The 288,358-nt window shown below is 46.0% G+C and overlaps 2 protein-coding genes and 1 non-coding gene across 5 annotated transcripts; 1 reads left to right on the forward strand and 2 right to left on the reverse strand.

The window, feature by feature from the left end:
• Positions 1-427: 427 nt before the first annotated feature.
• On the reverse strand, positions 428-130,583 carry ipcef1 (interaction protein for cytohesin exchange factors 1). Of its 2 annotated transcripts, none has more exons than XM_078404713.1 (11): positions 130,322-130,583; positions 51,522-51,572; positions 50,976-51,009; positions 49,829-49,998; positions 46,693-46,766; positions 37,658-37,729; positions 35,121-35,188; positions 33,749-33,837; positions 28,805-29,144; positions 6,150-6,337; positions 428-1,722 (listed from the first exon to the last, which is right to left on the reverse strand). In XM_078404713.1, the coding sequence occupies exons 1-11, from the start codon at positions 130,352-130,354 to the stop codon at positions 1,522-1,524; spliced, it is 1,320 nt and encodes a 439-aa protein (XP_078260839.1). In that variant the 5' UTR covers positions 130,355-130,583; the 3' UTR covers positions 428-1,521. The 2 variants fall into 2 exon arrangements, with proteins under 2 accessions (XP_078260839.1, XP_078260840.1); XM_078404714.1 differs by lacking the exon at positions 130,322-130,583 and adding an exon at positions 71,740-71,819.
• A 30,790-nt stretch (positions 130,584-161,373) lies between these two features.
• On the reverse strand, positions 161,374-263,545 carry cnksr3 (cnksr family member 3). 2 transcript variants are annotated; one of them, XM_078404711.1, is made up of 13 exons: positions 263,386-263,513; positions 230,949-231,151; positions 228,905-228,992; positions 216,031-216,072; positions 214,466-214,585; positions 194,884-194,943; positions 194,324-194,392; positions 189,076-189,222; positions 188,147-188,271; positions 170,897-171,102; positions 167,477-167,566; positions 165,969-166,204; positions 161,374-162,811 (listed from the first exon to the last, which is right to left on the reverse strand). In XM_078404711.1, exons 2-13 carry the CDS (start codon positions 231,125-231,127, stop codon positions 162,794-162,796), a joined length of 1,380 nt encoding a protein of 459 aa, XP_078260837.1. In that variant the 5' UTR covers positions 231,128-231,151; positions 263,386-263,513; the 3' UTR covers positions 161,374-162,793. The 2 variants fall into 2 exon arrangements, with proteins under 2 accessions (XP_078260837.1, XP_078260838.1); XM_078404712.1 differs by having other exon boundaries at positions 161,374-166,204; positions 263,386-263,545.
• Positions 254,405-254,478, forward strand: trnai-aau (transfer RNA isoleucine (anticodon AAU)). Its single transcript has one exon. It is a non-coding gene; the product is annotated as a tRNA-Ile (tRNA).
• Positions 263,546-288,358: the final 24,813 nt, after the last annotated feature.

Here is a 288,358-nt window from a genome sequence, read left to right on the forward strand (position 1 = left end):
TATTAACTTTTATTTATATGCTGTAACTTTTTTTTTGCACGATCCGCAGGCATTGCCACTTTCATTTCACTGCACATCGTGTATGTGACAAATCAACTTGACTTGACTTGGCTTGACTGGAACTGCACTGTCTAATTTCACGATTGTTGTCATTTTACCCGCCAATGATCGCACAAGACCATTTTGGATTGCACAAATGCCGAGTCAAAAAAATACAACACAATTCTTTGCAGCAGTGTTTTGCACAAACAGGCACACACGCACTAATTTCCAGTCCCTACTGCTGCTGGGATGGATGAATGACCTTTTACATTTTACATCAAGGATTATTCTGAGTACTTCCCCTGCGGAGAAAACATTCCTGCGGATTGTTAATGTTCTGAGTGATAAGACAGTCCAAGACACTCTTATAGATAATTAGATGCGTCTTCCTCCTCTTGTTTATTCCGATTTATTATGATTTTACAATGGTAAAAGAGTGGAAGAAATATCTTCACCCTGTTTTACAACAAATCTTTGATTGGTACAATTAAACGAAAATGTAAATGAAGGCTTTGCAATTATAGACGATTTACATCACAGTGGGACAATTGTTGAAAGAGAACCTCCCCCCCACTTTACCTTCCAACACCCAACCCCATTGATCTTTCCTGCAGATCAAGTCCCTTCAAGAACATGTTCAGGTGTCAGGGGTTATAGGGAGAAGGCAGGAGAATGGGGTGAGGAGGGAGAGATAGATCAGCCATGATTGAATGGCAGACTTGATGGGCCGAATGGCCCACTTCTGCCCCTATCACTTTTGACCTTAACATGTGCAGGCACATTTTTATTGTGATGGTTTCATTTTTTTTGAACAAAATAGTTTTTTTTAAACAAAAATAGGACTTAATATGCACATTAGCCTTTACTTTCAGTGGAATCATTGGCATTATATTTGTTTCTCAAGCGACATTTCGTATATACAATATTTTTTACATGTGCAAATATGTTTCAGATACTGCAGGCTTCAGAACCACTTCATGCCTGATCACCATTGCGAATAAATAGAATAAAACAAAAATAGACTATGAATGTTCTCTGTAAACTTTGACCCTTTAAAGAGGTGTTTACTTACACATAAAACTGTGGCCATTACTCAGTGGCATTGCCTATAAAATAAATAATCATTCACAAGTCCCACGATGAAAGTTGAAAATGATTACTTAAAATCACAACCAGCACTGTTTCTCATTAGTTTACAGGCGACATTGGCTTGTTGGAAGTCCTGTCATTCTTAGTGCTTCAGGAAACAACTTTGTTCGCCCAAGACAGTAAAGTACAGATGCTCCCCGACTTACGATGCTTCGACTTTACGATGGGCAACAGCAGCGAGCCGCAGCTCGCTTCCGGCCACGTGATCAGGTGTATTAAACGCATTTTCCACTTACGATATTTGCGGTTTACGGTGGGTTTATGGGAACGGAACCCCACTGTAAGTCGAGGAGCACCCGGGCCACATCTGAGTAATTTAAATAAACAAAATTAATCATCTGATACAAGCGACGATGGTCCCCGATTCTCCAGCGTATCAGAATTCCTTTCGACACCATCGTTAGACTGGTCACCTTTGCAGATATCCTGCAGCAATAGTGAATAATCTTCTTTCCACTGTCGGAATTTCTCTGACGTCAACTGCGAACTTTCCAGGAGCAGGTTTATAACGGTCAGGTCAGCTTCTTTGGACTGGTTAAGGGAGGGCAATGAAAAAAAACCATAGTTTTAAAATAAACATTGATGTTTCGTGACAATGCAAATAACTTATTGTTACGAGCCATAAAAGTGTGATTCACTAAAGATAAGTCAACATCATGTCTGCATCTCCTTACATTTGGCTAAAATATATTTCCCATTGAGAGCAGGCTGCCTTCTTCAGAGCACCATCACCAGCAATAGCTTTCACCTGGGTTTAGTTGAGTTTAGTTTAGAGTTCCCAATGTTGGGGGGAATCCAGAACAAAGGGGCCACAGTTTAAGAAGAAGGGGTAGGCCATTTAGAACTGAGATGGGGAAAAACTTTTTCAGTCAGAGAGTTGTGAATCTGTGGAATTCTCTGCCTCAGAAGGCAGTGGAGGCCAATTCTCTGAATGCATTCAAGAGAGAGCTGGATAGAGCTCTTAAGGATAGCGGAGTCAGGGGGTATGGGGAGAAGGCAGGAACGGGGTACTGATTGAGAATGATCAGCCATGATCACATTGAATGGCGGTGCTGGCTCGAAGGGCCGAATGGTCTCCTCCTGCACCTATTGTCTATTGTCTATTGTACAGAGCGGAAACAGGCTCTTCGGCCCACCGAGTCCGCGCCGACCAGCGATCCCCGCACATTAGCACTATCCCACACACACTAGGGACAATTTACACTTATACCAAGCCAATTAACCTACAAACCTGCACGTCTTTGGAGTGTGAGAGGAAACCAGAGCACCCGGGGAAATCCCACGTAGGTCACGGGGAGATCGTACAAACTCCGAACAGACAGCACCACTAGATCTACTAATCGTGGATTTTTTTTATTATTAATTTGTTTTCATGAAACACTTCTACACTGAGAAAAGTTTATTTTGGAAGCACATCGGTCACTATGTGTGGGTTAGTAGTGGCAAGAAGATAAATCCTGCAGAAGGAACATCCTTGGTTAAGTGTAAGAAAATAACTGCAGATGCTGGTACAAATCGAAGGTATTTATTCACAAAATGCTGGAGTAACTCAGCAGGTCAGGCAGCATCTCAGGAGAGAAGGAATGGGTGACGTTTCAGGTCGAGTCCCTTCTTCAGACTGATGTCGGGGGGGCGGGACAAAGGAAGGATATAGGTGGAGACAGGAAGACAGTGGGAGAACTGGGAAGGGGGAGGGGGGGGGGAAAGAGAGGGACAGAGGAACTATCTAAAGTTGGAGAAGTCAATGTTCATACCGCTGGGCTGCAAGCTGTTAAGTGGACTTGGTTAAGTGGACTTTTCATTCCATCATGTAAATGGTTGATAAAAATGGTGAATAGCTGGGATACCAACATGGATCCTTGCTGGGTGACACCAATCATTCCCTGAGCATAACACAAAATGCTGAAAGAACTCAGTGGATCAGGCAGCATATGTGGAGCGAACAGAAGAAGGACATTTCAGGACAGGACTTTTCTTCAGACTGGTTACTTCTTACTAGGCCCATCACCTTCACAATATTATTTCTGACTCCACACAAGCAATGTCCAATCTGAGCCAATAATTGCCTTTAGTCCCTCAAGGTACATATGACAATAAAACACTCTTTTGACTCTTGACAAGTTCCGAATGAAGAAATATGGACTTCCAAATGGCATGTAATGAAGTCTCTCGAGGGACTTATCTAAATTTGAAAGCTTTATATCATTGTAAATTAGAAAATAGATTAACTGCTTAGTTTACATGGTTATTCATAAGAGTCTGTACAATAACTACATTTCAAAAGAATGCCCTTGGCTCTAAAATACTTGCGAATATTGTGATCATACATGCGCTATAAAAATGCAGCCCCATTTATAATGGACTCTTCCTTCCCTTCTCCTCATTTATGAACTTGGCTAAAGTTTTTAGATTAAGTTTTTGCTTACTTAGTCTCGAACCTCCTTCTTTGACTTACTAATCCTTTTTGCATGTCAGCATTTCTCATTGTTAAGTATAACTAGACCAAGTGGACATGTTGGGCCCAAACCTCTCCTGCATTAAAACTACTTGCATTATCACTAAAGTGACAATGGTGAGTAAGGTGGGCCTAAAATTGTCACGCTATCGTGTACCGTTTTGGCTGAAGTTCAGTCACAAACAAGATAACAAACGAGAGTTTTAGTATGTAGATATGTAAATGCTCGCTGAGTTGCTGCCTTGCAGCGATCCTGACTACGGGCGCTGTCCACGGAGTTTGTACGTTCTCCCCGTGACCGTGAAGAGCTTTCTCCGAGATCTTCGGTTTCCTCCCACACTCCAATGACGTGCAGGTTTGTAGGTTAATTGGCTTGGTGTATGTGTAAATTGTCCCCAGTGTGTGTAGGACAGTGTTAATGTGGTGGGGATGGCTGGTCGGTGCAGACTCGGTGGGCTGAAGGGCCTGTTTCTGCGCTGTATCTCTAAACTAAGTTCTAGAGGTGTAGAAGTAGCAACGTTTTATTCATTGTGAAGAGTGAGAGGAGCATAATCTACCACCCTGCACATGCTACTCTGCCTCCTTGGAGCATCATTTTCAACTTGCAGCGGGATAGATAATTTGACAGACTTGCCCTCCACCTTGTAAAGTGGAACATTGGGCTAGATTGTACTTGATCTAATCTGCAGTCCACATTTAGCCTCCAATGCCGGTTCCAGGGCCACGGGTGGCTCAGTCTATGGAATTCTTTGCCACAGAAGGCCAAGCCAGCGGATATCTTCAAGGCAGAGATCGACAGATTTTTTATTCACTCAGAGAGTTGTGAATCTGTGGAACTCTCTGCCTCAGAAGGCAGTGGAGGCCAATTCCCTGGATGCTTTCAAGAGAGTTGGATAGAGCTCTTAATGATAGCGGAGTCAAGGGATGTGGGGAGAAGGCAGGAACGGGGTACTGATTGTGGATGATCAGCCATGATCACAGTGAATGGCGGTGCTGGCTCAAAGGGCAGAATGGCCTCCTCCTGCACCTATTGTCTATTGTCTATTAGTACAGGTGTCAGAGGTTAATGGGAGAAGGCAGGGGAATGGGGTTAGGAGGGAGAGATACATCAGCCACGATTGAATGGCGGAATAGACTTGATGGGCTGAATGGCCTAATTCTGCTCCTATCCCTGATGACCTTATAATGATCAGTACCTCTCTTCTTCAGGGGTAAATGTTGTTCCCAAGGAGAATGTTCAGAACTCTACTGACAAGAGGAGATGCGTTCTTTTGAACTCAAGGCAAACTTTAAGTGTGGCGTTTCCCCTGCTAATTCTCAACACCATGTACCTCCAGGCCACAAGCACAGCAATCACTTGCAGAAGTGTATTCAACAATTCAATCATTATAATCACCTCCTACGTTGCACATGGACCTGGAGCTTGACAGAGTAAAACTATAATCTTGACTCATTTATAGATCAGAACAAACCTGAAGATAAAACCTCCGAGTTTCCCGAGGGCCTCTGTTTTTTTAAGCTGGCCTAACAGAATCCTGCCTGCAAAACCTCCTTCTATTGCAATTGTATACCTTGGTCTCAATGGCCCGCGCGATGCAGAGTTTAGAAGCTCTTTTGTAGCAGCTATGGGTTTGCTGGTCGAAACTGATTTTGTATTGTGTAGGAAGGAACTGCAGATGCTAGTTTACACCGAAGGCAGACTCAAAATGCTGCAGTAACTCAGCGGGTCAGGCAGCATCTCTAGAGAGAAGGAATGGGTGATGTGTTGGGTCGAGACCTGAAACGTCAGCTGTTCCTTTTCTCCAGAGATGCTGTCTGACCCGCTGAGTTACTCCATTATTTGTGTCTACCTTTGGATTTTGTATTGTTGGTCTCCATGCTGGCAGGTCACCTGGGATCATCTAACTGAAAATTGCACCTGAACAGGTAGTAAAGAAAATAACTGCAGATGCTGGTACAAATCGAAGATATTTATTCACAAAATGCTGGAGTAACTCAGCGGGTCAGGCAGCATCTCAGGAGAGAAGGAATGGGTGTCGTTTCGGGTCGAGACCCTTCTTCAGACTGATGTCAGGGGGGGCGGGACAAAGGAAGGATATAGGTGGAGACAGGAAGATAGAGGGAGAACTGGGAAGGGGGAGGGGAAGAGAGGGACAGAGGAACTATCTAAAGTTGGAGAAGTCGATGTTCATACCGCTGGGCTGCAAGCTGCCCAGGCGAAATATGAGGTGCTGTTCCTCCAATTTCCGGTGGGCCTCACTATGGCACTGGAGGAGGCCCATGACAGAAAGGTCAGACTGGGAGTGGGAGGGGGAGTTGAAGTGCTCGGCCACCGGGAGATCAGTTTGGCCAACGCGGACCGAGCGCAGGTGTTGAGCCTTAACAGAAGCTATATGCTTTAAATAAGCTATTTTTCAACAGCTTACCCATGCAGATAATTTTGTAGTGCATATTGAACGAAATTATGATTTATCCACAGACGTAAAAATAAACCCTTACGTACCTTTAACGTACTGTTCAATGTTCTGAATTTGTGCAGTCTTTCATTGACAATGGGATTTTTACTGCGCTTTATAAAGGATCGCCTGAAATCCCTCTTTGTTGACGCTCGATATTCTCCAATCGGAGAAAGACTTGCTTGTTCCAAGGATTTATACAGCTGTTGCATTTCGTCAGAGCTTTGCGGTTGTTCTTAAAAGTAAAGAGCAAAGCAATGTCAAAGGGATTCCACCACCATGTGAGAAAAAGCACATTTAAATTGACACTGAGGACTCACTGAAAGAACTTCCGGCATCAATCTATATACTAAAACTCTTGTTTGTTTGTTTGTTTGTTCCTGAACTCCAGCCAAGACGGTACACGATAGCGTGACAATTTTAGGCCCACCTTACTCACCGTCGTCCCTTTGGTGCTAATGGAAGACGTTTCATTGAAATCGGGGGTGTTATATTTTTAAAGTTATTCACATTTTAAAGTTTAAATCTATCTCCTAGAGAGGGAGGGGGGGGAGGGGGATGGAGGAGGGAGGATAAGGAGGGTTGAGGGGGATGGAGTGGGGGAGGGGAAGGAGGGAGGTGGAAGGGGGGTGGAGGAGGGAGGGGGTGGGGAGGGGGAGGAGGGAGAGAGAGGGGGAGGGGAGGGGGAGGGGGAGGTGGGGAGGGTGGGTGGGGAGGGGAGGGGAGGAGGGGAGGGGGGAGGGGAGAGGGGGTGGAGGGGGAGGAGGGAGTGGGGGGGGGGGGGGAGGAGGAGAGGGTGCTAAACCAATGCAGGACCGATTTGGGCCCAACGGGTCCACTTGGTCTAGTATTGAACTAAAAATCACTGATGCCAAAAGTGAATAATATAATGTAAACATAAGGAACTGCAAGTGCTCGAATCTTGTGCAAAACACAAAGTGCTGGAGGAATTTAGTGGATCAGGCAGCATCAGTGGAGGGGATGGACAGAGGATGTTTCAGGTCAGACTGATTGGAGTAAGGAATGACAGATGGAAAAGGGAGGTGGGAGCATGACAAATGATACAAAATGCTGGAGTAACTCAGCGGGACAGGCAGCATCTGGGGAGAGAAGGAATGGGTGGCTGAAAAAGGGTCTCGACCCGAAACGTTACCCATTCCGTTTCTCCAGACCCGCTGAGTTACTACAGCATCTTGTGTCGATCTTCGGTTTAAACCAGCACCTGCAGTTCCTTCCCACCCATTTCATCTTGCAAATGATAATTGGGGGATTGGCAGATGGGTAGAGCAGGTGAAATAGCCTTGAGGTGCAAAGGAAACAAAAGGGCATCGGATAAGGAAGAAGAGGAGGAGGAGGAGGAGGAGGAGGAGGAGGAGGAGTGAAATGTGAAGCTGGAGGGAGGGTGGGAGGGAGGGCGGGATGTGTGTGGAAGGGCATTTGGGAGAGGGGGCAAAATTAGGGTGAATAAACGGGAAATGGGGGTGGGGGATGTGTTGGAAGGAGGGCAAAGCAGTATGGTAACCGGATGGCTTAGGAAATGGCGGGAATTACATTGTATATCCCCTGGGGGGCACAAAGAGATGGGGGGGGGGGGGTTGGGGTATACTTGAAGTTGAAGAATTTAACTTAGGGTGGCACAGTGGCGCAGCGGTAGAGTTGTTGCATTACAGCGAATGCAGCGCCGGAGACCCGGGTTCCATCCCGACTACGGGCGCTGTCTGTACGGAGTTTGTACGTTCTCCCAGTGACCTGCGTGGGTTTTCTCCGAGATCTTCAGTTTCCTCCCACACTCCAAAGACGTGCAGGTTTGAAGGTTAATTGGCTTGGTAAATGTAAAAAAATTGTCCCTAGTGGGTGTAGGATGGTGTTAATGTGCGGGGATCGCTGGTTGGCACGGACCCGGTGGGCCGAAGGGCCTGTTTCCACGCTGTATCTCTAAACTAAACTAAATGAACATACTATTGAGTTGTAAGCTACCCGAGTGGAATATGAGGTGTAGTGCCTTTATTTTACACATGGCCTCACTCTGGTATGGAGGAGGCCAAGGACTGAAAGGTCAGTATGGGAAAGGGAAGGGTTAAAATGCTTAGCAACCAAGAGAACCAGCAGGCCTTGCACTTGACCAAATGATATCAAACATTGGATTGCATGATACAACAAATTACAAAATGACATCTTCTTTTTGGTCTTGGATCATAAGTTTGCCCTTTGTATTTCCCCCACTGTCAAAGTCGTAGCAGATCGCCAAAATTTTCTTTTACCCCACGACAATCACCACGACAATGCCGAGTCAGGTCGATACAAGTTACTTTTTTTGTGAAACTAGCACCTGGCTAAGAGATTACACCGTCTTCGGAAACATCGCGAAATTCCCACGCTCACCTGACCGTCAAACTGTCACCTCCAATCTACCCGTCAAATGTCCTGACGGTAAATAAATTGGTTAAACAAAACTATCTTCTGGTATCTTCAAATGCCTTTTCTTAATTTAATATCACGTGCTTCTAAATGCATCTGTGACAACCTAGCAAACCTGGGGACAGCGTGCGACAGACAGCGCCCGCAATAAGCTACGATACCTGGCGACAAGCCAGCTGTCGCCCAGAAATTTTTATCTGGAAAATTTTTCCACGAAGCGCCGAGATCCGCTACGATTCATTGAAGACTCCTCACGATCACGCCCGCGCGCGGCACCCCGGCAAACGTTCAGCGACAGCCTAGTCACCGGCAGTCGCCTTAAAATCACCTACGTGGGACAGGCCCTTTAAACAGTTGACGGTTTTCTGTTAAATACATCAGGGATGTCTTTGGACCATCTTTCCCTTTGAAAGATACAATGGAAAGTTGTGATTGAGTTCGTTTTTCTATCCTTTCAAGCAATCCAAATCCGTTTGGCATTTTTAACTAGGTTCCCATTGAATATGAACAGACTGCACAAACTGTGCTGTAAATGTGACTGTTATTGAAAAGAAGCTGGGGGAATACACGATTGACAAAAAATGCTGGAGTAACTCAACAAGCCAGGCAGCTAACAGTTTCCTTTATCATCGTTATTTTTGGCGCATCATATCATATCATATATATACAGCCGGAAACAGGCCTTTTCGGCCCTCCATGTCCGTGCCGCCCAGTGATCCCCGTACATTAACACTATCCTACACCCACTAGGGACAATTTTTACATTTACCCAGCCAATTAACCTACATACCTGCACGTCTTTGGAGTGTGGGAGGAAACCGAAGATCTCGGAGAAAACCCACGCAGGTCACGGGGAGAACGTACAAACTCCTTACAGTGCAGCACCCGTAGTCAGGATCGAACCTGAGTCTCAGGCGCTGCATTCGCTGTAAAGCAGCAACTCTACCGCTGCGCTACCGTGCCGCCATCTTTCATTCATTTGTTCTATATCTCTCCACATCATCGTCCATATTTCTCGTTTCCCCCTCCCCTGACTTTCAGTCTGAAGAAGGGTCTCGACCCGAAACGTCACCCATTCCTTCTCTCCAGAGATGCTGTCTGACCCACTGAATTACTCCAGCATTTTGTGTCTACCTTCAATTTAAACCAGCATCTGCAGTTCTTTCCTACATATACATATATATATATATATATATACACACATACTCAAAAATCAAACAATAGTAGTGCAATAATAATAATTATTATTGTAATTATTATTATTATTATTATTATAATAAGAAAGGATATAAAGAGAGAATGCAGAAACAAGGAGCTTACAAAACAAAAAGGTACAAAGTGCTGGAGTAACTCAGCAGGTCAGGCAGCATCTCTGGAGAGAAGGATGAGGTGACGTTTCAGGTCATGACGAAGGGTCTTGATCCAAATCGTCACCTATTCCTTTACTATAGAGATGCTGCCTGACCCGCTGAGTTACTCCAGCATTTGTCTATCAGCAGAGACAAGTGGGCTTGATTGAATATTCAAGATGGAGATGTGATTGCATGAGAATAATAACAATAGACAATAGGTGCCAGCACCACCATTCAATGTGATCATGGCTGATCATTATCAATCAGTACCCCGTTCCTGCCTTCTCCCCATACCCCCTGACTCCGCTATCCTTAAGAGCTCTATCTAACTCTCTCTTGAAAGCATCCAGAGAATTGGCCTCCACTGCCTTCTGAGGCAGAGAATTCCACAGATTCACAACTCTCTGGCTGAAAAAGATTTTCCTCGTCTCCGTTCTAAATGGCCTACCCCTTATTCTTAAACTTTGTGGCCCCTTGTTCTGGTCTCCCCCAACATTGGGAACGTGTTTCCTGCCTCTAAAGTGTCCAGCCCCTTAATAATCTTATACGTTTCGATAAGGTCCCCTCTCATCCTTCAAAATTCCAGTGTATTCTTCAAATCTTTAAAAGGTGGACAAATTGCAAAGGTGCCTGAGTAGGGGAATGGGTGAACACCACTCCCCCTTCCCTTCCCTCTTCTCCCTGCTTGTCCACCTTCCTCCACTAAAGGTCAGTTCACCATCCCAAAGTCTGCAACAATGTCGCCCACCGTGGCTCACACTGCCCCCAGACACTAATCAGGCTATCAGGAAACCTCACTGCCTGTTTAGTTTAGTTTAGAGATGCAGCGCGGAATCAGGCCCTTCGGCCCACCGGGTCCGCGCCGACCAGTGATCCCCACACACTAACACTATCCTACACACACTAGGGACAATTATTACATTTACCCAGCCAATTAACCTACGCACCTGTACGTCTTTGGAGTGCGGGAGGAAACCGAAGATCTCGGAGGAAAACCCACGCAGGTCATGGGGAGAATGTACAAACTCCGTACAGACGGCACCCGTAGTCAGGATCGAACCTGAGTCTCCGGCGCTACATTTGCTGTAAGGCAGCAACTCTACCGCTGCGCCACCGTGCGGCCCTATGCCTGGGGTCATCTGTTGCTGGCTCTAGTTTGTCCTGGCTTTTTCTTCATCCAGTTCCCCCCACCCCTCCTCCCCCGAACAATCAGTCTGAAGAAGGGTCCCAACCTGTAATATCACCCATCCACGTTCTCCAGAGATGCTGCCTGACCCGCTGAGTTACTCCAGCACTTTGTGTCTATCACAGCAACCTCTTTTTTGTTCTCTCAGAAGCAATTTATCCACTTGCGCTTCATCCTCTTTCACCATGCAGTGTTTAGTTTAGTTTAGTTTAGTTTACAGAAACAGCATGGAAACAGGCCCTTCGGCCCACTGAGTCTGCACCGACTAGCCATCCCCGCACATTAACACTACCCGACACACACGAGGGACAACTTACATTTATACCAAGCCAATTAATCTACAAACCTGCACGTCTTTGGAGTGTGGGAGGAAACCGAAGATCTCGGAGAAAACCCACGCAGGTCACGGGGAGAACGTACAAACTCCGTACAGACGGCGCCCGTAGTCAGGATGGAACTCGGGTCTCCGGCGCTGCATTCGATGTAAGGCAGCAACTCTACCGCTGCGCCACCGTGGCCTACACTACTAAGAGGAGTGTTTCACTAGGTCAGAAAGGTGATTGAGAATGTTTCAAAATAGTCGCAGTAGAGGGCAGCATAAGACAGTAAACTCCAACTTAGAAACCTGAGGATCTGCAGATGCTGGTTTACGAAAAAAGACACAAAGTGCTGGAGTAACTCAAAGGGCCAGGCGGCATTTCTGGAGAACATGGATAGGCAACGATTTGGTTTGGGACCCTTCCTCAGGCTGATTGTAATGGGGGGGGGGGGGGGTGGGTGGGGGGGTGATGGGGGAGGTGGGGGTGATGGGGGGGTGGTGGTGGGGGTGAGAAAACTGGAAGAGAGCTGAGTTTATCCTGCTGGGGGCAAGACAAAGACTGGCATGTGATAGGAGGGTACAGGTGAGATGGTTGGACAAAGGCCAGAGGTGAAAAGACACAATGTGAGATAAGGACATATGGATAGTGAAAGGCTTGGATAGAGTGGATGTGGAGAGGATGTTTCCACTTGTGATAGAGTCTAGGACTAGAGGTCACAGCCTCAGAATTAAAGGACGTTCTTTTAGGAAGATGAGGAGCAATTTCTTTAGCCAGATGGTGGTGAATCTGTGGAATTCTTTGCCACAGAAGGCTGTGGAGGCCAAGTCAGTGGATATCTTTAAGGCAGAGATAGATAGATTCTTGATTAGTACGGGTGTCAGGGGTTATGGGGAGAAGGCAGGAGAATGGGGTTAGGAGGGAGAGACAGATCAGCCATGATTGAATGGCGGAATAGACTTGATGGGCTGAATGGCCCAATTGTGCTCCTATCACTTATGACCTAAGATGCACAAATTGCAAATCCAGAAGAAAGATCACAGATGGAAGGTGGCACGGGGAGCGGGAAGAGGGATGTGTTGCACCATGTGGCAGGAGATTGCAGACAACTGTGCGACTAATAAGGTTGTTGCAGTGGGGGATTTTAACTTTCCCAATATTGACTGGGAGTGTCACGGTGCAAAAGGTTTAGACAGGGCAGAATGGGTCACATGAGCTCAGGAAAGTTTCCTCACGCAATACACGAGAGAGGGCAACGCTTGATCTAGTCTGAGAATACTGGGAGGGGCAAGTGGATGAAGTGTTCGCGGATTGGGCCTTTTGGGACCAGCGACCAGTGTTCTATTAGGTTTAAAACAGTTATGAAAAAGAGACAGGGCAAGGCCAACTTTGAGGGTATTAGGACAAGAACACGTTCAGGTTGCCAGGAGCAGGTTGTTTGAAGGAAAAAGGAACATCCGGAGAGTGCTGACAAGAGTTCAGGGCATGTATCTTCCCCTTGGAGTGAAGGGCAAAGCAGGTGGGTGTGAGGAAGCTGGGGTGATGAGGAAAATTGAGGCCCACCTCAAGAATAAGAAGGAGACCTGGGACAGGTATAGGCAGCTGGGATCAAGTATATCCCTGGAAGAGTTTCCCAGACTGAGGAGCACGTTAGAAAAGGAAATCAGGACAGGAGGTAGCTCTGGCAGGTAATATTAAGGATAATCCAAAGAGATTTTATAAGTACAATAAGTCAAAAAATGGGTAGCCTGAGAGAGAATGGGGCCCCTAAGGAATCAAAGCGATCAACTCTGTGCGGAGCCACAGGAGACGGGCCAAGGTTCTCAATGTGTATTTCTCCTCTGCTTTGATCATGGGGAAAGTCATGAGGACTGGGGAACTGGAGGCAGTCAGTGGAAGTACCTTGAGGGCAGTCAGTGTTAGGGTCGAGGAGGTGCTGAACGTCCCAGCGTGTATGAAGATAGACAAATCTCCCGGACCTGATCAGATATATCCGAGGACACTGTGGGAAACTGGAGAGGAAATGGCAGGTCTCCTGGATGAGATTTATGAGTAATCTTTAAATACAGGTGAGATGTCGGAAGACTGGGAGATGGCAAATGTTGTGCCGCTGTTTAATAACGGCTGCTGGGAAAAGCCTGGGAACTGCAGGCCGGACCATGGCCTGCATGGTTAGAAAGTTACTAGAAAGTATTCTAAGCCTTTTCCTTTTCTCCACACATGCTGCCTGTCCCGCTGAGTTACTCCAGCTTTTTGAATCTTTCTCGGGTTTAAACCAGCATCTGCAGTTCCTTCTGAGGGATAAGATATAGACAATAGACAATAGACAATAGGTGCAGGAGTAGGCCATTCAGCCCTTCGAGCCAGCACCACCATTCAATGTGATCATGGCTGATCATTCTCAATCAGTACCCCGTTCCTGCCTTCTCCCCATGCCCCCTGACTCCGCTATCCTTAAGAGCTCTATCTAGCTCTCTCTTGAATGCATTCAGAAAATTGGCCTCCACTGCCTTCTGAGGCAGAGAATTCCACAGATTCACAACTCTCTGACTGAAAAAGTTTTTCCTCATCTCCGTTCTAAATGGCCTACCCCTTATTCTTAAACTGTGTGGCCCCTGGTTCTGGACTCCCCCAACATTGGGAACATGTTTCCCACCTCTATCGTGTCCAACCCCTTAATAATCTTATATGTTTCGATAAGATCCCCTCTCATCCTTCTAAATTCCAAATATGCATGCATTTAGATGGACCAGGGCTGATTAGAGATGGTCAGCACGGTTTTGTACGTGGGAGGTCGTGCCTCATGAACTTGTGAATGTTTTGAAGATGTGACCAAAAAGGTCGATGAAGGCAGAGTAGTAAATGTATACGTGGATGTCAGCAAGGCATTTGATAGGGTTCAGCATGGTGGGCTGGCTCTGTCTCTTTGTGATGATTATTGTATCAGGGAAACAATTCATTTGCATCTAATCTATCATTTACATTTCACCTAGTGCCAAGGGAAATGGTGCCAACAGTTGCTATGCTTCTGGTTGAGGATTTGGACGATCAACAGCTTGGTAAACGGACACATAATGAAAATTTGGGCCGTTCGCAGGGATGTTTGTTTTAAGTGGTTTTTATATTACTCAAAACCAGCTTTACTGTGGTATTTAGTGAGTAATAGCAGTTCTGCATTTGACTTGCTTTGGTAATCCAACTGCATAAGAACAATATAAAGCATCTTTAAAACAGACTAGGCCAAGTGAACCCATTGAGCCCAAACCTCTCCTGCATTGGTGCAGCGCCCTCTCCTCCCCCCCTCCCCCTCCCCCCCCTCTCTCCCCCCCCCCCCCCCCCCCTCCCTCCCCTATGGTGTGCGTTTTCACACTTCTATACCTTTTCTTTAAAAAATAAAATGTTGGATGGCACAGAACTTCCTCCAGTTAAATGAGAGCAAGTCTGAGGTCATCCTATTCGGCCCCCCCGGCTCCATCAAATTGATAACAGGCAGTCTTGGAAGTCTATCCTGCCTAGTCAAACTGCATGTCAAAAACCTCGGCATGATATTTGACTCTGCATTAAAATTTGACAAGCAAGTCAACGCTGTGGTAAAAGCCAGCTTCTTCCAACTTCGAACCATAGCTAAAATCAAACCTTTCCTCCAATTCGACGACACAGAAAAAATCATTCACGCTTTCATTTCCTCCCGCCTAGACTACTGCAACTCCCTATACACTGGGATCAGCCAATCTTCCCTGTCCCGCCTGCAACTGGTCCAAAACGCCGCAGCGAGACTCCTGACGGGTACCCGTAAAAGGGACCACATCATCCCGATTCTGGCCTCTCTCCACTGGCTCCCTGTACGGTACAGAATCAACTTCAAGCTCCTCCTATTCACGTATAAAGCCCTAAATGGACACTCCCCCCCCTACATCAAAAATCTTCTAACCCCCCTCTCTAACTCCAGGTCCCTCAGGTCGGCCGACTTGGGGCTACTCACTATCCCGCGGTCTAGGCTTAAGCTCAGGGGTGACCGCGCTTTTGCGGTTGCAGCTCCTAGACTGTGGAACAGCATCCCTCTCCCCATCAGAACTGCCCCCTCCATCGACTCCTTTAAGTCCAGGCTCAAAACCTATTTCTACTCCCTAGCGTTTGAGGCTCATTGAGGAGGGGCTGTGAACTGTTTGCGTACTACTGTATGTTTCTTTTTTTTTTTCCATTGGAACCTAATCAGATGTACAGCACTTTGGTCAACGTGGGTTGTTTTTAAATGTGCTATACAAATAAAATTGACTTGACTTGACTTGACTTGACTTTTCATAGACCTTGCACTCTTGATTAGTACAGGTGTCAAGGTTTATGGGGAGAAGGCAGGAGAATGGGGTTAGGAGGGAGACATAGATCAGCCATGATTGAATGGCGGAGTAGACTTGATGGCCTAATTCTGATCCTGTCACTTATGCACTTATGGCCTTTTCATACCCTTTCATTGGTCTAGGAATCCAGGTTTGGGTTCCGAACCATCTTGCAATAATCATGTTTCCCTGGGCCAGGAATACCTCCCGTCAATGTCTCCTCAGATGGCCTGGCAGATCAATAATTTAAGGCTTCTGTTACAATGAGTCGCACTAACAACAGATGTTGCTGTGGGAGAAGCAGCGGGGATTGGGTTTAGGAGAGATAGGGTTGCGAGACCACCGAGGGATGGGCAAATCAGGATGCCAGGGCAGGAAGGAGACGGATATCAGGTGTAGGAAGGAACTGCAGATGCTGGTTTAAACCGAAGATAGACACAAAATGCTGGAGTAACTCAGCGGGACAGGCAGCATCTCTGGAGAGAAGGAATGGGTGACGTTTCGGGTCGAGACCCTTCTTCAGATGCTTACACCCCAGCGGTATGAACATTGACTTCTCTAACTTCAAGTAGTTCTTGCTCTCCCTCTCTCTCCATCTCCTCCCCCTTCCCAGCTCTACCACCAGTCTTACTGTCTCTGACTACATTCTATCTCTGTCCCGCCCCCTCCCCTGACATCAGTCTGAAGAAGGGCCTCGACCTGAAACGTCACCCATTCCTTCTCTCCCGAGATGCTGCCTGACCCGCTGAGTTACTCCAGCATTGTGTGTCTAGCGACGGCTATCAGGTGTCGGGGGTGGTTCAGGGATCCTCCATTTATTTCCGGTAGGAGGTGGGAAGGACACTGAGAAAGGAGAAGCCAATAAAGAGGGAGGAGAAGTCTTGAATGTTGGTCCTATTTAAAGTGACTTCAACTGGATGTGTGCAGTGCAAGGATTTCTCACAATAATTCCAAGCAAAACTAAAGGATTCTTGCAACTTCCAGGCAAAATAGGGGATTACTCATATTATTACAGGTTTCATAAGTCCATGCGTGATGGGAGCAGAATTAGGCCATTCGGCCCATCGTCTACTCCACCTTCAGTCATGTAAGAAAATAACTGCAGATGCTGGTACAAATCGAAGGTATTTATTCACAAAATGCTGGAGTAACTCAGCAGGTCAGGCAGCATCTCAGGAGAGAAAGAGTGGGTGACGTTTTGGGTCGAGACCCTTCTTCAGACCCCCAATCATGGCTGATCTATCTCTCCCTCCTAACCCCATTCCCTTGCCTTCTCCCCATAACCCCTGACACCCGCACTAATCACTTGGATTGTCAGTAAGTTCTTCCATTACCACTTGTCTGGTATTAGAAGCTTTGTAGATGTAATGTAGCTCAGCGATGTAATGTAGTTGCAATGTAATTATCTTGCAGGTCCTTAAAAATAATACACCGAGCATAAATGATATGCCTGCTTCCATTTGAGGTCATTAGCCGACGGGTTGTGGAGGGAACATTTTGGGATGTGTGAGGAGACCGGAGAAGCCGAGGAACGCTCACAGGGGAAATGTGCCCAATCCACACAGCCCGCACCGGAGGTCAGGTTCAACTCAGTGTGCTGCAGTCGGGAGACAGCTGGACTACCTGCTGCCTCGCCGCGCTACCACGGCAAATTGGGAAGTTGTTCAGATTTGGCAGTCACTCCCTCCCCACAGAGGGCAGCACGGTGGCGCAGCGGTAGAGTTGCTGCCTTACAGCGGCAGGGACCCGGGTTCGATCCCGACCACGGGAGCTTGTCCGTACCGGAGTTTGTACATTCCCCCCCGTGACCTGCGTGGGTTTTCTCCGGGTGCTCCGGTTTCCTCCCACACTCCAAAGACGCACGGGTTTGGAGGTCAATTGGCCTGGTATAAAAGTAAAACTGTCCCTAATGTGTGTAGGGCAGTGTTAATGTGCAGGGATCGCTGGTCAGCGCGGACCCGGTGGGCCGAAGGGGCCTGTTTCCGTGCTGTATCTCTGAACTAAACCAAACTAAACACTCCACTGAGATGCATAACTGACACCAGACCACATCCACTTTGTCTGACGTCTGAAGTTGCTTATGCCACATGCATGCACAGAACTTGATGCAGTCCCTTTTAGTCCGATAGGTGACCACAGCACAAAGCCAGCTTCCTGCCAGTGCGACCACACTCCCTTCAACTGAACTTGTTTTTAAACTATCAGACATCAACACATTATAAATCATCCCTGCAGATAATGTCATCCCGTCATCTTCACTTGTCAAGACGCTTGTGTTTGTGTTGGGTGGGATGTAATATGCTTTGAAATCTTAATATTCATATCATATCATATATATACAGCCGGAAACAGGCCTTTTCGGCCCTCCAAGTCCGTGCCGCCCAGTGATCCCCGCACATTAACACTATCCTACACCCACTAGGGACAATTTTTTACATTTACCCAGCCAATTAACCTACATACCTGTACGTCTTTGGAGTGTGGGAGGAAACCGAAGATCTCGGAGAAAACCCACGCAGGTCACGGGGAGAACGTACAAACTCCTTACAGTGCAGCACCCGTAGTCAGGATCGAACCTGAGTCTCCGGCGCTGCATTCGCTGTAAAGCAGCAACTCTACCGCTGCGCTACCGTGCCGCATATTGAGGGCGTGCAGCGTAGGTTTACTAGGTTAATTCCCGGAATGGCGGGACTGTCATATGTTGAAAGACTGGAGCGACTAGGCTTGTATACACTGGAATTTAGAAGGATGAAAGGGGATCTTATCAAAATGTATAAGATTATTAAGGGGTTGGACTCCTTAGAGGCAGGAAACATGTTCCCAATGTTGGGGGAGTCCAGAACAAGGGGCCACAGATTAAGAATAAGGGGTAGGCCATTTAGAACTGAGATGAGGAAACACTTTTTCAGTCAGAGAGTTGTGAATCTGTGGAATTCTCTGCCTCAGAAGGCAGTGGAGGCCAATTCTCTGAATGCTTTCAAGAGAGAGCTAGATAGAGCTCTTAAGGATAGCGGAGTCAGGGGGTATGGGGAGAAGGCAGGAACGGGGTACTGATTGAGAATGATCAGCCATGATCACATTGAATGGCGGTGCTGGCTCGAAGGGCCGAATGGCCTCCTCCTGCACCTATTGTCTATTGTCTATTGTGTACAGATTCTACAATCTACAAAATGTTACTTTCCAGTTTTGAAGAAATAATGGCATTGATGGCCATCCATGGCCATCCCAGCTGGCAACCATTTGGCCCATCAAGACTATTTAAGCTCTAGTGCAATAATACTGTCAGTTCCATTGTTCTAATAATGCATAAAGGTCCTGGAATGTCGTCTCTCTCTCATTTAGTTTAGCTTAGTTCAGTTTAGAGATACAGCGCGGAAACAGGCCCTTTCGGCCCAACTGGTCCGCGCTGACCAGCGATCCCCGCACATTAACACTATCCTACACCCACTAGGGACAATTTTTACATTTACCAAGCCAATTAACCTACACACCTGTACGTCTTTGGAATGTGGGAGGAAACCGAAGATCTTGGAGAAAACCTGTGGGAGAACGTACAAACTCCGTACAGACGGCACCCGTACAGACAGCTTTGTGCAAGAAACTGGCTTCGAAAGAGCGGCATGGTGGCGCAGCGGTAGAGTTGCTGCCTTATAGTGCTTACAGCGCCAGAGACCCGGGTTCCATCCTGGCTGCGGGTGCATGTCGGTACTGAGTTTGTACGTTCTCCCCGTGAGTTTTCTCCGAGAACTTCGGTTTCCTCCCACACTCCAAAGATGTAGGTTAATTGGCTTGGTGTAAACATTAAAAAAATGTCCCTAGTGTGTGTAGGATAGTGTTAATGTGCGGGGATCGCTGGTCGTCGCGGACTCGGTCGGCCGAAGGGACTGTTTTTGCGCTGTATTTCTAAACTAAAGGATATGAGGAAAAGTGCAGAGAGAAATGGTTCAAGAGGTAGGAGATAAAAGGTGAAGTTAGTCGAGGGGAAGTGGAGGAGAAGGTGAAATTAGTCACCACAACATCCCGAGCGGTCTTTTCACCTGATTGAGGAAGGGAGATGAAGTGGTGCTTATATAATTGTTATTGGTTTGTAAGAGTTTCTGACTACATAGATTGTTGGTCAAGTTTATGATGGGGCAGGGTCATGCATGAGGCAGGGGTGGGGTTAGTGTCCTGGTGAACAGGATCAGTTCTGTGTATCTGGCAGCCTCAGGCAATGGGAACACAGGCAGTAAATGTGGGCTGGCACAAAATGCTGGAGTAACTCAGCGGGTCAGGCAGCATCCCTGGAGCAAAGGAATGGGTGACGTTTCGGGTCGAGACCACTTCTTCAGACCCGTAGTCTGAAGAAGGGTCTCGACCCGAAACGTCACCCATTCCCAAAGATACCGGAGGAGCAAGATGAACCACTCCGTCAAAATCGCCTGCACTGAAGTGCAGTACGCAAAGGAGCGTAAAGTCCGCCATTTTGGTCGGCAAAACCCGCCGTTCGCTATGCCTCTCGCAGTGTAATCAGTGTTTTGGGGGAACAGTATGTGTGATGATACCATAAAACTGCAGAATATATCTCATCTATCAACTCACAGATTTTTGTTATTTTTCTTTTAAAATGTTTCTGCAAGTTTCTGCCTACTAAAATGGCGCCGTGACATACTACGGTTTTTAGGGTCGAGTGGTCTATCTTGCTCTGCTCTATTACCTTTGCCCATTCCTTCTATCCAGAGATGCTGCCTGTCCCGCTGAGTTACTCCAGCATTCTGTGCCTATCTTTGGTTTAAACCAGCATCTGCAGTTCCTTCCTACACAGTAAACGTGGGTCATTCTCATGCAGAGAAATCCAACCCACTCAGTTTGTGGTTCAGAACATAATACAATAAAGCTAGGAATGATGCACATCAATGGGATCATCAGTAACAATTGAATTAACAGTAGAAAATGCAGATGAACCAACATTGCTGGTGAAAGTGAACTCCCTCATGCAGTTTAGAAAACGATTAGATATAGGTGTCCTGAAGGATGGATTCCTGGCCAGTTTTGGTCTTCTAATTTGAGGAAGGACCTCCTTGCTATTGAGGCAGTGCAGCGTAGGTTCACTAGGTTAATCCCCGGGATGGCGGGACTGTCATATGAGGAAAGATTGGAAAGACTGGGCCTGTATTCACTGGACTAACTATTGTTTGTAGATACATTACTCCACTCTGTCATTAAATCAAACTGCAATACAACTAGCTGATCGGGTCATGTTCAAACACTCATGTGATGGCAAAGCTAACATCGCTGCTGGACAACGACTCCCACCCCATGCAGGACATTGTCACTGCACTGAGTAGCTCCTTCAGTGACAGACTCCTTCACCCCAAGTGCGTGAAGAAGAGATATCAGAGGTCCTTCCTTCCCGCTGCTGCGAGACTGCACAACCAGCACTGCTCCCAGCAGACCAGTCAACAGACCAGTTAACAGTAACAGTTACAGTTAAAAAAAAAACCACAGTAAATGATGACAATTATCCTTATCTTTATTTTTATTGAAAATTAATGTCTCCTGCTATCCACTTTGCTGCTGTAACACTGCAAATTTGCCCGGTGTGGAACAAATAAAGGAATATATTATTATTATTATTATCCCTAAATATCTCCAATTTCCTAATTAGATGTTGCGCAAGATGCCTTGGGTCTTAAAGACTGCAGAGAGCAATTAGATTTCTCAGCTTCAAGTGTCAAATATAATTTACAGAGTTTGTTTTGCACAGCTAGGAAATATTATTTAAACCCAAATCTTTGCTGTTGCACATATATTTTGGCCAACTCTGAAGAAATCATGTTGAAATGGTAACATTACCAATGAGGATCAGAATGACTCAATTCCTATAAGAATCAGAAAGCATTCGGAATAAGTATTAGAAACATAGAAACACAGAAAATAGGTGCAGGAGGAGGCCATTTGGCCCTTTGAGCCAGCACCACCATTCATTGTGATCATGGCTGATCATCCACAATCAGTAACCCGCGCCTGCCTTCTCCCCATATACCTTGATTCTGCTAGCCCCTACAGTTCTATCTCAAATATTTTAAATTCATCCAGTGAATTGGCCTCCACTGCCTTCTGTGGCAGAGAATTCCACAAATTCACAACTCTCTGGGTGAAAAAGTTTTTTCTCATCTCAGTTCTAAATGGTCTCCCCTTTATTCTTAGACTGTGGCCCCTGGTTCTGGACTCCCCCAACATTGGGAACATTTTTCCTGCATCTAGCCCTTTTATATTTTTAAAGTTTCTATAAGATCCCCTCTCATCCTTCTAAATTCCAGTGAATACAGGCCCAGTCTTTCCAATCTTTTCTCATATGACAGTCCCGCCATCCCGGGGATTAACCTAGTGAACCTACGCTGCTACCACTGCTTCAATAGCAAGGATGTCCTTCGTCAAATTAGGAGACCAAAACTGCACACAATACTCCAGATGTGGTCTCACCAGGGCCCTGTACAACTGCAGAAGGACCTCTTTGCTCCTATACTGAAATCCTCTCGTTATGAAGGCCAACATGCCATTCGTGACATGCTATTATTTCCACTTGACTGATATGTTAATGTTTCTGGGCTTTATTTTGCGATTATAATTTGCGGGTAGTATCTAAAATAGTGGAAGTGCTTAAGCTTTTTCTGCTGCATCTACTTAATTGCTGCTCACCATTGACAAAGTGTATTAGAAGGAGATGGGACCAGTAAACTGAAGTCTCAGAAGCAAAATGCAGCCACACTTCAATAGGAATGGAAATCGAAGAAGGAACAGACAGGCCAACATAATAATAGGACTGAAAATCCAAAATGCCTGCAGCATGCAATGGAAAATGAAGTAATGGATTGGGGCCAGCTTGCCAGCTGTGGAAGGGAGTAAAGCATTTTGTGGTTACTGTTCATTACAAAAAAAAGAACAAGGATTTATATCGATTTTAGACGACAAAATGCTGACATAACTCAGCGGGACAGGCATCATCTCTGGATAGGACGAATGGGTGACCTTCATTCCACCTAATCCTTCTCTCCAGAGATGCTGCCTGTTCAGCTGAGTTACGTCAGCATTTTGTGGCCTATCGTCGATGTAAACCCAGCATCTGCTGTTCCTTCCTACACTTTATATTGATTTTATCGTTTAGAGATCCAAGCATTTTGGAATGTGGGAGGAAACTGGTGCACCCATAGAAAACTCACGCGGTAACAGGGAGAACTTCAGCCAGTGCAGCTTTACAGCCACTGAATTTGTTTTGGGGACATTGTTGCTCTGTAATTTCTTAAAGATTGAAATGCATGTGAATAATACTTTGTGGAAATATGTACGCAGCAATGGCTCATCCTTTCTTGAGAAATACCAACAGGTCTGCCTGCAATAACCAGCACGTCCCACTTAACCACCACGAAGTCGAGAACTCTTGCAAATGATTAACTTCCCGATGGGGCCTTGTTGTTGTCATACCGATTGTGATCTGAATTTTGTGTTAACCATTTTGTGTGTTCGTTAAGTGTGAGACCAGTAAACTTAACTGGTTAGATAGAGCTCTTAAGGATAGCGGAGTCAGGGGGTATGGGGAGAAGGCAGGAACGGGGTACTGATTGAGAATGATCAGCCATGATCACATTGAATGGCGGTGCTGGCTCGAATGGCCGAATGGCCTCCTCCTGCACCTATTATCTATTGTCTACATCGAAGGTAGGCACAAAATGCTGGAGCGACTCAACGGGTCAGGCAGCATCTCTGGAGAGAAGGAATGGGTGACGTTTCGGGTCGAAACCCTTCTTCAGACTAAAAGTGGTAAAAGGGTCATATGGGCAGAATTCTTCAGTCTGAAGAAGAGTCTCGACCCAAAACGTCACCCATTCTATCCGGAGATGCTGCCTGTCCCGCTGGGTCACTCCAGAGTTTTGTGTCTGTCTTCTGTTTTGTGAATTCCAATGGAATAAAGTGCAATTTGTACAATCTGAATATTATGAAAGGATTTATCATGTCATTTGTGTTGGGAAAAATTAACTATTTGTGATGGGAACTTCCAGCCGTTTGCTTACGTCTTCTCAATTAAATGCTATCACATGTTGAGATTTAAAAAAAAATCATAATGCTTTCTTCTGGGAAAGATAGATTCTTCTCGGTCCTCAGATATGTTTCGGAACTTGTGTTGAATTTTTTTAAAAAAAACCTGTTTACAGGTTTAAACAGAAATGCCAAAGGTAAGAAAACTTTACCTTTGTACGGCACGGTGGCGCAGTGGTAGAGTTGCTGCCTTACAGCGAATGCAGCGCCAGAGACCCGGGTTCGATCCCGACTACGGGCGCCGTCTGTACGGAGTTTGTACGTTCTCCCCGTCACCAGCTTGGGTTTTCCCAGAGATCTTCGGTTTCCTCCCACACTCCAAAGACGTACAGGTTTGTAGGTTAATTGGCTTGGTAAATGTTAAAATTGTCCCTGGTGGGTGTAGGATAGTGTTAATGTGCGGGGATCGCTGGTCGGTGCGGACCCGGTGGGCCGAAGGGCCTGTTTCCGCGCTGTATCTCTAAATCTAAACTCAAACTAAACTAAAAAAGAGAAAGAAGTGAGAAGATTGCACCGATTGAATCAAGCAATTCCAATTGCGGTTTTGATGTGGAATAACTTTATGAGTTGTAACTGATCGTGACTCACTGGTGCTTTCACAGACTACCTTTGAAACGATTAAAGGAACATGTATTGAACAAGGACATTAACATCCTTTTGAGATAATTAGAGAGTAAAACAATCCCAGTTTACAGTCTTATGTTGTGCTTCATGGATGTCCCCAATTAGCAGACTAATATTTGCACAATATTAGCTGAACCACAACCAGAGACCGTTGCTGAACTGCGATCTACCTCTTTGGTGACTTTGACCAGACTTTACTGGCTTTACCTTGCACTAAACTATAGACCGTTATCATGTATCTATGAAGATGGCTCGAAGATAGACCGTTATCATGTATCTATGAAGATGGCTCGATTGTAATCATGTTTTGTCTTTCCGCTGACTGGTTAGCATGCAACAAGAGCTTTTCACTGTAACCGAACTAAACTATGCAGCTAATGAATGCGGCCACCGTAACCAAGTAACACAGAAGGATCTCCGCGTGGAAGGAGCTGATTGAATCGGCTCCGTCGAATAAAATGCAGCTAATCCACTTTCCAGCTCTCTCCCAATAGACCATCAATTGTTTTCCCGTCTGGATGGCTATTCAGTTCACTTCTGGATGTCATGGTTGAATCAAATCCCTTCACCTAACGAGCAGTGAATTCCCATCCCTGCCCGTTACCGCGTTAAAATGTTTTTCCTTGGGTTATACTTCCTTGGTCAATCAACCTCTTTCTGTGCACTTTGGTTCTTGATCCTCTTACCGCTTTTGGTTTCGTTTAGTTTGGAGATACGGTGTGAAAACAGGCCCTTCAGCCCACCGCGTCTGAACCGACCAGCGATCCCCGCACATTAACACCATCCTACACACACACCGAGGACAATTTACGCGTACATCACCAAGCAATTAACCTACAAACATGTACCTCTTTGGAGCGTGGGAGGAAACCAAAGATCACAGAGAAAACACATGCGGTCACGGGGGGGGGGGGGGAACGTACCTTTAATAGGGAATTGGACAGGTTCACGGATTGAAAAGGTATAAAGGGATAAGGGCCAAATGCAGACAAATGGGACTGGCTCAGGAAAGCAACTGGGTCACTATGGTTGAGATGGGGTTGAAGGGCCTGTTTCGGCCCTGTACAACCCTATGACTCAAAACTTAAAATAGTTAAGGCCATAGTTATCCTGGAAGAAGAAAGAAAAATGGTCATACTGTTCGTGATATTTTATACAAAGATACATGATGTGTTCTTCCTCACTAGCACTATTAAATTAACTGGGGGTTTAAAAAATCCCAAATTTAGATACTCTTTCTATTGTAACCACATGAGCAACTTTTAGAATTAGTTCTGCTTACAGTCGAATTGGCAGTAGGTTTATTCCATGGATATCTTCAGTTCCTTAGTTTAATTCCTTCCTGCTACAAGTGAGGGAGCTATTTCTAACAGAGCCAGTCACTTCATGAACAGGTTGCAGAAGTTCATACTTCATACAGCACGGTGGCGCAGCGGTAGAGTTGCTGCCTTACAGCGAATGCAGCGCCGGAGACTCAGGTTCGATCCTGACTACGGGCGCCGTCTGTATGGAGTTTGTACGTTCTCCCCGTGACCTGCGTGGGTTTTCTCCGAGATCGTTTTCCTCCCACACTCCAAAGACGTACAGGTATGTAGGTTAATTAACTGGGTAATATGTAAAAATTGTCCCTAGTGTGTGTAGGATAGTGTTAATGTGCGGGGATCGCTGGGCGGCGCGGACTCGGTGGGCCGAAGGGCCTGTTTCCGCGCTGTATCTCTAAATCTAAAAAAAAAATCTAAATCTAACTGATCACTAAATATTTTATTTGCTTTTGCCTTGCTACAAAAACACACACCTTTAAATTGGTAACATGTTTAATGTTTAGTTCGTGCGGGGAAGGGGCCAGAGATGTGATGGTAGGAAGTCTACCCCTGCTGGCTTCTCTTCACACAACAAAAATGGAAAGTTTAGTTTAGTTTAGTTTACTTTAGATATACAGCGCGGAAACAGGCCATATCGGCCCACCGGGTCCGCGCCGACCAGCGATCCCCGCACATTAACACTATCCTACACCCACTGGGGACCATTTTTTTAACATTTACCAAGCCAATTGACCTACAAACCTGTACGCCTTTGGAGTGTGGGAGGAAACCGAAGATCTCGGAGAAAACCCACGTAGGTCATGGGGAGAACGTACAAACAGACAGCGCCCGTAGTCGGGATCGAACCCGGGTCTCCGGCGCTGCATTCGCTGTAAGGCAGCAACTCTACCGCTGCGCCACCGTGCCGTCCAAAAGGTGAAACAATTTTAATCTCACTCTAAATAATTGCCATTTCAATAAAACACAAATTATAGAAGATCTCAGTCTACAAATTTGAAGAGATGCAGCCAATTAGGTACCAATGTGGTAGTAAACATGTCTTATTCCATTGTAACTTTAATAGTTTTAATTTTGCAAAGATATATAAGCAACATTTTGGGATTAAGATTATGCAAATAGTCTACGGTATTCCCTCTCATTTATGTCATTAAAATGAACAACATCCAGACCTATTTCAATCATTCATAATAAACCCTGTTAATTCTTTAAATGTTCTGTAGTAACTGCTACAAACCAGCATCGTGAAGATGTGTTCATAATACTGCTGTAGCCTTAAATCAATACTTTGTCACCATCTACAGTGGCAGTGAATCATATCAAAAGTACCACTTTAGGTTTCTAAATAACTCTAGCTCCTTTTAAATGACATTTTAGTTTTTATTCATTTGTAAACCTTTCCTACCATTGAAACAGGGGATTATGCATCTGCCCCACTCATTATCATGTGCCGGTTAGTCATGCAGAATGCAAAAGGAAATAAAGCTTTGGCATTCTTACTGGTAATGTGGATGAAAGCACTCCTCCAAGACAATGTTTTGGTAAGTTAAACTAACTGTACATATTGTCATAGAAACATAGAAAATAGGTGCAGGAGGAGGCCATTTGGCCCTTCGAGCCAGCACCGCCATTCATTGTGATCATGGCAGATCATCCACAATCAGTAACCCGTGCCTGCCATCTCCCCATACCCCTCGATTCCGCTAGCCCCTAGAGCTCTATCCAACTCTCTTTTAAATTCATCCAGTGATTTGGCCTCCACTGCCTTCTGTGGCAGAGAATTCCACAAATTCCAATAAATACCTTCTGGGTGAAAAAGTTTTTTTCTCACCTCAGTTTTAAATGGCCTCCCCTTTATTCTTAGACTGTGGCCCCTGGATCTGGACTCCCCCAACAATTATAGGGTGATTATTTGTAGGAATTGAAATGAAATGAAAAGAATTCTGTATTGGATAAAGGACTTTTCTTTCTGTTTCTTTTCTACCTCTTCTTCTTCTTTCTGACATGTCTGAAGAAGAGTCTCGATCCGAACTGTCACCCGTTCCTTCTCTCAGGAGATGCTGCCTGACCTGCTGAGTTACTCCAGCATTTTGTGTCTATAGTCGGGGTAAACCAACATCTGCAGTTCATTCCTCTACATGCTGTCACCCATGAGTAAATATTCTTTCATGCACCACATGTAAAACTGCAATGGTACAATGCGATTTTCAACTCTATCAAAAGATTCACATTGGGCAGGCTTGGGTAGGACAGGTTTGGAGGGATATGGACCAAATGCTGGCAGTTGGGACGAGTGTAGCTGGGACATGTTGGCCAGTGTGGGCGAGTTGGGCCGAAAGGCCTGTTTCCGCACTGTATCATTGTATGACTCATTGTATCACTGTATCGTCGGCTTGTACTCGCTGGAATTTAGAAGATTGAGGGGGGGATCTTATAGAAACTTACAAAATTCTTAAGGGTTTGGACAGGCTAGATACGGGAAGATTGTTCCCGATGTTGGGGAAGTCCAGAACAAGGGGTCACACAGTTTAAGGATAAGGGGGGAGTCTTTTAGGACTGAGATGAGAAAGTTTTTTTTCACACAGAGAGTGGTGAATCTGTGGAATTCTCTGCCACAGAAGGTAGTTGAGGCCAGTTCATTGGCTATATTTAAGAGAGAGTTAGATGTGGCCCTTGTGGCTAAAGGGATCAGGGGGTATGGAGAGAAGGCAGGTACGGGATACTGAGTTGGATGATCAGCCATGATCATATTGAATGGCGGTGCAGGCTCGAAGGGCCGAATGGCCTACTCCTGCACCTATTTTCTATGTTTCTATGTTTCTCTGACTCAAGGGCTGTTATAGCTCAATAATCGTTAAAATAGTTCTAATATTCTGAATCTATTGTTTCTAAGATGCAACTGGTGCACATTCAATCTTACTTCCAATATGTGAAAGATGTGATCAGACAAAAGATCTTCAGGGATTAAAATTAGAGGACGGGTTAGTCATAAGGTCATAAGGAATAGGAGATGAATTGGGCCGTTCAGCCCATCACGTCTACTCCGCCATTCAACCGCGCCTGATAGTCTTACCTTTCTCACGGGTGCTGAGAACATCAACCAAGACCTGGGGTTCTCCTGCAGCAGCACGATGGTCTCCTGGTCCAGAGGTATTCCTGCTCAGCTCGTCTTCTGCATTTTCGCCCGTGACCTGCTGCGTCGAACCTGCGCCATCTTGTGCGTCAGACGTCGAGCACAGGCTTCCAGTGTCAGTCTGTGACAAGCGGACAATGTCTTGGCAGGATTGCCTTCCCTGGGAGCTGTGCTGCTGCAGTGAAGCTGCCGATGCTGACGCGGAAGATGCCGTGCTCTCCAGAGATGAAAGAGAATTCACCGTTTCGCTGGGCGTGAGCGAAGATTGTAGTGGAGTTGCCTGTGAGATTGGGACATTCAGAGCAAAGCCCAGTTTAGTCTCAATCATGTACATTATCTGTGCTTTTAAAAATATCTAAGCTGTAATTGTAAGAAAATAACTGCAGATGCTGGTACAAATCGAAGGTATTTATTTCACAAAATGCTGGAGTAACTCAGCGGGTCAGGCAGCATCTCAGGAGAGAAGGAATGGGTGATGTTTCGGGTCGAGACCCTTCTTCAGACTGATGTCAGGGAAGGGGGCCATGGCTCATCTGATAGTAACCTCAACTCTGCGATCTTTCCTACTCATTGCAACTTTCCGAATGGCCTCCTCCTGCACCTATTGTCTATTGTCTATTGTCACACGTTTGTAGGTTAATTGGCTTGTTGTAAATGTAAAATGATTCCTAATCCCTTCAGTCTGAAGAAGGGTCTCGACCCGAAACGTCGCCCATTCCTTCTCTCCTGAGATGCTGCCTGACCTGCTGAGTTACTCCAGCATTTTGTGAATAAATACCTTTGATTTGTACCGGCATCTGCAGTTATTTTCTTATACTACCTAATGTGTGTAGGGAGTGTTAATGCGCGGGGATCGCTGGTCTTTGGGCCGAAGGGCCTGTTTCCGCGCTGTACCTCTTATCTAGAATGCATCCACCTCTGCCTGAATAACTATTCAAATGCTCTGCATTCATTGCATATTGAGAAAGTGGTTATGACCCTCACCTTATTTAACCTGGCTCTGCCTTAAACGGTATTCCTTATTTTTAAAGAGTGGTTCAAAATTCTTTCCGTAAAGGAACGATCCTCTCCAGATCTCTCCTGTCTAAGCCTCTCTGGATCTTTGGTGTATCAATCAATCAATCAATCAATCCCCTCTAACTCTTCGAGTCTGAAGAAGGGTCCCGACCTGAAACATCACCCATTCCTTCTCTCCAGCGATGCTGCCTGGCCCGCTGAGTTACTCCACCTTCTTGTGACTATCTTCAGTGTGAACCAGCATCTGCAGTTCAGTCCCACACCTTCCCTCTAACTCTTCGTCAGACTTCTGTTTATCGTCAGACTACAGCTCCACCTTCGACACCCTGATCCCATCCAAACTCATCTCCCAACTCTTGGCAGAATCAGCAGCCCCCCTGCCACTGGATCCTCGACTTTCTGACCCACAGACCACAATCTGTGAGGGTAGGCCACAACACATCCTCCACAATCACTCTCAGCACCAGTGCCCCGCCCCCAAGGAAGCTGTCCGTCTCCTTCTGCTACTGTTGTGAAAGCATTAGCTTTCTTAACCTTTCAGTCCTCTTTTCAGTATTCCATCTTTTAAAACACGTCCAATGTCACCAAATCATGATATTAGACGTTCGGTCTGAAGAAGGGTCTCTTCCTGAAACGTCACCCATTCCTTCTCTCCAGAGATGCTGCCTGTCCCGCTGTTACTGCAGCTTTTTGTGTTTATATTTCACTGCATACAAAGCGCAGGATATTTTCACTGATGGTTAGTACGAACTTCAGCAATCTGTTCATGAAGTGAGTGGCTCTGATAGAAATAGCTCCCATATTTGTCTCAGTAAGGAATTCAACTAAGGAACTGAAGATATTCATGGAATAAACCTACTGCCAATTCAATTGTAAGCAGAACTAATTCTAAAAGTTGCTCATGTGGTTACAATAGAAGGAGTAGCTAAATTTGGTTTTTTTTAAAACCCAGTTCATTTAATAGTGCTCATGAGTAAGAACACACCACGTATTTTTGTGTAAAATATTAACTTCACAAATTAATCCAGGAGTTTGTGTCTACCTTCGCTGGAATTTAGAAGATTGAGGGGGGATCTTATAGAAACTTACAAAATTCTTAAGGGGTTGGACAGGCTAGATGCGGGAAGATTGTTCCCGATGTTGGGGAAGTCCAGAACAAGGGGTCACAGTTTAAGGATAAGGGGGAAGTCTTGTAGGACCGAGATGAGAACGTTTTTTTCCACACAGAGAGTGGTGAATCTGTGGAATTCTCTACCACAGAAGGTAGTTGAGGCCAGTTCATTGGCTATATTTAAGAGGGAGTTAGATGTGGCCCTTGTGGCTAAAGGGATCAGGGGGTATGGAGAGAAGGCAGGTACAGGATACTGAGTTGGATGATCAGCCATGATCATATTGAATGGCGGTGCAGGCTCGAAGGGCCGAATGGTCTACTCCTGCACCTATTTTCTATGTTTCTATGTTTCTATGTTTCGATTTAAACCAGCATCTGTAGTTCATTCCTACACACCAAATCATGAAATCATGTTTGACTTGGTTTGAGTTTACACTTTGCATCTGATGATGCCATAAATGTGCAAAAGTAAACTATGGAGGAATATCGGCACAATTTCCAAAAACCTGGCTTGCTCTTCTTTAGCATGTCAGTAAAAAAAAGAATCTTAGTCGGCTCTTTGAATGTAAATTGGTTACTCTTTTCCTTTACGAAAAATAAATTGCAGTTGTTTTTACATGTTCAAACTAAAAATGTCAGCAAAACACTTTGGCACTTCTGACAAGTTGAATAAGTGGTAACAAATTCAAGAGAGACACCTTTGGATCAAAGCTGTAAGCTTGGTTAGTGGAACAATGGAGGACCGGGCGTGGGGGTGGGGTGGGGTTGGGGAGCAAAGGGGGAACTGGCGCGGGGGAGGGAAATTTGTAACTTTGTAAGCGCCCTTTATGGGTGACTATTGCATACCTTGGCAAGGTGTGCAAGCAAAGGGTTTCACCGTGACTTGTCACGCGTGACAATAAAGTTTTCATTCATTCATCCAGCAAGTAGAGACACTGCCTCGCAGCACCAGAGACCTGGAGTCAATACTGACCTCCTTGGTGGGCTGTCTGTGTGGGGTTTGCACGTTCTCCCCTTGGGTTGATCCTGTTTCCAAGAGCCTGTGGCCACCGGAAAAGGTCCCCAGCGTGCAGGTACATGGTGGAATCTGGGGGATATTGTTGGGACCCACACCACCCTGGCCACTCACTCACTCATTTCACCCCTGCCATCGGGAAGAAGGTACAGGAGCCTGAAAACTGTAACGTCCAGGGTCAGGAACTGCTTCTTCTTTACAGCCATCAGGCTATTAAACATTACATCCTCACAAAAGCTCTGAACTACATAGACTATTGGTGTTATTATTGCACTTTTACTGTTTGTTTTTTATGTGTACATATGTGTGCGTGCGTATCTATCTATCTATCTATTCACAAAATGCTGGAGTAACTCAGCAGGTCAGGCAGCATCTCGGGAGAGAAGGAATGGGTGACGTTTCGGGTCGAGACCCTTCTTCAGACTGATGTCGGGGGTGGGACAAAGGAAGGATATAGGTGGAGACAGGAAGATAGAGGGAGATCTGGGAAGGAGGAGGGGAAGGGAGGGACAGAGGAGCTATCTGAAGTTGGAGAAGTATATAGATAGATTATAGATAGATAGATAGATAGATAGATAGATAGATAGATAGATAGATAGATAGATAGATAGATAGATAGATAGATAGATAGATAGATAGATAGATAGATAGATAGATAGATAGATAGATAGATAGATAGATAGATAGATAGATAGATAGATAGATAGATAGATAGATAGATAGATAGATAGATAGATGTGTGTGTGCGTGTGTATGTAAGAAAGAACTGCAGATGCTGGTTTAAATCGAAGGTAGACACAAGATGCTGGAGTAACTCAGTGGTACAGGCAGTATCTCTGGAGAGAAGGAATGGGTGACGTTTCAGGTCGAGACCCTTCTTCAGACAGATCATATATACATGTAATCTGTAAAAATGGGTATATGTGAGTGAGTATATATATGAACTTTTTTTTCTTGTTTATTATATTGTTTACAGTGCACTAACTTTTTCAGTCAGAGAGTTGTGAATCTGTGGAATTCTCTGCCTCAGAAGGCAGTGGAGGCCAATTCTCTGAATGCTTTCAAGAGAGAGCTAGATAGAGCTCTTAAGGATAGCGGAGTCAGGGGGTATGGGGAGAAGGCAGGAACGGGGTACTGATTGAGAATGATCAGCCATGATCACATTGAATGGTGGTGCTGGCTCGAAGGGCCGAATGGCCTCCTCCTGCACCTATTGTCTATTGTCTATTGTCTATTGTCTAAAGCACTTCCAAATGACCAACCATAAAGTGCTAAAGACCCAGTCTAAATTATGTGCTCCAATTTCAGATGGACCCGTGCAGTTAGAGTTCCTGACTCATGCGAAACCAGAACCAGTTCAGACACTCAGTCACCAGGATTGTCTATTGTCTATTGTTTACATATTCTGTTGTGCTGCTGCAAGTAAGAATTTAATTATTCGAACTGGGACATGTGACAATAAAACACTCTTGACTCTTGACTCTTGAATGTAGGGAGAGGAGATCAGGATGAATGTAAGTGGGTGCTTGGTCCTTGGCCCATATCGATGGGCTGAATGGCCTATTTCTCTGCTGTATCTTTCCCTTCCGCCCAATTGCTGTTCTATGTGGGAGGAATCCAGCCCTGTGTATTTCTGTGGTCCACTTTACAGACATATTGTGATACTTAAACCAGCGTACAGAAACGTACAGAGTGTGTACGTTCTCCCCGTGACCTGCGTGGCGTGCAAATGGCCACTTACATTCTGCTCCAGTTGTCCCGATACATGCGCTGAGATTGGTGCCTCTACGGAAACATCTAAGTCTTCGTGCTCACTCTCACTCCAGCAATCTGCAGTCAGAAGGAATTCACCATCATCAGAAAATTAGGACATCAGGAAACAGAATAAAACATATTGAGTCCAGTTGAGCTTAGTTTATTATGTATGTGTACCGAGGTAGATTGAAAGGTATTGGTAGAATCGGGCCGTGCGGGGCTGGGGAACTATAAGTTTGGAGGCATTGGGGGGTAGATCGCCGGAGATGGTGAGGTCCGTGATGGTGCTGATGATGAAGGTCTGGTGTTTGTCGGTGGGGTCATGGTCCAGGGATAAGTAGGAAGAGGTGTCTGAGAGTTGTCGTCTGGCCTCTGTCCGGTAGAGGTCAGCACGCCAGACTACCACAGCCCCTCCCTTGTCAGATTCGGGTAGAGGTCAGCACGCCAGACTATTCCGGTAGAGGTCAGCATGCCAGACTATTCCGGTAGAGGTCAGCACGCCAGACTATTCCGGTAGAGGTCAGCACGCCAGACTATTCCGGTAGAGGTCAGCACGCCAGACTATTCCGGTGGAAAGACAATACATGATTCCCTTCCCCTGGGTAAAAGACTGTACATATTCACCTTATCCATCATAATTTCATGCACCTCTATGAGATCACCCCTCAGTCTAATATAATCCAAGGAATAAAGACCTGCACAACCTCCCCCTCTCACTCAGACCCTCAAGTCCTGGCAACGTATCTTTACACTCCTCAGAGCTTAATCAGGGCGGCACGGTGGCGCAGCGGTAGAGTTGCTGCCTTACAGCGAATGCAGCGCCGGAGACTCAGGTTCGATCCTGACTACGGGCGTCGTCTGTACAGAGTTTGTACGTTCTCCCCGTGGGTTTTCTACGAGATCTTCAGTTTCCTCCCACACTCCAAAGACGTACGGGTATGTAGGTTAATTGGCTGGGTAAATGTAAAAATTGTCCCTAGGGTGTGTAGGATAGTGTTAATGTGCGGGGATCGCTGGGCGGCGCGGACCCGGTGGGCCGAAGGGCCTGTTTCCGCGCTGTATCTCTAAATCTAAAAATCACACCTTTCCTATTGCAGGGTAATAGGTGTACACAAAACTGTGCACAAATCTCTAAGTGCAGCCTCACTGACGTCTTGCACAACTGTAACATGACATCCCAATTCTTACACTCAGCGCCCTGGCTGATGAAGGCCATTTCAGTTTAGTTTATTGACAAGTGCACAGAGGGACAGTGAAAAGCTTTTGATGCGTGCTACCCAGTCAGCGGAAAGACAATGCAGAATTACAATTGAGCCATTTACAGTGTATCATTATCCTCTAAAAAAGAGCACATATACCTTCTGTTTTTGCTTCCGAAGGGGGTAGAACATACTCAATAGCAGCCAATCCCAGTTTGTTAATCCATCTGAAAGAAGGAGGAGAACATCTTCAATTGGGTACATCTTCAATTCAACAAATAGCGGGCAAGGTCAACGAATCTACCAAATATTTTCCCAAATGTTAACCTGCCACTATTGAAATACAGGTATTTTTGCAAATCTTTAAAAGTGCAGTTGAAAACCTTTGGCACTCTTTCCAGGCCTCAACAATAAAAGAATCAAATCGAATGTATGATAATGACAGACACAAAATGCTGGAGTAACTCAGCGGGACAGGCAGCATCACTGGAGAGAAGGAATGGGTGGCATTTCGGGTCGAGACGTGTCTTCAGATGTAGAGCTTGGTGCTCCATTGGTGTATTTTGTACAGTAATAGAATAAACTCATTAAGGGACTCACTTATTTAATTTCGATTTATGTTCTTTAAAAAAAAAAAAAATGTATATTATTTATATATTTCGAGAGACATTTCTGCTTTTGAGAGACATACTAGAAGAAACCTTTTGTCCAAATGGCAAACTGAGTCATTGCAAATGTACCTGTACGTTATGTAAGAAAATAACTGCAGATGCTGGTACAAATCGAAGGTATTTATTCACAAAATGCTGGAGTAACTCAGCAGGTCAGGCAGCATCTCAGGAGAGAAGGAATGGGTGATGTTTCGGGTCGAGACCCTTCTTCAGACTGAAGAATGAAATAAAATACCAGAGAAGGAATGGGCGACGTTTCGGGTCGAGACCCTTCTTCAGACTGAAGAAGGGTCTCGACCCGAAACATCACCCATTCCTTCTCTCCTAGATGCTGCCTGACCTGCTGAGTTACTCCAGCATTTTGTGAATAAATACCTGTACGTTATGCATCTTATGAAAGTATCCTGCACCATTTCTTCTCTTTGTTTCTTGTTTGTTTGAGATTCTTTGTTTTGCATTCACAAGGTATGCCAAGAGTCGCCACATAAAGGGTGCCGACTAAGTTACAAAGTAACTTTATGTCTTTATCAACCGAAAGTCTGCAGCCTCCTTTTGCTCTGGTATTTTATTTCATTCTTCACATGTGTAAATTATAATAATTCATTCTTAATTGTTTACTGTATGTATATTGTTACTTGCGAGCAAAGCACCAAGGCAAATTCCTTGTATGTATACATACTTGGCTAATAAAATTTATCCAATTCAATTCAATTCAATTCAATTCCTTGGCTAATAAAATTTATCCAATTCAATTCAATTCAATTCCTTGGCTTATAAAATTTATCCAATTCAATTCAATTCAATTCCTTGGCTAATAAAATTTATCCAATTCAATTCAATTCAATTCAATTCCTTGGCTAATAAAATTTATCCAATTCAATTCAATTCAATTCCTTGGCTAATAAAATTTATCCAATTCAATTCAATTCAATTCAATTCAATTCCTTGGCTAATAAAATTTATCCAATTCAATTCAATTCAATTCAATTCCTTGGCTAATAAAATGTATCCAATTCAATTCAATTCAATTCAATTCAATTCAATTCAATTCAATTCAATTCAATTCAATTCAATTCAATTCAATTCAATTCAATTCAATTCAATTCAATTCAATTCAATTCAATTCAATTCAATTCAATTCAATTCAATTCAATTCAATTCAATTCCTTGGCTAATAAAAGTTATTCAATTCAATTCAATTCAATTCAATTTTTTCACCAGTGTTGAAATCAGAGTTGACCCTGCACAGTCACCTCCTCAGACGTTGCCAGGAGGCTGTGGAGAAGCCGAGCGGTGGGTTCCCGCGGCTGGGCTCTGTGTCTGCGCCGCGGAGCCGTCAGCAGGAGAGGACCCAGCGGCGGACGAGGAAGGGGCCGGCTTTCGAGGTTGAGGACGGGCACCGACGGTCGAGGTCGGCCGTCGAGGGTGTGCCTCGGCGGTCAAGGAAGGGGCCGCTTGCCAAGGACGGGGGCCGCGGTCGAGGACAGGGCGGTGGTGGGGGCCGGAGTTCGGACGCGCCGCCAAGACCAATGAGCGACCCGGCGAGGGGAGGGGGCGGGGGGTGGGGACTGCCGAGAACAAAGGGGGAACCAGCGTGGGGGAAAACGCTGAGAGAACAAAGGGGGACCCAGCATGAGGGGGCCACCAAAGAACAAAGCAGGGGACTAAATGGAATACTTTGTAACGTTGTCGGCACCCTTTACGTAGCGACTCTTTGCATACCTTGTGTATGCAAAACAAAGAATCTCACTGTGACAAAGTATCATCATCCAGTTTACTCTCTACTACAATCTCACTACAACAGAGATCTATGCATTCTTCACTCTTCCTCACTGATCTGTAAGATTACAAGTTAGCATCTCCTCACCATAACTTACTTCTCTTTATTTTCCAACGATCCGAAATTTGGTGACATCGGACATTGGATTTCAAAACAAAAGATGTAAACTGAGAAATACATTCAGTTTACCATGAAACAAACTGCAGCATTGACCTCTAAAGCCAGCCTCTCCCAAGGACACTTACGTGCTCATGTCTTCAGCATTCTCTGCAGCAAAGTAGAAGCTCTTGTGTTTCGAGTGGCTGGCCTTTATTGCACTTGATTCGAAAATAGACAAAAAAGGGACAAATTTAAAACTGTGCACGGTGGCGTAGCGGTAGAGTTGCTGCCTTACAGCGCCAGAGACCCGGGTTCGACCCTGATTACGGGTGCTGTCTGTACGGAGTTTGTACGTTCTCCCCATGACCTGCGTGGGTTTTCTCTGAGATCTTCGGTTTCCTCCCACACTCCAAAGACGTACAGGTTTGTAGGTTAATTGGCTTGGTATAAATGTAAATGATCCCGAGTGTGTGTAGGATAGTGTTAATATGCGGGGATCCCTGGTCGGTGCGAACTCGATGGGCCGAAGGGCCTGTTTCCACACTGTATCTCTAAACTAAACTACACTAAACGAAGAATTGCTCAAATTTTACTGTAAAATTGTTGATAGTCAAATAAACAAATACTTCCAGTATTTGTCCAGAACTTTTGTTGTACTAAAAACAAGCATGGTTTGTAAAAACATTCCTGTTTCAGAAAATGGTCTGCTTCAACTGAGATAAAATTGATAATTTCCAAATGTCATAATTTTATTGCTTTTTTACAAAGCCCTTCATTGTCATCATATTTGGCCAAAATTTAGTTGATCTAAATAAGCATTTATTTTTTCCCATGTAGAAAAATTGTACAGTGTTTTCTTACGATGAACATCCTTAAATTAATTCTGATGGCAGGCATGTGTCTGTTTACGTTTACGTTTACGTTTATGTTTACGTTTATGTTTATGTTTATGTTTATGTTTATGTTTATGTTTATGTTTATGTTTATGTTTATGTTTATGTTTATGTTTATGTTTATGTTTATGTTTATGTTTATGTTTATGTTTATGTTTATGTTTATGTTTATGTTTATGTTTATATTTATGTTTAGAGATACAGTGTGGAAACGGGCCCTTTCGGCCCACCGGGTCCGCGCCGACCAGCGATCCCCGCACACTAACACTATCTTACACCCACTAGGGACGATTTTTACATTTACCAAGCCAATTAACCTACAAACCTGGGGATAACCTACTTTGGGGATATCAGCTATTCAAGCCAAAGAGTATATTTTGTTAAATGCTGATTGATGCCTTAGCAATCCTTCTGCACGAGAAATCAAACTCATCACATGACGAATAAAATAAATATTGAGAATAATACTCTAGCATTTAGTTATTTAGTGATATATAAAATCAACAATAGATCTATATTTAAAAGCGTTCATATTCCGTGCTTTCATTGCAGAATTAAAATGGACTTTATGTTCACCCCATCTGCTGTAAAAACACATTGACATCTAGAAACACTGAATCTTCGGAATCTGAACCCGGTTATTTACTAATCTCAGGCTACAGTGAGGGATTGTAGAAAGCAAAGCGTATTCAAGGCTTTGGTTGAAATCAACCCATCAAGTCTACTCCACCATTCAATCATGGCTGACACCCGTACTAATCAAAAATCTATCCATCTCCGCCTTAAAAATATCCACTGACTTGGCCTCCACAGCCTTCTGTGGCAAAGAATTCCACAGATTCACCACCCTCTGACTAAAGAAATTTCTCTTCGTCTTCCTCCTAAAAGAACGTCCTTTAATTCTGAGGCTATGACCTAGACTCTCCCTCTAGTGGAAACATCCTCTCCACATCCACTCTCTCCAAGCCTTTCACTATTCTGTATGTTTCAATGAGGTCCCCCCTCATTCTTCTAAACTCCAGCGAGTACAGGCCCAGTGCCGACAAATACTCATCGTAGGTTAACCTATTCATTTCTGGGATCATTCTTGCAAACCTCCTCTGGACCCTCTCCAGAGCCAGCACATCCTTCCTCAGATATGGGGCCCAAAATTGCTCACAATATTCCAAATGTGGCCTGACCAGCGCCTTATAGAGCCTCAGCATTACATCCCTGTTTTTGTACAGAAGCCCTCTTGAAATAAATACTAGCATTGAGTTTTCTTTCTTTACTACCGATTCGACTGCAGATTGACTTTCTGGGAATCCTGCACTAGCACTCCCAAGTCCCTTTGCACCACCGATTTCAGAATTCTCTCCCCATTTAGAAAATAGTCTACGCCTTTATTCCTACTATCAAAATGCATGACTCCACACTTTGCTGCACTATGTTCCATCTGCCACTTCTCTGCCCACTCTCCCAACCTGTTCCAGTACTCCTGCAGAGTCCCTGCTTTCTCTACACTACCTGCCCCTCCACCTATTTTCATATCATCCGCAAACCTGGCCACAAAGCCTTCAATCCCCTCGTCCAAATCGTTAATACTAGACGGGAAGATGGGGCGAGTGGTGGGATCCCGTTGGAGGCGGTGGATTATGTGCTGTGTGTGACAGCTGACGGGATGAAAGGTGAGGACTCGAGGGACCCACTGTGCTTGTTGTGACTAGGGGGAGGGGGAGGGGGTGGGGGAGGGGGAGGGGGAGCAAGAGCGGAGCTGCGGGGTACCGAGGAGACCCTTTGTTAGTATAAGAAAATAACTGCAGATGCTGGTACAAATCGAAGGTATTTATTCACAAAATGCTGGAGTAACTCAGCAGGTCAGGCAGCATCTCAGGAGAGAAGGAATGGATGACGTTTCGGGTCGAGACCCTTCTTCAGACTGATGTCAGGGGGGGCGGGACAAAGGAAGGATATAGGTGGAGACAGGAAGATAGAGGGAGATCTGGGAAAGGGGAGGGGAAGAGAGGGACAGAGGAACTATCTAAAGTTGGAGAAGTCGATGTTCATACCGCTGGGCTGCAAGCTGCCCAGGCGAAATATGAGGTGCTGTTCCTCCAATTTCCGGTGGGCCTCACTATGGCACTGGAGGATGCCCATGACAGAAAGGTCAGACTGGGAATGGGAGGGGGAGTTGAAATGCTCGGCCACCGGGAGATCAGTTTGGCCAACGCGGACCGAGCGCAGGTGTTGAGCGAAGCGATCGCCGAGCCTGCGTTTGGTTTCGCCGATGTAAATAAGTTGTTAGTAATTGGCAATGTAAGCAGAAATCCATCCCTGATTAGTAAATTTCTACTGAGTTACAAAACACAGAATTACAAATAGTTCTATGTTTTAAATTTGGAACCATTCCACTTCCAGTTTCATTTTCAGTGGCCATAGTAGGCTATAGGACCAGCATCTATGTTGTGTGACTTAATTTCCTTTGGAACAATTCATATTTCTTACACAAGCACATATTGGACAATCCTGGTGACTGAGTGTCTGAACTGGTTCTGGTTTCGCATGAGTCAGGGACTCTAACTGCACGGGTCCATCTGAAATTGGAGCACTTTACGGCTGGCTGGTCATTTGGAAGTGCTTTCTTTTGAATTAAAAATTAAAGTGCAATCCACTCTGACGTGTTTTACTTTGAGTTATTGAGGAAAGGCAAATGGTGTAATTGGAAACACTATTCATTAAACAACGATTTCTCGGAAGCTCCTAGATACATTGCAATCAATCTAGAATATTTTTGCAATGTTAATCTTTCATGTGTGAGATCAAGCTAGTTGTTAATCTTTCCAAGATTTATATGTAAAGTAGTATAAATTTATTTTGGCATGTTAAATAGCATAATATTTAACATGCCAAAATAAATTTATACTACTTTACATATAAATCTTGGAAAGATTAACAACTAGCTTAATGATGTAGAAATTGAAAGAGTGTATGAAAATAAATTCTTGGGAGTGATAATAGATCATAAACTCTGTTGGAAACCTCACATAAAACATATCAAATCAAAACTGTCTAAATCCATTGCAATACTGCACAAAACTAAGGACATCTTGATTCAAATGTCACTGTATACGTTATATTGCTCACTCATTATTCCATATATTACATACTGTGTGGAAGTATGGGGAAACACCTACAAAACTAGCACTAATTCAATCTCTATATTGCTAAAAAGAGCCATAAGAATTGTCAATAAGGCTGGTTATAATGACCAAACCCAACCCATCATTTATGAAATCATATGCCCTAAAGTTTATGGACCTAGTAGACTTTAATACTCTACAAATAATGTTTAGAGCAAAAAGAAAGAACACTTCCTGACTGTGCCCAAGGTTTGTTTTCAGTGAGGGAGAGCAGGGATCCACTCAGGTATGTTTGAAAAAGAGAGGGTAAGGGCAAAAGTGAAATATAGATGTGTGACTGTTAAAGGGGTCAATTTATGGAATAGTTGCAACAATGAATTAACAGAGTGTAGTAATATGTGTAAATTCAAGAAAATGGTGAAAAATATTATATTTGAAAGATACAAAATATGTGATCAGCAATGAGAAATTACTGACATGACAGAAATGATGGTTCTTGACTATATTTGTGTTTCTTTCTATGCTTTGTTTATCTGCTTCTGACCAATGATGTTATGTTTTTTTAAATTATATTTTGTTAAGTATTAAGGGTAGGCACAATAAACTTTGGCTTCTGCCTGCACCTTTTTTTTTTCGGTCAGAAAATATCCTGTGTGATTATATATTTTTATTTTGATACAATGATTTAGCACTATTTAACTTTCACAACTGTATGGTCAATCTGTTGTATTGTATTGACCGGAAAAATAAATAAATAGATACAATCTCTTTTGCTCTCCATACACACACACACACACACACACACACACACGCACGCACGCACGCACGCACACACACACACACACACACACACACACACACACACACACACACACACACACACACACACACACACACACACACACACACACACACACACACACACACTTGTTAAAATCAACAGCAAGTAAACAATTGCATATGTTATAAATCAAATGGAAACAGAATCTGCTGCAAATATTCAGCAGGTCAGGCAGCATCCTTAGAGAGAGGACATTTAACGTCCTGACAGTCCTTTCAGGTGAGGCAGAGGATCACTTGCACCTCCTCCAACCTCATCTACTGTATCCGCTGTTCCAGGTGTGGACTCCGAAATATCGGCGAGACCACGCGCAGGCTCGGCGATCGTTTCGCTGAACACCTCCGCTTAGTCCGCCCAAACCTACCCGATCTCCCGGTTGCCAAACACTTTAACTCCCCCTCCCATTCCCACACCGTCCTTTCTGTCCTGGGCCTCCTCGATTGTCAGAGTGAGGCCCAGCGCAAATTGGAGGAACAGCACCTCATATTTCGCTTGGGCAGCTCACACCCCAGCGGTATGAACATTGACTTCTCTAACTTCCACCCTAGCTTCCTCTCTGTCTCTCCCCATCCCAGTTCTCCAACTAGTTCTACTGTCCTCCTGATTACATTTTACTGATTGTATGCTTCCCCTCAATAGACAATAGACAATAGGTTCAGGAGAAGGCCATTCGGCCCTTCGAGCCAGCACCGCCATTCAATGTGATCATGGCTGATCATTCTCAATCAGTACCCCGTTCCTGCCTTCTCCCCATACCCCCTGACTCCGCTATCCTTAAGAGCTCTATCTAGCTCTATATTGAATGCATCCAGAGAATTGGCCTCCACTGCCTTCTGAGGCAGAGAATTCCACAGATTCACAACTCTGACTGAAAACGTTTTTCCTCGTCTCAGTTCTAAATGGCCTACCCCTTATTCTTAAACTGTGGCCCCTTGTTCTGGACTCCCCCAACATTGGGAACATGTTTCCTGCCTCTAACGTGTCCAACCCCTTAATAATCTTATACGTTTCGATAAGATCTCCTCTCATCCTTCTAAATTCCAGTGTATACAAGCCTAGTCGCTCCAGTCTTTCAACATACGACAGTCCCGCCATTCCGGGAATTAACCTAGTTAACTCTCAGTTAACCCTCAGTTAACAATGAACCGTTCCACAGTCCCTTAGCAACATGCTCTCCTTATCAACATCTGTTGTTTTCACACCTCATCCGTTAATATCTCTGGACATCCCTCTCAAACAATGAGCAGGAGTGGGCTATTTAGTTGCTTGTGCTTACTCTGCCAGTCAGCAAGATCACGGGTGATCTTTTACCTCAGCGTCGTTTCTCACCTCTCATCCCGAGCTGCACATATCTATCCATGCCATGGGTTCATCTACCTTTCCCGTCAGGCCTCTCGCATTGAAATAGTTGCCGCTTAGTTCGACTTCCCAGCCTCACTCCCTACCTTGCCCCTGGCCATCCTGTTGCTGAACTTGCTTCCATTGCCTTCCGTACTGACGTCCGCCTCTCACCTGCCTCAGTCCCGCACTGGATCCTGTCCACCTGCCAGTCTGAAGAAGGGTCTCTCCAGAGATGCTGCCTGTCCTGCTGAGTTACCCCAGCATTTTGTCTCTACCTTTAGTTTAAACCCAAGATAGACACAAAAAGCTGGAGTAACTCAGCGGGACAGGCAGCATCTCGGGAGAGAAGGAATGGGTGACGTTTCGGGTCGAGGCCCTTCTTCAGACTGATGTCAGGGGAGTGGGCGGGACAGAGATAGAATGTAGTCGGAGACAGTAAGACTGGTGGGAGAACTGGGAAGGGGGAGGGGATGGAGAGAGAGGGAAAGCAAAGGCTACTTGAAGATAGAAAAGTCAATGTTCATATCACTGGGGTGTAAGCTGCCCAAGCGAAATATGAGGTGCTGTTCCTCCAATTTGCACTGGGCATCACTCTGACAGTGGAGGAGGCCCAGGTCAGAAAGGTCAGATTGGGAATGGGAGGGGGAGTTGAAGTGCTGAGCCACGGGGAGATCATGTAGGTTAAGGCGGACTGAGCGAAACGACACGAAACGAAACGAACGCCGAGCCTGCGCTTGGTCTCGCCGTTGTACAGGAGTTGACACCTGGAACAGTGGATACAGTAGATGAGGTTGGAGGAGGTGCAGGTGAACCTCTGCCTCACCTGGAAAGACTGTCGGTGTCCTTGGATGGAGTCGAGGGGGGAGGTAAAGGGACAGGTGTTGCATCTCCTGCGGTTGCAGGGGAAAGTGCCCGGGGATGGGGTGGTTTGGGTGGGAAGGGAGGAGTGGACCAGGGGGTTAGGGAGGGAACGGTCTCTGTGGAAAGCAGAAAGGGGAGGGGATGGGAAGATGTTTAAACCCTCCTGAGTCACACTCGCAAAGCTGCCCGCAGGGATATTCATTTCCCTCCACTGCAGGGGCCCCAGAAGAGGCCCAAATGGTCCAAAAATCTGAATCCCTGCCCTCCTGCATCAATCTATCCCTGATCGGACTATCCTCGATCTTTACCTTTGCTGGTTTTACCTTGCAATAAACGCTATTCCCTTATCATGTATCTATACGCTGTAAACGGCTCGATTGTAATCACGTATTGTCGTTCCGCTGACTGGATAGCACGCAGCAAAAGCTTTTCACTGTACCTCGGTACACGTGACAATAAACTCAACTAAACTTCTCAGCCATGAATTCACATGTCGCATCTTTTCTGTTGGTACGCTCACCAGCTGAGGGAGCTGGGGGTAATTGTGGTGGACCTTTGTTGCACTTTGGCAGGCTAGTTCTTCCCAAAGATACTAGAGGAGCAAGATGAACCACTCCGTCGAAATCGCCTGTACTGAAGTGTGGTACGCAAAGGAGCGTAATGGCCGCCATTTTAGTAAGCAAAACCCGCCGTTTGCTCTGCCTCTCGCGGTGTAATCAGTGTTTTGGGGGCAACAGTATGCGTGATGAAACCATAAAAATGCAGAATATATCTCATCTATTAACTCACAGATGTTTGTTACTTTTTAAAAAAAATGTTTCTGCAAGTTTCTGCCTACTAAAATGGCGCCGTGACGTACTACGGTTTTTAGGGTCGAGTGGTCTATCTTGCTCTGCTCTATTATCTTTGCCCATTCCTTCTATCCAGAGATGCTGCCTGTCCCGCTGAGTTACTCCAGCATTCTGTGCCTATCTTTGGTTTAAACCAGCATCTGCAGTTCCTTCCTGCACAGTAAACGTGGGTCATTCTCATGCAGAGAAATCCAACCCATTCAGCTTGTGGTTCAGAACATAATACAATAAAGCTAGGAATGATGCACACCGATGGGATCATCAATAACAATTGAATTAACAGTAGAAAATGCAGATGAACCAATGACGTACTACGGTTTTTAGGGTCGAGTGGTCTATCTTGCTCCTCTAGTATCTTTGGTTCTTCCTTCAGTAACTGGGCCAGACTGCACAAAGTAATCCCAATACAGTCTCACCAGGCATTTTAACTCTTATACTCAAAACCCTTTCTTTCTTGTAAAAAAGCAAAGAACTGCAGACGCCAAAAAGGAATCTCCCCTCACCCTTCATCATTCATCCTCTCTGGATCGCCACCTAGTCTTCATCGTTCTCTCCAACCCTATCGTTGAAGAGAAATCTTCTTACTTTGAAGCATTAATTTCGCTTCTCAAGCTGCAGGATGTAGCCTGACCTACTGGGCATTTCCAGTATTAGCTGCTTCCGTATAAAATATCGTGTTTCGCTTGTTGGAGCCCGCGGCCGGTGGAGTCGATGGTGCCCGTGGCTGGGGCCCGGGTTGGCACCACGGAGGCGTTCTGGAGAGGACCCGGTGGCTTTAGTGGAGAGGGCGGTCGATGATGGCGCCGATGAAGCAGACGAGGACAGACCACGTGGAACTGAGGGACACCACTGTGGAGGAAAGAACTGCAGATGCTGGTCCAAAGCGAAAGTCGACACAAAATAAATGCTGGAGTAACTCAGCGGGACAGGCAGCATCTCTGGAGAGAAGGAATGGGTGATGTTTCGGGCCGAGACCCTTCTTCAGACTCACACCTGAGGACACCACTGCTGAGGGAAGGAACAATGGAGGACCAGGCGCGGGGGAGGGGGGGGAAGAACATAGGGGAATCTGGCGATGGGGTACTTTGTAACTCTGTCAGCGCCCTTTATGTAGTGACTATTTGCATACCTTGAGTTTGCAAGTAAAGAATTTCACTGTGTCTTGTCACATGTGACAATAAATGAATCATTCATTCATTCATTCATTCATTCATTCATTCATTCATTCATTCATTCATTCATTCATCTAATGAAGCAAATTATTGAATGACTTACTGTTTCTTTTTGCATTCTGTGCCTTGATCAATTTTGAACTCTGGCAAATTAACAAAGCCTTCAGCTTTCTCTGCCTGTGGAAAGGATAGAATTGATTTTTCATTTAGGAAAGAAGGGATCAATAATTACCCATGTTTGTTTTGTCAAGACCTGTGCTTTAATCAATTAGTACCTGGAATTCTAACTTTAAAATTGATCATAGACACTCAACTAGACTGACGATTATGTGAAAGCAAATTATACTAAACTTCTAGATTAGTATTGGTGCAGCGGTAGAGTTGCTGCATTACAGCGCCATAGACCCGGGTTCGATCCTGACTACGGGTGCTGTCTGTACGGAGTTTGCACGTTCTCCCCGTGACCTGCGTGTGTTTTTCTCCGAAATCTTCGGTTTCCTCCCACACTCCAAAGGTTTGTCGGTTAATTGGTTTGGTATAAAATGTAAAATTGACCCTCGTGTGCGTAGGATGGTGTTAATGTGCGGGGATCGCTGGTCAGTGCAGACTCGGTGGGCCGAAGGGCCTGTTTCCGCGCTGTATCTCTAAACTAAACTGAACTAAAGATTGCCAGAAATACCAGTTTGCACACATCTTTAAGCTTTTCATAAACCAGCCAGACGAATAATCAAAGACCTTTCGTTTCCAGCCATGATTGAACAACTCAGTATACAAACACTGATGAAAAATATCTATCAAGCTGATGCGAGCCTAACTATTCTCTTATTGCACAAAGCCCTTATGGGGAATTCAGCATTGTCCTGTGGTTTTGAACAGAACTTAACACGCTTCTCTCTGCTTGATGGGCCTTTGAACATACTGCAACCGGATGGTAATGAGGGGAACTATTTGCAGAACATGTGGAATATTATGTAAATATTTTAATAGCCGAGAAGGGCAATCACTTTCTCACTCAAATTTTGATCAGTCGGAGGAAAGGACTCTTTTAACTTTTATGTACAAGTCGAGTAAATGTATTCAAAATATTCAAGACATTGAGGGAGACAAGATGATCAAGTCTTTAATTGGTGTTTTCTTAAAAATGGTATCATGGAATACTTTGGTTTGGTTTAGTTTAGTTTATTGTCACGTGTACTGAGGTACAGTGAAAAGCTTTTGTTGCATGCCATCCAGTCAGCGGAAAGACAATGCTTTGTTACAATCGAGCCATTTACAGTGTACAGATATAAATTCACAAAATGCTGGAGTAACTCAGCAGGTCAGGCAGCATCTCAGGAGAGAAGGAATGGGTGACGTTTCGGGTCGACACCCTTCTTCAGATATAAGATAAGGGAATTACGTTTAGTGCAAGGTAAAGCCAGCAAAGTCCGATCAAGGATAGTCCGAGGGTTACAATTGAAGTAGATAGTAGTTCAGGATTGCTCTCTGGTTGTGGTAGGATGATTCAGTTGCCTGATAACAGCTGGGAAGAGACAGTCCCTGAATCTGGATGTGTGCGTTTTCACACTTGTGTACCTTTTGCCTGATGGGAGAGGGGAGAAGAGGGAGTGGCCAGGGTCCCATATGGTGGCTAAATATATTTAGTTTAAATTCCATACATTCCTCTATTCTTAAAGACCCTTTTATCAACTTTGCATATAGGAACATTTAATGTGCATTGTATTACAACGATAAAACATTGCATCTAACAATTTTACAAATTTAAAATGTTTTCACTGCAAAATATATGAACAAAAAATGTGAACAAAAACATTAACTTGAGAAGCTAGCAATTCCTGTCAATTCCCCTACACACAATTATCCGACACACACTGGGGACAATTTTTACATTTACCAAGCCAGTTAACCTACAAACCTGTACGTCTTTGGAGTGTGGGAGGAAACCGAAGATCTCGGGGAAAACCCATGCAGGTCACGGGGAGAACGTACAAACTCCGTACAGACAGCACCCGTAGTCGGGATGGAACCCGGGTCTCTGGCGCTGCATTTGCTGTAAGGCAGCAACTCTACCGCTGCGCCACTGCCCAGAATGGTTGAAGGTGAGAGTCCTTCATAATTCGGGCGGCACGGTGGTGCAGCGGTAGAGCTACTGCCTTAAAGCACCGGAGACCCGGGTTCGATCCTGACTACGGGCGCCGTCTGTACGGAGTTTGTACGTTCTCCCCGTGACCTGCGTGGGTTTTCTCCGAGATCTTCGGTTTCCTCCCACGCTCCAAAGACGTACAGGTTTGTTGGTTAATTGCCTCTGCATAAAACTGTAAATTTTCCCTCGTGTGAGACGGGCACGACCACCGGCGGTAGCTCTGCCACTGCGTCACCGAGCTGCCCAGCGCTTCTCAAATTCATTTATCCTTATTCAGCATGGACGTACGATGAGAACCCACACATTTCTCCATCTGTAGCTTCCTCAATTGCAGTTAAATGTTCAGACATAATGAATGTTATGAAGGCCAATGCAATATTGGCCTTCATAACAAGAGGAGTTGAGTATAGGAGCAAAGAGGTCCTTCTGCAGTTGTACAGGGCCCTAGTGAGATCGCACCTGGAGTACTGTGTGCACTTTTGGTCTCCAAATTTGAGGAAGGATATTCTTGCTATTGAGGGCGTGCAGCGTAGGTTTACTAGGTTAATTCCCAGAATGGCGGGACTGTCATATGTTGAAAGACTGGAGCGACTAGGCTTGTATACACTGGAATTTAGAAGGATGAGAGGAGTTCTTATAAGATTATTAAAGGGTTGGACACGTTAGAGGCAGGAAACATTTTCCCAATGATGGGGGAGTCCAGAACCAGGGGCCACAGTTTAAGAATAAGGGGTAGGCCATTTAGAACGGAGATGAGGAAAAACTTTTTCAGTCAGAGAGTTGTGAATCTGTGGAATTCTCTGCCTCAGAAGGCAGTGGAGGCCAATTCTCTGAATGCATTCAAGAGAGAGCTAGATAGAGCTCTTAAAGATAGTGGAGTCAGGGGGTATGGGGAGAAGGCAGGAACGGGGTACTGATTGAGAATGATCAGCCATGATCACATTGAATGGCGGTGCTGGCTCGAAAGGCCGAATGGCCTCCTCCTGCACCTATTGTCTATTGTCTATTGAATGAGATTAAAGCAGTGCATTGCATATCACAATTCAAGCCTGGGCTAAAGTGAAGGCACAGGAATAACAGAATAGAATATACTCACAGCCTGGTTGGTATACCAATACAGGTAGGTCCCTTTCAGCACAAACCAGTACTTTTTCCATTTATTGCCCATAAAGCCCTTGTTGGATTTCTTCTTATACAGCCATCCCTGATAGTCCGGACGCCCAAGGTCTTTGCAGGAAATTCTTCTTCTGCTCATTGTTGAACTTCCTACAAACAGGAAAACAAATGAAGTGATCGGTCTGCTGCGGACTTTAAAGCAAAACCCACCCTTTGAATTCAGCACGCCTTGCCTTGGGACGTTACCTTTTAGATAAAACATCATCAAATAAGTATTGGGGGGTAGACACAAAATGCTGGAGTAACTCAGCGGGTCAGGCAGCATCTCGGGGGAGAAGGAATGGGTGTCTTTTCGGGTCGAGACCCTTCCTCGGACTGATCGGTCTGAAGAAGGGTCTCGACCTGAAATGTCACCCATTCCTTCTCTGTCGAGATGGGCTTCCTGACTCGTTGAGTTACTCCAGCATTTTGTGTCTACCTTCGATTTAAGCCAGCATCTGCAGGTTTTTTTCCTATCAAATAACTATTGATCGTCAAGCCATTTTAATTACAGCAGCAACTAGAGTTCAGGTTATTCAACAGAGCACCTCTCTGTATAGCATCGTAACAGCATGGAAACAGGCCCTTCGGCCCAACTTGCCTACATCAACCACGATGCCCCATCTGCACTAGTCCCACCTGCCTGCATTTGGCCCATATCATTTCTAGTCACAGAATTATACAGTATTGTTGTGATCATTTTAGTTTAGTTTAGAGATACAGCGCTGAAACAGGTCCTTTGGCCCACTGAGTCCGCACCGACCAGCGATCCCTGCGCATTAACACTATCCTAACACTAATTGCATTAACACTAACACTGGGGACAATTTACATTTATAGCAAGCCAATTAACCTACAAACCTGTACGTCTTTGGAGTGTGGGAGGTAACCGAAGATCTTGGTGAAAACCCACGCAGGTCACGGAGAGAACGTACAAACTCCGTACAGACGGCGCCCGTAGTCAGGATCGAACCTGAGTCACCGGCGCTGCATTCACTGGAAGGCAGCAACTCTACTGCTGCGCCACCGTACCGGATCGCCGAAGAGATCTAATGAGCAATAGTGTATGAACAGCGAAACAAAGTTACCTCGAGTCTTCCTTCTTGGTGACCGCAGTGAAACCTATGAAGATAAAACAAATAACACGTATCATTTGCATTACAAGTGCACAGACATTTAAAGCCACACTGCGCAAACAGCCCTCTGAGCCTTGAGCTCTTTTACCAATATCTGGCTGCTGCAAAACACACACACACACACACACACACACACACACACACACACACACACACACACACACATACACACACACTCACGCACACATACACACACACAAACACACACACTCACACACTCACACACACACACTCACACACACACACACAGTCACACACACACACACACACACACACACATACACACACACTCACGCACACATACACACACACAAACACACACACTCACACACACACACACACACAGTCACACACACACACACTCACACACAACACACTCACACACAAACAAATCAAATGAGGATGTAGGTGAAGATCCTGTGGCCAGGCCTTCCCATTGCTGTCACCTACGTGGGCAGAGAGGGTCAGAGAACAATCCCAATACAAAGTCATACTTACAGCTGAATTGCCATTAGCTGCTCCTTCAGCTGAGACTGAAGCCGAGGAAGGCTGCAAAGGAAAATAAAATTAAAACATAATTAAAAAAATTGTGGATTCAACTAACACACGACGTTGAGCTTCACGGTGTGCTACAAACAGGAAGCAAAGCGTGTGAGGTGTGGACCAATTATGTGGGTTTTGACTGCACTTTATACTTCAAAACATGGTATCTCATACCCACTTTGTTTCCTTCGGCAGTTCGAACAAACTTTACAAAGTCATGTGATATTTGCCCAAATAGAAATGAGAACGGATGTTCTTGTCCTTGCCACTTGAAGGATCAAGACTACACAACCTTGAAATTCAAGTGAATTTATGTCCACTCTCCCAGAACCACCTGGAGCAGTTCCTAGTTTAAAGTGTGACCTTGTAAACCTGTGCAAAACAAAAATACAGATCTTCAAACTGAAGCAAAAACCTGAATCCCAAAGCTGGGGATGCATGCCGTCAAATAATTTACTCGGGTACAATAACATGATGTCAACACACATGGAAGAAATAACCTGCACTAATGTGGAGGCACCAAGATTTAATTTAATGCTTCATCAGTATAATGACAAGGTTTGTATTTGGTTAATCCTTTGCCTACGCTAAATGACCTGGCCTTGAGAGATTTCAGTAGTTGGAAGTGTGAAGCTCCTTATTTCTCTACAGCTGATTGCCTTTTCCCATTCTTTAGTTTAGGTTAGTTTAGAGATTCAGCGCGGAAATAGGCCCTTCGGGGCACTGAGTCCGCTCCGACCAGCGATCCCCATTACACTAGGTACTAAAATACACGCCACACACTAGGGACAATTTACAATTTTTACCAAAGTATGGCGAGTCTGAAGGCTTGTACTTTGTTAAAGAAGTTTATTGCGGTAGCAATATTCAATTACAAAGGATAACAACCGAGATTACAGACGACCATTAACTCAAACTATTCACATCGAAGTTCTCTTCCCACTGACTGGTTTTGGGCGCCAAAACCACTACGTGACCTTGCTGGCCAATCCGAGGGTTCGACTCTCAGGACCAATCCCTATGGTCGCTACAAAAGCCAATTAACCGACAAACCTGTACATCTTTGGAGTGTGGGAGGAAACCGGTGAGAACCCACACAGTCCCGGGGTGAACGTGCAAACTCCGCACAGACAGCACCTGTGGTCAGGATGGAACCCGGGTCTCTGGCGCTGTAAGGCAGCAACTCTACTGCTGCGCCACCGTGCCGCCCGTAGACTTCTGATCACCTAACAGTAATGTGGATATTTATTCACAAAATGCTGGAGTAACTCAGCAGGTCAGGCAGCATCTCAGGAGAGAAGGAATGGGTGACGATTCGGGTCGAGACCCTTCTGGGGTCTCGACCAGAAACGTCACCCATTCCTTCTCTCGTGAGATGCTGCCTGACCTGCTGAGTTACTCCAGCATTTTGTGAATAAATACCTTCGATTTGTACCAGCATCTGCAGTTATTTTCTTACACTACCAGTAATGTGGACCTTACACATCTGTATGTTAAACTGTTTCTTCCGTAGGATTCCCTACTCAATCTATTAATACCATTCTATACCATTCTACCTCCCGAGCACACTATTTACTGTGCCTTTGATCCTGCCTATAAGAACATTTGTACGTATGGCTCTAGTCCTTTATGCATTATCTACACATAAATGTAGGTAAACGAAAAACCAAAGGCTCGACTAAACTCTTTTATGAATAGAACTCTTCCACAGTACGTGTGAGGCCACTAAGAAAACAAGCAAGCGTTAATGTAATAGCTTTCTTTCGAAGTTTCAATCAAGTAATTTTTAATCTAGGTAATATATTACCAAACGTCAGCACAGCTAGGTCGAATAAGCAGCATAACTGGTCCCACCAAGATGCAGCACAGAACACCACAGGAGATCCTTCTTCCCTGTGGCTATCAAACTGTACAACTCCTCTCCCTTCTGTCGTGGGGTAGACTGAGACTGACTCCCCCTCCCCCTCTCCCCATCTTCTCCCCAATCTCTGCACATTCCCAATCCTTTCTGCCCGTCACTTTGATTGCATTTTGTGTTTTTATGACTGTTGGCAGGTCAATTTCCCTTCTGGGATAAATAAAGTTATCTCGCATCGTACCGTATATGGCAAAGACCAGATAATGAGTTTAAGGAAGATGGTTACATCATGGAAAAGTCAGAGAGGTAACTATTCAACCCATCCACTGCCTGTCAGATTTGTAGGGCCTGTCTCCACCTATATCCTTCCTTTGTCCCGCCCCCTCCCCTGACATCAGCCTGAAGAAGGGTCTCGACCCGAAACGTCACCCATTCCCTCTCTCCTGAGATGCTGCCTGACCTGCTGAGTTACTCCAGCATTTTACATAGAAACATAGAAAATAGGTGCAGGACTAGGCCATTTTGTGATACCAGCTTTGTTGAGTGTGTCCTAGTTCCTCATTCTTCCCTGGTAGCTCTTAAGAAAACTATTTTCTCTTAAGTACCCCTCTAAATATCCTATAAAAACTTTAATTAACAGTCTTTTCATTAATTTTTCAGGCAATGTCCAAATGGAGCCTTGTTTTTAAAGAGGTTTCTCCTCCTACCCCTTCTGTCCCTTTAACCAGAACACTGAGGATAACTCTTCCATTTTTCAAAAGACTGCCACATCACGCCAATGTAGCGATGGTCACGGTGGCTCAGTGGAAGAGTTGCTGCCCTGCAGTGCCAGAGACCCGGCCAATCCCAACTACGGGTACTGTCTGTACGGAGTTTGTACGTTCTCCCCGTGACCTGCGTGGGCTTTCTTTGAGATCTTCGGTTTCCTCACACACTCCAAAGACGTGCAGGTTTGTAGGTTAATTGGCGTGGTATAAACGTAAAATACTGTTAATGTGCGGGGATCGCTGGTCGGCGCGGACCCTGTGGGTCGAAAGGCCTGTTTCTGCGCTGTATCTCTAAACTAAACTAAAAGCTACAGAGCAGTTTTCATATCATCCTCTGAGCTCCTGACCATATCAATAAATTATATTCATCATGTATCCACTTCTATGCATTCTCATTTTATAGACAATAGACAATAGGTGCAGGAGGAGGCCATTCGGCCCTTCGAGCCAGCATCACCATTCAATGTGATCATGGCTGATCATTCTCAATCAGTACCCCGTTCCTGCCTTCACCCCATACCCCCTGACTCCGCTATCCTTTAGAGCTCTATCTAGCTCTCTCTTGAAAGCATCCAGAGAATTGGCCTCCACTGCCCTCTGAGGCATTGAATTCCACAGATTTACAACTCTCTGAGTGAAAAGGTTTTTCCTCATCTCCGTTCTAAATGGCCTACCCCTTATTCTTAAACATATTGGTTGTGTTCATTGTACAACCTTATCAATTTATTGATGTTATTTCAATAGGGCGGCACGGTGGCGCAGCGGTAGAGTTGCTGCCTTGCAGCGCCAGGGACCCGGGTTCGATCCTGACTACGGGCGCTGTCTGTACAGAGTTTGTACGTTCTCCCCGTGACCTGCGTGGGTTTTCTCCGAGATCTCCTGGATCTCGGATATCGGTAGCAAAGAAAGCAAACTCAATGCTAGCATTTATTTCAAGAGGGCTTGTATACAAAAACAGGGATGTGATGTTGAGGCTCTATAAGGCCGCTTTTGGAATATTGTGAGCAATTTTGGGCCCCATATCTGGGGAAGGATGTGCTGGCTCTGGAGAGGGTCCAGAGGAGGTTTACAAGAATGATCCCAGGAATGAGAGGGTTAACCTATGATGTGCGTTTGTCGGCACTGGGCCTGTACTCGCTGGAGTTTAGAAGAATGAGGGGGGACCTCACTGAAACTTACAGAATAGTGAAAGGCTTGGGTCGAGTGGATGTGGGGAGGATGTTTCCACCAGTGGGAGAGTCACAGTGGAGGTCACAGCCTCAGAATTAAAGGACGTTCTTTTCGGAAGGAGATGAGGAGAAATTACTTTAGTCAGAGGGTGGTGAATCTGTGGAATTCTTTGCCACAGAAGGCTGTGGAGGTCAAGTCAGTGGAAAATTTTAAGGCAGAGATAGATAGATTCTTGATTAGTACGGGTGTCAGAGGTTATGGGGAGAAGGCAGGAGAATGGGGTTAGGAGGGAGAGATAGATCAGCCATGATTGAATGGCGGGGTAGACTTGGTGGGCCGAATGGCCTATTTCTACTCCTATCACTTATGACCTTATGACCACAGGAGACCTGGGACAGTGGCCTGGAGGGGGAAGAATTAACCCACAGACTGAATTAACCCACAGACTGAATTAACCCACAACTAATTAACCCACAGACTGAATTAACCCACAGACTGAATTAACCCACAGACTGAATTAACCCACAGACTGAATTAACCCACAGACTGAATTAACCCACTGACTGAATTAACCCAGAACTAATTAACCCACAGACTGAATTAACCCACAACTAATTAACCCACAGACTGAATTAACCCACAACTAATTAACCCACAGACTGAATTAACCCACAACTAATTAACCCACAGACTGAATTAACCCACAACTAATTAACCCACAGATTGAATTAACCCACTAATTAACCCACAGACTGAATTAACCCACAACTGATTAACCCACAGACTGAATTAACCCACAACTAATTAACCCACAGATTGAATTATCCCACTAATTAACCCACAGACTGAATTAACCCACAACTGATTAACCCACAGACTGAATTAACCCACAACTAATTAACTAGGTCGGCACGGTGGCGCAGCGGTAGAGTTGCTGCCTTACAGCGAATGCAGCGCCGGAGACTCAGGTTCGATCCTGGCTACGGGCGCCGTCTGTACGGAGTTTGTACGTTCTCCCCGTGACCTGCGTGGGTTGTCTCCGCGATCTTCGGTTTCCTCCCACACTCCAAAGACGTGCAGGTTTGTAGGTTAATTGGATGGGCAAATGTAAAACATGTCCCTAGTGAGTGTAGGATAGTGTAATAATGTGCGGGGATCGCTGGGCGGCGCGGACCCGGTGGGCCGAAGGGCCTGTTTCTGCGCTGTATTTCTAAATCTAAAAAATCGAAACGGATCCTGTCCAGTGTGGCATTTCTCCAAGAGAAGAAATGAGTCCTCAATTTCAAATGAGCTCTGCTGTTCTCCAGACTGAGCTCTCTGTCTCCGGATCTCCCATGAGATCTTGCAAAACCCTTGTAAATCATACACGTTTAATTACATAAAGCCCCTCAATCGCCGCTGTGCACTTTCCTGCAGAATAAGGCTCTTCCCTCCCTCAAAATAGCAACTCTGCCCCCTCACCGCAACCTTTCAGTCCCTCTCTTGCTTTCCTCTTTCCAAATTTTTTAACAGAAAATAGGTGCTGGAGGAGGCCATTTGGCCCTTCGAGCCAGCACCGCCATTCATTGTGATCATGGCTGATCATCCACAATCAGTAACCCGTGACTGCCTTCTCCCCGTATCCCTTGATCCCGCTAGCCCCTAGAGCTCTATCTAACTCTCTTTTAAATTCATCCAGTGAATTGGCCTCCACTGCCTTCTGCGGCAGAGAATTCCACAAATTCACAACTCTCCGGGTGAAAACGTTTCCATAGAGGTGAATAGTTTTCCCACCTATTTTTGCATCACCCGCAAGCAGGGCTGTGATTCCCTTCCTCCAAATCACTAATGTACAACGTACACTGTCAGAGGTGAAACTCCCATTATCTGTGTTTATATTCCTTGCTAGCGACCGTTTTGTTTAGATTTAGGTTTAGAGATACAGCGCAGAAACGGGCCCTTCGGCCCACCGGGTCCGCGCCGCCCAGCGATCCCCGCACACTAACACTATCCTACACCCACTAGGGGCAATTTTTACATTTGCCCAGCCAATTAACCTACATACCTGTACGTCTTTGGAGTGTGGGAGGAAACCGAAGACCTCGGAGAAAACCCACGCAGGTCACGGGGAGAGCGTACAAACTCCGTACAGACGGCGCCCGTAGTCGGGATCGAACCTGAGACTCCGGCGCTGTATTCGCTGTAAAAGGCAGCAACTCTACCGCTGCGCCACCGTGACCGCCCTAGCTTCTACCCTCCTTTGCTGGATTCAGTTTATCCACCACTAACCTTTGCTCGGTGGTTTTCTCTGTCGGTGACACATCTCCTCATCTCCTGTGGCTCACTGGTCTCAGCCTCCCTTACTGCTGGGAGCCATGAATAACCTGGTTAAAAGCTGCCACTGCCCACCCACAGCTTGGCCCTTAACTCTTTCTCTCAGCACCATGATTCGTTTTGCCTCCCTCTGCCTCCCTCCAGCCTCCAGTACGCCCCACTGCAGACAGACCATGGTGGGTGCTTCTCATCGCCCAGACAGTGCCGAGAATGAGTGTGTGGAGCGGCTCTATCTCTTAGTGATGCATTCAACAGTGCTAGATTTAGCTCTTAGGGCTAACGAAATCAAGGGACATGGGGAGAAAGCCGGAAGGGGTACTGATTTTGGATGATCAGCCGTGATCATGGACTCATACAATCATAGAGTGATACAGTGTGGAAACAGGCCCAACTCGCCCACACCGGCCAACAATGTCCCAGCATACCCTAGTCCCACTTGCCTGTGCTTGGTTCATAACCCTCCAAACCTGTCCTATCCATGTGCCTGCCCAACTGTTTCTTAAACGATGGGATAGTCCCAGCATCAACTACCTCCTCTGGCAGCTTGTTCCATACACCCACCGCCCTTTGTGTGAAAAAGTTACCCCTCGGATTCCTATTAAATCTTTTCCCCTTCACTTTGATCGTATTGAATGGCGGTGCTGGCTCGAAGGGCCGAATGGCCTACTCCTGCACTCATTTTCTATGTTTCTATGTTTCTTCCAACAGACCAGCGAAGTACAGATTTGTAGCTTAATTGGCTTGGTATAATTGTAAATTGTCCCTGGTGTGTGTAGGATAATGCTAAGGATCGCCGGTCGGTGTGAACTCGGTGGGCCGAAGGGCCTGTTTCCCTGCTGTATCTTTAATAACTAAAAAAAGCAAAGGCCAGTATTGTCCTGTTTGATTCCATGTAATGCCATTGCATGTAGCGAAGGTTCTGGACCCCATCTACAATATGTCCCATCTGAATTTCTGCTGACTTGTGGGCCGTTATGCAATAATCCTGTATTGGTACACAACTGCTATCAGCTTGACCATCTGGAAAATGGTCACAAACAGGGTACAATCCAAAGATAGACACAAAATATTGGAGTAACTCAGCAAGACAGGTGGCATCTCTGGATAGAAGGAATGGGTGACGTTTCGGGTCGAAACCCTTCTTCAGGCAGTTCAGCTAGGTAGCACCTCGGTAGTCTATTCTCAGGAACGTAAGGTGGCATGAGTAATGTTAATGAACAGCATTTCTTTGCTAAAATCTGCTCATCCAAGCTCAGTTTGGGATCTAAAAAGACTACCTGACTCCAGACATCAAAGTACAGGAGGTATCCCTGGTGTAAAGGAAAATAGGTGAGGTTGTTTGAAGTCAACCCTGCACATCTCAAGAGATTACATGGCAGGACAGGCAGCATCTCTGGACAGAAGGAATGGGCGACGTTTCAGGTCAAGACCCTTCTTCAGACTGAAGGACAGATTCAACCTGAACCGTCACCCATTCCTTCTCTCCAGAGATGCATCTGCAGTTCCTTCCTGCACACTCAGAAAAACACATCTTGTCTCAAAGAAATTTGAATGACTACGGGACAAAGAATAAAAACTTGGATTTGTTCTCTTGGATTTGTTCTCTTGGCAAAGAAATTCTATTTTCCTTGACAATAGTTTGTTGTACACCATTGGTTGATTTGCGGAAATATTTATTTGGTGCAGGTGCCTTGTTGTACCTGGTGCAGCTACAACCAGGTGTACCTGGTCAGGTTACAACCAGGTGTACCTGGTCAGGTTACAACCAGGTATACCTGGTACAGTTACAGCTGGGTATACCTGGTCAGGTTACAACCAGATGTACCTGGTGCAGTTACAACCAGGTGTACCTGGTGCAGTTACAACCAGGTATACCTGGTGCAGTTACAACCAGGTGCACCTGGTGCAGTACAACCAGGTGTACCTGGTGCAGTTACAACCAGGTGTACCTGGTGCACTTACAACCAGGTGTACCTGGTGCAGCTACAACCAGGTGTACCTGGATGCAAACCAGAGGTAGTGCGTTTTAGTTTGTTTAGTCTAGAGATACAGCTCGGAAACAGGCCCTTCGGCCCACCGAGTCGCACCGATCAGTGATCCCCGCACATTAACATCATCCTACACACTAGGGCCAATTTACATTTATACCAAAGCCAATTAACCTACAAACCTGGACGTCTTTGGAGTGTTGGAGGAAACCGAAGATCTCGGAGAAAACCCACGGGGTCATGGGTAGAACATACAAACTCTGTACAGACAGCGCCCGGTAGTTGGTATCAACCCGGGTCTCTGGCGCTGCAAGCGGGGCAAAGCAGCAACTCTACCGCTGCGCCACCGTGCCGCGCCAATGTCCCAAACATTGATGATGGAATCATGTGTGAAAGTAGTCATTAAACCAGTTTACAGTGGCACGAAAGAAAAGCCTGAAGGAAATGTCAAGATTTGTTCCTCTGGGCAAGTTGTTTCTGAAGGGCTCTTTCCACACTGTATCAGGTGTGACTTTACGCTTTCCTGGAGCTGTTTACATTTTGGGAAAGGGAGTTAATAATGCCACTGACTTGACCCATTCAAGAAAATTCCAAACTCAATGCAAGTCACCATCAAGCATGGCATAAGGTCAACAAGTCCTTAGTGATATTTCCATCAAAACCTACTGATGCTTAAGATCTTAGGCACGGCAAGTCAGCCTAGAACTTTTCCCAAGGGCCATGGTTGTCAGTCTTCCTGGTTTACCGGAACGATAAGTAATCCTCACCAACAACTTCTCCTGGACCATCCATATTGAAGCAACAACCAAGAAAGCACACCAACGCCTCTACTTCCTTAGAAGGCTTAGGATGTTCGGCACGTCCCCTACAACTCTCACCAACTTCAACAGATGCGCCACAGAAAGCATTCTATCAGGACGCATCACAGCTTGGTTTGGGACCAGCTCCATCCAAGACCGCAAGAAATTGCTGCGAATTGCGGACGCAGCCCAGACCGTCACACAAACCAACCTCCCTTCCATTGGCTCCATTTATACCTCACGCTGCCACGGCAAGGCCAGCAGCACAATCAAGGACGAGTCGCACCCTGGCCACTCCCTCTTCTCCCCTCTCCCATCAGGCAGAAAGGTGTAGAAGTGTGAAAACACACACCTCCAGATTCAAAGACAGTTTCTTCCCAGCCGTTATCAGGCAACTGAATCATCCTACCAAAACCAGAGAGCAGTGCAGAACTACTATCTACCTCTTTGGTGACTATCCTTGATCGGACTTTGCTGGCTTTACCTTGCACTAAACGTTATTCCCTTATCATGTATCTATACACTGTAAATGGCTCGATTGTAATTGTGTATTGCCTTTCCACTGGCTAGTTAGCACGCAACAAAAGCTTTTCACTGTACCTCGGCACATGTGACAATAAACTAAAGCGTAAAAAGTTTGAGAGGACTAGAATACAAAAACAGGGGTGTAAAGCTGAGGCTTTATAAGGTGCTGGTCAGACTGCATTTGGAGTATTGTGAGCAATTTTGGGCTCCATAGCTGACAATAAACTAAACAATAAACTTTCAGAGAGCCGCAGCTGACAGTAGAACCTTCATTGGGGTAGTTTCCAAAAAAACCTGAAGCTTACTTTACTTGTCTCCATTATTAATTAATGATCATGTGGGGATCAATGAGAGGATCAGAACTTGTGAGGAACCTCCAGAGATGTTTATAGACAATAGACAATAGACAATAGGTGCAGGAGGAGGCCATTCGGCCCTTCGAGCCAGCACCGCCATTCAATGTGATCATGGCTGATCATTCTCAATCAATACCCCGTTCCTGCCTTCTCCCCATACCCCCTATCCTTAAGAGCTCTATCTAGCTCTCTCTTGAATGCATTCAGAGAGTTGGCCTCCACTGCCTGCTGAGGCAGAGAATTCCACAGATTCACAACTCTCTGACTGAAAAAGCTTTTCCTCATCTCAGTTCTAAATGGCCTACCCCTTATTCTTAAACTGTGGCCCCTTGTTCTAGACTCCCCCAACATTGGGAACATGTTTCCTGCCTCTAACGTGTCCAACCCCTTAATAATCTTATATGTTTCAATAAGATCCCCTCTCATCCTTCTAAATTCCAGTGTATACAAGCCTAGTCACTCCAGTCTTTCAACATATGACAGTCCCGCCATTCCAGGAATTAACCTAGTAAACCTACACTGCACGCCCTCAATAGCAAGAATATCCTTCCTCAAATTTGGAGACCAAAACTGCACACAGTATTCCAGGTGTGGTCTCACTAGGGACCTATACAACTGCAGAAGGACCCCTTTGCTCATATACTCAACTCCTCTTGTTATGAAGGCCAACATTCCATTGGCTTTCTTCACTGCCTGCTGTACCTGCATGCTTCTTTTCAGTGACTGATGCACTAGGACACCCAGATCTCGTTGTACGTCCCCTTTTCCTAACTTGACACCATTTCTAACTAGAACCAATCACCCAACAGAGTCAGCTTACTCAAGATAGGCACAAAATGCTGGAGTGACTCAGTGGGACAGGCAGCATCTCTGGAGAGAAGGAATGGGTTAAGGGCCTGTCCAAGTTACACGATTTTTAAGGCGATCTCCGGCAACTGTCAAAGTCGTAGCGCGTCGCCGAAATTTTCTTTTACCCTACGACAATGACCACGACAATGACCATGACAATGACCATGACAATGACCACGACAATGACCGCGACAATGACCATGACAATGACCACGACAATGACCACGACAATGACCATGACAATGACCACGACAATGACCACGACAATGACCACGACAATGACCACGACAATGACCGCGACAATGACCATGACAATGACCACGACAATGACCACGACAATGACCACGACAATGACCACGACAATGACCACGACAATGCCGAGTCAGGTCGATACAAGTTACTTTTTTTGTGAAACTAGCACCTGGCTAGGAGATTACACCGTCTTCGGAAACATCACGAAATTCCCACGCTCACCTGACCGTCAAACTGTCACCTCCAATCTACCCGTCAAATGTCCTGACGGTAAATAAATGGGTTAAACAAAACCATCTTCTGGTATCTTCAAATGCCTTTTCTTAATTTAATATTACGTGCTTCTAAACGCATCTGCGACAACCTAGCAAACCTGGGGACAGCGTGCGACAGACAGCGCCCGCAATAAGCTACGATACCTGGCCACAAGCCGAGAAATTTCTATCTGGAATATTTTTCCACGACGCGCCGAGATCCGCTACGATTCATTGAAGACTCCTCACGATCACGCCCGTGCGCGACACCCCGGCAAACGTTCAACGACAGCCTAGTCACCGGCAGTCACCTTAAAATCGCCTACGTGGGACAGGACCGTTACTTTTTGGTAAGTTAGTAGCTGCTTTTACATTGAACTTGACTTCTGATTGTAAGAAGGAGAAGCCAGGTGCTGGCGTGTGAGCAAGTTTCCCCAGGAAGCAGATAATCAGTCCTGGAGACCAGGGCCGTTTTTACAGCATTATGGGCCCCCGGGCAAAGCAGTGTACTGGGGCCCCTACCGTTACTCTCCCCCACCCCCCTTTCCCTACCAGCCCCCCCTGTCGTGCCGGCGAAAAGCACTTACCGAAAGGCACTTAGCGATGGACTTAGGGTGCTACATTGTTGCGAAAAGCACTTACAGATCGCTGTGAGAAGCACTTAGGGATGGAAAATGTTGCGAAAAAAGCACTTATTGAACCTACATTTTTAAAGTAGTATTTATTTATTGCAAGTCACTTAACATACACAGGTCAGCATGGGGCCCCTATGCTCGTGGGGCCACGGGCAAGTGCCCATCAGGCCCATGCGTTAAGACGGCCCTGCTGGAGACTGTTTGCCAGGGAGACAGACTTAACAGCTACAGACACCGTGACCTGACTGCTCAACGCCAGCCTTCCAGAATCTCAACCTAAACACACATACGACAAATGACTCAAGCACTGCAGACTACGTCATTTTAGTTTAGTTTAGTTTAGTTTAGAGATACTGCACGGAAACAGGCCCTTCGGCCCATCAAGTCCGCACTGACCAGCGATCCCCGCACCCTAGCACTATCCTGCACTCGGGTCAATTTACATTTTATACCATTTTATACCTTCAAACCTGTACGTCTTTGGAGTGTGGTAGAACGTACAAACTCTGCACAGACACGCACCCACAGTCAGGATCGAACCCGGGTCCCTGGTGCTGTGAGCGCTGTAAGGTGGTAGCTCTACCGCTGCACCACCGTGCCATCCTTACAATACAATACAATACAATACAATATATCTTTATTGTCATTGTACAGGGGTACAACGAGATTGGGAATGCGCCTCCCATACCATGCAATAAATTAATTAGCCAGTCAGTATTAATTTAAGCAACAACAACCCAACAAAACAGTTTGTAACAGTTTTAAGACAGAATAAAGTGCAAGTAGATCTGTGCTGGTTCACTGTGCGATGTGACCATCCGGCTCAGCAGGACCGGTTCATAGCAGCTATGGCCCTGGGGATGAAGCTGTTCCTGAGTCTGGAGGTGCGGGCGTAGAAGGCCTTGTATCGTCTGCCCGATGGTAGAAGTTCGAACAGACTGTTGCAGGGGTGTGAAGAGTCTTTGTGGTTGCTGGTGGCTTTTCTGAGACATTGTGTGTTGTAGATGCCCTCCAAGGCTGGTAGCTGTGTTCCGATGGTCCTCTGAGCTCTATGGACTACCCGCTGAAAAGCTTCATGTTCTATTTCCAATAATTGAATGAAAATTGCACAACTTGCAAACTTCCATTTGTTTACAATTACAGTGCAGCAAAAGGGATCATGTGTAATATCTAAACATAGCTGATCGAAGCAAGTGTCATGCCCACACGAGGTTTACATTTTATACAAAACTAGACCGTGGACCCGTTGGGCCCAAACCTCTCCTGCATTGGTGCAGCACCCTCTCCTCCCCCCCTCCCCCCTCTCCCCCCGAAAGGAGAAAAGGAATAGGTGACGTTTCGGGTCACGGCTTGGGCAGGGGAGCGATGGAGAGAGAGAGAGGGAGATACAAGGGTTACTTGAAGTTAGAGAAATAAAAACTCATACCACTGGGGTGTAAGCTGCCCAAACAAAATATAAGGTGCCGTTCCTCCAATCTGAGTGCATTTGGTCTCACTCTGACAACGGAGGAGGCCCAGGACAGAAAGGTCAGTGTGGGAATGGGAGGGGGAGTTAAGGTTTTTGGCAACCGGGTGATTAGGTAGCCCCAGGCTACCTGACGTAGTCTAGATAGTTGTCAGAGTCAGTGGGTTTATAACAGATGTCAGTCGATAATCCATCTCCTGTGATGGAGGCAGTTCGATCATGAAAGGGGGGGGAGGGGTCACAGATGGTCCAAGTGAATTTGAGTGCAGGATGGAAATTGGTGGTGAGATTAATGATGTTGCAGACCAATGCAATGGCCAACACAACGGTGAGATCCGGGCTGTTACATTTAGCAGTTTGAGGAAATAGAATGGCTCACTGGGCCCCCGACAGAGGGCAATAAGAGTCACTATGAAAGTGAACAATTCATTTAAGGAAATGACAGGACATTTCCTTCCCTAAAATACTTTGCCAGGAAATACATTATGGTTCCTTCACTGCTTCTGCAACTCATTACTCAACACAAGAAGTGTCATTTTATTGCACTATTATTATAAGAAGATAACTGCAGATGCTGGTACAAGTCGAAGGTATTTATTCACAAAATGCTGGAGTAACTCAGCAGGTCAGGCAGCATCTCGGGAGAGAAGGAATGGGTGACGTTTCGGGTCGAGACCCTTCTTCAGACTGAAGAAGGGTCTCGACCCGAAACGTCACCCATTCCTTCTCTCCCGAGATGCTGCCTGACCTGCTGAGTTACTCCAGTATTTTGTGAATAATTGCACTATTATTGTTTGTTTGCTTTTTATATGTACATATGTGTGCGTGCATGTGTCAAGTCAAGTCAAGTCAAATTTATTTGTCACATACACATACTCGATGTGCAGTGAAATGAAAGTGGCAATGCCTGCGGGTTGTGCACAAAAAGATATATATATATATATATATACGCACACATATATATGCCAGCAGACTGCCAGGTGTTGCGCCAATAAGTACTGGGCACAGCTTAGTGAGGACATCCAGATGGCCGCCATAACAGGGAACATCAGGGGAATGCACGGTGGCGTTAAGAAGGCACTAGGACCAGTCCAGGGCGAGACAGCCCCCCTCAAATCCTCCGCTGGGGAAGTAATCACAGACAAATGCCAGCAGATGGAGAGAAGGGTGGAACACTACTCCGACCTCTACTCGAGAGAGAGAACACTGTGTCCCCCTCCGCACTTGGCGCCATCGAGTGCCTGCCGACCACGGATGAGTTAGATGGGGAGCCGATGATAGAAGAGCTCAGGCAAGGCCATTGACAGCCTGGCCTCAGGCAAGGCCCCAGGCAGTGATGGGATTCGCCCTGACCTGATCAAGCACTGCAAGACTACCTTACTGCTTCCTCTGCATGAAGTCCGGAATGGCGGGACTGTCGTATGTTGAAAGACTGGAGCGACTAGGCTTGTATACGCTGGAATTTAGAAGGATCGGAGGGGATCTTATCAAAACGTATAAGATTATTAAGGGGTTGGACACGTTAGAGGCAGGAAACATGTTCCCAATGTTGGGGGAGTCCAGAACCAGGGGCCACAGTTTAAGAATAAGGGGTAGGCCATTTAGAACGGAGATGAGGAAAAACTTTTTCAGTCAGAGAGTTGTGAATCTGTGGAATTCTCTGCCTCAGAAGGCAGTGGAGGCCAATTCTCTGAATGCATTCAAGAGAGAGCTAGATAGAGCTCTTAAGGATAGCGGAGTCAGGGGGTATGGGGAGAAGGTAGGAACGGGGTACTGATTGAGAATGATCAGCCATGATCACATTGAATGGCGGTGCTGGCTCGAAGGGCCGAATGGCCTCCTCCTGCACCTATTGTCTATTGTAAGTCCTCTGCCAGTGCTGGCAAGAAGGAGCTGTACCGCAGGACATGAGGGATGCCACGATCATTACCCTCTACAAGAACAAGGGCGAGAGAAGCGACTGCAACAACTACAGAGGCATCTCCCTCCTCAACATCGTCGGCAAGGTCTTTGCTCGGGTCGTCTTGATCCGCCTGCAGAAGCCGGCAGAACGTGTCTACCCAGAGTCACAGTGCGGTTTCCGAGCTGGAAGATCAACAGTAGACATGGTCTTCTCCCTTCGCCAGCTCCAGGAGAAGTGCAGAGAACAGCGGATGCCCCTGTATATTGCTTCCATTGACCTCACCAAGGCGTTCGACTTCGTCAGCAGACATGGCCTATTCAAGGCTCTCCCAAAGATCGGCTGCCCACCAAAACTGCAGAGCATGATAGAATCCTTCCACATCAACACGAAGGGGACAGTGCAGTTCAATGGCCGCTTCTGGGAGCCCTTCGACATCCGCAGTGGCGTCAAACAAGGCTGCGTCCTCGCTCCCACACTCTTTGGGATTTTCTTCGCTCTGCTCCTGAAACATGCCTTCGGCACCGCAACAGAAGATCAGATGGCAAGCTCTTCAACCTCACCCGCCTCCGAGCCAAGACAAACGTACGTGAAGCTCTCATCAGAGACATGTTGTTCGCCGATGACGCAGCAGATGTGTCCCACACCCAGCAGGAACTACAGTCACTGATGGACCGCTTCTATCGGGCTTGCAAGGACTTTGGGCTGACCATCAGCCTGAAGAAGACGAACGTCCTGGGACAGGATACAGAGGCACCGACTGTCATCACCATCGACGACTACGAACTCGATGCCGTCCATCAGTTCACGTACCTCGGCTCCACCATCACCGACAACCTCTCCTTGGACACAGAGATTGACAAGAGGATCGGGAAGGCAGCTACAACTCTCGCTCGCCTCACAACTCGAGTGTGGACCAATCCAAAGCTGACAGTGAAGACAAAGATAGCAGTCTACAACGCAACGCCTGTGACAACAGCAGGCTGCTGTACGGCAGTGAGACATGGACTACATACGCCAGACTGGAGAGAAGGCTCAACACCTTCCACCTTAGAAGCATCCGCCGTATCCTGGGTATATCCTGGCGAGACAGAGTGTCCAACGCCGAGATTCTGTCTGGCGCTGGCCTTCCCAGTATGTACACTCTACTTAGGCAGCACAGGCTGCGATGGCTGGGCCATGTCCACCGCATGGAGGATGGCCATATTCCAAAAGACATCCTCTATGGAGAGCTGACATCTGGGAGGAGAACCATTGGCCGCCCCCAGCTACGTTACAAGGATGTCCGCAAGAGAGATTTGAAGGGGCTCGACATCGATGTGGAGTCCTGGGAGAGCCTTGCAGCTGACCGCACGAGATGGAGAGGTACCCTGAACCAACATCTCAAAACGGGGGGAGAGAAACTGATGAACGCAGCGGCAGACAAGCGGGCACGCAGAAAGGAGCGCAGCAACTTCAACAGACCAGAGACCACACACAAATGTGACCTTTGCCACAGAGACTGTCACTCCCACATTAGACTCTTCAGCCACGAGCGAAGCTGCTCTAGCCGAGGTGTGGAACAAGCAGCCAACGAGGATGCATCACCCATGGTCAGCCATGACCGAGGGGGCCTAAGATATATATATATATATATATATATATTCACAAAATGCTGGAGTAACTCAGCAGGCCAGGCAGCATCTCGGGAGAGAAGGAATGGGTGACGTTTCGGGTCGAGATCCTTCTTCAGAAGAAAGGTCTCGACCCGAAACGTCACCCATTCCTTCTCTCCCGAGATGCTGCCTGACCTGCTGAGTTACTCCAGCATTTTGTATATATAGATGTATATAAGTATATAGACGTCAATAGGTATATGTAGGTATGTGTATATATACACACTGAACTTTTTTTCTCATTTAATATATTGTTTACAGTGTACTATGTTTACATATTCTGTTGTGCTGCTACAAGTAAGAATTTCATTGTCCTATCTGGGACACATGACAATAAAACACTCTAGACTCTTGAAGTGTGGCACTTCAAGTGGGCAGCTTCACCCAGTATTCCCAAGGGCAATTATGGCTGGGCAGTAAATACTAATCATGCCCGCAATGCTCACGATAAACGAAAATGATTTAAAGATGTCAGTGGAGCAGAATGTTTAAAGCTAGACAAATGATGCTGGAGTAACTCAGCGGGACAGGCAGCATCTCTGGATAGAAGGAATGGGTGATGTTTCTGGCCAAGACTTTTTTTTCAGAAAACTTGTAATTCACTGTTACTGATTATTTAGTCAACTAAGTTGATTTTTCCAGAAGCAAACTATTTTCAGGAAAATGCTATAAAACCAGCTCAGTTTTTGTTTCTCGACCCGAAACGTCACCCATTTCCTCTCTCCAGAGAGACTGCCTGGTTACTCCAGAGTTACCAGCCTCAGAGGGCAGTGGAGGCCAATTCTCTGAATACATTCAAGAGAGAGCTAGATAGAGCTCTTAAGGATAGCGGAGTCAGGGGGTATGGGGAGAAAGCAGGAACGGGGTACTGATTGAGAATGATCAGCCATGATCACATTGAATGGCGGTGCTGGCTCGAAGGGCCGAATGGCCTACTCCTGCACCTATTGTCTATTGTCTATTGTCTATTGTCTATTGTTACTCCAGCTTTTTGTGTCTATCATATCATACCATATCATATATATACAGCCGGAAACAGGCCTTCTCGGCCCACCAAGTCCATGCCGCCCAGTGATCCCCGTACACATTAACACTATCCTACACCCACTAAGGACAATTTTTAACATTTACCCAGCCAATTAACCTACATACCTGTAAGTCTTTGGAGTGTGGGAGGAAACCGAAGATCTCGGAGAAAACCCACGCAGGTCACGGGGAGAACGTACAAACTCCTTACAGTGCAGCACCCGTAGTCAGGATCGAACCTGAGTCTCCGGCGCTGCATTCGCTGTAAAGCAGCAACTCTACCGCTGCGCTACCGTGCCTTATCCTTACCCTCCCTCTCATCAGTATTTGCCAAGTCAAAAATTAATTCTCCTCATTATTTGATTGCTTTTCTAAAACAATAGGTTAGACATCAATGTAGTTTAACAATCTTCTGAACATCACCAAGGCATCTCCACCACTAACTTCTGACAAATATTGGCCAGTCAAAGTAAAATCGAGGTCTTGAGGAAACTCATTTCAAGTCAAGTCAAGTTTATTTGTCACATACACATACACGATGTGCAGTGAAATGAAAGTGCCAATGCCTGCGGATTGTGCACAAAAAAAGAATTACAGTTACAGCATATAAATAAAAGTTAATACAGAGAAGACAAAATTTAGTCCCTGGAGTTATAAAAGTTAACAGTCCTGATGGCCTGTGGGAAGAAACTCCGTCTAATCCTCTCCGTTTTCACAGCGTGACAGCGGAGGCGTTTGCCTGACCGTAGCAGCTGGAACAGTCCGTTGCTGGGGTGGTAGGGGTCCCCCATAATGTTGCTGGCTCTGGATCTGCACCTCCTGATGTATAGGTCCTGCAGGGGGGCGAGTGTAGTTCCCATAGTGCGTTCAGCCGAACGCACCACTCTCTGCAGGGCCTTCCTGTCCTGGGCAGAGATGTTCCCAAACCAGACTGTAATGTTGCCGGACAGGATGCTATCTACAGCCCCAGAGTAGAAGCATTGAAGGATCCTCAGAGACACTCTGAATTTCCTCAGCTATCTGAGGTGGTAAAGGCGCTGCCTTGCCTTACCCACCAGTGCAGCAATGTGCGTTGCCCATATCAGATCCTCTGTGATGTGGACTCCCAAGTATTTAAAACTGCTCACCCTATCCACAGTAGACCCATTTATCTCCAGTGGCGCGTACGTCCTTGGATGTTGAACCCTTCTAAAGTCCACAATCAGCTCCTTAGTTTTAGTGACATTCAAGAGGAGGCTGTTGTCCTGACACCAGAGTGCCAGATCAGCCATCTCCTCCCGGTAGGCCTTCTCTACATTTATCTACATAGCTGCTGGCACAGTATCAGCAGATGGCAAACAGTTAAGGGTTAGGTTGAGAAATTCGTGCCACACGACCACACACAGTGCAACGTCAAGAACAACATCAGCAACTCTGCTGAAACCACCTACAATTCAACAGAACATATGCAATATAAATGAAGACACTATGTGCTAAGGTAACCCGGCGAGTCAGGCAGCATCTCTGGAGGACATGACCAGGTGCCGTTTCAGGGTCGGGACCCAAAGTGTTGGAGTAAGTCAGTGGTTCAGGCAGCATTTCAGGAGAGCATGAACAGGTGACGTTACGGGTCGAGACAATTCCTCAGACTGAAGAAGGGCCCCCAATCTGAAACGGCTCCTATTCATGTTCCCCAGAGATGCTACCCGACCCGCTGGGTTACTCCAGCACTTTATGTCTTTTCTAAACCAGCATCTGCAGTTCGTTGTCTCTGCGATATAAACGAGCTGTCATTCGGTAGCTGCAAGCTATGATGATAAAAAAGTGAACATTTGTCATTTTGAAAGATGCATAAAACAGCATATTTTTGGCATCGGGGATGGAGTGGGTGAGTGGGGGGAGGAGGGGGAGATAAGGGGGAATGAGTGGGGGGCTGGTTGAGGGTGCTACACCAATACAGGAGAGGCTTTGTGTCCAGGGCTCACTCAGTCACACCCTCTCCCCTTCCTTGCCTCCCCCCCCTCCCCTCTATGAGGAATGGGCCCAACGGGTCCACTTGGTCTAGTCATTAACGAAATCAAAGGAGCAATCGGCTGACAACTTACCGAACACGCCGACTTTACCTAACACCCTTCTGGCAAAAAGTTGCAAGTATCCACACAGCATGAATCGTGAGCTCTGAGCGCGTGAAAACCTTTTTCAAAACTTGTGAAGTTTCTGCAAAGAAAGTTACTCTTATCGGGTCCGCGTTCTTCCTCTTTTGACATTGCTGAGTGGCGCAACTTATTTGAGTCAGGCGGGCTCAAAGTCAGCAAACAAATACATTTAGAAAAATAACGAAAAGCATCCATACGAAAAAAAAATAAATACAAATTACATACCAAGCCCTTCAAGTCTCTGAGCCCTCTCGAAAGCTATATTGGTGAAGTGGTGCGCTGTCAAAATGCACAGGAAATGTCAGCTCCAACTGGTCATCACCACAAATGATATGAGCAGAACAAAGTGAGCAGGTTCACCATTGTTCACACGTCGGTTAAACTGCTTTCCTGTTGCTCTTCCGCCAGTCCTCCATTGCAGAAATGGATCCACTTAATATCTCCAAGCAAGCCAGACTGCACAAATTTACTTTGGACTAACGCGTGCTGCACTTGTTTTTTCAGTGTATCCCCTTCTGCTGCCCAACACTGCTTGCAACGACATACACACCCAGTGTAACTTACTCTGGCAAAACTCGCTGCCATTCAGCACCGGAGGAAATTAAGACATCCGTCCACTTCACCCGATTGTGAGTTTCTCTGGACGGCAGCAAGATTTGCCAGCTACACCAGTGAGTCATGTTGGTCACAATTTTGACAAAACAGCGTCTCACAACTTCACAACTTCACAAGTTATTGGCGTAGAATAAGGCCATTCGGCCCATCAAGTCTTCTCTGCCATTCAATCAAGGCTGCTCTCTGCCTCCTAATCCTATTTTCCTGCCTTCTCCCCATAAGTTAAGTCAAGTCAAGTCTACTTTATTTGCCACATGCACATACAAGATGTGCAGTGAAATGAAAGTGGCAATGCCTGCGGATTGTGCTAAACTACGAAACAGAATAGAATTTTTTTTTTTTAAAAGACAGAACACAAAAAATAAATTAATACAATAAATTAGTCGTTGGTGATATAAAAGTTAACAGTCCTGATGGCCTGTGGGTAGAAACTCCGTCTCATCCTCTCCGTTTTCACAGTGTGACAGCGGAGGCGTTTGCCTGACCGTAGCAGCTGGAACAGTCCATTGCTGGGGTGGTAGGGGTCCCCCATAATGTTGCTGGCTCTGGATCTGCACCTCCTGATGTATAGGTCCTGCAGGGGGACGAGTGTAGTTCCCATGGTGCGTTCTACCAAACGCATTACTCTCTGCAGGGCCATCCTGTCCTGGGCAAAGCTGTTCCCAAACCAGATTGTGATGTTGCCGGACAAGATGCTTTCTACAGCCCCAGAGTAGAAGCACTGAAGGATCCTCAGAGAGACTCTGAATTTCCTCAGCTGTCTGAGGTGGTAAAGGCGCTGCCCTGCCTTACCCACCAGTGCGGCAATGTGTGTTGTCCATGTCAGATCCTCTGTGATGTGGACTCCCAGGTATTTAAAGCTGCTCACCCTATCCACAGTAGACCCATTTAACTCCAGTGGCGTGTACGCCCTCGGATGTTGAGCCCATAATCCCTGACACCCGTTCTAATCAAGAATCTGTCTATCTCTGCCTTAAAAATATCCACTAACCTGGCCTCCACAGCCCTCTGTGGCAATGAGTTCCACAGATTAACCACCCTCTGACTGAAGAAATTCCTCCTCACCTCCTTTCTAAAAGAGCGCCCTTTAATTCTGAGGCTGTGACCTCTGGTTCTAGACTCTTCCACCAGTGGAAACATCCTCTCCACAACCACTCTATCTGTGCCTTTCATTATTCTGTAAGTTTCAATGAGGTACCTCCTCAACCTTCTAAACTCCAGTGAGTACAGGCCCAGTGCTGTCAAGTCCTTCAAAGGACAAACATTTGCACTGAAGATCACAGAGTACTTACTGCATTGCGACTGATATTCATGGATGCTATCAAAGGTCGATTTGTTGTTCATTTGGGGCAGCAAGTGTTCTTGTGTCTTACTCAAGAGTTGTTCAATTGCACATTCTTTATCAACCTTTCTGTCTAGAGTCACGCTAAGTGCTGGAGTAACTCAGCGGGCCAAACAGCATTTCTGGAGGACATGGATAGGCAACGTTTCAGGTCAGGACTCTGTTTCAGACTGATTATAGTAGGGGTGAAAAAGCTGAAGGAGAGGTGTGGCCAGGACATAGTCTGGCAAGTGGTGGGTGGGTACAGTAAGGGGGAGGGGGGGGGGGCATTAATTTGCAGATGTTTGGACAAAGACCAGAAATGAAAACCTCTGTACCTCTTGCCTGACGGGAGTGGGGAAATTAGGGAGTGGCCAGGGTGCGACTCATCCTTGATTATGCAGCTGGCCTTGCCGAGGCAGCGTGAGGTACAAATGAAGCCAATGGAAGGGAGGTTGGTTTGTGCGATGGTCTGGGCTGCGTCCACAATTCTTTGCAATTTCTTGCGGTCTTGGATGGAGCTGTTCCCAAACCGTGCTGTGATGCATCCTGATAAAATGCGTTCTACAGTGCATCAGTAGAAGTTGGTGAGAGTTGGTGGGGACATGCCGAACTTCCTAAGCCTCCTAAGGAAGTAGAGGCGTTGTTGTGCTTTCTTGCCCATTGCTTCAACATGGGTGGTCCAGGACAAGTTGCTAGTGATGTTTACCTCTGAGAAATAGAAGCTTCCGGCCATCTTTAGTTCAGCGTTGTCAATGTATGCGTGTACCGCATCACTTCCTGAAGTCGATCACTATCTCCTTTGTCTTGTTGACATTGAGAGGGGCGGTCACGGTGGCGCAGCGGTAGAGTTGCTGCCTTACAGCGAATGCAGCGCCGGAGACCCGGGTTCCATCCCGACTGCTGTAAGTATGGAGTTTGTACGTTCTACCCGTGGGTTTTCTCCGAGATCTTCGGTTTCCTCCCGCACTCCAAAGACGTGCAGGTTTGTAGGTTGATTGGCTCGGTAAATGTAAAAAATGTCCCCAGTGGGTGTAGGATGGTGTTAGTGTGCGGGGATCGCTGGTCGGCGCGGACCCAGTGGACCGAAGGGCCTGTTTCCGCGGTGTATCTCTGAACTAAACTAAATTAAACGAATGGAATCAGATTTGTACGTGGCTGCACAGTCGTGGGTGTACAAGGAGTAGTGAAGGGGGCGGAGAACGCAGCCTTGCGGGGCACCAGTGTTGAGGATTATCGTAGAGGATGAGTTGTCCCCTATCCTCACTGATTGGGGTCTGTTGGTCAGATTTAGATTTTTTAGATTTAGAGATACAGCACAGAGACAGGCCCTTCGGCCCACCGGGTCCGCGCCGCCCAGCGATCCCCGCACACTAACACTATCCTACACCCACTAGGGACAATTTTTACATTTTGCCCAGCCAATTAACCTACAAACCTGCACGTCTTTGGAGTGTGGGAGGAAACCGAAGATTTCGGAGAAAACCCACGCAGGTCACGGGGAGAACGTACAAACTCCGTACAGTGCAGCACCCGTAGTCGGGATCGAACCCGGGTCTCCGGCGCTGCATTCGCTATAAGGCGGCAACTCTACCGCTGTGCCACCGTGCCGCCCTAAGTCGCTCAGGAAATCGAGGATCCAGTTGCAGAGATGAGTGCTGACACCAAGTCCAGTGGGTTTGGCGATGAGCTTGGATGGTATAATGGTATTAAAGGCAGAGCTGTAGGTTATGAATAGGAGTCTGACGTAGGTGTCTCTCTTATCCAGGTGTTCTAGGCGCGGGTGTAGGGCCAGGGCGATGGCATCGATCGTGGACCTGTCACGGCGGTAGGTGAACTGCAGTGGGTCAAGGCCGCTGGGTAGACTGGATTTAATGCCTTCCATAACTAGCCTCTCAAAACACTTTGTGAGGGTGGATGTCAAGGACACTGGACACTAATTATTAAGGCATGAGATCTTACTTTTCTTTGTCACCAGATTGATAGTGGTCTTCTTAGAAAACATAGAAAACATAGAAAATAGGTGCAGGAGGAGGCCATTTGGCCCTTCAAGCCACCACCGCCAACTATTGTGATCATGGCTGATCATCCACAATCAGTAACCCGTGCCTGCCTTCTCCCCATATCCCTTGATTCCACTAGCCCCTAGAGCTCTATCTAACCCTCTCTTAAATTCATCCAGTGAATTGGCCTCCACTGCCCTCTGTGGCAGAGAATTCCACAAATTCACAACTCTCTGGGTGTAAAGTTTTTTTCTCATCTCAGTTTTAAATGGCCTCACCTTTAATCTTAGATGGTGGCCCCTGGTTCTGGACTCCCCCAACATTGGGAACATTTTTCCTGCGTCTCGCTTGTCCAGTCCTTTTATAATTTTATACGTTTCTATAAGATCCCCTCTCATCCTTCTAAACTCCAGTGAATACAAGCCCAGTCTTTCCAATCTTTCCTCATATGACAGTCCCGCCATCCCGGGGATTAACCTCATGAACCTACGCTGCACTGCCTCAATAGCAAGGACGTCCTTCCTCAAATAAGGAGACCAAAACTTCACATAATACTCTAGGAGTGGTCTCACCAGGGCCCTGTACAACTGCAGAAGGACCTCTTTGCTCCTATACTGAAATCCTCTCTTTATGAAGGCCAACAAGCCATTGGCTCTCTTCATTGCCTGCTGTACCTGCATGTTTACTTTCAGTGACTGGTGTACAAGGAAGCAGGTGGGTACCTCAGAATGGAGTAGGGAGAGGTTAAAGATGTCCCTGGACATTCCCGCTAGCTGGGCCTTGCAGCTACTAAGGACATGGCCAGGAACTCCGTCCGGGCCTGTTGCTTTTCGAGGGTTTACGCGCAGGAAGGCCGATCTAACCTCTGCATCAATGACCCTGGGAAGAGGCACACTTGAGTCTGTTGAGATGGATGCCACCCATCTCATCCCATGTTGGCCTTCTGCTCAAAGCGAGGATAGAAAGCATTCAGTTCATCAGGTGGAGCTGCACGATCACCGGTGATGTTGCCTGACGTCACTTTGCAGCCAGTTCTAATAATCAGTACATATATATAGTAAATAAAATGAAGAAGGGTCTCGACCCGAAACGTCGGCCATTCCTTCTCTCCAGAGATGCTGCCTGTCCCGCTGAGTTACTCCGGCATCTTGTGTCTCTCTGCGCTATTCAGAACGTCCCACATTCGGCATGGGACCAAATGATTATACTGGGACTCACGTTTGTCCTGGTATTGTCCCTTAGCATCTTTGATAGCTTTGCGAAGATCAGAACAAGCTTCCTTGCACCGCTCGGGATATGCACATATGTGCCCATGCATGCGTGTGTGATGATTAAGTCCATGTTTTACAGCCTACGTATTTTATGTTGCCAGCTACAGACAAGCAATGACACTCCTACAGAAGTGTCGGAGTGGAGGAAGGAACTGAGTGGAAGAAGGAACTGCAGATGCTGGTTTAAACCGAAGGCGGACACGAAACGATGGAGTAACTCAGTGGCAACTCAACCACCCTACCGCAACCAGAGAGCAGTCCTAAACTACTATCTACCTCATCTCGGACTATCTTTGATCGGCCTTTACTGACTTTACCTTGCACTAAACATTATTCACTAAACACTAAACACAATTGGAGGCCAATTCTCTGAATGCATTCAAGAGAGAGCTAGATAGAGCTCTTAAGGATAGCGGAGTCAGAGGGTATGGGGAGAAGGCAGGAACGGGGTGATCAGCCATGATCACATTGAATGGCAGTGCTGGCTCGAAGGGCCGAATGGCCTCCCCCTGCACCTATTGTCTATTGTCTATTCTCTTATCATTATATCTCTACACTGTGGATGGCTCAATTGTAATCATGTATCGTGAAGGGAGGAACTGCAGATGCTGGTTTACACCGAAAATAGACACAAGATGCTGGAGTAACTCAGCGGGACAGGCAGCATCTCTGGAGAGAAGGAATGGGTGACGTTTCAGATCGAGACCCTTCTTCAGACGGGTCTTCTTCACCCACATTGATCCTATTTGATCCTTTCAGATTCAAAATACGATTTTCTCCCTACAAGTGATCACCACGCCATTTTATAGTCTTTATGCTTATTCCCTGGTGAACAGTTGCTGTTTATAGGATCACGGTGGGCCGAAGGGCCTGTTTCCGCGCCGTATCTCGAAGCTAAACTAAGACATTTGTTCCAATTTTAAACTATTGAGCAAATTTATTAAATATAGTTTGAACAGTTGTAACAATCCATCACACCTGTCGTAATTTCCTCAAAACGGAACATGGTACAAAAGGTTGTGAAACCAAATTCTAATCTCTCTGTAAACTGTTGTGATCCACTACTCCTCTCCCGGCTTGCCAACGGCTGTTTTATTTGAAATCTAATTGTGAAAGGATATTTGTCAATTTGATTGGAGTATTGTGTACAGTTTTGGTCTCCTAATCTGAGGAAAGACATTCTAGCCTTAGAGGAAGTACAGAGAAGGTTCAGGCTCAAAGGGCCGAATGGCCTACTCCTGCACCTATTTTCTATGTTTCTATGTTTCTATGATTCAGTTGTACAAAGGACTGATAACCACACCTGCTCTTTCCAGCCGTCCACACCACTCCAGAGATATACAGAACCCACTACAACAGAGAGTGACTGAGACTGTCCAATCTTCCCCACTGAAGATGGACCCAAATTGCTGGAGTGATTCAGCGGCTCAGGCAGCATCTCTGGATGGAAGGAAAGGGTGACGTTTCGGGTTGAGACCCTTCAGGTCCGAAGAAGGGGCTCGACCCGAAACGTCACCCATTCCTCCTCTCCAGAGATGCTGCCTGGCCCGTCGAGTTACTCCAGCATTTTGTGTCTACATTTGGTGTAAACCAGCATCTGCAGTTCCTTTCCACATCATTTTTAGATTTAGAGATACAGCGCGGAAACAGGCCCTTCGGCCCACCGAGTCCGCGCCGCCCAGCAATCCCCGCACATTAACACTATCCTACACACACTAGGGACAATTTTTTACATATTACCCAGTCAATTAACCTACATACCTGTACGTCTTTGGAGTGTGGGAGGAAACCAAAGATCTCGGAGAAAACCCACGCAGGTCACGGGGAGAACGTACAAACTCCGTACAGACGGCGCCCGTAGTCAGGATCGAACCTGAGTCTCCGGCACTGCATTTGCTGTAAGGCAGCAACTCTACCGCTGCGCCACCGTGCCGCCCACTACCAAGTCAGCCACAGGATCTATATCCTGGTTTGCTAAAACCTTCCTGATAACCATTGCCATGGTGACCAGGATCAAGCTGCATTTAATGCAATATGTTTGAGAATACACATGACTTTATGGGCTGTTAAATATTGTGCTTTGTTGAAGAGGGCATCTATCAGGTTAGAAACCTTATTGAACCAATTCATATTTGTCACGGTAATGGCTCAAAAAAAGCTTGAGTACCCATCCGGCGATAGAGATGTGTGTGGGAAGGAACTGCAGATGCTGGTTTACACCGAAGATAGGCACAAGATGCTGGAGTAACTCAGCGGGACAGGCAGCATCTCTGGAGAGAAGGAATGGGTGACGTTTCCTGTTCAGAGGGGGGTGGGGGGGGGGGGGGGGGGGAATTGGGGGAAACTTATTTTCAATCTCATACCTCGACGGAGATGCGATTTTGCTCCTTATCATATCTCCGTCCCCACTGTGGCCTAGCATCGAGGAGTTGGTGGCCTTTCCTGGAGACCGGCCTGGCGCTTCAAGCCACGGGACTTTAACATTGTGGAGCTGCGATCCTTTGCCGGGGATCGACTGCGGAGAGCTCCAACCGCGGGGCCTGTGGACTCTAACACCGTGAAGCCCGCGGTCTCTGGTGAGAAGCGGCCGACTCGGGAGCTCCATGCCGCGGAGTGAGTTTCAATCCGTCCCGCGTGGGAGTTTCGATCATCCCGACGCGAGGGCCTCGGACAGTCGGCAGCGGCGACTGTGGACGGTTCAACAGCCCCGACCGCGGGTGAACAAAGAGGAAGATGCTTGAACTTTATTACCTTCCATCACAGTGAGGAATGTGGAATCCGCTGGGGTGGATGTTTATGTTAAATTTTACTTTTTGTGGCTGTGTGTCTTGTTGCTTTTCACTTAGTGTGGCTGTACGGTAACTCAAATTTCACTGTACCTTAATTGGTACGTGTGATAATAAACCGATCTTGAATCTTGAAGGTTAGAGAAGGTAAAGGGAGTGGTAAAGTTGAGACGGTTGATGTCACGCCCGCAGTTGGAGATGAAAAGGTCCAAAGAGGGTAGAAGGCCATTCGGGGGTAGTCTATTCCCTATATCCAGAGGTGCTGCCTGCCCCGCTATGTTACCCCAGCATTTTGTGTGCGTCGTCAGCTCTAGTGATGGTTACCCACATGTTGGTGTAGGAAGGAACTTCAGATGCTGGTCCAAAACGGAGATAGACACGAAAAGCTGGAGTAACTCAGCGGGTCAGGCAGCATCTCTGGAGAGAAGGAATGGGTGATGTTAAGGGTGGAGACCCTTCTTCAGACTGAGAGGTCTGGAATCAGCATCAGCAGCCTAACAAGAACTCTCCACATAATAATAATAATAATAATACATTTTATTTATATAGCGCTTTTCATATACTCAAAGACGCTTTACAGAGATTTTGAGAACATAGGGAAATTAATAAATAGATAAATAAGTAAATAAATAAATGAACAGAGAAAGGAGACAGTAGGTGAGGTGACCTTCAGTGGTTGAAGGCAGTACTGAACAGGTGAGACTTCAGCGATGTTTTGAATGTGGTGAGTGTGGGGGAGTCTCTAACGGTTTGGGGTAGTGAGTTCCATAGGGTGGGAGCAGCGATGGAGAAAGCCCTGTCCCCCCAGGATCTGAGTTTAGTCCGGATGTGGGGGGATAGGAGATTGGCAGCGGCAGAGCGGAGGGTGCAGGTGGGAGTGTGCCTGTGGAGGAGGTCGGTCAGGTAGGATGGGGCCAGGTTATGGAGGGCTTTGTAGGTTATGAGGAGGATTTTGTACTGGATTCTCTGGGGGATGGGGAGCCAGTGGAGTTTATAAAGGACGGGGGTGATATGGTCACGGATCGAGGTGTGTGTGAGTAGACGGGCAGCGGAGAAACATGTCCACTGTTTCTTCCATGCGGCTCTTGGCAGAGTTCTTGTTTGGTTGCTGATGCTGATTCTGGATCCCACGCCTCCAGTCAGTGAAAAGGATCCTCAGTTTTAATCAAAGCCACTCACGTTCCTGGCACGTGCTGAACATTGAGTAACCACGACAACGACAACACAATATCAAACCTTCTTTGCTGGCAATGATGCCAATCGGATTTTTTCTCTCACGTGACTCAATATAACGGCATTTTATAAGAGTATCATATCATATCATATCATATCATATCATATATATACAGCCGGAAACAGGCCTTTTCGGCCCTCCAAGTCCGTGCCGCCCAGCGATCCCCATACATTAACACTATCCTACACCCACTAGGGACAATTTTTACATTTACATTTACCCAGCCAATTAACCTACATACCTGTACGTCTTTGGAGTATCATGCTTTTGTTTGGTGTTGGCCAGGGTGAAAACATCAGTTCCTTCAGGGTATATTGAGAGAAGCCAAGCCAATTTGGCAAGTTATTATGTTTACATGACGGGCATTTACAAAGAAATATTATGAGCGAAAATGGATTTTAACCTTGTGCACAACATGTTTAGTTTTTGCAACCTCACTAATCCCCTGGGCAGACTGGTGCCTAAAGAAAGAATGATTATATTTGTCCTTTCCATATCTGTTATTTTTATAATAGTAATTTTCCAGCACTATTTTCTCTCTCAATGGCCAGTCAATAGTCAATAGTCGTTTATTTGTTACATACACATAAATGTGTAGTAAAATGAAGCATTACCCGCAGTTGAACAATAAGACCAATAAGATTAATCAATAAAAATGCAATAACACATACAATCACAACTAACACCAAACAAAAAGAAACATCGATCCATTTACAGTGTACAGATACATGATAAGGCAATAAACAAAATCGATTCCTTGCCTGCAGTCCGTCTGTCTTTTGTGTTTTTTGTTGTTTTTGTCTCAATTGTAGTGTTAATATGATGTAGTGTTGTATGTTATGTTTTGGGGGGGGGGTGGGAGGGAACGGGAACTGTAACTGTAACATTCTCTCTCCAGAACGGAGACGCGACCTTTGTTTCTGTGTCGTGTCTCCGTTCCCGTTGCGGCCTACCACCGGCCATGCACCTGGGACCACCTGGGTCTCTGGTTCGCAGAGCCCGCGGTCCGGACTCACCACCTGCGGCGCTGGCTGCCTGCGAATGCTGCGGGAACGGCTGCGACTCGTCTCCGGAGGCTCCGGCGCGGGCCGCGTGGACGTCGGAAGCCCGCAGGCCCCTGGATGGGGGCCGACATCGGGAGCTCCGGCAGCGGCAGAGGCAACGTGTTCGCCCGCCCCGAATCGCGGGCTTGGGTCGGCCCACCGTGGACCTTTCACCATCCGGCGCGGCCTGAAATAGGCCGCGGGATTTTCTTTCACCGCCCAGCGGGGGCTTCAATATCGGGAGCCCCGACCGCCCCGACGTGGCAACTCCAACAGCCTGACCGTGGGAGAAGACGGCAGGGAAGAGAAAAAGACATTTTGGCCTTCCATCACAGTGAGAAGGGACTGGAGGAGACTCACTGTGATGGAAGGCCAAAATGTCTTTTTCTCTTCCCTGCCGTCTTCTCCCACGGTCAGGCTGTTGGAGTTGCCACGTCGGGGCGGTCGGGGCTCCCGATATTGAAGCCCCCGCTGGGCGGTGAAAGAAAATCCCGCGGCCTATTTCAGGCCGCGCCGGATGGTGAAAGGTCCGCGGTGGGCCGACCCAAGCCCGCGATTCGGGGCGGGCGAACACGTTGCCTCTGCCGCTGCCGGAGCTCCCGATGTCGGCCCCCATCCAGGGGCCTGCGGGCTTCCGACGTCCACGCGGCCCGCGCCGGAGCCTCCGGAGACGAGTCGCAGCCGTTCCCGCAGCATTCGCAGGCAGCCAGCGCCGCAGGTGGTGAGTCCGGACCGCGGGCTCTGCGAACCAGAGACCCAGGTGGTCCCAGGTGCATGGCCGGTGGTAGGCCGCAACGGGAACGGAGACACGACACAGAAACAAAGGTCGCGTCTCCCTTCTGGAGAGAGAATGTTACAGTTACAGTTCCCGTTCCCTCCCACCCCCCCCCCCCCAAAACATAACATACAACACTACATCATATTAACACTACAATTGAGACAAAAACAACAAAAAACACAAAAGACAGACGGACTGCAGGCAAGGAATCGATTTTGTTTATTGCCTTATCATGTATCTGTACACTGTAAATGGATCGATTGTAATCACGCATTGTCTTTCTACAGTGGTGAAGGTGTGGAATTCTCTGCCTCAGAAGGCAGTGGAGGCCAGTTCGTTGGATGCTTTCAAGAGAGAGCTGGATAGAGCTCTTAAGGATAGCGGAGTGAGGGGGTATGGGGAGAAGGCAGGAACGGGGTACTGATTGAGAGTGATCAGCCACGATCGCATTGAATGGCGGTGCTGGCTCGAAGGGCTGAATGGCCTACTCCTGCACCTATTGTCTATTGTCTATTGTCTATTGTTGGCACACAACAAAAGATTTCCACTGTACCTCGTTACACGTGACAATAAACTAACCTGAACTGGTTTTACAGTATTTTCCTGAAAATAGTTTCCTTCCGTAAAATCAGGAGAGAAAATAAAACTCTAGACCAACCAGTTTGAATAAACTAGTAAAAGACAAAGTGATGAAGAAGGGTCCCAGCCTGAAACATCGTCTCCCCTTTCCCTCCATGGAGGTGCCTGACCCACTGAGTTCCTCCAGCACTTTGCGTTTTACTCACCATTTTGGCATCTTCAGTTTCTTGCATCTCTAAGCAACATAGTGTTAGGTCTGACCCACTAATCCTATTTAATCTAAATTAAAGATGTGAAGTATACATGCACCACTAAAGTTTAGACTTTGAGAATACAGATGCTCCTCGACTTACGATGCTTCGACTTCACGATGGTGCAAAAACGACACACATTCAGTAGAAACGGCACTTCGAATTTTGAATTTTGATCTTTTCCCGGGCTAGCGATATGCAGTAAGTGTTCTGAGCATGTTTTAGTTAGGCCAGGCTAGGCGATAATGTAGGTAATGTAGGTGGCTGTGACGTTCGGTAGGTTAGGTGGCTATGATGTTGGGTAGGTTATTAAGGGGTTGGACACGTTAGAGGCAGGAAACATGTTCCCAATGTTGGGGGAGTCCAGAACAAGGGGCCACAGTTTAAGAATAAGGGGTAGGCCATTTAGAACTGAGATGAGGAAAAACTTTTTCAGTCAGAGAGTTGTGAATCTGTGGAATTCTCTGCCTCAGAAGGCAGTGGAGGCCAATTCTCTGAATGCATTCAAGAGAGAGCTGGATAGAGCTCTTAAGGATAGCGGAGTCAGGGGGTATGGGGAGAAGGCAGGAACGGGGTACTGATTGAGAATGATCAGCCATGATCACATTGAATGGCGGTGCTGACTCGAAGGGACGAATGGCCTCCTCCTGCACCTATTGTCTATTGTCTATTGTCTATTGTTAGGTGGCTGTGATGTTGGGTAGGTTAGGTGGCTGTGATGTTCGGTAGGTTAGGTGGCTATGGTGTTCGGTAGGTTAGGTTTAATACCATTATACCATCCAAGCTCATCACCAAACTCACTGGACTTGATGTCAACACTCATCTATCCAATTGGATCCTCGACTTCCTGACCAACAGACCCCAATCCGGGAGGGTAGGGAACAACTCATCCTTTACGATAATCCTCAACACTGGTGCTCCGCAAGGCTGCGTTCTCCGCCCCCTTCACTACTCCTTGTACACCCACGACTGTGCAGCCACGTACAAATCTAATTCAATTTTAAATTCGGAGACAACACCACCATTGCGGGCTGGATATCAAATAATGAGGATGCAGAGTACGGGAAGGGGATTGAGAACCTCATGTCCTGGTGACGATACAACAACCTTTCTCACCATGTCAGCAAGACAAAGGAGATAGTGATCGACTTCAGGAAACGAAGTGGTACACATACCCCAGTTTGCATTGACAGAGATGGTTGTAAACTTCAAATTCCTAGAAGTGAATATCACCAACAACTTCTCCTGGACCACCCATGTTGAAGCAACCACCAAGAAAGCACAACAACGCCTCTACTTCCTTAGAAGGCTTAGGAGGTTCAGCATGTCCCCTACAACTCTCACCAACTTCTACAGATGCACCAGAGAAAGCATTCTATCAGGATGCATCACGACTTGGTTTGGGAACAGCTCCATCCAAGACCGCAAGAAATTGCAGCAAATTGTGGACGCAGCCCAGACCATCACACAAACCTTCCATTGACTCCATTTATACCTCACGCTGCCTCGGCAAGGCCAGCAGCACAATCAAGGACGAGTCGCACCCTGGCCACTCCCTCTTCTCCCCTCTCCCATCAGGCAAAAGGTACAGAAGTGTGAAAACGCACACCTCCAGATTCAGGGACAGTTCCTTCCCAGCTGTTATCAGGCAACAGAACCATCCTACCACAACCAGAGAGCAGTGCTGAACTACGATCTACCTCATTGGTGACCCTCGGACTATCCTTGATCGGACTTTGCTGGCTTTACCTTGCACTGAACGTTATTCCCTTATTATGTGTCTATACACTGTAAATGGATCGATTGTGATCATGTATTGTCTTTCTGCTGACTGGAAAGCGCGCAGCAAAAGTGGGGGAGCAGTAGGACCCAGGAGAGTCAGAAGAAGGGTCTCGACCCAAAATGTCACCCATTCCTTCTCTCCAGAGAAGCTGTCTGTCGAGGTGAGTTACTCCAGCATTTTGTGTCGGTCTATGGTACTCGAGGGAGTTGTGTTGTTGCAGGGGCTCAAGCTGAACAGCTAGCAGGGAAGGAAGGGAAAGGATCTGTTGACAGGACATAGAACTAAGACAGTGTAGCGACCATAGAGAATGGTCCAGGTCGTCGAACCCTCGGATTGGCCAGCGAGGTCACGTGGGAACGCGACCATGGGGATTGGTCCAGGGAGCGACATCGCTGATTGGCCAGCGATGTCATGTGCGCGTTTGGCGCCCGATTTAGTTAGTTCGGCGAAGTCTTCAAGGAAGACAGTAAGTTTGTGATGGTTGTCCTTTACCTTGTTGTTTAACTCTGTATTCGAATATTGCGGCTGCAATAAACTTCTTCTACAACCAACAAGTTTCGGACTCGCCATAACAGGGAATATCAGACATATGGTCAGGAACATGCATAACACAAGGTGCAAAATAGCTATAAAATACAAATGTGAAAGTCAGAGAGGAACATTTTATAAATGATGATCACAATGTTATAAACCTTAAACAAAGACTGGACAGGGTGGAAGACTAAAGATCAAAGTTATGAACTGGAATAAAATGATATTAGAATTGATCGAAGGTATTTATTCACAAAATGCTGGAGTCACTCAGCAGGTCAGGCAGCATCTCAGGAGAGAAGGAATGGGTGACGTTTCGGGTCGAGACCCTTCTTCAGACTGATGTCAGGGGGGCGGGACAAAGGAAGGATATAGGTGGAGACAGGAAGATAGAGGGAGATCTGGGAAGGGGGAGGGGAAGAGAGGGACAGAGGGACTATCTAAAGTTGGAGAAGTCAATGTTCAAAGCGCTGGGCTGCAAGCTGCCCAGGCGAAATATGAGGTGCTGTTCCTCCAATTTCCGGTGGGCCTCACTATGGCACTGGAGGAGGCCCATGACAGAAAGGTCAGACTGGGAATGGGAGGGGGAGTTGAAGTGCTCAGCCACCGGGAGATCAGTTTGGTTAATGTGGACCGAGCGCAGGTGTTGAGCGAAGCGATCGCCGAGCCTGCGTTTGATATTGATCGAATGAATGATTGAAGGATGCAGCGTGGAAACAGCCCCTTCGGCCCGCTAACCATCTGTTCTGTTCATATACTATCCCGCTTTCTCATCCGCACTCAACACCCCGGGGGCAACAAACCCGCTCTTGCCTTCAGGAAGTGGGAAGAAACCGGATCACCTGGATGAAACACACGCGGTCACAGGCGGGAGAATGTGCAAACTCCACAAAGACAGTAACTGAGGTCAGGATCGACCCCGGTTCCCTGGCGCTGAGGGACTGCGGCTCTACTAGCATGTGCCTTTGTGCTACCCAAACATAAGAATGTAAGTGACGGACATTTACTATAAACCCACTGACTCGCACAGCTATCTGAACTACACTTCTTCCCACCCGATCCCCTGCAAAAAGTCTATCCCCTACTCCCAATTCCTCCGTCTACGCCGCATCTGCGCCCGGGATGAGGTGTTTCACACTAGGGCTTCAGAGATGTCCTCGTTCTTCAGGAAACGGGGCTTCCCCTCCTCCATTATAGATGAGGCTCTCACTAGGGTCTCTTCTACATCCCGCAGCTCCGCTCTTGCTCCCCCTCCCCCCACTCGCAACAAGGACAGAATCCCCCTCGTTCTCACCTTCCACCCCACCAGCCAGCGGATCCAACATATCATCCACCAACATTTCCGTCACCTACAACGGGACCCCACCACTGGCCATATCTTCCCATCCCCTCCCCTCTCTGCGTTCTGCGGAGACCGTTTCCTCCGTAAGTCCCTGGTCCACTCGTCCCTTCCTACCCAAACCACCCCATCCCCGGGCACTTTCCCCTGCAACCGCACGTGATGCAACACCTGTCCCTTTACCTCCCCCCTCAACTCCATCCAAGGACCCAAACAGTCTTTCCAGGTGAGACAAAGGTTCACCTGCACCTCCTCCAACCTCATCTATTGCATCCGTTGCTCTAGATGTCAACTCATTTACATCGGCGAAACCAAGCGCAGGCTCGGCGATCGCTTCGCTGAACACCTGCGCTCGGTCCGCATTAACAAAACTGATCTCCCGGTGGCCCAGCACTTCAACTCCCCCTCCCACTCCCAGTCTGACCTTTCTGTCATGGGCCTCCTCCAGTGCCATAGTGAGGCCCACCGGAAAATGGAGGAACAGCACCTCATATTTTGCCTGGGCAGCTTGCAGCCCAGTGGTATGAACGTCGACTTCTCCAACTTCAGATAGCTCCTCTGTCCCTCTCTTCCCCTCCCCCTTCCCAGATCTCCCTCTATCTTCCTGCTTCCACCTATATCCTTCCTTTGTCCCGCCCCCCTGACATCAGTCTGAAGAAGGGTCTCGACCCGAAACGTCACCCATTCCTTCTCTCCCGAGATGCTGCCTGACCTGCTGAGTTACTCCAGCATTTTGTGAATAAATCGATTTGTACCGACATCTGCAGTTATTTTCTTATAAGAATGTAAGTGTTGACCCGAGAAAAAGAAAAGCATAGCGATCAAAGAGCAGTGAAACACATCAAAGAAATGGACCAATAAATTCCGGAAAACTGTACACGACTAAAGGGCAAGAACTGGCCGATCAAAGAAACAAGGAAACCAATTAACACCAAGAACACAGATAACAAATCGGAGGATGACAAAATGATACACAGAGAGATTAGAATTTTTTTTTTTTTAAAGGAAATGAAAAATTAAGAAACAGCTCAAAATAGTCAGATATTGTACAAATGCGTAAATAAGAAAAACGAAATCCATGTTGAGACAGAGCCATAAATGATTCCTGCATTTTAACAGACATGTAACGACTGCAGAATGCCGAAGGTATTAAAAAGTGTAAGAAAATAACTGGAGATGCTGGTACAAATCGAAGGTATTTATTCACAAAATGCTGGAGTAACTCAGCGGGTCAGGCAGCATCTCAGGAGAGAAGGAATGGGTGACGTTTCGGGTTGAGACCCTTCTTCAGACTGATGTAAAGGTCAAACTTATAGACATGACTGAGTTGGTATTTAAACTTTGGATAAAGTTGTTTTTCAAAAAAAGTTAGTTGTTTGTACGTTCTTCCCATGACCGTGTGGGTTTTCTCTGGGTGCTCCGGTTTCCCCCCACCTCCCAAAGACTCAGGTTCGTAGACTAATTGACCCCACAGGGGCCACAGTTTAAGAATAAAGGGGAGGCCATCTAAAACCGAGGTGAGAAAAAACTTTTTCACCCAGAGAGTTGTGAATTGTTGGAATTCTCAGCCACAGAAGGCAGTGGAGGCCAATTCACTGGATGAATTTAAAAGAGAGTGAGATAGAGCTCTAGGGGCTAGTGGAATCAAGGGGTATGGGGAGAAGGCAGGCACGGGTTACTGATTGTGGATGATCAGCCATGATCACAATGGCTCGATGGGCCAAATGGCCTCCACCTGCATCTATTTTTTATGTTTCTGTGTTTCCATGGTATAATTGTAAACTGTCCCTAGTGTGTGTAGGATAGTGGTAGCGTGTGTTGACTCGGCGGGCCAAAGGGCCTGCTTTTGCGCTGTATATTTAAACTAAACTAATAAAGTCAGCTGAAGAACACATTTACCAAAAATATGTTCTTTTGCTCTCTTCTCATCACTGGTCCCAGGATTAAAAACAGAGAGAAAGAGATTAAATTAGTTTAGTTTAGAGATACAGCGCGGAAACAGGAAACATTTATACCAAGCCAATCAACCTACAAACCTGTACGTCTTTGGAGTGTGGGAGGAAACCAGAGCGCCCGGAGGAAACCCACACAGGTCATGGGGAGATAGTATAAACTCTGTACAGACAGCACCCGTAGTCGGGATGGAACCAAGCGCTGTAAGGCAGCAACTCTACCGCTGCGCCACCGTGACCGCCCTTTCAGACTTCAGTTTGCGCAATTATTTAAATCAAAGATAATTATACTTTGCAGAAATAGATTTGTGTATTTTGAGTGGTGTCTCAGCAAGGGAACAAACAGACCTACTTTACAAGGTGTTACATTTCAATAAAGTTACCTCCATTTCCAGTGTTGTGGACGCCATCTGACATTGCAAGCCTGGTTAGACGTGTCACCATATCGCCACGTACTTTACACATGACTTAAACATCCAAAGCTTTCTAATTACTGAAAACGTATAAATACCAGGAATAGCAACAACGTTAATCCATGTACAGTCACCAATAATGATGGTCCATCTAAGGTCTCCTTAAATTAGTGGTGGTTAATCTAAGATCTCCCCCTAGTGGTTGAATTGCAGAGAGCATTTTTGTCTCCACATCTCGCCCCACATAATTATGTCTGACGCTATGAAATATTGAACTATTTCTGTCACGAGCTTGGAGGTGTCACTGATGTAATCAATCTTTTCTATCTACAACACACGATGCCTCAGAAAAGCCACCAGCATCCACAAAGACTCCTCACACCGCTGCAACAGTCTGTTCGAACTTCTACCATCGGGCAGACGATACAAGGCCTTCTACGCCCGCACCTCCAGACTCAGGAACAGCTTCATCCCCAGGGCCATAGCTGCTATGAACCGGCCCTGCTGAGCCGGATGGTCACATCGCACAGTGAACCGGCATAGATCTACTTGCACTTTATTCTGTTTTAAAACTGTTAAAACCCGAAACGTCACCCATTCTGAGATGCTGCCTGACCCGCAGTTTCTTTCCTACATATTCCTAATAATTGGGGATGGTGGTGGTGGGAGTGGGGGTGGAGGCGGAGATGGTGGTGGTTAGGGTTGCCAACTGTCCCGTATTAGCCGAGACATCCCGTATTTTGGGCTAAATTGGTTTGTCCGGTACGGGACCGCCCTTGTCCCGCATTAGGCCCAGGGGGGGCTGTAGGCCCAGACACTGTAGGCCCGGGGGCCACTGTAGACCCGGACACTGTAGGCCCGGGGGCCACTGTAGACCCGGACACCGTAGGCCTGGACACTCTAGGCCCGGGGGACACTGTAGACCCGGACACTGTAGGCCCGGGGGCCACTGTAGACCCGGACACCGTAGGCCTGGACACTCTAGGCCCGGGGGACACTGTAGACCCGGACACTGTAGGCCCGGGGGTGCTGTAGGCCCGGACACTGTAGGCCCGGGGGTGCTGTAGGCCCGGACACTGTAGGCCTGGACATTGTAGGCCCGGGGGTGCTGTAGGCCCGGACACTGTAGGCCCGGGGGCCACTGTAGACCCGGACACTGTAGGCCCGGGGGTGCTATAGGCCCGGACACTGTAGGCCCGGGGGCCACTGTAGACCAGGACACTGTAGGCCTGGACACTGTAGACCCGGACACTGTAGGCCCGGGGGGCGCTGTAGGCCCGGACACTGTAGGCTACCGGAATGTGTTCGGGGAGCGGGGCCGAGTGTGTTCTCCTAACGGAGGCTGCATAGCAACCCGCCTCCTGGCCCGGGCGGCCGTCATCGGTGGAGCCACTGGCTGGGTCTACAGTGGCCACTGGCTGGGTGAGGTCACATGGGGCACGGGCGGTGACTTTACCTTTGGTCCCTTATTTGGGAGTTAGAAAGTTGGCAACCCTAGTGGTAGTGGAGGTGGTGCTGGAGATGGTGGTGATGATAATGACAGTAACAATGGTGGCGGTGGCTAGGGTTGCCAACTTTCTCACTCCCAAATAAGGAACAAAAGATGACATCACCGCCCCGCGCCCCACGTGACCTCACCCAGCCAGCGGCCACGTGCTCCCGCTCCACCAATGGCGGCCGCCCGGGCCAGGAGGCGGGTTGTTGCGCAACCTCCATTAGGTGGCACCCGGGCCTCCGGGCCTACACTGTCCAGGCCTACAGCGGCACCCGGGCCTAATACGGGACAAGGGTGGTCCCATACAGGACAAACCAATTTAGCCCAATATACGGGATGTCTCGGCTAATATGGGACAGTTGGCAACCCTAGTGGTGGCAGGCAGGGCCTGCAAGCTGCTGAGGAGGTGGCTCGGTCTGGAAGTGATGGGGGAGTTGGTACAGGCTGGCGTTGACAGTCCTGGAAGTGGCCGGTGAGGTGGTGCAGGCCGGGATTGGCGTCTGCAGCCTGACCTGGAGGTGATGGTTGGCTGCCCGGCCTGGGAGCATCAGGGAGGTGGTGCAGGCTGGGTCTGGCCTTGGCAGCCCAGCCAGGGTGTAAAGGCTATAACCAAAACCGGTTATGAAGAAGTCCATTAAAATACAAGGGTTTGTATGCGAACTTTGAGCTTTTTTGCACCAATATTGGGCTTTTTCATTTATAGAATTTTAACAAGTTTATTATGTTATTTGTGAGTCCTGTGTTTACAGACCTGTTCTGCTGCTGCAAGTAGGAGTTTCATTGTTACATATTCGGTGCATTTGACAATGAAACACTCCCAACTCTCATCTCTCTTAGATTTTTAGATTTAGATTTAGAGATACAGCGCGGAAACAGGCCCTTCGGCCCAGTGTGTGTAGGATAGTGTTAATGCGCGGGGATCGCTGGTTGGCACGGACCCGGTGGGCCGAAGGGCCTGTTTCCATGCTGTATCTTTAAACTAAACTAATCTGCAGTTCCTTCCTACGCAATTGTTTGGCCAGGTTTGTTTTATTTTAAATGGGGAAGTAGTATAAATGTATATTTAAGAAATGAATGTAGCACGTAGTATGACATTTGATGTTAAAACGACAAGTGTTGGGTGAGGGTTTACTGTTTCACTGAAGCATGTTCTGCTGATAACTTTACCTCAAGAGTGGAGGGTGACTAATGTTGTGCCTCCATTTAAGGACTGCAAAGAGAAACCTGAGAACTATAGAACAGTGAGCCCAACATTTGTGATAGGAAGGTTACTCGAGAGGATTCTGAGGGGTAAGATATACATGCATTTGGGAAGAACAGGGCTGATTAGGGATAGTCAGCATGGTTTTGTGTGTGGGCGATCATGTGTAACAAATGTATTTGAGTTTTTTGAAGAAGTAACCAAGAAGGTGGATGAGGGGTGGACCAGAGATGTGGTCTATATGGACTTCAGCAAGGCCTTTAATAAGGTCCAGCATGGTGGGCTGCTCCGGAAGGTTAGATAGCACAGGATCCAGGGAGAACTACCTAATTGGATACAGAATTGGCTTCACGGTAGGAAGCAGAGGGAGGTGGTGAAAGGTTGTTTTCCGGGCTGGCGGCCTGTGACTAGTGGGGTATCAAGGGTTGCCAACTGTCCCGTATTAACCGGGACATCCCGTATTTTGGACTAAATTTGTTTGTCCCGTACGGGACCGCCCTTGTCCCGCATTAGGCCCGGGGGGGCGCTGTAGGCCCGGAAACTGTATATCTAGGGTTGCCAACTGACCCGTATTAAGCGGGACATCCTGTATTTTGGACTAAATTTGTTTGTCCCGTACGGGAACGCCCTTGTCCCGCATTAGGCCCGGGGGGGGCGCTGTAGGCCCGGACACTGTAGGCCCGGACACTGTAGGCCCGGACACTGTAGGCCCAGACACTGTAGGCCCGGACACCGTAGGCCCATGGGCTGCTGTCAGCTGGGACAGTGTAGGCCAATGGAGTGTGTTCGGGGAGCGGGGCTGAGTGTGTTCGCCTAACGGAGGTTGCGTAGCAACACACCTCCCGGCCCAGGCGACCATCACTAGTGGAGTGGGAGCACGTGGCCGCTGGCTGGGTGTGGTCATGTGGGGCACGGGCGGTGACATCACCTTTTGTCTCTTATTTGGAAGTTAGAAAGTTGGCAACCCTTGGTGTATCTCAGGGATCAATGCTGGGGCTATTGTTGTTTGTCATCTACTGAGAATGTACAAGGCATGATTAGTCTGTTTGCAGTTGACACTAAAGAAGGTGGTTCAGTAGATAGTGAAGATGGTAATCAGGAATTACTGCAGGATCGTGATCATTTGGAAAATGCGCCAAGGAAAATGATTGAAAAATTGCCAATATTACCCTGCTGCACAAAAAGCCATCAAGGCAGAATAGTGGGAACGATAGGCCGGTTAGTCTGACCGGTGGTTGGTAAGATTTTAGAGTGCATTACAAAAGGTGAGGTTACGGAGAACTTAGAAGTTCACGATAAAATAGGCCGAAGTCAGCATGGCTTTGTGAAGGGGAGATCTTGCTTTACAAATTTGCTGGAATTCTATGAAGAAGTAGAGACACCACCTGTCGTCGGGATCGAACCCGGGTCTCTGGCACTGTAAGCGCTGTACGGCAGCAACTCTATCGCTGAGCCAGAATTGGCTTCACGGTAGGAAGCAGAGGGAGGTGGTGAAAGGTTGTTTCCCGGACTGGCGGCCTGTGACTAGCAGCGTATCTAGGGTTGCCAGCTGACCCGTATTAAGCGGGACATCCTGTATTTTGGACTAAATTGGTTTGTCCCGTACGGGACCGCCCTTGTCCCTTATTAGGCCCGGGGGGCGCTGTAGGCCCGGACACTGTAGGCCCGGGCACTGTAGGCCCGGACACTGTAGGCCCGGACACTGTAGGCCCGGACACTGTAGGCCCGGACACTGTAGGCCTGGACACTGTAGGCCCGGACACTGTAGGCCCGGACACTGTAGGCCCGGACACTGTAGGCCCTTGGGCTGCTGTCAGCCGGGACAGTGTAGGCTAACGGAGTGTGTTCGGGGAGCGGGGCTGAGTGTGTTCGCCTAACGGAGGTTGGCACAATTGAGGAAGGGTCTCGCAGAACCCCCGATGGAGAGAGGAGAACTTCTTAAAAGTAGGCATACCTTGAGGAGATTACGCACAGGAGCCGGAAAAAGTAGACACAAGGAACTGCAGGTGCTCGTTTCCAAAGAAAAGATACATAGTGCTGGAGCAACTCAGCAGGTAAAAAAGGCCGCATCTCTGGAGGACATGGATAGGCTGCAGTTTCATGTGTCCGTCTTTTTTTGTAAACCAGCATCTGCAGTTCCTGGTTTCTACATTTTAATGCTCCACTGCTAAATTTGAAGAAGTTCTCCTCCTCTCTCAGACGAGTGATCTGCAACACCCTCTCTCACTGCTCCCCTTCTGTGATTCCCACTGCCCCCCTGCCCTTCGAACACATTCCACCTATCACTTGCCAAGCCTTGTCCTGCCCTGTCACCTCCTTTCCATTATTTCCCCCTACTACAATCAGTCTAGAAAGGGTCCCAAACTAAAATGGCGCCCATCCGTGTTTTCCAGACATGCTGCCAGTCCTACTGAGTTACTCCAGCACTTTATGTCTTTTTTTTTGTTGCAAATCAGCACATACAGTTCCTTCTACCGGATTACATTGCATGCTGAGCAGGGGGGGGGAAAGTGAAGTAAATTCCACAATGGAAACTTTGCTTTTCTCTCAGGTTACTGGATATTGAATCAAGGAGAATCACCCTGAGTTACAAAAGTGCTAGGAGGAAAACAACCACACTTCATACCCATCATGCTGAATGGCCTACCAAAGGATCAAATGTTCATTTCAATGGAGTTTATGGGAGGAATGTGTAGGAAGTAACTGCAGATACTGGTTTAAACCAAAGATAGACACAAAATGCTGGAGTAACTCAGCGGGACGGGCAGCATCTCTGGAGAGAAGGAATGGGTGACGTCTCGGGTCGAGACCCTTCTTCAGACTGATGTCAGGGGGGCGGGACAAAGGAAGGATATAGGTGGAGACAGGAAGATAGAGGGAGAACTGGGAAGGGGGAGGGGAAGAGAGGGACAGAGGAACTATCTAAAGTTGGAGAAGTCAATGTTCATACCGCTGGGCTGCAAGCTGCCCAGGCGAAATATGAGGTGCTGTTCCTCCAATTTCCGGTGGGCCTCACTATGGCACTGGAGGAGGCCCATGACAGAAAGGTCAGACTGGGAGTGGGAGGGGAGTCTGTACAACTGTCTTCTATGCACAAACAATCCAATTGGTGAAAATTGGCAAGGAGACAAGAAATTTGTTACAGTGGGCAACTCTAAAAGCCAACCTGAATTATGCTGATGTTTAAGTAATGTTAACATGCTTATAAATCCCAGGAAGAGAAAAAAGAGAAGTACATATCTTGCAATGCAACAGGAAGTTTGAATAATATTTGGTTTCATTGCCTCATGATGCATGCACCTGCCACATCAGTTGTTTCTCAATGAACTCGTGCAATAGCCCACTCACTCTCTCTGGCCTTGTATTCTTCCTGTTTTTGAGTTTAGTTTAGTTTAGAGATACATCACGGAAACAGGCTCCTTCGACCCACCGAGTCCTCACCCACCAGCGATCTCCGCGCATTAACACTACCCAACACACACTAGGGACAATTTACATTGCACCATGCCAATTACCCGAACAAACCTGTACGTCCTTGGAGTGTGGGAGAAAACCCATTGGCGAGTCCAAGCGCAGGCACGGCGATCCTTTCGTTGAACACCTCCGCTCAGTCCGCCTGAACCTATCTGGTCTCCCGGTTGCCAAACACTTCACCTTCCCCTCCCATTCCCACACTGACCTTTCTGTCCTGGGCCTCCTCCATTGTCAGAGGGAAGTCCAGAGCAAATTGGAGGAACAGCACCTCATATTTTGCTTGGGCAGCTCACACCCCAGCGGTATGAACATTGACTTCTCTAACTTGCTTTCCCTCTCTCTCCATCATCCCTCCCCTTCCCAGTTCTCTGACCAGTCTTACTGTCTCTGACTACATTTTATCTCTGTTTGCTCTGTTGTTGTCTTCTCCCAGCTAACAACTGTAGATTACCATATTAGATCAGCTCACTTATTACGCATGCCGCACATTCCACATGTGATCCAGTCCGCATCACATGTGGAATGTGCAGCAGGCATAATAGGTGAGGGGATCTAATATGGTGGTGTAAGAAAATAACTGCAGATGCTGGTACAAATCGAAGGTATTTATTCACAAAATGCTGGAGTAACTCAGCAGGTCAGGCAGCATCTCAGGAGAGAAGGAATGGGTGACGTTTCGGGTCGAGATCCTTCGTCTGAAATGTCACCCATTCCTTCTCTCCTGAGATGCTGCCTGACCTGCTGAGTTACTCCAGCATTTTTATGATCTAATATGGTAATCTACATCCTTCCTCTTAAGGAATTAATAATAAAATAGATATAGATATGGTGGTCACTTGCAAAAGTGACTGACCTTCAGTCTGAAGAAGGGTCTCGACCCGAAACGTCACCCATTCCTTCTCTCCTGAGATGCTGCCTGACCTGCTGAGTTACTCCAGCATTTTGTGTCTCCCTACGTACAGGTATGTAGGTTGATTCTCTTCAGTAAAACTGTAAATGTGTGTAGGGTAGTGTTAGTGTGTGGGGATCGATGGTCAGTGCGGACTCGGTGGGCCGAAGGGCCTGTTTCTGCGTTGTATCTCTAAACTCAACTATAGGCCCGGTGCAAATTTGCATACGAGTAAAATGTCAGAGGCTGTAGACATAAGAATGAATAAAATGCTAACTTTAGCTTCAAGGGAGAAACTGACTCACTGCCTGGGCAGTTTAAATGAATACATTTGGTCTGCAAAATAAAGTGAGCAACTGTGTCAGAAATAGTAGGTTTTAGCCACTTGAGACACAATGCAAACTGATGTTTCAGTGGGATATATGTGAATAGAAACATAGAAAATAGGTGCAGGAGTAGGCCATTCAGCCCTTCGAGCCTGCACCGCCATTCAATATGATCATGGCTGATCATCCAACTCAGTATCCCGTACCTGCCTTCTCTCCATACCCCCTGATCCCTTTAGCCACAAGGGCCACATCTAACTCCCTCTTAAATATAGCCAATGAACTGGCCTCAACTACCTTCTGTGGCAGAGAATTCCACAGATTCACCACTCTCTGTGTGAAAAAAAACGTTTTCCGTCCTAAAAGACTTCCCCCTTATCCTTAAACTGTGACCCCTTGTTCTGGACTTCCCCAACATCGGGAACAATCTTCCTGCATCTAGCCTGTCCAACCCCTTAAGAATTTTGTAAGTTTCTATAAGATCCCCCCTCAATCTTCTAAATTCCAGCGAATTATGTCTTACTTGGTGGAAAATGGACACTACATGTTGGAGTAACTTTGCGGGACAGGCAGCATCTCTGGAAAGTGGGGATGGGGACGTTTCGGGTCGAGACCCTCCTTCAGACTGAGAGTCAGGGGAGAAGGAAACGAGAGATATGGAAGGGTGAGGCGTGAAAACGAGAGAACAAAGGGGACGTAGATCAAGGAAAATGCAGTATAGATCATTTTTAGCTAAGGGAAGGTGACAACGAGGCATCCAATGTAAAATGTAATCAGGAGGACAGTCAAACTGGTCACAGAACTAGAAAGGGGGAGGGTTGGAGAGAGAGGGAAAGCAAGGGTTACTTGAAGTTGGAGAAGTCAATGTTCATACCGCTGGGATGTGAGCTGCCCAAACGAAATATGAGGTGCTGTTCCTCCAGTTTGCGTTTGTCCTCACTCTGACAGTGGAGGAGCCCAAGACAGAGAGGTCAGTGTGGGAATGAGAGAGTTCAAGTATTACTTGGTGGATGTAAATGTCCCAGTCACTAATGCAGACGTTCAAGCTCTACATGATATTTTGTTTTTGAGACCTGACAGGACCCAATTTAATGCCAGATCTCATGTTTAATTCTATTAATTCCAGGCTTTTGCTATCTCCAAAAAGCCAGCATGGGCCTTGGGAAATAACATAACATAGAACAGTCCGGTGTGTGTAGGAAAAAAACTGCAGATGCTGGTTTACATCGGAGATAGACACAAAATGCTGGAGTTGCCGCCTTACAGCGAATGCAGCGCCGGAGACTCAGGTTCGATCCTGACTACGGGCGCCGTCTGTACGGAGTTTGTACGTTCTCCCCGTGACCTGCGTGGGTTTTCTCCGAGATCTTCAGTTTCCTCCCACACTCCAAAGACGTACAGGTATGTAGGTTAATTGACTAGGTAAATGTAAAAATTGTCCCTAGTGTGTGTAGGATAGTGTTAGTGTGCGGGGATCGCTGGGCGGCGCGGACTCGGTGGGCCGAAGGGCCTGTTTCCGCCCTGTATCTTTAAAATAAAACACTCAGCGGGTCAGGCAGCATCTCTGGAGAGAAGGAATGGGTGACGTTTCGGGTCGAGACCCTTCTTCAGACTGAGCCAGCCTGAAGAAGGGTCTCGACCTGAAACGTCACCCATTCCTTCTCTCCTGAGATGCTGCCTGACCCGTTGAGTTACTCCAGCATTTTGTGTCCACCATAGAACAGGAACAGACTTTTCAGCTGCAACGTTCGCGCTGAACACGATGCCAAATTAAACTAATTTCCTCAGCTTGCACATAATCCACGTCCCTCCTGAACTCCCGGTTGCCAAACGCTTTGATTCCACTTCCCATTCTCACACTGACCTTTCTGTCCTGGGCCTCCTCCATTGTCGGAGTGAAGCTAAACGCAAATTGGAGGAACGGCACCTCATATTTCGCTCGGGCAGCTTACAGCCCAGTGGTATGAACATTGACTTTTCTAACTTCAAGTAGCCCTTGCATCCCCTCTCTCTCCATCCCTCCCCCACCCAAGTTGTACCAGCTTCAAAGACGTCTTGTTGAGTCTCATTGTCTGTCACTCATTTTCACCTAACACACAGCTAACAATGGCCTGGTTTCCTTTATCATCGTTACGTTTTTGCACATTAATTTGTTCTACATCTCTCGACATCACTGTCTCTATCTTTCAATTCCCTCTCCCCTGATTCTCATTCTGAAGAAGGGTCTCGCCCCGAAACGTCACCCATTCCTTCTGTCCAGAGATGCTGCCTGTCCCGCTGAGTTACTCCGGCATTTTGTGTCTATCTTCTTCCTGGCTACCCTCGTTTTTAATGCCCATATAAAAGGCCTTGGGATATTTTTAAAAATATGACTCACCAATGACATTTGTGCCAGTAAGTAAGTGCAGTAATTTAAGAATTACTCAATGCATGAAGATATAATTGTCTAGCATGCATTTATAGAGCTGTGTAGAAAAATCAGCTGCAGAGTCAATGCCTGGTTGGTTTAGTTTAGTTTAGTTTAGAGATACAGCACGGAAACAGGACCTTCGGCCCACTGAGTTCCACACTGACCAGCAATCCCCGCACATTAACACGCAATCCTACTCAAGGGACAATTGTTTTTTATGTTTATACTAAGCCACTGGACTACAAACCTGTACGTCTTTGGAGTGTGGGAGGAAACCAATGTTCTCGGGGAAAACCCACGTGGTCACGGGGAGAACGTACAAACTCCGTACAGACAAGCATCCATGGTCAGGATCGAACCTGGCGCTGTAAGTGCTGTAAGGCAGCAACTCTACCACTGTATAAGAAAATAACTGCAGATGCTGGTACAAATCGATGGTATTTATTCACAAAATGCTGGAGTAACTCAGCAGGTCAGGCAGCATCTCGGGAGAGAAGGAATGGGCGACGTTTCGGGTTGAGACCCTTCTTCAGGGGTCTCGACCCGAAACGTCACCCATTCCTTCTCTCCCGAGATGCTGCCTGACCTGCTGAGTTACTCCAGCATTTTGTCAACTCTACCACTGTGTTACCCTTGTATTTCTGATATCAGCTCGTGTTATGGCGAGTCCGAAAACTTGTTGGTTGTAGAAGAAGTTTATTGCAGCCGCAATATTCGAATACAAAGTTAAACAACAAGGTAAAGGACAACCATCAAAAACTTACTGTCTTCTTCGAAGACTTCGCCGAACTGAACATTTCGGGCGCCAAAAGCGCACATGACAACGCTGGCCAATCAGCGATGTCGCTCTCTGGACCAATCCCTACGGTCGTGCTCACACGTGACCTTGCTGGCCAATCTGAGGGTTCGACGACCCGGACCATTCTCTATGGTCGCTACATGACCCCCCCTCAGAACCCGAGGTACGGAACCTAGCAGGGAGCCGGATTTCGCGACCATAACGAGTACGGAGAGGGGCAGCCTGAACCACAGGAGCCGGGGGTTCCGAACTTGGAGGAACTGCCGGAACGGGGGGTCCTGGAGGAACTGCCGGAACGGGGGGTCCTGGACTGAGCGGAACTGACGGAGGTCGGCCTCTCCTAGGGGTTTGGCCGACCAGGACTGGTTGATCCGGATCCAAGTGTGCAGGTTTGAGCCGGGACACCGAGACGAGCTCACTTCTGCCGCACATGTCTAAGGTGAAGGTAGCCGTTCCCTTACGCAAAACCCGGAACGGCCCTTGATAGACCCTCTGCAACGGGGCACGATGGGAATCTTTTCGCAGAAACACAAACTCACAGTCCTTCAGGGAAGGCGGTTCATGTACCATGGGACACCCATGACGTGAAGTCGGAACTGGAGCCAGGGAACCCACCCGTGCCCGGAGAGATGCTAAGACTGATGGGACTGGAGGCAGCTGGTCTGAGGGGTCCGGAAACAAATCTCCGGGTACTCGAAGTGTCGAGCCATATACTAGCTCCGCGGACGACGCACCGAGATCTTGCATAGGAGCAGTCCGGATGCCCAGAAGAACCCAGGGGAGTTGGTCTACCCAGTCCGGGCCTTCAAGCCTTGCACTGCGGGACGCCTTAAGTTGACGGTGGAACCTTTCTACAAGTCCATTTGCCTGGGGGTGATATGCAGTAGTGGGTTGTAACTTGGAACCGTACAGTTCTGCGAGCGCGGCCCAGAGGGACGAAGTGAACTGCGGCCCCCTGTCAGTGGTAATAACTGCCGGGACCCCGAAACGAGCTACCCAATGGAGGGCCAAAGTCCTGGCACAGGAGGCTGACGAAATATCAGACAATGGAAAAGCCTCTGGCCACCGGGTGAACCGATCCACCACCGTGAGGAGGTGGGTGTAGCCCCGGGAGGAAGGCAAGGGCCCGACCAAATCCACGTGGATGTGGAAAAAATGAACTGCTGGGACCTCGAACTCCTGTACGGGGGGCTGGACATGGCGCTGGACTTTAGCGGTCTGACAGGGAACGCAGGAACGCGCCCAACCCGCTACCTGTTTCCGTAGGCCATGCCAGACAAACCGAGCTGCTACTAAAGCAGAGGTGGAGCGGATGGACGGGTGCGCCAGCCCATGAATGGCATCAAAAACCCGGCACTGAAGGGAGGGCGGTACTACCGGCCTGGGACGGGGAAGGGAAACATCACACCAGACCTTTGTGCCTTCCGACCCGCAGGCTACCTGAGCCAACTTCAGTCCCGAAGTGGTGGACTGGTATGCCGAGGCGGTATCCGCTAGAAGCTGTGCCTCCGCAAGCTCCTGGGGATCCACCTCGCAGTCCACCACCGAAATAGGGGAAAAAGCAGGTCTAGACAGGGCGTCAGCAACGGCATTAAGCTTACCCGCGACATGACGGACATCGGTGGTAAATTCGGAGATAGCAGTCAGGTGCCGCTGCTGGCGGGCCGACCATGGGTCAGACAATTTGAAAAATGCAAATGTTAATGGTTTGTGGTCCGTAAAGGCCACAAATGGGCGGCCCTCAAGGAAATACCTGAAATGACGAACAGCTAAATAGAGGGCCAGAAGCTCTCGGTCAAATGCGCTATACTTCAGCTCAGCCGAATTCAGTTGCCGGCTGAAAAACGCCAAGGGCTGCCAACGGCCACCGACCTGCTGCTCCAAGAACCCGCCCACCGCCACGTCAGAGGCGTCAACCGTCAGGGCCGTGGGGGCGGAGGGGCTCGGGTGGACCAACATGGTGGCGTCTGCTAATGCTGCCTTAGCTGCTGTAAAAGCCGACTCTGTGGCCGGGGACCATATCAACTCTACCGGTTTTCCCGCAAGGCACTGGAAGAGCGGGCACATGACCCGCGCAGCTGCAGGAACGAACCTATGGTAGAAGTTAACCATGCCTACGAACTCCTGTAGTCCTTTTACTGTGGTGGGCCTGGGAAATGCCCGGATGGCCTCCACCTTCTCGGGCAAAGGGGAGGCGCCGGCAGGGGTAATTCTGTGCTCTAAAAAATCAAGAGAAGGGAGGCCGAATTGACACTTGGAGGGTTGGATAATGAGCCCGTGGTCTTGGAGCCGCTGGAACACAGTCCGCAAGTGGACCTGGTGTTCCTGGACTGAGGGGCTGGCGACCAGGATGTCGTCTAAATAAATAAACAAAAAGGGTAAACCCCGACCCACTCGGTCCATCAGTCGTTGGAAAGCCTGTGCCGCGTTCTTTAAACCGAAAGGCATACGCAACCATTCAAACAACCCGAACGGAGTAATCGTGGCAGTTTTCTGTATGTCCTCCGGCCGCACCGGAATCTGGTGGTATCCTCGCACCAAATCGATTTTGGAGAACACCACCGCTCCTTCCAGCCCAGACGAAAAGTCCTGTAGGTGCGGTATGGGGTAGCGATCAGCCGTGGTGACAGCATTGAGACGCCGATAATCGCCACATGGTCTCCACCCCCCAGATGCCTTGGAGACCATATGCAACGGCGAGGCCCACGGGCTGTCGGACTGACGGACAATGCCCATTTCCTCCATCTTCCTAAATTCCGCCCGTGCCACCACCAGTTTGTCTGGCGGTAGTCTCCTGGCCCGAGCGAAAACGGGAGGGCCCTCGGTGCGGATGTGGTGGACCACGCCGTGCTTGGCCGAAGGCGTGTCAAACCGTTGGATGAGCAGCTCTGGAAACTCCGCCAGGATCTCAGCATACGAGTCAGGGGCCGCGACGACGGCCTGGACAGTAGGGCTGGGCGGGGAGGCGATTGTCGGAGCGACGGGCTCTTCGCTGGCGGAGGGTCGGAGGTCGTTACCGCGGACATCAGGGACCAGTGAAAAAGCCCAGAGAAAATCTGCGCCTAGGATCGCTTGTCTGACGTCTGCTATGATGAATGGCCATTCGTACGTGCGGAGGCCTAACACAAGGGACATCTTCCGTATACCGAAAGTGCGAATGGGGCTGCCATTAACCGCGATGAGGGTGGGACCTGTCTTACCCGTTCTGGTTTCGAGGTCGGTCGGCGGCACTATACTGACGATGGCTCCCGTGTCTACCAAAAATTCTGTGTCCGTGAATCGATCGTGGACGTAGAGGCGTCGGTTCTGGCCAATCGCAACTGCCCCTATGTACGATCGGCCGAGGCATTTCCCGCGAAGGTACAAGGTGAGCGGCAGTTGCGGGATTCGTTACCCCATCGTAGGTGATAATAGCACCAGCCGCGCTTGTGCGGATCTTTTTGGCGGGCTTTCGGAGAACTGGCGGGAGACGCGGCGCCATCTTGATGTCGCTGTAGCGTGGTCACTGATGTCGAGACCTTGTTGATCGAACCGCTTGCCTTGTTTTTAGCCGCTATGAGCGCGTCCGCTTTCGCTGCATATGCTTCGGGGTCCTTAAAAGAACAATCCGTGAGCAGCAGTCGGACATCCTCAGGAAGCTTCTCTCGGAATGCCTGTTCGTACATTAGGCAATCCGTATGCTCACCGGCTAGCATCATCATCTCGGCCATGAGAACGGACGGCCGTCGATCTCCGAGGTCCGGTAGGTGCAGAAGTCTTTCAGCGCAATCATGCCTATTAAACCCGAAGGTTCGCAGTAACAATTTCTTCATTGCCTCGTACTTGCTTTCCGCAGGCGGATTAACGATGAACCGCATCACGCGCGTGGTCGTCTCCGGTGATAGAGCGCTGACGAGGTAGTAATACTTCGTCGAGTCGGCCGATATGTTCTTTATATGAAATTGGGCTTCGGTGTGGACAAACCAAGATTGCGGTGAATGTGTCCAAAACAACGGGAGGTGAACGCTCACCGCGCTTAACTCCGGTGTGCCAGGCGCGGCAATCAACAACGGGGCGTCGTGTTCCTGCATAGTCGGTGATCGTCTAGATCACGTCGGGGTCACCAATATGGCGAGTCCGAAAACTTGTTGGTTGTAGAAGAAGTTTATTGCAGCCGCAATATTCGAATACAAAGTTAAACAACAAGGTAAAGGACAACCATCAAAAACTTACTGTCTTCTTCGAAGACTTCGCCGAACTGAACATTTCGGGCGCCAAAAGCGCACATGACAACGCTGGCCAATCAGCGATGTCGCTCTCTGGACCAATCCCTACGGTTGTGCTCACACGTGACCTTGCTGGCCAATCTGAGGGTTCGACGACCCGGACCATTCTCTATGGTCGCTACAGTGTCAACAATTAATCTCATGGCTGCACTTCAAAAGTATTTTATTAGATGTAAATCTTTTTAGTATATTATTTTTAGAGATATAGCGCGGAAACAGGCCCATCGGCCCACCGAGTCCGCACCCGCCAGCGATCCCCGCACATTAATGCTACCTCTCACACACTGGGGACAATTTTACATTGATACTAAGCCAATTACCCTACAAGCCTGTACGTCTTTGGAGCGTGAGTGGAAACCGAAGATCTTGGGCAAACCCCACGCAGGTCACGGGGAGAACGTGCCTGTACCTGAACGCAAAGTATAGACAGCGCCCGTAGTCAGCATTGGACCCGGGTCTCTGGAACAGTAAGGCAGCAACTCTACCTTGGAAAATATGTTGGAAAGCAAGTTCCTCTTAAGTGATTAAAAATGGTAAATTCTGGCATGAAGAATCCCTGACTTCCATCTGCCTTCACGTTCTTTTATCTTCCAAGGATTCCTTAACTCAATTCCTTATTTCAATCTGTGGGGTGAATTTGTGGAATGATTTGGACGTGGAACTCAAGCAAAGCACAAACTTTACTCAGTTCAAGAAGATGTGCAAGAAAATTATTTTCCAGAGGTATAAGAATGAGGAAGGGCTGTGATGATGGTTAAGTTTTAGTTTATTCGCACAGTGTGATATTCTTGTACATAGAATTTGGATAATTGTTTATAAACTGCATTTATGTATGTTTGCGCGTGTGAAAAAATGTGTATATATATATGTATATATGTGGTATATGTATGGATATATGTATGTATGTAAATGTTTGTGTATGTGTATATATATATATTTTTATATATAGATTATATATATATATATATGTGTGTGGAAGAGATAACGTTTGTGAATTAATTAGCGGAGAAGGGAATAATATGCGAATAAGTAAGTGTGTACTTCCTCCTACACCTTTTCGAACATGTAAGATTTAATCTGTGTTGTTTATGATAATTTATTCATTGTGTATAGGTTTATGGTTCATTTCATTTTATTGTTATTTTGTTTTGCTTTGATCTTTTTTTGTTTTACATGTTCGAAATAAAATATAAACAACAACAACTCACTATCCTTACTGGGTCATGCCAGTCCTAAATTCTCATCAGCTGGACTCTTAAATGACTTCCACATGTCAGATGTGGACTTACCCAACAAATATGGCTCCCAATTTGCTCTCCCTAGCTCTTGCCAAACAATGCTGTAATCTGCCTTACCCCAATGTAGTTCATCCCTCCAAGGTCCAGACCCATCCCTGTTCATAACCGTCTTGAACTCTTATGAGTTGTGATCACTGTTCCCAACATGGTCTTCCACTGAAACATCAGTTACCTGGCCAGACTCCTTTCCCACGACAAGGCCCAGGCTTCTTGGGGCAGTCATCGTTAATCACTGTATTCCTTTGTTGAAGCTGCTCTCACCTGAGGTAGCGCTCTGGGACATATGTTCATAACTTCATAAGTGATAGGAGCAGAATTAGGCCATTCAGCCCATCGAGTCTACTCTGCCATTCAATCATGGCTGATCTATCTCTCCCTCCTGACCCCATTCCCCTGCCTTCTCCCCATAACCTCTGACACCTGTACTAATCAAGAATCTATCAATCTCCGCCTTAAATATATCCACTGACCTGGCCTCCACAGTCTTCTGTGGCAAATAATTCCACAGATTCACCACCCTCTGACTAAAGACATTCCTCCTCATCTCCTTCATAAAGGAACGTCCTTTAATTCTGAGGCTTTGACCTCTAGTCCTAGACTCTCCCACTAGTGGAAACATTCTCTCCACATCCACTCTATCCAAGCTTTGCACTATTCTGCATGTTTCAATGGGGTCCCCCCTCATCTTTCTAAACTCCAGTGAGTGCAGGCCCAGTGCCGACAAACACTCATCATAGGTTAACCCTCTCATTCCTGGGATCGTTCTTGTAAACCTCCTCTGGACCCTCTCCAGAGCCAGCACATCCTTTCTCAGATATGGTGCCCAAAATTGCTCACAATATTCCAAATGTGGCCTGACCAGCGCCTTATACAGCCTCAGCATTACATCACTGTTTTTGTATTCTAGCCCTCTTGAAATAAATGCTAGCATTGCATTTGCCTTCCTTACTATCAATTCGACTTGCAGATTAACTCTTTGGGAATCCTGCACCAGCACTCCCAAGTCCCTTTGCACCTCTGATTTCTGGATTCTCTCCCCATTTAGAAAATAGTCTACGCCTTTATTCCTGAGCGTTTTGTAAATGACACACACCCAGGCATCGTACATCAGAGGCAGAGGGAATGATTGTCTAGAGTAATGGTCTGGGTGTAGTAGAGCTTGTTTAGAAGGATGAGAGGGGATCTTATAGGGACGTATAAAATTATAAAAGGACTAGACAAGCTAGATGTAGGAAAAATGTTCTCAATGTTGGGGGAGTCCAGAACCAGGGGCCACAGTCTAAGAATAAAGGGGGAGGCCATTTAAAACTGAGGTGAGAAAAAACTTTTTCACCCAGAGAGTTGTGAATTTGTGGAATTCTCTGCCACAGAGGGCAGTGGAGGCCAATTCACTGGATGAATTTAAAAGAGAGTTAGATAGAGCTCTGGGGGCTAGCGGAATCAAGGGCTATCTAGGGAGAAGGCAGGCACGGGTTACTGATTGTAGATGATCAGCCATGATCACAATGAATGGCGGTGCTGGCTCGAAAGGCCAAATGGCCTCCTCCTGCACCTATATTCTATGTTTCTACGTTTCTATGCCTTGCAGTTAAACTGGCAATCCAAAGGTCAAGGCCAAGGAGGCAGCTTTGGAATTTAAATTCAGTTAATAATCTGGAATTTAATGTAACAATGACAAAATGACTGGATCGTTTTTTAAATTCTTCCAGAGCGGGGAAGGAAATCTTTGCCTTGTCTGGTCTGTTTGTGACTCCTGTAAAATCACTGTGTGGAGGAGTCTGAAATGGCAGTCCAAGCTGCTCGGCAGATGGTAGCAATTAAGGTTTTCCTTGCTCGGGGATGTTTTATGGTCATGAAACGAAACCCAGATCACGAAAAGCGAGTAAAACAAAAATATATTTGGCTGCTGAGTCCTGGATGGCACCCGTCAGAGATAGACACAGAGTGCTGGAGTAACTCAGTGGGTCAGGCAGCATCTGTGGAGAAATAGGATGGGTGACGTTTCGAGTCGGGGCCCCTAGTTTAGTTTAGAGATACAGCGCGGAAACAGGCTCATCAGCCCACCGAGTCCGCACCGACCAGCGATCCCCGTACACTAACACTATCCTATACACACCAGGGACTATACACACCAGGGACCAGGAAACGTATAAGATTATTAAGGGGTTGGACACGTTAGAGGCAGGAAACATGTTCCCAATGTTGGGGGAGTCCAGAACAAGGGGCCTCAGTTTAAGAATAAGGGGCAAGCCATTTAGAACGGAGATGAGGAAAAACTTTTTCAGTCAGAGAGTTGTGAATCTGTGGAATTCTCCGCCTCAGAAGGCAGTGGAGGCCAATTCTCTGAATGCATTCAAGAGAGAGCTAGATAGAGCTCTTAAGAATAGCGGAGTCAGGGGGTATGGGGAGAAGGCAGGAACGGGGTACTGATTGAGAATGATCAGTCATGATCACATTGAATGGCGGTGCTGGCTCGAAGGGCCGAAAGGCCTCCTCCTGCACCTATTGTCTATTGTCTATTGTATATAATCATACCAAGCTAATTAGCCTACAATGTTGTGTGTCTTTGGAGTGTGGGAGGAAACCAGAGCTCCCGGAGAAAACCCACGCAGGTCACGGGGAGAACGTACAAACTCCGTACAGGCAAGCACCCGTAATCAGGATAGAACCCGGGTCTCTGGCGCAGTAAGGCAGCAACTCTACTGCTGCGCCACCGTGCCACCTTCAGGCTCCATTTCGGGTTGGGAACCATAACGTCACCCATCCAGTTTCTCCACAGATGCTGCCTGACCACAGATGGACTCAAAATCTGGAGTAACTAGGTCGGTCAGACAGCATCTCCGGATAAAAGGATTAGGTAATGTTTCAGGTCGAAACCCTTCTTCAGACTGAGAGTCAGGGGAGGGCGAAACGAGCGATATGGAATGGAATACTTTATTACATAGAAACATAGAAAATAGGTACAGGAGGAGGCCATTTCGCCCTTTGAGCCAACACCGCCACTCATTGTGATCATGGCCGATCGTCCACAATCAATAATCCGTGCCTGCCTTCTCCCCATATCCCTTGATTTCGCTAGCCCCTAGAGCTCGATCTAACTCTCTTTTAAAGTCATCCAGTGAATCGGCGTCCACTGCCCTCTGCGGCAGAGAATTCCACAAATTCACAAGTCTCTGGGTGAGTTATTGACCCCGACCCTAAAGGGCCCTGACCCGAAACATCACCCATCCTATTTCCCCAGAGACTCTGCCTGACCCGCTGAGTTACTCCATTAATGTCACATGTGACTAGGCATAGTGAAAATTTTTGCTTGCATACACAATGTATACAAACAGCAGCCACCTTTGGAGCTGACAAAGTTACACAGCACGTCTGCTCCTCCTTGGGGGCCACACAGGGTCCCCAATGTCCATTGCTCTTCCTCCACCGATATAGACATTCTTGCTATTGAGGGCGTGCAGCGTAAGCTCACCAGGTTAATTCCCAGAATGGCGGGACTGTCGTAGGTTGAAAGACTGGAGCGACTAGGCTTGTATACCCTGGAATTTAGAAGGACGAGAGGGGATCTTATCGAAACATGTAAGATTATTAAGGGGTTGGACACGCTAGATGCAGGAAACATGTTCCCGGTGTTGGGGGAGTGTCCAAAACCAGGGGCCACAGTTTAAGTATAAGGGGTAGGCCATTTAGAACGGAGATGAGGAAACTCTTTTTCACCCAGAGAGTTGTAAATCCGTGGAATTCTCTGCCTCAGAAAGGCAGTGGAGGCCAATTCTCTGGATGCTTTCAAGAGAGAGTTAGATAGAGCACTTAATGATAGCGGAGTCAGGGGGTATGGGGAGAAGGCAGGAACGGGGTACTGATTGAGAATGATCAGCCATGATCACATTGAATGGTGGTGCTGGCTCGAAGGGCCGAATAGCCTCCTCCTGCAACTATTGTCTATTGATATAGCCCATCCCTGTTTCTACCTAATGTAGACTTATATTCCTTTGACCAGTGGAAAAATAGGACAACTCCGTCTTATTGAATATGGTCCTCAGCTGACATTTATTACTTGCACCGATCAGCTCGAGTCTGCGTGTTATGCAGTTACGCTCCATTCAGGCATGGATGGTTAATTCTATTAGGAGTTGTAAATGGAATTGATCATTGTTCAATCAATACTAACTAACCCGAACATTTGATCTTGAAACTGTGGTAACAATCATATCAAGTCAAGTCAAGTCAAGTCAATTTTATTTGTATAGCACATTTAAAAACAACCCACGTTGACCAAAGTGCTGTACATCTGATTAGCTACTAAGGAAAAAATGAAACATACAATAGCACGCAAACATAACAGCACATACAAAACAGTTCACAGCGCCTCCTCAATGAGCCTCAAACGCTAGGGAGTAGAAATAGGTTTTGAGCCTGGACTTAAAGGAGTCGATGGAGGGGGCAGTTCTGATGGGGAGAGGGATGCTGTTCCACAGTCTAGGAGCTGCAACCGCAAAAGCGTGGTCACCCCTGAGCTTAAGCCTAGACCGCGCGATAGTGAGTAGCCCCAAGTCGGCCGACCTGAGGGACCTGGAGTTAGAGAGGTGGGTTAGAAGATTTTTGATGTAGGGGAGGGGATGTCCATTTAGGGCTTTATACGTGAATAGGAGGAGCTTGAAGTTGATTCTGTACCGTACAGGGAGCCAGTGGAGAGAGGCCAGAATCGGGGTGATGTGGTCCCTTTTACGGGTACCCGTCAGGAGTCTCGCTGCGGCGTTTTGGACCAGTTACAGGCGGGACAGGGAAGATTGGCTGATCCCAGTGTATAGGGAGTTGCAGTAGTCTAGGCGGGAGGAAATGAAAGCGTGAATGATTTTTTCAGTGTCGTCGAATTGGAGGAAAGGTTTGATTTTAGCTATGGTACGAAGTTGGAAGAAGCTGGCTTTTACCACAGCGTTGACTTGCTTGTCAAATTTTAATGCAGAGTCAAATATCACGCCGAGGTTTTTGACATGCGGTTTGACTAGGCAGGATAGGCTTCCAAGACTGCCTGTTATCGATTTGATGGAGTCGGGGGGGCCGAATAGGATGACCTCAGACTTGCTCTCGTTTAATTGGAGGAAGTTCTGTGCCATCCAACATTTTATGTCCTCAAGGCAGTGTAAGAGGCTGTTTAAATTTGACTGGTTGTTGGGTTTCAGGGGGAGGTAAAGCTGAGTGTCATCGGCATAGCAGTGGAAAGAAATGCCGTGCCTTTGAATGATTTGGCCAAGGGGGAGCATGTATAGAGAGAAGAGAATGGGACCTAGGATGGAGCCTTGTGGAACTCCGCAGGAGAGGCTAGCTGGAGCAGAGGAATAACTGCCTATGTTGATGGCGAAACTCCTATCTTTGAGGTAGGAAGCGAACCAGCTCAGGGCAGTGCCATCAATGCCAACCGCGTACCGGAGACGGTCAATAAGGATGGTGTGGTCCACTGTATCGAACGCTGCGCTGAGGTCGAGAAGGAGCAGGATTGCACAGTCGCCGGTGTCGATGGCGAGAAGCAGGTCGTTGTGTACCTTCAACAAGGCAGACTCTGTGCTGTGGTGGGCTCTGAAACCTGACTGGAAACTTTCCAGGATGGTGTTTTGGTGTAGATAGGGCACTAATAGTAGTCTATTGATTGCAAAGTGCTTCAGGGTGTACTGAGGTCAGAAAAGATGCCAAACAACAAGTCCTTCCTTTCCCACACGAAAATTGCTTTCAGAAACGAATTTAAGCCAACAACTCTCCTGATCGCCTCTGTGCAGGCTCCTTGTCTGTCAAATTTAAATGTTCATCCATGTACCAAAATCCCACTGTGGCCTCCCCCCCCCCCCCCCCCCCCCAATATCACTTACCTATTTCCGAGCAACTTCCAGCACTGCAATCCTTTAAGAACAATGTGTCCCTTCAACTTTTGTGCATCGCCCACGATCTTCACAACTTTGCTAGGAGCTGTGCCTTCCCCTATCTCTGAAACTCCCACTCGAAACCGACTCAGCTCTCCGCCAGAATCTATCGCTTACCCACACATTCGGGTCAGTTTATATAAAGGCCTATTAATCCAGCATCTGCACTCGGTTGTAGAGTCATAGAGTGATACAGCGTGGAAACAGGACATTCGGCCCAACTTGCCCTCACCGACCAACAGTGTCCCAGCTACACTAGTCCCACCTGCCTGCGCTTGGTCCATGTCCCTCCAAACCTGTCCTATCCATGTACCTGTCTAACTGTTTCTTAAACGTTGGGATAGTCCCAGCGTCAACTCCCTCCTCCGGCAGCTCGTTCCATACACCCACCACTCGTTCTTCTCGTTCTGGTCATCATCCACGCCCTTCCCCTGGTGTGGGATTGTTGCCCCCACATTTCCTCACTTGACTTCACCTCCTTTGGCCAGTCTGTGCCACTGCCAGGCCGGCCTGTGCAACTGCTTTTTAAAATCTGCGTAACATTTCAGGCGGCACGGTGGCGCAGCGGTAGAGTTGCTGCCTTACAACGAATGCAGCGCCGGAGTACCGGGTTCGATCCCGACTACGGGCGCCGTCTGTACAGAGTTTGTACGTTCTCCCTGTGACCCGCGTGGGTTTCCTCCGAGATCTTCGGTTTCGACACTCCAAAGACGTACAGGTTTGTAGGTTAATTGGCTTGGTAAATGTTTAAATTGTCCCTAGTGTGTGTAGGATAGTGTTAATGTGTGGGGATCGCTGGTCGGCGCGGACCCAGTGGGCCTAAAGGGCCTGTTTCCGCGCTGTATCTCCAAACTAGACTAAACCAAAAAATTATGTAGGTTGCCATGAGAATATGCAATTGCTTCTCAATTCACCCGATCAGTGTGAGCACATAACGGCCTACTGACTTGACGTCTAAACCTCCATCTTTACGGTCACTCACTTTCCCTGTCCACGTGAGAATTGGCCGCTTCTGCTACAAGTTTTCCCTCTGTGATGGTGGTTCAGTTTTCCCCTGATCATTAGTTTCGCCTGACCTGCTGGGCACGTGTCAGAGGCCTTTGTTAGCACCACAAAGGGCAATTACCGTCTCAACTATAAGTCCGCCTCAACCAACCTGATCTCCCGGTGGCTCAGCACTTCAACTCCCCCTCCCACTCCCATTCTGACCTTTCTGTCATGGGCCTCCTCCAGTGCCATAGTGAGGCCCACCGGAAATTGGAGGAACAGCACCTCATATTTCGACTGGGCAGTTTGCAGCCCAGCGGTATGGACATTGACTTCTCCAACTTTAGATAGTTCCTCTGTCCCTCTCTTCCCCTCCCTCTTCCCAGATCTCCCTCTATCTTCCTGTCTCCACCTATATCCTTCCTTTGTCCCGCCCCCTCTGACATCAGTCTGAAGAAGGGTCTCGACCCGAAACGTCACCCATTCCTTCTCTCCTGAGATGCTGCCTGACCTGCTGAGTTACTCCAGCATTTTGTGAAATAAGTCTCAACTATAAGTATACACTATACACTAGTGTACCTGGGACATGTTGGCCAGTGTGGGCAAGTTGGGCCGAAGGATCTGCTTCCACACTGTATCGTTCAATGACTCTATCCCACTTGGCCCATTTGACCTGGTCTCCCTCCATCCTGGATCCCAACCTGCCTTGTCCCTGGCAGGTTATGTCTTACTCCACCAGATATTGACCCATCCAGCAATGTTGAGGCTCTATAAGGCGCTGGTCGGGCCACATTTGGAATATTGTGAGCAATTTTAGGCACCATATCTGAGGGAGGGTGTGCTGGCTCTGGAGAGGGTCCAGAGGAGGTTTACAAGAATGATCCCAGGAATGGGTAGGTTAACTTATGATGAGTGTTTGTCGGCACTGGGCCTGTACTCGCTGGAGTTTAGAAGAATGAGGGGGGACCTCATTGAATCTGTGGAATTCTCTGCCTCAGAAGGCAGTGGAGGCCAATTCTCTGAATGCATTCAAGAGAGAGCTAGATAGAGCTCTTAAGGATAGCGGAGTCATGGGGAGAAGGCAGGAACGGGGTACTGATTGAGAATGATCAGCCATGATCACATTCAATGGCGGTGCTGGCTCAAAGGGCCGAATGGCCTCCTCCTGCACCTATTGTCTATTGAAACGTACAGAATAGTGAAAGGTTTGGATAGAGTGGATGTGGAGAGGATGTTTCCACTAGTGGGAGAGTCTATGACTGGAGGTCACAGCCAAGTCAGTGAATATATTTAAGGCAGATTGATTGATTCTTGATTAGTCAGAGGTTATGGGGAGAAGGCAGGAGAATGGGGTTAGGAGGGAGAGATAGATCAGCCATGGTCGAATGGCGGAGTAGACTTGATGGGCCGAATGGCCTAATTCTGCTCCTATCACTTGTGATACATCCTTCTTGAAACCTTCTTCTCAACTCAACTTTACCCCTATCTCTCAGGTCTGATGAAGTCTCCTGAACATGAAACATTGCCTCTCTGTTTCTCTTTCCAAAGCTGCATCCTGATCCACTGAGTCCCTCACTCATTTTCTGCTTGAATCCAATCCCAAACGTCATACATGACTAGTTCCGATGAGCTATTTTAATTCTGACCAGCAAACATCTTTCCAAATGACAATCCACAAATGCCATCCACTCCTATGACAAAAACAATAATTATCATAATTGCGTTGGCGTTGAGAAAGAACTAGGAGTCTCCTTCTGCAGATAAACATGGAGATAAAATCTGCGGATGCTGCTTTAAACCGAAGATAGACCCAAAAAGCTGGAGTAACTCAGCAGGACAGGCATCTCTGGAGAGAAGGAACGGGTGACGTTTCGTGTCTGAAGAAGGGTCTCGACCCGAATCGTCACCCATTCCTTCTCTCCAGTGTTGTTGCCAGTCCTGCTGAGTTACTCCAGCATTTTGTGTCTCTCTTAGAAACATAGAAAATAGGTGCAGGGGTAGGCCATTCGGCCCTTCGAGCCAGCACCGCCATTCAATGTGATCATGGCTGATCATCCACAATCAGTACCCCGTTCCTGCCTTCTCCCCATATCCCTTGATTCCACTAGCCCTCAGAGCTCTATCTACCTCCCTATTGAATGCATCCAGTGTATCGGCCTCCACTGCCTTCTGAGGCAGAGAATTCCACAAATTCACAACTCTCTGGGTGAAAAGGTTTTTCCTCATCTCAGTTCTAAATGGCCTACCCCTTATTCTTAAACAGTGGCCCCTGGTTCTGGACTCCCCCAACATCGGGAACATGTTTCCTGCATCCAGCTTGTAATTAATAACTTTATACGTTTCTATAAGATCACCTCTCATCCTTCTAAATTTCAGTGAATACAAGCCCAGTCGCTCCATTCTTTCATCATATGACAGTCCCGCCATCTTGGGAATTATCCTTGTGAATCTACGTTGCACTCCCTCAATAGCAAGAATGCCCTTCTTTAAATTGGAAGACCAAATACAATACACCAGGTGTGGTCTCGCCAGGGCCCTGTACAACTGCAGAAGGACCTCTTTGCTCCGAACTCAAATCCTCTCGTTATGAAGGCCAACATGCCATTAGCTTTCTTCACTGTCTGTTGTACCCGCATGCTTACTTTCAGTGACTGATGTACAAGGACAACCAGGCCTCATTGCACTTCCCCTTTTCCTAACCTGACACCATTCAGTTAATAATCTGCCTTCCTGTTCTTGCCACCAAAGTGGATAACTTCACATTTATCCACATTATACTGCATCTGCCATGCATCCGCCCACTCACACAACCTGTCCAAGTCACCCTGCATCCTCATAGCATCCTCCTCACAATTCACATCTAAGTCATTAATGTATATTGTAAATAGCTGCGGTCCCAGCACCGAGCCTTGCGGAACCCCACTAGTCACTGCCTGCCATTCTGAAAGGGACCCATTAATTCCTACTCTTTGTTTCCTGTCTGCCAACCAATTTTCTATCCATGTCAATGTCCTACCCACAATACCATGTGCTCTAATCTTGCCCACTAATCTCCTGTGTGGGACCTTATTAAAGGCTTTCTGAAAGTCCAGATACACTACATCCACTGGCTCTCTCTTATCCATTTTACTTGTTACCTCCTCATAAAATTCCAGAAGATTAGTCAAGCATGATTTCCCCTTCGTAAATCCATGTTGACTTGGACCGATCCTGTTACTGCTATCCAAATGCACCGTTATTACATTTTTGAGAATTGACTCCAGCATCTTCCCCACCACCGATGTCAGACTAACTGCTCTATAGTTCCCTGTTTTCTCTCTCCCTCCTTTCTTGAAAAGTGGAATAACATTAGCTACCCTCCAATCCACAGGAACTGATCCCGAATCTATAGAACATTGGAAAATGATCACCAATGCGTCCACAATTTCTAGAGCCACTTCCTTAAGTACCCTGGGATGCAGACCATCAGGCCCTGGGGATTTATCAGCCTTCCGTCCCATCAGTCTACTCAACACCATTTCCTGACTAATGTGAATTTCCTTCAGTTCCTCCATCACCCTAGATCTTCTGTCCCCGAGTACATCTGGGAGATTGTTTGTGTCCTCCATAATGAAGACAGAACCAAAGTACCTGTTCAACTCGTTCATACACAAGAGGTGAAAGCACTCAGCTTAAATGACTGCGAATTTGATCAATATTATTTTGATTCAGATGAAGCTACAGTGCATTCAGAAAGTATTCAGACCCCTTCACTTTTTCCACATTTTGTTACGTTACAGCCTTATTTAAAAATGGATTTTAAAATTTATTTTTATCATCAATCTATGCACAATACCCCATAATAAAAAAGCGAAATCATGAGAGGAATAGATCGGGTAGATGCACAGAGTTTCTTACCCAGAGTAGGGGAATCGAGGACCAGAGGACATGGGTGCAAGGTGAAGGGGAAAAGATTTAATAGGAATCCGAGGGGTAACTTTTTCACACAGAGGGTGGTGGGTGTATGGAACAAGCTGCCAGAGGAGGTAGTTGAGGTTGGGACTATCCCATCATTTAAGAAACAGTTGGACAAGTACGTGGATAGGACAGGTTTGGAGGATTATGGACCAAGTGCAGGCAAGTGGGACTAGGATAGCTGGGACATTGTTGGCCAGTGTGGGCGAGTTGGGCCGAAGGGCCTGTGTCCACACTGTGTCACTCGATGACTTGATGACTGACCTATCTCTCCCTCCTAACCCCATTCTCCTGCCCTCTCCCCATAAACCCAGGTTCTTGTCCTGCAATGCAGTTCCTTCCTTACAACCTGCCAGGATCAATAAGATTATTAAGGGGTTGGACACGTTAGAGGCAGGAAACATGTTCCCAATGTTGGGGGAGTCCAGAACCAGGGGCCACAGTTTAAGAATAAGGGATAGGCCATTTAGAACGGAGATGAGGAAAAACTTTTTCAGTCAGAGAGTTGTAAATCTGTGGAATTCTCTGCCTCAGAAGGCAATGGAGGCCAAGTCTCTGAATGCATTCAAGAGAGAGCTGGATAGAGCTCTTAAGGATAGTGGAGTCAGGGGGTATGGGGAGAAGGCAGGAACGGGGTACTGATTGAGAATGATCAGCCATGATCACATTGAATGGCGGTGCTGGCTCGAAGGGCCGAGTGGCCTCCTCCTGCACCTATTGTCTATTGTCTATCGTCAAAGGACCAATTATGGTCATTCCAACATCAGTCACTGAAGAATTAGACAAAGCCATAGGTTTGTGAATGGGGAAGAGTGTAGATGGTGAGGGATGCTGAAAGGCAGAGTTTCAGAAGGAGGATTCGACGAGCTTCCCTGCGAGATCGAAAAGATGCGAGCGAAATGGCAATTGTGAGTCGTTCCGAAGATGACGGATGGAATCGCCAACATTTTTAATCTCATTTATTATTGGTATTTGGGTGGACAAAGGCAGGAGATGAAAAGAAGAAAAAATGTTTCAGACAAGGAGAGATGTGGAGTGAAATGTGAAACCAGAGGAAGGGATGTAGCTGGAAGGGGATGGGGTGAAGGTTAAGGGGGGGGGGGCAGGCAAAGGGGGCGGCTTTAGTTTAATTTAGTTTGGAGATACAGCACCGAAACAGGCCCTTCGGTCCACCGAGTCCGCACCCACCAGCGATCCTCGCACATTAACACCACCCTACACTCATTAGGGATCATTGTACCACTTCTACCACGCCAATTAACCTACAAACCTGCACGTCTTTGGAGTGTGGGAGGAAACCCGAAGATCTTGGAGAAAACCCACGCAGGTCACGGGGAGAACATATAGACTACGTACAGACAGCGCCCGTGGTCGGGATCGAACCCGGGTCTCTGGCATCTCTGGAGAAAAGGAAGAGGTGACGTTTCGGGTCGAGTCCCTTCTTCAGACAATTCAAAGTTGTCTTGTTTAGTTTAGCGTAGAGATACAGCGCGGAAACGGGCCCTTCGGCCCACTGAGTCCGCGCCGACCAGCGATCCCCGCACATTAACACTATCCTACACACACGAGGGACAATTTTACATTTATACCAAGCAGTTTAATACCAAGTTTTGAGGACAATCACCGAAGCTGACTGGTTAGTGTCAGAGACAGGATGAAGGCTGCAACCCTAAACCCCCCCCACAGCGGCCTTCATGTGCCCACACGTGTGTGGCTCACGCATCGTACACGTGAGCCACACTCTATCCCACGAGACACGGGACTGCCCAACCATGCTATCATCCTCTACCACGGGCCACCGCCTGACACACGCTAGGAACTGTTTACAATTATACCAAATCAATTAGCCTACAAACCTGTACGTCTCTGGAGTGTGGGAGGAAAACGAAGATCTCGGAGAAAACCCACGCAGGTCACGGGGAGAACGTACAAACTCCGCACAGACAGCACCCGTAGTCGGGATCGAACCCGGGTCTCCGGCGCTGCAAGGCAACAACTCTACCGCTATGCGCGGGTCAGTGAGAGAAATGGGTGTGCACCCAAGTGGGGCACTGGGAAGTCAAGTCAAGTCAAGTCAAGTCAATTTTATTTGTATAGCACATTTAAAAACAACCCACGTTGACCAAAGTGCTGCACATCAGTTCAGGTACTAAGAACGAACATACAATGGCACACAAACATAACAGCACATACATAAACAGTTCACTGCGCCCCCTCAGAGGGCCTCAAACGAAGGGGTGGGGAGGGTCGGTTCTTACTTAAGTCTGGGGAATTCAGTTCTCTTAGAAACATAGAAACATAGAAAATAGGTGCAGGAGTAGGCCATTTGGCCCTTCGAGCCTGCACCGCCATTGAATATGATCATGGCTGATCATCCAGCTCAGTATCCCGTACCTGCCTTCTCTCCATACCCCCTGATCCCTTTAGCAAAAAGGGCCACATCTAACTCCCTCTTAAATATAGCCAATGAACTGGCCTCAACTACCTTCTGTGGCAGAGAATTCCACAGATTCACCACTCTCTGTGTGAAGAAATGTTTTCTCATCTCGGTCCTAAAAGGCTTCCCCCTTATCCTTAAGCTGTGACCCCTGGTTCTGGACTCCCCCAACATCGGGAACAATCTTCCCGCATCTTGCCTCTCCAACCCCTTAAGAATTTTATATGTTTCTATAAGATCCCCCCTCAGTCTTCTAAATTCCAGTGACTACAAGCCCAGTCTATCCAGTCTTTACTCTTACTGTTACAAGGGCTACCTGTTGGCTACAACTGCACATGTCCGTTCCTCACTTGTCTCTGTGCCCATTTAGTACAGTCAGTCAGTCACTCTTGCATCCTTGCACTGGTCCACCTTGGTTTTAATACCCTCCTGCTAACCATTCCTAATTGCATCTAAATTGGGGAGGCATTTAAGAATTGGGGGTGGGGAAGGAGTTGGGTGACTGTCGTCTGTAATTACATGTGAACCCAACCAGATAAGAACAGCAGATGTCATTCCCTGTGGACATGAGTAATGTTAGTAGAGTTTCATAAGTTCATAAGTGATAGGAGCAGAATTAGACCATTCGGCCCATCAAGTCTACTCCACCATTCAATCATGGCCGATCTATCTCTCCCTCCTAACCCCATTCTCCTGCCTTCTCCCCACAACCTCTGACACCCGCACTAATCAAGAATCTATCTATCTCTGCCTAAAAAATACCCACTGACTTGGCTTCCACAGCCTTCTGTGGCAAATAATTCCACAGATTCACCACCCTCTGACTAAAGAAATTCCTCCTCATCTCCTTCCTCAAGGAACGTCCTTTAATTCTGCGGCAGTGACCTCTGGTCCTCGAGTCTCCAACTAATGGAAACATCCTCTCCACATCCACTCTATCCAAGCCTTTCACTATTCGGTAAGTTTCAATGAGGTCCCCCTTCATCCTTCTAAACTCCAGCCAGTACAGGCCCAGTGCCAACAAACGCTCATCATATTTTACCCACGTGTTTGTAGCACAATTCAGCTGTTTCATGGTTGCTTTAGTGACACTTGTTAATTCCAGTTTTTAAATACTTCAATTTATAATCCCAGCTCCGCGATGGGATTCTGGATCAACTGTCCAGAACTCTAGCTGCAAGCTGGTAATGTACACATGCAATGCGATGTTCCTGCAGTCTAGAACTGCTGCTTCCTGCTACTAACATCGTCATTGTTCATGGGAAAAGATGCTATTGACATATTTCAAACATGAGGGTGAGTCTTCTGAACCTGCCCACATCCCTTGTCTTCTCAGGATTATTGCTATTCACAATAATAAATTATAGTACTCAACCACAAATGTCACGGTGGCGCAGCGGTAGAGTTGCCGCCTTACAGCGAATGCAGTGCCGGAGACCAGCTGTTCGATCCCGACCACGGGTGCTGTCTGTGCGGAGTTTGTACGTTCTCCCTGTGACCTGCGTGGGTTTTCTCCGAGATCTTCGGTTTCCTCCCACACTCCAAAGACGTACAGGTTTGTAGGTTAATTGACTGGGTGAATGTAAAAATTGTCCCTAGTGGGTGTAGGATAGTGTTAGTGTGCGGGAATCGCTGGTCGGCGCGGACCCGGTGGGCCGAAGGGGCCTGTTTCCGCGCTGAACTAAACTAAACTAAAACAAATGGCAAGGATAGTTCTTGGTGTTTTTTTTGCAGCACTCAGCGATTCCTGTCCTTTTGCACAGAGGCGTGGAAAACCTTGCACAGCAAGTTGAGGATTATGAACATTGGCAGCTCATTCTTGTGGCCCAGAGCCCAGCTTCCAGCACAGTCAAAACAGAAGTCTTGATGCTGGGCCAATTGTACATTTCAACCCCGATGCCAACAGACTTGGACAAAGATATTGAGAGTACGTAGAGATTAGGCACAGTCTTACTGCTCTGTAGAACAGGATTGACGGGCTAGACCACTTCAGTTAGAACCATAGAGTCGTACAACATGGAAACAGGCCCTTTGGCCCAGCTTGCCCATGCTGACCAAGGTGCCCCATCTATACTAGTTCAACCTGCCTGCGTTTGGCCCATATCCCTCTAAACCTTTCCTATCCATGTATCTGTTCAAATGTCTTTTGAATGTTGTTGTAGTTTCGATCTCAACTAACTCCTCTGGCAGCTCATTCCGTACACCCACCACCCTCTGTGTGAAAAAGCTGCCCCTCAGATTCCTATTAAATCTTTCCCCTCTCACCCCAAAACGATGTCCTCTTCTACTGGATTCCCTGACTCTGGGTAAAAGACTGTATGTCAACCCAATGTATTCCCCTCGTGATCTTTTGCACCTCTATAAGATCACCTCGCATCCTCCTGCGCTCCAAGGAATAGAGTCCCAGCCTGCTCAACCTCTCCCTAGAGCTCAGGCACCTCAAGACATGGCAACATCCTTGAAAACCTTCTCTGCACTCTTTCCAGCTTGACAGCATCTCAAAACGTGCAGACCACAGTCTAAGAATAAAGGGGAGGCCATTTAAAACTGAGGTGAGAAAAAACCTTTTCACCCAGAGAGTTATGAATTTGTGGAATTCTCTGCCACAGAAGGCAGTGGAGGCCAATTCACTGGATGAATTCAAAAGAGAGTTGGATAGAACTCTAGGGCCTAGCGGAATCAAGGGATACGGGGAGAAGGCAGGCACGGGTTGCTGATGGTGGATGATCAGCCATGACAATAGACAATAGACAATAGACAATAGACAATAGGTGCAGGAGGAGGCCATTTGGCCCTTCGAGCCAGCACCGCCATTCAATGTGATCATGGCTGATCATTCTCAATCAGTACCCCGTTCCTGCCCTCTCCCCATACCCCCTGACTCCGCTATCCTTAAGAGCTCTATCTAGCTCTCTCTTGAATGCATTCAGAGAATTGGCCTCCACTGCCTTCTGAGGCAGAGAATTCCACAGATTCACAACTCTCTGACTGAAAAAGTTTTTCCTCATCTCAGTTCTAAATGGCCTACCCCTTATTCGTAAACTGTGGCCCCTTGTTCTAGACTCCCCCAACATTGGGAACATGTTTCCTGCCTCTAACGTGTCCAACCCCTTAATAATCTTATACGTTTCGACAGTGAATGGCGGTGCTGGCTCGAAGGGCCAAATGGCCTCCTCCTGCACCTATTTTCTATGTTTCTATGTACCTGTAGGGTGACCAAAACTGAACAGAGCCTCATTATCACTTGTCAACCAAGCTTCCTTATGCCCATTGCCCTAACAGGAACATGCATGCCCTGAGCTCTCGTTACCACTCTCTTAAACGCATCCCACTTTCCACACATTCCTTTTCCTGCAAACAACCTGTTCTAATCAACTCAGATAGCTCTCCCTGGATGCCACGCGATTAGGTCCTTTTATTTCAAACGCTATAACTATAAGGAAAGATTAGTTCAGTCTAGTTTATTGTCAGGTGTACCGAGGTATAGTGAAAGGCTTTTGTTGCGTGCGAACCAGTCAGCGGAAAGACAATAGACAATAGACAATAGGTGCAGGAGGAGGCCATTTGGCCCTTCGAGCCAGCACCGCCATTCAATGTGATCATGGCTGATCATTCTCAATCAGTACCCCGTTCCTGCCTTCTCCCCATACCCCCTGACTCCGCTATCCTTAAGAGCTCTATCTAGCTCTCTCTTGAATGCATTCAGAGAATTGGCCTCCACTGCCTTCTGAGGCAGAGAATTCCACAGATTCACAACTCTCTATACGTGATCACAATCGAGCCATTTGCAGTTTATAGATACATGCTAAGGGAATAACGTTTAGTGCAAGGTAAAGCCGGCAAAGTCCAATCAAGGATAGGCCAAGGGTCACCAATGAGGTAGATAGTAGTTCAGCACCGCTCCCTGGGTAGGACGGTTCAGATTAAAGATAATCCATGTGTTCAACCATCAAAGCACTGAATGCAAAGGGAAATTTAAAGATGGTTGTGGTAGGATATAGTATATAGTAGGAGGTAATGCTCTGAGCTAGAGTCTATGACAGAGGCATTGAAGAATGAGGAGAGGGATGAGAAGACTTTTTTGTTGGAGGATGAATTAAACTGGCAATATTAGTAGTTGTGGCCATTTACACACGGATACACTGTGGCGCAGCGGTAGAGTTGCTGCCTTACAGCGAATGCAGCGCCGGAGACCCGGGTTTGATCACGACTACGGGTGCTGTCTGTACGGAGTTTGTACGTTCTCCCCGTGACCCGCGTGGGTTTTCTCCGAGATCTTCAGTTTCCTCCCACACTCCAAAGACGTGCAGGTTTGTAGGTTAATTGACTGGGTAAATGTAACAATTGTCCCCAGTGGGTATAGGATAGTGTTAATGTGGGGGATCGCTGGTCGGCGCGGATCCGGTGGGCCGCAAGGACCTGTTTCCGCGCTGTATATCTAAACTAAACTAAAACTAAAATGAAAATATTATCACAGTTAAAGGCCTGTCCCAGTTACGCGATTTTTTAGGCGACTGCAGGCGACTGTCAGAGTCCTAGCAGATCGCCGAAAATTTCTTTTATCCTACGACAATGACCATGACAACGACAATGACCACGACAATGACCACGACAATGACCACGACAATGACCACGACAATGACCACGACAATGACCACGACAATGACCATGACAACGACAATGACCACAACAATGACCACGACAATGACCATGACAACGACAATGACCACGACAGTGACCACGACAATGACTACGACAATGAGCATGACAATGACCACGACAATGACCACGACAATGACCACGACAATGACCATGACAATGACCACGACAATGACCACGACAATGACCATGACAATGACCACGACAGTGACCACGACAATGACCACGACAATGAGCATGACAATGACCATGACAATGACCACGACAATGACCACGACAATGACCACGACAATGACCACGACAATGACCACGACAATGACCATGACAATGACCACGACAATGACCACGACAATGACCACGACAATGACCACGACAATGACCACGACAATGCCGAGTCAGGTCGATACAAGTGACTTTTTTTGTGAAACTAGCACCTGGCTAAGAGATTACACCGTCTTCGGAAACATCGCGAAATTCCCACGCTCACCTGACCGTCAAACTGTCACCTCCAATCTACCTGTCAAATGTCCTGACGGCAAATAAATTGGTTAAACAAAACCATCTTCTGGTATCTTCAAATGCCTTTTCTTAATTTAATATTACGTGCTTCTAAATGCATCTGCGACAACCTAGCAAACCTGGGGACAGCGTGCGACAGACAGCGCCCGCAATAAGTTACGATACCTGGCGAGAAGCCAGCTGTCAACGAGAAATTTCTATCTGGAAAAATTTTCCGTGATGCGCCGAGATCCGCTACGATTCATTGAAGACTCCTCACGATCATGCCCGTGCGCGGCCATTTAGAACGGAGATGAGGAAAAACTTTTTCAGTCAGAGAGTTGTAAATCTGTGGAATTCTCTGCCTCAGAAGGCAGTGGAGGCCAATTCTCTGAATGCATTCAAGAGAGAGCTAGATAGAGCTCTTAAGGATAGCGGAGTCAGAGGGTATGGGGAGAAGGCAGGAACGGGGTACTGATTGAGAATTAGCAGCCATGATCACATTGAATGGTGGTGCTGGCTCGAAGGGCCGAATGGCCTCCTCCTGCACCTATTGTCTATTGTCTATTATTATTGTTTGTTTCTTTATGTGTACGTACGTGTGTGTGCATTTTTATATATATATATATATAAGTGTGTGTGTGTGTGTGTGTGTGTGAGAGTGTGTGTGTGTGAGAGTGTGTGTGTGTGTGTGTGTGTGTGTGTGTGTGTGTGTGCGCGCGCGCGCGTGTGTGCGCGCGTGTGTGTGTGTGTATTGATGTGTATATGAATATATATAGTATATATTATATATGTATATGTGGGTATGTGAATATATACACAGGCCGAACTTTTTTTTCTCGTTAATTATATTTTTAGTGTACTATTTTTACATAGTTTGTTCATTGTTCCAACTGGGACATCTGACAATAAAACGGTCTTGACTCTCTGGAACCCGGGTCTGTGGACAGCTTTATCGCCATACCACAGATATCGCAAGTTTGGAGACGGTACCAGAATAGCCCAGTAAACACTGCAGCCACAGCCCGCTCGTGGATTGAATGAATACTTAGTGGCAATGAAACAAGTATTTTTGTTCCCCAGATGCCATTCGGCTTCTTGCCTTGCTTGGAGGAGCTGCACTCATCCAGGCCAGTGAAAAGTATTCTATTACACACCTGACTCGTGCATTGAAGTTGGTGAAAGCCTCCAGACTAATATTAAGGTCACAGTATTTATGTGGCAGGTCCAATCAAATTAACAATTTACAAATCCACAATATGTTGATGGTTGATGACAATGACATTGAACGTTGAGGGTAGATGGTTCGACTCTCTTATGTTGGGGATGATCATTGCCTACCACCTGCGTGGTGCAAATGTTACCTGCCGCTTATCAGACCATAGCCTAATTTAGTTTAGTTTAGAGATACAGCGCGGAAACAGGCCTATTTGGGCCATCGTGCCCGCGCCGACCAGCGATCCCCGCACACTAACACTATCCTATACCCACACCGGACAATTTTTACATTTACCAAGCCAATTAACCTACAAACCTGTCCGGCTTTGGAGTGTGGGAGGAAACCGAAGATCTCGGAGAAAACCCACGCAGGTCACGGGGAAACTCCGTACAGACGGCGCCCGTAGTCAGGATCGAACCTGAGTCTCCGGCGCTGCATTCACTGTAAGGCAGCAACTCTACCGCTGCGCCACCGTAGCCTAGATGTTGCTGCAGGCCGGTGCGGGCTGCGTTGTTTTGCTGAGTTGCGAATAGAATTGAATGTTGTGCGACTGACATCCGCCATCATCTCTGTGAATGTAACTGAACCTTTTTGTGCAAGCATCAGTGTACATCGCAGCTGCTGAACGAGAGACTGAAGGAAGATTGATGAAGCAATCGAAGAAGGTCAGGCATAGGCCATTGCCCAGAAGATCTCTTATGTTGAAGTCATGGGCGATTGACCATCAAACAAAAGCCTGTGTGCAAAATGTGAGTTCACCCACTGGAGTGTTTTCCTCTTGTGGCCCATTAGATTTAATTTTGACATAGAAACATAGTCAATAGGTGCAGGAGTAGGCCATTCGGCCCTTCGAGCCAGCACCGCTATTCAATGTGATCATGGCTGATCATCCAAAATCAGTACCCCGTTCCTGCCTTCTCCCCATACCCCCTGACTCCGCTATCCTTAAGAGCTCTATCTAGCTCTCTCTTGAATGCATTCAGAGAATTGGCCTCCACTGCCTTCTGAGGCAGAGAATTCCACAGATTCACAACTCTCTGACTGAAAAACGTTTTTCCTCATCTCCGTTCTAAATGGCCTAACCTTTGTTCTTAAACTGTAGCCCCTGGTTCTGGAATCCCCAAAAAATTGGGAACATGTTTCCTGCCTCTAACGTGTTCTCCCCATATCCCTTGATTCCGTTAGCCCTTAGGGCCAAATCTACCTCTCTCTTGAAAACATCCAGTGAATTGGCTTCCATTGCCTTCGGTGGCAGGTCTATTACACGCAAGCTATTAGAATTGGGAAGTGGGGGAGGTGGGGAAGGGTTGGTGGATTACATGTACATGTTGTATACATGTGGTCAGTGTGGAATAGTTAAATGCCCAAACAAACTTGTCTGGCTAAATGTCTTCTGTCATGACGTCTGCACATTTCAGTGTAAAACCATCACTATAGGTATGAATGTGTACAGTTTTGGTCTCCTAATCTGAGGAAAGACATTCTAGCCTTAGAGGGAGTACAGAGAAGGTTCACCAGATTGATCCCTGGGATGGCAGGACTTTCATATGAAGAAAGACTGGATAGACTCGGCTTGTACTCGCTGGAATTTAGAAGACTGAGGGGGGATCTTATAGAAACATATAAAATTCTTAAGGGGTTGGAGAGGCTAGATGCGGGAAGATTGTTCCCGATGTTGGGGAAGTCCAGAACCAGGGGTCACAGCTTAAGGATAAGGGGGAAGTCTTTTAGGACTGAGATGAGAAAACATTTCTTCACACAGAGAGTGGTGAGTCTGTGGAATTCTCTGCCACAGAAGGTAGTTGAGGCCAGTTCATTGGCTATATTTAAGAGGGAGTTAGATGTGGCCCTTGTGGCTGAAGGGTTCAGGGGGTATGGAGAGAAGGCAGGTACGGGATACTGAGTTGGATGATCAGCCATGATCATATTGAATGGCGGTGCAGGCTCGAAGGGCCGAATGGCCTACTCCTGCACCTATGTTCTATGTTTCTATGTTTCTATGAAGGCTGGCTGGGCCTTGATGGTTACATCAGAGGATTGCCGCAGCAGAGGAAGAATGGTAGAAGTGGCTGAAGATGTGGTCTCCATGAGTGATGAGCTCCTCAATTCTCATTGACGGAGGGCGGAGATGAAGTGAGAGGTCTAAGATACTTGGAATAAAGAAGATGGGGGATTACTTTGTATTCCTGGATGATCCTGGAATATCGAAGGGATTGGTGAGATAAGTGCCATTCCTGATGGTGTTGGACATAGCACCAGTTGCCCACTAGTTCAGTTCACGTCTGCTTGCCTTGGAGAACTTGGAGCATTGTGGTTGGACCAGAGTGGAATGGAGTCATTGTGGGAATAATCTATCCTTCTCAAAAAGCGGCACGGTGGCGCAGCGGTAGAGTTGCTGCCTTACAGCGAATGCAGCGCCGGAGACTCGGGTTCGATCCTGACTACGGGCGCCGTCTGTACGGAGTTTGTACATTCTCCCCGTGACCTGCGTGGGTTTTCTCCGAGGTCTTCGGTTTCCTCCCACACTCCAAAGACGTACAGGTATGTAGGTTAATTGACTGGGTAAAATGTTTAAAAAAATTGTCCCTAGTGTGTGTAGGACTGTGTTAATGTGCGGGGATCGCTGGGCGGCGCGGACTCGGTGGGCCGAAGGGCCTGTTTCCGCGCTGTATCACTAAATGTAAAAAAATCTAAAACTCTGAGTTTTGTACAATTGGAATATTTTTTTATATTTTGCTATTCTCCCTCATTTTGTATTATTTATGTTTTTTTTAAATGCTACGTTTTTATTAGTCTTTTTTGAGAGAATTTGAAAAAGGTCATAGGGAATAGGAGTAGAATGAGGCCATTCAGCCCCAACAAGTCTACTCCACCATTCAATCATGGCTGATCTATCGTTCCCTCCAAACCCCATTCTCCTGCCTTCTCCCCATAACCTTCTCTGACGTCCGTACTAATCAAGAATCTATCTATCTCTGCCTTAAAAATATCCACTGACTTGGCTAACAAAGTTCGAACCCTGAAGAAGGATCTTGACCCATAACGTTACCTGGTCCTTTTCTCCAGAGATGTTGTCTGACCCGCTGAGTTACGCTAGCTTTTTGTGTCTATCTTTGAATAAACACATATTGGGTGTAGGCAAGCTGTATGTTGACTATGCACAACTTCCCTTTCTTCAGACTATTCTATGTTTAAGTCATCTCTGTTCATTGCATCACATTACCTCACATTTTATTCTTTGTAGTGTTGCTCCTGTCAAAGGCTTTGTGAAATTCCTGAGATATTGTATTTGCACTTTGTTTCATCCACTGAGTTTATCCTTGTAAAACCTGTCTGACTTGGAGTCATGTACATAAGTGATAGGAGCAGAATTAGGCCATTTAGCCCATTAAGTCTACCCTGCCATTCAATCATGGCTGATCTATCTTTCTCTCATCCCCATTCTCATGTTTTCTCCCCATAACTCCCGACACCCGGACTAATCAAGAATCTATCTATCTCTGCCTTAACTTGGCCTCCACGGCCTTCTGTGGCAAAGAATACCACAGATTCACCGCCCTCTGACGAAAGAAATTCCTCCTCATCTTCCTAAAGGAACGTCTTTGAATTCTGAGGTTCCGACTTCTTGTCCTAGACTCTCCCACTAATGGAAACATCCTCTCCACTCTATCCAAGCCTTTCATTCTGAGTGGGCCAATATTATTTTATCTGACAAAATAATCTGTTTGATGAATTGATTATTTGCCATTTAAAAATATTCCGGTCGACTAGGACGCATGAATCACAAAATCTTAAAACCTATTAGTAAAGGCCGATAATGGTCACTTGAATTGATTTGATCAGTAGGCTTCAAGACAAGTCAAAACAGTTGAGGACATGTCTCCAAATCAGAACGCAACCATGGCCTGCACATTCTCACAAATGTACTTATATGTTCACAAGAAAATAACAACATATTATTATTAGGACTAAAATGGGCACCATCTTGTTACTGTCACAAGAATGAAACATGGTCAAAGCTGATGTGTAGGAAAGAACTGCAGATGCTAGTTTAAACCGAAGAGAGATAGAAAAAGCTGGAGTAACTCAGCAGGTCAGGCAACACCTCTGGAGCATAGGAATAGGTATCTAATATTAGTATTATTGTATTACAGTAGTATCATAGCAGTACTAGTATTATAATACTAGCATCATGATATCTCTCCATATCACCGTCTATATCTCTCGTTTCCCTTTCCCCTGACTCTCAGTCTGAGGAAGGGTCTTGACCCAAAATGTCACCCATTCCTTCTCTCCAGAGATGCTGCCTGACCTGCTGAGTTACTCCAGCTTCCTGGGCCAATCTATGGTTAAAGGGGAACTGAATACAATATGACTTTCACGTCATTGAAGGGGAAGACACTTTAAAAAGATTGTTTTCTTGCCCAATTTACTCTTTGCGATGTACACCCTTCTTGCCACACCGTAATCTCTGATTATTTAATGCCCTTCAGATAGACCTTGGAAATTAAGACATTGTGTTAAATTGTAAATCTAAATCAATTGATAATTGGGCAATTGTAGCCAGCACCTCCGTCATCAGATGGCAGATAGTGGGGGGTGCAAAGTATCAGATTAGTGTGGGAAGAAAAATGAACCCACTCAAGAATAGCATCTGAATGGAAGTTATAATAGAAGTTATTATAGAAGTTACAATAAGCAAACATACTGGGATTTTACTGAACAGTACATGTACAGCCTCTGAGCATAGACTGCTGCAGTTTCCTTTAAATATTGAACTGGAAACACAGGAAACCAGGATTTAAAAACAGGTGTCCTCTTGCGAGTTACATCAATGAATCCAAACGTTTTTGGTGCAACTGGCCTTCAGGCTAAAGGTAGACACAAAATGCTGGAGTAACTCAGTGGGGACAGGCTCAACCTGAAACGTCACCCATTCCTTCTCTCCAGAGATGCTGCCTGTCCCGCTGAGTTACTCCAGCATTTTGTGTCTGCCTTTGGTGTAAACCAGCATCTACAGTCCCTTCCTCCACACGTAGCCCTGGCACTAAACCCCATTTTGGGGTGAAATTTAACACTCACCTCGAACTGTTGCCTGGTCTTCATGCTCCACATGGCTCCCTCTCACCAGAAGATGTGGTTGTAGAGTTTCATCTGTAATGGTTCTTCCTGAAAACGGAACATGTTTTTTTTAACGTAGGTGGACAGACCGGGGGGTTACGGGGAAGTCACATCTGGGCGCACTCAGTCAGCACAGAGAGTCGGGTTGTCGAGAACGCTACACAGCTCAGGGTCAAACAGCTGCAGCTTTGCTAGTGATCGCCCTCCGCTGAGCCACTTCTCTTTCCTAATACCAAGGGAATTGTGCATCATACCATGTGGCTCGTGGTAATCTGAGTGGTTATCTCTGATGCACTGCTGCAAATCAGGAAGTGGAGAGCTAATAAAAACCTCAGTATTGTGCAGAGATGTAATTTGTGGAGCGTGTAGTAACATGTCCCGGAGTAACTACTTCCCTATCGGTAATCACCAAGTTATTTCGCTGCCGTCCTGTGTAAAATATCTGTTCTGAAAATGCAGAACTTAATTTTCCTTCCATTACGATTGTGTTAAAGAAGCTCTGTGACTGGCTGGAACCATGCCTCTGCAGGTGTGGCTCTCATTATACACACTGAGAGGGAAGCAATGTGTGGTAGCGAGCATATTGGCTGGTTGCATCACGGCCCCCATCATCGGCTCTGACCTCCCCCACCATCGAAGGGACTTACTGGAGTCTACGCCTCAAAATGGCAGCCAGCATCATCAGAGGCCCACACCACCCTGGCCACTCACTCACTCACTTCACCCCTGCCATCGGGAAGAAGGTACAGGAGCCTGAAAACTGTAAGGTCCAGGTTCAGGAACAGCTTCTTCCCCACAGCCATCAGGCTGTTAAACACTACAACCTCAAATAAGCGCCGAACTACAATAGACTTATTGTTATTATTATTAATTATTATTATGAATTATTATTATTATTATTATTATTATTATTATTATTATTATTATTATTATTATTATTATTATTATTATTATTATTATTTTTATTATTATTATTTTTATTATTTATTATTTATTATTTATTATTTATTATTTATTATTTATTATTTATTATTTATTATTTATTATTTATTATTATTATTATTATGATTATTATGATTATTATTATTATTATTATTTATTATTATTAGTAGTAGTATTAATTATTATAATAATAATAATTATTATTATTATTATTATTTTTATTATTATTATTTTTATTATTTATTATTTATTATTTATTATTTATTATTTATTATTTATTATTTATTATTTATTATTTATTATTTATTATTTATTATTTATTATTTATTATTTATTATTATGATTATTATGATTATTATGATTATTATGATTATTATGATTATTATTATTATTATTATTAATATTATTATTATTATTATTATTATTAGTAGTAGTATTAATTATTATTATTATTATTATTATTATTATTATTATTATTATTATTATTATTATTATTATTAGTAGTAGTATTAATTATTATTATTATTATTATTATTATTATTATTATTATTATTATTATTATTATTATTATTATTATTATTATTATTATTATTATTATTATTATTATTATTATTATTATTATTATTATTATTATTATTATTATTATTATTATTATTATTATTATTATTGTTCACAGTGCACTATGTTTACATATTCTGTTGTGCTGCTGCAAGTAAGAGTTTCATTGTTCTATCTGGGACATATGACAATAAAACACTCTTGAGTCTTGAAACGTTGTTGCCCCAATTGGCTGGTGATACGTGCACAGTAATTGGAGGTCCCTCTTAACAACTTCCACTCGTCATTAGACGTTTACAAACATCCCTGTTGGGGGGAGGGAACATTTCTCTGTGGCTTTTCATACAACAGGTTTAATAACATAAACCAGTTGTATGAAAAGCCACAGAGAAATGCAGCTCATATTTCCCCATTGTTCATCGAAGCATTAATGACACCTCATATTTCGCTTGGACAGCTTACACCCCAGCGGTATAAACATTGACTTCGCTAACTTCAAGTAACCCTTGCTTTCCCTCTCTCTCCATCCCCTCCCCCTTCCCAGTTCTCCGACCAGTCTTACTGTCTCCGACTACATTCTATCTATGTCTGCTTTGTTGTTACCTTCTCCCAGTTAACAATGATCTATTCTACATTTTCCCTGATCTCCGTTCTCTTGGTCCTGTTGTCACACCTTACCCTTCCTTATCTGCGTACCGCCCACTTCCCTGACGTCAGTCTGAAGAAGGATCTCGACCCGAAACATCACCCATTCCTTCTCTCCGGAGATGCTGCCTGTCTCATTGAGTTACCCCAGCATTTTGTGCCTATCTTCAAAGTATTAATGTCGCCAGGAATGGTTGTTGAATGTATTAAAAGACTTGGATTTTACACACGTCTGGGATTTGTGAAGATGAAGAGGGCAGAACTGCACTGGGAAAGGTCGCAGTGGTTATGACATAAGGTCATAAGTGATAGGAGCAGAATTAGGCCATTCGGCCCATCAAGTCAACTCCGCCATTCAACCATGGCTGATCAATCTCTCCCTCCTAACCCCATTCTCCTGCCTTCTCCCCATAATCCCTGACACCCGTACTAATCAAGAATCTATCTATCTCTGCCTTAAAAATATCCACTGACTCTGGAACAACACATCCACATAACTGAGCAGTTACATGTGCCAGTATAAACTGAGGGTCTTTTAGTTTGATAAGTGTTAAATTGGCAGATTCTAAAACCTGCTAGGCCTCATTTCTGCTACATCACTGCCCTTCAACATTAAGCAGTCAAAACAAATTTTCACAGTGCACTTCCATTTGTTTTTAAACGTTAACGAAATACTAATTTATCAATAAACCATTCTTGTACATTAAAAAACCCAAATAGCACTGCATAGATTTTAAGGCGGTTTTCAACTTGAAGAAAAAAAATCAAGTTTCTCAAGGATTGCAAACTAAATAAAATTAAAAATCCTTGACTTATGTGGAGATGTGGAGAGGATGTTTCCACCAGTGGGAGAGTCTAGGACCAGAGGTCACAGTCTCAGAATTAAAGGACGTTCCTTTAGGAAGGAGATGAGGAGGAACTTCTTTAGTCAGAGGGTGATGAATCTGTGGAATTCATTACCACAGAAGGCTGTGCAGGCCAAGTCAGTGGATATTTTTAAGGCAGAGATACATAGATTCTTGATTAGTATGGGTGTCAGAGGTTATGGGGAGAAAGCAGGAGAATTGGGTTAGGTGGGAGAGATAGATCAGCCACGATTGAATTGCAGAGTAGACTTGATGCGCCGAATGGCCTAATTCTGCTCCTGTCGCTTCTGACCTTATGACCTTGTCACGTGTTGGAAGCAAAGGGATTTAGGAGCACAGGTACATAGTTCCCTGAAAGTGGCATTACAGGTAGATAGGGGAGTTACAGTGAGAAGGCTTTCTTTGGCTTTCATCATTCAGGGTATTGAGTATAGAAGTTGTCGCTTCTGACCTTATCACCATAACAATTGTGATAAGTGAGTTTTCAGCCAATTTAAATCCTTAATTAGATCAATAATTTACTATCGGTATTAAGAGTAAAGACTTTCATTCAATTCACACCCTCATGTTGGCCTAAACTCTTCACAACCAATTTAGTACTTAAAATATAATTACTGATGTTAAACCAGGACCATGATGGGCAATTATCACACAGCATACTCTCACAGACATTGACCAGACAGACACAAGATGCTGTAGTAACTCAGCGGGACAGGCAGCATCTCTGGAGAGAAGGAATGGGTGACATTTCGGGTTTGCACCCTCCCCCTGACCAGATAAGGTGGCTCTCATGGTCACGTGAGAATTTTAGAAGCCCAATTTAACTGGCCTTCATCAGTCAGAGTATTGAGTATAAAAGTTAGGAGGTCATGTTGCAGTTGTATGGGACGTTGGTGAGGCCGCATTTAGAATATTGTGTTCAGTTCTGGGCACCATGTTATTGGAAAGATATTGTCAAGCTTGAAAGGTTTCAGAAAAGATTTACGAAGATGTTGCCAGGACTAGAGGGTGTGAGCTATAGGGAGAGGTTGAGCAGGCTGGGTCTCTATTCCATGGAGCGCAGGAGGATGAGGGATGATCTTATGGAGGTGTATAAAATCATGAGAGGAATAGGTTGGGTAAATGCACAGAGTCTAGGGAATTGAGGACCAGAGGACATAGGTTCAAGGTGAAAGGGAAAAGATTTAATAGGAATCTGAGGGGAAACTTTTTCACACAAAGGGTGGTGGATGTAGGAGCAGGGAGGTTCTGCTGCAGTTGTACAGGGCATTGGTGAGACCACACCTGGAGTATTGCGTGCAGTTTTGGTCTCCTAATATGAGAAAAGACAATCTTGCCATAGAGGGAGTACAGAGAAGGTTCATCAGATTGATTCCTGGGATGGCAGGACTTTCATATAAAGAAAGACTGGATAGACTCGGCTTGTACTCGCTGGAATTTAGAAGATTGAGGGGGGATCTTATAGAAACTTACAAAATTCTTAAGGGGTGGTGCAGAAGTAGGTGCACCCAATAGGTGCAGAAGTAGGCCATTCGGCCCTTCTCTCCATTCAATATGATCATGGCTGATCATCCAACTCAGTATCCTGTACCTGCCTTCTCTCCATACCCCCTGATTCCTTTAGCCACAAGGGCCACATCTAACTCCCTCTTAAATATAGCCAATGAACTGGCCTCAACTACCTTCTGTGGCAGAGAATTCCACAGTTTCACCACTCTCTGTGTGAAAAAAAACTTTCTCATCTCGGTCCTAAAAGACTTCCCCCTTATCCTTAAACTGTGACCCCTTGTTCTGGACTTCCCCAGCATCGGGAACAATCTTCCTGCATCTAGCCTGTCCAACCCCTTAAGAATTTTGTAAGTTTCTATAACATCCTTAAACTTTCTATAAGATCCTTATCCTTAAACTGTGACCCCTTGTTCTGGACTTCCCCAACATCGGGAACAATCTTCCCGCATCTAGCCTGTCCAACCCCTTAAGAATTTTGTAAGTTTCTACAAGATCCCCCCTCAATCTAGTTCCTTCCTACACATTCGGTTTCTGCGTTATTTTACTGGTGTCCACGCCTTTTACTTGATTTCAATATTGGGTTGCTCAAGAATGCTTCACAATATTTCCTGCATTGTTGCACAACGATCAAAGCACAGTGATGCATTTAAGTGCAGTGCACCACATGACACTTAGTATGATTCACTGCTCAAATTAATTCCTCAGCAAAATCTACCCAGTATCCTTTTTCCAGAATTCATCCAAAATGTAGTTTAAATCTTTATATTTATTTCGGGAAGATTGTCGGACTGTGCAAGGTTTAGGTTAAACTATCTCCCCATCGTGCTGCTGAATACAGATTAAATGGAATAATTGGAGCCTTTACCTCAAGTTCTTGTTGGGAATCTGTTGGAATCATTATGTTCCAGACTGAAAGGACAAGAGCTAGCTGACTGGTTAGAAGACTAGCATAATGGAAGGTTGCACAGGAAAATGGTGGAAGGTTGTTTATCAGACGAGAGACCTGTGAATACTGGTGTGCCTCAGGGTTCGGTGCTGGGTCCATTGCCGTTCGTGGTTTATAACAACAATTTGGATGAGAATGTACACAACATGATTAGTAAGTTCGCTGATGTCATTAAAGTGGGTGGGGTTATAGACGGTGGAGTTGGTTATCAGGTTCTTGGTCAGCCAGGCATGTGTGGCTTAGGAATGGCTAATGGAGTTCAATGCAGACCAGTGTGAGGTGCTACATTTTTGGAAGTCAGACCCGGGCAGGATCTTCACAGTGAATGGTAGGGCCTGTACAATGAGGGGGGACCTCGTTGAAACGTACAGAATAGTGAAAGGCTTGGATAGAGCGGATGTGGAGAGGAATGTTTCCACTAGTGGGAGAGTCTAGCACTAGAGGTCACAGCCTCAGAATTAAAGGACGTTCTTTTCGGAAGGAGATGAGGAGAAATTTCTTTAGTCAGAGGGTGGTGGAATTCTTTGTCACAGCAGGCTATGGAGGCCAAGTCAGTGGATATTTTTAAGGTAGAGATAGACCGATTCTTGATTCGTACAGGTGTCAGAGGTTATGGGGAGAAGGCAGGAGAATTGGGTTAGGAGGGAGAGAGAGATCAGCCACGATTGAATGGCGGAGTAGACTTGATGGGCCGAACGGCCTAATTCTACTCCTATCCTTTATGACCTTATGACCTTGTCACATGTTGGAAGCAAAGGGATTTAGGAGCACAGGTACATAGTCCCCTGAAAGTGGCAGTACAGGTAGATAGGGGAGTTACAGTGAAAAGGCTTTCAGTACATTGGCCTTCATCATTCAGGGTATTGAGTATAGAAGTTGGGATGTTATGTTAGAGTTGTACAAGACATTGGTGAGACCACATTAGGAGAATTATATTCAGTCTGGTCATCCTGCTATGAGAAGGATGGTCATCGAGGTGGAAAGAATGCAGAGAAGATTTATGTGGATGTTGCCAGGACTCGAGGGCCTGAGCTGTAAAGAGAGGTTGGGCAGGCTAGGACTTTATTCCTTGGAGCGCAGGAGGCTGATGGGTGATCTTATGGAGATGGATAAGCTCATGAGGGGAATACAAAGGGTGAATGCACAGAATTTTTACCCAGCGTAGGGAAATCATGAACCAAAGGACATAGGTTTAAGGGGAAAGCTGAAAGGTTTAAAGATTCTTCCTCCAACAGCAACCCCATCAACTTCCATCAACTACGACCCTCCTCACCTGATAAAACTTGTCCTCACACCCAACCACTTCTCCTCTGACTCCTCTCACTTCCTCCAATTTAAAGATTTAGTTTAGTTTTGAGATACAGCGTGGAAACAGGCCCTTCGGTCCACCGAGTTCGCGCTAAACAGCGATCCCCGCACATTAACACTATCCTACACACACTGGGGACAATTTATATTTACACCAAGCCAATTAACCTACAAACCCGTACGTCTTTGGAGCGTGGGAGGAAACCGAAGATCTCGGAGAAAACCCACGCAGGTCACGGGGAGAACGTACAAACTCCGTATAGACAGCACCCGTAGTCAGAATTGAACCTGAGTCTCCGGCGCTGTAAGGAAGCAACTCTACCACAGCGCCACCCATTTTCTCTACCATTCCCTTGCTGTGACGGAGATTGGAGTAGAGCACTTGTTTCCAAAGTCAGAGTTTCAGCTACGTGACGGAAATGAAGATTGTTGAGGGTAGGAAAATAACTGCAGACGCTGCTACAAATCGAAAGGTATCACAAAATGCTGGAGTAACTCAGCGGGACAGGCAGCATCTCAGGAGAGAAGGGATGGGTGACGGTTCGGGTCGAGACCCTTCTTCAGACTGAATTGTTGAGGGTAATCACGGTCCGATTTCTGGGAAGAGAACGTCGCCATTGGTTTGATTGTCGTCGATGGATGGACTTAGGGGATTTTACTTTACATTCAGGGTGGCACGGTGGCACAGTGGTGGAGTGGTGGAGTTGCTGCCTTAACTATGCCCCGATCTTTATCAACGGGGACAGTGTGGAGAGAGTGTCCAGCTTCAAGTTTCTGGGCACTCACATTTCGGAGGACCTAACATGGTCCAATAACATTGCTGCGCTGGTCAAGAAGGCACAACAAAGACTGTTCTACTTAAGAACACTGAAAAAGTCTGGTCTACCCCAACAGCTGCTGACGACCTTCTACCGCTGCACCATAGAGAGCATCCTAACGCATGGCATCCCTGTGTGGTATCTCAGCTGCACGGAGGCAGAAAGGAAAGCTCTACAGCGGGTAGTCCATAGAGCTCAGAGGGCCATCGGAACACAGCGACCAGTCTTGGAGGGCATCTACAACACACGATGCCTCAGAAAAGCCACCAGCATCCACAAAGACTCTTCACACCCCTGCAACAGTCTGTTCGAACTCCTTCCATCGGGCAGACGATACAAGGCCTTCTACGCCCGCACCTCCAGACTCAGGAACAGCTTCATCCCCAGGGCCATAGCTTCTATGAACCGGTCCTGCTGAGCTGGATGGTCACAACGCATAGATCAACTTGCACTTTACCCTGTCTAAAAACTGTTACAATTGTTTCGTTTCGTTGGGTTGCTGTTAATTACTTAAATTATTGCATCGTATGGGAGGCGCATTCCCAATCTCGTTGTACCCCTGGGTACAATGACAATAAAGATATATTGTATTGTATTGTATTGTATTAAGGTACCAGAGATCCGATTTCGATCCTGACTAAGGGGGCTATCTTTCTTTGTGGAGTTTGCATGTTCGCCCTGCGACTGCGTGGGTTTTTTCTGGATGCTCCCGTTTCCTCCAACATTCCAAAGACGTGCAGGTTTGTAGGTTGATTGGCTTCTGTAAAGTGTGTAGGATAGAACTAGTGTACAGGTGATCACTGGTTAGCACGGACTCAGTGGGCTGAAGGGCCTATCCCCACGCTGAAACTAAAACGAATGGAACAATTTTCATGGTCCATGAATGAATATTAATAAAAGGCAGAAACTGAGAAGTTTATTAGCATTATGGAGATGTTTACAAGGGCAGAGAAGGGGGAGTACAGATATCTCAATGTAAAAAATGCTGTATTCGAGTTTGGTGGTAAAATGGCAAACGTCAGGTTTTGCCTTATTATTGCCAAGTGTGTCGATGTACAATGAAAGGCTTTGTTTTGCCTGCTATCAAGTCAGATAATGCTGTACATAAATGCAAAGGGGGAGATAGAGTGCAGGATATAGTTCTCAGCATTGTAGTGCACCAACATTTAATGTAAGCAATGGAGTAGATGTGAATTGGACCGCACCCTAGCTTATGGAAGGATCATTCGAAAGCCTAGCAACCAAGGGGACGAAGCTGCTCTCAAGTCTGGTGGTGCATGCTGTCAAACCTCTGGGGCAGGGAGAAGGAATCAATGAACCAACCTGGGACAAGTCTCTGATTAGGCGGGCTGCTTTTCCTGAGTGTAGATGGAGTCAATGGTGGGGAGTCTGGTCTGTGTGATGGATTGGGATACATCCACAACACCGTGCCATTTTTTGTGGTCTCAGGCAGAGCTGTTCCCAAGCCAAGCTGCGATACAATCCGACAGCATGCTTCTGTAGAGGTTTTTCAAAGGGCCTGGCTCATACATTGGTGTGCCTTCTTGACAGATCGCTTTTAATACTGTAACCAGGACTGAAACTCCAAGTCCTGGTGTCCTTGAAGCCTCTCGGGACTTCAAACAAACTCCTGAAAAGTTTGTTTTATCAGGGAACGGTGAAAATGGGGCACTTAAAGAATCCAGTGGTGGTTTAATGTTATTCCTTATTTTAATACAATTTTCAGCGAATGATAGAGAATCTTGAACTCAGAAGAATCATCTGTATTTCTATCAAGGTAAATTGAGGTCCATAATAGCAATGAATGTGGGACTTTTGAAATTTGACAAATCATGACTGTGTGTAAATGAATGTTTCAACACAGTGCCAATGGGAGTCATAGAGTGATCCAGCATGGAAACAGGCCCTTTGGCCCAACTCGCCCACACCTGCCAACAATGTCCCAGCTGCACTAGTCCCACCTGCCGGCGCTTGGTCCATATCCCTCCAAACCTGTCCTATCCATGCACCTGTCTAACTGTTTCTTAAACTATGGGATAGTCCCAGCCTCAACTACCTCCTCTGGCAGCTTGTTCCATACACCCACCACCCTCTGTGTGAAAAGGTTACCCCTCGGATTCCTATTAAATCTTTTCCCCTTCACTTTGAACCTATGTCCACTGGTCCTCGATTCCCCTACTCGGGGCAAAAGACTGTGATCTATTCCTCTCGTGATTTTTTACACCTCTATAAGATCTCCCCTCATCCTCCTGCGCTCCATGGAATAGAGACCCAGCCTACTCAACCTCTCCCTATAGCTCACAGTCTCTAGTCCTGGCAACATCCTCGTAAATGTTTTCTGAACCCTTTCAAGCTTGACAATATCTTTCCTATAACATGGTGCCCAGAACGGAACACAATATTCTAAATGTTGTCCCATAGCGTCTTATACAACTGCAACATGACCTCCCAACTTCTATACTCAATACTCTGACTGATGAAGGCCAATGTGCCAAAAGCCTTTTTGACCACCATATCTACCTGCAACTCGACTTTCAAGGAACCATGCACCTGCACTCCTAGATCCCTCTGCTCTACAACACTACCCAGAGGCCTACCATTCACTGTGTAGGTCCCGCCCTTGTTCAATGCCCCAAAATGCAACACCTCACACTTCTCTGTATTAAATTCCATCAACCAATCCTCAGCCCACCTGGCCAATCGATCCAGATCCTGCTGCAATCTTTCACAACCATCTTCACTATCTGCAAAACCACCCACTTTTGTATCATCAGCAAACTTGCTAATCTTGCCCTGCATGTTCTCGTTCTCATCCAAATCATTGATGTAGATGACAAACAGTAACGGACCCAGCATCGAGCCCTGAGGCACACCACTAGTCACAGGCCTCCAGTCCGAGAAGCAACCTTCTTCCATCGCCCTCTGCTTCCTTCCATGAAGCCAATTTGCTATCCATTCAGCTATCTCTCCTTGGATCCCATGCGATCTAACCTTCCAGAGCAACCTACCATGCGGAACCTTATCGAAGGCCTTACTGAAGTCCATGTACACAACATCTACAGCTCTGCCCTCATTGACCTTTTTGGTCACGTCTTCAAAAAAATCAATCAGATTTGTGAGACACGACCTCCCACGTACAAAACCATGCTGACTGTCCCAAATCAGCCACTGCCCATCCAAATGTCTGTACAACCAATCCCTCAGAATACTCTCCAGCAACTTACCAATTACAGATGTTAAGCTCACCGGCCTATAGTTCCCAGCATTTTTCCTGCAGCCCTTCTTGAAAAGAGGCACAACATTTGCCACCCTCCAGTCTTCCAGCACCTCTCCTGTATTTAAGAACAACTCGTGCTGTCGGGGAGGATTTAAACTAATATGGCAGGGGGATGGGAACAAGGGCAGAGAGACAGAGGGGTATAAAGTGAGGGTAGAAACAATAGGTAACAAGGTGAAAAGTAAAAGTGGCAGGCAGAAAAATCCAGGGCAAAAATCAAAAAGGACCACTTTGCAACATAATTATATAAGGGGCAAGAGTGTTATAAAAACAAGCCTTCAGGCTTTGTGTCTCAATGCAAGGAGTATTCGGAATAAGGTGGATGAATTAAATGTGGAGATAGTTATTAATGATTATGATATAGTTGGGATTACGGAGACATGGCTCCAGGGTGACCAAGGCTGGGAGCTCAACATCCAGGGATATTCTATATTCAGGCGGGATAGACAGAAAGGAAAAGGAGGTGGGGTAGCGTTACTGGTTAGAGAGGAGATTAACGCAGTGGAAAGGAAGGACATTAGCTTGGAGGTTGTGGAATCGATATGGGTAGAGCTGCGAAACACTAAGGGGCAGAAAACGCTAGTGGGAGTTGTGTACAGGCCACCTAACAGCAGTAGTGAGGTTGGGGATGGCATCAAGCAGGAAATTAGAAATGCATGCACTAAAGGTGCAGCAGTTATAATGGGTGACTTCAATCTACATATAGATTGGGTGAACCAAACTGGCAGGGGTGCTGAGGAAGAGGATTTCTTGGAATGTTTGAGAGATGGTTTTCTAAACCAACATGTCGAGGAACCAACGAGAGAACATGCCATTCTAGACTGGGTATTGAGTAATGAGGAAGGGTTAGTTAGCAGTCTTGTTGTGCGAGGCCCCTTGGGCAAGAGTGATCATAATATGGTGGAGTTCTTCATTAGGATGGAGAGTGACAAAGTCAATACAGAAACAAGTGTTCTGAACTTAAAGAAAGGTAACTTTGAGGGTATGAGGCGTGAATTGTCCAAGATAGGCTGGCGATTGATGCTGAAAGGGTTGACGGTGGACATGCAATGGAAGGCATTTAAAGGTCGCATGGATGAACCACAACAAGTGTTCATCCCAGTTTGGCAAAAGAACAAACCAGGAAAGGTAGTGCATCCGTGGCTAACAAGGGAAATCAAGGATAGTATTAAAACAAAAGATGAAGCATACAGATTAGCCAGAAAAAGTAGCATACCAGAGGACTGGGAGAAATTCAGAGTCCAGCAGAGGAGGACAAAGGGCTTAATTAGGAAAGGGAAAATAGATTATGAGGGAAAACTGACTGCAAAGGCTTTTATAGATATGTGAAGAGAAAAAGATTAGTTAAGACAAATGTAGGTCCCTTGCAGTCAGAAACAGGTGAATTGATCATAGGGAACAAGGAGATGGCAGACCAATTGAACAACTGCTTTGGTTCTGTCTTCACTAGGGAAGACATAAACAGTCTGCCGGAAATAGCGGGGGACCGGGGGTCTAATGAGATGAAGGAACTGAGGGAAATCCAGGTTAGACGGGAAGTGGTGTTAGGTAAATTAAATGGATTAAAGGCAGATAAATCCCCAGGGCCAGATAGGCTGCATCCCAGAGTGCTTAAGGAAGTAGCCTCAGAAATAGTGGATGCATTCGTGATAATTTTTCAAAACTCTTTAGATTCTGAAGTAGTTCCTGAGGACTGGAGGGTAGCTAATGCAACCCCACTTTTTAAAAAGGGAGGGAGAGAGAAAACGGGGAATTATAGACCAGTTAGCCTAACATCGGTAGTGGGGAAAATGCTAGAGTCAGTTATTAAAGATGTGATAGCATCACATTTGGAAAGTGGTGAAATCATCGGACAAAGTCAGCATGGATTTACAAAAGGCAAATCATGTCTGACGAATCTTATAGAATTTTTCGAGTGATGTAACTAGTAGAGTGGATAAGGGAGAACCAGTCGATGTGTTATATCTGGACTTTCAGAAGGCCTTCGACAAGGTCCCACATAGGAGATTGGTGAACAAACTTAAAGCACACGGTATTGAGGGTTCAGTGTTGAGGTGGATAGAAAATTGGTTGCGGACAGGAAGCAAAGAGTAGGAATAAACGGGTCCTTTTCGGAATGGCAGGCAGTGACTAGTGGGGTACCGCAAGGCTCAGTGCTGGGACCCCAGTTATTTACAGTGTATATTAATGATTTGGACGAGGGAATTGAATGCAACATCTCTAAGTTTGCGGATGACACGAAGCTGGGTGGCAGTGTTAGCTGCGAGGAGGATGCTAGGAGGCTGCAGAGTGACTTGGATAGATTAGGCGAGTGGGCAAATGCATGGCAGATGCAATATAATGTGGATAAATGTGAGGTTATCAAGATTCAAGATTCAAGATAGCTTTATTTGTCATCCCAAAAAAATTTTTGGACGAAATTCAGTCACCCACAGTCCAACAATAAAAGCACTAAAATAGGCAGATTACACAATAAAGCATTAAAATAGGCAAATTACACAACCCCAAAAACACACAAAAACGAAACATCCATCACAGTGAGTCTCCTCCAGTCCTCTCCTCACTGTGATGGAAGCCCACAATGTATTTTCCCTTCCCCTGCCGTCTTCTCCCACGGTCAGGCTGTTGTAGTTCCAGGCCGCGCCGGACGGTCCGCAGCGGGCCGACCCAAGCCCCGCGATCCGGGGCGGGCGAACACGCTGCCGCTGTTGCTGCATGTCGGGGCGGTCGTGGCTCCCGACATTGAAGCCCCCGCCCAGCAGAGAAAAATCCCGCGGCCTATTTTAGGCCGCGCCGGACGGTGAAATATCCGCGACCCAAGCCCCGCGATCCGGGGCGGGCGAACACGCTGCTGCTGCCGGAGTTCCCGATGTCGGCATCCACGCGGCCCGAGCCTAAGGCGAGTCGCAGCCGCTCCCGCAGCCTCCAAAGACGGCCGGCTCCGCTGATGGTAAGTCCGATCCACGGGCTCAGCGAACCAGAGCCCTGGAGGCCGCTAGCTCCAGGAGTTGGGCCGATGGTAGGCCGCAGCAGGAACGGAGACAACACCCAGAAAACAAAGGTCGGGTCTCCGTTCGGAAGGGACACATATTTACAATTTTACAGTTCCCCCCCTCCCCCCCACATATACACATAGTACACAAACACAAAAACACCACATCACAACTACAATTAAGACACAAAAAAACAACAAAACACAAAAACAAATGGACCGCAAGTAAGCCGCAGTTGCTATGGCAGCGCCGCCATTTTGTCCATTTTATAAATTTTATCCATTTTATCCACTTTGGCGGCAAGAACAGGAAAGCAGAGTATTACCTGAATGGTGAACGATTAGGAGAAGGGGAGATGCAACGTGACCTGGGTGTCATGGTGCACCAGTCATTGAAAGCAAGCATGCAGGTGCAGCAGGCAGTGAAGAAAGCGAATGGTATGTTGGCATTCATAGCAAGAGGATTTGAGTTTAGGAGCAGGGAGGTTCTGCTGCAGTTGTACAGGGCCTTGGTGAGATCGCACCTGGAGTATTGTGTGCAGTTTTGGTCTCCTAACCTGAGGAAAGACGTTCTTGCCTTAGAGGGAGTACCGGGAAGGTTCACCAGATTGATCCCTGGGATGGCGGGACTTTCATATGAAGAAAGACTGGATAGACTGGGCTTGTACTCGCTGGAATTTAGAAGACTGAAGGGGGATCTTATAGAAACATATAAAATTCTTAAGGGGTTGGAGAGGCTAGATGCGGGAAGATTGTTCCCGATGTTGGGGGAGTCCAGAACCAGGGGTCACAGCTTAAGGATAAGGGGGAAGTCTTTTAGGACCGAGATGAGAAAACATTTCAACACACAGAGAGTGGTGAGTCTGTGGAATTCTCTGCCACAGAAGGTAGTTGAGGCCAGTTCATTGGCTATATTTAAGAGGGAGTTAGATGCGGCCCTTGTGGCTAAAGGGATCAGGGGGTATGGAGAGAAGGCAGGTACAGGTTACTGAGCTGGATGATCAGCCATGATCATATTGAATGGCGGTGCAGGCTCGAAGGGCCGAATGGCCTACTCCTGCACCTATTTTCTATGTTTCTATGTTTCTATGTAAATTTCAAGTAGGACTCCCGCAATTTCCTCTCTAGTTTCCCGTAATGTCCTCGGATATATCTGATCAGGCCTTGGAGACTTGTCTACCTTCATACACAACAGTACCTTTAGTACTTCTTCGGCAGTAACCCTGACTGCTCTAAAGACACTTCCAGTGACTGCTCCATTATCCTCTGTCCTACTGTCTTTCTCCTCGGCAAATTCAGAGGAGAAATACTCATCAGCGAATGCTAAACTTTTAAACCCCAAAGCCAATGCCACTAAAAGTCAGTAACTAGAACAGGGAGCAAACATATGTGTAGGAAGGAACTGCAGATGCTGGTTTAAATCGAAGGTAAACACAAAACGCTCCACACGTCACTCATTCCTTCTCTCCAGAGATGCTGCCTGTCCCATAAAGAGCAAACATATGCTCTTGTCAACGCATTTTACCATTTACAAAGTAGCAGGTGTGACTCATTTTGTGACTCAAAATTCTCTGCCTCAGAAGGCAGTGGAGGCCAATTCTCTGAATGCATTCAAGAGAGAGCTAGATAGAGCTCTTAAGGATAGCGGAGTCAGGGGGTATGGAGAGAAGGCAGGAACGGGGTACTGATTGAGAATGATCAGCCATGATCACATTGAATGGCGGTGCTGGCTCGAAGGGCCGAATGGCCTCTTCCTGCACCTATTGTCTATTGTCATGAAGACCACCAGGGGGCGCCGCACGATGGCCGTCTCGCCTACAGTCTGTCTGTCCTTTCCAAACTCTTTTTGTTATTTTTAGTGTGTTTTAAAAGTTTGTGTTAATGTTCTCTGATTTGTTTTATGTGGGGAGTGGGGGAGGGGGTCGGGGGAAACCTTTTTTCAATCTCTTACCATGCCGGAGATGCGATTGTTTTCCGGATCGTATCTCCGGTCGCTCTGCAGCCTAACATCGTGGAGCTGGCGGCCTTGCTCGGGACTGACCTTGAGTCCCCGCGGGGGGCGTGGACTTACCATCGGATCCTGTGATCCCTTGCCTGCGATCGACGCTCCAATGCAGCCTGCGGACTTTAACATCAGGAGCTCGCAGTCTCGGGTTGGGACCGGTGTCGGGAAGCTCCAAAAGCTGCACGAGGTTCAACCGGTCCCGACCTGGGGTAGATCGCCGACGCGGGGAGCTGAGATCCCCTCCCCCCCATGAAGGAGCTTGATGGCCCCGACGAAGAAGGCCCACCGCCAGCTACGGGAGCCAAGATCGTCCCGTCAACGGAAGGCCTGAGACCCCCGACCGCTGGAGGACAAAGTAGGGAAGAGATTAAACGTTTTTTCACCTTCCATCACAGTGAGGAATGTGGAGGAGTCACTGTGGTGGATGTTCATGGTAAAATGTATTTTGTGTGTCCTGTTGCTTTTTACTGTTATGACTGTAAGGCGAATGAGGTTCCTCATATGTTGCAAAACATACTTGGCTAATAAAGTTTCATCGTGATCGTGATTGTGATTGTAGAAAATTGAAACCTTTTTTGTATAGTAGCACAGATTAATATCCTCATTTTGGGAAGTACCTGTGACTGCTAACATTGAGTAGGAAGATACTGCAGGCGCTGGTTTAAAGCGAAGATGGACACAAAATGCTGGTGTAACTCAGCGGGACAGGCAGCATCTCTGAATAGAAGGAATGGGTGACGTTTCGGGTCGAGACTGAAGGGAGTCTGAAGAAGGGTCTCGCCTCGAATCGTCACCCATTCCTTCTCTCCAGAGATGCTGCCTGTCCCGCTGAGTTACTCCAACATTTTGTGTCTATCTTCTCTTAACTTTGTGTCTTAGCTTCTGCACAGGGGCAGTGAAGAGCGGAAGTTAGTGTTGTACAAGATTAACGCCTGTGCATTGGGAGGTCCTGCTCCACAGTTGTATATTCACCATCATGACTAGAGGCAGCGCTGTGCTGCAAGAGTCAACGGGCACTGCACTTTATATCCACATCACAGAGGATCTGACATGGGCAATGCACATTGCCGCACTGGTGGGTAAGGCAAGGCAGCGCCTTTACCACCTCAGACAGCTGAGGAAATTCAGAGTCTCTCTGAGGATCCTTCAATGCTTCTACTCTGGGGCTGTAGAGAGCATCCTGTCCGGCAACATCACAGTCTAGTTTGGGAACAGCTCTGCCCAGGACAGGAAGGCCCTGCAGAGAGTAGTGCGTTTGGCAGAACGCACCATGGGAACTACACTCGTCCCCCTGCAGGACCTATACATCAGGAGGTGCAGATCCAGAGCCAGCAACATTATGGGGGACCCCTACCACCCCAGCAACGGACTGTTGCAGCTGCTAGGGTCAGGCAAACGCCTCCGCTGTCACGCTGTGAAAACAGAGAGGATGAGACGGAGTTTCTTCCCACAGGCCATCAGGACTGTTAACTATTATAACTCCAGGGACTAAATTTTGTCTTCTCTGTATTAACTTTAATTTATATGCTGTAACTGTAATTCTTTTTTGTGCACAATCCGCAGGCATTGCCACTTTCATTTCACTGCACATCGTGTATGTGTATGTGACAAATAAACTTGACTTGACTTGACTTGACTTGATCAGGGGCAGCTGATGAGCTTTTGAATGGGACTCTGCAGGGAAAAGACAAGAGGCTTGAAATAAGTATGTGACATGTTAAATTACTACAATGTAATTCTAATTTAACACTGAAAAATATCAGATAACATAGAAAATAGATGCAGGAGGAGGCCATTTGGCTGATCATCCACAATCAGTAACCCATGCCTGCCTTCTCCCCATATCCCTTGATTCCACTAGCCCCCTAGAGCTCTATCTAACTCTCTTTTGAATCCATCCAGTGAATTGGCCTCCACTGCCCTCTGTGGCACAGAATTCCACAAATTCACAACTCTCTGGGTGAAAAAGGTTTTTCTCACCTCAGCTTTAAATGGCCTCCCCTTTATTCTTAGACTGTGGCCCCTGGTTCTGGACTCCCACAACATTGGGAACATTTTTCCTGCATCTAGCTTGTCCAGTCCTTTTATAATTTTATATGTTTCTATAAGATCCCCTCTCATCCTTCTAAATTCCAGTGAATACAAGCCCAATCTTTCCTCATATGACAGTCCCGCCATCCTGGGGATTAACCTTGTGAGCCTACGCTGCACTGCCTCATTAGCAAGGATGTCCTTCATCAAAGTTATTTGAATAGTTTTAACATCAACTGGAAATGTTTAAAAGCAGTTAATATTGGCTGGGCTGGGGCCTCAGGGTATGCGCTTCCCAGAGCCTACCCTCCGATCGGCACCTTCTCCACCTCTAAAGTGGTCCAGTACGTGCAGAAATTCAGTGTCTCACGCTGTCTGCATGGATGGCACGGTGGCGCAGCGGTAGAGTTGCTGCTTTACAGCGAATGCAGCGCCGGAGACTCAGGTTCGATCCTGACTACGGGCGCCGTCTGTACGGAGTTTGTACGTTCTCCCCGTGACCTGCGTGGGTTTTCTCCGAGATCTTCGGTTTCCTCCCACACTCCAAAGACGTACAGGTTTGTAGGTTAATTGACTGGGTAAATGTAAAAATTGTCCCTAGTGGGTGTAGGATAGTGTTACTGTACGGGCAGCGTCTCTGGAGAGAAGGGATGGGTGATGTTTCGGGTCGAGACCCTTCTTCAGATTGAGACTTTGTGTACTGATTTCAAAGCTTCAAACGAGTGGCGTTCAGGTTGGGGTTGTCCGAATCAGAACCGAGGATGGCTGCCTGGTAGCAATCAGCAGGATGGTTCTTGTTCATATTGGCCCTGAAGACGTGAAACCTCTGGGATTCAAACTCAACGTGGAGGACCCCATTGTCTGGACATTTCCCTGCTTCATAGAAACATAGAAAATAGGTGCAGGAGTAGGCCATTCGGCCCTTCGAACCTGCACCGCCATTCAATATGATCATGGCTGATCATCCAACTCAGTATCCCGTACCTGCCTTCTCTCCATACCCCCTGATCCCTTTAGCCACAAGGGCCACATCTAACTCCCTCTTAAATATAGCCAATGAACTGGCCTCAACTACCTTCTGTGGCAGAGAATTCCACAGATTCACCACTCTCTGTGTGAAAAAAAACTTCCTCATCTCGGTCCTAAAAGACTTCCCCCTTATCCTTAAACTGTGACCACTTGTTCTGGACTTCCCCAACATCGGGAACAATCTTCCTGCATCTAGCCTGTCCAACCCCTTAAGAATTTTGTCTCCCCCTTGTGGCTTGACGCTGCTGATAGTCCACATTCAGAAATAGAAGGGGAGTCTGAAGAAGGGTTTAATATAGTTTAGTTTCGAGATACAGCACGGAAACAGGCCCTTCGGCCCACCGAGTCCGTACCGACCAGCGATCCCTCGCCCATTAATACTATCCCACACACATTAGCGCCAATTTTTTTACATACACCAAGCCAATTAACCTACAAACCTGTACGTCTTTGGAGTGTGGGAGGAAAGCGAAGATCTCGGAGAAAACCCACGCAGATCACGGGGAGAACGTACAAACTCCGTACAGACGGCGCCCGTAGTCGGGATTGAACCCGGGTCTCTGGCGATGAAAGCACTGTAAGGCAGCAACTCTACCGCTGCGCCACCGTGGGCGGTCTTAACCCGAAACGTCACCCATTCTGGGCCAGACCTTCGCAAGTCTGGTACGTATGATTAAAAAAAAGAGCAAAATCAACGTTCTTATTCCTTGTGAACATAAAATGTCCCATTATAATGGATGCCATTAATCTGTCTTGAAGGAAAGGAAAACGAGTAATGGGGAAATGGGTCTGATAATATGTTGACTCCAAAAGTCAACATCCTTATGTCACGACACAAAGCTTGTGAAACTCTCCAGAGATGCTGCCTGTCCTGATGAGTTACTCCAGTGTTTCGTGTCCATCTTCAGAAATAGAAGGGTCTGGTCAAAGTTCCAAATTTGAGGAAGGATATTCTTGCTATTGAGGGCGTGCAGCGTATGTTTACTAGGTTAATTCCCGGAATGGCGGGACTGTCATATGTTGAAAGACTGGAGCGACTAGGCTTGTATGCACTGGAATTTAGAAGGATGAGAGGGGATCTTATCGAAACGTATAAGATTATTAAGGGGTTGGACACGTTAGAGGCAGGAAACATGTTCCCAATGTTGGGGGAGTCCAGAACAAGGGGCCACAGTTTAAGAATAAGGGGTAGGCCATTTAGAACTGAGATGAGGAAAAACTTTTTCAGTCAGAGAGTTGTGAATCTGTGGAATTCTCTGCCTCAGAAGGCAGTGGAGGCCAATTCTCTGAATGCGTTCAAGAGAGAGCTAGATAGAGCTCTTAAGGATAGTGGAGTCAGGGGGTATGGGGAGAAGGCAGGAACGGGGTACTGATTGAGAATGATCAGCCATGATCACATTGAATGGTGGTGCTGGATCGAAGGGCCGAATGGCCTCCTCCTGCACCTATTGTCTATTGTCTAAAGCATCATGGGATGCTATCAAGAGAGAGTTAGATTTAGCTGTCAGGGCTAAAGAAATCAAGGGATATGGGGAGAAAGCAGGAATGGGGTACTGATTTTAGATTATCAGACATGATCATCTTGAATGGCGGTGCTGGCTCGAAGGCTGAATGGCCTACTCCTGCACCTATTTTCTATGTTTCTATGAAAGACATCACACTGGGCGTGGAAAAGCTACTTGTTTAGCGAGCTCCAACACAGCTTTCTAAACTCAGGTACAGGTTCCAGACATACTAAACTAGAAACACCACAGACGGGAAAGGCTCAATATTTCAGGCTAATGGCCTTTCATCAGAATTGGCGCTGGTCAGAATTAAGCAGATTGTCAGAAACAGAGAAAGTAGGGAATCATGAAAGATTAAGTGCATGACAGAGTGAAAAGTAACAGTAATTTGCAGGGCCAAAGCAGGTGGATATTAGACTGGCAAGGGAAAATTTAACATGGAGAGATGCAAATAGACAATAGACAATAGGTGCAGGAGGAGGCCATTCGGCCCTTCGCGCCAGCACCGCCATCCAATGTGATTATGGCTGATCATTCTCAATCAGTACCCCGTTCCTGCCTTCTCCCCATACCCCCTGACTCCGCTATCCTCAAGAGCTCTATCTAGCTCTCTCTTGAGTGCATTCAGAGACTTGGCCTCCACTGCCTTCTGAGGCAGAGAATTCCACAGATTTACAACTCTCTGACTGAAAAGGTTTTTCCTCATCTCCGTTCTAAATGGCCTATCCCTTATTCTTAAACTGTGGCCCCTGGTTCTGGACTCCCCCAACATTGGGAACATGTTCCCTGCCTCTAACGTGTCCAACCCCTTAATAATCTTATACGTTTCGAATAAGAGGAAGCTCCTATTTCCCCATCTCTTTCCCCAGACATTTTGTTCCATTACAAATCTGAAAAAAAAACCCTGGAATTACTCAGCAGGTCAACTTTAGAGAGAGGCCGTAAACGTTTCAAGTCAATGGCCGTTCATCAAAAACAAAAATCAAGCAAACTCATTTGCAGAAAACCCATCCTGAATTTGCTGATGTTCTGAAAAAGCCTAAAACTTGCACTCCACAAAATGGACGTCAAATCCCATTTCAGATTGAAGGTTCAGTACGTTGCATTGTAGCCTGATAGTTATTGTTATTCTTGAGGGATTGTAGTGCAAAGGTATTCTGGAGGGATTGTAGTGCGAGGGTATTCTGGAGGGATTGTGGTACGAGGGTATTCTGGAGGGATTGTGGTACGAGGGTATTCTGGAGGGATTGTAGTGCGAAGGTATTCTGGAGGGATTGTAGTATGAGGATATTCTGGAGGGATTGTAGTGCGAGGGTATTCTGGAGGGATTGTAGTATGAGGATATTCTGGATGGATTGTAGTATGAAGATATTCTGGAGGGATTGTGGTACGAGGGTATTCTGGAGGGATTGTAGTTAGAGGGTATTCTGGAGGGATTGTAGTGCGAGGATATTCTGGAGGGATTGTAGTGCGAGGATATTCTGGAGGGATTGAAGTGCGAGACAATTTCAGCTAAAATGTAAAATGAAGTTGTCAGCTAAATTAGCAGCCATGCATTCCATAGCCCCTCAAAAACAAGATTAAAAACACTCCCTTTCCCAGACGAGTGGGAGATCTTTTTCTGCACCTGTCCATGCGTGGGAACTTACAGTGCCCGAGAAGGTCTTCCTCACACCAGCGTACCGTTTCTCAGGCCATTCTATGGGAAAGCATAGCGTTGGTGAACAAAACACAACAGCAATAGTTGGGTGGATCACCCCTGCCGTTGGTAGAAACGTTGAAACAGACAAGGGGGGCTTATGGTTGGCTCGGGGCAGGGCCTGCTCTGATACGGAATGCCATAGAGGATGGTGTGGGGCGCCCTTTTGGCAGAGAGAGCCCCAGCCTTGGACTATGTCACGAACGGTGCCAGGTGATCGAGAACAGGAACATCCTGCTGTGTACTCGGGATATTCGGGGGATACACGGGTGTATGTGCCTTACTTAGTCGTGCAATAAATTACTTAGCGAATCAAACTCTGTTGTCGGAATCTGGTGATTTATTGAACACAGCAGGGATGAGTGTGCAGATCAAATTGGGGATCAGAACACGGGTCTTCTCTGCGCACGCTAGCTTACACCCACATCCCAAAGACGTGCAGGTTTGTCGGTTAATTGGTCTCGGTAAAAATTGCCCCCGCTGTGTGGAAAATGTTTGAGAAAATGGGATGACATAGAACTAGTGCGAATGGGTGACTGATGGTCAGCATGGACTGGATGGGCCGAAGGGCCACGGTTCCATGCTGTGATCTCTAAACTAAACAAAGTGTGCAGACGGGGGTCAGAGGCTGGTGATGGGGTCTGGTATGCAATGGGCTTGGGCAACTGGAGTATAACTGGGAGGAGGACCAAGGAGGGGAGAAGCGGGCTGGAGGGAGGGAAGGGTCAGGGACTCTTGGCAACGTACGTGTGTGCACGCGCCAGTCTAATATCCACCCTCCTTGGCCCTGCACATTTCTGTTACTTTTCTCTCTGACATGCACTTTATATGTTACTAGACCAAGTGGACCCGTTGGGTCCAAACCTCTCCTGCATTGGTGCAGCCCCCTCTCCTCCCCCCCTCCCCCCTCTCTCCATCCCCTCCCCCTCCCCACTTCCCCCACTCCATCCCCCCCCAAACCCCCTTATCCACCCTCCTCCCCCCTCCTTCCCTCCCCCCTCCTTCCCTCCCCCTCCCTCCTCCCTCCCTAGGAGATAGATTTAAACTTTAAAATGTGAATAACTTAAAAAATATAACCGATTACAATAAAACTACTTGCTTTACCATTAAAGTGATGACGGTGAGTAAGGTGGGGCTAAAATTGTTGCGCTATCGTGCGATACCGTTTTGGCTGTGGTTCTTTTAGTCTATAGGTGTTTCTCGCTGACATGCACTTTATCTTTTTTCACTTTATGTTTTATGTTACTTTCTCTGTTTCTGACAATCTGCTTAATTCTGACTGGTGTCAACTCCAACGAAAGGTCATTAACCGGAAATAGTTTGCATTTCCCCTCTATGGTGTTTCCAGTTTACTAAGTCTGAAACCTGTGCCCGAGTTTAGAAGTCAAGTCAAGTCAAATTTATTTGTCACATACACATACACATACACGATGTGCAGTGAAATGAAAGTGGCAATGCCTGCGGGTTGTGCACAAAAAGAATTACAGTTACAGCATATAAATAAAGTTAATAAGTTACTATTAGTGTCGACAAAAATTTAGTCTCTGGGGTTATAAAAGTTAACAGTCCTGATGGCCTGTGGGAAGAAGCTCCGTCTCATCCTCTCCGTTTTCATAGCGTGACAGCGGAGGCGTTTGCCTGATCTGGAACAGTCCGTTACTGGGGTGGCAAGGGTCCCTCATGATCTTGCTTGCTCTGGATCTACACCTCCTGATGTATAGGTCCTGCAGGGGGATGAGTGTAGTTCCCATGGTGCGTTCTGCCGAACGCACTACTCTCTGCAGGGCCTTCCTGTCCTGGGCAGAGCTGTTCCCAAACCAGACTGTAATGTTGCCGGACAGGATGCTCTCTACAGCCCCAAAGCTGTTCGAGAGCTCACTTAACCAGTAGCTTTTCTACACATAGCGTGATGTCTTTCAACCAATGTGCCAGTCTCTTCTACTTCCGAGTACTGTACGGGCATGAATTGTACAGGTGTTTGTAATTGCTCAGTGTGTTTTATTGCCCCCTTCATGCAGGTATAAGAGAGCTCTCAGCACCAAATCTTTCCCCAAGTCTTTCCATCACCTTTGCACCAAAGTTGTGCCAATGAAAGTCAAAGAAGCCATTATGAGACTGAGAAACAAGAATGAAACTGTTAGAGACATCAGCCAAACCTTAGGCTTACCAAACGCAACTGTTTGGAACATCATAAAGAAGAAAGAGAGCACAGGTGAGCTTACTAATCACAAAGGGACTGGCAGACCAAGGAAGACCTCCACAGCTGATAACAGAAGAATTTTCTCTATAATAAAGAAAAATCCCAAACACCTGTCCAACAGATCAGAAACGCTCTCCAGGAGTCAGGTGTGGATTTGTCAATGACCACTGTCCGCAGAAGACTTCATGAACAGAAATACAGAGGCTACACTGCAAGATGCAAACCACTGGTTAGCTGCAAAAATAGGATGGCCAGGTTACAGTTTGCCAAGAAGTACTTAAACAAGCAACCACTGTTCTGGGAAAAGGTCTTGTGTACAGATGAGGTGAAGATTAACTTATATCAGAGTGATGGCAAGAGCAAAGTATGGGGGAGAGAAGGAACTGCCCAAGAACCAAAGCATACCACCTCATCTGTGAAACACGGTGGTGGGGGTGTTATGGCCTGGACATGTATGGCTGCTGAAGGTACTGGCTCACTTATCTTCATTGATGATACAACTGCTGATGGTAGTAGCATAATGAATTCTGAGGTGTATAGACACATCCTATCTGCTCAAATTCAAACTAATGCCTCAAAACTCATTGGCCGGCGGTTCATTCTACAAGAAGACAATGATCCCAAACATACTGCTAAAGCAACAAAGGAGTTTATCAAAGCTCAAAAATGGTCAATTCTTGAGTGGCCAAGTCAATCACCCGATCTGAACCCAATTGAGCATGCCTTTTATATGCTGAAGAGAAAACTGAAGGGGACTAGCCCCCAAAACAAGCACAAGCTAAAGATGGCTGCAATACAGGCCTGGCAGAGCATCACCAGAGAAGACACCCAGCAACTGGTGATGTCCATGAATCGCAGACTTCAAGCAGTCATTGGATGCAAAGGATATGCAACAAAATACTAAACATGACTACTTTCATTTACATGACATTGCTGTGTCCCAAACATTATGGTGCCCTGAAATGGGGGGACTATGTATAAACACTGCTGTAATTTCTACATGGTGAAACCAAAATGTATAAAAATGGCCTTTATTAAAATCTGACAATGTGCACTTTAACCACATGTGATTTTTTTTCTATTACAAATCTCAAATTGTGGAGTACAGAGGCAAATAAATAAATGATGGGTCTTTGTCCCAAACATTATGGAGGGCACTGTGTGCGTTTTCACACTTCTACACCTTTTGCCTGATGGGAGAGGGGAGAAGAGGGAGTGGCCAGGGTGTGACATGTCCTTGATTATGCTGCTGGCCTTGCCGAGGCAGCGTGAGGTATAAATGGAGTCAGTGGAAGGGAGTGTAAGAAAATAACTGCAGATGCTGGTACAAATCGAAGGTATTTATTCACAAAATGCTGGAGTAACTCAGCAGGTCAGGCAGCATCTCAGGAGAGATGGGTGACGTTTCGGGTCGAGACCCTTCTTCAGACTGATGTCAGGGGGGCGGGACAAAGGAAGGATATAGGTGGAGACAGGAAGATAGAGGGAGAACTGGGAAGGGGGAGGAGAAGAGAGGGACAGAGGAACTATCTAAAGTTGGAGAAGTCAAAGGGAGGTTGGTTTGTGTGATGGTCTGGGCTACGTCCACAATTGGCATCAATTTCTTGCGGTCTTGGATGGAGCTGTTCCCAAACCAAGCTGTGGTGCGTCCTGATAAATTCTTAGTCCATTTCTCAGAGGAGACTGACTGATCCTCCTGCGGAACCTCCATGCCAAGGTGGGAAAAGGCCCGACCCTCTGGCAAGCCCCGAGCAAATTGGAGGAACAGCACCTCGTATTTCGCTTGGGCAGTTCACACCCCAGCGGTATGAACATTGACTTCTCTAACTTCAGATAGTTCCTCTGTCCTTCTCTTTCTCCTCCCCCTTCCCAGTTATTCCACTAGTCTTCCTGTCTCCTACTACATCCTTTCCTTGTCCCGACCCCTCCCCTGACATCAGGGTCTCGACCCGAAACGTCACCCTTTCCTTCTCTCCAGAGATGCTGCCTGACCCGCTGAGTTACTCCAGCACTTTGTGTCAACCAACCCTCTCTGGCAAGGTTGATCAGGAAGGTAGGAGCTAACGCCTATTCCAATGGGTATAAGAAAATAACTGCAGATGCTGGTACAAATCGATTTATTCACAAAATGCTGGAGTAACTCAGCAGGACAGGCAGCATCTCGGGAGAGAAGGAATGGGTGACATTTCGGGTCGAGACCCTTCATCAGTCTGAAGAAGGGTCTCGACCCGAAACGTCACCCATTCCTTCTCTCCCGAGATGCTGCCTGACCTGCTGAGTTACTCCAGCATTTTGTGAATAAGCCAATTCCAATGGGGTCCATGACAAAAACTACTCGAAACACCACCTGGTCATAATGAACGTTGTCTCGGACAGTCAAGCATAAAATTTCATAACGACGTTAAATGGAAATCAAAAAGCTGCAAATGCTGGAAAGCTGAAATGAAAATAGTAAATGCAGAATACACTTACTGGTCAGGCAGTGGCCGAGGAAAGGGAACGTGTGGACATTTCAAAGATCCTTTCCTCCTTTGTCCTTCCATAATATTTGTTAAGATTCTGCAAAAAAATGCAAATGCCCAATCCAATTGCCATGATCACATTGAATGGCGGTGCTGGCTCGAAGGGCCGAATGGCCTCCTCCTGCACCTATTGTCTATTGTCAGTGCCAGAGAGTCGATCCGGACAAGGGGTGCTGTCTGTTTGGCGTTTACATGCACGTTCTCCCCGTGACCTGCGTGGGTTTTCCCCGTGATCTTCAGTTTCCTCCCACACTCCAAAGACGTACAAGTTTGTCGGTTAATTGGCTTGGGGCAAGTGTAAATTGTCGCTCGTGTGTGCAAGGCAGCGTTAATGTGCGGGGATCGCTGATCGGTGTGGACTGTCTGTTTCCTTGGTGTATCTCTAAACTAAACTAAGCCTCCACAGAAGAGACCATTTTAAAGATTCACCAATCCAAGTGTCAAAATTTCTCCTCATCTCAATTTTAAATGGCTTACTCCTTTGAAACTTTGACCCTGGCTCCAGCATCCCCATTGTAGAGAAACATCCCCACTGTGTGGACTCTGTTGAGCCTTGCAGGGATTCTCCATGTTTCAAGATCATCACAGTGGACAATAGACAATAGGTGCAGGAGGAGGCCGTTCGGCCCTTCGAGCCAGCACCGCCATTCAATGTGATCATAATATTTGTTAAGATTCAATCAGTACCCCGTTCCTGCCTTCTCCACATACCCCCTGACTCCGCTATCCTTAAGAGCTCTATCTAGCTCTCTCTTGAATGCATTCTGAGAATTGGCCTCCACTGCCTTCTGAGGCAGAGAATTCCACAGATTTACAACTCTCTGACTGAAAAGGTTTTTCCTCATCTCCGTTCTAAATGGCCTACCCCTTATTCTCAAACTGTGGCCCCTGGTTCTGGACTCCTCCAACATTGGGAACATGTTTCCTGCCTCTAACGTGTCCAACCCCTTAATAATCTTGTATGTTTCGATAAGATCTCCTCTCATCCTTCTAAATTCCAGTGTGTTCAAGCCTAGTCGTTCCAGTCTTTCAATATATGACAGTCCTGCCATTCCGGGAATTAACCTAGTAAACCTTCGCTGCCCGCCCTCAATAGCAAGAATATCCGTCCTCAAATTTGGAGACCAAAACTGCACACAGTACTCCAGGTGCGGTCTCACTAGGGCCCTAGGAGTAGCTGGTCAAGCTGCTGCCCTACAGCACGAGAGACCAGGGTTCAATCATGACCCTGGGTGCTCTCTGTGTGGGGTTTGTACGTTCTCTGTGTCCACATGGGTCTTCTCTGGGCACTCTAGCTTTCACCCACATTCAAAAGATGTGCACGTTTGTAGGTTAATCTGTAAAAATTGCCCCCATTTTGTGGATAATGGATGAGAAGATGGGATGACACAAAACTGGTGTGAATGGGTGAGTGATGGTCAGCATGGACTGGGTGGGCAGAAGGGCCTCTTTCCATGCTCTCCAGCGATGCTGCCTGTCCCCGCTGAGTTACTCCAACTTTTTGTGTCTTCTCCCGAGATTCTGCCTGTCCCGCCGAGTTATTCCAGCTTTTTGTGTCTAGATCTCTAAACTCAACATCACTTTTTATTCAAAAATGCTTGAAGTTCTCCGAAATGCCAGCAGAGGCCACTGCAACACCCCGCTTTTGATCAGTTCAGACAGAGATTAGTGAGCCATCAAGTTACTGAAAATGGACACAAAATGCTGGAGTAACTCAGCGGGACAGGCAGCGTCTCTGGAGAGAAGGAATGGGTGACGTTTCGGGTCGAGACCCTTCTTCAGACTAGTCAGAGGAGAGGGAAACGAGAGACGGTGATGTAGAGAGACATGGGAACAAATAAATGAATGAAATGCAAAAAAGTAAAAAGTACATTTTGCTAAAAATGTTTTATTCTCCACATTTACTCTGAAGAGAACCAATTAAAACCTAGCAAAACATCTCAAAGCACATAGGATTGTCTAATACAAAATGGAAATTGTCAAAGTAAATTGCTTCATAATACGGTTTATCCATTGCACTGAGTATTGATTTCTGTAGATAGACACAAAAAGCTGGAGTAACTCAGGCACGGTCTCTGGAGAGACTGGGCGACGTTTCGGGTCGAGACTGTGCATAGGCGTGAAAGGGTTCAGAAAAGATTTACGAGGATGTTGCCAGGACTAGAGGGTGTGAGTTATAGGGAGAGGTTGAGTAGGCTGGGGCTCTATCTCACAGAGCATAGGAGGATGAGGGGAGATCTTATAGAGGTGTACAAAATCATGAGAAGAATAGATCAGGTCTTTTACCCAGAGTAGGGGAATCGAGGACCAGAAGACATAGGTTCAAGGTGAAGGGGAAAAGATTTAATAGGAATCCGAGGGGTAACTTTTCCACACAGAGGGTGGTGGGTGTATGGAACAAGCTGCCGGAGGAGGTAGTTGAGGCAGGGACTATCCCATCACTTAAGTAACAGTTGGACAGGTTTGGAGGGATATGGACCAAGCGCAGGCAAGTGGGACTAGGGTAGCTGGGACATTGTTGACTGGTGTGGGCCGAAGGGCCTGTTTCCACACTGTATCAATCTAGGACTCATCTATAGGCTCGAGGTTCTCAAAGCATGGCCGAGATTGATCAGGATCGGATGGTTCTTCCTTCATCTCAAGGGCTGCAGACAGTCAAGCAGGAGATCGCCTGCTGTCGATCCACCCTACATGTGGCTTCTCTAATTGCATACCAGGGCAAGGATCCACAGACTCTATTTTAATGCAGCAAGGGCTCCTTGGAAGGGAGGTTATAATCTAGATTTTTTTTTCTAGTTAGGCCTTTGTTTTAATTAAGAGTTTAGGTGGTTTTGTCAGGTGATTTAAAAAGAAAGTTGAAAAATAATTAAGACTATTGGTTTAAGAGCAGCTGAGTTTGAGACAAGGGAGAATGCAAGCAGTGGTAAAAGCCAGGATATTAGTTCAGTTTAGAGATACAGTACGGAAACAGGCCCTACAGCCCACCGAGTCCACGCCGCCCAGCGATCCCCGCACATTAACACTAACACTAACACATTAACACTAGGGACAATTTTTTACATTTGCCCAGCCAATTAACCTACATACCTGTACGTCTTTGGAGTGTGGGAGGAAACCGAAGATCTCGGAGAAAACCCAGGCAGGTCACGGGGAGAACGTACAAACTCCGTACAGACGGCACCCGTAGTCAGGATTGAACCTGAGCCTCCGACGCTGCATTCGCTGCGCCACCGTGACGCCCTTGGGCGGGATCTTGGGAGAAAACCCATACGGTCACGGGGAGAATGAATAATCTCTGTACAGACAGCTCCCGTGGTCGGGATGGAACCCGGGTCTCTACCGTTAGGCCAGCGTGCTGTCCATTACACTACCAGGGGCCATTCTGAAAGCACTTTGTTGCTGTTGTCCTCCTTCCCCAACACGAGGAGATTGAAAGAATTACTCTCATCGTCACATGTTATAACCACTCAAATAAGCCAAACCCGCAATTTTATTTATATTAAACGGGTCGTCTAGTATATATATATATAAATATATATATATATATACTAGACGACCCGTGGGGTCCAAACCTCTCCTGCATTGGTCTAGCCTCCTCCCCTCCCCCACTCCAAAAGCGCACAGCAAGATCCCAGGGTATATCCGAGGCTGTGGCGGCCGGGCAGTCTCCCCCGGGGGCGGGCGAGGGGGGCGAGAGGAAAGGGCGCCACTCACCCCGACCCCGGGCGGCCATTAGCAGGAGAGCGCCCGTGATGCACTGCCCCGTGTTCGTCCTGCCGGCGGCCATCTTCTTTGACCTTCACTCTGCTGCCGCGCTGCACCATGAGAGGAAGGTCAGGCGCGGGGCACGCTGGGACGGGCGCCGGTCGGTCCTCCCGGCGCTGCTGCGTACGCGCGCCGCCGCCGCCGTGCCCGGCAGCCCTCTCCCCGCTACGCAAGTGGGAGCGCATTTATTAAAGTTTATAAATTGAATTACTTTTAAAATATAACGAAACTTGATACTGCAGACCGCAGGCGAGTGGCGTGTTTTCAGAATCAAAAAATACTTACAAATACCTTAGTATCTTCAGTAACAGACACAATAAATATGTTTGTGAAAAAAACTGTACTTTTAATTAGTTGTACTTTGTTTCAACACGCTTTGAACAAAGGTAAGGCAGTCATGATGCAGTTATTTACAATGAAATTTGTTTTTTTGACATAAATTTTCAAATACTAAACACAGTAAACTTTTTTTCTAGATTAAAAAAATGTTCATAGATATCAACTCCCCGAGTAGCACTAATAAACTCTCCTGTCTAAAAACGTTTGAGAAGTTTATTTAAAATAAACAGTAGACAACCAGACAATCTGCATAAAAATACTGGTATATCTTTCCTGTGCAAATTATGCCAATTTAAACAAATGGGGATATAATGGACTCAGTGTTTCTATCAATGATCTACAATGCTTATACAATGATAGTCAAATTAGAACTTTTGAATACTGTACATTAATACCAGTAAAAACTCAGAACCTTAAATCATATTTCATATAATTAAATACTCTATTCATGTCAGAAGAGTTGCAAATCTGATGAATCCAGTACTCCAGGTGTCTTGGAAAATAACTGCAGATGCTGGTTCAAGTCAAAGGTAGACACAAAATGCTGGAGTAACTCAGCGGGTCAGGCAGCATCTCGGGAGAGAAGGAATGGGTGACGTTTCGGGTCGAGACCCTTCTTCAGACTGACGTCAGGGGAGGGGGCGGGACAAAGATAGGATGTAGTCGGAGACAGGAAGACTAGTGGGAGAACTGGGGAGGGTGAGGGGAAATAGAGGGACAGAGGAACTGTCTGAAGTTCCTTCTCTCCTGAAATGCTGCCTGACCCGCTGAGTTACTCCAGCTTTTTGTGATACCTTCGATTTGTACCAGCATCTGCAGTTATTTTCCTACTGTGGCAGGAAAAAAAAGTGCTGGAGGACCTCAGCAGGTCAGGCAGCATCTGTGGAAGGAAATGGACAATGTATTGGGTCGGGACAGATGCTGACTGACCTGCTGAGTTCCTCTAACAGTTTGTTTTTAACCCGAGTATCGTAAATGAATTTTCAAACTTAATTCTTTAAGCTTGCCATCATTCTAGATGTCCACACAGCCTTTAAAGATACAAATTAACAAATGCTTCTTTTCAATACTTTGCATAATCATTGCAGTGGGATGTGTGGAGACAGTTGCTAAGCTGGTACTTCTAAACCCACACGCTTCATTAGACAACAAGTTCAATATAGTTAGCAAACATCTTTGGTAGTGACAAATGGCTTACATTTTTGTTTTTGGCATTTATACACTTTAACTACTCGATTAACGAAGTAGCTGTGTTAGAATTTTACATTACAATGTTTATTACATTTGTTATAATGGAGAGAAGCTAACATTTTAAATAAAATATGCCTTAAATAATCAGGTATCATAAAACATAGTCTTTCCAGAGCAATATTTTGATTGTTATCTTGAAGAGGTGGCAATGAGCAGTCAATAATCACAACTCAGGACATTCAATAACCTTCAGAGGAATTGAAATTTGGATATGGAATTTCTGTGATCAAAACTCTTCAGGTACCTTTATCCAAAGGGGGGAAGAAAAAAAATGGTCCATCACATAATTTATAATGCCCTAGGTTCACACATCCAAGTAATAGTTGTCTACAAAACCTACCGAAGACAGGATGACTGCAGCTCCACGTAGACATGAAAGGCAACTCAGCAAATTAAAAACAGTACAGCATCTGCTGAAATATGGATAACAACAGAAGGGGAAATAGAAAAGCCGACTCCAAAAGGAAAATCATTTCAAACCCAGAGAAGGCACCATTCAAATGCACAAACCCAGAGAATAGTTTCAAAACGCATTTGTTTGAAATAAGATAAGGAAAATCAAAGCAGTTTAAAAAAGAAATAAAAACTGCAACTATGTTGGGATTATCAAATATATTTCCAGCACAAAAAAAAAGACTGACCGAAAGGTGGGAGAAAAGTGGAATAAAAATATTCCAAAATACCTCAAAACGCATGTAACAAAATTGCTTGTCATTCTGGTAAGTTGTAGAGTTGCAGAGTGTAGGAACAGGCACCTTGGCCCAAGTTGCCCATGCCAACTAAGATGCCCCCATCTATTCTAGTCCCGCCTGCCCATGTGCGGCCCATACAGTTGCATAGTAAGATTCTAATGTAGTCGTTAGTAGCTTTAGTTGTACTGCACGTTCTGAGTTGCAGTGGTGCGACTCTCCGCATTGGTACCAACGGCTTCCTGCACTTTGGTGGTAAGAATAGGAAGGCAGAGTATTATCTGAATGGTGTCAAGTTAGGAAAAGGGGACGCACAACGAGATCTGGGTGTCCTAGTGCATCAGTCACTGAAAGGAAGCATGCAGGTACAGCAGGCAGTGAAGAAAGCCAATGGAATGTTGGCCTTCATAACAAGAGGAGTTGAGTACAGGAGCAAAGGGGACCTTCTGCAGTTGTACAGGGCCCTAGTGAGACCACACCTGGAGTACTGTGTGCAGTTTGGGTCTCCAAATTTGAGGAAGGATATTCTTGCTATTGAGGGCGTGCAGCGTAGGTTTACTAGGTTAATTCCCGGAATGGCGGGACTGTCATATGTTGAAAGACTGGAGCGACTAGGCTTGTATACACTGGAATTTAGAAAGATGAGAGGAGATCTTATCGAAACGTATAAGATTATTAAGGGGTTGGACACGTTAGAGGCAGGAAACATGTTCCCAATGTTGGGGAGTCCAGAACAAGGGGCCACATTTTAAGAATAAGGGGTAGGCCAGTTAGAACGGAGATGAGGAAAAACCTTTTCAGTCAGAGAGTTGTGAATCTGTGGAATTCTCTGCCTCAGAAGGCAGTGGAGGCCAATTCTCTGAATGCATTCAAGAGAGAGCTAGATAGAGTTCTTGAGGATAGCGGAGTCAGGGGGTATGGGGAGAAGGCAGGAACGGGGTACTGATTGAGAATGATCAGCCATGATCACATTGAATGGCGGTGCTGGCTCGAAGGGCCGAATGGCCTCCTCCTGCACCTATTGTCTATTGTCTATTTTAGTTGCTGGCTATTTTGATTGTGTAATTTCCTTGCACAATCAATAAGGTCATGATCATATCTGCACAGGCCGGAATACCCAATCTACCCAACGAAGATGGCCTCAAAACAAATACCATCTGTGGGGAACGCTGATTACTACAGGTGGGACTAGTGTAGCTGGGACAAGGTGGTCGGTGTGGGCAAGTTGGGCCGAAGGAACTACAGTGGGCAGCCTGTTTCCATGCTGTATCATTCTATGGAAATTAAAGGTTGAGCAGATTTTAGATTTATTTAGACTTAAACAGACCCTTTGGCCCACCGGGTCCGTGCCGCCCAGCGATCCCCGCACATTAACACTATCCTACACCCACTAGGGACAACGTTTACATTTGCCAAGCCAATTAACCTGCAAACCTGCACGTCTTTGGAGTGTGGGAGGAAACCGAAGATCTCGGAGAAAACCCACGCAGGTCACGGGGAGAACGTACAAACTCCGTACAGACGGCGCCCGTAGTCAGGATCGAACCCGAGTCTCAGGCGCTGCATTCGCTGTAAGGCAGCAACTCTACCGCTGCGCCACCGTGCCGCTAGGAACTATATGTTCTGATAGACTAGTTCTGCTGAAACATCTCGAAATTTGATAGATTAATACTCAACCAACACAGCAGGCTTTGAAACCATGATATAACACTCAGTATTGATGTCAGATCTCGAGTCCTGATTGTCGAAGAGATTTATTGTTGCGTAATTCCTATCCTTTACGCCAGTTTTTAAATAGGTTATTTGGTTTTAGCTGCAATTTACCAAACAATGTCAAGTGACACAAATATGTACGCATCTTTAGTGATGAACTTTTGGATTCAAGCAAAATGTCATCTCTGGAGGGTTACATCCTCATTACTGGTTGGGCTCCGAACAAAAGGATATTGGGCTTTCGTGTTGGTTTTAAGAACAGCAGCATCGACTTCTGGTCTCCACCACATCACCAAGACCCCAACTCTCCTTGGTGTGTCTGTGTGTGTGTGTGTGTGCGCGCGTGTGTGTGTGCAAGGCTGAAAAGTCACTTTCCACAGACACATCCAACCTCAGAAAGGCAGTTAAATGGGCATGGGTCCCATGAATGCAACAAAATACAGAAAACCGGTTGCTTGACCAGCGAATTACATCAAAATCCACTTTAAAATTCCCCGCGCACACCTCTTTTGTCCAGTTGACAATCTGCAGAACAAGCACTTCTTAAATTTCACCTTCAAGAATGTATATACATCCATAAAGTACCATTAACCCATTGCAATCCTTACTCTGAACCTAATTTAGTTTTGACACAAAGCCTTTCCATGACATTACGCTGCTTAATGACTCTTTTCTGTACTCAAATACACTTACAAACCTTGCTTAAGGTACCGAGATGTACAAAGTATTTGTTCTATCTTACTATCTATATGACTGGGTGGTTTAAACTTGGAACAAATGGAGAAAACTAGGCTGCATTTTCAACCCTTTGCATAGTATAAGGCACCATTCAAATGAATTTTTGGTTTTAATGCAAAATTACATAAAGTACTTCTATATCTTTCTGTATTTTTACATGAAACGTGTAGCTTAGTGTGCTGCCCTCCGGCCCAATTTGAAACGACTCCAGGGGGAAAACGTTCACTGACTTAACAGTTTAAATCTTGTAATCCAACTGACCGGTGACGGGAGTTCTGGTGAGTTTTTTCTTGGTGAACTGCAGGTTTGCTTGGGCCCATCTTGCTGGACAGGGAATGTCATTCTTGTGGGATGTTCAGGGCTAACAGAATCTTTCCCATTCCTAGCTCGCCCAGAGTACATGCCAGCCATTGGTCCAGAAATCGGCGGGGCAACATAATCTTCCTTAATCGGTGGAATTCTATCATTGCTGAAGTACCTATAGAAGCAGTCCTCATCTGAAAGAGAAAAGAAAATCTCTTTAGAGACAGGAAATTAAGGGAAGTTGAAATTACAGTTTAGTTTATTGTCACGTGTACTGAGGTACAGAGAATATTTCTTGCTGCGCGCTATCCAGTCAGTAATGGTATGAATTACAAAGTATAGAAGCCTTTTGTAGTTGTTAATGTAAAATCAGCACATGGAATAACTGACTGTAAGCATGCCCATTTGAAATTAACAGCAAGCATAATCCATCTTTTGATAGTTCATGACAAAATGTACATTACAAGACTATTATTGGTCTCCAAAGTCAATCTCTTTCTCCTTATTTGTTTTCATACATTTTGTTTCTGACACAGATCACAATAAAACAAGTGGCCATTTCTAGTACAAACTGTACATTGTTGATCAGAGGTTCCTCACTGATTGCTTAATCAGATGCACGGTTGCTTGACCTGTGTGTGCACATTTGGCGAACAAAGGTCCCATTGCAAAAGCCCACAGAAATCCCATGGGGGGAAAAGTGCAAGAAACGTTCCTTTGTCATTGTCTGGAAGATCTGATCTCTCTGTTTGTTGAAACGATTGGGATAGAGCACAATATGAAGAGAAAAGCATCCTGAATAAATGTACCACACTAAAATCCAATAATACAAAGAAATTTAGCAGAATTCAAGCTGGAAGGCGTACGGAGAAGATTAACGAGGACGTTGCCAGGACTAGAGGGTCTGACCTCTCAGGAGAGGTTGAGTAGGGCTGAACTTTAGTTCTTGGGGCGCACTAGGATGAACAGTGATCTTATAGAGGTGTACAAAATCATGAGAGGAATAGGTCGGGTAGATTCACAAAGTCTCTTGCCCAGAGTAGGTGAATCGAGGACCAGAGGACATAGGTTTAAGGTGAAGGGGAAAAGATGTCATAGGAATCTGAGGGGTAACTTTTTCACACAAAGGGTGGTGGGTGTATGGAACAAGCCGCCAGAGGAGGTAGTTAAGGCAGGGACTATAAGAAACAGTTAGACAGGTACATGGACAGGACAGGTTTGGAGGTATATGGACAAAATGGGGACAGGTGGGACTAGTGTAGCTGGGACATGTTGGCCGGTGCGGGCAAGTTGGGCCGAAGGGCTTGTCTTACGAAACGATAGAACTTTATGTATCCCAGGAGGGAATTTTCACGCTGCATCACTCTTTGACTCTATGAATTGAGCGCCAAAGCACAAATTAATTTGAAAACTCTGAATATGTAAACACGTGAATGGGTGAAGGATTTGCATAGCTTCTGACAAACCTTGCCTTCCTTGAACTCGGGGCCTTGGGCAAACGTCGACTCCTCCCATCCAGTTCCTCCCAACTGGCATTGACAAAGGTCGAGGTCTTCCTATTAATAGCAAAACATTTTTTTTTTAATTAAAAAATTGAGAATTCCGCTTCCTGAAAATATCTAACAATTTCTTTGAAAATTATCAACGTGAAATTAAGGATTTTAAGAAAACACAAATATTGATCTTTTGTCACCGAGAGTCACAGCACTGAAACAGGCCCTCTGGAACACCTCATCCATACCAACCAAGATGCCCCATCTAAGCGAGTCCCATTTGCCCAGGTTTGGCCCAGATCGTTCCATCTTCCTGTCCAAATGTCTTAAATATTATTGTACCCGTCCCAATCACCTTCTCTGGCAGCTCGTTCCACACACCTACTGTCAATGTTGCCCTTCAGGTTCCTATTAAGTCTTCCCCCTCTAATCTTAAAGCTATGCTTTCTATATCTCATTTCACCTATCCTGGGGAAAAGACTGCATTCGCCCTATCTATTCCTCTCATGATTTTAAACAACTCTTCAAGATCACTCCTCAGCCTCCTGCTTGTCCAAGATCTCCCTGTACCTCAGGTCTTCAAGTCCTGATAAATCTTTGTAAATCTTATCTGCACTCTTCTCCAGCTGAGTGGCATATTTTCTATACCAGTGATCAAAACTGAATGTAATATCCCAAGCGACACTCTTGTACAATTGTAACATGATGTCCCACATGAAACCTGCCTCGCTCGTCTGTGCCCACCTGTTACTTGCCAGGCTTTATCATGCTCCCATGTCTTTTCCAGCTCTCTCCCCACTGCTCCAAATCAATCTGAAAGGTCCCCACACAAAACGTCACTTATTCATGTCCTCCAGAAATGGCGCCTGACCCTCTGAGTTACTCTAGCACTTTAGTGTTTTGCTTGCGATTCCATAATCTCCAGTTCTTGGTCCTCCAAAATATTCCAAATGGAATTTAAACTGGAGGTGGCGGAGTATGGACTTAAGCACGAAGGGCTTCTTGGAGAAGAAGAGCTGCCTTAATTTAGTTGCCTCTGGTTGAGTAACTATAGTAGGGTGAAGACTATTGTGCAAGGGAAGAATGAATTGCTGTACACATCTGTCTTGGTATAAGACGAAACGTATAAGATTATTAAGGGGTTGAACACGTTAGAGGCAGGAAACATGTTCCCAATGTTGGGGGAGTCCAGAACAAGGGGCCACAGTTTAAGAATAAGGGGTAGGCCATTTAGAACTGAGATGAGGAAAAACTTTTTCAGTCAGAGAGTTGTGAATCTGTGGAATTCTCTGCCTCACAAGGCAGTGGAGGCCAATTCTCTGAATGCATTCAAGAGAGAGCTAGATAGAGCTCTTAAGGATAGCGGAGTCAGGGGGTATGGGGAGAAGGCAGGAACGGGGTACTGATTGAGAATGATCAGCCATGATCACATTGAATGGCGGTGCTGGCTCGAAGGGCCGAATGGCCTCCTCCTGCACCTATTGTCTATTGGTAGCTGGTATCTCAAATTGAATCGAATGCCCTCGTCTACTGATAGGTTTGGGTTTGGTGTAGATGTGGTAATCTATGTCGAGCTGACCATTTAACATTTTGTAAAAACAGGTCAAACGGTGGGCTTTACGTCTGTCTTGGAGAGTGTTCCACCCCAATGGATTTAGACGTTCGGTAACACTTGCTTCTCTCTCGTAGGTATCTGTAACAAAACCAGCTGCCTGTCTCGTGCTCCAACATGCTGAAAGCTTCCTTCACCACCCCATCTGCCTGCGACGTCACATTTCAACAGTTGATTTCCTCTGCTCCCACAGACGTGTCACTGTGACGCACGGTTTACAAGAACAATCCCTGCGGGAAGGCACAGCAGCAGAGTTGCTGACACAGCACTTTCAGCGTCAGAGACCCGGGTTTGATCCTGACTATGGGTGCCGTGTGTGGAGTTTGCACGTTCTTCTCGTGACTGCGTGGGTTTTCTCGGAGGCCTTTGGTTCCCTCCCACACGCCAAAGACGTTCAGGTTTGCAGGTTAATTGGCTTGGCATAAAAGTAAAATAGTCCCTAGTGTGCGCAGGATGGTGTTAATGTGCGGGGATCGCTGGTCGACGCGGACTCGGTGGGCCGAAGTGCCCGTTTCTGTGCTACATCTCTAAACTAAACTAAAGCAATACCTTGATTCAAAAAATATTACACCTACTGAAATACATGTCATTGACACTCATTTTATTTTCACACCAGGTCACCCCGCCCAACCTGGAGGGATTGGACATTTCACCGTCCGGCGCGGCCTGGAATAGGCCGCGGGATTTTTCTCTGCCCGGCGGGGGCTTCAATGTCGGGAGCCACGACCGCCCCGACGTGCAGCGGCAGCGTCTTCGCCCGCCCCGGGTCGCGGGGCTTGGGTCGGCCCACTGCGGACCTTTCACCGTCCGGCGCGGCCTGGAACGTGGCAACTACAACAACCTGACCGCGGGAGAAGACGGCAGGGGAAGAAAAAAGACATTCTGGCCTTCCATCCCAGTGAGGAGGGGACTGGATGCTTCTTTTTTTTTTTTTTGTGTTGGTTTGTGGTTGTGTAATTTGCTTATTTTATAGCTCTTACTGTTGGACTGTGGGTGACGAAATCTCGCCCAAAAGACTTGTTTTTTGGATGACAATAAAGGTAATTCTGATTCTAATTAGATCACCATAAAACAAACAGGCCGTTAGAGGAACTTGGTGGGTCAAGCAGCATCTGTGAACTCTGCCCTAGTTCCTGCGAGAGTTGATTTTTTATGCTGCAAATTCCAGCATTTGCTGTCATTTGGGACTGGAATTGAAGAAAACTACATCCTACTGTATGTAAGAAAATAACTGCAGATGCTGGTACAAATCGAAGGTATTTATTTCACAAAATGCTGGAGTAACTCAGCAGGTCAGGCAGCATCTCAGGAGAGAAGGAATGGGTGACGTTTCTTCAGTCTGAAGAAGGGTCTCGACCCGAAACGTCACCCATTCCTTCTCTCCTGAGATGCTGCCTGACCTGCTGAGTTACTCCAGCATTTTGTGAAATAAAGATCCTACTATATCCTCAGCAAGCTCTTTGGTCACACCCTCAAACCATCTTCCTAAGCTTTGGTGTTGTTGATTCAAGATATCCAAATCCTCCACCATACAGTGGGGATATTCTCCTGGTAAAAGAAAATAACTGCAGATGCTGGTACAAATCAAAGGCATTTATTCACAAAATGCTGGAGCACCTGCTGAGTTACTCCAGCATTTTGTGAATAAATACCTCAGCAGTGGTAATCTTTATAAACATTGACCATGGCAGACATCTACCTCCGGTCTACTTGAAATTAGGAAAACGGAGGAAAATAGGAACTTGCATTGTTCAGAAGAAAAAAGAAAATTGGAAACATACCATATAAGTGTGTTTTGTCTCGTATTCTCGTGGGCATCGGCACTTCAAATGCATATGGAGGCAACTGATCATAATCCGCAATGGTAAACCGCCGTCTCTGGTATTCCTGATCAAGGAAAGAGTTGGGCGACTCGGACCCCTTGGGAACTGGCCTGATCGATCCATGTTTGCTGACCTCTTCATAATCAAGGTCCCCTTGGTCATTCCTGTGTATTAGGACAAAGCATCAGTTTAGTTCAGAGATACAGCGCGGAAACAGGCCCTTTCGGCCCACCGGGTCCGCGCCGCCCAGCGATCCCCACACATTAACTCCATCCTATACCCACTAGGGACATTTTTTTACATTTACCAAGCCAATTAACCTACAAACCTGCACGTCTTTGGAGTGCGGGAGGAAACCGCAGATCTCGGAGAAAACCCACGCGGGTCACGGGGAGAACGTACAAACTCCATACAGACAGCGCCGGTTGACGGGATGGAACCCGTGTCTCCGGCGCTGCATTCGCTGTAAGGCGGCAACTCTACCGCTGCGCCACCGTGACCGCCCTAAATTAATTTGATGTTATTTTTGGATTAGTGAACTAATTATCCAAAGCAAAATGGTCACAATTATTTCAATTACAGAAACACTCTTCGTGTGTCTAAATAACTTAATTGAAGGGGGGGGGGGGGGGAACTTGCATTATAATTACCTTTGTCTAGCTATTGTGTGCTCAAATTACATGTTATAAATACCATGTTGTGATAACATTTTTGCTCATTGTTTGAATCCTTAACATACGAAAGGAAGCAAGGGCAATGAATGGAACCAGTAAACATAGAAACATAGAAAATAGGTGCAGGAGTATGCCATTCGGCCCTTCGAGCCTGCACCGCCATTCAATATGATCATGGCTGATCATCCAACTCAGTATCCCGTACCTGCCTTCTCTCCATACCCCCTGATCCCTTTAGCCACAAGGGCCACATCTAACTCCCTCTTAAATATAGCCAATGAACTGGCCTCAACTACCTTCTGTGACAGAGAATTCCACAGATTCACCACTCTCTGTGTGAAAAAAAACTTTCTCATCTCGGTCCTAAAATACTTCCCCCTTATCCTTAAACTGTGACCCCTTGTTCTGGACTTCCCCAACATCGGGAACAATCTTCCTGCATCTAGCCTGTCCAACCCCTTAAGAATTTTGTAAGTTTCTATAAGATCCCCCCTCAATCTTCTAAATTCCAGCGAGTACAAGCCGAGTCTATCCAGTCTTTCTTCATATGAAAGTCCTGCCATCCCAGGAATCAATCTGGTGTCCTTTAACATCTTTAACACCTTTAACACATCTTTAACATCTGGACCAAGGCTTTCAAACTGAAGTGGTGCTACATATACGACTAACATAATGCAGTAGAAGCAGACTCTCCTTGACATTTAAAAACAACACCCCTTTTAGACAATAATAAAATCCTGCGCTCATAACAGGACCTGAGGGCCTGAGCGACAGGCAGAGGTTGAGCAGGCTAGGAGTTTGTTCCTTGGAGCGCAGGAGGATGAGGGGAGATCTTATAGAGGTGTACAAAATCATGAGAAGAATAGATCGGGTAGATGCACAGAGTCTCTTACCCAGAGTAGGGGAATCGAGGACATAGGTTCAAGGTGAAGGGGAAAAGATTTAATAGGAATCCGAGGGGTAACTTTTTCACACAGAGGGTGGTGGGTGTATGGAACAAGCTGCCAGAGGAGGTAGTTGAGGCCGGGACTATCCCATCGTTTAAGAAACAGATGGACAAGTACGTGGATAGGACAGGTTTGGAGGATTATGGACCAAGTGCAGGCAAGTGGGACTAGGGTAGCTGGGACATTGTTGGCCAGTGTGGGCGAGTTGGGCCGAAGGGCGTGTGTCCACACTGTGTTATTCTATGACTCGATGACTGACCTATTTCTCCCTCCTAACCCCATTCTCCTGCCTTCTCCCCATAAACCCAGGTTCTTGTCCTGCAATGCAGTTCCTTCCTTAAAACCTGCCAGGATCAATAAGATTATTAAGGGGTTGGAATAGATGAGCTAAATACATAGTGTCTTTTGCCCAGAGTAGGGGAAATCAAGAACCAGAGGACATAGGTTTAAGGTGAGGGGGGGGGGGGGGGGGTGGGGGGGGGGGAGATTTAATGGGAACCTGAGACTTTTTTTGCACAAAGGGTGGTGAGTGCATAGAAGAAGCTACCAGAGGAGATCGTCGAAGCAGTTAGTATTGCAATGTTTAAGAAACGTTTAGACCCGTACATGGATTGGGTCGGTGTAGAGGGATATGAGCCAAAAGCAGGCAGGTGTGACTAGTGTAGATGGGGCATGTTTGTCGGTATGGTCAAGTTGGGCCAAAGGGGCCTGCTTCCACGGTGTATGACTGTAATAATAATAATAACAAGTGGACCCGTTGGGCCCAAACCTCTCCTGCATTGGTGCGGCACCCTGTCCTCCACCCCTCCCCTCAACCCCCCCCCTCCCCCTTCTCCCCCCTTCCCCCCCCCCTCCCCTCCCCCTTCTCCCCCCCCCCCTTCCCCCCTCCCTTCTCCCCTCCCCCTTCCCTCCTTTTAAACTTTAAAATGTGAATAACTAAAAATATAACACCGATTTCAATAAAACTACTTGCATTATCACTAAAGTGATGACGGTGAGTAAGGTGGGCCTAAAATTGTCGCGCTATCGTGTACCGTTTTGGCTGAAGTTCAGACACAAACAAGATAACAAACGAGAGTTGTAGTATACAGATAATAATAATAAAATAAAAAAGAAACCTCAAATGCTGGTTTATACCAAAGAGAGACACAAAGTGCTGGAGTAACTCAGTGGGTCGGACAGCATCCCTGGAGAAAATGGATAGGTAAGGTCTCGGATCGGAAACCTGCTACAATTTTAGTTTGCTTGTTTTGGGGAGCATAAATCAATATTCTGACGTTTACACTGTGGGAATTTACCAATTTAAACCAATTATTCCAGTAAATTTACTGCAATACAGAAACATTTAAAAACCTTCAAAATCGAGCCAAACCAACCAATCAGCATTCCCTGCACAACGCTAAGGCATCTGATAATATCAATGACAGAACAGATTAACATTATTGTAAGAAAATAACTGCAGATGCTGGTACTAATCAAAGGTAATTATTCACAAAATGCTGGAGTAACTCAGCAGGTCAGGCAGCATCTCAGGAGAGAAGGAATGGGTGACGTTTCGAGTCGAGAAGGATCTCGACCCGAAACGTCACCCATTCCTTCTCTCCTGAAATGCTGCCTGACCTGCTGAGTTACTCCAGCATTTTGTGAGATTAACATTATTTGTTATCGTGCTGACTTAGAAGGGGATGTACCAAAGTTTCATTTTGAAATGAAGGGCAACCTTCCACTGAGCAAGTACAACTGAAAAAAAACTTTGAAAGTCAGTGTACTCCTTGTTAAATCAAAATTAGAAATATCCCAGTTATACACTTTATTTAACTATGTATAAATACTCAGCAGAACAAGTATTTTTTATGAACAAGCGATAAATACTAAGTTAGGATTCCAGGGATAGACACAAAATGCTGGAGTAACTCAGCGGGACAGGCAGCATCTCTGGAGAGGAGGAGTGGGTGACGTTTTCAGGTCGAGACCCTTCTTCAGACTTGAGTTGGGGAAAGGGAAATGAGAGATATAGATGGTGATGTAGAGATATAGAACAAATTAATGAAAGATATGCAAAAAAGTAACGATGATAAAGGAAACAGGCCATTGTTAGCTGTTTGCTAGGTGAGAACGAGAAGCTGGTGTGACTTGGGTGGGGGATGGAGAGAGAGGAAATGCAGGGGTTACTTGAAGTTAGAGAAATTAATATTCATACCAGGGTAGAAGGGTCTCGACCCGAAACGTCACCCATTCCTTCTCTCCTGAGATGCTGCCTGACCTGCTGAGTTACTCCAGCAATTTGTGAAATAAATACCTTCGATTTGAACCAGCATCTGCAGTTATTTTCTTACAGAATCTCTGATAGTCACCTCAGCGCATAATTGTCTCAAGTTTCAAAATTCGAACATTTATTCTGAACAAATTGAAAGCATGAATTTAGTTGGGAAAATTCACATGACTTTTCCTGCAAGTTGATTATGTGCTCCCAAGTTAAAAAGATTCTTACGTTTGAAATATTCTTCAAAAGATTCACCTAGTTTCAGGAAACAACGATTCAACTTATCACTTAACGCTTTCCATCCATGGTTGATAATGAATATTTCACCATCCATTCCTGATCAGTGGATGAGCCACTTTGCCCATCTGTCAGCAATTAATCCACAAAAAACTTTTTTTTAGGACAAATGCGTGGGCAAAATTACTTGTCCATAAACTTATTCGTCCATAAAATGAGACACATCAGCGACTCAATTTTCAGATTGCATGCTTCTTGTCCTTTGCAAAACATGCCCTGTACAACTTTGTGTGTAGGAAAGAACCGCAGATGCTGGTTTAAATTCCACCCTCTTCCAAACCATGAACCCACTGCATTGAGTAGTGAGAAATGCTTAAATGCATTAAGCATTTCTCGCTCAACCTGCAGCAGAATATATGGGTAGGAAGGAACTGCAGATGCTGGTTTAAATCGAAGATAGACACAAAATGCCGGAGTAACTCAGCAGGGCAGGTAGAATCTCTGGAGCGAAGGAATGGCCGATGTTTCGGGTCGAGACCCTTCTTCAGACTATATATCAGAATATATGGGCCCATATTGAACCTGAAGGCAGACACAAAATGCTGGAGTGGCTCAGCGGGACAGGCAGCATCTCTGGAGAGAAGGAATGTGTGACATTTCGGGTCGAGACCCTACTTCAGACTGAAGAAGGGTCTCAACCCGAAACGTCACCCATTCCTTCTCTCCAGAGATGCTGTCTGTCCCGCTGAGTTACTCCAGCATTTTGTGTCTACCCTTTACAACTTCATTACCATCTCCTGCTCAACTCAAATTGCCCAATCGACAGAGACACCCAAGAATAAAAGCATCCTCTCACCATAATGATTTTTGTTTCCGTTGTATTGAAAAGCTGCATTTATTCTGACAAAGCATACCATTTTCAGCAGATAAACAGGAAAAAAAAGCAATGGCCCAGAAAATAAAGCATTCGCAAAATGGGTATTTTTAAAGTGGAGTTTGACATATTCTTGATTAGTAAGGGGGTTAAGAGTTAAGGGCACATGGCAGGAGAATGGGGTTGAGAGGGAAAGATTGATCAGCCATCCATTCAATGGGCCGAAGGTCCTAATTCTGCTCCTATGACTTATGAACCTATGAAAAGTGACAACAGAACACTTTCATAGTCTTCATCTTCCCATTTTATCGACAGGAATCCAGAACAGATTAAGGTACATGGATATTTGCTGAGTGAACAAGTCACAAGCATAACTCCATTATTCATTCCATTATATTAATCAGAAATGCATTTCACATTTGAGTACACAAGCTCCTCACCTTTTACAGTACTAGACAATACAGTTCTACCAAAACCACCTCGAAGAGTTAGTCCTATAATCTTCTTCTTTCGACCCTACATCTCCAGCTTCTGTACAATGCACTCCAACCATCTTGCCACTAAACACTAGAATTACTCAAATTCTGTTGCCTCAGGATTTTAACATAGGAGTAAAAGGATTTGAGTAGAGGTCCTTCTGCAGTTGTACAGGGCCCTCTTGAAACCACATCTGGAGTATTGTGTGCAGTTTTAGACTCCTAATTTGAGGAAGGTCATCCTTGCTATTGAGGCAGTGCAGCGTAGCTACACAAGGTTAATCCCCGGGATGGCGGGACTGTCATATGAGGAAAGATTGGAAAGACTGGGTTTGTATTCACTGGAGTTTAGAAGGATGGGAGTGGATCGTGTAGAGACGTATAAAATTATAAAGGGACTGGACAAGCTAGATGCAGGAAAAATGTTCCCAATGTTGGGGGAGTCCAGAACCAGGAGCCACATTCTAAGAATAAAGGGGGAGGGGTATTTAACACTGAGATGAGATAAAACTTTTTCACCCAGAGTTGTGAATTTGTGGAATTCTCTGCCACAGAGGGCAGTGGAGGCCAATTCACTGGATGAATTTGAAAGAGAGTTAGATAGAGCTCTAGGGGCTAGCTGAATCAAGGGATATGGGGAGAAGGCAGGCACGGGTTACTGATTGTGGATGATCAGCCATGATCACAATGAATGGCAGTGCTGGCTCGAAGGGCCAAATGGCCTCCTCCTGCACCTATTTTCTATGTTTAACATTTTCAAAAGATTTGCTTGGCATTTTTTGCAATTCTGGATCTTGTTAAATCACAATCCGCCCCAGCAATATAAATTGGGCATTATTACGAGAATAGCACAATTCATATCAACAGAATGGCACGCAGAACAAAATCGAGAATAAGAATGGCCTGCAACATTAGTTTGTTGAAAATTTCTGCTCTCAACATTGCCAGTTTCCTTTGAGAACATCTCAACATTTCCAGCTTATAAGGTCATAAGGGATAGGAACAGAATTAGGTCATTTGGCCCATCAAGTATACTTCACCGTTCAATCATGGCTGATCTATCTCTCCCTCCTAACCCCATTTTCCTGCCTTCTCCCCATAACCTCTGACACCCGTACTAATCAAGATCTTTTCCCAGGGTAGGGGAAATCAAGAATTAGTGGGCAGAGGTTTAAGGTGAGAGTGAAGAAATTTAACAGGAACCCGAGGGGAATTTTATTTCACTGGGGGGAAGTGGCTGAGTTAGGTATAATAACAATATTTAATACACCTTTGGACAGGTTTATGAATTGGAACATTTTAGAGCAATATGGACCAGGTACAGGCAAATGGGTCTAGTTTAGATGGGCATGCAAGAGGTTATAGGAGCAGAATTAGGCCATTTGGCCCATCAAGTCTACTCCACCATTCAATCATGGCTGATCTATCTCTCCCTCCCAACCCCATTCTCCTACCTTCTCCCCATAACCCTTGACACCCGTACAAAAACAAGAAATTCTCACAAGAAATTCCTACAAATCCAAGCTTCTGAAATTGTTAATGGAGTGGAGGTGCCACGCGTAACTGAAAGCGAAAGGAATAATGTCTAAGATTCACATTTTGCTTGGTCAGAATGGACTTGTATCCAAACAGCAAACGGTGTAGGAATTAACCGACTGCAAAACAATAACGTGCACTGCTGCAACAATTTCTGCTTACGTTCGATTATAAGCCCGAAAAAATAACCATTTCCTTCCAAATGCAGCATTCCATAGAAATGCAGCTTCTATATGTACAATCGAAAGGTTATTTATAATATTGTTTATCCTACTGAATTAACTTGTACTTCCTCCCCTTGTATCCTTTTTAGTTTATGCACTTGTTTCAAAGGATATCCAATAAAACAGATGGAAATGTCAATATGCCTTGTCAGATAAGAAGGTCTTTGGAGGTCAATGTACAGACTATATCAGCTTGCTGGCCTGAGGGTCCATTGCAAGGTGTTGTAACTTAAGACATCCTGATAAAAAAAAATAACGCATAAGGAAGTGGCTGACAGGCTAAAGGTGCCTCAAGGGAAATAGTTCTGAACAAATAATTAGAAAAAAATTTAGAATTGGCACTTTGAACAAACTTTACGCCAGATTAGTAATATACCACATCTGATGGGTCAGACAACACAGGAATAGACCATCCCAGTTATCCATGCTGACTGTGATACCCATCTACATTAACTTAATTTGCTTGTATTAGCCCCATATCCGGTTTCCTATCCGGGTACCTATCCAAATGTCTTTTCAATGTGGTAATTGTGCTTGTCTTTGTTTGCCACCACCCCCGGCCGTTTGTTCCATACAAGCACCACCCTGTGTGAAAAAATTGCCCCTTAAACTTTAAATTTCCCCCTTCCCATCTGAAACCGTTGCCCGATAAGTTTTGAAAATCCCCCCCCCCTTGGAAAAAGGCCATCCACTCCATCTTTGCCCATCAATTTTATGTCTCTTTTTTCTCCTACATTTCAATGAGAACACCGAATCAGTCCCTTCTTTGCCTGATACACCTATGAGCCTAAACATTATGACTACTGACAGGTGAAGTGAATAACATTGGTTATCTTGTTACAATGGCACCTGTCAAGGGGTGGGATATATTAGGCAGCAAGTGAACAGTCAGTTCTTGAAGTTGATGTGTTGGATGCAGGAGAAATGGGCAGGAGTAAAGACCTGAGCGATTTTGACAAGGGCCAAATTGTTATGGCCAGACGACTGGGTCAGAGCATCTCTGAAACAGCAAGGCTTGTGGGGTGCTCCCGGTCAGCAGTGGTGAGTACCGACCGACAGTGGTCCGAGGAGGGACAAACCACAAACCGGCGACAGGGTGTTGGGCGCCCAAGGCTCATCGATGCGCGAGGGCAACGAAGGCTATCCCGTCTGGTCCGAACCGACAGAAGGTCGACTGTGGCCCCAGTCATAGAGAATTTTAATGGTGGTCATGGGAGGAATGTGTCACAATACACAGTGCATCGCACCCTGCTGCGTATGGGGCTGCACACGGAGGACCAACAGCATATTAGGCAGGTGGTCATAATGTTTTGGTTCATCAGGTCATAATCGGTGTAAGTAAATCTTTCAATTTCAGACAACATTCTGGTGAATCTCTTCTGCACACTTTCTAATGTTACCACATCCTTCTTGTAGAGCCGACTAAAATTGTACACAATAGTTCAAGTGCATACTGATTAATGTTTTGGTCACCTGCATCAAAAACATCCCAACTGTTCTACTCAATGCCCCAGTCTGTGAAGGCATTCATTAACACTACACAGCTTGTCGCCATTTTCATCACCTTCCACGTCAGGGTCCCTTCGCACAGAGCCTACCGCCATTTACTGTACATGTCCCGTTAATATCCAACGTTGCAAAATGCAGTTACCATTCATTAAATTCCATCTGCCACTGCTCTGCAGTTTCCCAACTGACCCGCATTCCTTTTCATACTTCACAACCACATATTCTTCTGTCAAACTTAATCAGACCACCTACCCTTCTTATCTAAGACATAGGACAAATAACAATGGTCCCAGCACCAATCCCCGTGGTACAATACTGGTTAACGACTTCCAGTCAGAAATACATTCCTTTGACTATTAACTCCAGCCTCCTATCAATAGGACGCCGCAGCGGTAGAGTTGCTGCCTTGCAGCGCTGGAGGCCCGGGTTCGATCCCGACTACGGGTGCTGTCTGTATGGAGTTTGCACGTTCTCCCCGTGGGTTTTCTCCGAGATCTTCGTTTTCCTCCCACACTCCAGAGACGTACAGGTTTGTAGGCTAATTGGCTTGGTATAATTGTAAACTGTTCCCAGTGTGTGTCAGGCGGTGGCTCGTGGTAGAGGATGATAGCATGGTAGGGCAGTCACGTGTCTCATGGGAGAGAGTGGGGCTCACGTGTACGATGCGTGAGCCACACACGTGTGGGCACATGAAGGCCGCTGTGGGGGGGGTTTAGGGTAGCAGCCTTCATCCTGTCTCTGACACTAACCAGTCGGCTTCAGTGAATGTCCACAAAACCTGGTATAAAACTGCTGGGTATAAATGTAAAATTGTCCTTCGTGTGTGTAGGATAGTGTTAATGTGCGGGGATCGCTGGTCGGCGCGGACTCAGTGGGCCGAAGGGCCTGTCTCCGCGCTGTATCGCTACACTAAACTAAACAAGCCAACTTTGAATTGTCTGAAGAAGGGTCTCGACCCGAAACGTCACCTATTCCTTTTCCTCAGAGATGCCGTCTGACCCGCTGAGTTACTCCAGCTTTTTGTGTCCATCTTCAAACCAATTTTGAATCCCATGTGCTGTCAGCTTCTGGACCAGCTTGTGTGGAAAGTTGTCTACTATCTTGCTGAGGTCCTACGTAAAGAATGTCCAGCACCACATCTTTGTTTGGACAGTCTATGAATTAGGTGCTAAAATTACAATCTGTTCTCCATCTTGCCAGGCATCCCAGTAGTTTTCCGCAAGTACAGCTGGGGTGCGAAACAGTGAGAGAGGGGGATTTGATATGGCCGCTGTTTCCTTGTCATATCAGTGACACATTAGACATAATGGAACAGGCAAATCAACTAAGTGTTAAGGGCCTGTCCCACGTAGGTGATTTTAAGGCGACTGCCGGTGACTAGGCTGTCGTTGAACGTTTGCCGGGGTGTCGCGCGCGGGCGTGATCGTGAGGAGTCTTCAATGAATCGTAGCGGATCTCGGCGCATCGTGGAAAAACTTTCCAGATAGAAATTTCTGGGCGAAAGCTGGCTTGTCGCCAGGTATCGTAGCTTATTGCAGGCGCTGTCTGTCGCACGCTGTCCCCAGGTTTGCTAGGTTGTCGCAGATGCATTTAGAAGCACATGATATTAAATTAAGAAAAGGCATTTGAAGATACCAGAAGATAGTTTTGTTTAACCCATTTATTTACCGTCAGGACATTTGACAGGTAGATTGGAGGCGACAGTTTGACGGTCAGGTAAGCGTGGGAATTTCGCGATGTTTCCGAAGACGGTGTAATCTCTTAGCCAGGTGCTAGTTTCACAAAAAAAGTGACTTGTATCGACCTGACTCGGCATTGTCACGGTCATTGTCGCGGTCATTGTCGCGGTCATTGTCGTGGTCACTGTCGTGGTCATTGTAGTGGTCAGTGTCGTGGTCATTGTCGTGGTCATTGTCGTGGTCATTGTCGTGGTCATTGTCGTGGGGTAAAAGAAAATTTCGGCGATCTGCTACGACTTTGACAGTCGCCGGCAGTCGCCTTAAAAATCGCGTAACGGGGACAGCCCCTTAACTTTTTTTTGCACCACACCATCGATAGGGAGAAGATACACTATACACCTTATATGTGGGATATGGTGATGTGTGATATGGTTTGCATACCTTATATCAGACAACTGCTTCAACTTTGCTGCAAAGCAGGTCTCACATCCCAGCAATACTGAGGATAATGCGAAAAAGCAACGTAGCGGCACGGTAGCGCAGCGGTAGAGTTGCTGCTTTACAGCGAATGCAGCGCCGGAGACTCAGGTTCGATCCTGACTACGGGTGCTGCACTGTAAGGAGTTTGTACGTTCTCCCCGTGACCTGCGTGGGTTTTCTCCGAGATCTTCGGTTTCCTCCCACACTCCAAAGACGTACAGGTATGTAGGTTAATTGGCTGGGTAAATGTAAAAAATTGTCCCTAGTGGGTGTAGGATAGTGTTACTGTACGGGGATCGTTGGGCGGCACGGACTTGGTGGGCCGAAAGGGCCTGTTTCCGGCTGTATATATATGATGAAGATGATGATGATGATGATGATGTTGATGACAACGAAAACAAGGCCATTTGGCCCAAGGAATCCATCAGTCTTTCAGCAAACATTCCAACTCCTATTTCTGCACCTTTTTTTGCCTGATACTATTTCCCCACACCCATCAAGCACTTACCCAATTCACCTTTCAAGTCTTTCTGGGATTGCATTCCAAGTCATAACATACGGTGCAATTAAGTCATTTCGTTACTGCTGCCCCTGGTACTTTTGTCAATCATCTTAGATTGGTGTCTGTAGTTGCAGACGTTTCTGCCACTGGAAACAGATTCTCTTTGTAGCAAATCATTCAATTTTCAACAGCACTTAAAGCTTTATCCTCCCCTCCTGCACAGAAGAAAATCTGTGGCCGCTTCACAATACATCTTTAGTTTAGTTCAGAGATACAGCACGGAAACAGGCCCTTTCGGCCTACCGGGTCCGTGCCGCCCAGCGATCCCTGCACATTAACACTATCCTACACACACAAGGGACAATTTTTACGTTTACCAAGCCAATTAACCTACAAACTTGCACGTCTTTGGAGTGTTGGAGGAAACCGAAGATCTCGGAGAAAACCCACGCAGGTCACGGGGAGAACGTACAAACTCCGTACAGACAGCGTCCGTAGTCAGGATGGAACCCGGGTCTCCGGCGCTGCATTCGCTGTAAGGCAGCAACTCTACCGCTGTGCCACCGTGCCGCCCTGTCCACCATTCCATGTATTATTCCAGTTAAACTCTTCTATATCTTCTCAAAGTCCGTGACTCACTATGTATCATGACCACAACAAGGCTTAGTGGTTTACATACAGAATAACTTCCTTTCGTACTCTATGATTTTGCTGATAAAGACAACAAAATTATATGCCTAGGCTAATGAAATGCCTTAAACTTTTAAAACCTTTTACCACTTGGTCTATGTCACCTCACCATTTTACCTCAAATAAATCACACTTCACACCTTGACAAGTTAAATTTCATCTGCCACAGATCTGGTCATTTTGCCAAAAAAAGGTGAAAATGCTGGACTCGGCAGTTTCATTCTTTCCCGATTCCCACAAAAGGTCTTCAGTTTTGAAGCATCAACACAGTTTCTCTTTCCAAGACAGACGCAAAATGCTGGAGTAACTCAGCGGGTCAGGCAGCAACTCCGGAGAAAAGAACAGTTGACGTTTCGGGTGGAGACCCTGCCTCAGACAGACTCAGGGGAGCGGGAAACGAGAGATGTAGGCAGTAATGTAGAGAGATATCGAACAAATCAATGAAGAACATGCCAAAAAAGTCACAGTGATGAAAGGAAACGCTCCATTGCTGGCTGTGGGCTATGTGGTAATGAGTTGTACAATGAAATCCAACAGGACGACAGTGAAACTAGTACGACAACTGGGGGGGGGGGGGGGGAGGGGAGAGAGGAGAGGGGGAGAGGGGGGAGAGAGGGAGAGAGGGAGAGAGGGGGAGAGAGAGAGAGAGAGAGAGAGAGAGAGAGAGAGAGAGAGAGAGAGAGAGAGAGAGAGAGAGAGAGAGGAGAGAGAGAGAGAGAGAGAGAGAGAGAGAGAGAGAGAGAGAGAGAGAGAGAGAGAGAGAGAGAGAGAGAGAGAGAGAGAGAGAGAGAGAGAGAGAGAGAGAGAGAGAGAGAGAGAGAGAGAGAGAGAGAGAGGGGGAGGGGGAGAGAGAGGGAGAGGGGAGAAAGGGAGAGAGGGAGAGAGGGAGAGAGGGATAGAGGGAGAGAGGGAGAGAGGGAGAGAGGGAGAGAGGGAGAGAGGGAGAGAGGGAGAGAGGGAGCAAGGGTTACTTGAAGTTAGAGAAATCAACCTCACACTCATTTTCCTTTACACTTTTTTTTTCTCCCACGTGTTCCTTTCCATCCTCTACGCCTCTCTCTGGCTCTACATTTCAATCCTAATGTCCCCGATCGTCAGATGCACCAATTTATCCCCACTTCACCACCAGCCTTGGTTACCATCTCCACTCATCCCTCCTTACCTTTATCCCGTTCTTGCCCCACTCCTTCCCCTCAACAGTGTCACACAGCTTTCTCCCCCCTTTATTTATCAATCTGAAGAAGAGTCCCATCCAGAAACATCTGTCCTTTTCTCTCCACAGATGCTGCCAGACCCATCGAGTTCCTCACTGAGTACAAGTACAGGTTCTTTGAAGGTGGAGTCGCACGTAGACAAGGTGGTCAAAAAGGATTTTGGCACTTTGGCCTTCATCAGTCAGAGTATTGAGTATAGAAATTGGGAGGTCATGTTGCAGTTGTATAAGACATTGATGAGATCACATTTAGAATATTGTGTTCAGTTCTGGGCACCACGTTGTCGGAAAGATATTGTCAAGCTTGAATGGGTTCAGAAACGATTTATGAGGATGTTGCCAGGACTAGAGGGTGTGACCTATAGGGAGAGGTTGAGTAGGCTGGGTCTCTATTTCATGGAGCGTAGGAGAATGAGGGGTGATCTTATAGAGGGATACAAAATCATGAGAGAAATAGATCAGGTAGATACACAGAGTCTTTTACCCAGAGTAGATGAATCGAGGACCAGAGGACATAGGTTTAAGGTGAAGGGGAAAAGATTTAATAGGAATCCGAGGGGTAACTTTTTCACACAGAGGGTGGTGGGTGTATGGAACGAGCTGCCAGAGGAGGTAGTTGAGGCTAGGACTATCCCATTGTTTAAGAAACAGTTGGACAGGTACATGGATAGGACAGGTTTGGAGGGTTATGGACCAAGCGCAGGCAAGTGGGACCAGGGTAGCTAGGACATTCTTAGCTGGTGTGGACGAGTTGGGCCGAAGGGCCTGTTTCCACACTTTATCACTCTATGACTCTATGAATCCTTCCCCTATTTTTGCCCTTTTAACAAAAAAACTTGATTATCATAGCGGTTTGTCAAAATAAAAGAACATCAATGTACATTGTCAGAGTGAGGCCAAACGCGAATTTGAGGAACAGCACCTCATATTTTGCTTGGGCAGCTCACACCCCAGCGGTATGAACATTGATTCCTCTAACTTCAAGTAACCCTTGCATTCCCTCTCTCTCTCTGTCCCTCCTCCACCCTGGCCATTGTACTTGTTTCACTGTTGTCCTGGTGAGTTTAATCGTCTGTGCAACTCATTATCACCTTACCCACAGCCACCAATGGACCTTTTCCTTTGATCACCGTTACCTTTTTTACATATCTTTCATTCATTTGTTCTACTTCGCAGTCTGTACTCGATTCCCTTTCCCCTGACACTCAGTCTGAAGAAGGGTCTTGACCCAAAATGTCACCTATTCCTTTTCTCCAGAGATATTGTACAGGGCATTGGTGAGACCACACCTGGAGTATAGCGTACAGTTTTGGTCTCCTAATCTGAGGAAAGACATTCTTGCCATAGAGGGAGTACAGAGAAGGTTCACCAGATTAATTCCTGGGATGGCAGGACTTTCATATGAAGAAAGACTGGATAGACTCGGCTTGTACTCGCTGGAATTTAGAAGATTGAGGGGGGATCTTATAGAAACTTACAAAATTCTTAAGGGGTTGGACAGGCTAGATGCAGGAAGATTGTTCCCGATGTTGGGGAAGTCCAGAACAAGGGGTCACAGTTTAAGGATAAGGGGGAAGTATTTTAGGACCGAGATGAGAAAGTTTTTTTTCACACAGAGAGTGGTGAATCTGTGGAATTCTCTGCCACAGAAGGTAGTTGAGGCCAGTTCATTAGCTATATTTAAGAGGGTGTTAGATGTGGCCCTTGTGGCTAAAGGGATCAGGGGGTATGGAGAGAAGGCAGGTACGGGATACTGAGTTGGATGATCAGCCATGATCATATTGAATGGCGGTGCAGGCTCAAAGGGCCGAATGGCCTACTCCTGCACCTATTTTCTATGTTTCTATATAGCCTGTCCCGCTGAGTTACTTCATCTTTTTGTGCCTATCTTTGGTTGAACCCAGCATCTGCAGTTACTTCCTACACATCAATGTCATTACTCTGCCAACGTCACTTCTAATGCAATGGCACATCTCCAATGCCACCAAAGTATCTTCCTCACGGCCCAAATTACAGCTCGGTGTGCATATATTGGTTTCAGCCGCTGGAGGTCCCAATGTCAAGGTTTAACAATGTCAGCGAAAACTTTAGAAAAAAAGTGAACAAAGCTCAAAGTACATATTCCACCAGGATTGTTTGGATTTCAGAAGAAACTCAAGTATTTTGTGCGGTCTTTTGCAAAGCAGATTGATCAACATTAAGCAAATCGGCTTGGGGGCGTACAAGTTTAAATGAAGCCAAGTTCTCAAGATGGATGTGCTTCTAAATTCCCGGAATGGCGGCACTGTCATATGTTGAAAGACTCGAGCGGCTAGACTTGTATACACTGGAATTTAGAAGGATGAGAGGGGATTTTATCGAAACGTATAAGATTATTAAGGGGTTGGACACGTTAGAGGCTGGAAACATGTTCCCAATGTTGGGGGAGTCCAGAATAAGGGGCCACAGTTTAAGAATAAGGGGTAGGCCATTTAGAACTGAGATGGGGGAAAACTTTTTCAGTCAGAGTTGTGAATCTGTGGAATTCTCTGCCTCAGAAGGCAGTGGAGGCCAATTCCCTGAATGCATTCAAGAGAGAGCTAGATAGAGCTCTTAAGGATAGCGGAGTATGGGGAGAAGGCAGGAAAGGGGTACTGATTGAGAATGATCAGCCATGATCACATTGAATGGCGGCGCTGGCTCAAAGGGCCGAATGGCCTCCTCCTGCACCTATTGTCTATTGTCTATGGATTCAATCAATGAAAAATGCAGTGAGATATCCTCCCCAAGTGTTTTGATTGACTGAAGAAACGTAACTATCAAGGGAGGAGAGAGTAGGAAAACACCAAAGGGGTTTCATTTTGCCATTAGGTACCATTATTAAACACATCAGTTATGCAGGGATAAAAGGCTTCCAGAATCATTTACTAGTAATGTGCTTCCCCTGGTCTGGGTGAAAATATAGTTTTAAACCGTCTCGACACCTTCGCACTATTTAAAAGGTGCTAAGGATCGAGCTACAATCCACATCCACGTGGCAACTTCAACAGCCTGACCACGGGAGAAGACGGCGGGGGAAGAGAAAAGACATTCTGGCCTTCCATCACAGTGAGGAGGGGACTGGAGGAGACTCACTGTGATGGATGCTTCTTTTTGTTTGGTGTTGGTTTATGATTGTGTGTGTGTTATTGCTTATTTTTATTGCTCTTATTGTTGGACTGTGGGTAATCTTTCATTTCACTGCACATTTATGTGTATGTGACAAATAAACTTGACTATTGACTATAATTTAGTCAACAGTGAAGGAATTAGATGCAAAGGCCACGAATCTAAGTGGGTCACTGGCGGTAAATGACAGCAGAGGTGGTGGTGTTACCAGATGCATTTTTTAACACTGCTATTCCAAGGGTTCTATTGACGCATGTGCAGATGTGAAAATGTTAATTTTCTCTCAGGGATTTGAGTCCCTGTGCCAACTTTAATGATGAGAAGGATGAGAGGAGATCTTATCGAAACGTGTAAGATTATTAAGGGGTTGGACACGTTAGAGGCAGGAAACATGTTCCCAATGTTGGGGGAGTCCAGAACAAGGGGCCACAGTTTAAGAATAAGGGGTAGGCCATTTAGAACGGAGATGAGGAAAAGCTTTTTCAGTCAGAGAGTTGTGAATCTGTGGAATTCTCTGCCTCAGAAGGCAGTGGAGGCCAATTCTCTGAATGCATTCAAGAGAGAGCTAGATAGAGCCCTTAAGGATAGCGGAGTCAGGGGGTATGGGGAGAAGGCAGGAACGGGGTACTGATTGAGAATGATCAGCCATGACCATGAATGGCGGTGCTGGCTCGAAGGGCCGAATGGCCTACTCCCGCACCTATTGTCTATTGACACAAGAAGCCTTTTGTTCCACTAGTTCAAATGGCTTTCATACCGTGGAGTATATGGGACAACCGGTGGTGGTGGGATGTACAAATCCTTAATGGCAGGCTTGTCCTTCTTCTGAGACATCTCCATGGTGCTGGCTGTGGATGGGGTTGCAGTCTGGGAAGGGCTGGTCTGCAAAATACAAAAGGAGGACAAAATATTTACTGTGCATTGAGGAAGCGGGGCAGGAAGAGCAATGCACACGGAACGCGGTCAAATTCTACAGTGCCAGAGAGCTTCTCTTCGGTTCCCGACTGTATTGCAGCGAGTAATAAGGGACATGTCATAACCTCCTCCACATGTTTCACAGTTTTAGCTTCTACTTCAGGGCGTAGGGCGGGCACGGTGGCGCAGCGGTAGAGTTGCTGCCTTACAGCGAATGCAGCGCCGGAGACTCAGGTTCGATCCCGACTACGGGCGCCGTCTGTACGTTCTCCCCATGACCTGCGTGGGGTTTCTCCGAGATCTTCGGTTTCCTCCCACACTCCAAAGACGTGCAGGTTTGTAGGTTAATTGACTGGGTAAATGTTTAAAAAAATTGTCCCTAGTGTGTATAGGGTAGTGTTAATGTGCGGGGATCGCTGGGCGGCGCGGACTCGGTGGGCCGAAGGGCCTGTTTCCGCGCTGTATCTCTAAATACAAAACAGGGACCCACAGACAGCAATGGAAAATATTGGCAGGATCTGCATCATGCACACACTGTGTCTTGATCAGTGTCTTGATTAGTGCGGGTGTCAGGGGTTATGGGGAGAAGGCAGGAGAATGGGGTTAGGATGGTGAGATAGATCAGCCATGATTGGATGGCGGAGTAGACCTGATGGGCCGAATGGCCTCATTCTGCTCCCGCCACTTCTGACCTTATGAGTTCACAATTAAGTGTGAACCCCCTGCAAATATCTCAAGACGAAATGGAAGAAGCCTCGAGTTCTTCATTACCTGCACAGCTGGTGGCTTCCAACGCATGTTCTTCAGAGGAGCTGGAGTCAAGTTGCACGTGTTTGCTGGCCTTTTTTTCAACAGAAGCAACACACCTACAGGGTCTTCACGAAGTTTCCCAACAAGGTTTTTCAACTGCCAGCCAACCTTTTAACAGAAATAAGGTCTGAATCACTAAAGAGTCACTTAACTTTAATAAATGCCAATGTTCCGCAAGAAGCCCCACACATAGTCTTGTTTTTACATCGAGCACAATGATATTAAAAAATCTGTATCAATGACATCCAGTTAAAGAAAGTGTGTTATTGGTCATTCTTTTTAATTTATACTTTGCAGGTAAAAACTAGAAAACATGCACAGTGAAGTGTTAAGAAACAGAAAACTTCTTAATGTCATTAAATTTGGATATCCTAATGCGCTAGGAATTTGCATACTGAAGGTATCACAAAATGCTGGAGTAACTCAGCGGGTCAGGCAGCATCTAGGAGAGAGGGAATGGGTGATGTTTCGGGTCGAGACTATCCCGCGGTCTAGGCTTAAGCTCAGGGGTGACCGCGCTTTTGCGGTTGCAGCTCCTAGACTGTGGAACAGCATCCCTCTCCCCATCAGAACTGCCCCCTCCATCGACTCCTTTAAGTCCAGGCTCAAAACCTATTTCTACTCCCTAGCGTTTGAGGCTCATTGAGGAGACGCTGTGAACTGTTTGCGTGCTACTGTATATTTCTTTTTTTTTCCCATTGGAACCTAATCAGATGTACAGCACTTTGGTCAACGTGGGCTGTTTTTAAATGTGCTATACAAATAAAATTGACTTGACTTGACTTGACTTCTTCAGACCCTTCGTCTGATGAAGGGTCTCAACCCGAAACGTCACCCATTCCCTGTCTCCTAGATGCTGCCTGACCCGCTGAGTTACTCCAGCATTTAGTGATACCTTCGATTTGTACCACCGTCTGCAGTTATTTTCTTAAGAATTTGTATGCAGTGGGATTGTGGAGGACCTGGGGCTGTGAGGGAGGGAGTGGGGGGGGGGGGGGAACAAAGGTAGACCTGGCACAGGGTACTTTGTAACTTTGTCAGCATCCTTTATGTGGTGACTATTTGCACACCTTGGGTATTTTTGACAAAGAATTTCACTGTGCCCTCTCACATGTGGCAATAAAGTATTCATTCATTCGGCCCACCCACAAGTTGAACAAGGGAGGTAAAAATCTCTTAGGAAAGTGCCAACCCATCACACTTACAAACAATTTAGAAAAGTAGCCTTTCCTATGATAAATTGTTAAATTTGAATTACAAATCATGAACCTTAGCTGCCGCAGAAGCTCATTTTATTTCAATTCTTCGTGTACTCGTGCTACAGGTTCCAAAATAATTCGATTTAGGTCACAATGTCCAAATTAGCTTAAGGACACCTTTGTCCGACTTCTATTTATTGACACAAAATGCTGGAGTAACTCAGTGGGATAGGTAGCATCTCTGCAAATGGAAAGGCAGAAGGGAAAATCGGAAGTGTCGGTATTACAGTATAGCAAAGGGGATTACAGAGGCATGAGGCAGGAGCTGGCCAAAATTGATTGGAAGGAGGCCCTAGCAGGGAAGACGGTAGAACAGCAATGGCAGGTATTCCTGGGAATAATGCAGAGGTTGCAGGATCAATTTATTCCAAAGAGGTGGAAAGACTCTAAGGGGAGTAAGAGACACCTGTGGCTGACGAGGGAAGTCAGGGACAGCATAAAAATTAAGGAGAGGAAGTATAACATAGCAAAGAAGAGTGGGAAGACAGAGGATTGGGACTCTTTTAAAGAGCAACAAAAGTTAACTAAAAAGGCAATACGGGGAGAAAAGATGAGGTACGAGGGTAAACTAGCCAATAATATAAAGGAGGATAGCAAAAGTTTTTTTAGGTACGTGAAGAGGAAAAAAATAGTCAAGGCAAATGTGGGTCCCTTGAAGACAGAAGCAGGGGAATTTATTATGGGGAACAAAGAAATGGCAGACGAGTTAAACCGTTACTTTGGATCTGTCTTCACTGAGGAAGATACACACAATCTCCCAAATGTTCTAGGGGCCGGAGAACCTAGGGTGATGGAGGAACTGAAGGAAATCCACATTAGGCAGGAAATGGTTTTGGGTAGACTGATGGGACTGAAGGCTGATAAATCCCCAGGGCCTGATGGTCTGCATCCCAGAGTACTTAAGGAGGTGGCTCTAGAAATAGTGGAAGCATTGGAGATCATTTTTCAATGTTCTATAGATTCAGGATCAGTTCCTGTGGATTGGAGGATAGCAAATGTTATCCCACTTTTTAAGAAAGGAGGGAGAGAGAAAACGGGTAATTATAGACCAGTTAGTCTGACATCAGTGGTGGGGAAGATGCTGGAGTCAATTATAAAAGACGAAATTGCTGAGCATTTGGATAGCAGTAACGGGATCATTCCGAGTCAGCATGGATTTACGAAGGGGAAATCATGCTTGACAAATCTACTGGAATTTTTTGAGGATGTAACTAGGAAAATTGACAAGGGAGAGTCAGTGGATGTGGTGTACCTCGACTTTCAGAAAGCCTTCGACAAGGTCCCACATAGGAGATTAGTGGGCAAAATTAGGGCACATGGTATTGGGGGTAGGGTACTGACATGGATAGAAAATTGGTTGACAGACAGAAAGCAAAGAGTGGGGATAAATGGGTCCCTTTCGGAATGGCAGGCAGTGACCAGTGGGGTACCGCAAGGTTCGGTGCTGGGACCCCAGCTATTTACGATATACATTAATGACTTAGACGAAGGGATTAAAAGTACCATTAGCAAATTTGCAGATGATACTAAGTTGGGGGGTAGTGTGAATTGTGAGGAAGATGCAATAAGGCTGCAGGGTGACTTGGACAGGTTGTGTGAGTGGGCGGATACATGGCAGATGCAGTTTAATGTAGGTAAGTGTGAGGTTATTCACTTTGGAAGTAAGAATAGAAAGGCAGATTATTATCTGAATGGTGTCAAGTTAGGAGGAGGGGGAGTTCAACGAGATCTGGGTGTCCTAGTGCATCAGTCAATGAAAGGAAGCGTGCAGGTTCAGCAGGCAGTGAAGAAAGCCAATGGAATGTTGGCCTTCGTAACAAGAGGAGTTGAGTATAGGAGCAAAGAGGTCCTTCTACAGTTGTACCGGGCCCTGGTGAGACCGCACCTGGAGTACTGTGTGCAGTTTTGGTCTCCAAATTTGAGGAAGGATATTCTTGCTATGGAGGGCGTGCAGCGTAGGTTCACTAGGTTAATTCCCGGAATGGCGGGACTGTCGTATGTTGAAAGGCTGGAGCGATTGGGCTTGTATACACTGGAATTTAGAAGGATGAGGGGGGATCTTATTGAAACATATAAGATAATTAGGGGATTGGACACATTAGAGGCAGATAACATGTTCCCAATGTTGGGGGAGTCCAGAACAAGGGGCCACAGTTTGAGAATAAGGGGTAGGCCATTTAGAACGGAGATGAGGAAGAACTTTTTCAGTCAGAGGGTGGTGAAGGTGTGGAATTCTCTGCCTCAGAAGGCAGTGGAGGCCAGTTCGTTGGATGCTTTCAAGAGAGAGCTGGATAGAGCTCTTAAGGATAGCGGAGTGAGGGGGTATGGGGAGAAGGCAGGAACGGGGTACTGATTGAGAGTGATCAGCCATGATCGCATTGAATGGCGGTGCTGGCTCGAAGGGCTGAATGGCCTACTCCTGCACCTATTGTCTATTGTCTATTGTCCAGCATTTTGTGTCTATCATCGATTTAAACCAGTACCTGCAGTTCTTTCCTACACTTTTAGTTTTTTTTTAGATTTAGAGATACAGCGCGGAAACAGGCCCTTCGGCCCACCGGGTCCGTGCCGCCCAGCGATCCCCGCACATTAACACTATCCTACACACACGAGGGACAATTTTTACATATTACCCAGTCAATTAACCTACACACCTGTACGTCTTTGGAGCGTGGGAGGAAACCGAAGATCTCGGAGAAAACCCACACAGGTCACGGGGAGAACGTACAAACTCCGTACAGACGGCGCCCGTAGTCAGGATCGAACCCGAGTCTCCGGCGCTGCATTCGCTGTAAGGCAGCAACTCTACCGCTGCGCCACCGTGCCGCCACTTCCTGTTTATTTACTATGGCCCAGCTATAAACACCATAATCCCAACCAACTAATTTCCAAACTCTTGGACATGAGAGTCTACATTACCCTCTGCAACTTAACCCCCGACTTCCCGACCCACAGATAATGATATGTAAAAATGGGTAAAGGGTAGATCAATTGGTCGAAGTGGCCTTATCCACTAAACACCCAGCAAAACATCCCTGACATAACTTGCCTACAACTCTGCAGAACCCACTTGGTCCATCCACATCCATTCCTACCATTTACTTGAGATATTAGATATTTTTACGGCAGAGATAGATAGATTCCTGATTAGTACGGGTGTCAGGGGTTTATGGGGAGAAGGCAGGAGAATGGGTTTGAGAGGGAGAGATCGATCAGCCATGATTGAATGGCAGAGTAGACTTGATGGGCTGAACGGCCTAATTCTGTTCCAATCACTTATGAACCGTTTCCATCACTGAAATGAAACTTGGGCATTCCAAGGATGTCCTCCTGTAAGACGACACAGGTCACTCAAAACCTGGTCTTCGGCAATATTTGAGAAAATGTATACACTGTACAGAAAGTCAATAATGGTTCTTTACATAACCTAGTAGAAAACTAAATCTGTAGGACAATAAATAAATAACTAGCTAGTCTCCCACTATGTAAAGCAGAAACTTGTCCTCTGGGGACAATGAAACCACACACAACCAAGGAGGAGATGTCTGCTTTGGAACTCGCTGTGTTTAATGTTATCCAGGTACAAAAATATACAGTAGGAAGGAATAGCAGATGCTGGTTTAAACTGAAGATAAGACACAAAAGGCTGGGGTTAACTCAGCGGGCCAGGCAGCATCCCTGGAGAGAAGGAACGGGTGATGTTTCAGGTCTGAAGAAGGGTCTCGACCCGAAACGTCACCCATTCCTTCTCTCCAGAGATGCTGCCTGGCCCGCTGAGTTAACCCCAACCTTTTGTGTCTATCGTAAGAAAATATACACCCTGAACTATTGAGACAGCAGAGCGTTGTTTTGATCAGTTGATAAATTGACAATGCAGGCACTAGTTTAAAATGGAGAACCAGTTACTTTCAGCTTCAGGAGATCTAAATCAACGTTTGCTCGGTACTTACAACAGTCTGCTGATTAACCTGGATTACTTCATCACCAGCGTGGATCTTTCGTGATCTATCGGCAGGTGACTGCAAAACAGAGTGGAAATGGTTAAAGAACGTATCTATTCACAACTGCCTGCTTGATGCAGCATGTTTACCAACACTAGAATCACAAGCACTCTCGGCATGCCAAAGTACTAGCATTTTCTTGTTGCGGGTAACTTGATATTCAGTTTCACTCTCCATTACGATTTCGTTAACAAATGTAAAATATGTGGCTTTGAGAACAAAGGACATTGATCTGATGGTAACTATTCAATACAATCCTATTAACGCCCTTCCTTTGCCAAGGCATTGGTTATCAAGCAGACGTTCAATGTTGGAGACTACACAAGTGTTAGAAACATAGAAAATAGGTGCAGGAGTTGGCCTTCTTCGATATTCAGATACGGTCATTTGGATGTATGGTTGGTATGCTTTGGATTTCCAGACCGATTAATGCATTTATGATTCGTCAAATAAAAACTGGAATCAGCATTAATTAGTTGAAGCAGGAAAAAAGCAAATATCTTGCTTACATTTTCAGTTGTACCAGTGACAATGTGTAATCCGTCGTAGGTTGATTTAATGTACATGCCCTGGAAAATAATGTTAGAAAGGTTAAAATCAACAAAGCCATTTCAGCACAACTTCATCCATCTATCAAATTCAAATCTACATTCCCTATATGAAGTCTCATATCTTGAGGCCAAATCTAATTTTTGAGGTATTGCATGTTAACGGCAAAATTTGCATCAGGAAAGAGAGGAAAAATACGTGTTGGAAGGAACTGCAGATGCTGGTTTAAACCGAAGATAGACACAAAAAGCTGGAGTAACTCAGCGGGTCAGGCAGCATCTCTGGAGAAAAGGGATAGGTGACATTTCGGGTCGAGACCCTTCTTCAGGCTGAGAGTCAGGAGAAAGGGAAATGAGAGATATAGACGGTGATGTAAAGAGATATAAAACAAATGAATAAACGATATGCAAAAAAGTGACGATGATAAAGGAAACAGGCCATTGTTAACTGTGGGCTGGGTGAAAATGAGTGACAGACAATGAGACTCAACAAGACAACTTTGAAGCTGCTACAACTTGGGTGGGGGAGGGATGGAGAGAGAGAGGGGATACAAGGGCTACTTAAAGTTAGAAATATATAACAGGGTTAGTCAGTACAAACAGACAAGACTTGCTTGCATTCATTTCAACGGTATGCGTTCATTTAGTCAAGGCATCCAGTCGAAAACATCCAGCAAATTAATTCATAATGTTTACTTGCCGGGATTGCTGTAACTCTAATAACAATAATAGATCAAGACCACATCTAGGACAAAGCAGACAACTTAACCTGCACCTACCCTACCCGTCACCCAAAATATTCACGCTTTCTCCGAGGATTGGCGCTCCGTTATTTAGTTTAGTTTAGTTTAGAGATACAGCGCGGAAACAGGCCCTTTTGCCCACCAGGTCTGTGCCGACCAGCGATCCACGCACATTAACTCACTACACCCAGAGGACAATTTTTACATTTACCAAGCCAATTAACCTACAAACCTGCACGTACGTCTTTGGAGTGTGGGAGGAAACCGAAGAAAACCCACGCAGGTCAATAGACAAAAGGTGCAGGAGGAGGCCATTCGGCCCTTCGAGCCATAGCCGCCATTCAATGTGATCATGGCTGATCATTCTCAATCAGTACCCCGTTCCTGCCTTCTCCACATACCCCCTGACTCCGCTATCCTTAAGAGCTCTATCCAGCTCTCTCTTGAATGCATTCAGAGAATTGGCCTCCACTGCCTTCTGAGGCAGAGAATTCCACAGATTCACAACTCTCTGACTGAAAAAGTTTTTCCTCATCTCCGTTCTAAATGGCCGACCCCTTATTCTTAAACTGTGGCCCCTTGTTCTGGACTCCCCCAACATTGGGAACATGTTTCCTGCCTCTAACGTGTCCAACCCCTTAATAATCTTATACGGTCAGGTGGAGAACGTACAAACTCCGTACAGACAGCACCCGTAGTCGGGATGGAACCCGGGTCTTTGGCGGTGCGTTCGCTGTAAGGCGGCAACTCCACCGCTGCGCCACTGTGGCCGCCATATTTACAAAATATACTGTCTACACTCGCCTAGGTTTCTCTAGTAGAACATTCCAGATCCATGGCCTCTACTTCCAAGGTGGGCACCGGGGGAAGGGAAATACCCACCATAGATTCCACTCTGAGGCACACGTGTAACCTTTACATGAAGAGTATTGTTTCCCCACCCACACCCATCTCCCTGCAGTTCAAGGAAGCAACTCAATCACCTACTAGAATAAGGGGTGGGCTATTTACAACTGAGATGAGGAAAAACTTTTTCCCCCACAGAGAGTTGTGAATTTGTGGATGACAATAAAGGTTATTCTGATTCTGATCGGTTGGCCAGGTGGGCCGAGGAATGGTTGATGGAATTTAACACAGAGAAATGTGAGGTGTTACATTTTTGAGAGTTTAACAAGGGCAGAACCTACACAGTGAATGGTCGGGCTCTGGGAGCGTTGCAGAGCAGAGGGATCGAGGTGTGCAGGTACATAGATTCTTGAAGGTGGCGTCACAGGTAGATGAGGTGGTCAAAAAGGCTTTTGGCACATTGGCCTTCATTAGTCTGAGTATTGAATATGGACGTTGGAAGGCCATGTTGCAGTTGTAGAAGACGTTGGTGAGACCGCAATTAGAGTGCTAGAGCCATTGTCGTAGAGTGATTGATACAGTGTGGAAACAAGCACTTCGGACCAACTTGCCCACACTGGCCAACAATGTCCCAGCTACACTAGTCCCACTTGCCTGCGCTTGGTCCATATCCCTCCAAACCTGTCCTATCCATGTACCCATCTGTTACTTAAAGGATGGGATCGTCCCAGCCTCAATTAACTCCTCTGGCAGCTTGTTCCATACACCCACCACCCTTTGTGTGAAAAAGATACCCCTCGGATTCCTATTAAATCTTTTCCCCTTCACCTTGAACTGGTCTTCTGGTCGACCTCTGGTCCTCGATTCCCCTACTCTGGGCAAAAGACTCTGTGCATCTACCCGATCTATTCTTCTCATGATTTTGTACACCTCTATAAGATCTCCCCTCATCCTCCTGCGCTCCATGGAATAGAGACCCAGCCTACACAACCTCTCCCTGTAGCTCACACCCTCTAGTCCTGGCAACATCCTTGTGAATCTTTTCTGAACCCTTTCAAGCTTGACAATATCTTTCCTATAACATGGTACCCAGAACTGAACACAATATTCTAAATATGTAGGAAAATAACTGCAGGTGCTGGTACAAATCAAAGGTATCAGAAAATGCTGGAGTAACTCAGCAGGTCAGGCAGCATCTAGGAGAGAAGGAATGGGTGACGTTTCGGGTCTGAAGGGTCTTGACCCGAAACGTCACCCCTTCCTTCTCTCTTAGATGCTGCCTGCCCTGCTGAGTTACTCCAGCATTTTGTGATACCTACAATATTCTAAATGCAGTCTCGCCAATGTCTTATACAACTGCAAACATGTCCTCCCAACTTCTATACTCAATACTTTGATTGATGAAGGCCAAAGTGCCTAAAGCTTTTTTAACCACCTGCGACTCGACCTTCAAGGAACCATGCACCTGTACTCCTAGATCCCTCTGCTCTACACTACCCAGAAGCCTACCATTTACAGTGTAGGTCCTGCCCTTGTTCGACATCCCAAAATGCAACACCTCACACTTCTCTGTATTAAATTCCATCAACCATTCGACTGCCCACCCGGCCAATCGATCCAGATCCTGCTGCAGTTTTTCACAACCATCTTCACTATCTGCAAAACCACAGTGTTCAGTTTTGGGCACCATGTTATGGGAAAGATGTTATCAAGCTGGAAAGCTGGTGTCGGGATGATTTACGAGGATGTTGCCAGAACTCAAGGGTCTAGGACTCTATTCCTTGGAGCGCTGGAGGATGAGGGGTGATCTCAAAATCATGAGAGGAATAGATTGGGTGGACTCACAGTCTCTTGCCCAGAGCAGGGGAAACAAGAACCAGAGGGCATAAGGGTTTAATGTGAAGGGGTGGAACGATTTGATAGGAATCTGAGGAGTAACTTTTTCCACACGAAAGGTGGTAGGTGTATGAAACAAGCTGACGGAGGAGTTATTTGAGGCAGGGACTAGTGCAACATTTAAGAAGCAATTGGATAGGTACATGGATAGGAGAGTTTTAGAGGGATGGTTGATGGAATTTAATACAGAGAAGTGTGAGGTGTTGCATTTTAGAGGGATGTGGGCCAAATGCAGGAGTGGGACTAGTGTAGATGGGACATGTTGGTCAGTGTGACCAAGTTGGGCCGGGGGGCCTGTTTCCACACCATACAACTCTGTGACCAGCTAACTATTCACTCACACAAGGTTAGGTGACATAAGCTTGTTCATCGTAATGCAAAAATTAGCAGAGGCTCCAGTTTAAAAAAATATATAAAAAAGCTTTGCAAACACTACGCACTGACCATCTTCTATTAGACAATAGGTGCAGGAGGAGGCCATTCGGCCCTTCGAGCCAGCACCGCCATTCAATGTGATCATGGCTGATCATTCTCAATCAGTACCCCGTTCCTCCCTTCTCCCCATACCCCCTGACTCCGCTATCCTTAAGAGCTCTATCTATCTATTGTCAACTGTTCTCCCCCCCCCCCCTTCCCCATTTCCATTTGATCCACTTCAGTGCATGGCACTGTTGCAATACTGGGTAGGTAACTTAGCTTCCTGAACTTTCCAGTTGTGTGAAAGTCTATATCCCTTAACATCATGGCACAAAAAAAACGTTCCTATTTTGGTATTTATCCCTTTGAACTGTTTCACGCTGCCTCTTTCTTGCCCACTCTCCCAACCTGTCCAAGTCCTTCTGCAGGCTCAACGCTTCCTCCACGCTACCTGCCCCGCTCAACCTATTCTCGTATCATCTGCAAACCTGGCCGCAAAACCATCAATTCCGTCGTCCAAAACATTAATGTATAACGTGAATCGAAGGTATTTATTTCACAAAATGCTGGAGTAACTCAGCAGGTCAGGCAGCATCTCGGGAGAGAAGGAATGGGTGATGTTTCGGGTCGAGACCCTTCTTCAGACTGATGTCAGGGGAGGGGCGGGACAAAGGAAGGATATAGGTGGAGACAGGAAGATAGAGGGAGAACTGGGAAAGGGGGAGGGGAAGAGAGGGACAGAGGAACTATCTAAAGTTGGAGAAGTCGATGTTCATACCGCTGGGCTGCAAGTTGCCCAGGCGAAATATGAGGTGCTGTTCCTCCAATTTCCGGTGGGCCTCACTATGGCACTGGAGGAGGCCCATGACAGAAAGGTCAGACTGGGAGTGGGAGTTGAAGTGCTCAGCCACCGGGAGATCAGGTTGGTTAAGGCGGACCGAGCGAACGTGTTGAGCGAAACGATCGCCGAGCCTGCGTTTGGTTTCGCCGATGTAAAGAACTTGACATCTAGAGCAGATGTTTAATGTGAAAGTAGTGGACCCAACACTGACCCCTATGGAACCCCACTAGTCGCCGTTGATTTCCTCATTTTTATTGTTTTTCTCCAAGGACGTAATCACTGGGAGCAAGACATGATCCGCCATTTAATAACATTATATCAGAACCAATTTGGCATGCACACCACCGTCCATGGTCTCCATACCCCTCCACTCTTGCACTTAAAGTGTCTATCCATCGCAGCCTTGAATATCTCCAATGATTCCACCTTCAGAGCTCACTGGAGAAGAGATCTCTAGAGTCATGGTCAAAGACAAATTTCTCATCTTGATCATGGATATCATATCATATCATATCATATCATATCATATCATATCATATATATACAGCCGGAAACAGGCCTTTTCGGCCCACCAAGTCCGTGCCGCCCAGCGATCCCCGTACATTAACACTATCCTACACCCACTAGGGACAATTTTTACATTTACCCAGCCAATTAACCTACATACCTGTACGTCTTTGGAGTGTGGGAGGAAACCGAAGATCTCGGAGAAAACCCACGCAGGTCACGGGGAGAACGTACAAACTCCTTACAGTGCAGCACCCGTAGTCAGGATCGAACCTGAGTCTCCGGCGCTGCATTCGCTGTAAAGCAGCAACTCTACCGCTGCGCTGCCGTGCCGCCGAATAGATTACCTCTTTTTTCCCCCCAAACTACCCACCCAAATTCTTGATATCCCACTGGTGAAAAGAACCTCCTAATGTCCATCCTAAGATCAGGCTTAATGTCTCTTCATAGATTAACCTCCATTCTAGGAATAAACCAAATGAACCTTCTTCCACACTCTCTGCAATGCAAATATATCCTTTCTTAAATATGGAGAGAAAAACTAAACACTGTAGCTCGAGATTTCACCAGTACCAGTATCATGTAAATTTGTATCAAAACTTACTTTATACTCCATACCATGGGTAATAAAAGTCAACAATCATTTAACCTTTTAAACCTTGGAGAAAAACGTTTTAACTCAGAGAGTTGTGAATCTGTGGCATTCTCTGCCTCAGAAGGCAGTGGAGTCCAATTCTCTGAATGCATTCAAGAGAGAGCTGGATGGAGCTCTTAAGGATAGCGGAGTCAGGGGGTATGGGGAGAAGGCAGGAACGGGGTACTGATTGAGAATGATCAGCCATGATCACATTGAATAGCGGTGCTGGCTCGAAGGGCCGAATGGCCTCCTCCTGCACCTATTTTCTATTGTCTATTGTCTAAATTATTTCTGCACGTGTAAGTAGTCTATTTCATGCACTGGTGTCTCCAGATCCCTATCCACCAGAGCATTTTAAAATCCCACTCCATTTAAACTAATACCTTTCATTCCTCCTTCCAGTGTTTAACCTCCCATTATGTCCCCCCTGCCAAGTTCTTGCCCATTTACTCAACACATCCACTGCAGTGTCCTTCAAACCTGCTGTCCCTTTGCAAGTATATTCGGCTCAGGTACACCCAGTCCCTTCATTCAAGTCATTAACAACAGACCCGAAAGCTGACTCCCAAGCTGTGAACCCTTTAGCACTCCAATGGGGTCAAGGAAAGAGAGTTCACCTCGCGCGCGGCCCTGTTTCCACCAATCTTTCCACCACCACCACGCACAAGACGCCATTGTGTGCAGACGCCGAGAAGTGTGTTCAGCTCTGGCTGAACAACTTCTAATCCTGTGATGTGAACTCGATGAGAAGAAGCACTCCAATAATTACTGACAGCCAATCCAACAAAACTGACTTATCCAAGATATTGTTTTCTTTTAGTCTGCCATTCCCTTTCCCATGCCAATATACTCAAGCGTGTGCAATCTCATCTTATGCACTGATTTTTTTACATGGTACATTATTCAATGGTTTTTCAACAATAAGACTAATAAGAATATATTGAGCTCTTTGGTACACTGTATTAACATAATCTCCACCCAGTGAACTATACCATTTAAAATCTGCTGCTCAAATGCAAAGATATAAGCTTGCAGATTCCAAAGATTCTTTCCGTGTTATAACTAACAAGCCTAGACAGGTTCCATTATAATATGGATTAAGTATTAGCTGTTTCACATCAGGTTTGTGACATTCTCAGTGCTGATAGTTACTGTGCCAAAGGATCAATATTATGACCAAGAATCCTGGCAATTTTTAATCTGGGTGCCAAACCACGCGGACTTGAAGAAAATGCTCCCCAAATTCTATCAGCATGTTAAATGTGCTACAAGAGGAGCTAACACACTGGACAAGGTCTACTCCAACATCAAGCTGGGCTACAGGGCTAGACAACTACCACACCTGGGTCAGTCGGACCATATGTCCCTGTTTTTAATTCCTGCATATGCCCCCCTCAGGAAAACCGCTCCTACCATCACAAAGACCATCACAACTTGGCCTGATGGTGCATCTCAGCAGCTGCAGGACTGCTTCGACAGGACCAACTGGGATGTGTTTGAACACCGGGACCTGGAGGTGTTCACAGACAGTGTACTATGTTACATTAAAAACTGCATGGACACTGTCACAGTGGACAAACGCATCCGGGTCTACCCCAACCAGAAGCCCTGGATGACCCGGGAGGTCCAGCGGCTGTTAAAAGAGAGGAACACTGCTTTTAGGTCTGGCGATAGGGCTTTATACAGCATGGCCCGAGCTAACCTGAAGAGAGGCATCAGAGAGGCCAAATTAGACTACAGGAGGAAGATAGAGGACCACCTGGACAGTAACAACAGCAGGCAGGTGTGGCAGGGGATCCAGTATCTAACCAACTATAAGACCAACCTTGGAGCTGCTGAAGGTGACGCCTCGTTGGCAGAGGAGCTGAACCTCTTCTTTGCTCGCTTTGAAGTGGAGCCACCCGAGACAGCCATATCACACCACATGGTCCACAGCAGCCTAACCCTCAAGATAGAGGAGCATGAGGTGAGGCGCACGCTGCGGGCCATCAATCCAAGGAAGGCTACTGGACCCGACGGCGTCTCTGGACGCGTGCTGAAGGACTGCGCTGACCAGCTGGCTGGAGTCTGTACGAGGATTTTCAACCAGTCTCTGGCCCAGTCCACTGTTCCATCCTGTCTGAAGTCCGCAATCATAGTCCCCTTGCCCAAAAAACCCCACATTTCCAGCCTCAACGACTACCGGCCAGTCGCACTCACACCAGTGGTGATGAAGTGTTTTGAAAAACTGGTCCGGGGTCATATCACATCACTCCTGCCCCGAAGCTTTGACCCCCACCAGTTTGCGTACAGAGCGAATAGATCCACAGAGGACGCTATAGCCACAGCCCTCCATGCTGCACTGTTCCACCTGGAGCAGCCGGGGAGCTATGTGCGGATGCTCTTTGTGGACTACAGCTCTGCCTTTAATACAATCCTTCCCCATAAACTGGTGGACAAACTGGGGGACTTGGGACTTCCACACTCCACCTGCATGTGGATAAATAGCTTCCTGTCAGCTCGCAGCCAGAGAGTCAGAGTGGGCCATCACACATCCACGGCCCTCAGCCTCAGTACCGGCTCTCCACAGGGCTGCGTGCTGAGCCCCCTGCTCTACACCATCTATACACATGACTGCACCCCCGCCCACCACAGCAACACCATTGTCAAATTTGCGGATGACACTACGGTGGTGGGACTCATCACCGGGGGGGACGAGTACGCCTACCGGGATGAGGCGGAGCAGCTGACAGTGTGGTGTGGAGAAAATAACCTGCTCCTCAACACCTTAAAGACAAAGGAAATAATAATAGACTTTAGAAAGAATAAAACGGACATGGTACCATTATCTATCAGAGGGGAATGTGTGGAGAGGGTGGCGGATTTCCGCTTCCTGGGAATCCATATTGAGGAGGACCTGACGTGGAGCGTGAACACCTCTGCGCTGCTGAAAAAGGTCCAGCAGAGACTGCACTTCCTGAGGGTGCTCAGGAAGAATAACATCACTCAGAGACTGCTGTTGTCCTTTTATCGGTGCTACATTGAGAGCATCCTAACATACTGTGTATGCGTATGGTACACCAGCTGCACAGCGGCTCAGAGGAAAGCGCTCCAGAGGGCCATTGACAACGCCCAGAGGATTGTCGGCTGCCCTCTACTTACCTTGGAGGACTTACACAGTTCCCGCTGCATCAAAAAATCCCAGAGTATTATAAAGGACATTTCCCACCCCGGACACTCCCTGTTTGAACTGTTACCGTCAGGCAGACGGTACAGATCTACAAGGACAAGGACAAACAGATTTAAAAATAGTTTTTACCCCACTGCTATAAAGGCACTAAATGTAGCCGCCAAGGAACGCAGGGGCGATACATAATAAGAGACTGTGAAATCGACAGAAGGATGTAGGGTTGGGTGTTTATGCGTGCTATTTTCATGATATTTATTTTAGTTGTTTATCTGTTTTAAAATATTTTACCTTGTATGTATCGTTAGCTTTTAGAAATGTTTGAATGGTGCACTGACTGGCTGACATTTTACAATTTCGTTGTACATGGCTCATGTTACAATGACAATAAAGGAACTATTCTATTCTATTCTATTCAAATATCCATGCCAATCACGTTAGCCTTGAGTGGCATTTACATTTCCATCTACCTGCACTTGAAAGACTGGAGCGACTAGGCTTGTATACACTGGAGTTTAGAAGGAAGAGAGGGGATCTTATCGAAACGTATAAGATTATTAAGGGGTTGGACACTTTAGAGGCAGGAAACATGTTCCCAATGTTGGGGGAGTCCAGAACAAGGGGCCACAGTTTAAGAATAAGGGGTAGGCCATTTAGAACTGAGATGAGGAAAAACCTTTTTCAGTCAGAGAGTTGTGAATCTGTGGAATTCTCTGCCTCAGAAGGCAGTGGAGGCCGATTCTCTGAATGCATTAAAGAGAGAGCTAGATAGAGCTCTTAAGGATAACGGAGTCAGGAGGTATGGGGAGAAGGCAGGAACGGGGTACTGATTGTGAATGATCAGCCATGATCACATTGAATGGTGGTGCTGGCTCGAAGGGCCGAATGGCCTACTCCTGCACCTATTGTCTATTGATGTAGAGGAAAATTATACCCAAAACCTTCAAACCAACATATCACTATTACTGATGCAGTTTTAGTGTAGACACTTTTCAGCTCATAGTAAACGCCTCAAATTTTTAAAAGCAGACACCTGCAAAACTTGGAAGATACTCAACTTGATACATTTTGTGTCTGCAATAGTTGCACAGAATCAAATTTCAGAAAAGGATTACATTTCAAACAGTCATGCTGCATACATATTTAACACCAAGGACAATATTTCTACCTCGTTGCATTTTACTCAAATTTCCACAAGAACACAAGAATCATTCTCAAAACAAAACCATAATGTTCATTTTCCCCTCGAAAGGCCAGATTTGTTCACTGCAGTACAATGTAACCAGGAGAAAGTGTTCCTTAAACTATGACCAGAGTTGAAAATATTCCAATGCAGTAATGGGCAAACAGATGTACATTTTTTGATCCAGTACCAAAAAGGTTTCAGTGCGTGATCTGAGATTGTCAATACCACATTAGACAACAGATCATTATATTTAACGAGGGTAACCCGTTCTAGCCTTAGAGGGAGTACAGAGAAGGTTCACCAGATTGATCCCTGGGATGGCAGGACTTTCATATGAAGAAAGACTGGATAGACTAGGCTTATACTCACTGGAATTTAGACGACTGAGGGGGGATCTTATAGAAACATATAAAAATTTTAAGGGGTTGGAGAGGCTAGATGCGGGAAGATTGCTCCCGATGTTGGGGAAATCCAGAACCAGGGGTCACAGTTTAAGGATAAGGGGGAAGTCTTTTAGGACCGAGATGAGAAAACATTTCTTCACACAGAGAGTGGTGAGTCTGTGGAATTCTCTGCCACAGAAGGTAGTTGAGGCCAGTTCATTGGCTATATTTAAGAGGGAGTTAGATGTGGCCCTTGTGGCTAAAGGGATCAGGGGGTATGGAGAGAAGGCAGGTACAGGTTACTGAGCTGGATGATCAGCCATGATCATATTGAATGGCGGTGCAGGCTCGAAGGGCCGAATGGCCTACTCCTGCACCTATTTTCTATGTTTCTATGTTCCACATTAGCCAAAGACTGATGGCACCAAATTTTAATGAACATGTAGACAACCTAATTACTGGAGGAATTACAAAGAGACCTAGCTAATTGCTTTCCACTTCTGGCATGACTCGAGAATGACCATGGATTAGACAGTGGGTGGTAGTGACGCACTCTGAGAAACAATCCTGCTAATTGGTTTACAGAACAATTGTTTTGCTTTTCCTTTCATATTTTGCTGAAAACTAATTGAGTAACGTTGGACATCGCTGGGGAAATAGCAGGGTTGCAGATGCACTGAACCATCTGAGCTATGGGTGTAATAATTATCGTGCATTTCATCAACACAGGTGGGATTTAATAAAGAGCCATATCCTTTGTATCTGCCGTTAACCCTTTCTTGATATCTCAGTGAACGGCCAAAGTCTGTGGTCTGTGGTGAATGATGTGGAGACCAGGAACGATTATTCATTCAACATTTCCTCCGTACCTAGAATGATAGTCGTAAGAGAAATACAGGCTGGAAACAAGCCCTTTGGCCCATCAAGTCTGTGCTAACCATCAACCACCCATTCACATGAATCCCACATTAATTGCATTCTCTATTCTCATCAACACCACAGGAGATTCTACATGCACACATGTACAGTAGGGACGATTTGCAGTGGCCAATTAATCTTTGGTTATAAGTATCATCATACCAAATAGGTCATCAACCCAAGATGAACATGATCTGGTTCTCCCCAATTTGGGTCTAACGCAAATTCCAATGAAATGTTTGGTCTCAAGGCAGGCTGCATCATCTCCGCCCAGCACAATGTGTTATCAAAGGAAAAATAATTTGCTTGGTTTTACTGTACATGTTCTCAGTTCTTGATCCAAATGAAAGGTCCAAACATTTAGAAAAGGCAGTGCAACACCAAAACTGAGTGATTATTCAATTCAGCAAAGAGTTCGCATTAAACAAAGATCATTCAAAAAGACAATAGACAATAGGTGCAGGAGGAGGCCATTCGGCCCTTCGAGCCAGCACCGCCATTCAATGTGATCATGGCTGATCATTCTCAATCAGTACCCCGTTCCTGCCTTCTCCCCAAATGACTCCGCTATTCTTAAGAGCTCTATCTAGCTCTCTCTTGAATGCATTCAGAGAATTGGCCTCCACTGTCTTCTGAGGCAGAGAATTCCACAGATTCACAACTCTCTGACTGAAAAAGTTTTTCTTCATCTCCGTTCTAAATGGCCTACCCCTTATTCTTAAACTGTGGCCCCTTGTTCTGGACTCCCCCAACATTGGGAACATGTTTCCTGCCTCTAACGTGTCCAACCCCTTAATAATCTTATACGTTTCGATAAGATCTCCTCTCATCCTTCTAAGACTGAAGGACCAAAGTGTTGTTTAAATCGAGTGGGACTTGAAATGCCATCCCTTGCCTTCAATTTGAATTACCGCACGGATGGTACCAGATTTAGTACAGATTAGTTTAGAGAAACAATGCGGAAACAGGCCCTTCGGCCCACTGAGTCTGCATCGGCCCGCACATTAACACTATCCTACACACACTAGGGATAATTTTACATCTCTGCCAAGCCAATTAACTTACAAACCTGTACGTTTTTGTAGTGTGGGAGGAAACCGAAGATCTCGGAGAAAACCCATGCGGTCACGGGGAGAACGTACAAACTCCGTACAGACAGCACCCGTAGTTGGGATCAAACCCGGGTCTCCGGCGCTGCAAGCGCTGTGAGGCTGCGCCACCGTGCCGATTCTTTGGAAAAGTTACTTTGGTTCAGTGCAGCAACTCGACTCAGTCAGAGAGTTGTGAATCTGTGGAATTCTCTGCCTCAGAAGGCAGTGGAGGGCAATTCTCTGAATGCATTCAAGAGAGAGCTGGATAGAGCTCTTAAGGATAGCGGAGTCAGGAGGTATGGGGAGAAGGCAGGAACGGGGTACTGATTGAGAGTGATCAGCCATGATCACATTGAATGGCGGTGCTGGCTCGAAGGGCTGAATGGCCTACTCCTGCACCTATTGTCTATTGACAAGTGAAAAAGCAAACAATTCATGGAGTGACTAGTTTAACGCGTAACTTAATGCATTTAAGTCTTGGGCAACATAGAAGAATGTTTTACCAACTTTCCATGTCCAGCTCGCTTAATTTTTTAAAGATTTTTTTAGATTTAGAGATACAGCGCGGAAACAGGCCCTTCGGCCCACCGGGTCCGCGCCGCCCAGCGATTCCCGTACACTAACACTATCCTACACACACTAGGGACAATTTTTACATATTACCCAGTCAATTAAACTACATACCTGTACGTCTTTGGAGATAGATTTAAACTATAAAATGTGAATAACTTTAATATCACCAAACCAAAAAAAATGGTAATGTTACCAAAATACGTTCCCTGCAAAAGTGACTGAAACAGAAGTCCCTTTGAAAATAATGGATACAATGCAAATGCCCGAAATTCTTTCAGTCTATAAAACTGCAATTCCAGACATACAATTTGGACCTCGCCCAAATATCACAATACAATCAGGGTCTATGTGAACTGCAAGCACAGCTGTAAACTCGTTTCTATCTTTGGCCACGACAAAGAGGCAGAATATAAACCACAGACCTCTGGAAATATTCATCTTAATGTTCAAACCTTGCCAAACTCGAGGGCCATTCTTTGGAAAGTGAACCAAAACGTCACACGCGTCATAAAGTAACACATTAAAACATTCTTGTCAGAGATTAATCTTATTCATTGCTAGTTTCCTACCTACAGAACTATAATGCATGTCTTTTTTTTAATTCACAGAGTTTGTAAGATAAAACTGAGTTATGGAAAAAAATGTTTCCGTGTGAGGTCGCACACGTGACCATTCACATTTGACCTCTGACCCTAAACACACATGGTCATCATAACATGATAAACTTTGACATATATGTCATACTGGACCAAGTGGACCCGTTGGGCCCAAACCTCTCCTGCATTGGTGCAGCACCCTCTCCTCCTCCCCCTCCCCCCCCCCCCCCCCCTCCCCCCCACTACATCCCCCCTTATCCTCCTTCTCTCCCTCCCTCCCTGGGAGATAGATTTAAACTATAAAATGTGAATAACGTTAAAAATATAACACCGATTTCAATGAAACTTCCTTCCCATTAGCACCAAAGGGGCGACGTTGAGTAAGGTGGGCCTAAAATTGTCGCGCTATCGTGTACCGTTTTGGCTGTAGTTCAGGAACAAACAAACAAACAAGAGTCTTAGTATATAGATATACAGTACGAAACAATATACCTGTAATTCTTTCAGAATTAAAAGAGATGTATTCCACAATTTTTCATATTTCTGGTCACACACGTGACTAAGAACGGCCCTCTAGAGCAAGGGCCTCCAAACTTTTCAGCACGAGGGGCCACATTATATATTTGGCACATTTTTTTGCGGGCCGTAGGAAAAAATAAAGTGTGAGTTTTAGAAATTTAATGAACTCAAAGTTTAGACTAGGTTACGTTAGATTAGAAAAAGTTAAACTAGGTGAGGTTAGATTAGGTTAGTTTACATTAGGTTTTATATGGCAACAAATAAATAATGTTCAAATTTAAAAAAGAGCTTGAAATATTGGAATATAAATATACCTTAGGTGTACAATTATTTATAAAACAGAAAATACAGTGACCAACACTGGGAGAGTGGGGGGGGGGGGGGGGGAGAGAGTGGGGGGGGGGGAGAGAGTGGGGGGGGGGAGAGAGAGTGGGGGGGGGAGAGAGTGGGGGGGAGAGAGAGTGGGGGGGGAGAGAGAGTGGGGGGGAGAGAGAGTGGGGGGGAGAGAGAGTGGGGGGAGAGAGAGTGGGGGGGAGAGAGAGTGGGGGGGGGAAGAGAGTGGGGGGAGAGAGAGAGTGTGGGGGGGAAGAGAGTGGGGGGGGAGAGAGTGGGGGGAAAAGAGTGGGGGGGAAGAGAGTGGGGGGAGAGAGTGGGGGGAGAGAGTGGGGGGAGGGGGAGAGAGTGGGGGGAGAGAGAGTGGGGGGGAGAGAGTGGGGGAGAGGAGAGTGGGGGGGAGAGAATGGGGGGAGAGAGTGGGGGGGAGAGAGTGGGGGGGAGAGAGTGGGGGGAGAGAGTGGGGGGAGAGAGTGGGGGGGAGAGAGAGTGGGGGGGAAGAGAGTGGGGGGGAGAGAGTGGGGGGGGAGAGAGAGTGGGGGGGAGAGAGTGGGGGGAGAGAGAGCGGGGGGGAGAGGTAGTGGGGGGGAGAGAGAATGGTAGAGAAGGGGGTGGTGGTGGGGGGGGAGAGAGTTGGGGTAGAGGGAGCAGCGGGTGAGAGCGGGGAGCGTGGGGAGGGGGAGGTTGTCAGAGAAGGGTGAAGGAGCTTCGCCACTCGCGGGGGCTGCTCCCCCCCTCTCTCTCTCTCCCTCTCTCTCCCCCAGAGCCAGCGGGATCTGCGCCGCTGCTCCACTCTCTTCCCCGGCCCCGTCTCCCTCTAACGCAGCGAAATAAGAACAAACGCGAGTGTAGTTTGTTGTTCAGAACCCCCGCGTCCCCGGGGGTGAGCGGCGGTGGCAGCGAGGAGGAAGTTTCACTCGCGTTTGTTCTTATTTCTCTGCGTTAGAGGGTGACGGGGCCGGGGAAGAGAGTGGAGGAGCGGCGCAGATCTCGGTGGCTCTGGGAGAGAGGGAGAGGGGAGAGAGGGAGAGGGGAGAGAGAGAGGGGAGAGAGGGAGAGGGGAGGGAGGGAGAGGGGAGAGAGAGAGGGGAGAGAGGGAGAGGGGAGAGAGGGGAGAGGGGAGAGAGGGAGAGGGGAGAGAGAGAGAGAGGGGAGAGAGGGAGAGAGAGAGGGGAGAGAGGAGAGAGGGAGAGGGGAGAGAGAGAGAGAGGGGAGAGAGAGAGAGAGGGGAGAGAGGGAGAGGGGGGAGAGGGAGAGAGGGGAGAGGGGGGATAGAGAGAGGGGGAGAGGGAGAGGGGAGAGAGGGAGAGGGGAGAGAGGAGAGAGAGAGAGGGGAGAGAGGGAGAGAGAGAGGGGAGAGAGGGAGAGCAGCCCCCGCAAGTTGGCAGCGCTCCTTCACCGGACCCTGACACCATCCCCCTCCCCGCGCTTCCCCGCTCCTCCCTCTACCCCGTCGTCGTCGTCCCCCCCCCCCACTCCCCAGCAGCTTCTGCCTCCAGTCCCCGCTGCCGAAGAACTTGCTGCGGGCCGGATAAAATCTCATGGCGGGGCCGAATGTGGCCCGCGGGCCACAGTTTGGAGATCCCTACTCTAGAGGATTAGTCCTTATACATGGAGAGCATAGAGGTGATTGGAAGGTTTATTTAGGTTTGTCTTCTATAATGCGGGCAGTCATCATGTACTACAAATGCCAGCCAGCATCATAGAAAGTGATTGCATACATGTGCAATAGTTCAACACAAACATCCCACAGTGATTGTGTGGATAACCCAAAATTTAAGAAAAAGAAAGAAGCCACTTTTAATACATTTCCTTTTGCCATGGGAATTTCTTGTAAAACTACATCCCGGGTGACCCATTAAAAATAGAGCAGCATTTGGTTAAATTTAATAATAGTAAAATTTCCCATAGTATTGCAGCTTGACAGTATTTTCAGTTTATTTTCAGTGCGGAAATAGGCCCTTTGACGCACTGAGTCGGCGCCAACCGGCGATTGCCACACACCAAGGCTATCCCACACACACACACTAGATTTTACATCTATACCAAGCCAGTTATCCTACAAACCTGTACGTCTTTGAAGTGTGGGTGGAAAGCAAAGATCTGAGAAAACCCACGTGGGTCAATGGGAGAACGTACAAACTCCGTACAGGCAGCACCCATAGTCGGGATCGAACCCGGGTCTCCGGCGCTGTAAGGCAGCATCTCTAGCGTTGTGCCGCACTTAATATTGCTGGACTGTGCAATGTCTGCTCCCAAAATGGTTTTAGCGGCAAAACTGCAGTTTGATACTTGCTTGTTCAGCAAGGAGGTGAAGCATAAGAACTTTAGATGTTTGGTCTTTTATAAGGTCATAAGGAATAGTAGTAGAATTGGGCCAATCGGACCATCAAGACTACTCCACCATTCAATCATGGCTGATCCATCTCTCCCTCCTAACCCCATTCTCCTGTCTTCTCCCCATAACCTCTGACGCCTGTATTAAATCAAGCATCTCTCTGTGGAGACAAGGAATGCGTGACGTCACCCATTCCTTCCTTCCAGAGACGCTGCCTGCCCCGCTGAGTTACTCCAGCATTTTGTGTCTATCTTCAGTTTAAACCAGCATCTGCAGTTCCTTCCTGCACAAGAATCTATCCATCTCTGCCTTAAAAATATCCACTGATTTGGCCTCCACAGCCTTCGGTGGCAAAGAATTCCACAGATTCACCACCCTCTGACTGAATGAATTTCTTCTCATCTTCTTCGTAAAAGAACGTCCTTTAATTCTGAGGCTATGACCTCTAGTCCTAAACTATCCCCAACTTATGGGGTGGGTATATATGGGGTGACCAAAATGGCGGCGCTGCCCTAGCAGCTGCGGCTTACCTGCGGTCCATTTGTCTTTGTGTTTTTGTTGTTTTTTTGTCTTAATTGTAGTTGTGATGTGGTGTTTTTGTGTTTGTGTACTATGTGTGTATGTGGGGGGGAGGGGGGGAACTGTAACATTGTAAATATGTGTCCCTTCCGAACGGAGACCCGACCTTTGTTTTCTGGGCCGTGTCTCCGTTCCTGCTGCGGCCTACCATCGGCCCAACTCCTGGAGCTGTCGGCTTCCAGGGCTCTGGTTCGCAGAGCCCGCGGATCGGACTTACCATCACCGGAGCCGGCCGTCTTCGGAGGCTGCGGGAGCGGCTGCGACTCGCCTTAGGCTCGGGCCGCGTGGATGCCGACATCGGGATCTCCGGCAGCGGCAGCGTGTTCGCCCACCCCGGATCGCGGGGCTTGGGTCGAGGACATTTCACCGTCCGGCGCGGCCTAAGATAGGCCGCGGGATATTTTTCTGCTGGGCGGGGGCTTCAATGTCGGGAGCCACGACCGCCCCGACGTGCAGCAACAGCGGCAGCAGCAGCGTGTTCGCCCGCCCCGGATCGGACTTATCATCGGCGGAGCCGGCCGTCTTCGGAGGCTGCGGGAGCGGCTGCGACGCGACGCGCCTTGGGCTTGGCCCGCTGTGAACCGTCCGGTGCGGCCTGCAACCACAACAACCTGACTGCGGGCGAGGACAGCGGGAGAAGGGAAAGACATTGTGGCCTTCCATCACAGTGAGGAGAGAGAGGACTGGAGGAGACTCACTGTGATGGATGTTTCTTTGATGGATGTTTCTTTTTTGTGTGTTTTTGGGGTTGGGTAATTTGAATGCCTATTTAATGCTTTTATTGTTGGACTGTGTTTTTGGGGGTTTTGGGGTTGTGTAATTTGAATGCCTATTTAATGCTTTTATTGTTGGACTGTGTTTTGGGGTTTTTTTTGGGGTTGTGTAATTTTAATGCTTATTTAATGCTTTTATTGTTGGACTGTGGGTGACTGAATTTCGTCCAATATTGGATGACAAATAAAGCTATCTTGAATCTCTCTTGAATCTTGAATATATATTTATATATAATATACATATATGCACATCTTCTATATACTAAAACTCTCGTTTGTTTGTTTGTTTGTTCCTGAACTACAGCCAAAACCTTACACGATAGCGCGACAATTATAGGCCCACCTTACTCACCATCACCCCTTTGGTGCTAATGGAAGAAGTTTCATTTAAATCGGGGTTATATTTTTAATGTTATTCACATTTTAAAGGGGAGGGGGAGGATAAAGGGGGCTGAAGGGGGCGGAAGGGGGGGAGGGAGGAGGGAGGGGGAGGGAGAGGGGGAGGGGGAGGAGAGGATGCTGCACCAATGCAGGAGAGGTTTGGGCCCAATGGGTCCACTTGGTCTAGTATATATATATATGCACATATATACATACGCACATACATACACACACATACGCACACGCATATATATATATACATATATATGTGTGCAATGTATACATATATGTACATACACACGTATACACACACACGTGTATACATACACACACACATATACACACACACATATACATACATAGACACACACACATACACACACACACACATATATATACATACATATATACACACATACATACATACAGACACACACACACATATACACACTTTAAAGGCAGGTTGAGATCAGAGAACGTTTGAACATCTGTCGCAGTAGATCATTTCTTCAGAATGGAATTGCTGGAATATTCACAGTACCTAAAACAAAATACAATAAGCAAGACCAAAATGTTTTCCATTGGGGATGTGGAAGGAGAGAAATCAGACAAAGAGGTGAGGGGAGTTATGTATCCACTTTTCCAGTGCAGCCGATCAGGGAGACTAGTTTATGAGGGAACCATGTCGGGAATGCAGTAGTGGAGCTATGTGAGATAACCTGTGATCGACTTGCAAGGGAGACTTGCAGAAACATAATTGGGAAACGATAATCAAATGGAAAATTGTTACAAGAAAGTATATCGTTAAAAGCCAACTTACCAGTCCATCACTTGGTTTGATGTTTACCAACCGAACCGCCTCCAGACAAGCACTCTGGCTTAATAAAGGATCAGATGTGGATCTAATAGTCTGATCACAAATACCATGGAGAACTTTACACTGGAAAAGAAAGATGGTGTGAAGGCAAGAACAAATTAAAAATATATATTCAAAGATACATATATATATAAATATTGAAAACAGTTTTTGTTTTTTTTAAACACGAAGTGCTGGAGTAATTTTGTGGGTCAGGCAGCATCCATTCCCTCCACAGATGCTGTCTGACCTGCTCAGTTATTCCAGCACTGTTTTGGTCAAGATTGCAGCATCTGCAATTTCTTGTTGGGTCTCTAGCTTTGTAAAATAATATTTTCACGAGTAACAGTATTTTATAACTCCACTTGCTGACAATTTTCACCCTGAATTTGCAACCCTGAATAGCATTTTTCAACTAAATAAATATTGCATTACATGCAAGCATTATAACATGCAGGGCCAAATATGTGAGACTTGTGAAACTACTGCAATCAAGTGGGCCTCCTATACCCAGCATTAAAGAGAGTAATGTTAGCATGTTGTCACATGTTAGTCCTGATTCTGTAACAACAGGAAGATCATGAATTTGAAGATGCACATCGAACACTTCAGAAGCTATCACATAAATTTGAATTTGGATTAAAATTCTAAATTTAACACTTCAAACTACCTTGCCAGTTTTTAAAAAAAAAATTGTTTTGCAAATGCAAAAAGATTGAACTAACAAATCGCAGGTTTGAAACGTGCATGATAATACAATTTTGTCATTTTCAAACTGTTGACATAGCTGGCTCGGGTTGTAAATTTTCAATATAGAACATCACACTTGAAACAACATTAGATACTGCTATGATCTCCTCTTTTCTCTAACTAAATCCAATGGTTTAAGATCCAAATCATGATTACTTTAAAATTACGATTTTATTGTAAAACCACCCAAGTTAAAAACATCGATTAACATCAGTTAACATTGAAATGTACTTTAAAGCAAGAATATGGGATCAGACATTGTCCTTTGATCAAGAAATAAACTGTTTAAAGACTGAGATTTGCTGATACACCAGAGGCCTCTGTCACAAATATTGCAGATAGATGGGATTGCCAAATGGTTACTGCACTAAATGGTACACTCCAAGACTGACAAAATTAAGTTGGGAGTTATATTAATACCAAGGTCTTAAGCCAAAGTAGTAGATTTGGGAGCAAGTGCCACGTAAAAGTGACCAATTCAATGTTCATGCATCTGGCAACTTTTATTTAAGTTACAACACATACTGATATCTGCACTTGAATTCCAAATAGAACATTTGTAATGTTTTTGTAATGTGGGGAATAATTGCACTGGGTTGTGGAGAGGTTAAGGCAGGAGAGATAATATGGGATTACTGGAGTACTTAAAATAGCCAGAACTCGTGTTAACATGCCAATTTCCTCCCTTTGTTATTGTTTCAGCTTGCGAGGGGAGGGCACATAGATTGCATTCCCACAGCTTAATATCTTAAGCACAAAGTAGCAAAATAAACACTTACAACGTTAATAACACGATCTTCCATTTCAAACACAGTGGAGTCCTGTAATGAAAATCAGCAAGAAAAGAAAATCAGTGAAAGTATATTGAAATATTAAAAAGTCAATAGACAATAGACAGTAGGTGCAGGAGTAGGCCATTCAGCCCTTCGAGCCAGCACCGCCATTCAATGTGATCATGGCTGATCATCCACAATCAGTACCCCGTTCCTGCCTTCTCCCCATACCCCCCGACTCTGCTATCCTTAAGAGCTCTATCTAGCTCTCTCTTGAATGCATTCAGAGAATTGGCCTCCACTGCCTTCTGAGGCAGAGAATTCCACAGATTTACAACTCTTTGACTGAAAAAGGTTTTCCTCATCTCCGTTCTAAATGGCCTACCCCTTATTCTTAAACTGTGGCCCCTTGTTCTGGACTCCCCCAACATTGGGAACATGTTTCCTGCCTCTAACGTGTCCAACCCCTTAATAATCATGTATGTTTCGATAAGATCCCCTCTCATCCTTCTAAATTCCAGTGTATACAAGCCTAGTCGCTCCAGTCTTTCAACATATGATAGTCCCGCCATTCCGGGAATTAACCTAGTAAACCTACGCTGCACGCCCTCAATAGCAAGTCATGCATTTCAGACCTCCAGAAAGTTCCAAACAGTTTTAACAGATAACAGGTGTTAACGTATTAAGCAGCTTTTACAGGCATCCAAAGGTAATTCTTCACAGCATGTCCCGACTCTTCTTTCCTATTCCTTAACTTCTTATTTCAACTGGCCATTGTGAAAAAAATGTAGCACTACAGTAAAGTGGCAGCAAATAGGAACGGAAGCCAATTTCCAACAATCGCTCAGACTTGAGAGGCCAGGGAAGTAAACAAAAGACTATCGTGTGAGAAGGTGAGCGAGATGGTGAGAGACACAAACATGAAAGTGGGGTCCCATGTTTATTATTTTGGTATATCCTTTTTGTGTTTCAAATCCAACTTTCTCATCCTCAAACAAAAAGACAAAAGAAATTGCTGGAGTAACTTGGCAGGTCAGGCAGCATCTCTGGAGAACATGGTTAAGAGGATGCTTCGGGTCGGGACCCTTCCTTCCTTCCTTCCTTCAAGGTCTCATTTCCTTGTTTCTCAACCTGAGGTTTTGCTTAAAAATTACTGGAGTCGACCTCGTGAGCGATGAACAGCTGTTCTTGGCATCAGTATCCCAGAAAGATTTTAAAGGCAAAGGCAATGGCTAATGCATACAGGAATCACTCGACAGTCCCACTTTGAATGATACCAGTGCTTTGACAATAGACAATAGGTGCAGGAGTAGGCCATTCGGCCCTTCGAGCCAGCACCGCCATTCAATGTGATCATGGCTGATCATTCTCAATCAGTACCCCGTTCCTGCTTTCTCCCCATACCCCCTGACTCCGCTATCCTTAAGAGCTCTATCTAGCTCTCTCTTGAATGTATTCAGAGAATTGGCCTCCACTGCCCTCTGAGGCAGAGAATTCCACAGATTCACAACTCTCTGACTGAAAAAGTTTTTCCTCATCTCAGTTCTAAATGGCCCACCCCTTATTCTTAAATTGTGGTCCCTGGTTCTGGACTCCCCCAACATTGGGAACATGTTTCCTGCCTCTAACGTGTCCAACCCCTTAATAATCTTATACGTTTGTTCGTATAGTTTCACATTCATCAATGATAAGCAGTCACAATGGAGGTAATCATTCGCTGGAACCTTTGTGACATAAATCTGTTCCATATTAGCCAGAGCCCGATGGTACCAAATTTTAATGAACTTGTAGACAACCTAATTAGACCTACAAGGTGGCGCAGTGGTAGAGTTGCTGCCTTACAGCGCCAGAGACCTGGATTCCATCCTGACTACGGATGCTGTCTGTATGGAGTTTGTACGTTCTCCCCGTGACCTGCGTGTGTTTTCTCCGAGATAGACAATAGGGTGCAGGAGTAGGCCATTCGGCCCTTCGAGCCAGCACCGCCATTCACCGTGATCATGGCTGATCATTCTCGATCAGTACCCCGTTCCTGCCTTCTCCCCATACCTTCGGGTCTGAAGAAGGGTCTCGACCCGAAACGTCACCCATTCCTTCTCTCCTGAGATGCTGCCTGACCTGCTGAGTTACTCCAGCATTTTGTGAATAAAAACCTTCGATTTGTACCAGCATCTGCAGTTATCTTCTTATATTATTCTCCCCATACCCCCTGACTCCACTATCATTAAGAGCTCTATCTAACTCTCTCTTGAAAACATCCAGAGAATTGGCCTCCACTGCCTTCTGAGGCAGAGAATTCCACAGCTTCACAACTCTCTGAGTGAAAGTGTTCTTCCTCATCTCCATTCTAAATGGCCTCCCCCTTATTCTTAAACTGTGGCCCCTGGTTCGGGACTCCCCCAAAATCTTCGGTTTCCTCCCACACTCCAAAGACGTACAGGTTTGTAGGTTAATTGGCTTGGTAAATGTAAAAATTGTCCCTAGTGTGCGTAAGATAGTGTTAGTGTGCGGGGATCACAGGTCGGCGCGGACCCGATGGGCAGAAGGGCCTGTTTCTGTGCTGTATCTCAAAACTAAACTACATTGTTATCAGTCACTGTTGCAAAGAAAGGCACTATTAGAGTTCACAAACCTCTCCAATTTTAGTAAGCAACCCAAAACTCAATTCTTGCCATATTCTGCTATCAGACCCCTTATCAATAAGTCATGAGAGAAAATGCAATAGTTAGCATTTAAGTGGAAAAATAATAAATTTAGTCATGAGAGGTATAGATCAGGTAGACGCACAGAGTCTCTTGCCCAGGGTAGGCGAATCGAGGACCAGAGGACATAGGTTCAAGGTGAAGGGGAAAAGATTTAGTAGGAATCTGAGGGGTAACGTTTTCCACACAGAGGGTGGTGGGTGTATGGAACAAGCTGCCAGAGGAGGTAGTTGAGGCTGGGACTATCCCAACATTATAGAAAAGGTAGACAGGTACACGGATAGGACAGGTTTGGAGGGATATGGACCGAATGCGGCAGCTGGAGCTGGGACATGTTGGCCGGTGTGGGCAAGTTGGGCCAAAGGGACTGATTCCAGACTGTATCACTCTCTGACACTAGAAGATGGCTTGGTATGTATTAATCCAAGTTAACACTTATGTTCAGCACTAAATGAACCCAAGAGGGTTGAATATGTTTTTAGATAGTTACTAATGCCAAAGATATGCCTCACTTACATAAAATTTAAATACACCACATGAAAAACTGAGCACAAGAAAGGTACTGAGAATGGTTTACATAAAAAGTCTGGATAATGGTTGGTGGTGATGGGACACAAATAATGGGGTAAACTGTAAAGAAAATGGGATTTAAGGACGCAAAACCACCATATTTAGAAAAAACGAAACCAAGTTGGTTTGGGCCCAAACCTCTCCTGCATTGGTGCGGCACCCTCCCCTCCCTCCACTCCCCCCTTCTACTCCACTCCCCCACCCCCCTCCCTTCCACTCCCCCCTCCCTTCCACTCCCTGCTCCCTCTCCACTCCCCCCCTCCCCACTCCATCCCCCCCTCCCTCCCATTCCATCCCCATCAACCCCCCTTATCCCCCCCTCCCTCCCTCTCCCCCTCCCTCCCTCACCCCACCCCCCCCCCCCCCGCCCTCCCTAGGAGATAGATTTAAACTTTAAAGTGTGAATAACTTAAAAAATATAACACCAATTTCAATGAAACTTCTTCCATTAGCACCAAAGGGACGACGGTGAGTAAGGTGGGCCTAAAATTGTCGCGCTATCGTGTGTCGTTTTGGCTGTAGTTCAGGAACAAACAAACAAACGAGAGTTTTAGTATATAGATTATGTATAACTGATATAATATTCCTTGCCTGAGAGTTATATCAAGGCACATAATTTATAATGTCGTGGAAATGTTTATTTGGTGTCTTGAAATGCTCTACGATTGGTTCAACACCTTGTGCACAAACTCAATTTATTAAATGTTGATCACAGAAAATAACTCCAGGTCCCTCAGGTCGGCCGACTTGGGGCTACTGACTATCCCGCGGTCCAGGCTTAAGCTCAGGGGTGATTTATTCCAAGGAATTCCATCCAAAGTACAGTGCAACTCATCGCTGAAAGATGTTAACATTACACCAGAAAAGTTATTAACACCAGCCCCCACCATAGTCAGCCTGCATTTTTTCTTTACTAGCTCATGGGTGTCAGGGGTTATTGGGAGAAGGCAGATGGGTGTACAGGTGTCAGGGGTTATGGGGAGATGGCAGGAGAATGGAGTTAAGAGGGAGACATAGATCAGCCATGATTGAATGGCAGAGTAGATGATGGGCTGAATGGCCTAATTCTGCTCCTATCACTTATGATCTAAATCAGGGCTGCAGCTGGTAGCTGGTAGAACTGCCAGAGACCCAGACAGTGTCAGAGACCCAGACAGTGCCAGAGACCCAGACAGTGTCAGAGACCCAGACAGTGCCAGAGACCCAGACAGTGCCAGAGACCCAGACAGTGCCAGAGACCCAGACAGTGTCAGAGACCCAGACTCAATCCCAGCCTCAGGTCCCGTCTGGGCGGTGTTTACAATAGACAATAGACAATAGGTGCAGGAGGAGGCCATTCGGCCCTTCGAGCCAGCACCACCATTCAATGTGATCATGGCTGATCATTCTCAATCAGTACCCCGTTCCTGCCTTCTCCCCATACCCCCTGACGCCGCTATCCTTAAGAGCTCTATCTAGCTCTCTCTTGAATGCATTCAGAGAATTGGCCTCCACTGCCTTCTGAGGCAGTGAATTCCACAGATTTACAACTCTCTGACTGTAAAAGTTTTTCCTCATCTCCGTTCTAAATGGCTTACCCCTTATTCTTAAACTGTGGCCCCTGGTTCTCCCTGTAACCTCGTGGTTTACTTCCGGATGCTCCGGTTTTCCCTCAAATCCCAAAGATGTGCGGTTAATTGTAGATTAATTGGCCTCTGTAAAATTAACATCGAAACATAGAAAATAGATGCAGGAGGAGGCCATTTGGCCCTTCGAGCCAGCACCACCATTCATTGTGATCATGGCTGATCATCCACAATCAGTAACCCGTGCCTGCCTTCTCCCCATACCCCTTGATTCCGCTAGCCCCTAGAGCTCTATCCAACTCTCTTTAAAATTCAACCAGTGAAGTGGCCTCCACGGCCTTCTGTGGCAGAGAATTCCACAAATTTACAACTCTCTGGGTGATTTTTCTTTCCTATCTCAGTTTTAAATGGCCTCCCCTTTATGCTTAGACTGTGTGGCCCCTGGTTCTGGACTCCCCCAACTTTGGGAACATTTTTTCCTGCATCTAGCTTGTCCAGTCCTTTCATAATTTTATTCGTCTCTATAAGATGCCCTCTCGTACTTCTGAACTCCGGTGAATACAAGCCCAAATTGCCCCGAATGTGCAGGGAGTAGGATAACATAGGACTAGTGTGAACGGGTAATCCAAAGGGGACAAATGGCCTGTTGCCATGCTATTATCTCTGTACTAAACTAATCATTCACATCCATTCCAAAAACATCTCCGTGAAATATTACACATTAACATTGAAAATGAACATTGCCCCAGGCAATCTGGACATCCAAACAGAAGGTGCATCTATTGGTATAACAGTCCTTCCAGGTGAGACAGAGGTTCACCTGCTCCTCCTCCAACCTCATCTATTGCATCCGCTGCTCTAGATGTCAACTTATTTACATCGGCGAAACCAAACGCAGGCTCGGCGATCGCTTCGCTCAACACCTGCGCTCGGTTCCCGTTGGCCAAACTGATCTCCCGGTGGCCGAGTACTTCAACTCCCCCTCCCATTCCCAGTCTGACCTTTCTGTCATGGGCCTCCTCCAGTGCCATAGTGAGGCCCACCGGAAATTGGAGGAACAGCACCTCATATTTCGCCTGGGCAGCTTGCAGCCCAGGTGGTATGAACATCGACTTCTCCAACTTTAGATAGTTCCTCTGTCCCTCTCTTCCCCTCCCCTTTCCCAGATCTCCCTCTATCCTCCTGTCTCCACCTATATCCTTCCTTTGTCCCGTCCCCCCTGACATCAGTCTGAAGAAGGGTCTCGACCCGAAACGTCACCCATTCCTTCTCTCCTGAGATGCTGCCTGACCCGCTGAGTTACTCCAGCATTTTGTGAATAAATACCTTCGATTTGTACCGGCATCTGCAGTTATTTTCTTGTACTAACTATTTCCATTAGTCACTCAAGGGTTAAAGCTATCCTGATATGTATCCTGGATATATTTTATAGACCCACGTTTACCCATGAGTGCATCAAATAGACTTCAAAACACTTCCCGTGTTGGCACATTGCCCAAATGTGGCAGCCTCGGTGATTTTGTTTATGGTTCAATAAATTTAACAAAATGCTACACGACTCCTTTACACAACTTCAAAAGATTTTCATGTCCATTTGAGCAAGCTTCATCCGATTATTTCTACCCATTGATCGTTGGCCCGTTATAACAGCTCAAATACTTTCAAAGTCCTTGTGAAAAATAATTTTATAAATCCGTATACATTATTTATTTCATTTGGAGCAGAATTCTAGAAAGGACTCACTGAATAAATGTTAGTGTTCTATAGGCAGCCTTTCTTTTGCATTAAAGCTAAATTAGAAACTCGTGCTATAAAGCATTAGTGCCAAAATAAATGCTACAGAAAACTAATGCTCAACAGGGTTCCAGCAATGTGCCAAATTTCTTTGGATCATTATAGCAATGTGCCAAATGCAGGCAAGATGCATTTTCCACTTCAGAGATCAGTACAGACATCTCATGCTTTGATTCTTTTTGGCACAAGGCTGAGGGATTGCTTCTTAAGATGCATTCAATTACAATTATCGTTTTACAAAACTCTTCCTGTTATGGCTGTGTTTGGACATACGAGTTTAAGAATTAAACTAACTGATTTTAGATAAAAAGTATAAAACCAAATATTCTCTCCATTGCGCTGTATGAAACATTGAGCATAGGAAAGGTATTTAGAAAGATGTATATAAAAACACAGGCATATAGTTTGGACAGAGAATGGCAAATAAAAGTATCATGAGAGTTGAATAAACTGATCAAGTTCTCAAATGCGAAGGTATTTATTCACAAAATGCTGGAGTAACTCAGCAGGTCAGGCAGCATCTCAGGAGAGAAGGAATGGGCGACGTTTTGGGTCGAGACCCTTCTTCAGTCTGATTTTAGATAAAAAAGTATAAAACAAATATTCTCTCCATTGCGCTGTATGAAACATTGAGCATAGGAAAGGTATTTCCTATGAAGAAAGTCTGAAGAATGGTCTCGACCCAAAACATCACCCATTCCTTCTCTCCTGAGATGCTGCCTGACCTGCTGAGTTACTCCAGCATTTTGTGAATAAATACCTTCGATTTGTACCAGCATCTGCAGTTATTTTCTTACAAGTTCTCAAATGCTTTCTTCACTGGTCTATGCTTTATTACATGACAAAATAAATGACAAAGGGTAGAAGTTAATGATAACAATTCAGGGAGAAAAAAAATGAAAAGAATGATCAACCCACTAAACTATAACTGGCTCCAGTGTGCTCTTAAAAAATGCAAGACCCCCGGACAATATTATCACAAAAATTACTTGTTGTGTGGGGACAACATATTGCAGCAGATTAAAACAGTCTTTCTTCCTGCACTTCATCCTCCAGCACCTTGACCGCAAGGAAACCTATGCCAGGATTCTGTTTTTGGACTTTAGCTCTGCTTTTAACACCATTGTGCCAGAGCAACTACACTACAAACTCTCCCAGTTGACTGTGCCTGACCCTCTCTGTCAGTGGATCATCAACTTCCTGACAGACAGGAAGCAGCATATGAGGCTGGGAAAGCACATTCTTGGACCAGCAGACCCTCAGCATAGGAGCACCGCAAGGCTGCGTACTCTCCCCTCTCCTTTACTCTCTCTACACCAACGACTGCACCTCCACAGACTCCTCTGTCAAGCTCCTCAAGTTTAGAGATGACACTACCCTGATTGGACTGATCCAGGATGGGGAGGAATCTGCCTACAGAGGGGAAGTGACACAGCTGGCGTCCTGGTGCCATCGCAACAACCTGGAGCTCAATGCTCTCAAGACAGTGGAACTAATTGTAGACTTTCGAAGAGCTCCCCCTCCCCTCCCCCCACTCACCATCAACAACACCACAGTCACATCTGTGGAGTCATTTAACTTCCTTGGAACCATCATCTCCAGGGACCTTAAATGGGGGGCCACCATCGACTCCACAGTCAAAAAGGCCCAACAGAGGATGTACTTCCTGCGGCAACTGAAGAAACACAATCTGCCACAGGCAATGATGGTCCAATTCTATACTGCTATCATTGAGTCCGTCCTCACCTTCTCCATCATGGTCTGGTTTGGCTCAGCCACCAAGCACGACATCCGGAGGCTGCAACGGATCGTTCGCACAGCTGAGAAGGTTGTTGGCTGCAACCTTCCCCCCATTGACGAACTGTACACTGCAAGGGCCAGGAAGCGAGCGGGCAAGATCATCTCTGACCCCTCTCACCCTGGCCACAAACTCTTTGCAGCACTTCCCTCTGGAAGGCGACTCCGGACTGTCAAAGCAGCCACAGCCAGACATAAAAACAGCTTTTTTTCCACGAGTGATAGTTCTACTCAATAACCAAAGTCTCTTTTTTGCTCTGGTTTATTTTCACCCACAATAGTCAATAGTCAATAGTCGTTTATTTGTCACATACACATAAATGTGTAGTAAAATGAAACATTACCCGCAGTTGAACAATAAGACCAATAAGATTAATCAATAAAAATGCAATAACACATACAATCACAACTAACACCAAACAAAAAGAAACATCCATCACAGTGAGTCTCCTCCAGTCCCTCCTCACTGTGATGGAAGGCCAGAATGTCTTTTTCTCTTCCCTGCCGTCTTGTCCCGCGGTCAGGCTGTTGGAGTTGCCACGTCGGGGCGGTCGGGGCTCCCGATATTGAAGCCCCCGCTGGGCGGTGAAAAAAAATCCCGCGGCCTATTTCAGGCCGCGCCGGATGGTGAAAGGTCCGTGGCGGGCCGACCCAAGCCCCGCGATTCGGGGCGGGCGAACACGTTGCCTCTGCCGCTGCCGGAGCTCCCGATGTCGGCCCCCATCCAGGGGCCTGCGGGCTTCCGACGTCCACGCGGCCCGCGCCGGAGCCTCCGGAGACGAGTCGCAGCCGTTCCCGCAGCATTCGCAGGCAGCCAGCGCCGCAGGTGGTGAGTCCGGACCGCGGGCTCTGCGAACCAGAGACCCAGGTGGTCCCAGGTGCATGGCCAGTGGTAGGCCGCAACGGGAACGGAGACACGACACAGAACAAAGGTCGCGTCTCCGTTCTGGAGAGAGAATGTTACAGTTACAGTTCCCGGTCCCTCCCACCCCCCCCCCCCCCCAAAACATAACATACAACACTACATCATATTAACACTACAATTGAGACAAAAACAACAAAAAACACAAAAGACAGACGGACTGCAGGCAAGCCGCAGCTGCGACGGCTTTTGATGTGGTTATGCTTTATTCTTAATTGTTAACTGTATGTTTGTGTTGTCATTCGTGAGCGGAGCACCAAGGCACATTCCTTGTATATGCACATACTTGACCAATAAACTCATTCATTCATTCATTTCTTCAATGTTATTTGAGGTAAATAATTAAATGGTGCAGTTCCAAGTGACAAATACCAATCAAGAGTTACACACAAGATGCTGGAGTAACTCAACGGGTCAGGCAGCATCTCTGGAGAGAAGGAATGGGTGACGTTTCGGGTCGAGACCCTTCTTCAGACTGGTTAGGGGATAAGGGAAACGAGAGATATAGACGGTGATGTAGAGAGATAAAGAACAATGAATTAAAGATATGCAAAAAAGTAACGATGATAAAAAGAAACAGACAGTTTGTTGGGTGAAAACGAGAAGCTAGTGTGACTTGGGTGGGGGAGGGATAGAGAGGGAATGCCATGGTTACCTGAAGTTAGAGAGATCAGCATTCATACCAAAGTTATGGTGCTACTTAGGAGAACTAGAGTGGCAGCGGGGAGGGAACCAGAACAGCAGGGCAGGAGATAGAAAGACTAATGGGAAGGTGGAGGTAAGTCTCAAAGAAAGGACAGGCAGGGAGAGGTTAAAGAATATGATGAAACATATATTAGGCTTGTATACACTGGAATTTAGAAGGATGCGAGGATATTCTTGCTATTGAGGGCATGCAGCGTAGGTTGATTCCCGGAATGGCGGGACTGTCGTATGTTGAAAGGCTGGAGCAATTAGGCTTGTATACACTGGAATTTAGAAGGATGAGGGGGGATCTTATTGAAACATATAAGATAAGCAGGCAGTGAAGAAAGCCATGATCGCATTGAATGGCGGTGCTGGCTCGAAGGGCTGAATGGCCTCCTCCTGCACCTATTGTCTATTGTCTATTGAAACGTATAAGATTATTAAGGGGTTGGACACGTTAGAGGCAGGAAACATGTTCCCAATGTTGAGGGAGTCCAGAACAAGGAGCCACAGTTTAAGAATAAGGGGCAGGCCATTTAGAACTGAGATGAGGAAAAACTTTTTCAGTCAGAGAGTTGTGACTGAGAGGAATCCTATTCCTCTCATGATCTTATACACCTCAATAAGATCACCCCTCATCCTCCTGTGCTCCAAGGAACAGAGTCCTAGTCTACTCAACCTCTCCCTATAGCTCAGACACTCGAGCCCTGGGAACATACTTGCGCGAATCTTCTCTGTACCCTTTCCAGCTTAACAACGTATTTCCTATAACATGGTGCCCAGAACTGAACACAATACTAGCAAGTAGAAGTAACACTAGCAAGTTTGCAGATGACACAAAGCTGGGTGGCAGTGTGAACTGCGAAGAGGGTGTTAGGAGGTTGCAGGGTGACCTGGACAGGTTGAGTGAGTGGGCAGATGCGTGGCAGATGCAGTATAATGTAGATAAATGTGAGCGGCAAAAACAAGGAGGCAGATTATTATCTCAATGGTGTTAGGTGAGGTAAGGGGGAGGTCCAGCGAGACCTGGGTGTCCTTGTACACCAGTCACTGAAAGTTGGCGTGCAGGTACAACAGGCATTGAAGAAAGCTAATGGAATGTTGGCCTTCATAACAAGAGGATTTCAGTATAGGAGTAAAGAGATTCTGCAGTTGTATAGGGCCCTGGTACGACCACATCTGGAGTATTGTGTGCAGTTTTGGTCTCCTAATTTGAGGAAGGACATCCTTGTAATTGAGGCAGTGCAGCATAGGTTCACGAGATTGATCCCTGGGATGGCGGGACTGACATATGAGGAAAGATTGAAAAAACTAGGCTTGTATTCACTGGAGTTTAGACGGATGAGAGGAAATCTTATATTGACATATAAAATTATAAAAGGACTGGACAAGCTAGATGCAGGAAAAATGTTCCCAATGTTGGGGGAGTCCAGAACCAGGGGCCACAGTCTTAGAATAAAGGGGGGGGCATTTAAAACTGAGGTGAGAAGGAACTTTTTCACCCAGAGAGTTGTGAATTTGTGGAATTCTCTGCCACAGAGGGCAGTGGAGGCCAAATCACTGGATGAATTTAAGAGAGAGATAGATAGAGCTCTGGGGGCTTGTGGAATCAAGGGATATGGGGAGAAGTTGGGCACATGTTACTGATTGTGGATGATCAGCCATGATCACAATGAATGGTGGTGCTGGCTCGAAGGGCCGAATGGCCTCCTCCTGCACCTATTTTCTGTTTCTATATTACTCCAAATGCAGGCCTCATCAATGACTTATACAGCTGCAACATGACCACCCAACTTCTATACTCAATACTCTGACTGATGAAGGGCAATGTGCCAAACACCGAGACTGAAAAGAAATGCCATGAACACTAGACACTTGCAAAACCTTACTCAGAACAGTTGAAGAATATTCCGTTGAATTCACTTGCCACCACACATTTAAAAAGCTAGAGTGCAGGTCAGTTAATGAGTCAATTGAATATTTTGCTCCTCATCACATAAACCCAATTTCGTTAACACCAGTTCTCCAAAAGATAATCCCTGCACTGAGAATCCAACAACCTTAAATATCACAAGGCACAACAAAGAGACTACACAGGTGGGAGAAGGCAAGCAACTAATATCTCTTTTTTGGCTTAATCGCAAGTCGACATTCTGTATAACTTTTCTTGGCCACGCCTCTTGAATTTATTAACTTCAATTTACATCAGAAAAAGCACTTTCCTAATTTTACTTGTTACCACCTTCTGAGCCTGCATACTGATTTTACACAATATACCAAGAGGAAATGATGTGAAGGATATTTAGATTTAGAGATACAGCGCGGAAACAGGCCCTTCGGCCCACCGAGTCCACGCCTCCCAGCGATCCCCGCACATTAACACTATCCTACACACACTAGGGACAATTTTTACATTTACCCAGTCAATTAACCTACATACCTGTACGTCTTTGGAGTGTGGGAGGAAACCGAAGATCTCGGAGAAAACCCACGCAGGTCACGGGGAGAACGTACAAACTCCGTACAGACGGCGCCCGTAGTCAGGATCAAACCTGAGTCTCCGTCGCTGCATTCGCTGTAAGGCATCAACTCTACCGCTGCGCCACCGTATTTGGACTTTGATTTACAAAGACCTACAGGTTTGTAGGATAATTAGCTTGGTATAAGTGTCAATTATCCCTAGGATAGTGCTAATGTGCGGGAATCGCTGGTTGGTGCGGACCCAGTGGGCCGAAGGGCCCGTTTTCACGCTGTATCGCTAAACTAAACTAAACACTCCCTTTTTCTTCCAGTGTCCACCCCAAATGTAACCCAGTGTCAGCAAGATCACGATTATATCAGACCTGTTGAACCGTTGTTGTCAGATCCAAACACAACTGGATAATCTTGTTTTTCATCGTTGAGTAATTACTGATTCCTGTAAATGGTGATCTGTAAGAAAATAAATTTTGTAGAATGTCATGCAAATTATGATCCCAATACAAAATGTAATTTGTAAAAGCGTTTACATCAGCAAAGGTTTGAATTTACCCGAGTGGATTACAAAGAGTTTCTGAAATGCATCCGTTACATATTAAATTAAACAATGCAACATGGTAATTATTCAATTTAAGTAGCCTTATTATAACATGCAACATAATTTAACTGGTCTTTAATAAACAAGTCAGCGCATTGAATAATAAATCCAGATTATTTAATAATAATTCCAGATTGTTCAATAATAATTCCAGATTATTCAATAATAATTCCAGATTGTTCAATAATAATTCCAGATTATTTAATAATAATTCCAGATTGGTCAATAATAATTCCAGATTGGTCAATAATAATTCCAGATTGTTCAATAATAATTCCAGATTGTTCAATAATAATTCCAGATTGTTCCATAATAATTCCAGATTGTTCCATAATAATTCCAGATTATTTAATAATAATTCCATATTATTTAATAATAATTCCAGATTATTCAATAATAATTCCAGATTGGTCAATAATAATTCCAGATTGTTCAATAATAATTCCAGATTGTTCCATAATAATTCCAGATTATTCAATAATAATTCCAGATTGGTCAATAATAATTCCAGATTGTTCCATAATAATTCTAGATTGTTCAATAATAATTCCAGATTATTTAATAATAATTCCAGATTTTTAATAATAATTCCAGATTGTTCAATAATAATTCCAGATTGGTCAATAATAATTCCAGATTGTAAATGATAGCACCATGAACCATCAAAAAGTTCAAAATACCGTTAAGTGAGATCTTCAATGAGTAAAGAAACAAAATAGGTACTCTGCATTATCCAGACCTGGTGGGCTCGGAGCAGTATTTATCACCAACCAATGTCAACATTGGAAGTAAGCAGTTTATATGCATTGGATTCGAAGCGAGTAATTAAAGTGGGCAACCGTTATGAACAATTTAAGGAGAACCAGATCCTACAATAATTCCTAATCTAAAGCTTGATTAATAAAGAAATCGACTGGCTCGAAGGGCCTAATGGCCTCCTCCTGCACCTATTGTCTATTGTACTGGAAAGGAATTGGAACCAAAGATGAAAAAGGTCCAGAACTGCAACACGATTCCTATACTTGGTCTATTTCAACCATAGCATGGAAACATTTTTTTTGGTAGATTTATTTTCGTCAAAAGTTGGTCCTTTAGGTTTCAGAGCCAAACTGTTCTTGTGAATAAAATGCACCTTGTAGAGGTTTAATATTGGGAAAAACTTTAAATCTTTATCGCCCAGTCTGGTACATGTATGCTGTACAGAAATAGGCAACTTTCAAGATCCGATGAGATTTCCTGTGGGCTGTGCTTTGGATCACTGACTGTAATCACAGTACCCTCTTCTTCACACCACAATTCCTCTTTTACAATCTGCTCAAATTAGGAAAACCCGTGCCTGCCTTCTCCCCATATCCCTCGATTCCGCTAGCCCCTAGAGCTCTATCCAACTCTCTTTTAAATTCATCCAGTGAATTGGCTTCCACTGCCTTCTGTGGCAGAGAATTCCACAAATTCACAACTCTCTGGGTGAAAAGTCTTTTTCTCACCTCAGTTTTAAATGGCCTCCCCTTTATTCTTAGACTGTGGCCCCTGGTTCTGGACTCCAACATTGGGAACATTTTTCTTGCGTCTAGCTTGTCCGCAGTCATTTTATAATTTTATACGTTTCTATAAGATCCCCTCTGATCTGTCTAAATTCCAGTGAATACAAGCCCAGTCTTTCCAATCTTTCCTCATACGACAGTCCTGCCATCCCGGGGATTAACCTGGTGAACCTACGCTGCACTGCCTCAATAGCAAGGATGTCCTTCCTCAAATTAGAAAGGTGTAGTGTTCAGTGGGACACTGAATTGTGTCGATGCTTAATTTACCTGTCCAACCAGGCTAACAAAGCCTTTGCGACAGCAATGAGGTCCACAACTGAGGTAAGGAAGTCATTGGGAGGTTTGTGAGAAATCGCACCATCGTATGCAACACCTTTTCTTCTTACGCAGATGAACGTCTGGAGACCGTTGGTTGCAACCCGTAGTTTGTGGGCCAAGTTCTTCATGTTTTCGGATTCCAATCCAAAATTCTGTAATTGAAAGCAAGATTGCATCATTTGATCAGCTACAATCCAAGCTCCAAACTCAATTCTTCAGGTACTTACAGCTGAGAAATTATGTTCGACAAAACAATTCGCTTTTTGAGTCCCTGCCCGAAGACGACTCATTGTCCAGACTTTTGCTGGGTCCCCCGGAAGCAAAGAACCTAATCTCATCTTTTGTAGGTATATTTCCAAACAGACTAGATAAATCTACTTTAAAAATAAAACAAACCTGGGAAGAAGACCTTAACATTGAAATTGATGACGATGTCTGGAAGGTTGTACTGAACAGTATAAAATCCTGTTCTATTAATTCTAGGCTACAACTGATTTAATTCAAGGTTATACACAGATTACACTACTCTAAGGTTAAGCTGCATAAAATCTTTCCTGATCTCTCACCTTTGTGTAATAGATGCAAGACCGCTGAAGGTACACTCGCTCACCACTTTTGGACTTGTCCAAAACTTCACAACTTTTGGTGTCTTTTATTTCAATGGTACTCTACTGTTTTAAACGTCACTTTAACTCCGGACCCTGAAACTGCTCTATTTGGGTATTCCACAACGCTCGAGAAGCTAGACCATAATGCTCGCACAATCTTGGTTTATGGTATGGTAATTGCCAACAGATGTATTTTGAAACTATGGAAATCAGACTCTGCTCCTCAGTTTGAGACTTGGTTAAGAGAATTAATGGACATCTTACACGTAGAGAGGTTGAGATATGAATTGTCTGGCAACCCTCAAAAGTTCTTCAACATATGGAACCCAGTGCTGCAGCATATTAAGGACAAGTAAAACTATCCCCTCCCTGTACCTTCTTTGAATCCAGCAGTGAAAATACTGAAATATTTGACTTGTGAAAATTACCTTGCCTCATGTTTTTGTGTTTTTGTCTTTTTTGTTACATTGTAGTTATGTTTTTTTTTAAATTTATTTTTATTTATTTATTTGTTTGTTTTTGTTTGTTTGGTTCCATGATTATGTAGGGAAGGGGAGGGATGGGGTTTACTGTTGTTGTTATATGCACTGTAATTAATTAAATTAAAAATTAAAAAATAAACATTAAAAAAAAAAAAAATTGAAAGCAAGATGTCAAAATAGTAAAACGCAAGAGGTATTTCCTCATCCTCCTTGAATACGAGGAATCCAGAGGATTCAGGACACGTTACAGCCGGCTGAACGGGAATACGATCACCTCAGCAACTACACGGGGAGGCTTTAATTAGACAAAAATGACTAAAGGGCCTGTCCCACTTAGGCGATTTCTTAGGCGAATGGCGGCGACTGTCACGGTCGTAGCAGGCCGCAGAAAAACTGGCGACTGGACCCCCCCCCCCCCCCCACGACAAGCTACAACAACCTACCACCTAGTCGACATCAAGCTACGGCAAGCGACAAGACAACCGGCGACCCAATCGTCGCGAGTAGGACGTCCACCTACGATCGCACCCACGACAACCGACGACCACATAGCCGACAACCTACAACAACCGAAGTCAACCTGCGTCCACCCGCGACAAGCTAAGACCCTGAAGACAATTCACGTCATTGTCGCCTCGGGTTTTGACGCCGGTTGAAGTGGGTAGTTGCCAATGGAATTCACCGAAGTCAGCACCGGCGACAACCTACGTCACCTGGCGACAACCTACGACAGCGCCCACGTCAGGAGACGTCAAGCTACGCTCATTGGCGTCAAACCCACTGTCGCCGAAAAAATGTCAACATTCTGAAAATCCAATGGCGACCAGAAAGACGCTACGACTCTTTGGAGACGACTCACGACCGTACAGGCGGACACCTCACGACCGTGTGGCGACAGAATAGTCACCTAAAAAATTACCTAAGTGGGACAAGCCCTTTAGTTCCTTGGTATTTGGGTATGAATGGTTAATAAAGGGTAGCACGGTGGAGCAGCGGTAGAGTTGCTGCCTCACAGCGCCAGAGAACTGGGTTTGATCCTGCCTACAGGTATTGTCTGTGTGAAGTTTGCACATTCTCCCCGAGACCGTGGGTCTATTCACCAGGTGCTCTGGTTTCCTCCCACATTCAAAAGACATTCAAGTTTGCAGGTTAATCGGCTTCTGTGCATTGCTCTTAGTGTGTTGGATGTGCAAGTAGAATAACATAGAACTCGTGTAATCACTAGTGTAATAAAGTAGTGCAGTCGGTGTGAACTCAGTGGGATGAAAGGCCTGCTTCCACGCCTTTTCTCTAAAACCAATAAGAAAATAGAATCAATTAATCAGATAGGGTCGTTCTTAGTGTAACGTTCTTTCATTAAACAATGCAGGACATTACTGGCAAGACAATGCAGTTGTTGGGTATTGCTAATGGACTTTCAAAAAAAACATTTGATAAAATTAAACACATTAGGAAGAAAGAATTTTAAAACCAGGAAATCATTTTACAAAGCTGTGGTGTTTGCTGCCTCAGTTGAAGTAACAGGTATAATTATTTGAGTCAGGGTCATACAGGACCTTTGACCCAGCTTTCCCCATCTACACTGGTCCCATTTGTCTGTGTTTGGCCCAAATCCCCCAAAACCTTTCCTCCCCAGGTATCTGCCCAAATATATTTTCAATGTTGCCATAGTTTCTGCATCAACTATCTCCTCTGGCAGTTCATTCCATAAACCCACCATCCTCCTTGTGAAAAAGTTGCCCCTCATATTCCTATTAAATCTTTCCCCTATCACCTTAAACCTATGTCCACTGGTTCTTTATTCCCCTATTCTGCGTAAAAGACACTGTGCATCTACCCAATCTATTCATCTTGTACACCTCCATAAGATAATCTCTCATCCCCTTAAACTCCAAGGAATATAGCCCTAGTCTGCCCAACCTCTCCCTATAGCTCAGGCCCACAAGGCCTGGCAACATCCTCTTCAATCTTCTCTCCATTCTTTCCAGTTTGAGAACATCTTTCCCATCATAGGGCGATCAAAAGTGAGCACAATACTCCAACAGTGGAATCACCAGTACAGCTGTGGCATAACATCCCAATTTCTACACTCAATACCCTGGCCGATGAAGAGCAATGTGCCCAAAGCTTTTTTGGCCACCTTATCTACTTGTGGCGCCACTTTCAAGGAACTATGTACCTGCACTGCAAAATCCCTCTGCTCCACAACGCTGTCCAGGGCCCTGTCATTTACTGTGCAGGTCCTGCCCTGGTTAGACTTCCCAAAATGCAACACATCATATTTATCGGCATTAAACTCCATTAACCATTTCTCTGCCTATCTGGTCAAGATCTTGCTGTAAGCTTTGATAGCCATCTTAACTATCTACAATACCCCCCACTTTAGTACATAGTACAGAATGGGGGGGGAAAAAGTGTTAACAGCATTACGAGGCTAAAACCAAGAATAATCCCAGCAACCAGGCACCGTTTGCAAAAAATTGGGAAGGAGCGAAAAAAGTTCTTGCTTCCATTACATTGCTTCTTCCTACGGGCAAGGTTTCTGGCGAGAGTCAGAGACAATTCTCTTCACCATCTTGCCAAAATGTATTTATTATATCATATCATATCATATCATATCTATACAGCCGGAAACAGGCCTATTCGGCCCTCCAAGTCCGTGCCGCCCAGCGATCCCCGTACATTAACACTATCCTACACCCACTAGGGACAATTTTTACATTTACCCAGCCAATTAACCTACATACCTGTACGTCTTTGGAGTGTGGGAGGAAACCGAACATCTCGGAGAAAACCCACGCAGGTCACGGGGAGAACGTACAAACTCCTTACAGTGCAGCACCCGTAGTCAGGATCGAACCTGAGTCTCCGGCGCTGCATTCGCTGTAAAGCAGCAACTCTACCGCTGCGCTACCGTGCCGCCCAATTATAGCCTGGTGAAGGCCAAAAAGCGAGTAAATCAAATAGGACTGGGGCCTACTTTTATCCTCTACACAAAATATGCACACACATCTTGTGTGATCGTCAAAAACAGTGGCCAAAGTGTGAGATGCTCAGGAATGCTTGCGCTGTCCAGTCAATATCCAGGCACCAAATCCTGTTACCTTTATTGAGCATCAGGGAAATTTGATTTATTCAGTAAGAGTTATTATTAATCATGTCAGACATAAGGTGCAAACTTAGACCCTCAAAATTCCCATTCATGAGCAGCAGTAAGCATAAGGTGGGTCATCTACTGTGACCACCTTATTGACCTTTATGACAAGAGGAGTTGAGTATAGGAGCAAAGAGGTCCTTCTGCAGTTGTACAGGGCCCTAGTGAGACCGCACCTGGAGTACTGTGTGCAGTTTTGGTCTCCAAATGTGAGGAAGTACATTCTTGCTATTGAGGGCGTGCAGCATAGGTTCACTAGGTTAATTCCCGGAATGGCGGGACTGTCGTACATTGAAAGACTGGAGCGACTGGGCTTGTATACTCTAGAATTTAGGATGAGAGGGGATCTTATTGAAACATATAAGATTACTAAAGGATTGGACACGTTAAGAGCCTGTCCTAGTTAAGCGATTTTAAGGCGACTGCCGGTGACTAGGCTGTCGCCGACAGTTCGCCGGGTGTCGCGGGCATGATCGTGAGGAGTCTTCCAAAGAATCGTAGTGGATCTCGGCGCGTCACTGAGAAATCAAACAGTTTGAAATTTCTCGGCGACTGCTGGCTTGTCGCCAGGTATCGTTGCTTATTGTGGGCGCTGTCTGTCGCACGCTGTCCCCAGGTTTGCTAGGTTGTCGCAGATGCATTTAGAAGCACGTAATATTAAAATAAGTAAAGTCATTTCAAAATACCATAAAATGCTTGTGTTTAACGAATATATTTACTGTCAGGACATTTGACAGGCAGATTGGAGGCGACAGTTTGACGGTCAGGTAAGCGTGGGAATTTCGCCATGTTTTTGGCCATCAGCGATTACATTTAAAGTGGGCTCCAAACCCAGATATAAGGTGGTAATGGGACAAATAACATACCATACCATATCTAAATTATCAACTCCACTGCTTTGCTGCTGCCAGTTTCATTCAGACCAAAAGCCTGCCAAGTGGTGATTGCACATCATCGCAGAGGACCAAAACTGTACGCATATGTTAACGCTACCATTGGCTGGAAGCAATTATTTGGTGCCATTTTTGACAATGACTTTGCACCTATACTCAGGAGTGGATGCACCGGATAAGACTAATAGGTAAAGAAGGCACATCAACAACATGGGCTGTATCTAGCCTTTACATTCTCAATTTTGGTTTCATCCTCAAGGCCTTAATTTCAGAGAGGTTATCTCCAATCCTCATCTCTACACTCCTATTTCGGCATCTTGATAATCCACAGATTTAATCAGCTCACCAAATATATCAGCTGCCAAGGCCCAAGCCTCTTCCTAGCTAAGAGCAGGAAGGAACTGCAGATGCTGGTTTACACCGAAGATAGACGCAAAATTCTGGAGTAACTCAGCGGGACAGCCAGCATCTCAGGGTAGAAGGAATGGGTGACGTTTCTTCAGACTGAGAGAAGGGTCTCGACCTGAAACGTCACCCATTCCTATCGAGGGCGTGCAGCGTAGATTTACTAGGTTAATTCCCGGAATGGTGGGATTGTCATATGTTGAAAGACTGGAGCGACTAGGCTTGTACACACTGGAATTTAGAAGGATGAGAGGGAATCTTATCGAAACGTATAAGATTATTAAGGGGTTGGACACGTTAGAGGCAGGAAACATGTTCCCAATGTTGGGGGAGTCCAGAACAAGGGGCCACAGTTTAAGAATAAGGGGTAGGCCATTTAGAACGGAGATGAGGAAAAACTGTTTCAGTCAGAGAGTTGTGAATCTGTGGAATTCTCTGCCTCAGAAGGTAGTGGAGGCCAATCTCTGAATGCATTCAAGAGAGAGCTAGATAGAGCTCTTAAGGATAGCGGAGTCAGGGGGTATGGGGAGAAGGCAGGAACGGGGTACTGATTGAGAATGATCAGCCATGATCATATTGAATGGCGGTGCTGGCTCGAAGGGCCGAATGGCCTACTCCTGCACTTATTGTCTATTGTCTCCAGAGATGCCGCCTGTCCCGCTGGGCTACTCCAGCATTTTGTGTCTATCTTACTGGCTATTCCATCTCGGCATCTTTCAAAGTTTTGATTCTTAGAACTCACCTCTTCAGTCCAAGTTCAGTCATTTAATCTCATGTAGCTCAGAACCTTACCTATGCCCCTCATGATTTTATAATCTGTTTGACGAAGCTCCCAAGTGCCCGGGCACATTCAGCATGTATTTGCTGCCTTGCTTCCCATGCTTCGGATCTACTCACTGGAGTCCGTTCGCCTGGACTGCCATTCAACTCACGTTACCTCTATATATCTATAATCTCTCGTTTTCCTTCCCCCCACCCCCCCCCCCTCTCTCCGACTCTCAGTGTGTCGACCCGAAACGTCACCCATTCCTTCTCTCCAGAGATGCTGCCTGTCCCGCTGAGTTACTCCAGCATTCATGGCCTATCTTCAGTGTAAACCAGCATCTGCAGTTTCTTGCTACACAACTCGCACTCTGATTCAATGGAAAATATCATACGATATATAAAAGGAATTTAAAAGTGGGTTGGAATAACCTTCATCAGTCTGGAAAGTCGGCCAGTCCAGCACCAAAATCCTGAGGGTGGTTGATTAAATGAGTCTTACATACATAGATAACAAAGCCATACTATATTTCAACAAAAATGGACGACATGCAGCACGATATACCAGCTGCTATTTGCAACATGTTAATAGCATGATGGCGGCACGGTAGCGCAGCGGTAGAGTTGCTGCTTTACAGCGAATGCAGCGCCGGAGACTCAGGTTCGATCCTGACTACGGGTGCTGCACTGCAAGGAGTTTGTGCGTTCTCCCCGTGACCTGCGTGGGTTTTCTCCGAGATCTTCGGTTTCCTCCCACACTCCAAAGACGTACAGGTATGTAGGTTAATTGGCTGGGTAAATGTAAAAATTGTCCCTAGTGGGTGTAGGATAGTGTTACTGTACGGGGTTCGCTGGGCGGCACGGACTTGGTGGGCCGAAAAGGCCTGTTTCCGGCTGTATATATATGATATGATATGATAATATGAACGCAGCATGAAACTTGCCTCAAGGCTTATGTCAATGTCAATTCAAAATGCGTTCAGATGTAAACATGCCCAATGTAAACTGAACACGGAGATAACCGGTTTGTAGCATGAGCGTAATATGCCAGTCATTTACGGTTTGCACAAGCATTATGCAGTGAGCAATATTCTAGAAGTTACCACGTTACCTGCTGGCGGTGGAGCTCAGTGCAATGCTGCGAGGCACATCAAATGCAGACTTTACTCCCAAATTTCCTTGAGATTCCCAAAAGCAGCAACATTTACATTAGGACCACACGTGCAGAATGTGCCCTTCAGTGATTCACTGAGGTGAATTCATAGTGATTCACTGAGGTAAGCGTCATACAGGCCCCTTGGCCAAACGCATCCATGGAAACCAAGATTAGCAAATTTGCAGATGATACAAAGCTGGGTGGCAGTGTGAACTGTGAGGAAGATGCTATGAGGTTGCTGGGTGACTTGGACAGGATGTGTGAGTGGGCGGATGCATGGCAATGCAGTTTAATGTGGATAAGTGTGAGGTTATCCACTTTGGTGGTAAGAATAGGAAGGCAGAGTATTATCTGAACGATGTCAAGTTAGGAAAAGGGGACGTACAACGTGATCTGGGTGTCCTAGTGCATCAGTCACTGAAAGGAAGCATGCAGGTACAGCAGGCAGTGAAGAAAGCCAATGGAATGTTGGCCTTCATAACAAGCGGAGTTGAGTATAGGAGCAAAGAGGTCCTTCTGCAGTTGTACATGGCCCTATTGAGACCGCAACTGGAGTACTGTGTGCAGTTTTGGTCTCCAAATTTGAGGAAGGATATTCTTGCTATTGAGGGCGTGCAGCGTAGGTTTACTAGGTTAATTCCCGGAATGGCGGGACTATCATATGTTGAAAGACTGGAGCGACTAGGCTTGTATACACTGGAATTTAGAAGGATGAGAGGGGATCTTATCGAAACATACAAGATTATTAAGGGGTTGGACACGTTAGAGGCAGGAAACATGTTCCCAATGTTGGGGGAGTCCAGAACCAGGGGCCACAGTTTAAGAATAAGGGGTAGGCCATTTAGAACAGAGATGAGGAAAAACTTTTTCAGTCAGAGAGTTGTGAATCTGTGGAATTCTCTGCCTCAGAGGGCAGTGGAGGCCAATTCTCTGAATACATTCAAGAGAGAGCGAGATAGAGCTCTTAAGGATAGCGGAGTCAGGGGGTATGGGGAGAAAGCAGGAACGGGTTACTGATTGAGAATGATCAGCCATGATCACATTGAATGGTGGTGCTGGCTCGAAGGGCCGAATGGCCTACTCCTGCACCTATTGTCTATTTTCCAAGATGCTCATCTAAGTTTGCCAGTCTCTGGCCCGTATATCCCTCTAACCCTTTGTGTAGGAAAGAACTGCAGATGCTGGTTTAAATCGAAGGTAGACACAAAATGCTGGAGTCACTCAGCGGGTCAGGCAGCATCTCAGGAGAGAAGGAATGGGTGACGTTTCGGGTCGAGACCCTTCTTCAGACTGATGCAGACCTCCCAACATTTGATTTTACAAATTCAGAATTTTGATGTCCAAAATTCATAATATTACATCAAAATTCATAATATGGCGCGTAATGCAACTTTTCAGCAAAAAAAGTATGCACGCCAAATGCGTGAATGCGTTGCGCTACATTCAACAGTCTGTAGTTCTTGGACGATATGTACAATGTCAGGCCTATCATGAATATATTCTGCTATTATAGAAAGGTTATTGAACAGAAATACTTTTTACAACACAAAGAAAAAATTGTTTTGTTTTGTTTTCTCTATTTTGCTTTTTCCGCAAAAAAATGTATGACTAAGTTATGAAGAAAGAGTTTCATTTAAAACTGCACATACCCAATTTCACTGAAGAAGGGTCTCGACCCGAAACGTCACCCATTCCTTCTCTCCTGAGATGCTGCCTGACCTGCTGAGTTACTCCAGCATTTTGTGAATAAATACCTTCGATTTGTACCAGCATCTGTAGTTATCTTCTTATACTTCATTGAAGACATACTTGCTCCAGTGGTCTTCAACAGCAAATCACAACAGTCCATGTCCCCCCCCCCACTCCTCCCCACTCCCTCCCCCCCACCTCCACACTACCCTCCCCCCACCCCCACACTACCCTCCCCCCCACCCCCACACTACCCTCCCCCCCACCCCCACACTACCCTCCCCCCCACCCCCACACTACCCTCCCCCCACCCCCACACTACCCTCCCCCCACCCCCCCTCCCACTCTGCCCCCACTCCCGACCAGACCCTTCTTCAGACTGACACAGGAAAGAAAACCTTTTCTGTTTCCCTTTCCCATGACTTTCAGTCTGAAGGGTCTCGACCCGAAACGTCACCCATTCCTTCTCTCCAGAGATGCTGCCTGACCCGCTGAGTTACTCCAGCAACCCCAGAGATATTCCTTTTACCTACCCTTCCTTTCCCAACTCTCTCTGCAAATTAAGACCAATTTGTTTGCTCTCTTTTCCAGTACTGACCAGGTGTCTTTGACTTGAAACGTCAAAGGTCTCTCTGTGTAGGAAGGAACTGCAGATGCTTGTTTACACCATGGAGACAAGATGTTGGAGCAACTCAGCTAGACAGGCAGCATCTCTGGTCGGAAGGAATGGGTGACATTTCGGGTGGAGGCCCTTCTTGAGAAGAAGGGTGTCTGTTTTGATCTGTTGATTTCACACCTTACTCTTCCATATCTCTAGATTCCATCTCCCGACTCTCAGTCTGGCAGCAGGGCCCCGATACAAAGGGCCTGACTGCCAGCTATGTATGATTTATGATTATGAAGAAGGGTCTCGACCCAAAACGTCACCCATTCCTGCTGCTTGATGCTGCCTGACCCGCTGAGTTACTCCAGGATTTTGTGTCTACCTCCAAGTTACTCTGCTACTTTGTCTCTGTTTTTAAATAGACCATCATCTGTACAAAGAGCAGGGTGTGTAATTCAATACTGTAACATGCCCAGATGGAAGGCGATGTGTTGTTGGTATTTGGTTTTGTTGGAACAGTGCAGAAGCCACAAGCTGCAAGTTGAATTCACCGTTGCACTGCCATCTCTCTGCCTGACCTCTGGCGGTTTTGCAGTATTATTTCGTTTAAAAAAAGCCGTGTGTGCATCTTTCATCACAAAGTGCAGATGCTCCTCGGCTTTACGATGCTTCGACTTTACGAAACTTCGACTTTACGATGGTGCAAAAGCGACACACATTCAGTAGTCACTCGACTACTTCGAATTTTGATCTTTTCCCGGGAAAATTCTAACGGGACAGCACTGCCCGCCCCAGGCACTGCCCGCCCCAGGTCCGGCGCTGCACTCAGTCCGGGCAGCACCTCGACCACTTTCCCACAGACCTGACCAATCCCACTCAGTCAGTGGTATTGTCAGTGACCACAAACCTGGACGTGAACAAATCTGGGAGTCTTTCAAACTACTACGGTAGGTTAAGTGGCTATGATGTTCGGCAGGTTCCAGAACCAGGGGCCACTGTTTAAGAATAAGGGGTAGGCCATTTAGAACGTAGATGAGGAAAAACTTTTTCAGTCAGAGAGTTGTAAATCTGTGGAATTCTCTGCCTCAGAAGGCAGTGGAGGCCAATTCTCTGAATGCATTCAAGAGAGAGCTGGATAGAGCTCTTAAGGATAGCGGAGTCAGGGGGTATGGGGAGAAGGCAGGAACAGGGTACTGATTGAGAATGATCAGCCATGATCACATTGAATGGTGGTGCTGGCTCGAAGGGCTGAATGGCCTACTCCTGCACCTATTGTCAGTTGTTAGGTGGCTGTGATGTTGGGTAGGTTAGGTGGGTATGTTCGCTAGGTTAGGTTGCTGTGATGTTGGGTAGGTTAAGTGGCTGTGATGTTGGGTAGGTTAGGTGGGTATGCTCGCTAGGTTAGGTGGCTATGTTCGGTTGGTCAGGTGTATTAAATGCATTTGACTTACAATATTTTTGATTTGCGAAGGGTTTACATAGAAACATAGAAAATAGGTGCAGGAGTAGGCCATTCGGCCCTTCGAGCCTGCACCGCCATTCAATATGATCATGGCTGATCATCCAGCTCAGTAACCTGTACCTGCCTTCTCTCCATACCCCCTGATCCCTTTAGCCACAAGGGCCACATCTAACTCCCTCTTAAATATAGCCAATGAACTGGCCTCAACTACCTACTGTGGCAGAGAATTCCACAGACTCACCACTCTCTGTGTGAATAAATGTTTTCTCATCTCGGTCCTAAAAGACTTCCACCTTATCCTTAAACTGTGACCCCCGGTTCTGGACTCCCCCAACATCGGGAACAATCTTCCCGCATCTAGCCTCTCCAACCCCTTAAGAATTTTATATGTTTCTATAAGATCCCCCCTCAGTCTTCTAAATTCCAGCGAGTATAAGCCTAGTCTATCCAGTCTTTCTTCATATGAAAGTCCCGCCATCCCAGGGATCAATCTAGTGAACCTTCTCTGTACTCCCTCTACGGCAAGAACGTCTTTCCTCAGATTAGGAGACCAAAACTGTACACAATACTCCAGGTGTGGTCTCACCAAGGCCCTGTACAACTGCAGCAGAACCTCCCTGCTCCTAAACTCAAATCCTCTTGCTATGAATGGCAACATTGGAACGTAACCTGATCGTAAGTCTAGGTGCATCTGTATAGTTATCAAATTAATACATGGCAACGTATACCTGTGTGGCAACATTGTATTGGCAAAGAGAAGGCTTGAAAGAGGATCCGCAACACATTAAACCAGAATTTACTGACAAACCGGTTTTTAAAAAAAGTTACAGCAAATCAAGATTATCAGATACCACAAATCAATTTGCATACAGATGTTTAATTTTATGCAAACATTTCTCTAGATATTAACTCCAAGTACCTGCAGAAATTATTTTCTGGTAACTGAACAGAAAGATTCGAGGATTAGAAAGATTACCAATTAACATACATATTTATTCAAGCGTCTAATTAGGTCCAAATGCTACAGACTGTGAAATTTTGTTGCCACGTAATGGATTTCTACTGCCAAAGTAGATACAAATTGAGAGGCAGCACATCTTAACACAAAATGCTGGAGTAACTCAGCAGGTCAGGCAGCATCTCAGGAGAGAAGGAATGGGTGACATTTCAGGTCGAGACCCATCTTCAACACCTTCGCTCAGTCCGCCTTAACCCACCTGTTCTCCCGGTGGCTGAGCACTCCCCCTCCCACTCGCAGTCTGACCTTTCTGTCATGGGCCTCCTCCAGTGCCATAGTGAGGCCCACCGGAAATTGGAGGAACAGCACCTCATATTTCGCTTGGGCAGCTTGCAGTGAACATTGACTTCTCCAACTTTAGATAGTTCCTCTGTCCCTCTCTTCCCCTCCGCCTTCCCAGTTCTCCCTCTATCTTCCTATCTCCACCTATATCCTTCCTTTGTCCCGCCCCCCTGACATCAGTCCGAAGAAGGGTCTCGACCCGAAACGTCACCCATTCCTTCTCTCCTGAGATGCTGCCTGACCTGCTGAGTTACTCCAGCATTTTGTCAAATCAATACCTTCGATTTGTACCAGCATCTGCAGTTATTTTCTTACACATCTTATCACAAGATTAATGAAAACAATAATGGGACATTATTTAGCTCAAAACATCTTCATGCAGTGACATAAGCTCTAGGGGCTAGCGGAATCAGGGGATATGGGGAGAAGGCAGGAACGGGGTACTGATTGAGAATGATCAGCCATGATCACATTGAATGGCGGTGCTGGCTCAAAGGGCCGAATGGCCTCCTCCTGCACCTATTTTCTATGTTTCTATCGGGTGTCTGCTAACAGAGTTGCTGCCCTGGCCTACATATCCTCCAATAATTCACCTGAAAAAATGTTAATCTTACAGTGCAATGAAAGCACATTTACTTGTTTGCACATGATCTCCCCATACCGGTTCCAAGGATTTGCAAAGAGGCCTTTCAAAAGCAGTCAAATTTAAATTCCTCACATGCCTGACTCAGATAAGAAAATACAACGTGCAGATTATTAATAGGGTCAACAGTTTCAATTCTCTATTTCAAAGCCGGCATGCACATGTGGAAAAAAAAGGGACGCAGAGTTCATTTAAAACTCGGTGCATTATTGAGTAAAGGGGCTGGCCCACTTAGGCGATCTTTTTGACGACTGCCGGCGACTGTCAAAGTCGTAGCAGATCGCCGAACTTTTCTTTTACCCGACGACAATGACCACGACAATGTCGAGTCAGGTCGAGATTACAGCGTCTTCTGAAACATCGCGAAATTCCCACGCTGTCAATGCTTCTCCGGCGCCCTAATTTTCGCTGAAATCACTGACAAGTCGGTAAGTACTTGAGAGTTTTGAACTATAACATCTTGTCTGGGTTACTTAAAAACCAAGCTTCACTGTAACAAGGCATAGAAACATAGAAAATAGGTGCAGGAGTAGGCCATTCGGCCCTTCGAGCCTGCACCGCCATTCAATATGATCATGGCTGATCATCCAGCTCAGTAACCTGTACCTGCCTTCTCTCCATACCCCCTGATCCCTTTAGCCACAAGGGCCACATCTAACTCCCTCTTAAATATAGCCAATGAACTGGCCTCAACTACCTTCTGTGGCAGAGAATTCCACAGACTCACCACTCTCTGTGTGAAGAAATGTTTTCTCATCTCTGGATTTACTTCCAGTTTACTAATAGCTGTATTTTAAAACTGCAATTTTATTACTGCCACAATCTGCTGAGGGTAAGCCAGCTCTGAATCCAAACAACCAAGTCTCAATGGATTCCTTGCATCTTTATCTTCTGGATAGCTCACCATGATGGACTTCATCAAATGCCTTACCAAAGTCCATATCAACAATGTCTACTGCAACACCATCAATCACCTTCCTCACCTCTTCAAAATATTTGATTGAGTTGAGTCCGTAAAGTGTGACCTGCCGTGGACAAAGCCATGCTGACAGCCCCAAATTAGCCCATTCTCTTCAAAATGCAATTATCCCATCTTGAAGAATCCTCTCCAATAGCTTATTTGTCACTGATGTTACGGATGAAACGGAGTTTCTTCCCACAGGCCATCAGGACTGTTAACTTTTATAACTCCAGGGACTAAATTTTGTCTTCTCTGTATTAACTTTAATTTATATGCAGCAACTGTAATTCTTTTTTTTGCACAATCCGCAGGCATTGCCACTTTCATTTCACTGCACATCGTGTATGTGTATGTGACAAATAAACTTGACTTGACTTGATGTTGGGCCTACCAGCCTATAATTTGCTGGATTATCTCTACCAACTTTCTTGAACAAAGGAACAATATTGGCTACTTTCCAGTCTTCCGGGATCTCGACTGTGACTACAGAAGATACAAAAGGTCTTCAGCAAGGACCCTGGAATCTCCTCTCTCAATGAGATTGATCCGAATAGGCCCTGGGGATTATCCATCTTAAAGCTTGTCAACAGCCCCAACACTGCTTTCTCTGTAACTACTCCTGCATATTATTCCCCACACCGATCTCGCTGTCCTCCATATCCTACACCTTGGTAAACACTGATGTAATCATTTAATACATCGCTTACATCCTCTGACTCTGTGCATAAACACCCTCCTTTATTTTTGAGACCTCTCACCTTTCATAGACAGTGACACTACCACTCCTGTGTCTCCAAAGTCCCTGATCCCCAGTAGCCATGCCCACTGCTTTGCTGAAACTGTGAACCGGATACAACTATACAAAAAGTCCTTCCACTGCATAACATTTCGCTGGCATTACTCATCTCCACTCATTCAAAAAAATTTAACTCAATTGACTCAAGGCCTGATTGCTTGCAGATATGTGGATCCAATGTAACCTTACCACTAACTAATTATTTTTTTAAACTAACACAACCCTGACATTACAACCCTGACATTAACAGCCCTTTCATTTAGCGCCCATTTAGTAACAAGATGAATTTATTACACAGATGCTTTACATTTGAAACATTTTTTTAAATGCTGTTATATGGTCACCTCCTAACTCTATACTTGTGCCAACTGTGACATTAAGTCAACACGACACGAGTGTCCTTGCAAACCAGTCACTGAAAGTAAACATGCAGGTACAGCAGGCAGTGAAGAAAGCTAATGGCATGGTGGCCTTCATAACAAGAGGAGTTGAGTATAGGAGCAAAGAGGTCCGACTGCAGTTGTACAGGGCCCTAGTGAGACCACATCTGGAGTACTGTGTGCAGCTTTGGTCTCCTAATTTAAGGAAGGACATCCTGGCTATTGAGGCAGTGCAGCGTAGGTTCACGAGGTTAATCCCCGGGATGGCGGGACTGTCATATGAGGAAAGATTGGGCTTGTATTCACTGGAATTTAGAAGGATGAGAGGGGACCTTATAGAGACGTATAAAATTATAAAAGGACATGACAAGCTAGAAGCAGGAAAAATGTTCCCAATGTTGTGGGAGTCCAGAACCAGGGGCCACAGTCTAAGGATAAAGGGGGGGGGGCATTTAAAACTGAGGTGGGAAAAAACTTTTTTGCTCCGAGATTTGTGGAATTCTCTGCCACAGAGGGCAGTGGAGGCCGATTCACTGGATGAATTTAAAAGAGAGTTAGATAGAGCTCTCGGGGCTAGCGGAATCAAGGTATATAGGGAGAAGGGAGGCATGGGTTACTGATTGTGGATGTTCAGCCATGATCACAATGAATGGCAGTGGTGTTGGCTCAAAGGGCCAAATGGCCTCCTCCTGCACCTATTTTCTATATTTCTTACAAGCTCCTTCACTTGAAACTGGGGCCATTTATGCAGAGATCCATTCCCCCTCTCCGCCTGATATGAAAGGCGCTCAAACTCTCTCAAGAGTTTTAAAGCACTGATCTACAAGATGTCAACTTCTTTACATCGGCGAAACCAAACGCAGGCTTGGCGATCATTTTGCTCAACACCTTCGCTCAGTCCGCCTTAACCAACCTGATCTCCCAGTGGCTGAGCACTTCAACTCCCCCTCCCACTCCCAGTCTGACCTTTCTGTCATGGGCCTCATCCAGTGCCAGTGAGGCCCACCGGAAATTGGAGGAACAGCACCTCATATTTCGCCTGGGCAGCTTGCAGCCCAGCGGTATGAACATTGTCTTCTCCAACTTTAGATAGTTCCTCTGTCCCTCTCTTCCCCTCCCACTTCCCAGTTCTCCCTCTATCTTCCTGTCTCCACCTATATCCTTCCTTTGTCCCGCCCCCCCCGACATCAGTCTGAGGAAGGGTCTCGACCAAAACGTCGCCCATTCCTTCTCTCCTGAGATGCTGCCTGACCTGCTGAGTTACTCCAGCATTTTGTGAAATAAATACCTTCGATTTGCACCAGCATCTGCAGTTATTTTCTTACACTGCAAGATTGCACCAGGTCAGTCATTGTACCACAGAAAGCTCAACAATGAAAATTCAGTTTGCCTTTTGCATCTTCTGCTTCTGCTCAGACTGATTGTTGCCATAGACACTCCTGCCATACGCCTTAACACTGCTTTCTCCCACACTTGGCTCCATCGGTGGTCTGCACGCTGCCACCTTCCAGTTTAATTTCACAAGGCGGCTCATTTGTTCCAATAAAGTGTCAGTGCCAAGCAAAAAATTTTTTTTTTAATCTCTAAACAGCCCAGCTTTGAAAAATCAAAGAGGCAAGACTTGCGTTTGAAAAACAGCGAAGGCAAACACACATCACAAATATATTGGATCTGAGAAGTTGAGAATATTAATATGCACGTGGAATTACAATATTTAAATAGCGCCATTTCTATCAGGTGGAAGCTTGTGGTTGAAAATCTCATATGAAAATTGTGGTCTTGGCATTGATTCATAAATAGTCATGATATTCACAAGCCAATGCAAGAGAGAAAAAATGAGAGTACAGATATTGCCTTTTGTTTTGAAGCTTTTGCACAAAATAAGCAGCTGGGCTGGGTGGATGCAAGGAGGTTGTCTGAATGAGGAGTCCAGAATCTGGGATCAAAGTCTTACAATAATGGGTAGGTGAATGGGGATCAATTAAGAAATTTCTTCAAACTGGTAAATCTTTGGAATTCTTCCCGAGAAATGTGGAGGCGGAGAAACCAACTTTACTCGAAGATAAGACGCAAAATACTGGAGTAACTCAGCGGGTCAGACAGCATCTCTGGAGAAAAGGAACAGGTGCCGTTTCGGGTCGAGACCCGTTTTTAGACTCAACTTCACTCAATGTTTTTCTGCATATTTAAAGAATTAAGGGTAGACAATAGGTGCAGGAGGAGGCCATTCGGCCCTTCAAGCCAGCACCGCCATTCAATGTGATCATGGCTGATCACTCTCAATCAGTACCCTGTTCCTGCCTTTCCCCCATACCCCCTGACTCCGCTTTCTTTAAGAGCTCTATCTAGCTCTCTCTTGAATACATTCAGAGAATTGGCCTCCACTGCCTTCTGAGGCAGAGAATTCCACAGATTCACAACTCTCTGACTGAAAAAGTTTTTCCTCATCTCCGTTCTAAATGGCCTACCCCTTATTCTTAAACTGTGGCCCCTTGTTCCGGACTCCCCCAACATTGGGAACATGTTTCCTGCCTCTAACGTGTCCAATCCCTTAATAATCTTATACGTTTCGATAAGATCTCCTCTCAATTCCAGTGTATACAAGCCTAGTCGCTCCAGTCTTTCAACATATGATAGTCCCGCCATTCCGGGAATTAACCTAGTAAACCTACGCTGCACGCCCTCAATAGCAAGTATGGGGAAAACATAGGAAAAGAACACTGTGGAAAGATCAGCCATGATCATTTTGTTCATTGTGATAATGTACTTTAAGATGGTGGTTATGATGCAAAGTAACTCCTGCCTCAGTACTAATCTGGACTCACTTCAATTCACCTCCCACCACAATTGATCAACAGAGGATGTGACCTCTTTGGCCTTCCACTGGACTGCTTGAATAATAGGAAAACATCAGGCTGCCGTTCATTGATTACAGTCTGATGTAATGCATGGCATCCCTGTGTGGTACCTCAGCTGCACGGAGGCAGAAAGGAAAGCTCTACAGCGGGTAGTCCATAGAGCTCAGAGGGCCATCGGAACACAGCTACCAGACTTAGAGGGCATCTACAACACACGATGCCTCAGAAAAGCCACCAGCATCCACAAAGACTCTTCACACCCCTTCAACAGTCTGTTCGAACTCCTTCCATCGGGCAGACGATACAAGGCCTTCTACGCCCGCACCTCCAGACTCAGGAACAGCTTCATCCCCAGGGCCATAGCTGCTATGAACCGGTCCTGCTGAGCCGGATGGCCACAATGCATAGATCAACTTGCACTTTACCCTGTCCAAAACTGTTACAACTGTTTCATTTCGTTGGGTTGCTGCTGTCTAAATTACTTAAATTATTGCATCGTATGGGAGGCGCATTCCCAATCTCGTTGTACCCCTGGGTACAATGACAATAAAGATAGATTGTATTGTATTGTATTGTATTGTATGTTCAACGCCTTCATACCTGCCAAACTCAGGGAAACTCAGGGAACTGTGTCTCTACACCTCCTTGTGAATCCTTGACTTCACCCATCGATTGTCCTCAATCAGCATGGATTGGCAACATGACCTCCTCCTTGAAGATCACCAGTGCAGGGGAACATTCATGCCGCATGCCCAGTAGTCCCCCGCTCCACCCTCTATACTCGTGACTATGCCAGACACAGCTCCGATGCCATCTTTAAATCTGTCGACAATGCCACACTGATTGGATTCATTATGGGATAACAACAGATCAGAGCACACGAGGGAAATCAATAATCTGGTGAGTGGTGCCAGATCAACAATCTGGCTTTCAATGTTAGGGAGCCAAGGAGTTGATCGTTGACTTCAAACGGGAAGGAAAAGCAGAAGCACCAATCACCCATCTTGGGCGGGCAGGGTGGTACAGCGGGAGAGTTGCTGCCTTTCAACTCCTCCTCCCACTCCCAGTCTGACCTTTCTGTCATGGGCCTCCTCCAGTGCCATAGTGAGGCCCACCGGAAATTGGAGGAACAGCACCTCATATTTCGCCTGGGCAGCTTGCAGCCCAGCGGTATGAACATTGACTTCTCCAACTTTAGGTAGTTCCTCTGTCCCTCTCTTCCCCTCCCCTTCCCGGTTCTCCCTCTATCTTCCTGTCTCCACCTATATCCTTCCTTTGTCCCGCTCCCCTGACATCAGTCTGAAGAAGGGTCTCGACCCGAAACGTCACTCATTCCTTCTCTCCCGAGATGCTGCCTGACCTGCTGAGTTACTCCAGCATTTTGTGAATAAATACCTTCGATTTGTACCAGCATCTGCAGTTATTTTCTTACACTTCAAGTTAAAGAATATCATCTTCACTCAACACATGACTCTTGAACCACCTGGCAGTAACCATTACTATAGCTCAGCACCGAACCCTTTATGTACTCTGCTGTACTAAAATAGAGTAATGTTTAGTTTAGTTACGAGATACAGCGCGGAACCAGGCCCAACGAGTCTGCGGCGCCCAGCGATCCCCGCACATCAACACTATCCTACACACACTAGGGACAATTTTACACATACACCAAGCCAATTAACCTGCACGTCTTTGCAGTGTGGGAGGAAATTGAAGATCTCGGAGAAAACCCACGTGGTCACGGGGAGAACGTACAAACTCCGTACAGACGGCACCCGTAGTCGGGATTGAACCCGGGTCTCTGGCGCTGCAAGTGCTGTAAGTCAAGTCAAGTCAATTTTATTTGTATAGCACATTTAAAAACAACCCACGTTGACCAAAGTGCTGTACATCTGATTAGGTACTAAGGAAAAAAATGAAACATACAGTGGCACGCAAACAGTTCACAGCGCCTCCTCAATGAGCCTCAAACGCTAGGGAGTAGAAATAGGTTTTGAGCAACTCTACCGCTGCGCCCTGTTGTAGCGTCCTAGTTTCCTGAGAATTACTGATGATTGATCATATGTTTATTATTCTTATCGCTGCATCTAATGTGGGCTGTGAAGCTGCAAAAAGAATTTCATTGTTCCAGCTTATAATCCAGCGCGTATGAATGGCAGGGCTGAGTCAAGGGGGATAAGGTGGTTTACGTTTGTCCCTAATACTCTTTCATTCTCGTCGTGTTAATGATTTGTGCAAAAGTACAGAACACATAGACATCCGCTTGCTGCAGTTTTTAGCAACTTCACCATGAGCCAACCTCTGTCCAAAGAATTGGCTGGAAAGAATGCTAATCTCCAGGCACTCTTAGAATCATGTGAGTTTATACTGGCAGAACAGAGGGGGGGGGGGGGGGGGGGAAGAGAGGAAAATAAAGAATCTGCTTGCCAGATTCAGTAACAGGAATACCAGGGACAGAATCCAAACAGACAGCGATGCTTTTTTTAATAACTTGAAGGAGCCAGAGCTATATTTAGCATGGCTGGTTTTTGTTTTAGTTCAAAGTATGTATTAAAGAAGTGCTCTGCTTCTATGTTCCCAACTGGAATTCCACAACAGGGAAACATAAATACCAAAAGCATTACAGCCAGAATAGTCTGCTCAACGCATCAGCAACACTGGTTACATAGACAGCAAAATATTTTCCCACAGGATGCGTTTTATAGCCAGTCTCTCTGTCAAGTACACAATTATACATCTACTTTGTGGATCCTACCATCTAAAGTAGCAGCGACTTTGAAAGGAGCTCTCAATCTTTTAACTCCAAAGTAGAAATTAATAAGTGGAATTAATGCTTGGAAATTACATCCATAAAACTACTTTCAGTACTTTCCAGTTAACCCTTTAATAAAATCAGCCAAAACATTATGATGACGAGCCAAAACATTATGACCATCTGCCTAATATGCTGTTCCTCTGTCCCTCTCTTCCCCCCCTCCTTCCCAGATCTCCCTCTATCTTCCTGTCTCCACCTATATCCTTCCTTTGTCCCACCCTCCTGACATCAGTCTGAAGAAGTGTCTCGACCCGAAACGTCGCCCATTCCTTCTCTCCTGAGATGCTGCCTGAGCTGCTGAGTTACTCCAGCATTTTGTGAATAAATACCTTCGCCTAATATGTTGTTGGTCCTCCGTGTGCAGCCCCATACGCAGCAGGGTGCGATGCACTGTGTATTGTGACACATTCCTCCCGTGACCACCATTAAACTTTTCTGTGACTTGTGCCACAGTCGACCTTCTGTCGGTTCGGACCAGACGGGATAGCCTTCGTTGCCCTCGCGCATTGATGAGCCTTGGGCGCCCAACACCCTGTGGTTTGTGGTTTGTCCCTCCTCGGACCACTGTCGGTCGGTACTCACCACTGCTGACCGGGAGCACCCCACAAGCCTTGCCGTTTCAGAGATGCTCTGACCCAGTCGTCTGGCCAGAACAATTTGGCCCTTGTCAAAGTCGCTCAGGTCTTTACTCCTGCCCACTTCTCCTGCATCCAACACATCAACTTCAAGAACTGACTGTTCACTTGCTGCCTAATATATCCCACCCATTGTAACAAGATAATCAATGTTATTCACCTCGCCTGTCAGTGGTCATAATGTTTTGGCTAATTGGTGTATTTTAATAACAACTAGACCAAGTGGGTCGAAACCTCTCCTGCATTGGTGCAGCACCCCCTCCTCCCCTTCACCCTTCCCCACCCCTCGACCCCCTCCGCTCCCCCCAACCCCCCCTCCCCATCCCCTTCACCCCTCCCCCTCCGTTCCCTCTCTCCCTCCCCCCAAGCCCCCCATCAACCCCTCCCCATCCCCTTCACCCCTCCCCCTCCGTTCCCTCTCTCCCTCCCCCCAAGCCCCCCATCAACCCCTCCCATCCCCTTCACCCCTCCCCCTCCGTTCCCTCTCTCTCTCCCCCCCCCCATCCCCTTTTTGGGTGTATCTTTGGTCCACAGAATGTGACTTGCTTCCAATTCACAAGGACACTTAAGTAAATAAAGATACAATCATAGATTGTTGTTTTACAGTTTATACCATCCCTTCAAAAAAGGAAAACAAAAAAATTTAACAAATTCCACTGGGAAACCTAACAAAGATATGAAACGAAAATAAACACTCCCACTCCTATTCCCAGACTTCCAGTACAAATGACAGGATACAGCATTGATGTGTAGGAGGGATGCTGGTTTAAACCAAAGATAGACACAAAATGCTCAAGTAACTCAGCGGGACAGGCAGCATCTCTGGAGAGAAGGAATGGGTGACGTTTCGGCTCGAGACCCTTCTTCAGAGTATGAAGCAGGGTCTCGACCGGAACCGTCATCCATTCCTTTTCTCCAGAGATGCTGCCTGTCCCGCTGAGATACTCCAGCTTTTTGTGTCTATCTACAGTATTGATGTTATCACAAAATGCTGGAGAACTCAGCGGGTCAGGCAGCATCTAGAAGAGAGGGAATGGGTGACGTTTCGGGTCGAGTCCCTTCCTCAGACTGATGTCAGGGGGGCGGGACATGTCATGGGCTTCCTCCAGTGCCATAGTGAGGCCCACCGGAAATTGGAGGAACAGTGTCTCATATTTCGCTTGGGTAGCTTGCAGCCCAACGGTATGAACATTGACTTCTCCAACTTTAGATAGTTCCTCTGTCTCTCTCTTCCCCCCCCCCCCTCCCAGTTCTCCCACTGTCTTCCTGTCTCCACCTATATCCTTTCTTTGTCCAGCCCCCTGACATCAGTCTGAGGAAGGGTCTCCCCCCGAAACGTCACCCATTCCTTCTCTCCGTGATGCTGCCTGACCCGCTGAGTTACTCCAGCATTTTGTGATACCTTCGATTTGTACCAGCATCTGCAGTTATTTTCCTACGCTACAGTATTGATGTAATGTCCAACAATGTTCTGTCAAAACTAAAGACTATAAGGCATGAATGAATTGTCAAACTAGGCAAATGGTTTCTCTTGCATCATAATTTGGTCCCAACCTATCAAAAGTACCCATGAGGCAAACTAAAGATCCTGAAAGATTATTCCAATCCCAAGTATTTCTGTGCCAATCACTTACTTTTAATTCAACCACCTTCAAAACATATATTTTTTTAAATTGGAGTTCCAAATGATTCTCAAGCTAGTACAACATATAGTTTAAACTAATGCTCTTGGCTTCTCAGAAAATAGAAAAAACAATAATTAAAATCATATTTCAATGTCAGTATTGCCACACAAATACATTGGCTGGTTAGCTCAATTGGTTAGAGCGTGGTGCTAATAATGCCAACGTCGTGGGTTTGATCCCCGTACGGGCCAACTTTATGGGCGGCTCGGTGGCGCAGCGGTAGAGTTGCTGCCTTACAGTGAAAGCAGCGCCGGAGACCCGGGTTCGATCCTGACTACGGGTACTGCCTGTACGGAGTTTGTACGTTCTCCCCGTGACCTGCGTGGGTTTTCTCCGAGATCTTCGGTTTCCTCCCACACTCCAAAGATGTGCAGGTATGTAGGTTATTTGGCTTGGTAAATGTAAAAATTATAGGATAGTGTCACATTTTTTTTTTAGATTTAGATATACAGCATGGAAACAGGCCCTTCGGCCCACCGGGTCCGCGCCGCCCAGCGATCCCCGGACATTAACACTATCCTACACACACGAGGGACAATTTTTACATTGTACCCAGCCAATTAACCTACATACCTGTACGTCTTTGGAGTGTGGGAGGAAACCGAAGATCTCAGAGAAAACCCACGCAGGTCACGGGGAGAACGTACAAACTCCGTACAGGCAGTACCCGTAGTCAGGATCGAACCCAGGTCTCCGGCGCTGCTTTCGCTGTAAGGTGCTGGGATTGCTGGTCGGCGCAGACCCGGTGGGCCGAAAAGGGCCTGTTTCCGCGCTGTATCTCAAAACAGAAACTAATACATAAATTTGGGCTTGAGCCTGTGACAATTTTTTTTATCCACCAACCTTGAAGGTATCTTCGACAGCAGAACAGGTTCTCACCACACCTTGCTCTGTCCTGTTAAATATGCAAGAGCTTCCCTCATTCAAAAGCCAGCAACAGCACTGCGTCCTCCAAAATAATTGTTGGCGTGATTATCAGGAGATTATCAGCCACAGGACATCCCTCTTCCCTGTGGCTATGAAACCGTACAGCTCCCCCCCCCCCTCCCCCTCCCCTCCCCTCCCCTCCCCTCCCACCCCAAGCTTTGCACATCCCCAATGCTTTCCACTAGTCACTTTAATTTCATGTTTCATGTATCTTGTGTTTTTATGTTGGCAGATCAATTTCCCTCCTGGAATGAATAAAGTTCTGTCGTATTGCATCGTAATTCAATAGGAATCCATCCACTGCGGATACATTCTAGTCTAATTAAACAGCTTTAATTTACTGGCACGCAGTTCATCTTTTCCCATGCAATTTCTTGCAAGCAGTGAGCAGTCAGTCATGTGATAACGTTTAAGGCCAAGCCACATTTTACTGTCCAGTTAGACTTTGTTCAAGCCACAGGCCTCCCGGAGTAATGATCTCCACATGACATGCCTCGGCTTTTAACTTGTTGCACAGCATCAACTCCAAGGTCAGTTCCAAAAGGGGTGTTTTACTGTTGAGCATTATCCTCTCAGGTGTATCCACACATAATTACACACAAATGTTTTTTTAAAAAGAAGATTACAATCATATCTCGAATTCACCGAGCGTGAAGGGTGGGGGGGGGAAGGGGTGGAAAGAAAGAGGTCAAAGTAAAATATTTACAATCAGGGTGGCGCAGCGGTAGAGTTGCTGCCTTACAGCGAACGCAGCGCCGGAGACCCGGGTTCGATCCCGATTGCGGGCGCTGTCAGTACGGTGTTTGTATGTTCACCCCGTGACCTGCGTGGGTTTTCTCCGAGAACTTCGGTTTCCTCCCACACCCCAAGGACGTACAGGTTTGTAGGTTAATTGGCTTGGTATAAATGTAAAAATTGTCCCTGAAGGGTCTCGACCCGAAACGTCACCCATTCCTTCTCTCCCGTGATGCTGCCTGACCCGCTGAGTGACTCCAGCATTTTGTGTCTACCTTCGATTTAAATCAGCATCTGCAGTTTTCTTTCCTAAGAATTGTCCGAAGTGGGTGTAGGATAGTGTTAACGTGCGGGGATCGCTGGTCGGCGCAGACCTGGTGGGGCGAAAAGGGCCTGTTTCCGCGCTGTATCTCTAAACTAAAATCCCCAAGTGGGCTTAGATTTAGATTTAGAGATACAGCACAGAAACAGGCCCTTCGGTCCACCGGGTCCGCGCCGCCCAGCGATCCCCGCGCACTTACACTATCCTACACCCACTAGGGACAATTTTTACATTTGCCCAGCCAATTAACCTACAAACCTGTACGTCTTTGGTGTGTGGGAGGAAACCGAAGATCTCGGAGAAAACCCACGCAGGTCACGGGAAGAACGTACAAACTCCGTACAGATGGCGCCCGTAGTCAGGATCGAACCCGAGTCTCCGGCGCTGCATTCGCTGTAAGGCAGCAACTCTACCGCTGCACTATACACTAAAGGAGCCATTTGTAATCACATTGAGCCTTTCAATGCCTCAGAATGTTCCATGGCATAACGAACCTCTGGGGAGGATTGCAAATATCACTTAACAACTTGTCCAATGACATAGAAGGCTCGTTGAGTACAGCCGCAAGATGGCAGAGTTCTTTGGCAGTGAAAGTGTTTTTTTTAAACATGATTTACTTCATGCGCATAACGTAATTTAGGAGAAATCTTATAATTTCTTAACACTTGGTAAAAGGATATGGTAAAATGCCCAAAAGAAACAGTTCCGCTCCTTCATAATTTCAAATCATATAAACATTCTGCACACTGGAAATTCTCCAAATATTCGTGGCACAGCGGTAGAGCTGCTGCCTTACAGCGCTTGCTAGCGCCAGGAACCCGGGTTCAATCCTGACTACGGGTGCCGTCTATACGTTCCCCTCGTGACTGCGTGGGTTTTCTCCGAGATCTTTAGCTTCCTCACAGACTACAAAGACGTACAGGTTTGTCAGTTAATTGGCTTGGGTTTGTATACTTGGTACAAGTGTAAATTGTCCCTAGTGTGTGTGTGGGACAGTGTTAATGTGCGGGGATCGTTGGTCGGCACGGACTCGGTGGGCCGAAGGGCCTGTTTCGGCGCTGTATCTCTAAACTGAACTAAATTACAACTGATGGGCTGAAATAAATTACAATGACAACAAGCAAACTGATGATCCAAAGTCCATTTGATGGTTGAGTGAATTACTGCAGAGTGAAAACATTGGAGCCTTCAGAGCAAAGAGTGCAATGGATTCCCGGTCCATAAGACTTTGCCTTCCATCACAGTGAGGGTATGCCTAGAGCAATCACTGTGATGGCTGTTTTGTGTAAAAAATTATATCTGTGTGTCTTGTGCTTTTTAATGTCTACTGCCGGACCCTGACGTGAGAGGACGCTGGCGTTGTGTATTCGCCGCTTTTCCGTCAGGATAGTTTGTCTGTTTGTTTCTATGTTAATTGTTTTTGTAAAGCGCTTTGAGCATGTGATAAGGCGCTATATAAAATAAATGGATTATTATTATTATTATTATAACACTTGTTCTTGCCCTGGTCTGGCCAGCAGCTAATAATGCATTAGACGATACAGAATAGGTGCTGGCTGAAAGAAAAAAAGCTTGTTACCCCTTTTGGAATATCATCGACTTTCCCTGTTGTGTGTTTGCTTTTAGTGGTTAAGTCGAGACCAGGCTTGTCTAGGTACCAAGACATTCCAAAGTTAAATTGTCTGCAAACATTCACAGCCCGATTTGTATACACCGAATAGCCCACTTGACGAACTTAACATCTTTGGAGATGGAGAGTGGTGGCAGGGGAGAGGTTAAGGAGAACGAACGAACATTTAAATTATGAAGTCTTAAGGTCGTGAAATTTCAAGTAAACCTGGCAAAATCTAGTTATATATTTTCAGAACTACTTAAAATTAAATACCAAAGGATTAAAGAGGTCAACCACAACTTATGCATCTAAAGTACAAACTTACCAAAAAAAAGCACTAACATATTCAATTGTTAGTATACCATTAGCAATCTACTCTTGCCAATTAAAAACGCAAAACAATAAAATTTAGATTAGGCAACCATTTGAATCAAATAACCTTGAATTTGCTGTCTAATGTTGCTACTATTGCAGCTTGTATAATTAGAAGATAGGTTCTAAAATGCAAAGTTGCACTAAATATTCTGAAGATACACTAAATATTCAGTTTGAAGAAGGGTCTCGACCCAAAACATCACACATTCCTTCCCTCCAGAGATGCTGCCTGACCTGCTGAGTTACTCCAGCATTTTGTGATACACTAAATATTCTGTGTAAGAAAATAACTGCAGATGCTGGTACAAATCGAAGGTATTTATTCACAAAATGCTGGAGTAACTCAGCAGGTCAGGCAGCATCTCAGGAGAGAAGGAATGGGTGACGTTTCGGGTCAAGACCCTTCTTCAGACCCTTCTCGAAACGTCACCCATTCCTTCTCTCCTGAGATGCTGCCTGACCTGCTGAGTTACTCCAGCATTTTGTGACTAAATATTCTGATCGCTTGTACACTAGTAAGTAATTCTTTGGTCTGCAGAACATGCAAAGCTGGCCAAGACCAATTCAATTTCCAAGTTAATGCAGCTAATCATCATGCACATGATTGAATTTCAATTATTGACAACATTTTGAATTATGTTCCAATTAAAATGCAGTTACACTTCCCATTAATGAAAACAAGTAGCCTTTCAATTTCGTCCTTTTTGTACACGGAAAACAGTGCAGTCTAGTCAACTGGTTATCACCCTATGAAAAGAAAATAACGTGAGAAAGAATTGCTTATCTGCAGGAGAAACCACTTATTGGGACTCAAGTTTTTTTTCTGCCTTAGGAAGGCTAATCATTGCGGATGGTTGTCTGCCAACATCAGTATCCTTTAGATAAGACACAAAAAGCTGGAGTAACTCTGTGGGAAAGGCAGCTTCTCTGGAGAGAAGGAATGGGTGATGTTTCGTGTTGAGACCTTCCTTCAGACTGGTTAGGGACAAGGGAAATGAGAAATATAGACGATGGTGTAGAGAGATAATGAAGAGATCAAGTGAGAAAGATATTCAAAATAGGAACGGTGATAAAGGAAACAGGCCATTGTTAGCTGTTTGTTATGTGAGAAGGAGAAGCTAGCAGGACTTGGGTGGGGGAGGGATAGAGAGAGAGGGACTGCCGGAAGTTAGAGAAATCAATATTCATACCACTGGGCTGTAAGCTGCCCAAGCAAAATATGAGATGCTGTTCCTCCAATTTGTGTTTAGCCTCACTCTGACAATGGAGGAGACCAAGGACAGAAAGGTCTGTGTGGGAATGGGAAGGAGAATTAAAGTGGGCCTGGATTTCTACAAATTTTCCATGTTCAGGATATATTTTGTTAACTACCATTCTAAAAGGAAAATAAAAATAAATGTATCCAAGGGTTTCGAAAACACTACTGTTGGAGACCTCTATCTCTTCTGGATAACCCCTACTGTTTTGTTAGAGTAAGAAAATAACTGCAGATGCTGGTACAAATCGAAGGTATTTATTCACAAAATGCTGGAGTAACTCAGCGGGTCAGGCAGCATCTCAGGAGAGAAGGGATGGGTGATGTTTCGGGTCGAGACCCTTCTTCAGACTGATGTCAGGGGGGGCGGGACAAAGGAAGGATATAGGTGGAGACAGGAAGATAGAGGGGGAACTGTGAAGGGGGAGGGGAAGAGAGGGGAACGTCACCCATTCCTTCTCTCCTGAGATGCTGCCTGACCAGCTGAGTCACTCCAGCATTTTGTGAATAAATACCTACTGTTTTGTTGGTAATTCGAAAATAGATCATGTATTTTCACACCTAACTTGGCTTCTCTTCAAATAAAATGCATTGTACATCCTTGTCAGCATCGACTCCCGGGAGAGAGAGTCAAATACTGGAGGTTACCTTTTGGGAAAAACTTACAGCTGCACTTTCTGACCTCCATTTGCCTGTTTGGCCATCCATACAAAAATCACAGGGAGAGTTATAAACTCCACACAGGCAGCTGCTGAGGTCAGGATCGAACTTGGGTCTCGGATGCCTCTACCGTTGCCGCCCCAGCTGCTTGTCCAACAGCTCGAGCAATATTTATGCTCTACACAAGTTGCCTCCAGACCTGTTTCGTCTTCTCAGGTTGGCACATGGCGCCGTTAGCATAGCTGCTGCCTCGTAGCGCCAGAGACCCAGGTTTGATCCTGATTATTTTTTTTTTACAAATACTTTATTCCAAAAACAAAACAAACATACAAAGTGGTAATGTGATCAATAAACAATAGGTGCAGGAGGAGGCCATTCGGCCCTTCGAGCCAGCACCACCATTCAATGTGATCATGGCTGATCATTCTCAATCAGTACCCGGTTCCTGCCTTCTCCCCATACCCCCTGACTCCGCTATCCTTAAGAGCTCTATCTACCTCTCTTGAATGCATTCAGAGAATTGGCCTCCACTGCCTTCTGAGGCAGTGAATTCCACAGATTTACAACTCTGACTGAAAAAGTTTTTCCTTATCTCCTTTCTAAATGGCCTACCCGTTATTCTTAAACTATGGCCCCTGGTTCTGGACTCCCCCAACATTGGGAATAAGTTTCCTGCCTCTAACGTGTCCAACCCCTTAATAATCTTATACGTTTCGGTAAGATCTCCTCTCATCCTTCTAAATTCCAGTGTATACAAGCCTAGTCGCTCCAGTCTTTCAACATACGACAGTCCCGCCATTCCGGGAATTAACCTAGTAAACCTATGCTCAAATCAAAAGTTACCTATATCGGCAGTTTACAAAACCAACAATTATCAAATTAAAATCCCGCCAACTTTGTCAACAATGCAACCGACCTCCCGCGGAAACCAGCGTCCCCATGGACACCGCGTGTTCCCTCTCCGGGGCATGCGGGCAGGGAACGTAGGCCCGGAAGAGGGGCAGGCAGCCGACCTCTGTGCGGCCATTGGCTACCCGCTGCCTGGACCCGCGAGTAGCCATCTTGGCCAGGCCCAGGAGCTGACCGACAGGGAGAACCTTAATCCTAGATCTTGGGAGTTTACACATTCTGCCTGTGACCATGTGGGTAAACTTTTGAGCTTTGGAAATTCTTGAAGTAATGATACTTAATTTTTGATCTACAAAATAATTTCCTCAGAAATTTTATTTTTTCCCCATCCTGGTCTTCTTCTGATAAATGGTGAGCAATTGATTGCGAATAGCAATGGAATATATATAGATTCTAAATCCAAAAACTTTTCCTTTTTACCAATTTTATATCACCACCACACCAGAATACAAATTAAGCAGAGATCAGGAAAGGAAGAAATTTAGCAGATAAGTGTCTTGTACAAAATTATTGTTCACCAATTTGGGAAATGTGAACTCTACCCTTCTGCATTTTTATACAAGTGTGGAAATGTTTGTAAACGCTTACCGAACAGGACTTCAGTTCACACCCTTCAAATGTGCTACAATACTTCAATTTGGATATGAAGTGACTTCCCACTTATGTACATTTTAAGCAACCAAAATGGTTTCGATGCACCAGCTTGTCCACATTGGCACCAGCAGTGGCTATGATATAGAACAATTTCCCCCAATATGCAGCAAGATTTAGTGTCCTGCTGAACCACAGCGAGATTGAGCAGGGATTTGTTAGCACGGTACAATTCTGTAGGTACAACTCAACATCAGTATGTGTTGGAAGGAACTGCAGAAGCTGGTTTAAACCGAAGGTAGACACAAAATGCCTTCTGAAAGTAGCAAAGAGGTCCTTCGGCAGTTGTACCGGGCCCTAGTGAGACCGCACCTGGAGTACCATGTGCAGTTTTGGTCTCCAAATTTGAGGAAGGATATTCTTGCTATTGAGGGCGTGCAGCGTAGGTTAATTCCCGGAATGGCGGGACTGTCATATGTTGAAAGACTGGAGTGACTAGGCTTGTATACTCTGGAATTTAGAAGGATGAGAGGGGATCTTATCGAATCATATAAGATTATTAAGGGGTTGGACACGTTAGAGGCAGGAAACATGTTCCCAATGTTGGGGGAGCCCAGAACAAGGGGCCACAGTTTAAGAATAAGGGGTAGGCCATTTAGAACTGAGATGAGGAAAAACGTTTTCAGTCAGAGAGTTGTGAATCTGTGGACTTCTCTGCCTCACAAGGCAGTGGAAGCCAATTCTCTGAATGCATTCAAGAGAGAGCAAGATAGAGCTCTTAAGGATAGCGGAGTCAGGGGGTATGGGGAGAAGGCAGGAACGGGGTACTGATTGTGGATGATCAGCCATGATCACATTGAATGGCGGTGCTGGCTCGAAGGGCCGAATGGCCTCCTCCTGCACCTATTGTCTATTGTCTAAAATGCTGGAGTAACTCAGCGGGACAGGCAGCATCTCTGGAGAGAAGGCATGGGTGGCGTGTGGGAGCGAGACCCTTCTTCAGACTGCTGTTCCACCTACAACTTGGATACCATTCCCTGATGGCCCTGCAGAGCACGCCAGTCGTGACCACAGTAGTACTGTGGTCCATAGCACTATAGTGACAAGAGTGCACTCTTGCATCGGTGGTGGGGCAGTGCTGCAGCCTTACAGCGTCAGGTTCGATCCTGACTACGGGTGTCTGACTGTTTGTACGTTCTGCCCGTGACCTGCGTGGGCGTTTTCTCAGGGATCTACGGGTTTTCTCCCACGCTCCACAGATGTACAGGCTTGTTGGTTAACTGGCTTGGTACAAATGTAAAATGTATGTGTAGGGTAGTGTAAGTGTGCGGGGATCGCTGGTTGGTGCGGACTCGGTGGGCCGAAGGGCCCGTTGTTGCGCTGCATCTCTAAACTAAACATCTATTAAACTCTTCAGTCTGTTTAGATAACGTCACGATCACAAGTCAAGTCAAGTCAAGTTTATTTGTCACATACACATACACGATGTGCAGTGAAATGAAAGTGGCAATGCCTGCGGATTGTGCACAAAAAAAGAATTACAGTTAGAGCATATAAATAAAGTTAATAAAGTTAATATAGAGAAGACAAAATTTAGTCCCTGGAGTTATAGTAGTTTGGGGTCTTTATTGCTTAGACAGTGATCAAACCAATGTACGGCAATCATTAAAATCTTCTGGGGAAAAAAATATATATTTATTTTTTTAACTTACCAAAGAACAAAGCAGATCCACAGCCTCTAGGATTAGTTCCTGGTGACCAATACGTGCAACTCCTAATTCTTCAAGATCCTGATGGGTAATCTGGAGGAGTTGCTCACCATTTATCTTCTCTCGTTCGAAGCTATGAAGGTAGCACTGCAAGTAATCATCCAAGCCTACACAAGAAGACATACAATGAGATATTCGGTTTAATTGGGGGTTTTTCATAATTTGTGCAAAAATTACTTACCTTCAGGGAAAACATTAATAATGTTGATTGACTATCAACATTCTTTGCCACGGAAGGAAGTGAAGGCCAATTCAATGAATATTTTTAAAGCAGAGATAGGTAGATTCTTGATTAATACAGGTGTCGGGGGTTATGGGGCGAAGGCAGGAGAAGGTGAGAGAGATAGATCAGCCATGATTGAATGGTGGAATAGACTTGATGGGCCGAATGGCCTAATTCTACTCCTATCACTTACGACCTTATGAACTAACCCAATAACAACAATATTCCAAAGAATAGTTGGAGGGCCCCAGCATGAACAAACATTTACTCCTTCACGGAAACTGCCTGACCCGTTGAGTTACTCCAGCAATTTGTGTTTTGTTCGAGATTCAACCATCTGCAATTCCTTTCATCTCAACATTAGCATTGTACCATGCACCCACCACTGTGTAACAAAGAAATTGCCCCACAAGTCTCCTTTGAAGTTTGCCCCATTCACCTTACAGGGCCCTAGTGAGACCGCACCTGGAGTACTGTGTGCAGTTTTGGTCTCCAAATGTGAGGAAGGATATTCTTGCTATTGAGGGCGTGCAGCGTAGGTTTACTAGGTTAATTCCCGGAATGGCAGGACTGTCGTATGTTGAAAGACTGGAGCGACTAGGCTTGTATACTCTGGAATTTAGAAGGATGAGAGGGGATCTTATTGAAACATAAGATTATTAAGGGGTTGGACACGTTAGAGGCAGGAAACATGTTCCCAATGTTGGGGGAGTCCAGAACCAGGGGGCCACAGTTTAAGAATAAGGGGTAGGCCATTTAGAACGGAGATGAGGAAAAACTTTTTCAGTCAGAGAGTTGTAAATCTGTGGAATTCTCTGCCTCAGAAGGCAGTGGAGGCCAATTCTCTGGATGCTTTCAAGAGAGAGCTAGATCGAGCTCTTAAGGATAGCGGAGTTAGGAGGTATGGGGAGAAGGCAGGAACGGGGTACTGATTGAGAATGATCAGCCATGATCACATTGAATGGCGGTGCTGGCTCGAAGGGCCGAATGGCCTCCTCCTGCACCTATTGTCTATTGAATACAAAGAAAACTACTTAACATCGCAAAATCTGCCATAGTTCATCAGAGGCGCGGTTACCTAATGAAGTTGAAAATCAGCGGTGGTTGCTTTAAATAGTTGACCTAAAGCATAATTAGAGGTAGGTTTTAATAAGGATGGAGAGGTAATGAGGCAGCGATATATAGAAGTTTAGATCTTGCTGGGCAGACAGGTGCTGGCAAAACCCGTATTACTCGAGCACCGGAGATGACAAGCAGGAACAAGGGGAGGCCATTCAGCCTCAAGTATCAGTTTGTGTTATCCTTCTCATACTAGTCTGCCCTGCTGGCAGGTTCAGTTTAGAGATACAGCGTGGAAACAGACCCTTTGACCCAACGAGTACGCGCCAACCAATGATCCCCGCACACTAACACTATTTCACAATCTTACCAAGGCAATTAATCAATTCCTCTCCAACATTCTTCAGTATTACTTGGACGTACATAGATTCTTCTACTGAAAAGGTAGGTGCAAAATATCCATTTAACCGGCCAAGCCATTTTCTTGTTCCCCATAATTATTCTTTTAGGGGCTCCATGTTTCCTGAACCCTTCTTCCTTTTTGTCTATTTTGAATCTCCATTGCTGGTTTGCCCTCAGCTTATTTTCTATCACTTTTTTGGGGGCTCCTTGTCTCGATTCTTGAGTTTTTCCTTTCACCTCATTATAAATTCTCTTTCAAATTAAGGCCTCATCTGCACTCCATAGTTGGTCCATTGCTCCCTAGAATCTCCATCTGTCCTGCGAATATAAGTGTCCATTCCACTTTTGTCTATTTTCATTCCATTAAAGCAGTAGTCCTGAGCTAGGTTTCTCCCTCGAATGGAATACAGAATTCTATTGTGCTACGATCACTGTTTTCTCAGAGATTCTTCAGTTTAGTTTAGTTCAGAGATACAGTCTGTGCCAACCAGCGATCCCCGCACATTAATACTGTCCTACACACACTAGGGACAATATTTACATTTATACCAAGCCAATCAACCTACAAAACCTGGACATCTCTGGTGTGTTGGAGGAAACTGAAGATCCCGGAGAAAACCCACGCGGTCACGGGGAAAACACACAAATTCCGTAGAGAGAGCACCCATAATCGGGATCGAACCCGGGTCTCTAACACTGCGAGGCAGCAACTCTACCGCTGCACCACTGTGCTGCCCGGTGATTTACTTGGAGATCATTTATTAAACCCATTACCAGATTCAACATGACATTTTCCTGAGTTAACATGAGGAAACCATCCAGAATGACCTCTACGAATTTGATTTTATAGCTAACTCGATTTACCCAATTTTCATGGAGAGCATAGTTTCCAAATGATCTTTTTACACACCTCCCTTCCCATTAACTGTTAACATACCTTGGCATTGGAGAGGAAGTCTATACACTACTCCTACCATTGTCTTCCATGCCTGCCTGTTTTTAATCTCTTACCAAATGGAATTGGCATCTTCCGATCCTATGTAGACTCTCAACTGAACTTGCCTTTAGAGGGCTACTTCACATTTACCTTGCCACCTCTGCCCTTCCTAAAAGGAAAATACTCCTGCAAGTTCAGTTCAAGCTTTAATCCCCTTGCAATCAGGTGTTGCTATTACCATTAGATGACACCCATTTACCTCCTTATGCTTATCCTCTTTGCGCATTTATCTGCAAAGCTTTTAAGCTTGACATTTTATGACCATTTTACCGTTAGTTTGCAATGGCCCCATCTGCCCTCTTGCCCTTAATTTACCCCCTTTCAGCTTTTGCGTTGTATTTCAGTTCTTCCATCTCCGTCCTTGCCCCTTTCCCTGCATCGGTAGGAAGGTGCAAACTTTTCTTAGATGCACATGTAGCTAGAATTTTACGGGCACAACAACCTTGAGGGCTTGCACATGATAGGTGTCCAATATGTTGGAGGAATTTCTGCTCATCCAGTACGTCACACGGGAAACGTAGGACTATTAAAAATACTGGAGGATTTTAAACAGGTGTTCACTCGATGGACATGAGAAGCTTCAGTGTTTAAGTGGTATAAGAAAATAACTGCAGATGCTGGTGCAAATTGAATGTATTTATTACAAAATGCTGGAGTAACTCAGCAGGTCAGGCAGCATCTCAGGAGAGAAGGAATGGGTGACGTTTCAGGTCGAGACCCTTCTTCAGACTGAGACAGTGTTTAAGTGGAATCATTCATGTTCTCGCAAGGTGTTGCATGCAAACCTGAAGGAAGGGATGAAAAAATGAAGGCAAAATCCAGCCAACAATGCACAAAGAAATAACTAAAGGAAACACTGCCAGAGGGCGGTGAAGATCGATAGTCTCAATAACTTGGTATTTAGATGAGCACCTGAAACACCACAAGGTAGAAGGCTGCAGGGGAAGTTCGGGAAATGGGATTCATACAGATAGGCTTGCAAGGAAACAGTGGGCCTGAGGGTTTGTTTCTACGGTGCGAGACTCCAACATAGCCAATTTCATAACTTGGCAATAATCGTAAAATATTGGTCTCGGTGGTGTGGCAGGAAGGAACTTTCTAAACCAGGATTAGTTTTATGTGATTCAGATGACTCCTGCAACATTAACTCAGAAACCATATTTTCATAATTGGGCTAAGTACAGATCGTAAATGCTTAAATTATGAAAACATATGGTTTACAGATGACTTCTGCAACAGCAAAACTGCAATCAGGACAGTCTCTTAGAAACATAGAAACATAGAAAATAGGTGCAGGAGTAGGCCATTCGGCCCTTCGAGCCTGCACCGCCATTCAATATGATCATGGCTGATCATCCAACTCAGTATCCCGTACCTGCCTTCTCTCCATACCCCCTGATCCCTTTAGCCACAAGGGCCACATCTAACTCCCTCTTAAATATAGCCAAAGAACTGGCCACAACTACCTTCTGTGGCAGAGAATTCCACAGATTCACCACTCTGTGTGAAAAAACACTTTCTCATCTCGGTCCTAAAAGACTTCCCCCTTGTCCTTAAACTGTGACCCCTTGTTCTGGACTTCCCCAGCATCTTATGGAGCAATATGTATACAAAGTCTCATCCATGGAGACCAAGCAGCATGTGTATTCCCGTGGACTAACCTTCACACAAACATACACTCTCTTTGGATTTGTCCAAATAAGTATCAAACAACATTTATTCGAGTCCTTAATAACAACCAGCTCCAAATTGAATTTTTAGTTTATGCCACATTTAATGGTCAAGCTGTGGAACACGGAACAACAGATGCGGGTTTACAAAAAAGAAATTGCGGGATTAACTCAGCGAGTCAGGCAGACATGAGAGTGAGGTAAAAAAAAAAGAGGAAAAGAGCCAAGTGTTTGCGAGGGTCAAAAAATTGGAAACATTTTGAAAATATACACACAAAATTACCCGTTTCAAGCCTCTTTTAGTTAATTTCAAAGTAAAAACAGACATTACAAAATAATGTGAATATACTAATAACATTTTGAACTCCAAAGACGTACAGGTATGTAGGCTGGGCAAATGTAAAAAAAAAATGTTAAAAAAATTGTCCCTAGTGTGTGTAGGATAGTGTTAATGTGCGGGGATCGCTGGGCGGCACGGACTCGGTGGGCCGAAGGGCCTGTTTCCGCGCTGTATCTCTAAATCTAAATCTAAAATCTAAACTAAATTCGCACATTAATTGATAATCAGCCCAAAAAGACGGTAATTGGCTTTTCTGCTATGTTTTATATTTTAACCCCGTTTTAATTAATTTAGTTATATAATCTTGCACTTAAATTTCATATTTACTCATTACAGTTCCACCACTGATTTTCTGGCACTCTTGGTTCCAGAGCTTTGCTGGTCTATCCAGCAGGCCAAGGAAGTCGGCTATGGGGATAGATGCGCTGGTTTATCCAGCAGGCCAAGGAAGTCGGCTATGTGGAAAGATGTGCTGGCTCCAGCTGGGCTGGAGTTCCAGAGCCCCAGCCGCAGGTTGCAAATTCAATCCACCGATCGGCCGTGGAAGTCCCGATGAGGTCGAGATTGGCTGCGTTGCCCAGCCTAGGTGCCACATTTTCGGGGAGACTTCCATGGCGCGGGGGACTTCTCACGGAACCCCTAGCGACCTCTAGCGGAACCCCAGTATTCATTACAAGTCTACACATTGTTTATTTTATTTTTTTCTTTCTTTATTTCGATCCGATTTCTCCGTTTATTTGGCAAAGTGAAAAATGCGGAAATCATGCAAAAAAGCGCGGAAAATGGATTTTAAAAACGCGGAAATCCACGGAAAATTCACACGCCTGGAGTCAGGCAGCATATCGGGAGAACATGGGCCCTGACCCAGAACGTCACCTATCCTTGCTCTCCAGGGATGCTGCCTTACCCGCTGAGTTATTTCAGCACTTGGTCTTTTTTCCCGCCCAAGCTGTGGTAGGAATAGAGGAGCTAGCCTCTGGATTCGTAAATTGGAAAGATAGAGTTATACAAGCTGTTACTCCCATCTGCTATCCAGTTATCTTTGCTAGATAACTAGTCAAGAAGTTTATTTGTCATATACACATACAAGATGTGCAGTGAAATGAAAGGCACCCACAGTCCAGCAACAGAGCGACAAAAAAACCCAAATTCACACACAATCACAACCAACACAAAACAAAAACAAAAGAGACATCCATCACAGTGAGTCTCCTCCAGTCACCTCCTCACTGTGATGGAAGGCCAGAATGTCTTTTCTCTTCCACTGCCGTCTTCTCCCGCGGTCAGGCTGTTGAAGGTGCAAGGACTGGGTACCAAATCTCACTCACAGTTGACCAGACATGCAGTTAATTCCAGATCCATCCAAAATGCAATATATAATGGATTGGATGAGTTCATCAATGAGAGTGTTATCACTTGTAGAATGAAAAATACTGGATGCAGGAGTAATGGCAGTAGTCAGAACAGATCTATAACAGATTCTCTTGTTGAGAAATATATTATTCAACAAGAACCTTACATTCTTTAACTTAGAGATAAAGCGCGGAAACAATGCCTTCGACCCACCAAGTCCGCTCCGACCAACAATCTCCACACATTAACACTATCCTGCGCTTGGGACAATTTACATTCTATTAGGCGATTGCAGATGAGGTCGTACGGTCAACGTAGTCGCTCAAGCCATCTGGAGGACGTGGCAGCTAACGGCATACACTACCAATACATGCAACAGGTACATTCTTACCTTTAAAAAGCCGCCAAAAGGCCAATTTTTGTTCTGTTAAAAAATGGGGAAGTAGCTGGAGGATCCGGCGGAGGAAGAGGAACCGGGAGAAGGGCTGCCAAGCCCACGGATGCAAGAGGCAGCTGGGGAGACCTCTCGCCAGCCGGCGGGAGAAGGGGAAACGCAGCCGGGAAGGGAGGCAGGAGAGCAAGGCCGAGAAGCAGAGGGCCGCTGACCGGGGGGAGAAGTAGAGGAAGGGGAGGAGGAGGAGGAAAGGACGGGGTTGAGCGAGCTAGGAGAGGAGCAGCTGGAAGAACCCGAGCCGAGGGGCCTGGAGGGTCTGCAGGGGCAGAAGCAGCGAGCACTGGAGGTTGGCGACCCGCCGGGGCCTGAGGGCGAAGGGCCCAGGGAGCAGTGCTCGACGGCCTTGGAGGGGGAGGCAGTGGAAGAGGAGGAGGAGCGGGGTGTCGAGCCCGAAGAGGAGGAGGAAGAGGAGCCGGGAAGAGGCCGATCAGCAGCGGAGGCCGAGCAGCAGCGAGAGCTGGGCCGGGCGCTGGGAGCCGAGGCGGACCAGGCCACGACTCTGCTCGGCTGCCCCATGGCTGATCATTCACAATCTCACGAGGTGTTGAGCGTCGGGTCGGTCAAGTGGATGCGGAGCCAGGCTGACGGAGATGGCGAGCGGGGAGAAGGGCTGGAGGGCCAGCAGGAGCGGCGAGGGGCCGAAGAGCCCGCGGGAAGCGAGGCACGGAGCAGGGGCGCCGAGCCTGGAGGAGCGAGGGAACGTGGAGAGGTGTCAGGTACTTCGGGCGCCGGGAGCGAGCCGGAGACGCGCTGATGGGGAAAAGCCGGGTGAAGCCGAGCTGCAGCAAAGTGCGGCCGCAATATTGACCTTCAATGTGATCATAGCTGATCATCCACAATCAGTACCCCGTTCCTGCCTTCTCCCCATACCCCCTGACTCCGCTATTCTTAAGAGCTCTCTCTCGCTCTCTTGAAAGCATCCAGAGAATTATCCTCCACTGCCTTCTGAGGCAGAGAATTCCACAGATTTACAACTCTGACTGAAAACGTTTTTCCTCATCTCCGTTCTAAATGGCCTGCCCCTTATATTGTAATTGATGTGTGTGTCAATGAATGAAATTGAGATAATTTACTGTGCTCATGAAAACATACAATTCTTTAGTTTCTAAGCACAAAGTGGTGATTAAGAATCAAAGGAATGGAGTTGCGGGACTTCAGTGTTATTCTCTTGCATCTTTTGGGATTTCCATAGCTTGGTGGAAAAACCAATGAACTCCATGGAAAACTCTGGATCCAAGAACTAAGTATTCAACCACTGGAAAGTGCATCTTCAGTCCAAGTTCTTTAAGGTAATTTTAAGAAACCCCATCCAAAAGTGATCCATCAGAGACAGCTTAAAGAAAGGAAGATGCTAAAGTTACATTTGCTCAGGTTATTTAAAGCATATTAAAGTATGTGGCATTTGTTCAGTGCTTTAATGGATTGCAAGGACATAAATGGCACGGTGGCGCAGCGGTAGAGTTGCTGCCTTACAGCGAATGCAGCGCCGGAGACTCAGGTTTGATCCTGACTACGGGTGCCGTCTGTACAGAGTTTGTACGTTCTCCCCGTGACCGGCGTGGGTTTTCTCCGAGATCTTCGGTTTCCTCCCACACTCCAAAGACGTACAGGTATGTAGGTTAATTGGCTGGGCAAATGTAAAAATTGTCCCTAGTGTGTGTAGGGTAGTGTTAATGTGTGGGGATCGCTGGGCGGCGCGGACTCGGTGGGCCGAAGGGACTGTTTCCGCGCTGTATCTCTAAATCTAAAATCTAAATCTAAGCCACAACACCTACATCAATGAAGCATTCAGGGGCAATTAGGCTTTCATATTTATAAGATTCCCATGATTAAATTAACCATTTAAAATTTTAATACACTTTCAGTCGCGGAAACATACCATAAGGCAAACAAAAGCACATTTGCTTTAAATGGTATGCCATTATTTATGTAACTTGGAACCTCAAGATCCTCCCCCATCCAAGTCACACCAGCTTTTATTCTCACCTCGCTACAGCTAACAATGGCCCGTTTCCTTTATCTTTTTTGATTTTTTTTTGCAGATCCTTCATTCATTTGTTCTATATCTCTTTTCATCACCATCTATATCTCTCAGTTCCCTCTCCCCTGACCCGCAGTCCGAAGAAGGGTCTCCACCCAAAATGTCACCCAATCCTTCTCTCCAGAGATGTTGCCTGTCCCGCTGAGTTACTGCAGCATTTTGTGTCTATCTCAAGACATTGGGCGTCATCTTCAGGGAATTTTACAGCACACCATGTACAAGGGAATGCAAAAAAGCTTTGGTCACAGATCACACTAACAACAAGCAATTCAAATAAAACTGAAAAAAACATGCAAGTCAAGCACAGTGGAAAAGGGAGATCTGAAATGCACACTTACTCTGCAAATTTAGTTTTCAGTATCTAAATGCAATTTTCTTCAGATCTTATGGGTTTGAAAAGATGAAAGCAATGCAATATGCTGATAATGCAACTGGCCATCTCAAAGATATGGGTGCAACATTTCAATAGACAATAGGTGCAGGAGGAGGCCATTCGGCCCTTCGAGCCAGCACCACCATTCAATGTGATCATGGCTGATCATTCTCAATCAGTACCCCGTTCCTGCCTTCTCTCCGTACCCCCTGACTCCACTATCCTTAAGAGCTCTATCTAGCTCTCTCTTGAATGCATTCAGAGAATTGGCCTCCACTGCCTTCTGAGGCAGAATTCCACAGATTCACAACTCTGACTGAAAAAGCTTTTCCTCATCTCCGTTCTAAATGGCCTACCCCTTATTCTTAAACTGTGTGGTCTCTGGTTCTGGACTCCCCCAACATTGGGAACATGTTTCCTGCCTCTAACGTGTCCAACCCCTTAATAATCTTATACGTTTCGATAAGATCTCCTCTCATCCTTCTAAATTCCAGTGTATACAAGGCTAGTCGCTCCAGTCTTTCAACATACGACAGTCCCGCCATTCCGGGAATTAACTTAGTAAACCTACGTTGCACGCCCTCAATAGCAAGAATATCCTTCCTCAAATTTGGAGACCAAAATTGCACACAGTACTCCAGGTGCGGTCTCACCAGGGCCCTGAACAACTGCAGAAGGACCTCTTTGCTCCTATACTCAACTCCTCTTGTTATGAAGGCCAACATTCCATTTCCTTGTTCAATGTTGACAAGCAGTGCCCCTTTGTCATGCAAGCCCACGAGCTTCTCTGTGCAACACCGGTTGACACTTCCAAGGCCACCTGGGTCAAGACGAGATGGAGAGACCAGTGGAAGGCAGCGGAGCCATCTAGGCCACACCGCTACATCGGTGAACCCATGGACGTCCCTGGCCAGGACCTGCCCCAAAAGCAGTGGGTAACCCTCAATCGCCTGAGGGCAGGCGTCGGACGCTATGAAGAGGTGGGGTCTCGTGGACAGTGCCTCCTGCGAGTGTGGGGACCCAACACAGACAGTGGAGCACAGAGTCACCAGTTGCCCCAAATACCGGCCACCGAATGGTGAAGGAGGTCTGATTGACCTGGACGATGACACGTTGGCCCGGCTCGCCTCAACGGAGCTGCAGGTCTAAAAGACATACGGCAGAAGAAGACGAAGCAGTGCCTTTCAATACAAAGGAAAACCTGTGAAATGGGTGTATTCAAAACCATCAGCAGGATTTTGGTAGACTATGTTTACTCCATTGCACAATAGAATCACAGCAGATCCGACATTCCTTTATTACGCCCTTGTTACGACATTCCTTTATTACGCCCTACAAGAAACATTTACACATATCCAACCCAAGAATAAAACTCCAGTTGGTCATTTTCATAGTGGACTAGACAAAGTGGACCCGTTGGGCCCAAACCTCTCCTGCATTGGTACAGCACCCTGTCCTCCCCCGCCCTCTCTCCTCAACACCCCCCCCATCCACTCAACCCCCTCCCCCCTCCCCCCTCTCCTCCCCCTCCCCTCCTTTTAAACTTTAAAATGTGAATAACTTTAAAAATATAACACCGATTTCAATAAAAGTACTTGCATTATCAGTAAAGTGACAATGGTGAGTAAGGTGGGCAGTGAGTAAGGAATTGTCGCGCTACCGTGTACCGTTTTGGCTGAAGTTCAGTCACAAACAAGATAACAAACGAGAGTTTTAGTATATAGAAGATGTAGTTCACTTCAATAGAAGAATGCAACTTCACTAAGGGAATTGTCAAATATTGTATGATTTGGACATTATACTAGTGGAGGTCAAGGTAAGAAAAAGTTAATATTTTCTAACCCATGGTGGAAGAAGAATGTCATTTTCAAGTCGAGGCCATGTTTACATTTGGAGGAGGTCCAAACAATTTAAGATTGATGTTGTGATAATGGATCACAATGCTGTGCACATACACCACTCGAATGCTGAACAGTCCAACCGACCACTCCATTCACAGCTAATTCATTAAAGCTGCTAATTTAGATATTTTCTTTGGAAGAAATCCAATTAGCTGCTGAAGGAGGATTAGAAGAATATAACTTTTGAAGTGGGAGACCAGCTTTACATTTGGAGGAGTCCCAATCAATTTAAGATTGATGATGTGATAATGGATTAGAGACACACACACACACACACACCAGGTCCACCACTTAATTCACGGCTAATTCATCATAGCTGCAAATTTATATCTTTTCTTTAGATGTACTTGAAAATATGTAAACCAAAATAAAAGTTCCAAAGTGCATTCCAATTAGCAGCTGCAATTCTTCCACAATTTGGAATATCTAGACAATTAGATCCCGCTCAATCATCAAAGCAATAAGCTTGGATCTCTCAGTGTAGTTTAGTAGTTTATTGTCACGTGTACAGAGGCACAGTGAAAAGCTTTTGTTGCGTGCTAACCAGTCAGCAGAAAGAGAAAACATGATTGCAATCGGGCCCTTTACAATGTATAGATACTTGATAAGGGACATTTATTCACAAAATGCTGGAGTAACTCAGCAGGTCAGGCAGCATCTCGGGAGAGAAGAAATGGGTGACGTTTCAGTCTGAAGAAGGGTCTCGACCCAAAACGTCACCCTTTCCTTCTCTCCCGAGATGCTGCCTGACCTGCTGAGTTACTCCAGCATTTTGTGAATAAATACCTTCGATTTGTACCAGCATCTGCAGTTATTTTCTTATACTACTTGATAAGGGACAGATTTGAGAGGGGTTTAAGAAAATCATAGTTAAAGTAAGAAATGTCATTGTGGAAATGGAGATTTAAGAGTGTGGAGCGATTGTAATACGTGTTTGTAGATCTGTGTCTGTGGCTGACAAGCAGATAATCGCCTGGGTCGGGTGCTATCTAATACAAATAATTAACCCAAAGACAAATTAATGATGGTCAAAAAATGCCAAATCAGAAAACCTATAATTAGCTTCAGGTGGCACCTTCATAATGAAGTGACAATGCTGGGTGACATAAGCAATAGGAGCAGAATAAGGCCATTCGGCCCATCATGTCTACCTCTCCATTCAATCATGGCTGATCTCCCCCAACATTGGGAACATTTTTCCTGCATCTAGCTCGCTCCATCCATCCATTTTTCTATTTAGATTTAGAGATACAGCGTAGAAACAGGTCCTTCAGCCCACCGAGTCCGCGCCGCCCAGCGATCCCCGCACATTAACACTATCCTACACCCACTAGGGACAATTTTTACATTTACCCAGTTAATTAACCTACAAACCTGTACGTCTTTGGAGGGTGGGAGGAAACCGAAGATCTCGGAGAAAACCCACGCAGGTCACGGGGAGAACGTACAAACTCCGTACAGACGGCGCCCGTAGTCAGGATCGAACCTGAGTCTCCGGCGCCACATTCGCTGTAAGGCAGCAACTCTACCGCTGCGTATTTGTTTTGTTTTGTTTTTATATGGACAAGCTTTTCACTGCAGCTCAGTACACGTGGGGATAATGAACTAAACTAATGCATCAATGTGCAATAAGGATCACTGGAAAGGTAGAAGATATCAATTTTGTAGAAAGAAAAGATTCAAGACTTGCATGTTCTGAGATTATCGTGAAGATAATCACGATAATCGTGATTATCGATCAATCGATAATTGATTGATTATCAATATCGATTATCATATTGATTGATTATGATCAAGAATTCTCAACTCCTCCATCTACACTGCAGCTGCGTGAAGATGAGGTGTTCCAACCAGGACATCTGAGATGCCCTCATTCTTTAGCGAACAGGGGTTCCCCTCTCCCATCATAGATGAGGCCCTCTCCTCATTGTCACCTAACAACGATCCATTCCACATTTATCTTGATCTCTGTCGCCTTTAATCATTCATTTCTGCACCTTACTCTTCCATATCTCCCGACTCGGTCTGAAGAAGGGCCTCAACCCGAAACGTCGCCCATTACTTCGATCCATAGATGCTGCCTATCCCGCTGCGTTACTCCAGTATTTTGTGTCTATCTTCCAAAAGGGGTGGTTAAACCTCTAGACAAGTAGCCCAAAATCTGGATCCCTGGTCTGAAGAAAGGTCCCGACCCAAAACGCCACCTATCCATTTTCTCCAGAGATATAGCCTGACCCGCCCGCTGAGCTACTCCTGGGTCTTCAACTGGACCCAGGATAAAATTGGCCATCATGATCATGACAAACACTGAAAACACCCAGCGCCTAATTAAAGTCACCTATTCTGACGCAACGTTAGGCTGCAAAAAGCTCTGTCCAGGGTTGCCCCCTCGACTCAGTGCAGGTGGTGGGAGAGAGGAGGATGATGGCAAAGTTAACATCGCTGCTGGACAACGACTCCCACCCCATACAGGACACTGTCACTGCACTGAGTAGATTTTAGATTTTTAGATTTTAGATTTAGAGATACAGCGCGGAAACAGGCCCTTCGGCCCACCAGGTCCGCACCGACCAGCGATCCCCGCACATTAACACTATCCTACACCCACTAGGGACAATTTTTACATTTGCCCAGTCAGTTAACCTACATACCTGTACGTCTTTGGAGTGTGGGAGGAAACCGAAGATCTCGGGGAAAACCCACACAGGTCACGGGGAGAACGTACAAACTCCGTACAGACGGCGCCCGTAATCAGGATCGAACCTGAGTCTCCGGCGCTGCATTCGCTGTAAGGCAGCAACTCTACTGCTGCGCCACCGCGCCGTCACTTCTGTTTAGTAACTCCTTCAGTGACAGACTCCTTCACCCCAAGTGCGTGAAGGAGAGATATAGGAGGTCCTTCCTTCCCACTGCTGTGAGACTGCACAACCAGCACTGCTCCCAGCAGACGAGTCAACAGTAACAGTAAAGGAAAAACACAGTAAATGATGACAATTATCCATATCTTTATTTTTATTTATAATGAATGATCTCGTGCTATCCACTTTGCTGCTGTAACACTGCAAATTTCCCCGGTGTGGGACAAATAAAGGAATATATTGTTAAAAATGCCAAAGAGCACATGCTGGTTAAAGTCAATTATATCTTTGGATTCCCCTGCAGATGTTTGCTATTAAGAGTATTCCCAAATTAGAAGGCAAATACAATGGCAGTAATTAATTTTAATACCAGTAAGCAAACATTACCTTTGTCCCCCTTTGCCATTGCAGAGAGCTCGCACGAAAACGTTTTAACAACAGGCTTCAACTGAAATAAGGAGGCACAGCTGTGCTGAACAGTGGTAAACAGCCTAATAGGGTGAGCAGCTTTAAATACCTGGGAGTCCACATCACAGAGGATCTGACATGGACAACGCACATTGCCACACTGGTGGGTAAGGCAAGGCAGCGCCTTTACCATCTCAGACAGTTGAGGAAATTCAGAGTCTCTCTGAGGATCCTTCAGTGCTTCTACTCTGGGGCTGTAGAAAGCATCTCGTCTGGAAACATCTCAATCTGGTTTGGGAACAGCTCTGCCCAGGACAGGAAGGCTCTGCAGAGAGTAGTGCGTTCGGCTGAACGCACTATGGGAACTACACTCGCCCCCCTGCAGGACCTATACATCAGGAGGTGCAGATCCAGAGCCAGCAACATTATGGGGGACCCCTACCACCCCAGCAACGGACTGTTCCAGCTGCTACGGTCAGGCAAACGCCTCCACTGTCACGCTGTGAAAACAGAGAGGATGAGACAGAGTTTCTTCCCACAGGCCATCAGGACTGTTAACTCTCATATCACCAGGGACTAATTTAATTTACTGTATTAATTTATTTTTTGTGTTAAAATTATTTTCCTATTCTGTTTTGTAGTTTTAACACAATCCGCAGGAGTTGCCACTTTTATTTCACTGCACATCTTGTGACAAATAAAGTTGACTTGACTTGATTAAAGTCAATTATATCCTTGGATTCCCTTTCAGGTGTTTGTTATTAGAGTATTCCCAAAATAGAAGGCAAATACAATGGCAGTAATTAATTTTAATACCAGCAAGCAAACATTACCTTTGTCCCCCTTTGCCATTGCAGAGAGCTCACACGAAAACGTTTTAACAACAGGCTTCAACTGAAATAAGGAGGCACAGCTGTGCTGAACAGTGGTAAACAGCCTATGTGGGTTTAAACCAAAGATAGACACAAAATGCCAGAGTAACTCAGATGGTCAGGCAGCATCTCTGGAGAGAAGGAATGGGTGGCGTTTCAGGCAGAGACTGTTGAGTGATCAAAATGACCGAAAGACATAACACCATGCAAATGCAATTCTAAAATTTAATTGATCAAACCAAGATCAAATTGAGGATCAAATTGTACATGTACAAAATGAATTATATTCTGCAAAGGTAAATAATGATTTTAATCGACATCTCAATATGGGGAAAATAATTTCTATCCAAAATTGCAGCTGAGCCAGCGTAATAGACAATAGACAACAGACAATAGGTGCAGGAGGAGGCCATTCGGCCCTTCGAGCCAGCACCGCCATTCAATGTGATCATGGCTGATCATTCTCAATCAGTACCCCGTTCCTGCCTTCTCCCTATACCCCCTGACTCCACTATCCTTAAGAGCTCTATCCAGCTCTCTCTTGAATGCATTCAGAGAATTGGCCTCCACTGCCTTCTGAGGCAGAGAATTCCACAGATTTACAACTCTCTGACTGAAAAGGTTTTTCCTCATCTCAGTTCTAAATGGCCTACCCCTTATTCTTAAACTGTGGCCCCTTGTTCTGGACTCCCCCAACATTGGGAACATGTTCCCTGCCTCTAACGTGTCCAACCCCTTAATAATCTTATACGTTTCGATAAGATCTCCTTCACATCCAACATACGCAAGATATTTCAAGTATAATATCTACGAGTCTAAAATAATTGTACATCATGTATGCTTTTAAGATCTTATTCAAGATTCAAGATTCAAGATAGCTTTATTTGTCATCCAATATTGGGCGAAATTCAGTCACCCACAGTCCAACAATAAAAGCATTAAATAAGCATTAAAATTACACAACCCCCAAAACACAGTCCAACAATAAAAGCATTAAATAGGCATTCAAATTACACAACCCCAAAAACACACAAAACACAGTCCAACAATAAAAGCATTAAATAGGCATTCAAATTACACAACCCCAAAAACACACAAAAAAGAAACATCCATCAAAGAAACATCCATCACAGTGAGTCTCTTCCAGTCCTCTCCTCACTGTGATGGAAGGCCACAATGTCTTTCCCTTCTCCTGCTGTCCTCTCCCGCAGTCAGGTTGTTGTGGTTGCAGGCCGCACCGGACGGTCCACAGCGGGCCAAGCCCAAGGCGAGTCGCAGCCGCTCCCGCAGCCTCCGAAGACGGCCGGCTCCGCCGATGATAAGTCCGATCCGGGGCTGGCGAACACGCTGCTGCTGTTGCTGCACGTCGGGGCGGTCGTGGCTCCCGACATTGAAGCCCCCGCCCAGCAGAGAAATATCCCGCGGCATATCTTAGGCCGCACTGGACGGTGAAATGTCCTCGACCCAAGCCCCGCGATCCGGGGCGGGCGAACCCGCTGCCGCTGCCGGAGCTCCCGATGTCGGCATCCACGCGGCCCGAGCCTAAGGCGAGTCGCAGCCGCTCCCGCAGCCTCCGAAGACGGCCGGCTCCGGTGATGGTAAGTCCGATCCGCGGGCTCTGCGAACCAGAGCCCAGGAGGCCGACAGCTCCAAGAGTTGGGCCGATGGTAGGCCGCAGCAGGAACGGAGACACCACCCAGAAAACAAAGGTCGGGTCTCCGTTCGGAAGGGACACATATTTACAATGTTACAGTTCCCCCCCTCCCCCCCACATACACACATAGTACACAAACACAAAAACACCACATCACAACTACAATTAAGACAAAAAAAACCCAACAAAAACACAAAGACAAATGGACCGCAGGTGAGCCGCAGCTGCTAGGGCAGCGCCGCCATTTTGAAAATAACTGCAGATGCTGGTACAAATCGAAGGTATTTATTCACAAAATGATGGAGTACCTCAGCAGGTCAGGCAGCATCTCGGGAGAGAAGGAATGGGCGACGTTTCGGGTCGAGACCCTTCTTCAGTCTGAAGAAGGGTCTCGACCCGAAACGTCACCCATTCCTTCTCTGCCGAGATGCTGCCTGACCTGCTGAGTTACTCCAGCATTTTGTGAATAAATACATTTAAGATCTTAGTTCAGTTTATTGTCACGTGTACCGAGATACCGTGAAAAGCTTTTGTTGCGTGCTATCTAACTTTTTCAGTCGGAGAGTTGTAAATCTGTGGAATTCTCTGCCTCAGAAGGCAGTGGAGGCCAGTTCTCTGAATGCATTCAAGAAAGAGCTAGATAGAGCTCTTAAGGATAGCGGAGTCAGGGGGTATGGGGAGAAGGCAGGAACGGGGTACTGATTGAGAATGATCAGCCATGATCACATTGAATGGTGGTGCTGGCTCAAAGGGCCGAATGGCCTTCTCCTGCGCCTATTGTCTATTGATATGCCCCCAAAACCTGCAAACTGAAATATATAAGATAAGCAGCATCGATCATAGCAACACCCTAGTTCTATGTCACTATCACTGGGACAAAAATCATATCATCTACCTTCAGCACATAGACTGTAGAGGTTCAAATGTAAAAATCTCACCACTGCCTTGTAAACTGTAACTGCATGTTGCAGGTAGACGCAAAATGCTGGAGTAACTCAGCATTGTTACTTCTTCAGTCTCGACCTGAAATGTCAGTCTGAAGAAGGTTCTCGACTGAAACGTCATCCATTCCTTCTCTCCAGAGATGCTGCCTGACCCGCTGAGTTACTCCAGCATTTTGTGTTTACCCTCGATTTAAACCAGCATCTGCAGTTTTTTTTCCTACTGCATGTTACAGCTTACCTCTATTTAAGGTAATTTTGTCCACATCTTCTACCAGGTAAATTATACACCTACAAATGTTTACACTGTGACAGCATTCAAAATTAGGAACTGTGATATCAAGTGACTTTGTGCAACAAACATTGCACGTTAAATCTGACCACTGGAAAGGTCAAATAACTGTTTTTATCATTAGCATTGCTTCCCATTGGCAAACTCAGATACTGAACAAAAGTAACCATGTGAATTCACACAAGTAACAAAGATGTTGCCATTACAGTATGTCAAGGCTTATAGCATTCTTGTGAAACAGGTAGCCAACCTCACATTACCATGGTACTTACAATGCAGAGTTTGGAATATCAGTTTACTCAATACAGTTTATGGTGTGGGGAGGGGCGGGGAGAAGGGAGATGAGAGAAATTAATGGGATTTTATGATTTGCAAGTATTAATAGACAATAGGTGCAGGAGTAGGCCATTCGGCCCTTCGAGCCAGCACCGCCATTCAATGTGATCATGGCTGATCATTCTCAATCAGTACCCCATTCCTGCCTTTTCCCCATACCCCCTGACTCCGCTATCCTTAAGAGCTCTATCTAGCTCTCTCTTGAATGCATTCAGAGAATTGGCCTCCACTGCCTTCTGAGGCAGAGAGTTCCACAGATTCACAACTCTCTGACTGAAAAAGTTTTTCCTCATCTCCATTCTAAATGGCCTACCCTTTATTCTTAAACTGTGGCCCCGTGTTCTGGACTCCCCCAACATTGGGAACATGTTTCCTGCCTCTAACGTGTCCAACCCCTTAATAATCTTATACGTTTCGATAAGATCTCCTCTCATCCTTCTAAATTCCAGTGTATACAAGCATAGTCGCTCCAGTCTTTCACCATACGACAGTCCCGCCATTCCGGGAATTAACCTAGTAAATCTACGCTGCACGCCCTCAATAGCAAGAATATCCTTCCTCAAATTTGGAGACCAAAACTGCACACAGTACTCCAGGTGCGGTCTCACTAGGGCCCTGTACAACTGCAGAAGGACAACAAAACAATAGCAATTAACAGACTCGGTAAATATTCACAAATGGTGACATTTGTCCTCATAAAAAAAAGTAAATGGCCAAATGGCATTTCTTTTGAAATGGAAAATAGTTTTTAGCATTGCATCAATAGAAGAATGAGCTGGAAAAACTGGAGGAGGTATGATTATGCTGTGATCTTTTCAATCAACACAACAGTGTCAAAGAGATTTAACCCAAGATTGTAAGGAGGGAACAGCTCTCCAATGTGTGAATTGGAAGTGAGCGAGGCAGAATTAATCTGATCTTGCAAAGTGGAAGGAAGGCATTGAGATGCCTGGTGGAAGGGCAGGCGCCCATGGGCATGCTTTTGCTTAGAATTCAACAAGAGATGCAGAACCTACGACCCAGTACAAATACAATTACAAAAGAGTTTTCCTTTCTAAAAAAAAAGAACTGATAGGATAAACACTCAAATGTTTTTGAACAGAATATATCTGAAGGGTACAAGAAAGAATCAGTATTAGCCAACAACCAGACTTGCTTAGGGTGTGGGACTAACGTCTGCAGAATTAATATAAATGAATATTTTTTGATATCAGAGTCAAAACATAGAGACACGCACTTTGGCTCAGCTTGCCCAAGGTGCCCCATCTACACTCGTCCCACCTGCACCTGTTTGGCCCATATCTCCCCAAACCTTTCCAATCCGTGTATCTGTCCAAATATTTTTCAAATGTTGTTATAGTTTCGGATCAACGACCTCCTCTGACAGCTCATCCCATACGCTTGAGAAAGGAGCCCCTTCAGATTCTATAGTCACAAGTGTGAAGTGCAAACACAGTGAAATTACTTAAACCAATGCCCAATGAGCCGACTGAGCCCATATGCAAGTACCACCATGTTTTGGTGCTATTTTCCAAGTCCAGTCTAGGCTCCAGTTGTTACGAGCAACTGCTGTGGACTCCAGCCATCGACTTTCTTGGCCGACCAGCAACCGGCATCCTCTCCTCATCTGAGATGTCCCCACTCTTTGGGAAACAGGGGTTCCCCTCTTCCATTATAGATGAGGCTCTCACTAGGATCTCCTCGATACCCACTTTGATGTCTCGTTTTCACACCTTACCCTTCCATATCTGTGTCCCTCTCCCCCGACTCTCAGTCTGAAGAGTCTTGACCCAAAAGGTCACCCATTCCTTCTCTCCAGAGATGCGGACTGTCCCGCTGAGTTACTACAGCATTTTGTGTCTATCTTCCTCTCCTCGCCCGTCCCACCTTTGTGCCCTGGGGGATGTGCCTCCCGCAATCGACTTTGAAGGCAGGATAGGCCAGACCCGGTCGGTCTCCATCCTCCCAGTCTTTGGTCTTCAGGGGGACAAACATGCTCCGATTACAGTCCACGGCCGTCTGAGCATTCGTATTAAATTCTGCCCCCTGCCACATTAAACCCATGATACACGATTCCCCTACTCTGGGGAAAAGACTGTGCATCTACCTTATCTATTCCCCTTACGATTTTATACATGTCTACAAGATCACCCCTCATCTTCCCACACCAAGTAATACAGTCCTAGGCCTGACCAACCTTTCCCTATCGCTCAGGCCCTCCAGTCCATCAACATCCTCGTAAATCATCTCTGCACTCTTTCCAGCTTAATAGCATTCTTCCTGTAGCAAGGTGATCGAAACCGAACACGATATTCTAACTGTGGCCTCACCAGCACCTTGTATAGTTGTGTCATAACATCCCAACTTCCATCTATATACGAAAACTCTCGTTTGTTATCTTGTTTGTGACTGAACTTCAGCCAAAACGGTACACGATAGCGCGACAATTTTAGGCCCACCTTACTCACCGTTGTCACTTTACCGATAATGCAAGTAGTTTTATTGAAATCGGTGTTATATTTTTTAAGTTATTCACATTTTAAAGTTTAAAAGGAGGGGAGGGGGAGAAGGGAGAGGGGAGGGGGGGTTGAGGAGACAGGGGAGGGGGGGAGGAAGGACAGGGTGATGCAACACTGCAGGAGAGGTGCTTTACAACACTCCCCAGAGCCCTGCCATTTACCGTGAAGGTCCTGCCCTGGTTAAACTTCTCAAAGTATAGACATATGAAATGGCAAGGAGTGAAAACGAGAGATCAAAGGGTTGTGGGTCAAGGAAATAGACCATTTTGTTAGCCAAGGGAAGGTGACAACGAGGCATATGAAGATAAAATTTAATCAGGAGGACAGTCAGACAACTTGGATGGGGAGGATGAAGAGAGAGGGAAAGCAAGGGTTACAAAGTTAGAGGTCAATAGTCATATCCCTGGGTTGTAAGCTGCCCAAGTGAAATACGAGGTGCTGATCTACATTGGGTAAAATTGGCATCATTGGTAAAAACAGGAAGTAAATACAATTGATAAATTTATTCAATGAAGAACAGATGGCAGGAAGATACGAGCAAATCTTTCATTTCTGGATATTCTAAATAGACAATAGACAATAGGTGCAGGAGGAGGCCATTCGGCCCTTCGAGCCAGCACCACCATTCAATGTGATCATGGCTGATCATTCTCAATCAGTACCCCGTTCCTGCCTTCTTCCCATACTCCCTGACTCCGCTATCCTTAAGAGCTCTATCTAGCTCTCTCTTGAATGCATTCAGAGAATTGGCCTCCACTGCCTTCTGAGGCAGAGAATTCCACAGATTTACAACTCTGACTGAAAAAGTTTTTCCTCACCTCCGTTCTAAATGGCCTACCCTATGGTTCTGGACTCCCCCAACATTTGGGAACATGTTTCCTGCCTCTAACGTGTCCAACCCCTTAATAATCTTATATGTTTCGATAAGATCCCCACTCATCCTTCTAAATTCCAGTGTATACAAGCCTAGCCGCTCCAGTCTTTCAACATACCACAGTCCCGTCATTCCGGGGATTAACCTAGTAAACCTACGCTGCACGTCCTCAATAGCAAGAATATCCTTCCTCAAATTTGGAGACCAAAACTGCACACAGTACTCCAGGTGCGGTCTCACTAGGGCCCTTTACAACTGCAGAAGGACCTTTTTGCTCCTATACTCAACTCCTCTTGTTATGAAGGCCAACATTCCATTGGCTTTCTTCACTGCCTGCTGTACCTGCATGCTTCCTTTCAGTGACTGATGCACTAGGACACCCAGATCTCGTTGTACGTCCCCTTTTCCTAACTTGACACCATTCAGATAATACTCTGCCTTCTTATTCTTACCACCAAAGTGGATAACCTCACACTTATCCACATTAAACTGCATCTGCCATGCATCCGCCCACTCACACAACCTGTCCAAGTCACCCTGCAAATCTTGTACACGTGACGTGTAAATCTGCCATCTACATTTAGAGGGCTCCATTCACAAGTTCAGCAGGGGTTTTCAGAACAAACCACTGTATCAATAGCACCAGGACTCTGACACAAACAAACAAACACTGCAAAATGCCCTGCAGAAATGTTACTATCAGTGATGGGAGACTTAGGAAAAAATAAAGAGATTTTTAAAATAGCAAACAATGACTGGTGTGTGCTCAAGCTTTAAAAAAAAACCAAAAAACACACTGATCTTAAAAGAAAATCATCCTCGGCAAAAAAACAATGGGAAGAACTGAAATGATCATTAAAGCTTAAAGCACAGTTAGGCAGATAGACAAAATGGGTATAAAGATGCCACTTTGAAGGCAGCCAACATTACAAAACAAGATAGGCACAAAATGCTGGAGTAACTCAGTGGGGCAGGCAGGCAGTCCCGCAGTCTGAGGAACGGTCTGGACCCGAAACGTCACATTTCCTTCTCCTCAGAGATGCTGCCTGTCCCGCTGAGTTACTCCAGCATTTTGTGTCTATCTTCGGTGTAAACCAGCATCTGGAGTTCCTTCCTACACATTATGAAACAAGCTTCAGTAAGTTTGGGGATAAATACACAAAACTAAATTCCAGTTCAAATTTCTAAAAATACATCTGTTCTCAGAAACCAAACTCAGCAGAAATTCATGATGGGTATGAGTTTTTGGCAATACTTGTGGAAATCAAACATCATGCACATTTTCCTGTCATTTCTTTCCAAGAACTATTCAAGATATAAACAACAGGTTTGGAATATTTAGATTTGCTTCAGTTTCAGTTTAGTTTATTGTCACGTGTACGCTTTTGCTGCGTGCTAACCAGTCAGCGGAAAGACAATACATGATTACAATCGAGCCATTTACAGTGTATAGATACATAACGTTTAGTGCAAGGTAAAGCCAGCAAAGTCCGATCAAGGATAGTCCAAGGGTCACCAAAGAGGTAGACAGAAGTTCAGCTCTCTGGTTGTGGCAGGATGATTGCATTGCCTGATAGAGTTTATATTCTATTAGTTTAATTACCAGTGGTGTTAGGGTGAATATTCAAATAAAATGATATGTATGCAGAGTGATATATGTGATTATATGTATGCAGAGTGATATATAATAGCTGCAGAAAAAACAGTACTTCTGACTTCAAATGAGAAGGACACAAAAACAATGAGAAGTTCTCACCTTCCACCCCACCAGCCAGCGTATCCAACAAATCATCCTCCAACATTTCCGTCACCTACAACGGGACCCCACTACTGGGCACATCTTCCCATCCCCTGCCCTTTCTGCGTTCCGCAGAGACCGTTCCCTCCGTTACTCCCTGGTACACTCGTCCCTTCCGATCCAAACCACCCCATCCCCGGGCACTTTCCCCTGCAACCGCAGAAGGTGCAACACCTGTCCCTTTACTTCCCCCCTCAACTCCATCCAAGAACCCCAACAGTCTTTCCAGGTGAGACAGAGGTTCACCTGCACCTCCTCCAACCTCATCTATTGTATCCGCTGCTCTAGATGTCAACTTCTTTACATCGGCGAAACCAAACGAGGATCGTGATCGTTTCGCTCAACACCTTCGCTCAGATCGCCTTAACCAACCTGATCTCCCGGTGGCTGAGCACTTCAACTCCCCCTCCCACTCCCAGTCTGACCTTTCTGTCATGGGCCTCCTCCAGTGCCATAGTGAGGCCCACTGGAAATTGGAGGAACAGCACCTCATATTTCGCCTGGGCAGCTTGCAGCCCAGCAGTATGAACATTGAATTCTCCAACTTTAGATAGTTCCTCTGTCCCTTTCTTCTTCCCCCCCCCCCTCCTCCTTCCCAGTTCTCCCTCTAACTTCCTGTCTCCACCTATATCCTTCCTTTGTCCCACCCCCCTGACATCAGTCTGAAGAAGGGTCTCGACCCGAAACATCACCCATTCCTTCTCCTGAGATGCTGCCTGACCTGCTGAGTTACTCCAGCATTTTGTGAATAAATACCTTCGATTTGTACCAGCATCTGCAGTTATTTTCCTACACAAAACATATACAGACATTTCTCAGAAACAGAACCCTTACATAATATGGTCTTTTCCGCATTTTATCAGATCATCCTTAATTTATCAGACCTCTCCATATCACCTTCGCTCACTCCGCCTGCACCTAAATGATCTCCCTGTTACCAAACACTTTAATTCCCCTTCCCACACTGACCTTTCTGTTCTGGGCCTGCTCCACTGTCAGAGTGAGGCCAAACGCAAATTGGAGGAACAGCATCTTATATTTCGCTTGGGCAGCTTACACCCCAGCGGTTCAATATTGATCTCTCTCACTTCCAAGTAACCCTTGCATCCCTTCTCTCTCCATCCCTCCCCCACCCAAATTGTAAAAATCATCTTGTTCAGTCTCATTGTCTGTAATTCGTTTTCACCTAGTCCCGAGCTAACAATGCTCTGTTTCCTTTATCATCAACACTTTCTTGCAGATAGACACAAAATGCTGGAGTAACTCTTTGGGTCAGGCAGCATCTCTGGAAAGAAGGAATGGGTGACGTTTCAGGTCGAGACCCTTCTTCAGACTGATGTCAGGGGGGTGGGACAAAGATAGGATGTCGTAGGAGACAGGAAGACTAGTGGGAGAACTGGGAAGGGAGAGGGGATAGAGAGGGAAAGCAGGGACTATCTGAAGTTAGAGAAGTCAATGTCAATACCGCTGGGGTATAAACTACCCAAGCGAAATATGAGGTTGCTGTTCCTCCAATTTGCGCTGGGCCTCACTCTGACAATGGTGGAGGTC

This window comes from Rhinoraja longicauda, chromosome 9 (genome assembly GCF_053455715.1).
Source record: "Rhinoraja longicauda isolate Sanriku21f chromosome 9, sRhiLon1.1, whole genome shotgun sequence".
In the NCBI taxonomy this organism is placed as follows: Eukaryota; Metazoa; Chordata; class Chondrichthyes; order Rajiformes; family Arhynchobatidae; genus Rhinoraja; species Rhinoraja longicauda.

Bases quoted from the DNA above. Each gene is read 5' to 3' on its own strand.
- ipcef1 (XM_078404713.1), bottom strand. From the start codon at position 130,354: ATGTGGAGCATGAAGACCAGGCAACAGTTCGAG. The intron at 35,189-37,657 runs GTAAGTGTCCTT...TCCTTCTTTCAG, and splicing joins AATGCTGAAGACATGAGCAC to ATGGATTAACAAACTGGGAT. The intron at 33,838-35,120 runs GTATATGTGCTC...TTCTGACTGCAG, and splicing joins TTCGGAAGCAAAAACAGAAG to ATTGCTGGAGTGAGAGTGAG.
- cnksr3 (XM_078404712.1), bottom strand. From the start codon at position 231,127: ATGAAGAACTTGGCCCACAAACTACGGGTTGCAACCAACGGTCTCCAG. The intron at 189,223-194,323 runs GTAAGTACCGAG...TTCTGTTAAAAG, and splicing joins AGGTTAATCAGCAGACTGTT to GTTGGCTGGCAGTTGAAAAA. The intron at 167,567-170,896 runs GTATGTTTCCAA...TGCTATTAATAG, and splicing joins AGACAAAACACACTTATATG to GAAGACCTCGACCTTTGTCA.